The following is a 288,358-nucleotide window of genomic DNA, read 5'->3' as shown; positions in this document are numbered from 1 at the left end:
TCTCTGGGTTTCTTGAATTAGAGGATTGACTCGGAAAGGAAAGGACTTGGATTTCTCGCCTCCGGCTAAGTGGTGTTTGGGTCAGGGCCTCCTGGATGAGGATGGTGAATCAGCAGCTGGTGAGGCCCGTCCGCAGTGCAGAAGCCAGTCATGAGGACAAAGACGGTTGTTTCCAGCCTGTGACGGATAGTGCCTCAAACAAAGTCGGTGAAAACAGCTACAAGCAAATGCAGACATTGACCCCCTGGGTTCTTTACATGATCCCAAAGAACCTCTAGACTAACCCGCTTCTCTGTCCTGAGTTCAAAATCCCAGCGTGGTCAGGGGAGGAGAGGGGAGGGGTGAGAATGGATTAAAACTGTCCCCTTGACAGACATGTATCCAGTCTCTTCCCTTCCCTGGAGAGCCTTAGTGACCAAAAGCCAATTGGGTCCCCCTTCCTCACACCCAGCCAGAGCTCTCAGGGAATAAAAATAAGCTGAGTCCAATTCACTTTTAGATTACCTGGAGAAAAAGGGAGGAAAGACAGACGAACGGCCTTTGACCCACTGCTCCTGGGAGAAGCCAGGAGGGTGGCAAAGTCCCTGCAAAGTTAATTCCCCCAAGACACGAGCTCAAAGATGGGATGCGTTGTGCTGAGTAGCAGGGCAGGGCTATTTTTATCCCCTCCACATAATCTGATTTCCAGTTGGCATGTTTTCAGACAGAACTTTCTTATTAAAATGTGACACAACTGTGACTGAAAGGAAAGCTTGTTGTGCTCAGAAAACTCTTTACAAAAGGCTCTCTTACCATGATGCCCGCGTGACTGTGGCCTGACTGCACATTTGAGGATCGATTTTTTCACTAATATCCAGCCTGACATGTGGCCAGTGCTTTACGAGGGATGAGAAATTACTGCAGAGGAAGGATGGCGACAGAAAGACACCATCCCTGCCCTGCCTTTTTCTCCCCGGGCCAAGCAAGTGCTCTGGATTTGGGACCTCAGACATGGCCCCCAAAACTCGAGGCTCTGACCAAATACTTGAAAGAGGTTTAAAGAAAATGTTGGTGTTTGGATGAGGCCCAACTGGGCAAGCAACTCTTGTTTCCCAACCTGGAGAATAAGCTTCCTGCTAAAAGGTACAGAGGGAAGGAGATTAACATAGTGATGAAGCAAGTCGATGAAGTGAAACCAAATATGCGCTGATCTCATCGGAGGTCCCCAGCCTCAGCTCCTCTGGGCAAGAGGAGAGTTCACCCCCCAGCCAGGTAACCGGGCTGCGCACCAGGTACAGGTGAGAGGGCTGATGTCGGGGAGGGGAGCCAGGCTCCCAAGGTAGAAAGACGCACAGCGGGTGCAGCTTCATCTTTGCCTCTGTAAAAGCATCACTGCGCTCCATCTCTATTTTTAGAGCTCAGCATTTAAAAGGTCAAGTGCGTTCTAAAGTGTTTATTTTTCTCTGCGGTGTTTGTGCCCTGATTGAAGTGCCAGCCTTGCGTTACCTCCTAACCCTCACACCAAACTCGCTCTACTCCCCACAGCTTACTTTTTATCTGAATTGCCAACAAAGCTTGAAATTAACAGCGTTTGGGCTTTTGATTTTTTTCCTTAATCTGGCTCCAATCTTGACCCCTGGAGCCACAAAACATGGTGGCCACTCAGGAAAAGTACAGTGCCTTCCCTGGGGCAGCGGTGGGCAGAGTGCACACCCCGCCACGGAAGGTCTTCACAAATGAGTCCAAGCGCACCCCACATGTATGCAACCTGACCCCCAAGGGTTCAGTCTCCCAGGCACACCTAAGTCCTTGCAGGAAGTTTGGAGCTGTGTCCAGAGGCCACCCTTGATTTCTGAGCTTGTCCACAGAGAGCTGTCGGGCCACATCCGTCCCAGCTACCACCTGTCACCTCTTGCCCTGGGCTTCTCCATCAATCACTCAGTGTCACAGAACTCTCTGAGTTCCTCCCAGGATCGCCCAAGGCATGGATGAAGCCCCTACTTATTCACCAAAGCACAGGGAATACGGGGCTGCAGGGTTCTGTGCAACCTCAGCCAGGGTGCCTAGGTGGCAGACGGAATCCCAACCCAGGAGGGAAGCTACCCCTGCTCTGCAGACACCCTTCTCCTCTAGTCCGGAGGCTGTGCTTCGGGCCACCAGCCAGCAGTGTCCCAGTCCAGCCATCTCCCACAGAACTCCCTTTTTACTGGTCCACTATCCAGTGTCCAGGCCTCCCTTCCCTCCTGAGGCCTCATTTCTGGTGACAACACAGTCAGGGAAACTCCTCCGGGAGCGGGGCCAAGGCACTGTGGGATTCGCAGCACTGCTCTGCAGGTCCAGCTGATCCTGTCTGAGGACCTGGAGCCTGAGATTTCAGGGTTCCAAACCTCAAGGAGAAGGAGAAAAGAGAAGCAGGTCAGAACTCTCCTCTAGCAAAGCCCTTGAATTCTTGGACCAGAAAGACAAAACACTTCTTCCAAAGGACAGAAACATGCTTCTCACCCTGAGCATACAAAACCATTGTGCACAGGGAAGTAGCATCTTTCAGGTCCAGTTGAAAATGTGTGTTTGGGTCATTTCCTCAACTCTCCAGAGCAAGGGCAAGATCCACCCTCCAAGACAAGCCCCAGATCTCTCCCTAGGATGGGGCAGGGCAGCTTCAAGTGGAAAATCATAGTAAACAAATAAAGCATGTGTCCTCACGTCCAGCCCTCGGGGACTGGAGATCCTGGTGTCCGGCTTTCAGCAGGATGCACACCGTCTACTTTGTGTGTCCACATCTCCATCTGCGAAGCACCACAGTTCATCCGGCTCCCTCGACTCATGAGAAAATGCATCAAAAGGAGAAAAGAAAGGCAGCACAGCTAGAACCAGAACACAGAGTTCTTTAGTAGTTCTCACCATGGAGTCGTGTCCAAAATAAAAATAAATAGAAGCCGAGGTACATTCTCTTCTCCTGGAACATCCACTCCCTTTCCCGCTCAGTCTCAGCGTCCCCTCCCCTCCTCTCTCCTCTGGGTGCTGCCTCACTGCCCAGGTCCCTCTCCGCCTTCTGCCTGCACTTTGCTGCCCAGGGCCTGTTCCAGCCCAGCCTGGTGCTACCTGCCCTCTGTGCCCTCCAATCCCCTGCTGAGACCACAGGGCAGCTGTAGGATGATGGGTGAGCTTTGGAGGTGACAATTACACTGTGGTGAGGGCCTCACATGAGACCACAAGATCCAACAAAGACATTCAACCAGCCCAGCACACTAACTCCCCTTTCCTTCCGGGTTAGCTCTTCCACTCACCAAAGCTGACCTTTCCTTTGACACACACACACACACACACACACACACACACACACCCTCCCCCATAACTTCTTCGGGGTGAAAAAAAAGCAAGCAGGCAGTGACTCCCTTGCCATCTCTCCCGTCTCTGACCTGCTTGTTTTTGGATCTGCGGATTAAAGCCCTGCTCCTTGCCCAGAGCACACCTCTGCAGGTGCTGGACGCACCCGTCCACCTTCTCAGGAACTTCACTTTTTTCCCAGAAACATTATTTTTCCCTCTCTACCAGATACTTCCAACAGCAAGAAAACATGTTCTAATACATCAGTCTTAAAGTTTTTCCTTGACTCCACATCTTCCTCCATCAATAGTCTCATTTCCCTTTTTCTCATCACAAATCCCAGAATGCTGTCTATAGATGCCATCTGCACTTTCTCTGCCTTCTAGTTTCTGTGGGGCCCCCTCCCACCTTATGTGTCCCACTCCACGCCCTGGAATCGCTGGTCAAGTTCACTGAGAACCTCCCATGACTTTCAGGTAAACAAAGACAGAGGCTGCTCTCTGAGTTGCCTCATCTCTCAGGAGCATTAGAGCCTGTCTTGACCCCAGGATAACATGCTCTCCTGTCCTCCCGCGTCAGTCTTGTGCCCTTCTCCTCCTCCCTGCCCATCCTTCCAGGCTTTGTGTGGCTCCCCGTGGATGCCATCCAGGTCCTTGTCCTAAACGTCGTCTAAGGCTCAACAACTCCAGACTCCAGCTTCTCCACTGAGCACCATATACACTCAACTGCCTTCTTGATTTCCTTGAAGATCCAACCAGAATCCCATACTTTGTGTGGCCAAAAGGAGTCTTAATTCCCCCCAAGCTTCCAAAAGCTCCCTCCTAATTTTTCCATCTTGGTCAGTGGCTCAAGCACTCATCCTCAACCCAGCTCCTTCCCTCTCCCTCCACATAGACTCAAATCTCACATTGTTCTGTTGGTTCTACCTTGTTATTTCAAAATGCCCCTCATATCCACCCTCCACCCTGCCCAGGCCTCCATCATCTCCAGCCAGACCTGTGGCAGCCTTCCCAGTATCTACTGCTCTTCCTCTTCCATCTCCTGTCCCATCTCCCTGCAGCACATGTTGCCAAGGTGACCCCTCGGGTCTTCATGGGCTGCTGAGGTCTCTGCAGCTTCCATCTGGCTCTCCTGGATGCTCCCTCACTCAGTCAGGACCATCCCTCTCAAAACCCAGCCACCACACTGAGAACAGCCCAAGCCACATGGGGGTCCTCATGATGAAGTTCTGGTCCACCGTCCCACTCAGCCAGTCAACTTCCTGCCTGGAAGTCATTGGCACCACTCATTTTGAGGTGGTTCCTTAGGGAGCATTAAAAATTGGAACACTGCATCACACCCACAGAAACAGGAAGCGATCAAAAAGGGGATATTCAGGTAATAAAATAGGGAAATTAAAAATATATACAGAAATGAAAAAGTCAATAGAGGTTTGACATAATTTGTGGAGCAAGCTTCCGGAAAGCAGACCAGAAGAGCAGATGTGGGAAACAGCAGAGAACAACTGAGACAGTGAGCGGGTCAGACCCAACATCCAAACGACAGGAAGTCCAGAAAAAAACAGAGGAAACCCAGGGGAAGAAATTGTCAATGAACCAATTCAAGAAAATGAGTTCCCAGGCAGGCAGCGCCCACTGAAATCCCAGCACATGAGACAGAAGACACTCGTAACTGGAGCAGGTCATGGGGAGATTACAGCACAGGGGAAGATCCTGAATGCTACCAGGGGCTTCTTGATACCACAGCAGAAGCTTGGTGACAAACGGGCAATGCTTTTGAGGCTCTAGGGGGAAATTATTTTCAACCCAGAATAGTACATGTAGCCAAACTATCGTTTTGAATGAAGACATTTTCAGATACAGTGATTTGCCAAATATATGGTTACCAAAGGGGAAAGGTGAGGTGGGGGGAGGGATAAAATAGGATTTTGAGAGTAACATATACATACTACTATATATAAAATAGATAAACAACAAGAACCTACTGTGTAGTACAGGGAACTATACTCAATATTTTGTAATAACCTACGTGGGAGAAGAATCTGAAAAAGAATAGATATACAGATATAGTGTTTTACTTCAAAGGGACTTTTCTCAAGAGCCTATTGGAACAGGAGCACCACAAAAATGAGAGGAAACCAACAAAAGAGGAGAACATGACACCTAGGAAAGTGGGGATTTACCACAGGAGAGATGCAAACACGACCCCTAAACTGATAACAAAACAAGGCCATAGGACGACATGGGGCAGCAGGTCTGAACACTGACCAAGCCAGATGGAGCCACAGGAAGAAGAGGGTTTTTGAGAAATAGATGGGAGGGTTTGAACATAGTGAAAAAAATTACTAGTCTAGTGGAAATTTCAAAAATGAATGAACAATAAGCACATAGAAATTAAACAATTTTTAAAATAGAATGAGGCAATTATTTATTCCTGGGCAATTCAAAAGTTATACAAGGAAGGGAATGTAATCATCGCATGCCACCCGTGAACAATAATTTACATAATTACAGTCATGTCAAAATACATGATTGATGTTGTCAGAATTATTTTGTCAATCTGTTAGGAGCTTACTCATCACTTTTCAAAGTAGTCGACCCATAGATAACACCTAAAACCCCAAAGATAACACCTAAAACCCCAAAAAATAGTAGTATCAGAAATATGGAGAAATATAAGGGCAAATGCCAACTGAAGCAGTAAAAAGAAAAAGGTTAACTCTGGGGAATGAGGCTCAGGGATGGAGATGTGGACAGGAAACTGCTTTTGAAACTGGGGAAATTTTTAAACACAATTAAATTAACAATTGAAAAATGAGTCAGGGCATTATAGCAGGTAAGCCCCTGCATGGGGTTTTGATGGAAGGAGACAAGCAAAATGAATTGGTAGATGGTAGGGCATAGGGAAATTGCATGTGGACCATATGTATTTGTTATATATTTGTTATCTTCCAAAAGCATTTCATCTCGTCAGTTCAGAAACATAGTTCTCAAACAGAGAGTGGTGACACTCCAGGTCTCCAGGGCTCTCCTATGGAATCTGAGAAGCCAGGCCAGCCTGTGGGGCTCTGAGCAGTTCTAGTGGTCACAGTAGAAAATGATAGGCTATATTTACCCAAAGTGGTCATGCCAACCGTTTCCAAATGTCCACCCAGTCCTTAAGAGCTGCCAAAAATCCTGTGAACAATAATTTACATAATTACAGTCACGTGAAAATACATGATTGATGTTGTCAGAATTATTTTGTCAATCTGTTAGGAGCTTAATCATCACTTTTCAAAGTAGTCGACCCATAGATAATATCTAATCACATCTCTGCTCATTAACACTGGACCTAATCATTTATGTCTGGTTAGTTAGCTCTTCATGGTTAATTTCTAAAACATGATGATTCCATATCATTATAATATACAATCACATTTCATTTCCATTAACTGGCCAAGATACATGAACTATGTAATTTAGCAATCTAATACTAATACTTCTCATAAACTGAAAGACAACAGTATCACCTGCAATAACATCACTCCTGAAAAACTTTGACCATCATATTTTATGGAACCCTATTCGTTCTGGAGTGATTTTATGTTTGCAGAAGAGTTGCAAAGATGGTACAGAGAGTTCCCATGCACCCTTCACCCAGCTTCCCCTATTGGGAAAATCTCACATAACCATAATGCACTTGTCAAAACTAAGAGAGAAACATAACTATTAACTAAACTCTAAACTTCATTCTGAGTTCATTAGTTATTTCCACTAATGTTCTTTCTCTGTTCCAGGATGCAGTCGAGGATACCACTTTGCATTTGCAATCATCTCTGCCTCATTTTTAAATTTTTAGTTACAGAGCATCAAATGACTGGCTCTAATTTTAGCAAGGATCTGGTAAACCTGTCATGCAGTAAAAACAAGACAGGGAAGTAAAATAGGAATTCTTTAAATATCTGAAAACAAATATTATTTATGGAGTTCTACCTACACATTCCTTTACCAGACCCTCCAGGAGTTGCGAGAAATGATGTGTTGCTTACCCCTCTGCTGCAGAGGGGTAAGCAACACACCTATCACTTGTCTCTCATCTACCCCTGCACTAGTCAGGATTCTCCAGAGAAACAGAGACACCTGGAGGTGTGTACATAGAAAGAGAAAGATTTATGATAAGGAATTGGCTCATGCAATTATGGAGACTAGAGAGTCCAAACTCTGCATGGTGGTCAGCAGACAGGAGACCCAAGGAAGAACCAATGTTGCAGTTCAAGTCCAAAGACCATCTGCTGGCAGACTCCCTTCTTCCTTTGGGGAGTTCAGTCTTTTGCTCTAGTCAGTCCTTCAGCTGATTAGATGAGGCTCACCCACATTATGGAGGACAATCTGCTTTACCAGCAGTCCACCAACTTAAGTGTTAATTTCATCCAAAAAACACCTTCATAAAACATCCAGAATATATGGGCACATTGACCAAGTTAGCATGTAAAATTAACCATCATAACCCCTTTCCCTCTTTTTCCCCTGTGGTGTCCCACAAAAGATTCTGGAAAAGTGGGAGGAAGTCTAACCCTGGCCTGCAAGAATTGCCTGGTGAAAATGCACTGGCTTTCATTCTACGTGGGAGAGTCCATATGCATGTAAGTAGAGCATCTTGCTATTTGTTTTGAGCAAGAAGTTCTGGGGATATAAGAACATGTGGAATAAAAATAAGGTTCTGTTGTGTGTTCTTCTAGAAAGAGATTTAAGAAGTGGCTCTGGCTCTGACCCTGGGGAATTCCCAGCAGCCTGCTTTGACAATCTCACATCTATCACTGGTAGCAGGAAATTGAACAAAATTAAAAGTCTATAAACATACAGGACAAGCTTTTTTGGAAAAGCTAGCCCATTTCCAGGACAGCTTTCCAAAGGAAAGAACAGTGAACAGAAATTTAGACACTCGGTGATCACAGATCCCAGTGATCCTGTTAATGGGAAAGAAACACAAGTGCAGCCTGCCCATGGGGGTCAAACAGTGCAGAGGTACCGCTGAAGGAGACCCTCCGAGGCCACATCACCTGCCACCTGCCAACGCAGGGGGCAAGTGCAGGAGGGAAGTGAATTGTTCGCTCAAGAAGAAGAGTGAACCTAACATGATTTCCGCACAGAGGTAAACCTCCAAATTGATGAGGGCAATGGAACAGAAGCACAGGTGAGCACAGAGCATTGCAACATGGATTCAGGCATCCATGCTCCACTCAGTTACCCACAGTGTCCTGGAACTTGATTTCCAGATCCAAAATCGACACTGAGATTCCTGACATAGTTCTTAAAATTCCCTCTTATTTCCAGTAAGTTTAATCCTAAAGCCAGAGAGTAGATACCCTTTGGATTTTGAAACTTTTAGGAGGAGTATAAGCAGGAATTTGCAGAGCAGGTAAAAAAAAAAAAAAAAACGGGTAGAGCCAGCACTCTTCAGCACTTTTGCATAAGGGGACTGCTCCTAAGGAAGATTTAAACTCTGCCCCCGCTCCTGGTAGAAATGCCCTTTGAATTGGGCAGATACAGATGTTCAGGTCTATTGCAAATATGCTGCAGAGGCTTTGAGGTCATACACGACTTTCAGGAGGATCCACTGGGTTGGAGAGAGATCACTGCCTTGCAGACAACCACTCATCACTGACCACAGGTCTGGGAAGACCCTGCTCTACCGAGGACTGGCATTACTGTCAGAGCCTGATCATTTTGAGGTCATTTCAGTAACCACTCATTAAATGCCCCCCATAGAGATGCACTGTGTTGGATGGCAGTGCTCTGAGATAAGGTATCTGCCCTATAAATGAAACCCTATGATATTGTGATGGGGGGGTACCTGACATTATATGCAGATCTGATCAACAGAAAGAGTGAGTCCTAATATAGACTATGGACTTGAGTTAATAGTAAGGTATCAACATTGGTTTATTGATGATAACAAATGGACCAAACTAATGCAAGATATTAATAATAGGGGAAACTGGGTATGTGGAATCCTATATGCTATCTGAGCAATTATTCTGTAAATCTAAAATTCTGCTTAAAAGAATTAAAGAATCTGCTGATTGCAAAAACAAGGAGGGAGGAAGAATACATATGTATACACAGAGCCCATGTGTAAACAGAACATTTCCAGAAATTTTCTGGGTGGCTGGGAGCAGAATTGGGAAAGAGACTTAATTATCTATCTTTTCATTCCTTTTGAATTGTGTACCAAGTGCGTGCATTACCTCTTCAGTAAGAAATATGATTTAAAATTTTTTTTTAAGAAATAAAGGAGCTAAAATAAAACTGTCCCATTACTTAAGTAGAAGAAAAGTGCTGGGAAGACAGAGAAGCAGAAGCAGATAAAACTAACTGAAGAGACAGGTAAGCCATGGACCCAAACTTTAGAGGTGTCTGCTTGGATTCTGTTTTTATTTTTGCCCCAATATTGGTAGATTCCAGATGAAAGTGCAGATATCCAACCTCTGAGCAACAATACAGTGGTCATATTGTAACAACTGGGTCATACAGGACCAGTGGCTGGAGCCACAGAGTGGCTGCCCCTTTAGGTGTAGCAGTGGGGTCCAGTTTTCCACCCATCTCCCCATTGTCTTGTACTGAGTCTCTTCTCTCACGTACTGAGTCTCTTCTCTCACCTACAGAAACTTTTGGGCCTCTGTAAGCATGTACATGTCCAGCCCCTGGAGGCGGCTGGTTCTGTTGGTCAACCAGCTCTTCCCTTGTCATGGAACCTGCCCATTCTGGTTGGGGAAGACCTCCCGCCATGCTGGATGGTGACCCAACAGGAGTGATACCAACAGAGGTAAAGCCCCTGTGCTGCTCCCAAGGCTTAACCCAACCCAGGGATTTCTAAACACACCTAAAAAATAAAAGACAAAAGAAAACTATTAACAAAGAATGCAGGTTAACAGCCCAGGGTTTGGGGTGGAAGCCAGGAGAGTCAAGGACTGATTATTGTGTGGTTGTTGTTGTTATCATTTTGTTTTTACAAGGAAAAATATCCTATGTATCCATGCATGTAGCATTTTATTTTATGGCAACAAGAGGCCAAAGCTACCAGTTTTGCTCTTCAGCAGTTCCTTTAAATGTTATAAAACATGTCACCTTGTGGATTCATTAGCTGTTTCTTTTCCTCATCAGATTGAAATATAACGAAGACTCTAATAATATTCTAAATTCCTGGCAAAGAGCCTCAGGTCCATCAGGAACAGCTAAATGTCCTCTTCTCAAACCTCCTTGAAATGTCAAGTGCTCTTGTGACTTTATGGAAGTGGCACAAAAGTAACGTTTCAAGTTTTGAGGACTTATTTCACTCCCAAGTGAGTGAGGGATGCAGCCGGGCAAATGCTCTTTCACCTTGTCGTGCTTCCAGCTCTGTCTTGAGTTCTTTCTGAGTGTCACTGTGTCTCTCTTTCTTAGGGTGCCTCTCTGTTTCTCTCCATTTAATGCAAGGAGTATATTCATTTGACTTCCAATTTTACTAGTGGAACTGAATTTACTGCAGCCTGAGCCAGAGATGCTAAAGTTAGTCACAATGTTCAGCGGGATGCTTCTATGGTCCCACTGGCGTTGGGGTTTGGGGAATGAAGACAGACCCAGAGAGGTGTACACGTCTCACACGACAGCCTAAAGCCCTGATGTGCAAGAGAATCACCTGGGCTGTTTATTACATGGAAGGTGCCCTCCTAGATCTGTGATATCAGATGATCTGTGGGTGGGAACCAGGAATATGCCATGATTCCAGGAAGGTCAGTCACCAACTACAGTTAGAGAACCACAAGCCCGGCAGAGAACTGGAATTATTCCACCCTACAGCCTGTATCAAAGGAGTGGTGGGTCACCTGGGATAAGAGCTGGAAATCAAGGGCTTCTGCATTTCCGTTCCACCAAAGGCTCTGGAATCTGTACCGCCATCTATGGCAGTCTGACAAGGAAAACATCAAAAAAGTCAGAATATAGGACCATACGGAATTTGTTGCATTCACAATAATTACTTAGACTAGAAATGGGAAAGGATTTTGAGAGGCAGCATGTCCTTCACCTTCCCTGATGAGTTAACATGTGAAGATCACACACTGGGACTTCCCAGTTGTGACAGTACCAGCAGGGCCACTTCTGCAGCCACCTCCAGTCACCACGTCTCTCTGGCTCTCTGCACGGCTGCCTCCCACACACAGAAGCTGCTCAGTCCGCACGCCAGGAATGGTCCAGGAGCAACCCTCAGCCGAAGAGGGATGGGAATGGTAGATGAGCACCCCAGCTTTCCTGTCCCTCGCTGGGGCAATCTTGAGGCACGTTCATCAGGGCTCATCAGAGTGTCCCCATCACCGCAGCAGTTACCTAATCATTAATCCCATTAAGAAAGGCTTTTCCTTCTCCCTTTTCCCTTTCCTTCACTTGTGCTTCCAGGGGGTCACCACCCAAAGAACTTGTAACTGAGCAGGACCCTATGGGCCTTCCTGGGACAGACCCCTCCTCCATATCGCCTACTTTAGCTCCTCTCTGAAGTACCTAGATAATAGTATGTGATGCATATTTTCTGAGTTGTTTTACCACCAAATAGAAAAAAACAACTACTTGATGATCATGAGCGCATAGCCCCCAGACCTACTGGCGCCTAAGGATTGATAATGTTAACCCCGGTGACACCTCACCATCAACCAATCAGAGGATTTTGCAGGAGTTGACTACATACCCTGGGATGCCCCTCCCTCAGCTGGCCTTTAAAAATGCTTTGCTGAAACCCATTAGGAAGTTCAGGTGTTTTGAGCGCTAGCTGCCCTGGACTCCTTGCTTGGTGCCCTGCAATAAACACTGAGCTTTTCTCCACCACAACCCTATTGGCTTTACTGGGTGCACCAAGCACAGCCAAGTTGGGTTCAAACTTGTACCCAAGTTCTTATCTCAGATTCGGCTTGTGCAGAAAGCTGAATTTAAGCTTCTAGTTAAGGAAGATTCTTCATCCTCTGCTTCCTATGAATTGCTTGGTTGTGTTTTGTTTTTAAGAATTAAGGAGAGACAAGCAAATAAAAGTTATCACATGAGAATGGGCTAAATCCATGTGAACAGATAAATATTAAAGTATTCCAAATATAGACTAGCAGAAAAACATACCAATAATAGGAAAGCAGATTCAGAGGTGTGGTGGTGTTCTGACCCTATTGACTGTGAAGCTAAAATTCCAATTTTTAGTCTGCAAAAGTGACAGACCCAGCACAATTCAGAGCAAGGAGATGATGTCTGAAATCAAAGAAGCAGAAAGAAATACACTTGATGCCAGTGCAGATAATATGGGGTAACCAATGACGTGCTCATGGCCATAGGAGCAAAGCATAACTTTTATTATTAGGAATTATATTCTAGGTATTAAAAATGTGATCGAGACAGTCATAGTTACACACTGAAAATCACACGTTACTTAAACTTTACATCTCCTACAGATATTAGCTCAAGGTGGATCACGAACTCAAATGGAAAACTTAAAACTATGAAACTTAGAAAAAAAAGGCAGGAGAAAATCTTCAGGGTCTTGGACTAAGAAAATAGGACTTAGCCATGACACCAAAAGTATCATCTGTGAAAGGAAAAAGTTGATGAGCTGGGCTTCATCAAAATTAAAACTTTTACTCTACACAATATCTTGCAGAGAGGATGAAAAGACAAGCTAGAGATTTGAGAAAAAATAGTTGCAAACCATCCACCCATCCATCTAACCAACTAAGGACTTGTATCTAGAATATATGAAGAGCTCTCAAAACTCCACGATAAAGAAAAACAATCCAGTTAGAAAATGGGTAAAAGATATGAGACATTTCACCAGAGAATATGCTGATGACAAATAAACACAAAAAAAAGATGTTCAACATTATTAGCCATTACAGAAGTGCAAATTGAATCATGATTGCTTCATACCGATCAGAATGGCTAAAATAGAAAATAGTGATGACACCAAATGTTCGATAAGATCAGAGAAACTGTATCCCTCATACATTGCTGGTGAGAATGAATGGAAAATGGCACAGCTGCCCTGGAAAACAGTTTGGCAGTTACATACAAAACTAAACATGAAACTAGCATACAACCCAGCGTTTGTATACATGGGCATTTATCCCAGAGAAACGGGAAAAGGTCCACAAAAAAACCTGTACACAAATATTCACAGCAGATTTATTTGTAATAATCAAAAACTGGAAATGACCCAAAAGTCCATCAAGGGTGAAGAGTTGAACTGTGGTCCATCCATACAGTTTACCATTCAGCAATAAACAGGAAGGAACTATTGATCCATGCAAGAACTTGGATGAATCTCCAGGAAATTATGCTGAATGAAAAAAGCCAATCCCAAAAGGTTACATACTGTATGATTCCATTTACATAATATTATTGAAATGACAAAATCATAGAGGTAGAGAACAGACTAGTGAATGCCAGGAGTTAAAGGGGTGGGGTGGGGAGGAAGGGAAGTGGGTGTGGCTATAAAAGGGCAACATGAGGGATCCAGGTGGTGATGGAAGTGTCCTGTATCTTTACTGCATCAACATCAACATCCTGGCTGTGATACTGTACTATAGGTTTGCAAGATGTTACCATTGGGAAAACTGAGTGAAAGGTATATGGGATCTCTGTATTATTTCTTACAGCTGCATGTGAATTTACAAAGTGAAAACAATTTCAAAGAGCAGAACAAAACACACAGAAAATGTCTTGAATTGAAAGAATTCCAACATCATGTTCAAACATAAAGGCAATATTTTACTGAATGTTAATACACATTAAGTAACAGGAGAAAAAACATTTTAATGATTCTAGAAGGCAGGGATTCAGTGAATAATGGCTACTTAATAGTCACAAACATCATTTTTAAGTATTACAAAGGTTCTAATATTCATCCTCAAAACATAAAGGAATATTTTCAAAGCCTGGAACTGTTTCTACTATTGAGTTCTACATGGATCTCTTCATTCGCCACTACATGAGGAACTGAGCCAAAACCATCTCAAGCAATAAACCATGCTCTGGTTGCCAAGAACATTACTAATTCACACTATTTAAACCATTTCACCAATAGCTCTTGTTTTATAGCATCCCATAAAGTTTTGACCCATTCACACACTTGAGAGTTTGTGAGCCTCTTCCTTCCTCCTTTTGATATCACTTCAAAACCTGTATCAGCTTGTCCCCTGTCTCCTTGTGAGTCCTTTAAGTGGGTTTTCCATAATGTATCTCAAGGCTGTGACTGGCTGGATAAGTCTCCTGGTTAAGTCACAGCTGGCCAATGTAATCAATCGAAGCTCATCCCAGACTAACATGACGAGTTACTTTAGTAACCCTCTAGGACACACTAGACCACATGCCGGCAGTCTACAACTTAAATTCTTCCTTGTTCATCCAACCTGGGATGAACCAGGGATTCTTTCTTCTGATCTGGATATAGTGTTCTTTAAAAAATTAGAAGAAGTGGCAAATTTCATGCCATTAACAAAACATGCTAATACAACTGTAAGATATAATTTCTCATGTCCAGAAGTTTTAATAGTGGACAATTAAACAAATTTTGCACTTTTGTAGTTGGGTTTGATGACACATTGAGCATCAGAGGGACTTAGGCCCCTAGTAATATTCATATATCCATATATATATTAGCTACTGTCTCACAGATTACCCCACAACTTAATGACTGAAAGCAACAATAAACATGTATTACCTCACAGTTTTTGTGGATCAGGAATTCAGGAATGTCTTACCTAGAAGGTGCTTTTTCAGGGTCCTTGATGTGGACCAAAGCCAATGCACAAAGGCAGTCAGGCAGAAGGAATTCCCTCTTACTCAGGGGAGCTCAGTGATTTTTGTGATACTCAGGCCTTCAACTGATTGGATGAGGTTCACCCACATTAGGGAGGACAATCTGCTTTACTCAGTCTATGGATTCAAATGTAAACCTTGTCCAAAAACACCCTCACAGAAAACATCCAGAATCATGTTTGACCAAGTATCTGGGAACCCTATGGCACAGTTAACAAATAAAATTAACCATCACACCACTGTTTCTCTATTAATATATTGACATTAATTATGACAATACTATCCCCTCCTAAGTATCTTACTTGCCCACACACCACCCACCTATCCATGGTAATGTATGAGTTCTCAAAGGCATCACCACCCTGCTCATGATCACCTCCAATGCTTTTCCTTCCCCTGTCTCCACACCTCAAGTTTCCTTCCCACCACCACACACCCAAACATCCAGCCCTAACTCCTTGGTTTTGGTGAAATATTTAATATTGTAAGTATTTTAAATAGCAGATTATCATTATGCTTTCTCTTCTGGAATGAATGTTCTGTCTCGAGAATCCTTAGTTAACATTCACATGCTCATTTTCCAGTGATTCACGGTATTCACTTTGATGTCATATTGCTAGCACAAGACATTGTTCACAAGGGCCCAGAACTCTTCATCTTCTCTAGCTTGATTCAAGAGTTTTCTTTATATTATCCTCAGATAATGTACATGGTTATATTTCTGAGGCCCTATATAGCCAAAATGACAATACTTTGCTATGGAATATGAATTCCATTTTTCTCAATATAATTCACTTGGATAATAGAGGCGTTTTCCTTAATTATTATCTTCTATCTTCCAATGTTTTTGATGAAACATCTAATGCTAAATTCATTATTTTTTTCTTATATATAACATGCTTTTTAATTTTTTTCTGAATGCTTATAGGTTTTATTCACTTTATCAGGAAATTCTCTGGAATATATTCAAAGACGTGTCTTGTTTTGTTCATTGTGCTTGAGATTCAGAGAGACCATTGACTGTGCAAAGTCACATGTTTCTTCAGCAATGGGTGGTCTTCTTGCTCTAGCTCCTTAGTTACTACTTGTCCATCTGTCCCCTTTCTTCATTCCAGACCCCTACTATTTATGTTGGTCATCCTGGTTCTGGTGCTTCTTATCTCCTCACTCATAATTTCTCACTGGCTCTCTGTCTGGCTCTGTTTTTCTGTTTTGTGAGAGGTTCATCCCACTCCATCTTTCAAACCAGAAGTACATTTAGGACTCAGTAAAGGTGATCCTTTTTTGATTCATCTACTGAAGTCTTAAATCAGAATTCATGCATTTTATTTTCATAAAGTCCTCTTTTCAAAGAGATGATGTGACCTCATCTCTTTGAAAGGTCTCCTCCTATTCTCACTAAAGTTCTCAAGTTATTCCATCAGTTCCACCTCAAGACAAACCAGTCATCTTGATTGACTTCCCTCTGTAGTCCTGAACCCCCCTAAGTGGATTGCAATTCCCTTTGCCCACTCAAAGTTGTCACATGCCTTCAGGTTAGGTGGTAGGGGGCCCCAGATCAGAGGTGGCCTTGCTGTTTTAACAGCCAGAAGGGGTTATGCTCCAAACTGGGATTGGAGAAAGGGCTTTTCAAGTGCAGGGAGACCCCTCTCCCAGCAGCACATTTCAGCTCACAATTAAGCCCCTTTGCCAAATTCAGGGTCAACCTATTCCGGTATCCCCTTGAAAGACCTCACGCATACAACCTTCCTCTCAGAGGGCCCCCTGGCTCTCCCTGGTTCCTCAGACTCCATAGGAAGTGGGACCCAGTTCCTGCTGACACCTCTGTCCTCCTGGCCCAGATTGCCTTGCAGGCCATCTCTGCTCCTGTTCCAACACACCTGCTAGCACATCTTTGGATCACAGTTCAGGGCTGTAGCAGTGAGGGGTGAGTTTAGTGTATGGACGGGGTTGCAGCTGTAGGAACTTGGTGAAGGAGTGAACCAATGAACAAGCACTTTGGGATCACAGTATTTATTTATTTGAGAGGAAATGGACCACTATCTCCCTTTTTATAAGGTGCTGGTGCATTTTCCAGGAGCGTGCATGGGACAGAAGGTGCAGCTTACACCTGAGTCAGGGCCATCTCAGAAGCAACTCCAGAGATCCCAACTGGCCTCGGAGAGTTGAGAAGGGCAGTGTATTGGTCAGCGCAGGCTGCTGTGACAAAAAAAACAGACATTTTCTTCTCATAGTTCTGGAGGCTGAAATCTGAGATCCCAGTGTCAGCAGGGCTGGTTTCCTCTGAGGTCTCTCTCCTTGGCTTGTAGACAGCTGTCTTCTCCCTATTTCTTCACATGGTCTTCGCCGTGTGTGTGTGTCTGGGTCCTAATAACCTCTTTTTATAAGGACACCAGGTAGCTTGGATTGGGGCCCACCCTAATGACTTCATTTTAACTTAATTCACACTTTAGAAGCTTTATCTCAAATATAGTCAATATTCTGAGATATTGAGGGTTAGGAATATGAATTTTGGAGTATTAAACTCAGCCCATAACAGGTGGTTGCCTCCCTCTGCTCTCCACTCCCTTGGGTTCTGGAAAGACCTTCTAAAATCCTCCTTCCTTTATGCCTCACTCCAGGCACTTGATTGTTTTCCATTCATGGACCCATCCTCTCTGATCTATGTTTCAGGATGTTCTACCATCCTATATCCTTTGCTACCACCAAACAGTCACACCTGTAGCCTGGAGAGCCTTCCCTGACCTTGGGCCACTCTGTGATTGAAGGACCATCTGGGGCTGGTATCTGTCTCCACTGTTTCAGAGACTGATTAATCTTGTGCTTCCCATGTGATTCCAGGCTGTAGACCCTCTGACACACAGGAATCTCAGGGCAGACCACCCACCCTGAGTGCCTGTTTCCCCCACAAATCTACGCCGACCACGGGGAGCATCACAAGGAAATCCCCAACTCAAGCCAGATATGAGCTGCAGTATTATCAATATTCATGCTGGCTGCATTCAGACATGAGATTCTCAGGCAGACCCATGGACTAAACCACTTTCAGGCTGAAAACTCCAACTTTGGATCAGCACCGGGATTCAGCATGGATGTTACTGCACCTGGGGCTACTTCATCAGACACCCATCGCAAAGGTGCCTTCATGACCAACAAGAGTAACTACAGACCAGGGCCTCCATCCCCAGCCAGCACCACTGGCCACTTTCACTGAGGTTGGCAGACCATTTTTGGAGGAGCCAGAGAGCACTTGCTGGAGCTGTCTAGTTCTTTAGAGGCAGTATAGGCTGGTATCAAAAACACACAGTCTGGACTTTGCCTAGCTTTGAGTGCTGACTCTCCCGGGTACTGGCCTTGTGACCTTGGGTACTTCACCTCTCTGGGCCTCAGTTTACTCTTTTGTGAAGTAGGAACAATAATAATACTTACCCTCTAAGGTAATTAGGAGGATTAAATGTAGCTATCTTTAAAAAGCATTTAAAGAGTGTCTAGTATGTAGTAAGTGTTCTACAAGTATTTCCTGAAATTATTATCATGGTGCTTTTACCACTATTTAATACACACCTTGTGGAGTTGATCACTTTTCTCTAAACTATGCCCAGCCTTACGTTGCATTGTGGCCGATGTGGGCTGCCACTGCTGCTGTTTTAGATGAACCATTCCTGGTGGAGGCCCTCACATCCAGTGATTCTCTTCTCTAACTCTGACGTGACCTCCATCCCCACCTACTCTCCCCACTGCATGCTTTGGTCAGAATGGAGTCTGACACACACAACTGGACCTCTGCAGATACTCATAGACATGCCGACCAGCCCAGGTCTCCCCACTTTCCCGGGGAAGGGGACATGGTACTCAAACAAATTGCGGGAACAGTATTTGAAGTGTCACTGAGAGGCTAGGGTATGAAATAGAATGTTTTGATCTTTCCTAGTTGCGGGTGTCCCGTAGACTGGTCTGGAAGCACATCTTTAACATTTGTCAAGCTACCTGGAAACTGGTTTGAACAGTCAGTGTGTGTATTTAAGTTGATTTCATCCTAGACACTTCATTACGGCAGCCGATTATCTCTTTTTAAACGAAGCTTTCCTCTGAGGATTTTAAGACACCTTATATCCATGAAAAACTCCTCCTGCACTACACACCAGTATGGTATTTGCACGTACCTGTTTTCATGTGCACCCTTGATGATGGCAGACAGAAATAGCAAGGAAGAGTAAAATGCACATACATCCCTGGGATGGGGAGCCTTGATTTCTTCCTCCACCAAACTTATCTGGCAGCCAGCTCAGATTTAAGTTTCATTACATCCCCCCATTTCTATAAGCAAATTAGAGAAATTAAACAGCCCCACTCCCACCCCAGCCTGAGTGAGAGGGCAGACCCAGGCTGGCAGCCCCAGGCCAGGTCCATCCAGGGAGGCTGGTGCATCCCAGAAAATCTCCCCAGTCCCACTGGCTTTCAACTTCACCTGCAACATTCAGAAAATAGAGATCAAACCACGTGACTCTGTTTTGTGGCAAGAAATTACACCAACTAGGCCAAATAAATAGAAGAGCCGAGGCACCCACACACACCCAGGAGTGACATGTGTGACCCAGACGCCCTTAAAGAGCTAGGATGACAGAAAGAAATATCACAATTCAGATGAAAAACCTGACAGTAGACAAGTTTAAAAGGCATTCTCTAATAATCCAGAATATACGAGAGAAGGAGGGCCATTAAAATGCTCTCTGCTCCCTTGGAGCATCTCAGCTGCTCTTTCCATAAGCAGAAAGAAAAGCTCTTTGAAAGGCAATGATTTGCTTAGAAAACATTCATTTAAAATGTCTTGCAATTATTGACACTTTCATTAGATCTTGGCAGGAGCACAATATCATTGTGTCCCATGTGTGCCTGCCACAAGAAGAATTTCATTGGTTCGGAGGGAAAATAAAATGAAAGTCCAAGGACACAATGCTTGAAATGCTGGTGATGGGAAGTTGACCGCCCCAGGATTAAGGAAGCTGGTATCTGTGTTGTCATCCATCTCCCAGCCCACATCACCTCTGTCTCTCTGTCTCTCTGTCTCTCTGTCTGTCTGTCTGTCTGTCTGTCTGTCTGTCTCTCTCTCTCTCTCTCTCTCACACACACACACACACACACACACACACACACACACACACTTGAGCTCAGCTGGGCAGCCATCCAAATGATTCATATTAAATTCTAGCTATATTCAGCACAAAAGTCATCTAACATCAGAGGATCAAAGTTACATCAACTAACAAGCACTGGGGAATTGATAAGCAGCTAAAATTAGGTCATTGCATAGCAGCGGCTTTTGATGGATGAAGTGAAATTTAGCCGCAGGTTTGCTATTTAAAGATCTGTTACAGCATCCTTTCCTGTAGCCACAATGAACATACAGCAAAGTATCAGGCCTCTGATGAAACGTTTAATCACCACTGTTCGCTCCACTGTCTGTGGCAGAGATTTACACGTTCCTTAAGAGTATAGTCAGCTCTTAGCCTGGGCCACATAAATGAATGCATATTAATTCCCACATCCAGAGCTTAACAAAGGCTATTTCTTCCTTCTCGGGGTAAATTCTGTAAAGTTCTTTTAATCACTGTTTAAAAAAAAAAAAAGAAGAAGGAAGAAACCACAGGCCCAAAATGGAGTCACTTGTGCTAAGCCCCATGTCAGCAAACTGAGATTTAATACTTATGACTAAATGTAGTTTCAGCTTCTCCCAGAAATGTAACCTTTAACCAGTCAATCTGGGATTACCTGGTCAGCACTGGTGAGGTGACCTGCCCAACAGACCCCTTCTGTCCCCCATAGAAAGGTGACTTTGCCTGAAACAATCTACTCTTTGCTAGAAGCTTCCTCTTCCTGCCCCCTTCTGCCTATAAAAGCCTCATTTTGTTCAGGTCCTGAGAGCTCCTTTCTGTTCACTAGATGGGATGCTACCTGATTCATGAATCATTGAATAAAGTCACTAAGATCTTTAAATTTCCTCAGTTGAATTTTTCTTTAACATCACTTTTGAAAGCATTCCATCCAACACTCCAAATCCTGACCCAGCTCTGTGTTTCAAAATTCTTCATCTACTTAAAACAAACACAACTCTTGATTGCCAAATGTATTTTTCAACTTGTCCCAGTTTCCTCATTTCTTTGTTTTTCTTTTTCCTTCCATTTTAGAAACATAAACCCTTCCAAAATGGCTCATTTCCCTTTCGTCTTTGGTTTGTTTCTATTTCTGGATGCATAGGATTGGGGATCCTGTTTAGTCAGATTTCAGTTAGCTGTGGCTGAGGCCCCAGCCTGTGTGGCAGTCACTGGTTTTAGTTTTACAACCCCAAGGCCACACCTGTAGCCAGAAGGGCCTCGGGTCAGTGTGTCCTGTCCAGGCGGCACTGCCCGTCTAGCCCCTACCATCCCCCAGGTCCAAGGGGGCTGTGACTCAGCCAGACACACCCAATACCACCAACGGCACCAAGGGATTGTTGAGCCTCCCCAAGTACTGGACTCAAAGAGAAGGGCAGCAGTTGCAAACACGTCTGAGAAAGGAGAGGAGGCTTCTGTGGACAAAGGCAAGTGCAGGGGGGCAGACTGGGCCCATTTGGAAAGGCCTGGAGGACAGGCCACCCTTGCCGTAGGAGACAGGCTCCAGCCAGGCTTGGCAGGGCTCTGGCGGCTGCCCGGGCCCCAGGAGAGGCAGGGTATGGGGAAGGCTTGGGAAGGGAGCACACATCTGTGATGGCCCTGCAGTGGCCCATACAGCCAGAATTCCTTGGCACACCCAGAGAGGTGCTGCCCCTGGGATCCCTGGGCTGGAAGACAGTCCTGGGGGAGCTGGCAGGGCTGGGAGTCATCAGAAAGCAGTGGTCAAGCAGGGGCCCTCCTGGACCCACCCCAGTCACTGCTTCCGTGGTTCCTCCCAAGAGGGACACCCAGGATTCTCAAGCCTGCCTCTCCTGTCTGATGACCAATCACCAAGGCAGTGATTATCTTGTCATCATAGAAATGTCACCATGCTTGGCAATGACTTTTCATAGGCTAATTCTAGACCTTGTGCTTCCCATTCTAGCCAAACTGTTGTGCTGGCTTTGTTGGGAAGATAAACTCAATCACTGGAAGGCTGTTCCCATTGTATTAACAGGGTGCTCTAAATGGAGTGGCTTCTGTAATCCTACAGGCATTCATCAGAGAGCCCACTGGAGGCGGCAGGAGCGGGGTGTGCCATCACACCCAGTTTGCGTTTTCCTGTGATGTGGCGGGGATGGGGTGGAGCTGTAGGGCCCAGACTGGGGGAGCACTCTTGGGAGGCCAGGCTGACACGGGGTAGGGGTAGGGAGGTCATGGGGTTGGAGTGGGGAGGGCTTCCTCAAGTTCAAATGAGAGAAGCAATATAAAAGACTTGATTTCAACCTCAAAGTGGTTGTTCTTGTCTGTTTCCACACTCTCCTTACAGAGCCACCCAGTGTATCTGTCTTAGTTTGGGTTCCTCCAGGTAACATTCCAGGGCAGGCAGTGTATTTGAGGGTGGGGATTATTCCCAGAGAACTGTGAGATGTGAGGGGGACAGGAAGTGAGATGGGACAGAGAAGGCAGCAAGAATGCTGTCGTCACCATGATAACTGAGCCCAGTCCCACTCAGGACCCTGGGATGCCAGTGTGGGACTCGAGGTGAGGTCCCTGGAGTGTGTGTAAGCTGCTCCCCTGGGCCACTGGTAGAGGCTGCTGGGTGCAGGAGGACCATTAACCTGCAGGCATCCTGCCCTGCTGAACAGTCAGGCAAAGCGGCCCAAAGGCCAGAAACAGCCCATCTGGGAGATGCAGGGGTGGAGGATAGGAGTTAAGGGGCGTGCACATCCTGGTGGGAGTGGGGATATGAGTGGGGCATGTTGGCAGCACTGGCTACAACATCCAAGACTTCATTTTCAGGAATGCTATTTTTATTTTTTTTGGCCATGCCATGTGGCATGTGGGATCTTAGTTCCCTGACAAGGGATCGAACCCGGGACCCCTGCATTGGAAGCACATAGTCTTAACCACTGGACCACCGGAGATGTCCCCCAGGAGTGCTATTTTTAAGGCTTAGATTTGAACCCTGTGTCAGAAGAGATGGGAGCCAAAAACCTGATTAGAGTCAGGAGCTGTTTTCAGGGGTTAATTCAAAGGGACACTTCTATTCATGGTCACAGTCCCAACCATATGTACCTTTACACATGGTAGGTGCTAAAATCACCCTGTGGGTGATGATGTGCCCTGGGTGGGTACAGGCCCTTCAACCAGAGGGCCTATTTCCTGAGACCAGTAAATTACACCCTACTAATTATACCAGGTGTCATTATTAATCACTTTTATCTATGTAATTTAGACTATTAGCCGACTGTATTTTCCGAAGAAGGCCATACCTGTAGGTACAACCATCCCACCAGCTCTTCTTCCAATGTGACAATAGCCTCCTCTCAGGTGGTGTGGTCTATATTCCCTCCTATTATGGGTTGAATTGTGTTCCTCCAAAATTCATGTGTTGAGGTCCTAACGCCAAGTACCTCAGAATGTAAACTTTTATGGAGGTAGGGCCTTTAAAGAGGTGAGTAAGGTAAAATGAGGCCATTAGGTTGGGTCCTAATCCAATGTGGTCACTGGTGTCCTTATAAGAGATTAGGGCACAGACATACAAAGAGGGAAAACCATGTAAGGAAACAGGGAGAAGAGAGCCATCTTCAAGCCAAGAAAAGAGGTCTCAGGAGAAACCAACGCTGCTCACACCTTGATCTTAGACTTCCAGGCTTCAGAACTGTGAGACAATTAATGTCTGTTGGTTAAGCCACCCAGTCTGTGGTATTTGTTTTGGTAGCCTGAGCCAATTACTACGTGTCCCCTTGAGCCTGGGCAGACTCTGTAACTGCCCGACCAACAGAATGCAGTGGAAGTGGCACTGTGTGACTTCCGAAACTAGATCAGAAGAAAGCAGTAGGGCTTCCATCGGGCTTTCTGTCTCTCCTGGATGCTTGCTCTCAGAACTCAGCCACCATGCAGTGAGGGGCCCCAGCTAGCCTACATGAGGAGACCACGTGGGAAAGAACTGAGGCCCCAGATGGCAGCTGGCACCAACCATCAGACACATGTGTTAATGAGGCTTCAGGTGATCCCAGACCCCAAGCTCAGAGTCATTCAGATGAGGTCCCAGACAGAGTGGAACAGACACAAGCCACACCCTCTGTGCCTTGTCCGAATTCCCACCTCACCAAATCCATGAGCATAGTAAAAGCTGTTTCACACCACTATATTATGGGTTCACTTGTTACATACTCAAGGTAACTGATGCTGGCAAAAACAGGAGATACTGCAATTTTCATTTTGCCAAAGAGAAAAATGAGATGAAGAGTAACTCAGATTCACATAGCTAGAAAATGGCAAAGCAACTTGGGTGAGTAATTTTGCTGTAAATGTAGAGTCATCAAGTGTGCATTTCAGGGAAGGAAACATGCTTAAGCTATTGGGACGCAGAGATGGCCTTGGGGACACCCCTCCCTCCATGTGCCCCTAGGATGTCCACCTGCTGTGAGCATTTTCCCCCAAAGGCTGTGTAAGTAAATCTGTTGCATAAATTCCTAAAGTGGCATATTTATTTAAAACTGTTAGATCATGCCACATCTCCCCGCAAAGAGATGGCAGGAATCAACACACCACTAGCAGTGTCTGACTCCTGTGCCGGTTCAGTCTTGGCAACATTATTGGGTTTCTGATAATTGGAGAAGCTTTTAGTCCTGTTATAATTACCTTTAAAAGATTATATAATATACTTAAATGAGTATGGGTTGAATTATAACTTTGAAGCCTTATCATTTATCCTCATGTTGTGAAAGGCAAGGAAAGCAGCATAATTATACCAGTTTCCTTTTCTTTCTCTCTCTCTCTCATCACCTCCAAATTCTTGCTAATTAGATAATTATCTCAAAATGGTCATACTAGAGCATTTGCATTCTGCTCCCACACACATCCAGCTTGCCTGAATTCCATGCTCATGACCACTTCTTTGCTGCCAGCTTCTGAATTTGGTGGCGAGCTCGGGGTCCACCTCAAACTCCTTGTCAGCAGGGCTCCTGGTGAGACATTTCCTGATTCCTTGTTTGCTTGCTCTTTTCTTACTTCCATCTAGTTGACACTCTTCATATCATCACCTCTTCCCTTCAGGTTTTTTTTTTCTTTGAGAGCTTGTTTCACAGTGGCCATATATTTTCTAGTCTTTGAATTTCATGGAGAAACATGGCTTGGCTATGTCCTTTGGCTTTTAGCACAATTTTGGGTGTGTTCCTCACCCGTCTTTATCATCTCCTTCCCTTTTCCACCCTTACTCAGGTTCTTCGCTGGTTCTTTTTTGATCATTAACAGTCCTTATTTGTGGTGTCATTCATGGTAGACCATTGTATCAGTTGTAGCTGAGGAATGGTGTTGGGGAAGGGACCAGTGGAGTAAAGCTTGGATTTGGGTCTTTGTGCCAAACACCACACCCTGGGGGCTGTCTTTACTCAGGAAGAGCTGGGGTTGCCAATTCAAAAGATGCAAAGCCCTGCACCCTTGGCCTGCCCGTGGCAGGTTCTGCCCCTGCCTCTGACTGAGCAACCTACCATGCAGACAACATTCGCCTCTCTTTCTGTCAGTCATTCTAGAGTCTGATAACAAAGGAAGCCTGGAGTTGACCACTTGACTCAAAGAGTTGACCAAGGAGCAAGTGGAAATCCTTCTTCCAGTGGGGCGATCTGAGTAGACTGCAAACACGCACTATATTTTCTTTCATACGTGCCACGAAATGCTTTCCATGATTTTGTGTCATTCCTTCGCCTGTTGCTAGAATGGCTTTGCTGAATGCTCTCCTGGGGAAAATCACTTAATTGTTTCAATTTTGCCAATTATCTACTTAAGGGTCACTGTTTGCTTCCTATGATATAGCAGCTTAACTAATTAAAAAGATTAATCTTGGGTGGAAACATAGCCTGAATTTATGCAAATTATGTGAAACAGTGACATGCATGGAGGGATAAAGGAGAGCCTAAGGGACTTCTGGTCTGTGGAAGGCTGACAGCTCTTGAAAGCAACCTCCAGAGCTATTCTACTGGGACCAAGGCTAGCTAATGTCCAGGTCCAGGGCAGTGTTCTGGCTCTGATTTCATGTGATCACCCCCTGGGGCATCTGGAACCCCAAATGGATCACAGCAAGACCTCATGGGGTGGGGCCACTGCTGGAACTTTCAACAGCTCCCCAGGGGGATTCCAGTGAGTGAATGAGGTTGAGAACCCCTGAATTGGACCAGAGTATGTAGGCTTTGTTTGTACTTTTTCCTGAAGTGAATTTAGAAGCAAATTCAGTTAGAGTCAAACACACTTGTCCCCTTCCAATCACAGGTATTAATAAATAGTAACAAATCAGAGGAGAAAAGAATCTTATTTGGGAAGAGTCCTTAAAAGCTTCCGTTTTCTCTGCAGCCTCAGTGGTCCTCAACCTCAGCTTCTTCTGGACTTACTCTCAGGGCATTAAGAAATATGCATGCCCAGGACCTTCCCCCTGAGGTCCCGATTTAAAAGGTTTAGATGTGTTCTGGACCTTCCCCATGCCCCAACTTCCTCTTGACCCAGGTGTGCAGGGGTGCCTCCAGGTTCCAAGTTGGTTCTAATAGCCCCATGGTTCCTTGGGCTATTTAGGATGGTCAGAACAAAGTGCACACAAGGAGCTTCCCTGGTGGCGCAGTGGTTGGGAGTCCGCCTGCCGATGCAGGGGACACGGGTTTGTGCCCTGGTCCGGGAAGATCCCACATGCCGCGGAGCAGCTGGGCCCGTGAGCCATGGCCGCTGAGCCTGCGCATCCGGAGCCTGTGCTCCGCAACGGGAGAGGCCGCAACAGTGAGAGGCCCGCGTACCGCAAAAAACAACAACAACAAAAAATTCACTGAGGTCTTACTACCTGCCCTGTACCATAAGCTACTTGGGGCAGAGCTGTGGGCAACAAAGACAAGTTCCCTGCCCCCCAGTCCTTATTCTCTTCTCTTCTCTTCTATATGACTATATTATAGTGCTCCCTGTATTCCTGTAAACAAAATAATTGAAAATGATAAGACAAGTTATGAGTGAAGGAGAGTGTTGGGCATGCTCATTGCTACTGGAGTGTCACAGCTTCTAAGCCCTCTCAATAGTCACAGCTAGAAGATAAGTATAAATACCCTAACATAAATACCCTAACATAAATACCTATTTTTATTTATCTATCTGTATATGTATTAAAAGCCAAGATTCCCATCCAACACCCCCCGAGAGGCTTTCTTGCCTTGTAGTTGCAATTCCTCCAGGACAGCTCCCCTTACTTCACAGAGCTATCTCCAACATCCTCTGGTGTAGTGACCCACTGTGCTGGGCTCACTTTCTGGGGTAACCTGGCCCTATCTCCTCCCATTTGGGTTTGTACCTGATCCACTTGGACACCTGTGCCAGCACCTCTCTTCAGTAGGGGCCTGTACTGCAAGGTCAGTTTGAGAGCTCAGAGGAGCTAGGCTGCCCAAGCCCTTTGGATCTTCCTTTTTTGCCATTGAGATTAAATATGCACAACATAAAATTCACCATTTTAACCGTTTTAAAGTGTACAATTCAGTGGTTTTTAGTCTATTTTAAATGTCGGGCAACAATTACCACTATCTAGTTTCAGAATCTTTTCATCACCCCAGAAGGAAATCCTCTACCCAGCAAGCAGCCTCTTCGGTCCTGCTGGTAGAGCTTATACATAGCACTCACCTGGGGTGACCTCAGGTGGGGCCTGTGCACTCACCTGGGGTGATCTCAGGTAGGCCCATGCACTCACTCATGTGATAGTATCTGCTGTTCTCAATGCCTGACCACACTCTCCAGGGACCACTTGCTAGACTATTTGGATTCTCCTGTTTTGGATCCTTAGATCCTTCCCCTCTCTTTCCTCCTTGTTCCACCCACACAGATGTCAATGCCGTGCTCTCTGGTTGTTGGTGGTTCATCACTGCCCACTTGTTTGGGAGACTTGTAAGGATACCTTGTCAGCTGGTTTTGTTGCCCGTGTTGTCCATGGAATTTGGGGTTTGCTATCTGGTTGTTCTCTTTTGAGTGTGTGTTGGTGGGGGCTGGAGAAGAGTCCTGAAGAGAGCAAAGCCAGCCTCTAAGAATTGTTTGATGAATCACCTCTCTGAGTTTCCTACCACCCCTGAGCCACAGGGGTTTGGATTTCACCTGGCGCCTCTCCTGAGAAATGATTTAAGTCATTACGAAAAGGTCAAGTTGTTTTCAGAAAACTGTTTTAAGAAGGGAAGGAAAGTATAATATGGCTTATGTTCCTAAAATGCTCAATTTTTAAATGCAATTTAATGCTACCTGGAACTTTAATCTATATGCAACTATTCAGTCTCCAATGACCTGAATAAATCTATGTATGTGTCTGTAGCTCAAATGCAGGGTTTGAGGGTTGAGTTTTAAGGCTGTTATTTATCAAATATTAAGTTCTGTCACGAGTTCTTTCTTCCTTTGACCGTGCTAGCGGGCAGATCACATCCCGTGTTTGTAAAGGGGTGTTTGTGTTGAACGACAGGCATCACACACTTGGTCCTAAGTCATAGACTAACACCGGGTGATTACAGACTAGGGCTCAGGGAAGGAGCAAGCAGTTCCCTGCCTCTGCTGCCTCTGCTGCCTCCACGAGACCACCTAGAAAATGCAAGGACTAATGCTCATCTTGTATTTAGTGTTTTGTTTTGTTAAGATTTCCTTGCTTCTCTTTCCTGGTGACACTGCATCTTACCTCCCCTTGGGCAGTCCGTCCACCAACCATTCTGGTGATGAGCTTTGCTAGCTCAGTTACATTATGCCACATTCCCACAAGAGCTTTCTGAGTACAGATAGATTGGCTCTGAGCATTGGATTGTCAAGCCTCACATCACCCTCAAATTCTCAGGTAACCTACATTCTTCCTACATTTCTGAAACATTATTGGGCAAAGAGCTCAGAGCTCCATTTGTCACCTGGTACAAGCCTTTGCAAATGTGACAGCTCTAAAATTACATCAAGAGCTGGTCAAGGGGTCTGCCCACTGTACCCAAGCACAAACTAAGCCAAGGACATCCGCATCTCAGAAAAGCTCCACTTAGAAACACAGGAGTAAGAACCATACAGAGAATGAGGTAAAGCACTCTCAAAAACAATGAGGTATTTTACAGTAAAATATTTGTGGTGAATGAATATAAAAAGAAACCTATATCAGAGATTGAAGGGACCAGTTCAGAGAGGCAAATAAACAAGTCACCCCCCACTAGGATGCAAAGAGGTAGAGAAAGAGCAGGGTTAGCCTGTGAAATCTTCTTATGATTTCACAAAGATTTGCTGCCTGGACACATTTTGCCTGTTCATAGAAAATCAGAGATCTGAGCAGGCAACTATTTAGAGGATGGAGTATACTGAAATCTACATCAGGATGGATGGATATGGAGAGATGGATGGGCCAATAGGATGAGTGGATGGGTGGATGGGCAGACAAATGGGTAGATGGATGGAAGGATTGTTTTGTGTTAAAGCAGATATAGCAAAATGTTAACTGCACAATCTGAGTTGTAAGAATATTAGTGGTCCCTATACAATTCTTTTAACTTTTCTATATGTTTGAAAATTTTCATAATAAAATGTCAGAGAGAAAACCTGTGACTGAGTGTCCCTCATGGGTTCGTTTCTTGACAGACCCAAGGAGCTTGTGAAAAAGTAAAACTCCTGAACCTCACCAGGCCCACATCTGAGTTTCTGGGAATGAGGCCTAGGAGACTGCATTTCCAAAGCTCTCCTGGGGGTTCTTGTCAACCTGGGGTTTTAAAAACACCATAGAGGAGTCACCTCGGGGAAAGTTCGTCACAACGTAACCAGGCACGGCTCTGCCTCTCGCCACATGAGCCTATAGCAACTGCATCGAGCAGTGGCTGCAGGTCTGACACTCTGACCTCAGGGCTGGAATCCAGATCATCAGGCTCCAGAGCAGTAGAACAACTCTCATACTGTCTTAACTCCTGGGGGTATTTCTGGAGTCACTTCTCACATAAACAACTTGCTCTCACATCTTCATCTCAGGAATCAGGAAAGCCGGAATCAGACACAGTTCCAACAGCATTCCCTGCAAAGGAAATGGGAAGGAGGCTGAGGAGGGGCCAAGAACACCAGAGGGAAAATGAAGCGGGTGGTGCCTGCAAGCCACAGAAGGACGGGGTGGCAGGCCATGGGGGGCCTGCAGTGAGCCTAGCAGAGGAGAACATGGAGTCCTTGCAGGCCTCATCAATGACAGGACAACGGTCCTGTTAGAGAAGGCCCACGGAAACACAGACAGCTCTTGAGAGAAGTCCAACCAATGATGAAGGGAGGAAAAGGCGGCAGCTGCAGGGATGTGTGGGGTCAAGGGAGGACACTTCAAGTTCAAGTTGCAAAGACACAAGTGGAATGGCAGCTGGGGTGGGGCCGGGTGGATCCCCAAGAGAGAGAATCATCAGCAGTGGAGAAGGTGGGAGATGTGGGGTCCAGGGACTAGGCAACGCGGGGACAACGGTGCAGACAGCAGATCTGGGAAGTTGACACGAGGAGCTTCCCCCGTACGTGAACGTAGCCCTACATTCATGATCCGTCCACTCAGATCCCATGGGACACAGGTTCTGGCCTCATGTGTCCACAGGAGTGTCCACACCATATAACAAAAAGAGCACTGGGATGGGGGTGTGTGACCGCCATTCTTGGAAAACACAACCTCCCCCAGGGAGGGTGGCAAGGCAGGTGTCCCCTGAAGATGACCCTGGTCAGCACTGGAAGGATGAGTAGGTGTCTCTGTGGAGAAGAAGCCATACCAGCCTGGTCAGATGTTGTGAGGAAGGCGGGACTCAGCCCCATGTTTGGAAGCCTAGAGGGCCGAGGGGCTTAAGGATTTGGGCACAATCATGCAGCACTGACCAGGGGCAGCCCGGGTCTGACCCTGCCAGCCCCAAAGGCATATCTGTGGGACTCATAGATGGACCATTGGACTTGACATGCAATCCTGCCATGTGGCAGCTGTGTGACTTTGGGTTGGTCACCTCAACTTCTCTGGGCCTCAGTTTCCTCACCTGATAGGGTTAACAGGAAGAACCAACCAGAGGACACAAGCCTGTGCGCTTTCACTTCAACAAATATTGATTCATCCATTTCCCTTCAACAAATAAGAACTCAGAGTCTCGAGGGCTGTGCCGAGTGTCTGGCATGGAGCCACCCACCCCATAAACCTAGACAACCTGGTCCCTGCCTTGAAGAGTGTGGTTTAGAGGGGAACAGACATGCACTCACAACCTGTGGTCCAATGAGGGCCAGTGGCCAAGGGCCACCCAGGGTGGTCCCAAGATCAAAAGGAGCCAAATGACCCTCCTGAAGATGGGGGTGTCAGGAAAGGGATTCTTTCGGTTATCTATATCTACAACAAAGCACCCCAACACTCAGTGGCTTAACCTATGGGCTATTTAGTTGTGATACCAATGATTGTTTTCTTACTCTCTCTCACCATCCTGGAGTTTGATTGCAGTCAGCTCGGCAGTTCTTGGGCAGATGCAGACACTTGGTGGCTGAGTCTGGGTTCACCCAAGGATCCCTCAGGCACCCATCTGTGGTGAATGTGGGCTGTCAGCTGGTCTTCCTCTGGGGCGATTGCCTGGAGCACTGCACCTGGCCTCACCGTGTGCCCTGGGCTCCCTCAGAGCATGGTGGCTGGAATCCAAGAGCAAGCATCCCAAGAGACAAGAAGGAGATGCTACATAACGTTTCATGCCCTCACCTCGGCAGCAACGTAGGTCATTTCCAGTGTCTCTACTTTTTGGCCAGTCATTAAGGCCAGCCCAGATTCAAGGGGACAGACAGAGCCCACCACTCCAGAGAAGGAGTGTCCACACCATATAACAAAAAGAGCACTGGGATGGGGGTGTGTGACTGCCATTCTTGGAAAACACAACCTCCCCCAGGGAGGGTGGCAGGGCAGGTGTCCCCTGAAGATGACCCTGGTCAGCACTGGAAGGATGAGTAGGTGTCTCCGTGGAGAAGAAGCCATACCAGCCTGGTCAGGAGGTGTGTTGAGGAAGCTGACAGAGCCCAAAGGGCTGGGAGGGGAGGAGAGGAGACACATGTGGCCATGGACACTTTGCAAATGTAGGCAGTCAAAGCTTGCTGCACTGGAGCACATGTCATGTCTGCATGTCCATCTCCCTGGAGACATCGCCGGGAAAGGACCCCAACACTCCAGCCCAGCCCATATGCAGCCACCAGCCACATGGGGCTTTGAGCCTTGAAAAGTGGCCACTTGGACCAGAGATGTGCTCTGAGGGTAAAATGCATCCCGGATTTGGAACACTTAGTACAAAAAGGCATGCTAAATATTTCATGAATGATCTTTTATATCGATGGAATGATAAAATGATAATAGTTTATATATATCGGGTTAAAATAATATTTATTAAAATTAATTTCATTTGTTTCTTTTTTTAGCATGGCTACTAAAAAACTGGCTCACATTATATTTCTGTTGGACAGAGCTGCTCAGTCATCAGAACACCAAGCTGTCACCTCCCTGTGCATTTGCTCATGGTGGTTCCCCTGCCCAGGCATCCCCCTTCCCACTCCCAGTCACTGCAAATCCTGCTTCCTCCCACGCTGCCTTCCAGAAGTCCTGCCAGGTTTCTCCCCAGAGCCAAAATTGAGTCTTGCCAAGCTTTGTCTTCAGACCACCTTACTCCTGTTTGGGGCCTGATAGATCCCCCTAAATTGATCCCTGCCTCAGGTTTATATACAATAAGAACATTGTTTAATGGGCTAAAATGAAGTTAATAAGAACTCTGCTTTCCACTGGCCTCTTTCTCAGGAGAACTCAAATTCTGTGGCAACAAACAACACTGCAACAGATAAATACAGGGCTTCAGTAGAGCCTCCTGCACTCATAAACACTGGTAATTCAGGCCCTGGGCAGTGGTAAAGCAACTGCATGCAGTACATTTCTTATTCCAAAGCCTTGGAAAATAAGAGGAAAACAGTTCAGAGAGAGAGTACCCTCAACCTCTCAGTAGAGAGACCACAACTTGCCTGATTACCAGAAAGAATACAAATTGTTGTCTCTCATACCTGCAACCTACAATTCCATCATCAAATGTGTAAGGACTTGCCCCATGATTTCTTTTCAAAATACATCCATCATCTGGAACCATATTTCTTTTCCTGGATTGGTTTTCAACCGGGGAATGTACGTTTCTAGCACTGGTAGAAAGGATTAGTTTTCTGATCCTTTTTGTGGGCCACAGTGTTATTTTCCCCCTAATTAACATTTATGCAGACATCTCTCCCGCTAGTTCTCAGCCTAGAAATGATTTATTTTTTGGAAAGCTCAAAAAGATATTCATTCAGCCATTTTTTTGCCCCTAGTAAGGAATGCAGTAAAGGAGAAAGACAATTGGATGCCCTTGGCTCACTCAAAAACTTTAAGAATTTAAACCATCTCCACCAGGCGTGGAAAGTGCTCATTGATGAGGAGGGTGATAAGCAAGAAAAGATCTAAATACACAAAACATGTCCACAGAGGGCCCGAGGAGACTGTAGGACATATGCATACAGACACTCAAATATAGACTTAAGCAAAAATAGATACTCTGTCCAAATACAGCTAGCCAATAAATATATGTGGGATCACAGCCACCACTATTTTGAAACTCATAATGGGACTGCATCTAACAAGCAGTTCAGGTGGAGGTACGGGAGCCAGGGAAGACCGCTGGCTGTGACTCAGAAGCTGCTGGTGTTGCTGACAAAGAATCCCCCAGGCCCGTGCTAAGGGACTCGCATTACCTCATTCAGTCCCTGCCATTTCTGGGAGGTGAGAGGTATGACAGTTAGATTGGCAGCAGTGGCAGGGCTGGGATCTAGACCTGTGTCATCCAGCTCTGAGCACGTGCTCTCACCATTGAGCAGACCTCCTCTCAAAGAAAAGCAAAGGAAATCATTCATTCATTCATTTATTCATTTGTTTTCTTTGCAAATATTCACTGACCACATGCTGGAAAAATTCCTTATTCGTCCCTGATCGAAAAAGATTAGTAACTGTGGACCCAATTTGTGGCTTCCTTGGAAGACAAAGTGTGTAGAGGAAGGTTCCTGACGTGCAGTCAACACTCCACTTCCCTGCAGACACTGAGAACCCTCCCATCTCCTTTCCCTCTCTCTAGAATTGAGGAGCTGCCTGGCCCAGGGAAAGATTATTCACTGTATGGACAGCAGCAGGTCATTGAGGTCACCAAGACAGGTTTCCACAAAGCACAACACCAACTTTTCCTGCAGAGAATAACACCAAAGTGCCAAATCATTGAGCAGGAAAGTTAAGTGCTAGCAGTAAAAACAAGAAGAAGAAGAAATGACATTGGCGGAAGATTCACTTTGTCAAGCTCCGGGCTGAGCACGGTTCATCTTCTGAACTCCACATCATAGGCACTATCATCTTTTCCCTGTGTTATGCTGAGGAAACTAGGGCTTTGAGAATTAACAAACAAGGTCTTTCAGATCGGGGTCCACGCTCAGCATCAGTGCTGTACACGATTCTGTACCAGGCAGCTGGTCCAGGTGCCTCAGGGAAGAGGTCAAAGGATGCTGATGCCCCCGTACAACTTGAATCTTGGAATGGCCCCATTACTTCTCCCACAGGCAATGACCCACTTATTTCAATGCATATTCAATGCCTGAAATTTCACAAGCAGAAAGAAGGGCAAAATCGTCAGCCTATTAAGATTGATCTTAACAACGGGAACCCTAGAATACCACAATCAAAGCCCATTTATGTTATTTGCATGTGAGTATTCCGTGTTTTCTCCTGCCTGCAGCCACTGCCTTCCCCGGAGTCCTAGCACAGGGCTTTGCCTGGAGAGAGTGGGAGTATTGACACCTCAGTACCTGCCCCCTTCCAGGAAACGGAGGGGTCACGTCCCACTGGTCCCGATTTTGAAAGAAGAGGACGGGGAGGGGTTAAGTGCTAAAGTGGTACCAAGAGAGACCGTTTCCAAACGTCACCTGCAGATGATGTCCCCAATGGGGGTGGGACGTCTTACCACCTGGGCCGTATCTGCATGTATTAATCAAGAGGACCTTCTGCCCGTGTAATAAGACTGTCTACAAAGCTTTGAGGACAGAGACAGGCAAGAAGGAAATGTGTAGTGGACATTAGCTGTGGTTATTACAGCATCCTTCAGTCCCTCATCTGGGCAGGAAGTGAGCATTTACTGACTTGCCCAGTGGACCCTGGGAATCAGGTCCAGAGGGGCTTGGTGGACCTGCCAGGTGCACATCACTTCCTGGAGACCCTGCTCCACTGGGAGCTTTGCTCAAGGATTCACCGTGGGGCATGGATCCACTCTTAGCATAGGATGGACCCAGGCATCTCTGCCCAGTCCCGGGCTGCCCAGCACTGAACCTCTTGTGCCTTTGAGGATCCTTTAGGACACCTTTGGAAGACGTCCTCGGGGGAACCAAGGGGTAGAAGGACAGCTTTCTTCACCTGCAGGAGATTCGGGACTACAACTGAAACCACAGGAGAGAACAGAAGCCTGAGTTTTCTAGTAAGTCTGTTCCGTGCATCCTGACTTTTCATTCTGTACTTCACACCAGTTAGGGATTTCTTCTCAGAAAACAGGAGGTGAGGAAAGGGGATGACACGCAATGAGCCCAGCCATCTTTACTGTGAGTTGGCCAGCCCTTTCCAAAGGGTGTAAATAAGTGAGAGTGTGATCTGCTGTGAGAATTCAAGAGAAAGAGAGGAATGTGTAATGTACTGAGGAGACTTTTACTAAGAGCATGATGGAGCATCGAGCCTGGTGCAGCACACAGAAACCCACAGCAAGAGGTGGTTTCCAGCTCCCTGAGGGCTGAGACCAGGGTCCACTTGAAGCCGATTGCAGGCTGCAGATGGCCTCTCCTGGGATTCATGGGTCCAGAGAAGGGCCTTGCTCCCGGCATGTGTGAGAAGGGCAGGGATGGGGACGTGTAACCTTCCAGAGGATGGAGGGCACTCCACCTTCCCAAAGACAGCCCTTGTTGGGGCCCCGTTTTGCGACTTGCCATTCTGTGACACTGGCCACACATGGACACAGGGGTTTATGTTCCCCTCCCAGGAGGAAATGTGACTGTGGTGTTGCCCATCTGAAATCCATCTAAAGGGCTCAGTTCACATCAAAACACCCCAGACCCAAGACAAGAAGACAAATCTTCGACCAATCTCACTTTCCTGTTCCTGCATCCACCTTCCTCCTATTCCGTGGTTGGAATGAGGGTAGTTTAGCCACTGCACTGAAGATCTCCAAAGGACCCAAGTGTCCTTCTCGCTCCTCAAAAGGCATGGGGATGCCCACGCCAGCCTCAGTTTCCTTTTAAAATGGCTAGTCCAAGTTACACTGAGGGAGGGTGGCTCCCGAACTGCAAAACCCTGTGGGGAAACCAGGACCCTGGTCGGGGAAAGGAATGCAAAACCCTCTCTACCCGAAGCTGGCAACCCTGCAAGGGCTGTTGCTTCTAATTTAAATTCTCATTTCTTATTCTATTTTGAGATCCTCTCTGGGATTTTAGGAATGTTGAGACGTGCCAGTTGTAAAGCTCTGAGTACAGAACGGTCACGCTGGCTGGGGGCAGGCGCTCGCAAATGGAAACAAATCACTTGTCAGGAGCAGCCTTCAGGCTCAGCGGGTCTGGGAGGGACCCGCTGGTCGAAGAGATGGCCTGGATGCAGGCTGTGGAGAGAAAGAGGCTTTGAGGCTCCCTTGTAACTCTATAATGCGGAGGAAAGTCAGCCTTTAAATGAGGTTAAGTTCCCGGGAAGTGATGGTAAACAGAACGGGCAGCCCCTTAAGTGGAAATAAAGTGGTCTGGGTGTTGCCGCAAAGCTACAAAATGAAGCTTAGCTAGGAGAAGTAGATTCCATTTGAGAAAGAGCAAATTTGTATGCAGGCTCAAGGGCAGCTTAAGAGGGCTCCTTTAACCAAGAAAGAAGGGAAGCAGGAGAGGAAAGGAGAAGGAGAGAGAGCGGTGGGGAGACTGAGTGATGGAGTACGGCTGAGCCGAGGGAACACAATGTCACCCTGAGATTTTACAGCATTCAATGTCCACCCTCAGCACGACCTCTTGCAGCTCAGCGCTGCAGACGTCAATAGGAAAACACTCTGAACTTACTACTAAGGATTTTTCACACATTTAAAGATGTTTTGCATATTTTTTTCTAACCGCTCCCCCCCTCCGCCCCCCAGGCTCTGTAGTATGTTTCTGCATTGTTTGTAACCTCTTAGCTTGTGCAAAGAGCATTTCAAACTCTGAGAGGCGTTTCTTAGTTTGATTTTTTGTGTGTGTGGGGAGGGAGTGGGGGGCAAGAATCATCAAATGAAAACTGGATGGAGAAACAAAGAAAATACGATCTTGTGTTTTCTTGGTTTAAAGGCAAGCAATAAAGGCTGATTTGATATGTTGACAAGGTTCCAGGTTTACTTGGTCAAAAACCAAACCAAAGAGAGGTGTGAACTGAAGTCACATCCGCTCTCCCGCTGCTGTGAGGTGACCCACGTTATCAGCCTGGTCTCCCGCGTCTGCGTCTATCTTATCTCTCTGTTTGCTCCACGACTCTTGACAGGATGGAGATGATGGGAAAACTTCCACATCCACAAGGCTCGCCAGAACTCCCTCGGGCTAGTAGAAAGCCGGTTTCTCTTCCAAATCTTTGCGTGTTGATGAGACAATGACTCAGGACGACGTGATTGGATTTAACTTGCTTAAAGATAAAGTTCCTGAAGAGTTTCAAATTGTAGTCTGGCACCCTCTACATATTAAAAGTTATTGATTTGTGTCTGTTCAGAGCTATGAATTTCCATGTCGCTACTCTTTTTTCTTTAGAGAGAAAGTGCTAAATATTTAAAGGCTAAGGTGATCAGGAAATTCATAAATGCTCAATCAAAAATAATTTCATTCCATTCTAAAATTAGAAGTGAAAAAAGTCAAGAGAATCCACACAAGTTGTTAAAATGAGTATTCAGGTTGGATCAAGTCTTTGTTTGTTTCAAATTTATTTTATTGATTCTTGATATGTCTTAAGTGGAGGTGACTCATATTTTTCCCCCCACCAGGTGATAAAGTCATCCTGGAGGTGGGATGACTTTCCCAGAATTCCTCTCACCACAAGGGATGGTGGGGAAGGGTCTGGTCCTCTAGGTCTCTTCTGGATTGGAATGAAAACTGCCATTCTGGGAATGTCAATTGCGTGGCTGATAATTTCATTCTTTTGCTTGTGGAAGAAGCATTCAGGAAATGTGCCTCAGGCCTATGCAGTTTGTTGAAAAACTAAGAATGTCACATATAGGGTTTAGCCACCTACTTAGCACTAGGAACTTAATATAGCATTGTTATTTTTCTATGGAGCAAGAATGCCAAATTTGATCGCTGGATAATTCTTGGATATGTTCCAGAAAGAAGCATCCGTATTCGATGCCCAGCAGCTCTCTAAAGGAACAACAAAAGTAGGATACTTTTCATTTTCTAGAAGGCATAGAATTTTAGCTAGGGGACTTCTTAAAAACAACTATTAATAGATTCTCACGCCTAAGATTTAAAAACATACTAGTAGGGCTTCCCTGGTGGCACAGTGGTTGAGAATCTGCCTGCTAATTCAGGAGACACGGGTTCGAGCCCTGGTCTGGGAGGATCCCACATGCCGCGGAGCAACTAGGCCCATGAGCCACAACTACTGAGCTGGCGCGTCTGGAGCCTGTGCTCCGCAACAAGAGAGGCCGCGATAGTGAGAGGCCCACGCATCGCGATGAAGAGGGGCCCCCACTTGCCACAACTAGAGAAAGCCCTCGCACAGAAACGGAGACCCAACACAGCAAAAATAACTAAATTAATTAATAAACTCCTACCCTCAACATCTTCTAAAAAAAAAAAAAAACATACTAGTGTCCTGAACAAATTTAAAAGGCACTGTGCCTGGCCCATCCCTCTGCTGATGGTGTTGGGCTGGGCATTGGCATATATAGATGCATTGGCTTTAAATGGAATGTTCCTCTTCATGCTTTCTTCACTTTGCCATATGTCTTGGTGTTCACTACATGTATGTATGTATCTTTTTCCTTAAGTGTGCGGAATATAATTTACTTAACATTTCTCCTGTTGATGAACATTTAGACTGTTTTCAATCCAATGGCCAAAAACAAAAAAACCCCAAACAAATTCTCATTTGAATATGCAATTCTCTGAGACTAGGTATTTTTATATATGTTTATTAGCCACCTGTATTTCACTGTCTGTGAATCACCTATTTATCCTGCATATGTTTCTATTTCATTGTTTGCATTATTATATTACAGTTTCATAGGCACTCTTTATATATTCTAGATACTAATTCTTTGTTTACTAAATATTTTCTTCCTATCTGTCACTTGTCTTCTCCAAATGTTTCAGAACAGTTCTTCTGCACTTTCTTTTAAACGTAAAGTTGAGATTCAGCTTGTCAATTTCAACCAAAAAAAAAAAAAGAAACTTACTGGGATGGGAAGAACTAAAATCTTTATAATATTAATATGTCTTTTCAGAAGAATGGTATGCCTCACCAGGTATTCAAAATTTTTTATGCTCTTCTTTAAGGTTCAACTGTAGATTTCTGATAGATGGCCTCTAAGGGTTAAGCAAATATTTTCTATCAAGTTAATGAGGATTGTTTACTTAATTAGGAAAGAGTGTTAAATATTTTAAAATATGTTTTACATCCATTGAGAGAATATACGGTTTTCTCCATGTCCACTAAGGGGATAAATTATATCAATAGATTTTCTGATATTGAACCATCCTTACATTCCAGGTATACACCCTAAGTTTTTCATGATATTTAACTTCTTTAATACTCAATTAGAACCTGTGAACAAGTATTTTATTTAGGATTTTCACATATAGATTCATAAGTGAAGTGTATCTGTGAGGTTTTTTTTGTATTGTCTCTACAGTTTTAGATAAAGATTATACTAGCTTCCTACAATGAGTTGGGATGCATGTCTCATTCTCCATTTACTGGAAAAATATACATAAGATGGAGATTCTTCCTTGCAAGTTTGGTAAAACCCACATGTTCCATCTGAGTCTGGGGCTTTTTGTTTTTTGGCAAGAGGGTGTCTTAGTCCATTCAGACTGCTGTAACAAAATACCACAGACTGGGTGGCTTAAAAACAACAAAAATTTATTTCTCACAGCTCTAGAGGCTGAAAGTCTGAGATCAGGGTGCCAGCGTGGTCAGGTGAGGGCTCTCTTCCAGGTCACAGTCTTCTCAGTGTATCCTCACATGGCAGAAGGGGTGAAAGAGCTCTGTGGATCTCTTTTATAAAGGCACTAACCCCATTTATGAGGCTCCACCTAAAGACCTAATCACCTCCCAAACGCCTGCCTACTAATACCATCATATTGGGCATTAGGATTCCAACATGAATATTGAGAGGGCACAAACATTCAGACCTTGGCATGTGGTGCCCTTGAAAGGAGGTTCTCATAATAATCCAAGTAGTCTAGTAGGCCACTTTCTTTTATACTTTCTCCTGCTTCCATGATTTAAAGTGAATACTTACTACATGTCAGTAGTGTTTTTCCCCAAATTTGCTTATGACAAGTGTACCTGTTGCAATAATCTTATTTAATTTACTATTATATAAGCCAATGGAAAAAGTGCAAAAAAAAAGAGTTTTCATTTTTATGAAGAATAAAGTAAAGCTTTAGGAGGACTAGATAGAGATGAATCACTAAGATAAATGGTTCAGATTTAAATGTGCTAATACAACTAGAAAGGATGGATGGAGGCAGAAATACCAAACATCATATCCTGGCTACTCAAAGTGTGGTCCTTGGACCAGTAGCAGCAGCATCACCTGGAAGCCCATTAAAAATGCTGACTCTTAGGCCCATTCCAGACATACTGTCATACTTGGCATTTGAACAAGATCCTGAAGAGATGCACAGATACAGTAAAGAAGCTCTAATGTCAAAGGATTCCACAATCAGATTACATTTACTGTCTTAACATTCTTGCTCTGTATTTTAAAAATTGAAACTGGAAATTGTTGACAGTGAATTACAGGTGTGGTTTATGTAAGAAAGATGATGTCTATTTCCACTCAGCAGACCCATTTTCAAAGAAAAGGCTGTGACCCTACATTAAAAGATTGGTAAATGAATATATGTTTTTATGGTTTTTTTTTGTTTGTTTGTTTTTTGCAGTACGCGGGCCTCTCACTGTCGTGGCCTCTCGCGTTGCGGAGCACAGGCTCCGGACACGCAGGCTCAGCAGCCATGGCTCATGGGCCCAGCCACTCTGCGGCATGCGGGATTTTCCCAGACCGGGGCACGAACCCGTGTCCCCTGCATCAGCAGGCAGACTCTCAACCCCTGCACCACCAGGGAAGCCCCGGTTTGACCATTTTTAATGATTCCTCCCATTAGCACATTTTTCTCACTTAGCCAACTGACTACAGGTCTGGACTGTGATGGATAAAAGGGATTCTACTATAATTTATGTTTTCTTAGATTATCATGACTTTCATCTACAGTCTTAAAAATGTTGGCATAGACTTTTATTCAATTATAGTCTTTTTCTTATGGATGCTTTTCCACTTCTATTTCTATGTATCTTGTTTTTGCTGTTTTGGGGTTTTTTGTTTGTTTGTTTTGTTTTTGTTTTTACTTGTTCAGAGTGGCCAGAGATATATTTAAATTATCTTTTATTTTCAAAGCACTATCTTTCATTGTTTTTTGTTTGACTTTATAATTCTTTTTCTGTCTCTCCTATTTTCTAATGCCAGGATTGAAACCTAGACATTTTCCTCTGACAATTGCTTTGTCCATATCCTTCAAGATGTGGTATTTTCACGGACATTCACTTCTGAATCCATAGCTTATAGATTCAGTTTTTGTTTTCTCTTTATTTAAAGGGTATTTTTAAATCTAAAACGAGAACCATTTTGCCAGTCTTTTGATTTCAATGCCTATTTTTTTTTTATTTTTTCTTTTTATCTTTTGCAGTTTGTTCAGATAATGTGGCCTATGTAATTTTTGTATTCTGGAATTTATTGAGATGTTCTTTGTGTTCTACTTTAGCAACAATTTTTGTGAATGTTCCATTTGTGTTTGAAAAGAAGGTATGATCTCTTTTGGCATAAAAGCAATGTGTCTGAGTGCATAGATTTACATACAGAGCTAATCAAGCTTGTTAATTAGGCTATTCCAATCTTCTATTTTTCTCTACCATAGCAAACACAGTTAACTGCTCACCCAGCCATTCCACTCCACTTCTATTTGCCCACACACCCTGATTTTTCTTTGGGGGGAGGGGTGGATAATAATATGCCCAGGCTAGGAGATGAGTCATGAGTAAGTCTAAGCTAGCATTTCTCAACAGAGGCTTTGCTGACATCTTTGCTCCTGCTTTGGATGCTAGTGTAAGAACATAAGACCTAGGGCAGTGGCAGACGTTTTGTGGCCATCAGGCAACTTTATACATTACACAAGTTCCTTTGCTCACCACTCCTTGTATAGTGTTCATGTTTCTCTTGTGTTTATTTTTATTTGTTCTGGTGTATGTTTCTTTTTTAAAGAATCCCTCATAGATGGTTTATGGGTGGTCTATTTTCTGAGTCCTTGGTGCCTAACAATGTCTATTGTTTGCCTTCTGTTTCACATTATACTGACCTTGGGCATGAGCTCCCTAAACCCTCCTGCCCTCACAGCATCCTCTGTATTTGTTTTCCTTCAGTTTTGTTTTTCCCTAGGATCTGATATGTCTTTCAGAATTATTCCAAAGCTCTCCTGCACTCATGGCACTCTTTTGTTTTCCTGTATTATTAAGAATCTGTTCTTTTAAAAATTTCTTTTTTTATCATTTTGTGGGAATTGAGGCTGAAATGAGGGTAGATGTGTGAACTCAGCCAGTCATCATAATTCAGTATCAAAATTTTGGCACGGAAAAATCAATAATTCATTCTTCAGAAATTTGTAGGGAAATAATAGTCACCAAATGATACCACCATTTGGGCTCAGGGATATACTGATGGCAGTTCTGTGTTGTTTTGGGGTTTTTTTCCTCCCCCTCAGCTATGTTTTACATTCCTTGCTCTGTGGACTCTCTTCTGGTAACATCGAAAATGTATGCTTTCTTCTAAGCAGATCCTCAGCCTAAACAAAGGAGAAAAACACAAACACACATCACACCTGAGAATGGGCCAGGCTTGGTGCCCAGAAGCTCTTCAATACAGATTTGCACGGCAGTCCACTGGACAACCTGTCCCAATTCCCAGGCAATATTATCTTCAAGGAAAAATTTGATCTCACAGGTACATTCCAGGCAGCTCTTGTTCAAGGAAGAGACTATTTCGAAAGTAAATGATAGAGCCACCATGTAACTCAGGGGAGTGAGACCTGTTTCCTGGCTCTAAGCAGAAAGCCCCAGGCTTTAAGGTCAGGGCTTAGAAGCAGTCTCACTAAGCAGGCTAGTGGCTCAGAGCCCACGTCCCCCCTCCCTGTGTGACTCAGAGCACACTGTGGAGCCTCTCCAGACCTCGTGGCCATGACAGTGAGACGACGAAGTGGTAGTCTACTTCATGGAGCCACTGTGAGGACTAAATTGCACACACAGCACTCAGAGCTGTGGCTGCGATCACTGCCTGTCCTTGTGACCAGCCTCAAATTTCAAGCTAAAGCCTAGAAGCTTCTGCCTTCAGCATGTGCCAGGATCAACATGAGCCCTTGTGTAAATTTAAGTCTTAAAATGCAGCTGTTTACAGGTACGCAAAACACACGTACACACTCCTCAAACTACATAATGGTATGTGTGTGTCCATGTCTTAGGTGTACCTATGCTTCTATACAGGCGTTTGTGCTTGTACATGTGTATGTTCATGTCATACATGTATATGTGCTTATATGTGTGTTTGTATGTGTGCATAGATGCGTGTACATGTATGTATATGTATGTAAATGTGTATAAGGGCATATATGTCTTGCGTGTTTATGTACATGTGGAGGGAGTGTCTCCTTCCTACAGCCCAATCTATGTCTCTTGAAGCTTCTTGCTTTACAATAATCACTATAACTCTTTGTCAAGTGTATCTATGCTGATGCTCACTCACAGTGTCCAAAGGGATGTTCCCACTGTCTTTACAGGGTTTGCATTAGAATAAATATTACATTTGTGGGACTGTTTAGAACATGCTTATCTCTCAAGAGACTCTGCAACACGATCTTGAAACACTTAAGTCTGACATATGTGTATCATATTTAAATAAAATACAGAGACAACTTCATTATGTGAATGACATCAGGGCAATGGGAGGCACAGATTAACATTTCTTCTAAAAGAAAAACAGTTATTCCTAAAATATTTATGGATCCGTTTCTTAAATTGCTTTATAATTTATAGAGGAAGTTGTCCTTTAAATGTCTTCCATAATATTAATGTCCTCCCAAAGCCATAATCAACTTTCCATCAATTTCATCAATTTTCCAAGTTGGCATGAGTTAGATACTCTCCCCTAAGCTCTTCTCTCTCCCCAAATTATTACAATTATGATCTAATATTCAGTGCTCTGTGTAATTGAAAAAGCTGAACATAGAAAGTCAGACAGAAATTTGAATATTAGCTTTATCATCTATATAGTGACACAAGCTTTCTCAGCAAAGCAGGTATATTTTAATCGTAAGTGCAACCCAGATCATCACACAAAGCAGGCAGGTGTATGTGAGATGCCATAGTCTTGTCACTATTTTAATGTAGCTCTCCACCTCCTGTGCATATATATAACTTAATGCCAGTAGAAGGTACTGTCTTACTCTGTTTCGGCTGCTGTAACAAAGCCCCGAAGACTAGGTGCTTATTGACAACAGAAATGTATTTCTCACAGTTCTGGAGGGTGGAAGTCTGAGATCAGGCAGAGAGAAGCAAGCTCTCTCATGACTCTTATAAGGGCAGTAATCCCATGGGGTAGGGGGGGCCCACCCTCCCGAATGACCTTGGCTAATCCTAATTTTCTCCCAAAGGCCCCACCTCCCAATCATCATTACATTGGGGGGTACAGTTTCAATATGTGAATTTGGGGGACACAACCATTCAGCCCACAACAGGTTCTAGGTGTGTTGTGGTGTCTATGTTGCAAAGAGCAGAGTTCACTCAAGCCACCTCAAGTAGGTTTGGATGTATGACAAGGTTAGTGGGATAGCTTCCAGAAGCAAGCTGCCTAACCTAGCCTGGCAACGGAGCTGCTGACCCCTCTACAGTAAGAGTCAGAGCACACTGCCCCATCCGGAAGCCCCGACTAAGGCTGCCAGCTCCTGGACATGCTGCACTTGCCATTGTCAGCAGCTACAAGACAGAAAACACCCTGCCCATGACCCCAGGGAGCCAGCACCAGATAAGGTGACCTTCACCAAGATTGCCACAGAAAACCAAACTCTTCCCTGCTGGCCAGCAAAAATGAGAGCCCACTTCACTTCTTCTTCCAATGCTGTGAGAGAGCCTCAGGACCCCCACGTGCATGGGCACCTAAGGAATGCAGGTGTTAGCCTCCCAGCCTCTGTCCTCCATGGAAGGATGGAGTGGAGGTCGATGTGGATCCATCCTACTCACCTTAGCTGAATTCTGGAAGCCACACAGAAGTGTTGCCCTCCAGGAGACCACCCACTCCTACGTGGATGCCACTGTAACTTCCAGGAGGGAGTGCTCAGTCGAGAGAATCTAGAATCACGGTGCCCATGCACTAGCCGCTGGCCACATGTGACCTTGTGCACCTAAATGAGGATGTGCTCCAGGTGTTACAATACACGCTGGACCCCAAAGACTTGGTACAAAACAAAGAATGTAAAACATCTAGTTGATAACATTTACATTGATTACGTGTTGAAATGATCATATTTACATGGTAACTGGGGTTAAATAAAATATATTCTTAAAATCAATTTTACATCTGTGGATGAGTGGATGAAGAAAATATAGTATATCTAGACAATGGAATATTAAAGAGAATTAAAGGGACTATCCCATTCCCTTTAAAAGGATGGGAGTTCTGGCACACGTTCCAACTTGGATGTACCTCGAGGACAATATGCTAATGAAAGAAGCCAGAAACAAAAGGACAAACACTGTATGATTCCACCTAGATGAGGCACCTGGAGTAGTCAAATTCATAGAGACAGAAAGTAGAATAGAGGTTAGTAGTTAAAGAGGGGAAGATGAATGAGGTACAGAGTTTCAGTTGGGAGAGATGAAAATAAGTTCTTCAGACGTGGATGGTGGTGTTGGTTGCACAGCAGTGTGAATATTTAACAGCACAGAGCTAGACACTTAAAAATGACTAAAATGGTAAATTTTGTGGGATTTTTTACCACAACAAAAATAATCAATTTCACCTGTTTCTTTTTTTAGTTGTATATTTTTTACTAGCATATGTATATATTTAAATTAAATTTTATATATCATTTACATATACATTAAGGTTTTATAAATATTCTACTAGAACATTTAAAATTATCTATGTAGTTTGCTTATTTCCACTGGACAGCCTGGGCCATCCAGGCTAAGACATCCAGCACACGTTTCCTTAACCAAATGACCAAGGTTAACATCACCAATAATAACACATGGTGACATCATGTACCCCTGATATGCTGCCCAGAGGACAAGATATCACCTTTCCGTCAAATCATAAGAAAACATCACACAAATCGAAACTGAAGGACATCCTACAAAATAACTGGCCAGTGCTCTTCAAAAGTGTCAGGACATGAAAGACAAGGAAACACTGAGGAACCGTCGCAGATTGGAGGGAGTGAAGGAGAAAGAGCTAAATGCAATGTGGGGAACGAGGAGATCTGAATAGTCTGTAGTTTAGTTCACAGCGTTGTGCCATGTTCTTTCTTAATCTTGATCATGGTTATGTAAGATGTTGACATTAGAAGAAACTGGATAAAGAATATACAGTTACCCTGAACTATTTTTGCTACATTTCTGTAAGTCTAAAATTATATCAAATTTTAAAACTTAATACAAATAAAGCCACCCATGTCAGATGCACTCAGGTAAGCTCTCTCCTTACCTGCACAAAGCCTGAATCTACATTCTCTCCATCCCCTCCTCACACCCCAGGCTTCCTGGGGGCTCCAGCCCAAGGTATTGAAATGAGACTTTTTGTTTGTTTGAGAGGTGCATAGAGAGGTTGTTACTGGATTATGTTCAATGATGAAAGTAGTGTGTGTTTATTGTAACAAGTCAAAGAAAGAGCATGAATAAGGGAAATGGCAACAAATAATTCATTTCTCCCAACATTTCATTCCCACCCCAGAGGCAACCAAGCAGCAACTGGATGGCAGCATCTCTGTCTGTCTCCACGCTCATCAAACAGGGGTACACACATTTCTGTAGTTTTCTTTCCTACCTTTACAAAGGAATAAAATCATCTCATAAGTGTTACTCTGAAACTTGCTTTTTTTACTTAACAATTCATCATGGGTATTTCTTAGATATAGAGATATATAATTGGACCTAATATTTAAAGAGCTACATAATATTCCAACATTCTATATTATGATTGTACTATAGTTTTGTCAGCCATTTTCCTATTGATGGATTCATATCATTTCCAATTTTTTTGCCATGTAAACAGTAACTATAGCCTTATCTGTTGGTACTCTTCTTTTTGAAGAATAGTCTCTGAAAGAAAGGGATGGCTAAGACAAAGGACATAAACATTTTTTCTTTCATTGAGGTAACATTGGTTTATAACATCATATAAGTTTCATGTGTACCACATTATATTTCTACTTCTGTAAACTCTACACCGTACACACCACAAAAAATTTATTTTCCATCTATCACCACACAGTTGATCCCCTTTGCCCATTTCACCTACCATCCCACCCCTTCCCCTCTGGTAACCACTTCTCTGTTCTATCTACATGCTTGTCATCTATTTTGTTTGTTGGTTTGTTTGTTTTCTATATTCTACAAATGAGTGAAATCATACAGTGTACGTCTTTCTCTGTCTGACTTATTTCACTTAGCATAATACCCTCAAGGTCCAATCAGGTTGTTGCAAATGCCAAGATTTTATCTTTTTATGACTTAATAGTATTCCAATATATATATATATGTATGTATATATAGTATCTATCAATATCTGTCTATTTTTCTCACACCTTTTTTATCCATTCATTCATTGATGAGCACTTAGGATGTTTTCACATCTTGGGTGTTGTAAATAATGCCGTGATGAACATGGAGTGCATATACCTTTTCAGATTAGTGTTTTCATATTTTTTGGATAAACACCCAAAAGTGGGATAGTGGAATCATATGTAGTTTTATTCTTAATTTTTTGAGGAAACTTCATACTCTTTTCCACAGTCATTGCACCAATTTACATTCCCACCAACAGTGCACGAGGGTTCCCTTTTCTCCACATCCTCACCAACACTTGTTATTTCTTGCCTTTTTGATAATAGTCATTCTAACAGGTGTGAGGTGATATCTCAGTGTGGTTTTCATTTTCATTTTCCTAATAATTAGTGATGTTGAACATCTTTTTCATGTGCTTGTTGTTCATCTGTACATCTTCTTTGGGAAAATGTCTATTCAGCTCCTCTACCTACTTTTTAATCAGCTTGTTTGTTTATTTATTGTTGAGTTGTAGGAGTTTTTATATTTTTTAGATATTAACCCCTTATTGGATATATCATTTGCAAATATACTCTCCCGTTTGATAGGTTGACTTTTTGTTCTGTTGATGGTTTCCTTTGCTGTGAAGAATCTTTTTAATTTGATGTAGTCCCATTTGTTTATTTTTGTTTTTTTTCCCCTTGCCTGAGGACACATATTCTAAAAGATATTGCTAAGATCAATGTCAAAGAGCATAATGCCTATATTTTCTTCTAGAAGCTTTATGATTTCAGGCCTTACATTCAAGTCCTTAATGTAAAATTTGAGTTGATTTTTGTGTACAGTGTGAGATAGTGGTCTATTTTTTTTACATGTAGCTGTCTAGTTTTCTCAACATTTATTGAGACTATCCTTTCACCATTGTATATTCTTTGCTTCTTTGTCCATATATGCATGAGTTTGTTTCTGGGTTCTCAATTCTGTTCCGTTGATCTATGTATCTGTTTTTCTCCCAATGCCATGTTGTTTTGAGTACTATGGCTTTGTAATATAGTTTGAAATCAAGGAGTGTGATACCTCCAGGTTTGTTGTTTTTTTCTCAGGATTGCTTTGACTATTCTGGGCCTTTTGTGATTCTGTATAAATTTTAGAATTTTTTGTTCTATTTTTCTGAAAAATGTCTTTGACATTTTGATAGGGATTGTACCTTGTCTTTATCTGGTTTCTCTCACTGCCTTGTTTTGAGTACGGCCAAGGAGTCTGGAGTTAAGAGTGGTGTTTGTGCTCCAGTTTGTGACTATAGGATTCTAACAGAAACCTTGTTAGAAATGCACAGAAAATGAACTAAAACCAACCCTGAGAATGAGTATCAGAAGAGTATCTCCTCTGATTGAAAAACAAAATGCACAAAGAACGGATAAAAAAGATGTGGTGTATATATATATATATATATATATATATATATATATATATATAGTGGAATATTACTCAGCCATTAAAAAAGAATGAAATAATGCTGTTTGCAGCAACACGGATTGACCTAGAGATGATCATACTAAGTGAAGTCAGACACAGAAAGACAAATACCATATGATATCACTTATAAGTGGAATCTAAAAAAAAATACAAATGAACTTATTTACAAAACAGAAATAAACCCACAGGCATAGAAAACAAACTTATGGTTACCAAAGGAGATGGTGGGGTGGTAGGTGAGGAGAGATAAATTAGGAATTTGGGATTAACATATACACACTACTATATATAAAATGGGTAAATAACAAGGATCTACTGTACAGCACAAAGAATTATACTCAAAATCTTGTAATAACCTATAATGGAAAAGAATCTGAAAAAGAATATATAAATTATATATATATAATGTATATACATATATATATATACACACACACATATATATATCTGAATCACTGCTGTACACTTGAAACTAACAAAACTTTGTAAATTAACTATACTTTAATTTAAAAATATTGATATGAAAGCAAAAAGCAAATAAAAAAGAAAGAAAAACAAAATGCATAGACTTCAGGACATGGATTTTAGTGACATTGATTTGGTGGCTCAGATGACCTTTTTGGACTCGTACTTGCTTTTGGATAATTAATTTTATTCCTAAGTGAATCCTGGGTGAGTAAATCATTTACTATTTGCTTAAAGAGTACTGATTCATTGCCATATCTTTGAAGTTCTAAAATTAATTGTAAAGTTCATATTTATTCCTTTTTTCAGAAGACCTTTTCCTAGACCCTTCTAACACTTTTCCAGTTGCATCTCTTTCTTGCCCTCCATTAATTGTCAGCAGATCCCAGCTATTTTTTCAAGGGCTAGGTTTTTTTTTTTCTATATGTCTACTTATTTTTTTATTCAAAAATTACCGAGGGCTTCCCTGGTGGCGCAGTAGTTGAGAGTCCGCCTGCCGATGCAGGAGACACAGGTTCGTGCCCCGGTCTGGGAAGATCCCACATGCTGCGGAGCGGCTGGGCCCGTGAGCCACGGCCGCTGAGCCTGCACGTCCAGAGCCTGTGCTCTGCAACGGGACAGGCCACAGCAGTGAGAGGCCCGCGTACTGCAAAAAAAAAAAAAAAAAAAAATTACCGAGCGCTGGAAAATCACGTGGGGGTAGGAGGGAAGCATCATTATGTTAACCACGAATTTCAATTTTCTTTTCTGAATTTTTCTGGATTTTAATTTTTTTAATGAGCATTGATTGTTTATATGATAAAAAAAAAAGTAATAGAAATAATGCTATGGTCATGGCTCCCAGGGTCAGCTTTAATTTTGATTCCTGTATAGTGTAAATAATTGGCGTCTGATCATATATCACTCCTCTGAAATGTTCAGATCTTCGTTTATTCCAGACTCTAGGGAGCTTTAAGAAATGGAGCAGAGCTTAGCTGACAGTAGGAAGTTACACAGCAGGGTTGCCACTCAGAGCAGGAAGCAAGCAAGTACTGAGTTGAGTCCCGCTCTGCTCTGTGTCCACTGAAACACAGACAGAAGCTGTGGACCAACAGTTTTGAGAAGATATGTACATGCTGACATGTGTGAAGGGCAAAGGAGAAGATACATGAAACGTGCTTATGGAAAAATTCAGTACCCTTATTAAGGTAACACACTGAGCCTCTGATCAGGTACACCTGGAAGCTGTCTTAAATGATGCTGAGAAAATGCTCTCACACTGGAAATCGGCTTTCTTCTGATACCCTAGGTCTGGAGCTGAGCTAATGATCATGGTCTCCATTCCTGGCATTACACAGGCCAATTATTTACCTGTTGACTCTCAATCCTTTCCATCCTCTTGTGCTGGCCTCTGTGGCTAAAGGGATGGAAGTCTGCAGACCACCTGCCCTGGACACCTGCCAGCTGGCTTCCTGATGAACCATTGGTGGGAGATCAAAAGGAAAGGGGAAACAAAAGGCCCTTTTGTTCTGCTCCTGGCAAAACCTTTATATGGGTTGAATAGTGTCCCCCTCAAAATTAAAGTCCACCCAGAACCTGTGAATATGACCTTATTTGGAAATAGGGTCTTCAGATGTAATCAAGTTAAGATGAGGTCATGCTCAACTAGGGTGGGTCGTAAATCCACTATGACTGGTGTCCTTATATGAAGAGGGAAATTTGGACACAGAACCACAGAGAGACACCATGTGACAATGGAGACAGATTGGAGTGATGCCAAGGATTGCTGGCAACAACCACAAGCTGGAAGAGGTAAGGAAGGATGCTTCCCTAGAGCCTTCAGAGGGTGCATGGCCCTGCCGACAGCTTGATTTCTGAATTCTGGCCTCCAGAACTGTGGGAGAAGAAATGTCTGAGGTTTTAAGTCACCTTGTTTGTGGTACTTTGTTCTGGCAGCGTCAGGAAACTCAGCCTCTCACAGCAGCACGGCTCAAAGCAGGACTCCAGCTGTAACTACAGGTGGCTGCACTCAACAGCGCTGGGGAGGTTTCAACAGCAGCTGCTGGACTGTGGGCTCCTGGACACCTGAGCAATAGCAGTAGATGTTCAGGACAGCCTGTAGCCCATCAGCGACCAGCGCAGCATTGGCATCTTGGGAACACCCTTCCTTACAGGTGATAACTGAAGTTCAAACAGCTAAGCAAGTCAGCAAGAGCCCCCAGGTAGGTAGAGCAGAAGTGTGATGCAAAGTCCACACTCTCACCACCTTGCCATGCTGCCTCTGAAAACATCGGATGCAAATGTAGTCTCACCCACAGTGTAGACCTCCAACAGTAACTCACATCTCAGAAACCCTTGGTGTAGCTAAAAGGTTAGTACACGCTTGTTACCACTTAGTCAGTCAACAATTGATGGCACATTTTTGAAGTGACAGACATTTTGCTAGATGCTTGGGCCATACAGATGAATCATTTCAGTTTCTGCTTTTGAGATGCTCACGGATGAATTTAGTTAGTAACTGCAGGTACTATGCTAGCCCCTAGGATCAAACCAAGCAGGTAGGGATCAATGCTGGTCATCAAGTATATCCCCAGCTCTTACCCTGGAGCACATGTTAGGATGGCATTTCTTGATCCCTCCTGACCACTCCTTGGCGATGGCAGCATTGACACAGTGGCTGTCCCATCAGCCTAGGTGACCAAGTGACTGGTCACAATGAACAAAGTTCCCCTTTAACCTATGGTAGACATGCAGCATGAGCCATCTGAAGTGGCTAAGACTTTGGGCTACTTGTCACCATAGCATAACCAGCGTATTTGACCCAACAAGTGAGATCAGTATCTACTTTATAGATGCTCACGGTCTGTGAAGGAAAATGTACTCCTTTATTCAACGGGAGTCAGTAGACATTGCAGTCACTGGCATAGAAGTCTGCTGGAGAGAATGGGATAGCATTGCAGGATCAGTCAGGAAACTTCTAGAGGAAGGTCCCACTCAGTGGAGCTGAGGAAGAGGCAGACACATGAACCACCAACTGCAATACAAGGTGATGGGTGCCAGAACAGAAGGACAGGCAGAGGGCTGTACTGCCACAGATGGAGCATGACGCTGTCCGAGAGGCAAGGAAAAGTCTCCTGGGGACCAGCATTGGAACTGGGTATCAACAAGCAAGCCATGAAGTTGAGGCAAAGGGGAAAGGACACTGCACTGCACCTTTTAACTGAAATCGCTCCACTGTCTAGCAAGGTGCCCGTAACGTAGAAAGTGCTCACTAAAGTTTTGCTGGCTGAACGCATGGATGGAGCGTAGGCAAATTTCAGAGAGAAGAGAGACGTGTGTGAAGAGCTGGGGCCAAGAGTGGGTGTGGCTGTTCAGGGAAAGAGCGAGCTTCATCTACAGACCTCTCAAACTCAGACCTTTCTTTAGTGTGTTCTGGGCACCACCCAGGAATCAGGACGTGAGGTTATTTCCTCCTTGATCCTCACCCTCCCTCTGATCAGTGCAGGCGCTCCAGAGAAACAGAGCTAATAGGAGATCTATATCTGCATCTCTTTCTATATCATCTATATCTATATATAGATATATAGAGCCATATAGAGACATACATATGTATGTGTATATGTATGTATATGTATGTAAAGAGATTTATTTCAAGGAATGAGTTCACAGGCTGGGAACTCAGGCAGGAGCTGACACTGCAGTCTTGAAACAGAATTTCGTCTTCTTTGGGAAACGTCAGTTTTTACGGCCTTCAGTGGATTGGATGAGGCACACCCACATACCAAGGGCAATCTCCTTAAAGTCAGCTGACGGTTGATGTTAACTACATCTCCCCAATACCTCCGCAGCAGAACCTAGATTGGTATTTGATTGAACAGATGGTACTTCAGCCAAGTTGACAGAGGAAACTACCCACACACCCTCCAGACCATTTCTCCTGCTTCCTCCCTAAAACCCCGGCTCCTTGGACAACAATGCCATCCCTTCCCTTGCTGCCCACACGTGACTAATGCCTCCTCGGCTGTTCATAGCAAGACTTCTGCTCCTGGCTCTCTACCCTCCTCTCCATGCCTGCTCTTGCCATTATCCTCCACAGTGGTGCTGGTTGAGTCACCCAGGTGCCGGTTGAGTCAGCTGTCCAGTCCATAGTCGCTTGTTTCCAGGCTCCTTCCCCCACCACAGAGGAGACCATAGAATCAGACTAAACTTTTTGTTCCTGGATGCTTCCCATCAGCTATGTATCAGTGCACATATACAAGCCACAGGTGGTGAGCTGATATCCTAGGATCTCTAACTTGATCAGCCTCAAAAGCCTAACCGCTCACACTTCAGAAGCCAAACCAACAATAAATAGGGTCCCAAAACAATGACTACACTCCTGAACTGCCTAAACCCCAAAAGGGGAACTCTTGGGATATGCCTGAGCTTATACTATTATGAAAGGGAATCCTAACAAAATAATTATCTTTGAAGAACTTAGTTTGGGTATTTGCCTCTGGGGTGAGACTCACCAAACTAAACCCTGAATCCACCACAGGATAAATATTTTCGGCAAAAAATTTAGAGTTGATTTTTCAGGCTTTTGCACATTTGGAGGGCTGGGACACAAATCAGTAGGTAAGTTATTCACTCATTTTGTAGGAGCCAAAATATCTAGGATTAATATACACAGCTGTATATAGCTGGATCTAGATCTACTTATATCCAGTCATCCATCCACCCATCATCCATCCATCCATCCATCTATGCACAAACATGTCCTTTGGCTCCAGTGCTGTCTTACTTGCTTGCCAATAAAAATAAGGTGTTCATATTTTACCTCGTTGACACACCACATAAAAATTATCTTCTACTCAGCAATACAAATAAAACCCCACACTTGCCCCAAGGCTTGAGGCAGTCCCCACCCCTCAAACTCAGAATTGTTAGAGGTATCTGAAGGCCTTTCTGTCACTCTTCCCGGTCCAGACTTGTTTGGCCCAACTCAGAGGAAGACTGGGGCCCTAAATCACCTCCAGAAGACGCCAGCTGCTCATCTCTCCCCACTCCAGAGGCTTTGGCAGCACCTTGCTGCTGTCACAGAGCCAGCCCTGCTTTTCAAAATATACAGAAAGGCAGGTTCTTGAGTCACGTATCTCCCCAGACCACAGCCAAGTGCAAAGTAGTGTTTCACTTCTGCTGTAAGTTCTGCTGCTGTAGACCATGCATGTGCTGGGTACTGGGCACACAGTATAGGCCCCCTGACAGTTTCCAGTGTATGGAACCAAATGTCTAGTATGTTCTGAGAAGTAAACGCTTTGGGGGTCAACGTGACAGCGCCCAGTTAGGAGCGTGACTGAAGACGGGCACTCCCAGCAGAGAGAACAGTGCAGGCAAAGACCTAGCAGAAATAGCAACAGCATGATCTCAGGCCGGTGGGAGAGGCCAAGCATGGCAGGCCCGGTGTGAGGGACAGAAAGGCGAGGCTGTCAGCAGGCCAGGCCAGGCCAGCCTAACACATTAGGACCCTGAGGCCTCTGAAGGTTTCCAGTCCTAGGAGCAGCAGGCTTTCTTTTGCATTTCATTTTTCCCCCAACATTTTACTGTTATATAATTTCAAGTACACAGAAAAGTTGAAAAATAGAACCCAAAGACTATGTGAGTGTAGATTCAATAACTGCTTACATTTTCCTGCATCTATTTTTGTGAGCATTGGGGGTGTGGGGGGGAGGTATCTGTTTGTTTGTTTACTGTCATTTGCAAGTAAGCAGCAGACATCACAGCCATTTACCTCTTTTTTTAAATCTATTTTATTAAAGTATAGTTGATTTACAATGTTGTGTTAATTTCTGCTGTACAGCAAAGTGTTTCAGTTATACATATATGCGCGTTCTTTTTCATATTCTTTTCCATTATGGTTTATCACAGGATGTTGAACATAGTTCCCTGTGCTATACAGTAGGACCTTGTTGTTTATCCATTCTGTATGTAATAGTTTGCATCTGCTAATCCCAAACTCCCAGTCCATCCCTTCCTCACCCCCACCCCCCAACCTTGGCAGCCATAAGTCTGTTCTTTATGCATGACCATTTACTTTAAACGCCCAGCACGTGTCACAGAAGAATAAGGAGCTTCTCCCACCTTATCACTGCCTGCTAACATTAGGCTGCCCAGTCCCTGTTCAAACTTCCCCAGCTGTCCTCAGAACGTGCTTTAGAGTTAAGGAAATGTGTTTCCAGGATGCCATCTAAGTTCACCCGCTGCCTTTGGAGGTCGGGACTCCCTCGCAATCTAGAACTACATTCTTGTCCTAATATGTTGACTTCCTGAAGAGTCCAGGTCACTGGAACATAGAAGGATGCACCACATTCCGTCCCACGTTCTGGATATTTCTCATCATTTTCCTGTGGTGCCATTCGGTTTGTTTCTTTATTCCTTGTATTTCTTATAAACTGAAAGTTAATCTGGAGCCTTCATGAGATTCAAGTTAAACATTTTTGTCCAGACCACTTCATAGATGATACCGGAGCCTTTGTGTCACTTCATTCCAGAGGCACACAATGCTGGTGCCACTCAGTGATGCTAACTTGATCAGATGGACAAAGAGAGGCCCCAAGACCCCTGTGCAGTAGAGGAGCATGCCCTTGTAAGTTACAACAGTCATGGTTGTGATCCTTTGGCACTGAGTGACCATCTGATCCACAACGTCGCTTTCACAAATGGTACAAGCACCCACTGACAACCCAGATTTGCCTTGAGGATGAGAATTCTGCAGCATGGCTGGAGGATGAGATGGAAGGAAAGGAAGCCAGTGTGGCAGCCCGGCATCCTCCACCAGAGATATGATGTTGGTCCAGGCTGGGGTGGGGCTGGGCAGAGAGAAGAGGATGCATTCCATGAGGGACACCAAAGAGGTGAAAGAATGAGATCTGGTGAGGGTTCAGTGGAGATGGAGAGATCTAGGTTTGGGTGTGAGCAACTTGATGGATATTGTGGACTTCTTGCCAAGTGGGAGAAGGCAGGAGGGGAAACAGGATGGCCAGAAAGAGGTGGCGCTCAGATGCAGGCCCCTTTGGGGCATCCAAGAGACATGCGTGAGGCTGCTGGACGCATGGGGCTGGCCTCCCGAGAAAGGTGGGACTGGGGGACTCCGGAGACTCAGCTCACTGGCCAGGATCAGCAGGCCAAGAGCAGAACTAGAAAGGGGAAGACAGCCCAGGAAGAATCCTTGAGCACAACATGGAAGGAGAGAGTCAGAAGTCCAAGCTTGCCCATTCTAGGAACTAGGGGGAGAACACCTGAGAGAGAGAAGATACCAGAGAAAATGAGAGAAGAGAGCATCTCAAGGTACACAAAGCTGTAAGACTATTTCCTTTAGAAACAGATATTTTTATTTTTTGGGGGGGGGTACGCAGGCCTCTCACTGCTGTGGCCTCTCTCGTTGTGGAGCACAGGCTCCGGACGCACAGGCTCAGTGGCCATGGCTCACGGGCCCAGCCGCTCCGTGGCATGTGGGATCTTCCCGGACCGGGGCACGAACCCGTGTCCCCTGCATCGGCAGGCGGACTCTCAACCACTGCACCACCAGGGAAGCCCTAGAAACAGATATTTTGATACAATGTGATAGAGATGATGATTGATGGAGAAAGCAGAAAATGTTAAGACAAAAAACTTACCATTAGGCAGTCTATTGTTTTTAATTTACTTCATTTGTCCCCAGTTTTATTGAGATATAATTGACATACATCACTGTAGAAGTTTAAGATGTATAACATAATGTTTTGGCTTACATATTTTGAGAAATGATTACTATAATAAGTTTATTTAGTATCCATCACCTCATAAAGGTATAAGAAAAAGAAAACAAAAAGGAAAAAAATGTTTTGTCCTTGTGATAAGAACTCCCAGGATCTACTGTCTTAACTACTTTCCTACATATCACACAGCAGTGTTAGCTCTATTCATTATGTTGTGCATTACATCCCTAGTGCTTATCTTATAACTAGAAGTTTGTACCTTTTCACCACCTTTCTTCAGTCCTCTCTCCCCCTACCCTCTGCTTCTGGTAACCACAGATCTGATTTCTTTTTCTGAGTTTGGGGTTTTGGGGCTTTTTACTTTTAGATTTCACATATAAGTGAGCTCATACAGTATTTGTCTTTCTCTGACTTATTTCACTTAGCATAATGCTTTCAAGGTCCATCCATGTTGTTGCATATGGCAAGATTTCTTTTTTTATGGCTGTTTAATATTCCATTGTATGTATATATATATAATATATATATATATTTTATATATATATATATATATATATATAAAATATATATATATGTACACCACAACTTCTCTATCCATTCATCCACTGATGGACATTTAGGTTGTTTCCATGTCTTGGCTATTGTAAATAATGCTGTTGTGAACATGAGGGCGCATATATCTTCTTAAGTTAGTGTTTTTGTTTCCTTTGGATATATTCCCAGAAGTAGAATTGCTGGATCATATAGTAGTTCTATTTTTAATCTTCTGATAAAAAATATAAAAAATAAAAATAATTAAAATTTTTATTTTTAATTTTTTTTTAATTTTCATACTCTTTTCCACAGTGGCTGCACCGATTTACAATCCCACCAACAGTGCACAAAGGTTCCCTTTTCTCCACATTCTCACCAGCATTTGTTATATCCTGTCTTTCTAATCATGGCCATTCTAACAAACAAGAGGTGTTATCTCATTGTGGTTTTGATTTGCATTTCTGTAATGACTAGTGAAAATGTCTATTCAGCTCATAGCCCGTTTTTTTTAAAGTTAATCACAGTCCACAAATTAATTTCATGGCCCATTAGTGGATCCCAATCCACATTTTGAGAAACGCCACTGTGATAAGTCCCCAGACCATCAGTAAACTCTGTCTCTGTCCTGAAGCTCTCCCACGAACACCACCCTCCCACTTGGGTAAATCTGAAGAAACATGTGAGTCCTCTGGCTGGGTCAGGTGGGCACAGGGAGGAAAGATGCAGAAAATGAGAGACCATAGAGGGTGTGCCCACAGGGGTGGGAGGATGATCCAGGAAAGGGGGTGTGTCCAGGCTGATCCGTAGGTCTCGGGACCCCTTTGTGCTGTTGCTTCACCTGAGATCACCAGTCATCCTATATCACATTCGCCAGTGTTCCCCAAGTATGGCAAGCCCCTTCTCCCAGTCACCCTGAGAGCCTGGCCTCACTCCAAGTCCTGGACAGCAGGGACCCTCCTGTACGCTAGAGCTCGACTCCCTTCTCTACCTCCACCTGGCTCAGCCATCTGCCCAAACCTCCTTATGTAAAAAGCAAAACAGGAGTTCATGTACTCCCTAACCCCAGGCAAATGGGCCTTCTTACTATATTTTTTAGCTACAAGGAAGGTATAATGGCTCCTTTGCAAGACAAAGGTGATCCTTCTGCCTTTCTGGTTGGTTGGTTGGTTTTTAAAAAGTCTTGCTGTTGATCTATAAGAAAGTTTTGGGGAGATTAAGAGCAGCATGGAATTTAGATGTTGGCCTGATCTTTAATGCATCACAGATACACACACACACACACACACACACACACACACACACACACACACACTGCATGGAAATGACAGCCAGCAACTTGGGAACCACTTCAGAAACTCTTCTGTGAGGCACAAAGGGCTCACCAGGCAAGAGATGAATCATTAAGCATCAGAAATGATCACTTAAGATTTTCAGTTATACTTTCTTGCGTTCCATGAAGGTAAATGTGTTCTAATAAGTTCATGTGTGAATGTACTCATGGGGCATCCAGGATATGTTTCAGTAAAATACCTAGGATATGCTTTTCCTTTTTTTCCCTTCTCTCTCTCTCTCTCTTTCTCCTTTGTGCTAGTGTTCTTTCAGGAAGCAGCATTTGATCCAACTAGGAGAACTTGGGAGGACTTCCTGGAGGAAGGGGCATTCAGGTTGGGATTTGGAGAATCATCTGCAAATGTGGGAAGTGACTGGAGGCTTGGACTAAACTTGAGAAAGCAGAAGGGTTCAGGATCCTTGGGGAATACTGAAGAGTCCAGGGCAGCATCAGCATGCACTGGAAGGGTGGGAAGGCAAGTAAAGTGGGGATACAGAGGGCCTGGAGCACCAGCCTCAGACGGAGCCTATGTTCAGGTGGTAAGGAACAGTTAGGGATTTATCCAAAAGGGAGCGGCATGATCCAGTATGTTATAAAACCAAGCACATAGATGGCACTGCAGTGGTGGGGGGACAGCTGGAGGCTAGTCAGGTGAGACTTGTGAAACAGTGCAAGCAAGAGTCAGGGGGCTTCCCCACGAGCCTAGAGACGCTTAGCCCTCTAACAGCTGCTCCTTGGACACCTTATTATCCACACACTAGCCTGGGGCACTGAGTAACAGAGGTGAATCGGGAGGAGGCAGAACACAAGCAAGGTCCATCTGGACCCCAACAAAATACGATTGTCAGGGTGGCCCAGAGGGCTGCAATCTCTGAGCGTAACTGTCACCTAAGGTTTCTATTTCCTGTATCCAAATACAAAAGTAATCAGCTAGAGGAAGGGGCAGAGAGGACAGCATTCTCACCATGAAAATGTGTGATCTAAGGTTCTTCCACTTGGTAGTGTAGCACTTAACAGTCATCAAGCCCTGAAGTTTTCATTCTAGTAACTCACAGTAAGCAACACACGCCACAGGCTTAGAGAATGCTCATTCAACAGGTGAATTCTGTTCCTTGGTTTAAATATGAGGATTGCACATACCAATGTTTCTTTACAATCAGTCACCAAGGGGGACCCTTGCATCTCCTTGCCCCTGGGGAAGTGTGCCCCCAGGGATGCCCAGGGACCCTGCCCCCTACCCCCTGCAGTAACCTCCCCCCCCATGAAGGCGGGCTGTGCCAGAGCCCAGCCCAGGACAAAGAAGGTTCATCGGTGTCTTCTTTCATGTTCTCAGGAGTCCTGGGTGACCGTGTAAGAGAGGAGGCAGCAAACTACGGCCCCTGCTAAGACTGCCCCCCCACCTGTTTTTGTAAATAAAGTTTTATTGTAACGAAGTCATGCCCATGTATTTATGCATTGTCTTTAGCTGCTTCTGCTACAGAGTACTGATGACAGAGGCCATGTGGCCAAAAGACCTAAAATATTTACTATCTGGCCCTTTACAGAAAATTTGCCAAATCTTGATTTAAAAAGTCCACCTGGGACTTCCCTGGTGGCGCAGTGGTTAAGAATCTACCTGCCAATGCAGGGGACACAGGTTCAATCCCTGGTCCAGGAAGATCCCACATGCCACGGAGCAACTAAGCCCGTGGACCACAACTACTGAAATCCACACGCCTAGAGACCATGTTCTGCAACAAGAGAAGCCACCTCAATAAGAAGCCCATGCGCCGCAACGAAGAGTAGCCCCCGCTTGCTGCAACTAGAGAAAGCCCATGTGCAGCAATGAAGACCCAATGCAGCCAAAAATAAATTTTAAAAAAAGGTCCACTTACCCACTGGAGAGACCCCACGGAGGGGTCCTGAGGCCACAAGGAGAAAGAGAGGCCCAGCTGTCACATGTCCCTGTCATGTGATTTGCCAGGTGATTTGGCCATGAGCTGCCAGCACAGAGGTCCCAAGGGAGGTGGCAGGAGGACCTTGCGGCTGGCCCTGGCCAGCTCTCAGGGCTAGCTTAATAGAATGGTGGATTTAAGACATCGAGTTTGGGGTGATTTGTTACACAGCAATAGATAACTGAGATCTGCTCCCCGCTTTCTCCAAAAATTGTTGGGCTATGACCATGAGGATGGAACAAAAAGACAGAGTACCACGAAGATCAGACATGAAACCACGGCTGAATTAGTTCCTGAAGCTGCCCAATAGCAAAATGTAACTGACTGCAGAGCTTTTCTGGAGAAATAACATCACTCATCATGAAAACAGCTACCAAACCACAGACTTCTGTTTCCTTCACCTCGGACGTCACCTCTACTTTCGGCAACAGTTTGACCACATTTGAGTTTGTGGGTTTTTGCCTTTTAAATGAATCTTATCCTTACGAAGGCAATGAGCACTGGAATGGTCCCCCAGGACAGGAACTTCTCATCCCTCTAATGCACACTGTCCACACATGTGTTCTTTTAGACACAGAGGCTCCTTGTGCTGAATTCTAGTGTCTTTCTAAAGAGGCAAGCCTGTCATTTCAAAATAGCTCAAGCTTGAAAGAGATGAGGCACGCTGTGAATCCAGCCATGATTTTCATGATTTGCTCATCGAAAATCCATCCGTTATACTTGTTTTTCAGGGAAAGTGAACATCAAAACTCATTCTGTTTGTTTGTCACATTTCCTCAACTGCACCTTGAGAGAAGGCTCAGTGCCCTCTTCCCCCTTCTACTGGATTAACGGCAGGGTCGTGGTGGATGGTGCGGGAAACTCCCCTGTAGAGGCCATAGTCAGTGTGGCTGCCTCCCAGACAAGCAGATGGAGGAGGGAGAGGCAGAAGGCCCCCAAAGATGTCTGCAAATGAGTTGCACTGCATGGTGAAAAGGACCCTGTAGGGGTGAGTATGGTTATATACTTTAAGAGGGATTAGATCAGATAAGAGATTGTCCTGGGTTATCCAAGCAGGTCCAGTCTAATCACATGCGCCCTTAAAAGCGGAGAATTCTCTCTGGCTGGAGGCAAGAAGAGATGTGGCTGAAGGTGGCTTCAGAGAGATGGGAAGCATGGAAGGACTTGGTTTGAAGATGCAGGTGACAACATGAAGAAGTAGGCGACAGGCCTTCAGGCACTGAGATAGGTTCCAGCCTGCAGTGGACAAGGAAGACCTGGGCTGGGCTGGGGGCTCCCAGGAGTACTTTCCCCCAAGCAAGGCTCAGTCAGCTTTATTTTGGGGAAGTGAAGTCTCACTACCCCTTCATCAGGCTGAAGAAAACCTTCACTGTTGGAACATCCTCCTCTCCTTCCAAGGAAATCCAGCCTATTCCTGTGACTGCAAGCACCATTGCTTCTGGTTCTCATGAACCGGCCTCGAAAGAATGAGTTAGTTCTTTTAAGAAAAAAAAAGAGTGCCAAACTTCCCTCTTGCTGCTGCACACCCACCCACTGAAGGCTTTGCTGCCCACGTTCACCTGCTCACCAAGGTGTTCCTTCTTCTAGAAGTTTCCATCCTACATTGTGTATAAATGTCTCAGCTTTCAGTCAGTAGGTGGTGGCCACGCCATCACTCGAGGGGATCAGCACTTTTCTGTGGCCCAGGGGTGCCATTGCCGGGACAACCAAGAAGGACTCCAGAACGACTCAGGTCCCACCTGTGCTTCTCCAACCACATGGAGGGCATCCAGATCCCTCTACACTTCTCAACCTGTTGCCTTTGTCGTCTTCCACTCTCTGGCTGCCCGCACACCCAGCTGTCCCTACCGGCCCCTTCCAGCCCTGCGCCAGGGCCTCTATCCTTACGATGCCTCTCCATCCCTCCCTCCTCCCCACCGTAGCCCCAGGAACCAGGCAGAGCAGACAGGAGATGGAGTGAAGGCAGCAAGTGGCCCAGGGAGGCAGGCTCAGTATTTCACCTATCACAGGGGAATCTCCTCTCCGATGCTGAGTGCTCTGCCCCCCTAACCAGCAGGCACGAAGCTTCCCTAACAGCTGTTCCCCAGTCTTGTGTCTGTAAACATTTACCCAGGCCTCGCCCAGTCCTGCACTGAGCTCCAGGTTGTAGGTGCATTATTTCTAATCCTTACAGTGGCCAAGTAAGGGGTTCCTGAGTCCCCTAGTAGGAAACTGAGGCAGGAGGGGATGAGAGGGATGGATAGAGGAGACAGAGTTCGTTATTTGCTGGAGCCACACAGCTGATGGATGCAGTTAACACTGGGTTTTACTGTGGTAAAAAATGCTATTATTTTACTTAAAAGTATGTGCTCATTAAAAAAAAAAGTTAATTCCTATAATAAAGTACTGATGAGAAAGAACAATTAACCTCCTAAAATTGTAGTACCTCAAAATGCATCCAGTCCAAGAAGGTCTATTGGGCAGATGCCTGCAGGGCTGTGTGTCAGCCAGCGAACCTTGGCTCCGTACCACCCCCGACGCCAGGGCACCTGGCAAACCCGGCTCCGATCTTCCCGGCTGCCCCACTCTTCTCACCGCAGGAGAACCGGGCAAGGACCACCTGATGCTGCAGCAGCCCAGGGTCCCGGCAGGGAGGGGCGTCCAGTAGGAACCAGGAGAGGAGGGAAGCCTGGACATCAGAAGGACCTCCCACCTCCCTGGGTGACAAAGTGTTGTCTGTATGAGAGCTGGGAGAGAACAGAGCCTGGGGTCTGCCGTGTCTTGGGGGTCTCAGCCAGACAAGCCTTGAAAGACGCCAGTTATGTGGAGGCGCCCATGTCCGGCTGCACCATCGCTGCACGCCCAGCAAGGCCCGTCTTCAGGCTGCGGTCATCAAGTCTGCAAGGACACAAGTGGCCCCAGCCCCGGGACTTACCCCTCATGGTTATCCACAGACTAAAGGGGACAGAGGGGTCCTCCTGGCACAAACCCCACAGTCTGAAGCAGAGGGAAGAGAGCAGAGGTGTCGTGACCGGTCCTGACAGCTGAAGCCGGGGACTCCCCCACCCCACGTCGGGCAGGTCAGCCACATTCGACCTTCCAGAAGTTTCACCAAAAGTGTGGAGAACCCAGAGAGGAGTGGATCTCATACGCCTGGTGGGAGGGGAACCTTGTTGGTTGGGTGAGGAAACCAACAGTGGGCTTCAAGCAGCATGTCTTGAGTCAAGAGCAAATTCCTTGATGACTCCACCTAGGCCATATAGCATGAGCTCTTAGCTGTGGAATTCAGAGCGAAAAGGGTCAGTGTAGGCTGACGTCTTCATCCTCCACTGCACATTCACCCAACACGGGGACCCTAAAATTCTCCAGTCCTGGCCCCAGACCATGATGTCAGAAGCTCTGCAGCAGGGACCAGTTTCATAATTTTAAAACGTCCCCTGGTGATTTTAAGATGCACTGAAGCTGAAGAACAACTTAAGAGTGATGAGTTTCAAATGCTACATGCCTATGCCTCCCTCGGGATCTTGTTAAATGCAGATTCTGAACCTGGGGCCTAGGGGCCACTGAGCTTCTGCATTTCTAATCAGCACCCCAGGCATAGCTGCTGCTGCTGGTCTGTGGACCACACTTTAAGTAGCAGGAAAACAGAACCATAATTCTCAGTCTTGTCTTGTCTTTTTTTTTTTTTTTCACTCCATGCCTCCCACTGATTAACATAAAAATCTCAGGTCTTCCTTTAATAAGATTTAAAGCTAGCACAGGATATAAGTGTTACACCCAAGCCAAGTCTCAGTACGTGAGGACAAAGCCCTGCTATGTTTGCACATCACACCTCTGTGGCCCGCCAGGGGAGGTCCCCTCACACCCAGGATCTGGGAAAACAGCCTGCTGCAAAAACAACATGGAGGCTCCAGCAGCTGGGTGGCCCAAAGCCCACGTACCCTTGTGGGGCCTTGCTCCCCCCTCACCAAACAAGAGAGCAGCCAGGTGACCTTGAAGGGCCTTTCCAATGTGACTGGGACTTTTGATCTTAAATCATCTTTTAATATTTTCCATCAATGGCCAAAGGATCTTTGGCCTCCTCTGTGACTTCCAGGAAAGAGGCAGGCCTCCAGGGGTACTTTGCACCAGGGGCACCATGCCAGGGGACTTTCCTGACAAGAACAGGATCAGGTACAGTGGGGTCAGAGACCATGCCATAAAGACCAGAAGTATCAACTGCCCAGACCAGGGTCGGAAACTCTACTGTTAAGCGCCAGATGGTAAATATTTCAGGCTTTGCCAGCCTTAAGCTTTTCGTGAAAGAGGCAAGGGGGGCTTCCCTGAGGGCACAGTGGTGAAGAATCTGCCTGCCGATGCAGGAGACACGGGTTCGAGCCCTGGTCCGGGAAGATCCCACATGCCGCAGAGCAACTAAGTCCGTGGGCCACAACCACTGAGCCTGTGCTCTAGAGCCCAAGAGCCACAGCTACTGAGCGCACGTGCCACAACTACTGAAGCCCGTGCGCCTAGAGCCCATGCTCCGCAACAAGAGAAGCCACCGCAACAAAGAGTAGCCCAGGCTCCCAGGCTCACCACAACTAGAGAAAAGCCCACATGCAGAAACGAAGACCCAAATGCAGCCAAAAATAAATAAATTTATTAAAAAAAAGAAAGAAAGAAAGAAGCGCAGGAAGAGCCATAGACAATGTGTAACAAATGGGTCTGGCTGTGTCCTAATAAAACTTTATTCATAAAACCAGCAGTGGGCAGGATTTGGCCCACAAGCTGTAGTTTGCCAACCCCTGGCCCAGAGCAGTGCTTCTCAAACTTTCATGGCTGCAGATCGCACAGGGAGCTTGCTAAAATGAAGATTCTGAGCCAGGAGGTATGCGTGTAGTGCTGTCCAGTAGAAATACCATGTGAGTCACATGTGTAATATAAATTTTCCTGGTGACAATATTTTTTTAATTCAAAAGAAAAAGGTGAAATTCATATTAACAGGATATTTTATTTACCCTAACATGCCCCAAGTATTATTTTTCCCTTGTGTGGCATGAGCCAAGTGTGGCTGGCAGCTGGGGTCATGGATGGCAGAGTTCAGTGCAAGGCCTGAGAATCTGCATTTACAACAAGCTCCCAGGTAAAGTTTTTGTTGGTTCCTAAGAGCACCATCTTCTACCTGGGCAGCCTTGACACAATTTTCTGCAGAAGATTTGGCAAACTGTGTACCTATTCTAAAATGCTTGAAATCATATCTTAAGGAATATCCAGCTTCAAGTTTATTGATAATATAATTGTATGTTATTATCAAGTAGTGTTTCTCAAATGCTCTCACCTGTTGGTTTTACATAAAGCCCAGTTAAACAGAGGCCCTGGCTCCTCTGCATCCTACAGAGGAGAAGCTGTGCATTGATAGAGAACGCAGGAGACAAAGATTATGATCATCTGTGTGGCAGACCCTATACCAGGCCCTTTACATCATGTATTTTTCAGGATTCTCCAGAGAAACAGAACCCACAGGAGACAGGTAGATAGATAGATAGGTAGATAGATAGATAAATAGCTAGCTAGCTAGAAAGATAGATAGATAGATAGATTAGATAGATAGATAGATAGATGATAGATAGATAGAGGTACGATTTATTATGAGGGATTGGCAAATGTGATTATGAAGGCTGAGAAGTCCCCCATTCTGCTGTCTGCATGCTGGAGACCCAGGAAAGCCAGTGGTGTTCTTCTGAGAACCCAAGGGCCAGCGGTGTAAGCTCCAGAGTGAAAGCAGGAGATTGATGTCACAGCTCAAGCAGGCAGGCAGAGAGAGGGACAAATTCTCCCTTCCTCCACTTTTTGTTCTAGCCAGGCCTTCAACTGATTAGATGAGGCCCACCACACTGGGGAAGGCAATCTGCTTTACTCCGTCTACCAATTCAAATGCTAATCTCATCTGGAAACCACCCCACAGACACACCCAGAATCATATTTACCAAATATCTGGGCACCTGTTGACCCAGTGAAGTTGACACATAAAATTAGCCACCACTCATGGTTATCTCAATGAGCTTCACAGCTCTGTGAGGGAGCGTTATGAATATCATGGAGGAGAAAACTGATGTTCAAGTTTAAGAAGCTGCAGCTGACAACAGGCAAAGCTATGCCTGGGATCTGTTTCCATTCCGGGGTCATACCCAAGGGGTGGGGTTCACATGCAATTTTTAGGTGAGAACACACAGAGGTTGTTATTTCAACAATTTTAATAATATATCTCCAGCTTGGCTATCTCCATCATATTAAACTTAAAATATCTCACAGATAGCATAGGAAAAGCTGAGGTTTATTTCAAGAGTTTGTTTAAAAGTTATTTTTCAAAAACAAGGTTAAGTGATGTAACCCTGTGGCAAAGTGTGCAAAAATGACACTCAGAAAAAAGACAGAAAGAGCCAATAGAGGCTGGTGTCCCCAAACAAACAGTGAATGTTCCTTGGTCATTTCAGCCTTTTAGAGCCTTGCTCTAAAGACCGTAGTCAGTCCCCCCAGATTCACATGTCACTGTCTGCCCAGAGCTTTGGCATTTCAAGTTTGCCCATCCCAGAGGAAATTCTAGGAGCCTCTGTTCTCCCGTCTCGAGGAACGATCGCCCACACCCTAACCCTAACCCAGTTTCTCAAACCAGAAGCCAGTGGCCTTCCTGGACCTCACCTTCCTCCCTGCAACCCCACCTCCAAGTCTCTTCCTGCTGCCTCCGACAGGAAGCCCCCTCCACGGGTCCTCCTCACCCCAGCCACCCTGCCACTCCTGTCCTCATCCAGGTTCTCAGAGAATTCCTTATGGGAGGAGATAAGTCATATAATGCCTGCCCATCACACCCGGGGTAAGGGTGTGTCCTGCGTCCTGCCTCCCTCCCTGATGGCATCTAGCCCCACCCCCACTGGGGTCACCCGACTTCCAGGTCACTCCCTGGCATCGCCCTTGCACATTTGTCACCTGTGTGTTCGCCAGTGAACCCCAATTAATGTGCTGTCTTGCCTCCCTCAGGGAGGCTCCCCCACCCCCAGCTGAGCTCTGCACCACCCCTTCCCCCCATCACTGTTTTGCTGCTGCCCTTTAACCCCTCTCAGAGTCTGTAATCACCCGAATTACAGGCTTAATTATTAACGTATGTCCTCCCTTTGTGTCTCCCACCAGAATGTTAGTGTCAGGGGTGCAGACCACACGGTATCTCAGTGTCCACCCAGCCCAGCCTGGAGAGGGGCGAGTGCTCAATGAATATTTGGGGACAAATTCAGGTACAGAGTAGGAGTGAACAAACAGAGACCCAAAGCCTGAAGCAACAGTGAAGGGTGGATCCATCCCATCCCAACCGACTCATAAAGGCAGTTATCCTGCTTTGAAAAGCTAGAAAACCTTTTGGCAAGGTTTTATCCATAGGGATTTTGACACAAAGAAAAATATCTGACAGTCTCTGGCAGTAGCCAGAGTTCTGCCTGAGGCAAGAGGCCTGAGAAATAGTGAGTATTTCTATTCTGCCCACCCAGTGAATAACCTGCGCTATCCCAGGTTCCCTGTGCCTCGGATCTAGAACACCCCTGTCCCCAGCACACGCCTTCCTGAGGAGGCCTGTCCCCCAGCGCCTGGCTATGCTTGGCCCATTCTCCTCTCACCGGATTCCTCTCAAACTCATCCCAGGCCTTACACTACACTGTGTCTGCAGGACCCCAGGGCACATCCTCACACGTGAGCCTTTTGCATCCTGCCCTCCCTGGACATGCCCTCTCTGCCCGCTTAAAGCCACTGTTTAGGGCTCTTCTAGGTCCCCCTACAAGGTCAGGAGCAGGGCTGCCCGAGGTTCCCCAGGTTCCTCAGCAGGTCCTGAGATGAGGGTGCATGTAATGAGGCAGGGCTCCCAGGAGAGACTATGACGGGAAGGCAGAGCATAGCATAGACAAAGAACCAAGCTGGGGGAAAATTGGGCCAGTCCCCAGGGAATGGGGGAGTTTTCAGCCTGGCCCTTGGAGACCCAGAGTAGAAGTGGCACCCCACAAGCCAAGGGCATGGGCCAGGGAGGGGTAGAAATGGAGACCGCAACTCCTGGGCCCTTCCAACAAAACATCTCCAGCAGCCCAAGGGCAATTCAAGAAGAGCTCAAGGACAACCTCTCCCAGGAAGTGCTAACCAGGAAAGCAAAAGCACACAGAAGCCCAGAACAAGGAGCAGAAACAGTAATGCAGCCCAAGGGACCCTGACTGGAGTAGCCACGGTCAAGAATTTCCCAGGACTCTCAGCATAGCAGTAACTCCATCATCTGGGAACCAGAGGAGTCTGGTCATGGCCTCTGCACTCTGACCCACACTCAGATCCCAGGAGCTGGAGGCTCATCCACCTCCATGAATATCCCTCTGTGAGCACCAATATCTAAGCCTGTGCCATGCCCCTCATTGCATCACCCCTCTGATGTCGATGTCACGCTCCAGAGAACTCAGTTTCTCATCATCAAATATCTTTATCTCAGGAGAGGAATCAAAACTTCTCCTCCTGGTTAAATGCTCCATAGAAAATATCAGAGTCTTATATTGATGTCACCCGGGGAGATGACCACGTAAGATGTGGTCAGTGCTCGTGGCTGGGCTGCCCCTGCCTGGCTGTCCTTCTGGACAGGGGTGGAAAGGAAAGCCGCCCTCTCCCAGGGTTTGGGGGACCCAGATGCCCCCCAAAACCGGAGGGTGCTGCGCTGGGCTAAACCTCCCCATGCCCTCCGCTCTGCCAGGCAGCCTCTCTGTCCCTCCTGTCACCGTTTAACGTTGTTCATTTACTTCTCTGCCCTTGGGGTCTCTTCCTTCCCTATCTGCAGCTGGACTATGGGTCTCAGGTTGCCAAGGGGAGCCCAGGGCAGGAGGACAGCAGGAGTAGCCGGCAGGGGGACAGGCATGGGCCTCCCACCCACCTCCCAACACCAGCACACCAACAACTCTGCAATCTGTGAACCCCAGAGTTTAGGGCCCAGGCATCTGGGGGCCCCGATTCTCAGGGGCCTGCAATTATTTGGTATTTAAAAAAAGAAAGGAGACGCTCCAAGCCCTGGGATGGATGTCACGCTGTAGTTTCAGGGGAGGAGGTGATGGCGGGCACGTGGGGCCAGGTTCCCACCCTGTAGAGGCACCCAGTGGGCTCCCTGCAGACTAAGGAGCCTGACGAGGGGTGCGTGCTGGGGACACCGTAACCCTTGAGGGTTGACTGAGGGAATGAACATGTTTATAAGCGAGAGAAGTGGAGGAAAGGGGAAAAATGGTTGGCTCCCTCTGAATGTGACTCGATGATCTAGAAGCCTTTGCCTGTCCCCCACCGACCCAGGATTCGTGGGACCCATGGAGAATGTCACCAGGCACTGGGCTGGTCATCGGGGGCTGCAATGTCCTGCCTGAACAGACTCCTCAAGCTCGGGTGGCTGCTTGAGAGCAAGGCCTACCCCACACACCTCCTCTGTCAGCAGGAATTGGGAAGACACACCCCACCAAAAACCCTTGTTTAAAAATTGGGTTTCTTGCCATCCTTAACTGTGCTGGTAAACGGCTCTCTGAGAAAGGAAGGGGGAAAAAACGATTTGATTCCTGGTGTTTGCTGATTTCCTTGGGGTAAATATTGACACTCGGCTCATCTGGAGCTCCCCCGTCTCAGGAGTAGGAGGACGACAGCTCTGTGCATTAGGAAAGATCTCTATCGTGGGCGTTACTGATTCATCCTCACCTCACTCAGGACAACTAGAGTTTCACAAACATTTACTGCGTGTTAAAGAATTCTTTGTGGTTGATTTCCTCAAATACAGGAAGCTGACTTTTCTCAGCAGTGAACTTCACTTACCAACCTGACCAGGGAAATGATCTTGGCAAATGAGAAGTTAACGTCACCCATCACTCCGCACAGCCGGCGGCTTATTCTCTACTCAGGCAAAAAGAAGGTTTCCTTTACTCTCTCTCTCAGTTACTAATTCTCCATGGATGGTCATTTGGCATCCAAGCTGCAGAGGATTCAGATCAAAGACAACTCCGTGTCTTTGAAACAGTATGGTTCTGGGAAGGACACTGGCGTAGTGCTTACTGACTCTCGGCTGAGAACAGAGATTGCCCTGGGTTTCCTGTCTCTTTGTCCCATCAGAAGGCTAGCACATGTGCCACCTCTACCTGCTAGAGTCCCTGTGAGATTTTAAACAGCCTAACCTGAGAGAAAGTTAACATGTTAGCCACGAGGCTCTACACCTCGTACCTATTGATTTTCTATCAGGTGGAAATAGAGGGAAATTCAGAGCTATTTGTTGATGCTGTTGGTAACAAAAACCAAAGAATAAAAAATACAAACTGCTATTAATTGAGCAGTTGCCCTATGTCGGGCACCATGCTATGGGCTTTATATATAACATTACACTTTTAATCTGCATAAACCCCTGCAGACCCCCATTTACAGATGTGACCACAGAGGCTCTGTGAGGTGACATGTATTAGCTTGGCTTTTGCCTGTGAGGTCCCACAGCCCTTGTTGACAGAGCAGAAGGGCCAGGAGAGCGTTCTTCTCATTTGAGTCCAGTATTCCGTCTGCTCTAATGTCTATCCTACCTTCTCCCCTCCCCCACTCTAAATCCCCTTTCCTTTGGGATTTCTGGAGGTTATCCCTGGGGCTGCCCCAGCTCACCAGCAGACCCGGGAGCTGGAGCTGACGCTTTTTTTTTTTTTTTTTTAAAACATCTTTATTGGAGTATAATTGCTTTACACTGGTGTGTTAGCTTCTGCTGTATAACAAAGTGAATCAGCTATACATATACATATATCCCCACATCTCTTCCCTCTTGAGTCTCCCTCCCACCCTCCCTATCCCACCCCTCTAGGTGGTCACAAAGCACTGAGCTGATCTCCCTGTGCTATGCGGCTGCTTCCCACTAGCTATCTATTTTATATTTGGTAGTGTATATATGTCCACGCCACTCTCTCACTTTGTCACAGCTTACCCTTCCCCCTCCCCATATCCTCTAGTCAGTTCTCTAGTAGGTCTGTGTCTTTATTCCCATCTTGCCCCTAGGCTCTTCATGACCATTTTGTATTTGTTTTTTTTTAGATTCCATATATGTGTTAGCATATGGTATTTGTTTTTCTCTTTCTGACTTACTTCACTCTGTATGACAGACTCTAGGTCCATCCACCTCACTACAAATCACTCAATTTCATTTCTTTTTATGGCTGAGTAATATTCCATTGTATATATGTGCCACATCTTCTTTATCCATTCATCTGTCGATGGACCTAAGTGTCCATCGACCGGGAGCTGACTCTTGTTTCTTCAGCCCTTCCTCCCCGCCCGCCTTCCTACTGCTTAAGGAGAAATAAATGTGTGATCTGATTCCCTTTCTCTCTTGCCCCTCTTACTCTTCTGCCCGGCCCTGTGTCTTTCTCTACAACAGTGACGACAGGGGCCTCACCAGCCACTTCCTGGAGCTCAGGCTCGCCGTCCAGAGCAGCCTGTGGCCTCGGACCTCTGTTTCTGGAAGCTGTGGTGTTTCCAGGGTGGGATTTTCCCTTCTGATTGAATCACCTCCAAGTCCTTCCTTCCATCACAGACATCTGGCAGTGCAGATATCTTGGGTGACCCCCGAAACCATCTCAGCCTAGAAAAAGGGGAAGAGACTCAGCAAACGGGCCATGCCTGGCAGTGGGCACCAGACTTCCCACAAGTCCTCCTCCCCACAGCCAGGTCCCCTAAGAGAGGTCCGTCACACAAAGGCCCATCTCCAGCAGCCCTCACGTTGTGAGAGGCCTGTGCTGGAGGACAGTCCAGGCTGAGTTCCCACTCACCTCCCATCATGTGTGGGCACCACAGAAGAGAGAACAGGACACGGCCTGCCAGCATTCGGAAGGGAGGGCAGAACCCACGCTCTCAAACCACAGCCCTGTTCTAGGAGCCGAGCAGTATATTTAGCAAAGCAGGATGTTTGTGGGTAAATCAACATTTTGCTGTAAATAAAATTCTGCAAACTAGGGAGTTTAAGCTGAGGATGGCAGAAAGTTATTTTACCACATTCTCCTAAAACAAGCTCAATGTGACCCTTGTTTCAGAGATGCCCTTCACGCTGAGGGCTTGGGTGAATTTTGGGTACTGTCAGGGGCTTGAACCAGAGCTTGGAGACCTTGGAGAAGCTTCTCCCTGGGTAGACCAGCAGGCCAACACTGTTCCTCCTCACGTCCATGTGGGGTGCCCCCACTGGCCCACCTGGACTCCAGCATCCTGGCTGAAGTCTTTTTGTGACAGGCTGCCACTCCAGGACGTCCATTAATGGAGTTCACAAGTCCTTGGAATCAAGAGCTCCTATAGATGGCTGACCCCAGGCTTTGGGGCTGACCAGTGAATGACTCTGCATTTACTTCAAGCCTTGTTACATACACAATGAATACACATCACATGTAAGGTTCTTCTGTGTGTCTCCCACTGTGCCTTTCCCCCGATTTTGCTAAACTGTATTCTGACTCATTCCATCAGCCAACAAATATGTGTGAGCAGGTGCCAGGCACTGTGTTTGGAGACAGCCCTGAGGGAGATGGCCCACAAGCCGGAGGGGATCCTCAGTGGAGAGACGATTGTGATGACCATGGCATGTGGTCCCATGTGTGAGAGGAAACGTGGCTGCATGTTCTTTGCTGCTCTCACCACTGAGAGGTGGAGTCCAAGTACCCTCCCCTTGAATCTGGACTGGCTTGTATGACTCGTTTGACTAATAGAAATGAGATATACGTAACCTATGGACATTCTAGACTAGGCAAGAAAAAGCTTTGAGGCTTCTGCCTGTGTCTCTCAGAACACTTGTCTCAAGACACCCCCTCCTAGAATCCAAGCACCACGTGTGAGGAAGTTCCAGCCATGGAGAGAGGCCAGCTGTGGGTTCTCCAGTCAAAGCCTGGCCTGAATTTCCAGCCACCAGCCAGCAAGGTGAGGGTACCCTTGTGGGTGGCTGGCTCAGTTGATTCTTTAGGTGGCTGTAGTCCCAGATGACATCTGCTACCTCTCCATGGGAGAAGCCAAGTGAAAGCACCCAGCCCAGCCCTTCCCAAAGTCCTGACCCAAGGAATTGGGAGCAAAATAAAATGGTTGTTTTAAGCCACCCAATTAGGAGTGGTTTTGTGCTGCAACAGATGATCAAAGAACCATGGAAGCAAATACCAGGGGCACCTCACTGGGAGGCTGGGAGGGGCAATTCCAGGAGGGCTTCCTGGAAGAAGTAGTATCTCAGGTGGTGAGATGGGAGGGGTTTCTCAGGAAGAGAAAACAGCGCCTGTGAAGGGTCAGATGTGAGAGGGGGTTCCATTTCCCTAGGGATGTGTAGTCTACCGGAGGAGAGAGGAGAGACGTTGAAGATATTAGCAGAGATGAGCTTATACCAGAGATGCTCTGACTCACAGCCCTTGGAATTCCCCACTGGGCTGACCACAGCACACATGTGAAAGAGCCACCCGTGCCATCCCCGTGCCCTCTGTGAGGACCACTGAAGAAAATATGTGAAGGCCTGGGAGCTGTCACAGTGGGACTGCTTGTCTCTGGCTAGAAGAGACCACAGCTATCAGCAGCAGCAGCTGGCGACATGTCCCACATGCTTTTCTCAGGTGCTCCTCAGATACACACAACTAGGGCTGGGGGACATTGAATGCCCCTGAGAAGGAATTCTCACAGGAGCTGGAGCACACAGGTCCCACTCCAGTGGGCAGGATGCAGCACACAAGGTACAGGTGCTGCTCGGGTGTCATGACTGAGACTTAGATCCTAAAGAAGGTTCAGAAGCCAAGAGGAAAACTAACTAGAATGAAAAGTCTCTTGTGTAAGAGCCCAGGGATTCAGACCCAGGTGCCAGAGTAGCACCACCTTTGGCGGGGGGTCTAGGTTCCAGACTTGGCCAACAAAGGTGATAATTGGGGGTTTAGAATCCATAAGAGGGCTTCCCTGGTGGCGCAGTGGTTGAGAGTCCGCCTGCCAATGCAGGGGACACGGGTTCGTGCCCCGGTCCGGGAAGATCCCACATGCTGCGGAGCGGCTGGGTCTGTGAGCCATGGCCGCTGAGCCGGCGCGTCCGTAGCCTGTGCTCCGCAACGGGAGAGGCCACAACAGTGAGAGGCCCGCGTACCGCAAAAAACAAAACAAACAAACAAAAGAATCCATAAGAGCCACACTCTGCAACTTCAGGGCAACTGCTTCTCAAATTTTAATAAACACCACCTCACCTAGGGATCCAAGTGAAGTGTAGATCCTGCATCCGGAGGCCTGAGAAGCAGCCCTGGATTCTGAGTTCCTAACAAGTTCTCAGGTGATGTCTGTCCTGCTGCTGGTTCAGGAGCCACACTTTGAGCAGCAAGAATTTAGAAGCACTCTCCCAAGAAGAGAGACCATAATTTACCAGCACGCTAGCAACAGCTTAGAAAATGGACCTTGTCCACAACCAAAAAAAAAAAAAAAAGAATCACTTTCATTATTCCATGAAACAGCAATAAAACTGGGAACAAATTTATTTATCAAATGATTTATTACTGTGATTGGGTTATCATTGCTGTGTATTCGGGTTCTATTACTGCATGACAACTAACCATGAACTTAGCAGCTTCAGGCCACACCCATTTATTATCTCTCAGCTCTGTGGGTCAGAAGTCCAGGCGGACTGGTGAGCATCTCTGCTTATTGCCTCTTGAGGGCAAGGGCGCAGTCAAGGCTCTTACCTGGAGGCGCTGGGAGGAATCACTGCCAGGCTCATCCATTCCTTGCAGCTGCAGGACTGAACGCCCTGCTTTCTTGCCGGGTGTCAGCAGAACTGCTCTCAGCAGCTAGAACCCATGCCCAGGTCCTCGTCCCCTGTTGTGTCATCTCAAAGCCCCCAACAGGGAACCTCCCTCACGTCAAATGTCTTCAGCTGCCCCCCCTCCCCAGTGACCAGCCAGAGAAAACTCTCTGCTCTTAAAGGCTCTCAGGTTAGTTGAGTCCCACCCAGATAATCTATTTTCAGGTAAACTGATGAGTAACTTTAACTATACCTGCAAATTCCCTTTTTCTATGTAAAGGACCATAACCCCAGGAATGACATCAGGAGGCTCAAGTCCTAGAACCATCCTAGAATTCTGCAGCACAAACTGGAAATGGTGCTTCCAGCAAAAACTACCCAACAGTAATGCAAAAGCAAAGGAAAGTGGGCAATGTTTCATCACCTGATCAGAAAAGACCCAGAGAATAATTTCCCACTCAACAAAGAGAAGCCAACAAAAGGTAGGTCCTCTTACTTTAGCAATGCAAACCAAAAGCCCAAGGTCAATTTGCATGATCCTTAGAATGTACCGGCAACTTTCCCTGAGATGCCAGCTGAACACTTAAAGAGATGCAGCTTTCATATCCTTTCCTGATTAATTGGTTTGTACCATTCTGAGCAAATCCAATGGAGGAAACCGAAATAAGTTTTCTTTACAGAAAAAATAAAAAAATCTCTATTGAAAACTTGTAGGAATTATCCTTGACCTAAAACACTACTCAGTGTAGTTCATTTCTGACAGTTAACAAGGATTTTTCTTTTTTTATCAAGGTATGAAATTGACATATTAAAGTGAGTGAAATACACTAGTCTAAGTTTCCACCCCTGTGGATCCGTGTAAACATAACCATGCCGGCACCACCCAGCTCTTCCAGGGTTCTTGATCTACGTTCCAGTACTCGGTCACCCCCAACCTGAGGCGGGGCTGCTTTTTCAAAACTTGATTGAGGATATGATTTATATCCAATAAACCGCACCCATTTCAAGCTTACAGTCTGAGGAATTTTGACACATACCGTCTCAGAACCATAGCTGCCGTCGGATACAGGACATTCTCAGCATCCCCAGAAGAGTCCTCAAGCTTCTCTGAAGCCCCTCCCTTCACCCTTGGCTTCAGGCCACCACTAATCTGAGTTGTGCCACTACAGATTAATTTGCAAATTAAAATCTGTATATCAAAGGAATCATAAAGTATGTACAATCTGGCTTTTCCCACTCAGCAGTAATGAGTTTGAGATTCACTCATGTTGCATCAGTAGTTCATTCCTTTCTTTTCTTTTTTTAACATCTTTATTAGAGTATAATTGCTTTACAATGGTGTGACAGTTTCTGCTTTATAACAAAGTGAATCAGTTATACATAAACATATGTCCCCATATCTCTTCCCTCTTGCATCTCCCTCCCTCCCACCCTCCCTATCCCACCCCTCTAGGTGGTCACAAACCACCGAGCTGATCTCCCTGTGCTATGTGGCTGCTTCCCACTAGCTATCTATTTTACGTTTGGTAGTGTATATATGTCCACGCCACTCTCTCACTTTTTCCCAGCTTACCCTTCCCCCTCCCCGTATCCTCAAGTCCATTCTCTAGTAGGTCTGCATCTTTATTCCCGTCTTGCCCCTAGGTTCTTCTGACCATTTTCTTTTTTTTTTTTTAGATTCCATATATATGTTTTAGCATACAGTATTTGTTTTCCTCTGACTTACTTCACTCTGTATGACAGACTCTAGGTCCATCCACCTCACTACAAATAACTCAGTTTTATGGCTGAGTAATATTCCATTATATATATGTGCCACATCTTCTTTATCCATTCATCTGTTGATGGACACTTAGGTCGCTTCCATGTCCTGGCAATTGTAAATAGAGCTGTGATGAACATTTTGGTACATGACTCTTCCTTTCTATCGCTGAGTAGTTTCCCATTAGATGCATATACACGCGTACCTTGTTTTACAACTCTTCACTTGATTGCACTTCTCAGACATGTTTCTTACAAATTGAAGATTTGTGGCAACCCTGCATCCAGCAAGTCGATCTGCACCATTTACCCAAAAGTATTTGCTCTCTTCTTGTGTCTCTGCACCACATTTTGATAATTCTCATAATATTTCAAACTTTTTCATTATTACTGTATTTGTTATGGTAACTGTGATCAGTGACCTTTGATGTTACTATTATAACTTTTTTGTTTTGTATTTTTAAATTAAGGTATGTACATTGTTTTTTGAGACATAATTCTATTGCATGCTTTAATAGACTTCAGTATAGTGTAAACATAACTTTTATATGCACTGGGAAACCAAAAAATTCACATGACTCCCTTTATGGTGATAATTGCTTTATCAATCTGGAATCAAACCCACAGTATCTCCGAGGTGGGTCTGTAATACAGAGTGATGATCCATTCAGCTGTGGATAGGCTATTGTGAATGAAGCTGCTAGGAACATTCACATACAGGTCTTTGTGAGGACATATGTTTTCATTTACATTGGGCAAATATCTAGAAGTGGAAAAACTGGGTCATCTGCCAGGTATATTAAGAAACTGTTAGCAATGTTGACACCACTTTACATCCCTACTAAGGAATTTTAGCCATCTTAGTGGGAGTGTAGTGGTATCTCACTGTAGTTTTGTTTGCATTTCCCAGACACTTGATGTTGAACATCTTTTCGTGTGTTTATCAGCCTTTTATATGTCATCTTTGAAGAAGTGTCTGCTCAAATCCTTTTCCCATTTATAATTGTATTGTTTTCCCTTTTAGTATTGAGGTTTATATTCTATTTGTAAAATATGTTTACAAGTCATGTATCAGATATAGGCCTTGCTAATATTTTCTCCTATTCTGGGACTAGCACCTTCATTTTCTTACTGGTGTCTTTCGAAGACCAAAAGTTTTAAATTTTGATAAATCCTGTTTATGAGTTTTTAACGTTTTATGATTTTTTGGTGTGTTCTATGTAAAAGTATTTGCTTACTCAAGGTCTCAAAGATTTTCTCCCAGGAGTTTTATGTCTATGATCATTTCAAGTTCATTTCATGTATGGAACAAGGGTAGATGTGGGGGTTTTCCCCCAAAGATGTCCAATTGTTAAAAAAAAAAACCTGTCTTTTCCCTATTTAATTGAGTGGGCATCTTTGTTAAAAATCAACTGACCCTCTGTGTGTGGGTCCCTGTTATGTCCAGTTTATGGACCGGTCCATCCTGGCTGCAACACTGCACCACTTGCTTACAGCAGCTTTGTAGGAAGTTGAAACTCAGGTACTACCTATCTTCCAACTTTTAAAAAATTGCTTTGACCATTCTAGGTCCTCTGTATTTTCAAGCAAATTTTAGAATTAACTTCTCAATTTCTACACAAAACCCTGCTGCAATTTTTATTGGAATCACATTGAAGCTATAGATCAACTGGAGAAGAACTGATGTCTTGGCACTACTGAGACTTCCAATCCATGAACATGGTACATCTCTCCATGAATTCAGGTCTTTTTAAAAGTCCCTCTCAGCAATGTTCTGTGAACAGGACCTGTGCATCTTTTGTTAAATGCATTTTAAGTATTCTATTTGGTATTATAAATGGAATTTTTTAATAAATATAATTTCCAGTTGCTCAGTGCTAATATATACATAGGCAATTAATTTTTTATATTAACCTGTATCCTGCAACTAATGTGAGTGGTTTTGTAGATTCCTTGAGACTTTCTATGTAAACCATCATGTCATGTTCAAATAGAGAGATTTATTTCTTCCCCACCAATTTATGTCTTTCACATCTTCTTGTTTTACTGCCATAGCTAGTTTCTCAGTGCAACACTGACCACAAGTGATGAGAGAGAACATACTTCCTTATCTTGTTCCTGATCTTAGAAAGTATTCAATATTTCGACAGTATAGACAGTATTAACTCTAGGTTAACTCTAGGTTTTTCAGAGATGCCCTTTATCAGATGAAAGAAGTCCCTTTCTCTGCTTAGTTTGCTGGAGAAAGAAACAATCATAGTAAGAGATTTTACCATTCCTTTCTCAACAATTTATTAATCAATTAGAAAAAAATATCAGTAGATACAGAGAGGAGCTGAACATATCATTTGCCTTAACCTAATTCTTATTTATATATCATTAGATAGTCTTTTCAAGTGACATAGAAAATTACACATAATGCAAATCTCAAAAAATTTAAGACTTGAAAATTTATGGTGCAGTTTCTTTGACTGCAAAGAAATTAAATTAGAAATCAATAACAATAATATAAACAAGGAAAACTCCAATATTTAGAAAGTAAACTACCCACTTCTCAATCATGCATGTTTCAAAAAAAAATCAGAAATAATTTAGAAAATATTTCAAACTGAGTGATAGTGAAAATACAACATATCAAAATGTATGGCATACAGTTCAAGCAGTGGTTAGAGGAAAATTTACAGCTTTAAATATTTACGTTAGAGGGCTTCCCTGGTGGCGCAGTGGTTGAGAGTCCGCCTGCCGATGCAAGGGATACAGGTTCGTGCCCCGGTCCGGGAAGATCCCACATGCCACGGAGCGGCTGGGCCCGTGAGCCATGGCCGCTGAGCCTGCGCGTCCGGAGCCTGTGCTCCACAACGGGAGAGGCCACAGCAGTGAGAGGCCCGAGTACCGCAAAAAAAAAAAAAAAAAAAAAAACACTTACGTTAGAGAAGAGGAAATGTCCATCTCAAGAGGCTAAAAAAAAGAGCAAAGTAAACCCAAAGTAAGTGGAAGGAAAGAAGGAATAAAGAGCAGAAATCAACAAAATAAAAAACAAACAATGCCAAGAAATTGTAAAGCTAAATCCTGGTATTTTAAAAACAACAAAATAGATAAACCCTTAACTAGACCAATTAAAAAATCATAACAGGACACGAATCATTAATATCAAGAATGAAAGACGGGTTATCACTTTAGATATTATAATAGATATTCGAAAGATAATGAGTCAATTTTGTGAACAACTGTGCTGATCACTTTGGCAACTGAATGAAACGGGCAAATTCCTTGCAAAGTACAACTTACCAAAATTTACACAAGATAAAGGAGAAAATGGGAATAGCCCTATATTTACTCATGAAATTGAGTTTCATGATAAACCTTCCCAGCAAGGAAACTCCAGACCCACACAGTTTCATAAGTGAAGCCTGTCAAATATTCAAAGAATTAACAACATCAACTGTGCACAAACTCTTTCAGGAAATAGAGGGGGAGGGAACACATCCTGACATGTTTTCTGAGACAAGCATGACATCAGCACCAAAACATAACAAAATATTACCACCCCCCCAAAGTGACCACTTTTTAAAGCACTAAAGTTAACAAGCTAACACTCTCATGAGATCTCAAAGTCGAAGTCAGCTCCATTGCAATAGAAATGACTAATTCAAGTCAATGAGAACCAACTTCAACTCCCATCATAATATTAAACTACATTCCATGATGTCTTTCAAGAGCTTGCCATATTTGGTAATAAAACATTGTTTTAAAAGAAAAGAAAAATGAACTCTGGTCAAAGAAACACAAAAAAGCAAATTACTGGTTTAGCAGAAACCCCAATATAGTAACTAGAACCCTGGAAAAACTGTGTGTTGGGAAGGGATTTGTAGAAGAATGATATAGAAAAATGCAGGAGGAAAATGGGCTTATGCTCATTGTAACTGGCATGTGCTGGAGAACCTTATAAATGTGTAAACGTGAATTCTTTGAAGAAAGCATTGTAGTTTCTATTTTGACAGATGTTCTTGTGGTTTCCACTATGTAGCTAAGTGACCTTCCTGCTCAGAAGATCTGTGACAATGAGAAATGAGAACTTCTTTAACTAGTTATTAAGAGCCAGCGTGTTACCTAGAGGATAAAACTCAGTTCAACAAGTGACTGACCAACTGAATATCCTCAGGGACCACAAGATACCCAGGAGTCAACATGGCCAAGCGTCCCTCCACAGAATAATTTCATTAGGAGTCCCCAGAGAGGGAGACACACAACAGCTATAGGAAATCAATGGTATAACCACATTTCCCGATTGAAAATTCAGGGTCTATGGTCTGACAAAAGACTTTGTGGCTGACAGCTCGACAGCACCAGTAGTTTATAAGAACAACAGAAAGCTTGTTCACGAACACGCACAGAGAATCTGGGGTGTGGGGCTGCCAGCGCCACCCCAGTGTGGTCTGTGGCCCGAGGTCCATTTGCAAACTGCCCACCCTGCTCGACGACTAGACCCCTGAAAGCAGAGAGTGAGGGTTTAGAACCTTTACAGCAATTTGACACTGCAGCACCATCCAATGTGTGCCCATTCTCTAGTGATTCATGCTTATTGCCTCTTACAAAAGTACTAGTCCAAGAGAGATTGGGGAACAACCCAAAAGATCCGGTCCTTCACCAAAGATTGCGTGTGATGCACTGTCCTAGAAGAGCAGCCAGGAAGTGTGAGTTGACCGCCGTCAGTTCTGGAGGGAGTTGCAGGTAATTAGCTTACTGATGAAGGTAGTTCTGCTGACACTCAAAGTGTCGTACTTCCCAGCTGATGTTTAAAATAGACATGAATGGGGGATTCCCTGGTGGTCCAGCGGTTAGGACTGCCGTGCATTCACTGCTGAGGGCATGGGTTCAATCCCTGGTCAGGGAACTAAGATCCAGCGGGCCACACAGGGCAGCCAAAATAAATAAATAAATTTAAAAATAAACTAGACACGAGTGAATGCAAGATTGTCTCTCTGCTGATCTGTTCACACCCTTCAGCTTCCCCTGTGTTTCCTGAGAGAAAAGTGGGGCTGGCGTCTCAGTCTCTGTGCCCAGAAATGCCAGGTCCGGGACGTGCCTGGCAGCTTGACCTGAGTGTGAGATCATTCCTGGAGTGATGACAAAGTGGGAGAAGGATTCTGGCCCAAGGTGAGGAACAGGGGCATTCCCACAATTCCAGGGATGGGGAATTGTTTGTTTCGGAGCAGAAGCCCTGCTAACCGTTCCTGAGCGTTTGCTGGGCTGGCAGCAGTGTCCTCAGTGGGATGCTGAGAGCACAGAGGCTTGGCTGGCCTCAAATGTTACAAGAGTGCTTGAAACTCCTCTGTTTTTCTGAGTCAGCCCCAAGCTTCACTTCATTGTGGTTACTTCCAGAAGCAAACTGGAAATAACGTGGCCCTTTCTTCTTTGGCAACCTCCACGGTGAATGTGTACGAGCCCCGTGTCCTAGAATCCTATCCCCACTGGTGATTCGTTTAATTTTCCAGGTCCCAGATGTTTTATTTTACAAAGATAACAGTCTGCAACCTGCTTACACTGCTCTGAAACAGGCCGACCCCACTTTACTTCACATTTTCAAGGACAATGAAAAAACCCAGTGAACTTCAGTGTAATACTTGATTTCATGATAAACCCATCTTTGGGCTCATCAAGTTTGCCTGCAGAAGGTGTGTTTGCCAGGAAACAAGCCAAGTACTGTTTCTGTGGTTTGGCAGGGGAAATTTCTGAGCTGGGTGAATTTGGGAAACAGGGGAACAGAGTTCAGGCCATGAGTGGGTCCAGCTGCATAAGAAAGGGTGCTGAGGAGAGGTCTGGGGCTCAGAGAGGCAATGCAGCAGCCAGCAGAGGTGTGGGTAGCTGCTGGGGCCTGGCCAGAGACTCTGGACACTACACACATGCTCCTCAGGAAGGCCCTGGCTGCATGGCTCTGGCCCCCATTCCCATCAGCCCTGGGCTAAACACCCCCAGAGGAAGGAAAAGCTGAGCTCTTCAGGGTGTGAAGTGGGCAGAGGGGTAGAGGCGGCCAGCTAACACTGGCCTGTGTCCCTTGGGACGCACACCTGCCTCATGCCCCACCTGACACTTGGGATTTGCCGGTTACCCCTCCCTCACCCCGCTGGGCGTCTCGGGCCTGCCAGGGTCCTCGGGGTGGTGCACGGCCACACCATGGGGCCGTTTCGGCAGAGACAGGCAAGTTCCTCCTGCTTCCCTTGGCAGAGGGCCAGAGGTCAGGTCAGTCCATAGGCGACCTTGTTTGTGACAAACTGGGAGCTACTGGGCGTGGCCCAAGGCTTACCGCTGTCTAAGAGCAATCAGGGATTGGACCAGAGCTGCTCAAAATCAACATTATTTGTGTAAAGTTCTGCAGACAAAGTGAGCTGCCACGTGGAGGATGGGCTGTCACTTGCAGTCTCTGGGGGCTCTTGGGCCCCCTCACCACTGTGCCATCTGAGAACAACTGTGCATTCCCCTGCACAGGGGTGGCTCTGTCCCTCGCCCTGACGCCCGGCAGCTGGCCCGCTCGCCACGCACCTGGTAAGACTTCAGCAGTGCAGGTGCAGGGCAGGAGGGGGCACTGAGGGGGTGACAGAGACATGGGTTTGTTTAGACATGGTCCTCAAGGAGCTTAGAAGGGGAAATCCATCACTACCGGTGGTCACAGGATGGGGGGTGGAGTAAGAAGCCTCAAACTAGCAGGTGGGCCTCATGGGCTGTGCCCCGACGGCTTGCTGAGGACCACGTGGGCCAGATTCCCAAGGATCCAGGGTCAGGCTGGTGAGTTTTATCCTCCCAGTGTTTATCCAATTTGGTCCCTCTTTCCAGTCATACCGTCGCCCCCAAGCTCACTGTCACCTGTTAGGCGTTCCTCCTCCAGTCTCTCTGGCCCTGGACTACACACGGCCCCCGGCCATGCTTGCCCACTCTGCACGATCAGGTGGGAACAGTCAAGGTCTACACGTCCCACGCTCTGCGCTGCAGCCAGCGCTGTGTCCCTCACTCCGGCCACCCTGGCTGGTATAGAGTTCCCCACAAGGACCCACAGCCTCTGCAGAGTGGCCGACACTGCAGAACTAACCGGTGCAGATCTGGCCAGGTCCGCAGTGGGTCAGCTTGACTCTCAGCAAGGAGTGGGCTGTGGGTGCTGTGTGCTGCCCTCTTTGCCTGGAAGCCCCCTCCCACCGTCCCTGCCCAGAGAATCAGTACATGTCCATCCAAGGGGTCCCCACCTACGGTCAGCTGAATAGCCCCCAAAGATATCCATGTCCTAAGCCTGGGACCTGTGAACGTCACCTCATATGGCAAAAGGGACTTTGCTGATGTGATTAGGGATTATGGGGTGGGCCCAATGTAATCACAGGAGTTCTTACCCGGGGGATACTGATGGCAAAACAGAAGATGGTGTGATGATGGGACCAGAGACTGGAGTGATGTGTTTTGAAAATGGAGGAAGGAGCCAAGAGTCAAGGAACACAGGCAGGTTCTAGAAGCTGAAAAAACAAGGAAATGCGTTCTTCCCCAGAGCCTCCAGAAGGAGCCAGCCTTGCAGACACCTTGGCTTCAGCCCAGTGAAACTGATTTCAGACTTCTGGCCTCTAGAGCAGTAAGACAATAAAACTGGTATTTTAAGCACCAAATTAGTAACTGTCAGTAACAGAGGCCCCAGAAACTAATACGCTGCCCACCTCCATCCTCAGAAGCCCTGCCGGCTCCTACAAGCTGGGCGTTTCCCCCAGGACGTCCTGGCACCTGCGCGGAGCGCGTGTGTGAACCCCCTTCCAGCACAGGCTCTGTGAGAGGAGGGTGAGGCCTTCTGCCACCCACATGTCGGTGGCCCCATGGCTCCCCACAGGCCACAGTGACCACTGCAGTACTGGGCTTTGCAGACCCCTGTGACCTGGTTCCCTGTTCAGGGGGAGGCCCTGAAGATGTGGAGGATTAAACCTCAACCACACGGTTCAGCAACAGCTGCCCCCTGGAGAAGCACGGACCCACCAGTGACTGACCGGCTGGCTTGGTGACAAGTGCCACCCGTTTGGCCATGGCTGCTCTGGTCAGAGGGAAAGGCCTCGGCCAAGGACAAGCCACTGAAGTCCCTTCCTGGGGTATTTCAACTGGGAGCTGAGGGCGCAGAGCCTGCCCTCACAGATTTGTGCAGGAGACAGGCCAGGGGCCTGGCCCAGACCCAGGGCTGGTCCCTGCGGGCCTCCGGGTGCCCCTGCAGCCTGGCTTGCCCTCACCAGACTCAGCAAGTCCCAAGACGCTGGCTTTGTGTGTACAGATTCAAAGCAGCACGCCTGATGAGTAGGTGTACGATCACACACTTCCCCCTTGGTGCTTCTCTCAGAGAACGGCAGGAGGGGCGGGCCTACACCCGGGGGCTGGGCTTTGTTCTCTCACCCGGATAGAGAAAAGCTCCGGTGCCTTGAGGAGCCACTGGCCCATCATGCCTTATGGCCTCCAGGGCATCTGGAGGGGAGGCCCATCTGCCCACCAGCCCACCTGTCCTCCCTCACAGCCCAGGGGCGGAGGTGGGGGACATGAAGCAAGTTGGGGACCCCAACCCAAGGCATCATGGGCTCCAGCCTAGAGCAGCCACCTCCTGCCTTGCGGCCCTGATCTCAGTTCCCACTTGGTCTAGGATCTACCATAAATTCCACACAGCAGGGTTTTTAAAAAATTTGTTTACTGATGTAATCTAAAAGCCCAAATACATCATGACCTTCTCACAGATAGGGGCTCAGTAACCAGTTTTTGAATGAATGACTTAATACGTAATGATTTGGTTTATAGAATGAGCACTTCAAAAATATTACAATTGGAAACAATGTTAAGGTTCCAAATTTAGAACTCTTCTTTACCAAAATGTGCTAATTTCGCAAATAACAGGTTTGAATAAGTTGTGGATTGTCTGTACATGTTTCTTTTTGTTTCTTTGTAGAAAAAGGATCAGCTATAAAACAAACTGTGAAGGCCAAAGAATATATTGACATTGTTCAGAATGGTGTTTGCACGTTGCACAAGACAAATGAGAGGCCATCACACAAATAATAATCACAGAAATGCAAATTAAAACAAGGACAGTGCATTTCTCAACGACTGGGCTGGCAGAGTGCAGGGCCGTGTCCACTCCCATCGGGAAGTGGACAGAGAGGCCCCCGCTGTCAGTGGGAATGCAAACTGACACAAATCTTGGTGAGCAGCAGTTAAAATTGTATATCCCCAACCCAGGCCAAGCCTTGCAGCAGTACGTGTGTGGCAACAAAACCTCCGAACAACCGCACGTCCACCAGGAGAGGAGTGGCAGCCCCAGAGGAGGGCGGATGTTGCTGACTGGGAAAAATGTTCATGATTATTGTGAGGTGAAAAAGAGCAAGCTGCAGGCCTGCATGAAGATTATGATGCTATTATTTGCGGGAAAAAGTGTGTGTGTGTGTGTGTGTGTGTGTGTCCACAGGTATGTATGTGTGTGTCCATGTATGTACGCGTGAGCGTGCATGTGTGTGTAATTGTGCACGTGTCTTTGTCACACATGTGTGTGCATGTGTCTGCTTTTTTAAGCGTAGGGTGCAGTCAGGAATAATGGTGATGATCATAGTTAACTGAATTCCACCCTGCGCCAGGCACTGTTCTGAACCCTTTACACATATTCATGCATTTAATCCTCCTAACAATCTACAAGGGGGTTACACTTGTTACCTCCACTTTACAGATCAGGAAACTGAGGCAAGGGAATAGCCACATGACCTACCTAAGGTCCCACGGCTCACAGGTGGCAAATCTGAACCCAGGTGACCCGGTTCCAAAAGCCAAACCAGAATCCCTTTGTTCTGCTTCCAAGCCCAAAATATGAAAGGCAGGGCAGATTATGGAACATTTTATGTAGTGGGATGTTTTTCACTTTTCTTTTTTGTATTTTTAAAGTATTTTAGATTTAAAGTTATTCCTTTAAAAAAGGAAAGGAGTGACAAATTTTCCTTCAGGGTAAAAGAGTGCTGTGGGATTTCTCCTCCTCCGCCTGAGATGATGTAAGTGAGCTTGATGAAGAAACACAGGTAATATCATGCAGTTATGCAATCAGGTGTACATTTCACATGAATTACAACGCACCTGGAGACACTGATGAAATCCAGGATGCCTAGAGCTGTCAAATGCGGTTTTTTAAAAAAAGGAATACACCAGCCCACACCCTGACTTCACAACCTATAATTAATTCGGGAAAAAAAGAGAGATCTGTCTGGTTTCGTGACTTCAACTTTCCACCTCAAATATAAAGTTCTAAGAATATCATTTGACTTTGCTCCTTGCTGCCTTTTCTTCTCATTCTCTCTAACTTTTTGATTTCTATTTTCAGTGCTGCTACCAAAATGAGAATGCAAATATATTCTGCATAATTCATAAGCTATACTATGAATGTTCAAGTGCTACTACTTGTGTCACAGCCACAAACGTAAGCACAAGTGCGTCCAGACAGCTGCTCTGTCTCTCGCTCCCAAGCCAGCCAATAGTGCCTAGAGTTAAACCCAGAACGTTTGTCCGCAATTCTGGTCTCAAATTCTACGTTTACTTAATTAACTAGAGAAGGCTAAGCTGTTCATCTCATGTGCTGAAAAATTGTGAAGCACTTTTCTAGGGAGCCTGGCTCCTTTGCTGGTGGAAAACACAGGAATTCTCTCACTATGCTGGTACCCCGTATCCTGTACCCCTTCCCATTCCCAGTACCAGTACCTTTTTGTCTGCAGTTAGGTTTTTTAAAAATACTCATTGATTGAAATCCTAGCACATGTTCATTCACTAAATCAATGACTGTTATCTGTGGCTGGACCAGGACAATAACTTGCATCCTACCACCAGAGACCCTTGTCTAAGCAGCTTGGGTGGGCTCAGGCATGTGGATTTTAAAAACCTCCCAGGAGACTGCTGTATGCAGTCAGGGTTGAGAGCTTCCACACAAAGGGCTCCGTGAACAAACCCTGTCCTCAGAACCTGGCCTCTGCAAGGCTGTTTCCTCTGCCCTGAACTCTGGCCCTTCCTCCAGGCAGCCACCGGCCTCTCTGGACTGGGTGGGAGCCCTGGGATGCCCTCCCATAGCGCTTGGTCCAGGGGAACAGCTTCTCGTGTTACCAGCAGCCACCCGAGACCCTCAGGGAGGACCTGCGTCTATCCAGGGAAGACCCTAGATGCACCCAGAGAAAAAGAGGGCACTGCTGGGGAAGGGGTGATGGGTAATGCACCTTTAGGCAATAAACAGGCCAAACTACCCTGCCCAGAAAATGAGAGGCCCGTGGGAGGGGGAGTAAAAAGGACGAAAACTCAGTCCCACAGAGACAGAGAGCCCTGGTGGCTGTGTGGTCTCACAACCTTTAAGGACCAGGATGTCCATAGGTCTTTGGTTCTATGACATCACTGCCACTCCAGATGCTCTGGGGCTGTTGTGCTCTCTGGGTGGCACCCTCGAGTCCAGGAGGATGAGGGATACAGTGTGGGTTGTGCCCCACTGCAGCTGTGCAAGGTCACTGTGCACATCTGCAGGGCTGGGGGTGGGCAGGTGTCCTGCTAGGATGTGTGTCCGTACAGACTGAAACATTTCAGGGGAATCGGGGCCCAGAATGACTTCAGGGATTTGCATAACCTGGGGGGCCAGGATCCGGCTTTCTTCACAGTGTGGGGTGTGGGCTGCATTGTTTCTCAATTTCAAGGGAACGAGAGGTACCACGGATGTGTGGCCATGCCCACCAAGCACACACTGCACACACCCCACGTGCAAGCTCCCTAGGACAGGGTGGACACAGGGGACCACCCTGAATACCACCTGAGGACCAAAGGGCGTCACAGCAATGCAAATGGCTGCTGTGTAGGGAATACTGACCAATACTGGCACATGCTGCTCTATATCCAAACGTGAACTCATTGCATCCCTGCTCTGGCCCACAGGCCTAGAGCCACTTCCTCTCCCCTTGAAACTGGACCAGCCTGGCTATTGCTTTGGCCACAGACTACAGTAGAACTGACCTTCTGAGATTTTGCATCCAGTCCTTGAGAGGGTTTGAGCATCTACTTTCTCCCAAGTAGAGAAGGGGCACTGTGTTGCCAGGAGGTGCAGGCTGGACATGATTGACCAGCGGCCCCTGAGAAGAGGCTCTGGAGACGGGACACCTTCCAGGACATTCCAGCCGGTGGAGTTCCTAGCTGAACGTAGCCCCACAGGCACCACCCCAGACGATGCCACCGGAGAAGAGCTGCCCCGCTGAGCCCTGTCCAAACCCTGATCCACAGAATTGCAAGAAATAAAAGGTTGTGCTGTGCTGAGCACCAGATTTGGGGATGGCTTGTTTCCTGGCAATAATTGAACCACACTCAGGCACCTCTGTACTACAGGGGCTCTGCTGACCCTGAGTGCCCAGAACACAGACACGCATGTCCCTTGAGGAGGCTTGCAATGTGGAGGTGTCCTGGGTGACATTCTCGAGAGCCCTGCAGGTGAGCGAGATGGCAGCACAGGGGCGACCTTCAGAGGGAATGGCTGTCTCACCTTCAAGATTAAATGACAGAAAACAGATTTTGACTCTTAATAGGACTGGTTGAAGCTTGAAAAAAAGAAAAATACTGCTAAACTCCTTAAACTCTGGGGTGGAAAGAGAAAAATCCCAAGTGCTTTATTTTAGATATACTATTTTTAAAATCCCACAACAAAAAGCAAGCCCCCAAAAGGGATTCATAAAACCACTTAAAATATGGAATTAGCTGCTCTCCTAAATGTACACAGCAGCCTGGTTTCTATGAAGCCAGCCTGGGCCACAGCAAAGGGCCTCATCCTGTGACCTCGGGGTTGTTCACCACTTGCCAGGGCACAGAGCTCACTTTTCTGTCTTCCAGGCATCCTAGACATTCTGCAACCTGCTGTTGCTACTCTGCAGAGGCGGGTAAGGATGCGAGCCCAGGAGTGCAGGCAGCCGCCAGCAGCTCGAAAGGCAACAAAGACATCCTCCCCTGGAGCCTCCAGACAGAACAGCCATACTGACACTATGATCTCAGCTCCGGGAGACCCATGTCAGCCTTTGGAACCACCGAACTGTAAGATAACAAATGTGTGTTGTCTGAAACCATCAAGTGTGTGATGATTTGTTACAGCAGCAATAGAAAACTAATACAACTGTAAAAAAATTGGAAAAGGTATATGTGTCGTTATTTGAAAACTGGATTATACTGTGCCAACTGAATTGTAACTGTTTTTTTCAATGTAACAGCACACAGTAAACATTTTTCCGTGACAGTTATATACATACTTCTACAACACGATCTTCAGTACAGGGAGTGCAAGTGCTAGAATGTATTTGCCCCATCTTCCTATTGTTGAGGGTTGTTTCAGAGGTTAACATTCTATGCGCAAATCCTTGATTAGTTTCTCAGGACGAATCCCCAGGACTTCAATTGCTTTGCCAGAGCACAGGATCTTCTTTTTTTTTTTTTTTTAACATCTTTATTGGGGTATAATTGCTTTACAATGGTGTGTTAGTTTCTGCTTTATAACAGAGTGAATCAGTTATACATATATATATGTTCCCATAGCTCTTCCCTCTTGTGTCTCCCTCCATCCCACCCCTCCAGGCGGTCACAAAACACTGAGCGGATCTCCCTGTGCCATGCGGCTGCTTCCCACTAGCTATCTACCTTACATTTGTTAGTGTATATATGTCCATGCCTCTCTCTCGCCCTGTCACAGCTCACCCTTCCCCCTCCCCATATCCTCAAGTCCGTTCTCCAGTAGGTCTGTGTCTTTATTCCTGTCTTACCAAATACCGTATGCTAACACATATATATGGAATTTAAGAAAAAAAAATGTCATGAAGAACCTAGGGGTAAGACAAGATCTTCTTTTCTAAACGTGTGGCTTTAGAAATCTAACATCATTGCTATGCAACCACTCCCTCAGCCCTGGATCCTCGCTGACACAGGGTGGTGACCATATACTTACATGATTTTTTAGGGGGCTCAGCGAGATGTTTTCTTCTGAGAGGTCCTCCTCCCATACCTCCTTGTTTCATTGCCAGATACTTTCTCTTGGGGATCCCATTGCTGGGGGCACAGCTGGGTGAGCTGGGGTGCAGAGCTCTCTGGACCCCAGGAAGCAGCCCAAGGGTAAGACAGTCCTTCTTCCAAGGTTTAAAGGCCATTAAGTTTCATCCGTCTGTTCCACTTAATTTTTGAAGTACTGCATCCTTTCTATTCCCTTTAAAACTTCATTCCCTTTCCAGACAATGCATCTGGGCCCTAGACTTGTCACTAGCACCCTTTCAAATTATTTTGAAACAGTCAAAACCTTTGATTCTCCAATGTGCTTTTGGCCAGAAGAAAGTGCTGTAAGAATTGTCATGCAGGGTCAGAAACACACACACAAGTTCACCATGGTCTTTCTTAGAGTCCCCTGCTAAAAGCCGGGGAGTGCACCCCTTAGTGTCCTCGGGAATCTGGAGCCTCTGGTTGGCAAATGGACTGATGTTCCCTTTGAAAAAGTGTGCGCACAGTGGAGAGGCGGGGCAGGCGCGAGGGCTTCCGTCCCAGCTCAGCCTTCGGGGGAAGTGCTAGTGGGAGTCTAGCTTCCCCCCTTAGCACACACAGGCTACATTAATTCATGGGCTATTGAGATCGTTTCATCAAACAGAAACAGGCTGGAAAGTTTCCCAGAGGCTCCAACAGTGTCCTGGCCTGACCACCCCCTGCACCCTCTGTGACAGCCTGATGGAGCCGGGCTGGAGGTTCTTAGAGCCCCTGCAGTCCTCTGACACTGGCCTGCCCAGGCTCGCTCTCTCCATGCCCTCCCGCCCCTGGGGAATCTCGCTCGTCTTCCTTTTTCTCCTCTGATACGTCACCATCCCCATCCCCAGAGAAAGCACTCTTCTCAGCACAGAGTGTGTGTGCGTGCATGTGTGTGTATGTAGAGTGTGTGTTTGTGGTGCGTGTGTGTTTGGTTTGTGTACGTGTGGTGTTTGTGTATAGGGGGTATGTGTGTGTTTGTGGTGTGTGGGGGGCACTTGTGAGGTAAGAACTGGGAGATGTTTCCCTTATTTCGAGAAAGCGTGTGCAGGTTAAAATACAGTGAAGACTGAGCAGAGAAAGTTTCTAAGCAGCAGAATCCCAAATCCTATTGGTGAGTAGTCTGGATTTGGGGGGAAACCATTTAAAAAACTGCTTGGCATTGGGAAGTGCGTGCTCAGTGAGCAGAGGCCGAGAGGGCTTCCTGGAGGTGTCCGTTCCCTTCCTGCGCTGGCAGAGCCTGCTCCCCGGCTGGGTACCACTCCCTGGGGACCACGGCGAGCACTCAGCAGGGATGCACAGCCCCAAGAGCCTGCGCTTGCTTGGGCCTAAACCGAGTCTGGGGACCACCAGCACAATTCTCCACCAGGAGAGGTGCCGTTTCCAGCTTCATTTTATTTCTCAGATTCAAGCCAGTCCCTCCCAGGACAAGCAAGGGCTCCATCCACCCCCTGACTTCTCTAGGTTTTACATCACCCTGTTAGCGTGGGAGTCATTTTACAGACAACAATACTGCACAGGGGCGTGGAGAGCCTCTACAGGCCTGGCGCACATCACCCACCAGGCAAGACAGCACCAGGTACTTTGTGAGGGAGGCTGAGCGCTTGGCGCATCCCCTCAAAGTCCAGTGCTCTGGCCATTTCTCCCTAAATCACGACAGGCATCAGGCCTCCCCAGCCGGGACCTCATCGCCACCTCATCTCCAAGCCCAGTGTCTTCACCGAGGGGGCGACTGCCCCCGGCATCAGGCTTCAAGGGTTCTGGCTGACCTCGAGATCCTGCAACCAGCCCTGCCAGGGGCACAGCGCTGGTCCCCGTCCTCAGGCCCCATTGCTCAGAGGGGCAAACGCCTGCCCCCAGCTTCAAGCTAGGAGCAGGACTCATCAGCTTGAAAGTCTCCAGAACAACAGATGGTAATTTGTTGAAACTGAGAGATTTAAGGGGACTCAATTGCAGTCCTACTGAAAAAGCTTTCTCTAAAATAAGAAAGCACACAGATTCCTCAATGCACAGAAATTGCTGACAGCTTTGTTTTCAACCCAGCAGGAGTAAAAAGAAGCTGACAACTTAATTTTGCAGGTTATACTCATTCAAGTCTATTTTTAGATCTTTTTCCTAAGTAAGTGCACCAGAATAGCATTCAGTTTGAAAAATCACCATCTGTTCCGAGCAGTAAGCCCCGTCTCATGGGGTCTGGGGTGGGCATGCCTGGCTGATCAGGGCCGTCCCCGCGGACAAGAACAAAGGGTATTTTTTGCCCCCAGAGTGGTGCGGAGAGAGCGCCCTGGCAAGAGTCACTGGCAGTCGGCATCGTAAATGTCCATCAAACAACCCCTAATCTATTTTATTTATAAATTGAGCACCACAAAAAATGCCCTTGGCTTTTAAAAAGAAGTTCAAATAATCCTTTGTATTTAAATAGATTTCTTATGAAAAGACCATCCAACCTTATCTTGGTTGTTAAGATAAAAATTAACCTATGGAAAAAGAGCCAACGCTCGATGCTATAAAAGGCCCCTTCCCCGCCTTTTTCCGGTTTATGAGAGCCGTTCCCTGCCTCTCTAGCCGAGTTCTTTCTCAAAGCCCCACTTGGGAGTGACTCACGCTTTTCTGTGGAAATGCAGTTGGTGCATGCAATAACATCACGACAGTGGGAATCTGACATATGAGTAACGGGCTCTGGAACCAGTATTGGCATGTGGCGCGTCCAGGGAGGGCCAGGGTGACAGCAGGCAGTCCCCAGGCCCACAGGCCTGACCAGGCCGGCTGGTCTCTGGCTATTTTTAGCCTCCACTGGACTTAGCTCACTCCACCCTCTGGAATAACCTACATCTAAATGCCATTTTTCTCCTACAAGCCAGAAGACATCTGCAAGAAGGACTGTAGATATAGGTGGTCAGTACAGGCGTGGAAGGCGTGACAGCAAAGATGATAAACCCATTCCAGCGAGCCCACCCCATGGGTTCAGGGACCCCGTGGTCACCATGCAGTGGCTCTTGCGGTTTCTCAGCAGGACTGCCCATGTGCCCAGCACTGAGGGTGCTGTCTGTCTGCACAGAGACCCCGAGACCCGCACAGAGCACAGCGAGGAAGCCCCCTTGCTGGCCATTATTTTTGGCCTCTCTGAACGTTTTCCAAAATAAATACTGAAAGGAAGTCATGCTTGCTCACATACACTCCCTTTCTCTCTCTCTCTCTCTCTCTCTCCAAATACAGAGTCCTTCTTGGGGAAGCCAGTACTCAAAATCCTAAGTGCAGTAGTTATGACATAGGATTTCCTAACCCACAGTGGAGTTCAACTGAAACTTAAGCACAGCAAGTTGCCTCTTATCAGCACCTTGTTCCAGGAAGCAGCTCTGTCCTTGTCACCGCCCTCTCCAGAGACGCCGGGCACGTAGGCAGCATCAAGGCAGCCCGGGGACCTGCTTTTTGCACCTTTGCACTGGCTCCGGGGTGACTCCTAAGTCAATGTTTACCCACCCTCTCGGCTTTCGATGAAGCCAGAGTGTGGGAAGTCGCATGGACTGGAACCTCTCCGAAGCTTGATTGGTGGACAAATGCGTCCCCTTAGCAATGAAGCTAAAACTAGAACATGCCAGGCTCCCCAGCTGAAGCGGAAAGAAAGGGCCATGAGAGTAGGGCTGTAGCCTGAATTTCACACAGCTCGGGTCCCGTCTGCATTAAGACACTTGCCTGCCACCGCCATCCCGTGAAGCGAAGAGAACAAGGTTATTGTACCAACTGCTCTTCGCAGAGAAGGGAATCAGGGCTTTGGAGGAGAGTGTATGGACAGTGGGGAGGCTGCTAGATTCCTGCTTCACCTCCCTTTCCCTTTTCTCATTTTTCTCATGAGAACATGTGGCTGCACTGTAGGCTAACTAATCTTACATCCCTTCTAAGTGTCTCATCAAACATGCAGGCACTGTGTAAATTGTTCAGGAGAAAGAAAATCAAGCATTCTCTTCTTTAGAAGTTTTACTTACAGAACAGGACGTGAGATTTATTTCTCTCTCTCTCTCTCCCTCTCTTTTTTAAATTGAAGTACAGTTGATTTACAATGTTGTGTTAATTTCAGGTGAACAGCAAAGTGATTCAGTTATACATTTATATATATCTGTTCTTTTTCAGATTCTTTTCCCTTGTAGATTATTACAAAATATTGAGTATAGTTCCCTGTGCTATACAATAGGTCCTTGTTGGTTATCTATTTTATATATAGTAGTATGTGTATGTTAGGACGTGTTATTTAGAAAAAATCCACTGGTGTTGCCTAGTCATCCTGCAGCAGAAAATTGTAGAACTGCTCCAAGTGCAATAAAAAACCGGGGCTCCTGTGTCTCTGAGTGTGGACATTATCATATTTTGAGGAGCCCTACATGAAAGTAACTGGACATTTATCATCCTCTTAGAAAACAAATAAAATGACGAATAACAAATGTGGATTAAGTGGTGACTTAAGATGAACCAACTTAAGATGAACCAGCACTTTGTTAAACACAACAACTCTTGAAACACTGGGGAAGCATTGGCATATCTGTGCCAAGCATATTTACCCAGCTGGTGGCAACATGGATTTGTAGACCCTTGTAATAACCAAGTGGTTTCCTGGGTGTTTGACCACAGTGCAAGTGCAGAGGTGAACAAAAAAATGCATTAATAATTGGAGACATAGTCACAGGGACCTGCCCAATGATACTCCACATGGCCGTCTGCTGTCATTAAAACCAAGTGTGGTGGGGTTCTCCTGCTTTGTCTCCCCGACTCCAAGCATGGAGTCCTAATGAGGGCTCAAGTCCTTCCCAGAATATCTTCCCAAAATATGGAGGTAAGATCACCCTCCACTTTGGTAGAAAGGCTGGGAAGATGCAAGCTGGGGACCACCAGGGGCACGTCCTCTCCTGCATGGAGAACCAGTTGGTACAGGAGAGGGAGAGACCAGAAGAGACTGAGACTACAGGTCTAGTTGTCACAGAAGCTGTCTGGTCAGCAGATTTTCTTTTCCTGTCTAGTTTAGTTCAAGCTGTGTTTGTGTTTCTTGCCACCAAAAGGGTTCTGACACAGGCCTGGGTGTCTTATCCCGACTGAGCCCCCTCTGTCACCTGACCCCTTTGCCTGCCAGTGGATTGTGTTCTTTACCTACCTGGCTAATTTAGGTTCTTGCTGACAGGGCCACACGCTGGAGCTCGTTAGTCACCATCACCCTCTCCCAAGCCTTTGATATGCTGTTGGTCTAAAGCAGATGTCGTTAAGCTGAAGTCTAGAGAGAGCAGAATCCCCAAGCACACAGCTTAGGAGGAAAAGTCCTTAGATTCCACCCAGTCCAGGTCCCAAACTAGTCATTTGACCAGGATCATGTTATGAGTTATTGGATAATGGACTGCCTCCCCTGCATTCAATCTATGAAAAGCCAGACGCAGTCTTCAGGGGTCTATCCCCAGCCCGTGACAACCTCCAGGACCCTCTACAACAGCACTGACAAAAGTGAATCAGTGAGGGATAAAGACCCCCATGAAGTTCTCTCCAATCATCCTTCAGAAGAAAAGCCTATCAGCAGAAACCTGGTGGGAAGATTGCCTAAGGGGCCTAATCTACTGTCAGGGAAGGGGGTCAGAAAATGGACGTCTGAGACCTGCCAGCCCTGTTATGTCCCCCCTGTGACATAGATATTGTGGGGATAGAGGGCTCAGTGTGCTTTGTCCCCATTTGTAAACGGGTTCCCTCCCTCGCTGGGTACAGTGTGCTGAGGTGGCTGAACAGTATGGAGGCCACAGGCTACCTGGTTCTGTGGAGCCAAACCTGACCTCGAGAGCAATGGACGTGACCTAGAGGTGTGAGGTTAGAGCTGGGCGCAGCTGCTGGGCAGAACCTGGGGTTGCTCTTAGCAAGACACCTGTGTTTGTGGACATACAAGGAGGAATGCTTTAATATAAATTGTAGATGTAAAGGAGAAATGCTTTAAGGCAAGTTGTGGATTGACAAGGAGGAAATGCTTTAAGGTGATTTGGGGGCATCATGGTGAACGGATGACCAGTTGGGTCAAGGTTGACCCTCGGTGGCTGCTGTGATCTTTTGGGCCAGACAGCAGCCCTCCCTTCTGTTGGAGAGGTCCCCCTCACCCACTCATAATGCCCACTTCTGTGGCCATAGAGAGTACATGTGATCTGTGAGGCCCAGCAGAGGCCACTCCTGGGAGATTTTGAGTTGGAACTGAGCAAAGAGGGTTCCTCTTCCTCCCTGGTGGTAAGGTCAGCAGCCTGGAGCTGAAGTCAGGCCCAGAGGATGAAGCCACATGCCCGAGGACACTTGATGAGAAATGGAGAGTGTCCCTGCAGCTCTGAGACCCTGGCTCCCCTGTCCTGTCCACGCTGAGAGCCACAAAGCTCCCTTGTGCCTAAGCAACTTCGGTTGATTTCCTGCCACTCACATCAAAGAGTCCTAATACACCAAGCATGTCATACTGTACTCAACCAAGATTCGAAAATCTTTAACAAAATGTAAAATTTTAATTTACCATTTTAGTCATATGAAATCAATAACAACCATCAGAGTAACACTCCATCATGCATGGGGATATAAGAGGCATAGCTTTGTGGCCCAAAAATGTTGAATAAAAGCAACTGTATATTCATACTACTATATGTAAAATAGATAATCAACAAGGACCTACTGTATAGCACAGGGAACTCTACTCAGTACTCTGTAATAACCTATATGGGAAAATAATCTGAAAAAGAATAAATATGTGTATATGTATAACTGAATCACTTTGCTGTACACCTGAAACTAACACAACACTGTAAATCAAATACACTCCAATATAAAAAATAAAGAAAAATAAAAGTAACCTTATATTCACTATTGAGCTCACAAGATGGAGTACTATAAAATAGATATTTTTCCACAGCAAACTAGAATACATAAAGTTAAAATTAAAATATGGTAGAAGAGTATTCACACATGAGCCAATCTCACGAAACCCCCAATCCAAACAAAAATCCCAAATAGGTTTCTCTGTTTTACTCAGTGGCTTTAAAGCAGTTGTTAATCACGGACCCCTTAAGGAGCCAAAACACATTTGGTTATTTCTGAAGCACATGATCTTGGAGCTCTGTTAGAATCTTCCATAGTTGTATGATGAGAGTTATGTCACAAAGTTAATCATTCCCAGGATGCTTGCATTCAGGGTAATGAAAAACTTCTTGTGCAAGCGACCATGAATCAGTAAGCATCACATTGCATAATGGGCTCTGAATCATGTGTCAGGGGATCCGAGCCCACGGCTGCACAACGCAGGCCAGGGTTTGTGCCTCTTATTGACATTTTCTGAAGCAGAACTGGAACCACGTGATGCAGGCTTCCTGCCAACCGTCACTTATTGTCAATAATTAAGTTGGATGATATGGAGAAACAGCGCTTCAGTTCCTTCAGAGTTCTAAAAAGAAGACTCTTTGAAGTTCCTGGTTTCTAGCACAGTGTTGTGGCTGGCTGGGATGTGTTACACTTGATCATTGTAAAAGCTACCCAATAAAATGAAAATCAAATATTTTGCTCAAATAGTTCCTGGCATTTGTGTTAGAAACAATAGACATAGCCCCACCATAAAATTATTTTACATGTGAGAAAAGTAAAAGGTCAAAGATGCCAGGAGCCAAAGACATACCCGTAATACATCAAATCTCAATCCAACATGTCTGATGTTCTTGAGAAATACTGTTAGCGAGAAACTATTACTTAATCTTGCCAGTATTATCCAAAGAGAACACTTGTGAAATACTCAAGACAAATAAGCTGTAATTACTACATGAATAAAGAGTCTGTGTAGCCTAAACTGTTTTTGTAACATCAACACAGACTCTAGTGGAGCACACCAGTAATTAGCCACATTAACAACATTGGCCAATGTGTTTGAGGAGCTCTGAGAGTTAACAGTGCCAGTGGAGGTGTGAGGACTCCGCGAAATGGCCTGTTGTTCTCAACAACACCGTAACTGAAAAATTCTTCTGAAACTTAACCGAGGGCCAATTATGCATGCTAGGAACCAACTAGAATATATCTGGCTCCCTAGCCTATATTAGAAATAGTCAATCATCAAATTTAATCTTGATTATTTTCATTTTACTTTTTTCTTTTTAAGAAAAGAACTCTTGGATTCCATCACTAGCAAACTCTTACTGTATTTGAAATCCTGCCCAAGATCTCTAACAAGTTCAAATTAATAAACTGTTTTGTCATCATAGTCTTCATGTCCAGCAATGGAACATGAATTTAACAGCATGGAAGAAAAGTTTATACTTCTCCTAAAACATAAAACACTTATAAATGCTAGGACTACAATAATTAACTTCTGATTTTTACTCCTTCAATTCTGCATTTATGGATTGATTTGTTTTAATCTATGGCTTTCAGTTTAGCCACTGGTGGTTGAATGAACACAAATCCTCCACAGACCAAGACAACCTTATGACTAGGCAGGGGCAGCCTCAGCTGAAGCAGCAAATTTCTGTTTCCTGGGTCCACCCTCAGAGAACACATTTAAAAGACAACACAGCAGTAAAGCCTATTCTTTTTGGACTAAAAATAAACTTTACATTTTGACTGAAAATATTTGGGGCTGTAATAATAATAATTTTTATATTAATAATAATTATTAATATATTATTAATATTAACAATTAATGATCTCTCTATATATTTTTGGCTATACTGTGCAGCTTGTGGGATCTCAGTTCCCCAACCAGGGATTGAACCCAGGCCACAGCAGTGAAAGCTCAGAATCTACCAGGGAACTCCCTGGTAGAATAATAATAATAAATATTATATTAATAATAATGATAAATATATTAGTAATAATTAATGATCAATATATTATCATTGTTCTACTATTACCATTATTCAACAAACATCAGTTTATTCAATAGACATCAGTTCTGATGTACCAGAAGTCAGAAAGCTACTCTGAATACCTTATTTATCAATAACATCCCATGATACACATGGTTGCACTAGAATCAGCTGGGTGTGTGTCATCAGTGGGAATGGTGCAAGGAGAATCTCCAAAAATCTGCTCCTCTATGTAAGCAATAATTATCAAAATCAACTTTTACAGAACGCTGGAATTCAACCAAAAGTTTGTAACAATCTAAGGAGCATTTATTCAAGAAAAATGACTGAATCTCAATAAGAACATCAAGCTCTGTGGTTTTTTAAATTGCTGTATATCCAGCCTCCTTTCCAAACTCCTTGTACAGCTTGAAATCCAACAGCCTCAAAGTCAGTGTAGCCATGACCAGACTACCGCCATGACCAGACTACCTCCATGACAGAGTTCCCCACAGCTCTATTCCTAGGAATTTGTCATTATCTGACCTGTCTGGCAGCTCCTTGGAGAATCAACTAGTGGGAAAACCCCATTCAAATCAAAGGTCTTGCCTTTATCTGACCTCAGAGCTCCCTCACTGTGAACAGATTTGTCTCTAGAGTATTTGTGGAAAACAACCATTGACAATTGTTTAGCATCCAAATTGTCTGAGGCAGTGATTACAATTGGCATAAACAAGAAGCTGACCAAAACACTGAAAAGGAGAAAATGGGGAATGAGATGTCCACAGGGTCTATGAAAAGCTCTAACATATCCCTAGGAATCTAGAAGGCAATATGCATGTGCAGGGCTGTATGTACACTCAGGAGAGACCTGAAAAGGCCCTAACTCTTACCTCTGGTTGACCTTGAGGCTCTGAACAAATAGGAAGTGAAGACTAAACCAAGGTTGCCAATTCCCTGACAAAGCATTGATGACATGCCCCAACATGCACACAGAGCCCTTCTGCAAGAGCTGGAGACTTATTGGTTCAAGGAATTTAAAGGAATATCAGTCCAGCTAATAGCTGACCACTGAACTAACCAAGCAGAGATTTCAGTGACCACGCATAACAAAGAATACATTATTATTTCAGTCAAATCTATAAATAAACAAATAACAACAATAATGGACGGCAACTATAAATGCGGGAAGGGGATGCAAGGATCTGATTTTCAGAGTTGGACATTATATGATTTTAAATGTCCATAATTCAACAAGATATTATGACATGCAAAGAAATAAGAAAGTGTGACCAATACAAGGAAAAGAAGCAACAAATAGGAAGTGTCCCTGAAAAAGCCAAGACTCTGAACTTACTAGAAAAGATTTTAAATCAGCTCTTTTAAATATGTTCAAAGAATGGAAGTATGAGAACAATGTCTCACCAATCAAGGACACTTAATAAAGAGATATTGTAAAAAGGGAACTAAAGAACCGTTCTAAAGTCAAAAATATAAACTGAAACAAAAAATTCCCTACACAGTCTCAAGAGCAGTTTTGACACAGCAGAGGAATCAGTAAGCTTGAAAACATATCAATAGAAATCATCAAATTTGAAAAGTAGAGAGAAAAATATCAAAGAAAAATGAACAGACTCTCAAAGACCTGTGGGATATCATCAAATGTACTAATATATATATAATGAGAGTTCCAGAAGGAGAGGACAGAAAGGGACAGAAAGAATATTTAAAGAGATAATGACCAAAAACTTCTCAAATTTGACAAAAGACATGAACTACACATCCAAAAAGCTCAATGAAATCCAGTTAGGATCAACTCAAAGAGATCCACACCAAAACACATTATAATATGTGCCAAAGCCGGAGAATCCTGAAAGTAGCCAGAGAGAAGGAACTTGCCATTTACAAGGGGTTCTCAATAAGATTAACAGCTAATTTCTCATCAGAAACCATAAAGGCCAAACGGCAGTGGCATGACATATTCAAAGTGCCGGAAAAAAAGACTGTCAACCAATAACCCTATGTCTAACAAAATTACACTTCAAAAATGAAGGAAAAATTAAGATATTCCAAGACAAACAAAAACATAGAGAATTTGTCACTAGCAGAACTTTCTTATAATAAATATTATAAAGGGAGGCCTTCAGGTTGAAATGAAAGGACACTAGAGAGTAATTCAAATCCACATGAAAAAAATGAGGTATACTGATAAAGTTAATTACATACATAAAAGACAGTAGAAATGTATTTTTCATTGTAACTTTTTCCCTCCAATTGGAATTCAAAGACAACTGCATAAATTAATCATTATAAAGCTATTCTCACAGATTTGTAATGCATAAAGATTTAATTTATATGATAATAATAGCACAGAGGGAGGGAAGGGTACAAAGCTACATTAGAGCAAAGTTTTTATGCACTGTTGGAATTAAGTCGGTATCAATCCAAAATAGATTTATAAGTTAAGATGGTAATTGTACTTCCCCAAAAAACCATTAAGAAAACAAGTCCAAAGATATATACAGCAAATGAAATGGCCAGGGAATTAAAATGGTACACTAGAAAGTATCTGTTAAACACAAAGAAGTAAGAGAGAAAAAAGAGACGTGACATGTAGAAAACAAATAGCAAAATGGCAGATGTAAATACTACCTTATCAATAATTACATTAAATATAAATGGTTAAACTCCATCAAAAGGCAGAAGGAGCAGAATGAATTAAAATAATATAATCCAACTTTGTGCTGTCTACAAGAGACATGCTTTAGATTCAAAGATATAAGTAGGTTGAAAGCAAAATGATAGGAAAAATATGCCATGCAAAGAACAACCAAAAGAAAGTTGGAGTGTCTACACTAGTATCAGACAAACCAGATTTTAAAATAAAAACAGTTACTATAGATAAAGAAGCACATCTTATTATGATAAAAGTGTTAATCCATCAAGACATAATAATTATAAATATATACGCATAACAGCAGAGTCCAAAATAAATGAAGCAAAACTAACAGAATTGAAGGGAGAAATACACAATTCAACAATAATAGTTGCAGATGTGAATACCTCAGGGGAGCTATTAACATCTGACAGGAGGGGGAGGAGAGGGAGGAAGAGAGGAGGAAGAAGGGAACACTTTCACACTTTCTAAATCATTCTATGAAGCCAGTATTATGCTGACATCCAAACCAGTCAAAGTCAAAGACATCACAAGAAAAGAAAACCACACAATAATATTCCTTATTAACATAGACCCCAAAATCCTGAACAAAATACTAGCAAGCCACATCCAGCAACATAAAAAAAAAAAAGGGGGGTATACACCATGACCAAGCAATTTATCCCAGGAATGCAAGGTTGGTTTAACATCTGAAAATAAGTCAATGTAATAACCATATCAACAGAATAAAAAACAGTAACCACATGATCAAATGAATAGATGATGGCGTAAGGAGAGACAATGAAATAGAATTGAGAGTTTAGAAATAAACCCTTACATTACGGTTAACTTAGTTTTGGCAAGGTTACCAAGATAATACAATGGAGGAAAGAACAGTCTTTTCAACAAGAGTGTTGGGACAACTGGATATCAATATACAAAAAAGGAAGTTGGGTCTTACATGGTATACAAAAATTAACCAATGTGGATCAAAAATCTAAATGTAAAAGCTAAAACTATAAAACTCTTGGACAAAAACTTAGATCTTCACCACCTTGTATTGGCAATGGTTTCTTAGATATGATACCACAAGCACAGACAAAAGGAAAAATTGATAAACCAAACTTCATCAAAATTTAAAACTTTGCAATGGTTAAAGGACACCATCAAGAAAGTGAAAAGGCAACCCACAGAAGAAAGACTTACTTACAAATCACATATCCAATAAGGGACTTATATCCAGAATATATAAAGAACACTTACAACTCAATAATAAAATGACACATAACCCCATTAAATATGGGTAAAGGGTTTGAATGGACATTTCTCCAAAGAAGATATATAAATGGCCAACAAACACATGAAAAGATGTTCAATATCATTAGTCCCTAGGGAAATGCAAATCAAAAGCACAATGAGATACTACTTCACACCCACTAGGATGGCTATAAACAAAAAGGCCGATAACAAGTGTTGGTGGAATGTAGAGAAATTAGAACCCTCATATATGCTGGTAGGATTGTAAAATCATGCAGCAACTCTGGAAACCAGTTTCGTAGTTCCTCAAAAAGTTAAACATAAAGTTGTTTTATGCCCTAGTTAAACATAAAGTTGTAAACAAAAAGTTAAACATAAAGTTGTTTTATTCCACTCCTAGGTATATGCCCAAGAGAAGTGATAATATATATCCCTACAAATAGTTGTACAGATAGGCTCATAACAGCATTATTTATAATAGCCCAAAAATGGAAGCAACCCAAATGTTCACCAATTGATGAACGGATAAAAAAAATGTGGTATATACATAAAGTGGAATATTTTCAGCCATAAGGAGAAATGAAGTACTGATACATGTTACACCATGGATATGCCTTGAAAATATTATGCTGAGTGAAAAAAGCAAGACATTAGAAGGCTATATCTTGTATAATTCTATTTATATGAAATATTTAAAGTAGGCAAATCCAGAGACAGAAAGTAGAATAGTGATTGCTAGGGGCTGGGGGAGGGGCAATCGGGGTTGACTGGTAATGGGTACAGAGCTTCTTTGTGGTGTGATGAAAATATCTACAATTAGACAGTGGTCATGGTTGTACAACTCTGTGAATATACTAAAACCACTGACGTGTACAGTAGAAAGGGTGACTTTTTTTTTTTTTTATTGAAAGGGTGACTTTTATTGTACGTGAATTATAGCTCAAAAAAAAAAAAATTTACCAAGGTGGCTTTTATCTCAATAGCAATTTTAGGGCCCCAAACACAGAATCAATTCAGAAGTTATGGAATGGAGTCCCAAAATATATCTTGAGTACTTTTTCCAGGTGCCAGCAGCTTCGAGAATCCCTGCCCTCAGGTTAATGAATAGACAAGATGAGGTCTTTCTTTTCTTATAGATGTGGCCTCCCTCCATTCTGCGTCATGGCCAGGTAGGACTGGTCCAGGCCAGGACTTGGCTGACTCCCTTCCCTGGTTCTCTTAAACACCACACTCCTCCTCACATTCACTTTCTAAGACTAGCTTATCCTGGGGTAGATTAAAAATGTCAGGTCTATCGAGATTTTCAGGAAATTCAACATATATTTTCAGATCTACACAGGTGAACTTTTTTGTTTTAATACACACATAGCGAATGAGAGCTCACGCACTCTACCTGAACTCAGGAGTACCAGGCCTGTGGATGGTCAGTCTTTTTAGAAGAGTGGTTGGACAATCACAAGTCACATACACATTCCCACAAAGACCAGAGCAAAAGAAAGTACCTTTCATGTTATGTGCAGACTTCTGTTCGTGTTCTGCAAACATCTCATAGTCACTGACAGGTAATACGAATAAATATACCAATTACACCTTTCCAATAATTACAATTTCTTTCCACCAAGTCAGATGTGGGCTGTCATTTCCTGTGTTTTGTGGCACATCACACATTTCTTGTATTTTTAAAGCACTCAAATTAGGGCCACTCATGAGCAAGTTCTAGGCTTCGTAAAAAGTCTGTTTCAGAACAGTGTTAATAGACAACTCAAAAGAAATGTTACTCAGTGTAGGAGAGGCTGAGGAGTTGGAGCTTTTCTCGGTTGCCAAACTGCCCTTCACTTTCTGTAAACTGCACAAAGGATTCATTTAACATGCTTCGGAGGCTGAAAGTGAAAGTGACTCAGACTATTTTCGGAAAGGTCAAGAAGTACATTTGCCCATCTTCCAATTCCTCCGAAACCTTGGCCTGTGAACATCACAACTAAAAGAACACAGTTCCCTCCCGAGCTGTCACTCAGTGCCATGGTGATTTTACTATTTCTCTCAGAAGAGTTCAGGCCCCACTCTGTGAAATGGGTTCACGAGTGTGTGATGTGAATGTGTTTGGAAAATGTGTTGGAAAACATCGGACGGGCAGTCTTTGGAAATGTATTAGGACCGAAACTTGGCAGTGAGATGTGGGGAGCGGATGGTGCAGGCAGCCCACCTTGTTCCTGGCCTGGTCACGGCTCACTTGCCACAGTGGCTGCATCCTCCAGCATCTCCTCTGTGACAGGGAGGCCACCAGGCAGCCATGTGAAAGCCAACAGGGTGATGAGAAAATGGGCAATCCTTCCTTCCCACCCCTCAAAATTGGTCCCATAAACATGGCATTCAGGCCTAAGCATAATTTTTCTTAAAATATTAAAAGAACTACTGCTTAAACTATGGATTATCCCAAGGACCAGAGTTGTTATTAACCACAGTCCCACTTAAGCAGATTACTGCTTTCTGTGCTTCTTTATGACCCAGCCCAACAAGTGAGCTGCCTCTGCAGCCATGTATTTCCCATCTATTCAGCCCGTGTGGGAACTGAAGGGGTGCCATCTGGATGACTTCAGGGACAGAGATGAGTTAGAGGAACTGTCCTCTGTCCCACCCCCTTGCCCACTTTCTGCTTCAACCTCAGTGTCAGGGAGCTGTTCCCGGTCCTGGGAGAGTGGAAGCAGCTTCCCCTACTGACCATAGCCCTCATCTCTGTTTGTGGACAGACGCAGAGCAGAGCAGAAGAGAGGTTTTGGGAGTGGGGGGACTGTGTGGCTTCTTCTGGCCCCTGGCAGCCTCGAAGGTTCCAGTTTCACACTGTGGTCCTAAAAAAGATAGCCACCAGGTTTCCCCTGACCTCTTGTCTCCTCAGTGAACGCCCAGGTTCCTGAACATGGCCCCAAACTGGACGTGGTTGTGAGACCCACCTCCCTGTCTCAGCAGTTCTCTTCCGAAACATGAAACTAGTAAAACATCACCACCACGTCTGTAGAAGGTGACCTTACTGATTCCAAAGCCCTTTTGCCTGGACACATCCAGTCTGTCTTTGCAGTTATCACAAATGACTACGATCCCTTTACAGATGAAGAAACAAGGCTCAGAGGGAGGAGATGCTTTACCTGGTCTCATCACTGGTTTCGGAAGAGTTGAAACTTGGGCAAAGAACACCTGTGTGACTGGAGAGAAGCCCGAGCGCTGCAACTAGAGAGAAACCTGAACAGACCCCCAACTGACCTCGCACTCTAACGACAAAGGATCCCGCATGCTTCAACAAAGATCCCGTGTGCCGCAATGAAGACCCAACGCAGCCAAAAAATATAACAACAACAACAAAAAAGGACTCCTGTGTGCTTTCCAGAAAAGCACAGAGGGAATCTACAGCCACCTGGAACTGTGACATTGAGAAGTGAATACAAGACTCTCGGTGAGCCTGACCAGTGCAGAATAGAGCAAGATGCACGTTATGCTTCCCCAAAAGAAGCATGGGGTGCTCTTCACCCACACATGCTTCCTTTCTGATGGATATCCCTATCAAACATGAGTCCTCAGACTCACTGCTCACAGCGGCCAAGATTGGCTCTGTATTCTCCAGGTGTCGTGATGAACGTCGGGGCTCTGAATTCAGAATGCCTGACACAAATCCAACTCTGGCCTCAGCTTCATAAGCTAGAAAATGACAAACCCATTTCCTAAGTTTTTTTGAGTATTGGATGTGAACATGCAGGCAAAGGGCTTGGTTTAAAGGAGACACAAAGCAGGCATCGCTGTAACTGTCACACTGCCTGCCCATCATCAGATCATTCGATATGCACACTATCTCTTGCCAAGTCATGAGAAAACTAGAACCAATCTGGGCAAAGGTTGACATACACATGTATCGGTAGCCTTTGGCTGTGTTGTTCAGCTGTTTTCAGGCTTAAGAGTAATGACAGGTCAACAGCTCCAGGTTCAATTCCTGACTCCGCCACCCACCTGTAATCAGGCTATGCTCCAGCCTCCTGCTCTAGATCCCAGGAGTAACCACTGCCTCTTCTTTCCTGGATGCTATGAAGAAGAGTAAATACAATAGCGCATGGAAACACCTGGCAGTATTTAGGGCTTCATAAATGGTAGTCATTATCATCATAACAATACCCGACCCTGATTCTCTCATTGTATTCACATTAGTATCTTCAATGATATTGTCAAAATGTTCTCGTGATCAAAACATATAATACTGTGTTTTCTATACTTTTAAGATAGGATTGACATGCTGGTGGCTATGAGCTCACTTTGCTGGTTCCAGGGAATTGTCAGCTGAGGAAGGGCTATATTCCTACCTTGCCTCCTTTAAGCTGGTGTGTGGACGACTGTCATGAGGGCTGGCTCTGACCACTTGAGAGGTGCATGTCTTGGTCTGTCCTTGGGGTCCTTTATTCTGTCAGGTGCCCAGCTGGCTCACACTGCCCTGAGGATTGGTTTGAGAAATATGGCACACCGAATTGTTTGATTAGGAGCTATCCCTCTGAGGGGTAACTGAATTTTGGGAGGTTCCCAAAGAAAAGGCATTTCAAACAGTGAGTTTTTAGGGCTTGAGACCCACAAATATTTTGAGCAGAGTGTTTGATCCCCCTATCTGCCAAAATACCCCCAACCACAGTCTGTAGCATCTCATCTATGCAGAAGAGTGGCTCTCATTTTACCAAAATATTACCAAGTAACTTTAAAACTGCTCTATTTTTTCTTTTGTGACACATGTACACATTCTTGTTAAATATAAGAAAATTTCTACTGTCTTTTGATAAAGCCCAATAAATGCTGACATACATTATTTAACTAGGTAAGTAAACAAATAATAACGGCAGGATTAAACATTTAAGTCTGCCTGCATGCCAGGATTTTTGGACCCCAAATCAGAGCAAATGTAGGGCCTCACTTAACCAGAAGAGAGAGTTAAGATTAAGTGAGGAAAAGGGTCAATGGGTAGCCAGCTATGAGTCCATACGAAAATTAAGCATTTTCTGTAAGTATGGTATACATGAAATGACACCCCACTACCCTAGTCCATGTCCAGAGTGCTATTCTAAGTACCGTCAGAAAAGTAACAACTGTGTGACAAGCCAGATTTCTTGACAGCTAGAGGGGAAAAAAACCCCAGGAAAACCATGTCTATTTTTTATTGAAAACAACACAAACTGGAAATGACCCTTTAAATCACAGAAAATGAATCACAGGAAATCTGAGTCTTCTTTTGGCCATGATTACAAGTCCTCTCGACTCAGAGTCTCTGTCACTTGGAGACCTCTCTTTCTTTCAGAGATAAGTTATAAATTAACCAGCACTACATTACCTCAAGACTAGTAGGTCTCCTGCTCTGAGGTAACATGAAATATTTTTCCCCTGAACTGTAAGTGTGCCCGGTTAATCATCCTCCCTCTTGGTCGCCTTTAACTCATCTGAACATACGGATACATCCACTGTGTTACCAGCTTGCATCATGTGGTTTCAGTGTAAGGACTCGAAAACACTCCAAGCCCTGGAGGAAAACAAAACGAGCTGCTGGCCCACGTGCTGGTGCAGGCACTCCCTCAGGGATGAGCACCCTCCCCACCCCCGCCAGCACCCAGTCACTGGGCTTCGACCCATGGGGTGTGTTAGGACCACCCCCCAGCAAGACTGCCCTGCTGAAGAGAAAACCAAGGGAAAGGCAAACATCTATACAGACAGCTGGGCAGACACGTTGAAGTGACTACAGGATGAGGTCTTTGCTTTCAGATACACTCCATTGACTTAATCACTCCAGGGACTTAATCAGAACTTGTTAGGAAATTAAATGGCGTTCAATCAGCAGCAGACTCCGAATCCAAGTTAGGAGAGACGAGTCACCCAGCACACTCAATATTTTTCCCCATGAACATAATTATTTCCTACTCAGAATGGAAGTGGAATTTGCACATGTCACGGACAGAGCCAAGGGGTCCTGAAACATCTGAAGGATCATGAAAACAAGGACCAGCACTTTATTTGCAAATTATCCTGCAGGAAATGAATGGTACAAGTTTATCAGCAAAGTGTACACACCACCAGATACAATCACCACAGAGCCCAATGTAAATTTTAATAAGCTCCTTTCATATGATGGCGATCAGCTGAGCAAACATCATAGTCTGCACAGTGTCAGCAGCAAAAGTGACAAAGAGCACAGCACTTGCTGTAGTACAAGGACGCGCATAGTAAGCAGGCCTGCCCCCTGGCACGGTGCCCATCAGCTGAGGTTAAGTCCACGCTTACCTCTTTCAAGGATTTTAGAATTGAGATTAAGAGTTCAATTTCTCAAATTAAAAAACAGAAGTTTCTGTGATTTAACAAATTCCAAGTCTATATCCTTTAAAGAGCAAGGAGGCTGTGGTGCAGAGCATGGGAATGCATGAAACAGGCAGTCACCCATGTGTCGAACTTGACTTCACTGCAATGAAGCACAGCTGCAGCGTTTGGGGACAGGGGGGGACCCCTGGAGCTGGAAAATAGCAGGCGCGGGTCCTGGAAAAGGGGGACTTCTCCAGCACTGCTGGACTCAGCCCTGGATGCAGCCTCAAAAGGCAGTGTGGTTTGATTAAATGAACACAAAATAAAGCTAGCCCAAATTCGTTCAGGGAGCTGTGCTGTTCCGCTCCCTTTTGCACACTGAATTCTACAGCTATTTCCCACACACTTCCTATCTGTCCCGCAGGCAAGGCTATATAAACTCACATACCCCTGGAGCTCCTCCATTTCCAGTTGCTTACCTGGCCAGGGGTAGAAAGGCATGCTGTTTGTTAGAACGGGGAGAGAGGGGTGATGTGTTCACCTCCTTTCCTTACTGAAATCAGCTGCAAACAGCTTGGGAGAAGGAAGCAGAAAACAGGCTTCACTTCACCCTTAATCCAGGACGAAGCCACTTCTAAGGGCCAACCTTGGCTGCACCATTTTTTTTTTTTTTTTTTTTGCAGTACGCAGGCCTCTCACTGTTGTGGCCTCTCCCGTTGTGGAGCACAGGCTCCGGACGCGCAGGCTCAGCGGCCATGGCTCACGGGCCCAGCCGTTCCGCGGCATGTGAGATCTTCCGGGACCGGGGCACGAACCCGTGTCCCCTGCATCGGCAGGCAGACTCTCAACCACTGCGCCACCAAGGAAGCCCAGCTGCACCATTTTATTTCTGGGTTAGGCCAGGGGGCCAGGCCACTTGCTAGGAGGGCTTACAGGTACAACAGTTCCAGGCCTCCAGTTGGCCTCCACAAGGCCTTTGGTCCCAGTCTCTGACTGGATTAATTCTCCACCATCCATACTGTATTCTAAGACTGACTACATAAAGAGGTCACCTGACAGAATCAGCAATGGAAAGGTGGTTTCTTCTAAAATCCAACATGCAATGATTTACTCAATACAAAAAAATGGGGTAAGAGAAAAATTTCCACGTTTTCTTTTCACTAATTTTACATATATTTGATAATTTTCACTCAGAATTCTATCAGCTCCTTTTTCAGTATGAGATGTATGTGTGTGGGTGCATGTGTACAATCCCTTGAAAACTTTATTTGGTATAACTTCACATTTTTGGTACATGGAAATAATTTTATTTTCATACTGTAGCACAGGAGACATACAATCAATATTTTTTCCTAGCGTGTGCAATATATAAATTATTCACATGAAGAAAAATTAAGAACAGAAAGCTTCATATGCAGGAGGTATTTAAAAATGTATACCTAATTTTGAATTGGCGTTTTTGACAGTATACACTATTAGCTTTATAAATCTGAATGAAAATGACGATATACATTTGAACAAGTACACACAGGGGTCCACTCCAGATACTTAATTCAGTATATGGATAACTTGCTCTTCACTTTGGTCGCTGGGATTCCAGATGCTGAGGCATACGTGAATCTGAAAGATACTTCCAGAAGTATATTTATTACACTGGCATTTTAAAGATTTCTCTTTCTTCTACTCTCCTTTATAACGAGGGGTCCTTTTCTCTTTAAAAGCAAGAAGACCTTCAAGTCTGTCTTTTGTTGGAATAGTCTAAGAGAAGCAAAACATTGTTATCTATGCCAAACAATAAAGACAATTGTAAAAGTTTAATAAGCTTTAACTAAGGAAACTAATTGGAAGACAATCTAAAGTTTTGAAATCATTTGAACAATTTAAATTATGTGACCAAATTTATCATTCTAACTCTAAGATGCTTTTTTTTCCCATTTCAAATATACTTGAATAAAATTGACTTTATTTTTTTTTAGACAATTTTAGGTCTACCAAAAAACTGAGCAGAAAGTTCAGAGTTCCCATACACTCCCTCAAGCCCCCCCCCACTGTTTCCCCTATTATTAACATCCTGCATTAATGTGATACATTTGTTACAACTAATGAGCCAATATTAACACAATATTATTGACTAGTCCATAGTTTACATTAGGGATATTCCATGGGTTTTGACAAATGCATAATGTCATGTATCTACCATTACATTATCACAAAGAATAGTTTCACTACCCTCAACATCCCTAATGTGCCACCTAGTCATCCCTTATCCACCACCCCACTGTCTTTTCCAGAATGTCATATAGTTGGAATCATATAGTATGCAGGCTTTTAAGACTGAAATCCTTCATTTAGTAATATGTATTTAAGGTTCCTTCCTGTCTCTTCCTGGTAGGATAGCTCATTTCCTTTCATTGCTGAATAACACCCCACTTATACATGTACTACCGTCTATCCATTCACCTACTGAAGGACATCTTGGTTGTTTCCAAGTTTTGCCATTAGGAATAAAGCTGCTATAAACACCGGTGTGTAGGCTTTTGCATGGACACAAGTTTTCAACTCATTTGGATAAATATGTAACAACATGATTGCTAGATCATGTAGTAAGACTATGTAAGAAATGGCCAAACTGCGGTATCTTGTTTTTATTTGCATTTCTTAATGACATATGATGTGGAGCATATTTACCTATGCTTATTTGCCATCTGTACATCTAATTTGGCGAGGTATCTCTTCAGACCTTATTCCCAGTTTTTAATGGGTTATTTTCTTACTGTTGAGTTTTAAAAACTCTTTGTATGTCTTGGATACATGTCCTTTATCAGATATATGTTTTGCAAAGATATTTTTCCCAGTCTGCGGCTTGTCTTTTCATTCTCTTCACAGTGTCTCTTGCAGAGTAGAAGTTAATCTTAATAAAGTCAAACATCAATTTTTTCTTTAATGAATTACACTTTTGGTGTTATATCTAAAAAGCCTGGCCAAACTCAAGGTCACCTAGAATTTCTACTATATTATCTTCAAGAAGTTTTATAGTTTTTCATTTTACATGTAGGTCTATGGCCCATTTTGAGTTAATTTTTGTGAAGGGTGTAAGGTCAGTGTCTAGAATTTTTTTTTTTTTGTAGTTGAATGTCCAGATGCTTCAGTACTATTCCTTTTTAAGACTATCCTTTCTTCATTGAATTGCCTTTCCTCTTTTGTCAAAGATCAGTTGACTATATTTGTATGAATCTACTTCTGGGCTCCCTATTCTGTTCCATTGATCTATGTGTCTTTTCTTTTGCTAGTACCACACTATTTTGATTATTGTAGCTTTATTGTAAGTCTTGAAGTCAAGTAGTGTCATTCCTCCAACCTTGTTCTTTAATAGTGTGTTGGCTAATCTGGGTCTTTGGACTTTCCATATAAACTTTAGACCTGGTTTGCCAATATTAAGAAAATAACTTTCTGGAATTTTTATTGGGATTGCATTGAATCTATGATCAAGTTGGGAAGAAGTGACATCTTAATAATATTGAGTCTTACTATCCATGGATATGGGATATTTCTTTTCTTTCTTTTTTTTTTTTTTTTTTTTGCGGTATGTGGGCCTCTCACTGTTGTGGCCTTTCCTGTTGCAGAGCACAGGCTCCGGATGCGCAGGCTCAGCGGCCATGGCTCACAGGCCCAGCCACTCCGCGGCATGTGGGATCTTCCCGGACCGGGGCACGAACCCGTGTCCCCTGCATTGGCAGGCGGACTCTCAACCACTGCGCCACCAGGGAAGCCCCTGGGATATCTATTTGTTTAAATTGTGATTTCTTTCACCAGAGTTCCCTCTTTAGCCTGTTGATATGATGAATTATATTAACTGATTTTTGAGTGTTGAACAAGCCTTGCATATCTGGGAAAAAATCTCACTTGGCTGTGGCATATAATTCCTTTTATATATTGTTGGAGGCAGCTTGCTAATATTTTGTTGAGGATTTCTATATCTATGTTCATGAGAGATAATGGTTTGTAGTTTTCCTTTCTTGTAATGTCTTTAGTTTTGTTATCAGGCTAATACCGTCCTCATGGAATGAGTTAGGAAGTATTCCTTCTGCTTCTATTTTCTGGAAAAGATTGTAGATAATTGGTGTAATTTCTTCCTTAAATGTTTGGTAGAATTCACCAGTGAAACCATCTGCGCCGGGTGCTTCCTATTTCGGAAGTTTGTTAATTATTGATTTAATCTCTACAACAAACATAGGACTATTCATATTATATTTCTCCTTGGATAAATTTTGGTATATTTTGTCTTTCAAGGAATTGGTCCATTTCATCTAGGTTATCAGATTTGTGGGCATATATAGTTCACAGTATTCCTTTATCCTTTCAATGTCCATAGAATCAGTAGTGATAATCTTTCTTGCATTTCTGATATAATTTTTATCTTCCTTTTTCATTGATTATCCTGACTAGAAGTCTGTCAATTTTATAGATCTTTACAAAGAACCAACTTTTGGTTTTGTTTTCTATCTATTGTTTCCCCTTTTTCAATTTCACTGATTTCTGCTCTAAAGTATTATTTGTATTCTTCTGATTTGGGATTTAATTTGATCTTCTTTTTCCACTTTTGAAAAGTGCAAAGTTATTATTGATTTTAGATCCTTCTTCTTTTCTAATATACATATTTAATGCTATAAGTTTCTCTCTAAACATTGTTTTTCATATATTCCCACAAATTTTGATAAGTTGTATTTTCCTTTTGATTTAGTTCAAAATATATTTTAATTCCTCTTGAGACTTTCTCTTTGACAAATGTTATTTAGAAGTATACTGCTTAACCTTACTAAAAAGATTACATCTCACCATTAATAGGTGGGGTTCCATCTATCTTTCTGTGATTGACTACTAGTTTAATTCCATTGTGGTCTGATGGAATACTTTGTATGATTCCTGTTACATTTGATAAGATGTGGCCAAATATGCTTTTAAATTTTTTCTTCAGACTCTGAGGTTGTCCATTTGTAAGAGGTTTGTAATTTAGTTCATTCATGGTATGTGCTCATCAATGACAGGTGGTAATTTATATATACAGACCAGGCACAGAGTAACACTCTAGCTATTGCTCCTAATTCATGATACTGCCATGCTTAAACGGGAGCTGACACAGTTTCCAATTCTCAGAAAAGGTAGAACAAAACTCTTTTGCTACTTTAGATGCCTTAAAACAAGCACCTAAAGTATCTTTCATTTTAAAAAGGATGGAAGGGGCTTCCCTGGTGGCGCAGGGGTTGGGAGTCCGCCTGCCAATGCAGGGGACGTGGGTTCGTGCCCCGGTCCGGGAAGATCCCACATGCCGCGGAGCGGCTGGGCCCGTGAGCCATGGCCGCTGAGCCTGCGCGTCCGGAGCCTGTGCTCCACAACGGGAGAGGCCACAACAGTGAGGGGCCTGTGTACAGCAAGTAAAAAAAAAAAAAAGGATGGAAGAAAGGAAGGGAGGAAGGAAGATTTGTTCCTCTATAAAAAGCCCTATTAATTTGTGTACAAAAAAGAAAACTGTATATGTAATCAAACTAGTGAACTTTCAGTGGGTAGGAGGAAAGGCTCAGAACATCAGGAAAAGCCAATGAGTCTCAAATACTGATGTTTCCTGGAGGCACGTGCTCACAGCTGCCGTCTTCACACCTCTCTACCCTGGAGTGAGGGTTCAAGACCACACCCAGAAAACACAACATGAGCCAGAGAGACAGCTACAGCACAAATGGTACTAACTTAACTGTTCTAAGCATTTTCTAAATTACATAGACAGGAGTCATTAGTATGTGGAACAAAATCAGTCATAAGAGCTGGTAACAGTCAAACAGCAGAAATAAATAATTTCAACCCATCTGTATGATTTTTTAATAGTGTATATATATCATGGTTCAGTGATATATAATTTAGTTGACTTATACAGAAGGTAAGGGGTATCTGCATTGAATTTGTGGTTGTATTACATACCTGAGCATAACAAGCTTCTTCTATGGCTAATCCTGTTACTAAATCGACCTGAGGATAAAAATATAATTCATTTCAGCAAGAATTACTTTTTAAAATATGGTATACTCATAAATATAAATTCAAATTTAATAACTTTATTCCAAAAGAACAGAATTCTTTGATGTAATACAGCAAATCAGAAGTATGACCAGCACGAGAAACTCTGGAACCAGGTTGCCTGGGTTCAAATTCTGACTCCACCATATGGGAGCTGTGTAACCTTGGTTACCCAGGTTATTTAACCTCTCTTGCCTCGGATTAGTGTATCTGAACAGGGAGATAATTACAGTATGTACCAAATGGGGTTATTGTGAGGATCACATGAGTTAATCTAGGTGAAGTCTTTATAAACTACATAAGCTATACATTGGGTTGGCACATAGTTAGGGTCATATAAGGTTTTTGCTATTAGCATTGTTACTATTTTCTCTTTTTAGAGAAGTTTTTTTAATTAATTCATTTTATTTTATTTTTGGCTGTGTTGAGTCTTCGTTGCTGCGCATGGGTCTTCTCTAGCTGTGGCGAGCGGGGGTTACTCTTCGTTGTGGTGCACGGGCTTCTCATTGCCGATGGCTTCTCTTGTTGCGGAGCACGGGCTCTAGGCGCGTGGGCTTCAGTAGTTGTAGCACGCAGGCTTAGTTGTCGTGGCTCGCGGGCTCTAGAGCGCAGGCTCAGTAGTTGTGGCGCACAGGCTTAGTTGCTCCACAGCATGTGGGATCTTCCCGGACCCGGGCTCGAACCCGTGTTCCCTGCATTGGCAGGCGGATTCTTAACCTCTGCACCACCAGGGAAGTCCCAGCATTGTTATTACTATGTAAGAATTTTTAAAAACCAAATACTTTGTCAATTTTTAAAAATGTATTTATTACTAACATATTTAACCTCTTTTTACTGCTGTGAAGGCCAGGAAAATATAGTGGCTTTGGGTCTGCAAGGAAGAAATATCTTTCTTCAAAATTCCTGTAGTTAATTTATCCAAAATACAACTGCTGTAATGAAAAGCCCAATGTAAATGGGTACCTGCATTGCTCCCTGGCCCTGCTTACTTCTCCCCTGTCCTGGGGCCTCCACTCCTTTGGAACTATCTCTCCAGAGTAACCCCAGGGCCCCCTGCAGGGTTTATGTGTGTCTCACTGCAGAAAGCACATCAAGAAGTTAAAGATGGTCTCCATCTTTAGGAGGAGCTTTGAGCCGGGAAGTTCTCCTTAGAACATTTTTTTATAATATGATACTGGTGCTGAGAATACACAGAATGCCCTTTTCCTTTGGTTTTCTATGAACTACTAGCCAATAAATCTATTAACTCAATGGCATAAATAATAAGTATGTCATATGCTGCAGCGCATCATATGAATTCTGTGATTATGATACTGAAGCAACAACAGATATAAGCAGAATGAAATCACTGATGTAGCTAAAAAGAACCTCAGTAGCTTTCACTAATCATAGCAGTGAAACAGCTATATTTTAGAATATTAAAAAATAATGGTTCATTTAAGTTAAATCTCCACTACCTATTCCAACAAGAAACTCAAACTTAAGGCACTCACCTCCATCCCTTGATTAATTGCTAATTTTGCCACTCTCATTGCAACAGGTCCCTAAAATTCAAATTAAAGAAACATATTTTAATAATTTATGCAAATCATGTTGTACATCTCAGTCAAATTCAGAAATTCCCTTTGCTGGATCCATGGCATAGAGGCAACAACGGCTGTAAGATAGTTGACGGAAAATTTATTTTAGGAGCCTTGCAAGGCCTTAATTAAACAGCAATTGTAATAATCTATTGCACCAGCATGTTACGCAGATTTCACAGCATGCTGTGGCACAGCAAACTATATGCTTGGAGGTCAGCAGGTGGTATGTGTCCAGTAGAGGGCTTTTAATTGTTCAGCAAATTTCCCTACAGGTTAAGTAGGAAAAAGAAAAGGAGATAAAGTGTTTGGCACAATAACACACCCATGAGTGGTTCGACAGAACCCTGGGCTTGAGATGAGGCTGACACTATTGATTAACATGGGATTCAGATATCATCTGTTTCAGGCAGTGGAGCTGTATCTTTCTTCCCTGAGCATCAATAATTAACCACGATGATGATGTATTAATAAAGATGCGTCCTCCAGGCAGTGCTCCCACATCACACAAAAGCTTCAAGTCCAAATAAGTCCTTCAGGATCTGTGAGGGTCACAGAGGAAAGAACTGGGAGTCCTCTGCGAGAAGGGACACATAGCTTTGTCTTAGAAACCATAATCCTCCAGATGGAATTTGATTATTTGATCACATTTTAAATCACTGAAAATTGTTTATTGGGTGATGAATTAGAATTCAATGGCATGTTTTTTTTGGTACGTGGGCCTCTCACTGTTGTGGCCTCTCCCGTTGTGGAGCACAGGCTCCGGACGCGCAGGCTCAGTGGCCATGGCTCACGGGCCCAGCCGCTCCGCGGCATGTGGGATCTTCCCGGACCGGGACACGAACCCACGTCCCCTGCATTGGCAGGCGGACTCCCAACCCCTGCGCCACCAGGGAAGCCCCAATGGCATGTTTTAAAGCATCTTTTGAATTAAAATGCAAGAGGCTCTAAATAACAGGCACAACAAAGGACTCCAATAAGTGAATGGATAAATGTATGATGGCATGAAAAATGCTATTTTTCGGTTATCTACTTTAACCTATCTAAATTCTCTTCCTAAATCACATGCTGAAAAATCTTTTTCAGAGACTGCAATTTTCCGAGGCTTAGGCAAGTATCTTAGTTAGAATCCTTCCAGATGTGATTTGTATGTATGTTACACATACTAGTTTTTTTTTTTCTTTCAAGATCATCAATTCATTTTTTTTTTTTTTTAACAGAGTGCTCCTCTCAACTTATCCATTCATTTTTATTACCAGCTGACCCAGACAAGTGCTAGTCAAACTTCCATATGCACACAACTCCCCAAGCCCCTGGTTAAAATGGAGATGCAGATTCAGGGGTCTGGCATGGGCTAGGGATTCTGCAAGTCTAACATGTTCCCAGCGGACGCCTGGACTGCTAGTCCACAGACCACACTTTGGGCAGCAAGGTTTATAAAACTGGAGAAACAGGAAAATGAAAATGCTATTAGATACAACGCTTAATTAGTTTCTCTTTTAAAATAAAAAACCAGTGCCTCTTCTTTATATACAAACTTTTTTCCTAAGATAGAAAAATGGAAGTAACATATAATACAGAAGTCACCTAGAAATATTAATTTTATAGAAGCTTTCTAATTATTTAGAAGACTAATCATTTAGTAAAAATGTCTGTAAAAATGAAGATTATTCCACCTCAAATTCTGTTTTGTAACTTTTGTATACAGTTTCACAGTTACACATTTTCCAAAGTCATTTGATATCTCCCTTCACCTGGGGAAAAATTAATTTCAGCAATTAATGTTCTCAGAGGCATGTCCTTCAGATGAAAGAGACGATGAGTTCTGCCTGGTTTACCACGTGGTAGGATGCAGCCAGATGTCAGGTTGGAGGTGGGGAGAAGGGGGCTCTCAGGCGGGGTGAGCTGTGGGCAGTGATGGCATTAACAGCACTGCAGTCACAGGAGAAAGAGCCAGTTCCCAGGAGTGAGATAAGGAACCTGAACCACAGAGGTGCCAAGGGGCTAATGAGCCACCCGGGCAGAGCTCTGGAATAGGGAGCTAAACGCTCCCATCCAAGGATTAGGAGAGGCTGTGAATCTCAGAACTCGGGAGCTGTTTTTTTTTTTTCCTTAAACTAGTAAAAATCTTTTCTACTTGCTCTCTCTCCATCAATTCAGAGTATAAGACTCTGTGTTACCTCATATGGGGAATAAACTATATAAGGTCCCTGCCCTGGAAGAGCTTATAGCTCATAACTTAACTGAGAAGGACTGAAGTAGCATCAACAGCAGGCAGTGTGGTTTTAGAAACCAACTCAAATGAGAGGACCCGTCTGACAGCTCTCAGGGGACAGGTACATCACAGCAGACCTGGGCCTTGTCTTACAACAAAGAACTCCAAGGATGCCTCCCGAAACTGGATGCGAAACTCCAGACAAATGTGGAGGGTGCATGCATTTTTCTAGAGAGAGATTTCATGAGATTTTCCAAAAGGACCCGTGGCCTTTGGTTACAAATACTGAGAGGTTACAAATACTGTTTGAGTTAGAGAGGAAGTAATTTTGACTCCAGAAGTAATAAAACTTTACACGCCATTAGGAATAAAGACAAGTCACTAATTGTTTACATAGCAAAAATCCTTTAATCCATGATTTCAGAAGAAAGGAATATTTGAAAAATACTCCTAAAAGAGTGAGAGAACCAAGAAACTCTTAATACAGGTCCCTAGATGTGCTGTTATTAACATTACTCATGAGGATTATGATCTGTGAGTAAATGTGCAGTGAGTCCCAGATTTGAAGTGTAATTGTGAGGAAGCATATTGTGCACAAAGGAGTTAAAACAATGCCTACATCACCATAAAAACAAACACAATAAGACACACAACTGGTGCTGTTCAAGCAGGTTATCTCAGGTTATGGGATCTCAATGAAAGCTCACTTGGCATAATCGACTCTGGGCTCCTTACTTGTGTTTCAGTTTGGGGGCAATCCAGTGTGACAGCCCATCCGTCACTGTTTCTCTTCATATGTACAGTTCAGGTCAGAAGGGCTAGCTGGCGAACAACTTAAGCTGCTGGCAAGTTCTGTCCCAAGTGATAAACATGTATGTGATATATTATCAACGTATGGCTACGACAGGGGCCTCAGATTATCTTCAAATCTTAATTTTAATTCTGAAGGCTCTTAATATTAATCTAGTCAATTTGTTATAAAGTTATCTAAAAAGAGTAAAAGAAGGAAATGCAATTAAAGTACCTGAGGTAAAAACTCTCTTGCTAGGTCCAAGGCCTTTCTATAGGCAGCATCCCCCTCTTGGTTCTGTTCCAGAACATGGCTGATCAAGCCCACTGCTTTGGCTGCTTGGCCATCGAGCACACGTGCAGAGAAGATGAGCTCTTTGGCCAGGGACATCCCAATGGCACGTGGCAGTCGCTGCGTGCCCCCTGCACAGGGGATGAGACAGAAAATGCAGGCAATGATTTGACACCCTTTCCTTTTAACATTTCAATGTTTCATTTCTTCTTTTATAAAAACAAACCAGGGCCAGAAGTTTATATGTCAAAATTAGTAACTGGAAAACTACTTCAAGACAGAACCTAATTTCTTAATTAGTTTATAAAATTATTAATATCCCCAAAGTACTTAAGAACCTTATATCATTATTAAGTGATCCTGGCACTGACCATTACTTGCACCATGGCTGGTGTGTTCCTGAATCCAATCCACAATCATTACCAAGTCAGGAACCACAGGGTGCACCGCAGTTGCAGGGGTCAGGGGCTGGTTGGGGAAGGAGTTTTCTCTCCCTCAGACGGTTCAGCAGAGGAATGACAGGTCCATCAAGCTTGGCATTTCGCTTTCAGTTTAGATAAAACATCAAATTCTGAGCAATTCAACTCATGTGCTTTTGAAGACTCATTTACAATTTACAGTAAATGAACCATAAACTAATTTTAATTTAACGAAAATAAAAACAGATAATTACTCATGAAAATAGGCTTCGTCCCGGGGTTTTATTTTTCCGTGCAAGTACTAATCACCCCCTGATGCATTAATCCATTAGATCCATCTGTCTGCTCACCCCAATATCTTTGAGTGAAGAGACGGGGATCTCATTAAATAGAAACCTGGACAAAAGCAGGTAATATTCTGACTCGGAGCTTCAATTTCTACCAATAAGAATATGAAAACAGCTGCAAATCCTAAATCTTATCTTATAAGTCTTATCCTTAAAGTGGCGGCTGGACTGCCCAGGAGGCCAAGGAAAAGCTGACTGCGAAGGTTCAGAGCACAAAAAGCAAACTGATGGCCAAACATCTGAACAAGCTCACTGTGTTTCTCTGGCCCATAAAGTTTAAACTTTTTTTTTTTTTCTGCACTAGTTACCAACATTTATAAACTGGGTGGGTAATTTCATATAAAAGCTAACTTGTACCTGGAAGTTAACTGCAGCTGCACCTTTTAGATGCAATGCACTCGAGTCTGCCACAGCCTCCACCACTTCCTGCTACTCCAGTACTACAGACTAAGAAGTTTTGATTTTCTTTAAGCAACATTAAAAGGCAGGCAAAATATACTCTTATTCACATCTCAACCAAAAGTGGGGGGGAGACAAGTTTCAAGAAAGCATATTTCCCTTCAATAATTAAGTACACTCCTACATGTTTAACAAACAAAGCACGCCAGCATTGGAAGAACATAGCTTATGATGCTATTATTAAGCAACCATGTTGAGAACGATGACCATGTTTTGAAAATATAGGTGATTAAAAAAGAAAAAGAAACAAAAATAAACCTCAAAAGGATTGACATTTTCAGTAGGGATTGTTTTTGAACATTAAATGAGTACTGCTTCTGTAAATTGCAGTTACTTACTGCTCACACAGCCCAAGCAGTTATAGATGGTAAGTTTAAAGGTATTTTACACAACGTGGCAACAAACGTGTGTGAAAAATTGAAGCACTGACAAATTTAAATCTAACTGTAAACAATGATGTTGCTCAGTGTAGTAAAGACAGGTCTGAAAACTTACGGAACAAGCTATATGGAACAGACAAGTTATTTACAGTGTTTCCAATGGCAGCCGATTAGAACAGAGATATAAATAATACAACCCAGGTAGCTATATTTACTCACGGAGCTGATGAGGATTTTCATGAGACTAAAGTACTTACGCATATAGTATTCACGATAAGCACACGATAGGAAATGATTCTCTATTGTGTTCTGTGAAAAGTTTAATGTAGATCGGTCGAAATCAACAAATGTGACCCTCAACAGTCATTGTTAGTGCTGCACTTTTTATTCAAAGGAAACAATATTTTGCAAGTCCACTTAAGCCCATTCATCATATTATTTTGTTTATGGAATGATTCTCCAGGAATAAAGATTTTATAAATATTTAACAAAGGAACGGTCATGAAACTAACACCATGAAACAGAGCTGAATGGCACTGAACTCTAAGCTTTGATGGATGAAACGGATGCAAACCTAACTGTCTGCTGCAGGGCATGATGTGAGTGTGAGAGGCTTGGTGCTGAAGCGGCCTTTCCGTTCTGTTGAAAACACTGCATCATAGGATCCAAAGAAAAGTCCTCAACTTGGCTCACCAACTAAAACTGCATCCAAGATTTGGCTTTTTTGGTTGACACCACAAGCTATCTACTCTAGGAACCTCATGTAAGTGCAATCATACAGTATTTGTCCTTCTGTATGATGGACAGAAGGTATGTGTCAGAACTCCATTCCTTTGTAAGGCTGAATAGTACTCTGTTATATGAATATGTTTTGTTTATTCTTTCATCTACTGAGGAACACTTGGGCTGCTTCCATCTTTGGCTATAAGGAATAATACCGTTATGAATACGTGTACACAAATATCTCTTCAAGACCCTGCTTTCAATTCTTTTGAGTAGATACCCAGAAGTGGAATTGCTGGAACATACAGTAAATGCATGTTTAATTTTTTTGAGAAACAGCCACACTGTTTTCCATAGCAGCTTCACCATTTTATACTCCCACCAATAGGGCACAAGTGTTCTAACTTCTCTACATTCTTACCAACACTTGTTACTTTGTGTTTGTTTTTTGATGGTAGCCATCCTAATGGGTGTGAAGTGGAATCTCATTGTGGTTTTTGATTTGCATTTCCCTAACAACTAGTGATACTGAGCATCTTTTCATGTGCTCATTGGCCATTTGTATATCTTCTTTTTAATTGGGTTGTTCTGCTGTGGTTGAGTTGAAGGAGTTCTTTATATATTCTGGATATCAATTCCTTACCAGATGCATGACTTGCAAATATTTTCTCCCAATTCATGGGTTGCTTTTTCACTGTTGACAGTATCCTTTGAGGCATGCAAGTTTTTACTTTTGATGAAATCCAATTTATCTATTTTTTTCTTTTGCTGCCTTTGCTTTTGGTGTCACGGCCAAGAAATAATTGCCAAATCCAACGTCATAAGTTTTTCCACTGTTTTCTTCTAAGTTTTGTACTTTCAACTCTTACATTAAGGTATTTGATCCATTTCGAGGTAATTTTTGTATATAGTATAAGGTAAGGGTCCAAGTTCACTCTTTTGCGGGCAGAAATCCAGTTTCCCTAACACTACTTGTCAAAAGGGACATTCTTAAGTAGTTACACAAATATGTGATTTAATTTGCTCATTCTTACCAAAACTTTACCTTTAGGAAACCTGTTTGGTAAGAAATTATCTGGCCCACTTTCATATGCTGCATTCAGTTTGCAGAAATCAAAGACTGATAGTTTGAACTATATTTTTTACTTTATGGAATTAAAGGTAACTGACCCTTCACTGGCTCCAGGTATATAATTTCAACCTTTATAAAAATGATATGACCTGTTCAGTTTGCCTTTGTCAATTAATGCTAATAGTGTGAGCAACGAGCCATACAAATGGAAGTTACTGAACTGCAGTGCAATACGACACAAAACACTGAATATGATTGATGTGGAATCTCAGACTTCTACAACCATCTCAGGAATAGTTACTCCAGACAGAAAATATTTTTATGCCAACATTCGAGTCCAGTTTGGAAGTACTTCTGTTTATGAACAGCTATTTTCTATTATGAAATAAAGCAATTAGCTCATTAGGGAAGCAAGGTTCACTATAGCATTGCATCCTGTAACTCGAGAGACAAGATGTGCCACTGAGACCTGGTGTGGAAGAAAAGGCATCAGATATTTTAAGTTCCAAATACAAAAAGAAGTACTAGAGAGAATTTATTTCAATTCATCTATTATTAATTCTGAATACTAAATTCCAATATTAGCTTAGAGTTAGGTAGAAGTGAAGACAGTGTGCTGTATTTCTGTTGGTTGATTTTCTCACACCAGACCTGCTTCTATAGATCACACAACCTGCTTAGTTCCAATAGGGATTTGAGTTCAGGATCACTAAAGTGCCATCTCTAGATACAGTCTTGATGACTGGAGAAATTAAACAGTAGAACTAAAAACAGGGTTGTCCCCAGTGGAATTAAAATCATTCCACTCTGACAGCCACCCTAATGTATTCAAAATCACACAGGTCTGAGACTCTATTCAAACTTACACTACTGTCCATCCCAAGAGCTTCCAGCATGGAGCCCTGACTCCTAGCTGGGCCCTGCTCTGAGACTGGACAGAGTTTTAGTAACTTGCCCAAAGTAACAAAGTTAGGTTGTAGAAATAGGATCCAAACCTACCTCTGCCTGATTCTTATCTACTATGTGGTAAGACAGTAAAGAGCAACTTATGAAATAAGTTTGTAAGCTGCTTGATAAAAGGTATGGTATATATAAGTAGGTACATAATATAAGTAGGCACATACATATATCAAATGTATCTAGAAAGTTGTCTCTGTGGGATCAACTGATAGATAATGATCATTTTTTATTCATTTTGACTGGTTGTATTTCAAAAATGTTCTGCAACAGTAATATGACACTGTAATAGGAATAGAAGTGCTACACTATTTTTGAAGAGCACAGTACAAGGAGACAAAGAGCCAACCACCTGGTAAAAGCCTCTCAAGCCACTTCCTGCCTGTGTCCCCAGGAAGTTCTCCAGGATCTGGGAAGCCTCAGCTCTCCTGGGTTGCAATGTTAATACTAAGGGACCATGGTATCAGGAGGTCATACACTCCCGTGACACTCTTGGCAGGTACCCCACGGTACTACCAAATACGAGAAGTATGAACGGAAGCTGAATCAGCTGTATTTCTGTCAGTTTCCACAATAACTCACAAGACTCCTGCTAAAATACAAGTAATTTAACCCTTTCCAGGGGCAGTAAATTCAGAGCATGTTTTGCTTCCACAAAAAACAACTACTGTTGAGTCACTTCATCATCTACCAGAAAAAGGCATTCTGTGGCGGCCCATGAATCCTCATGAAGATCCATCGGAGTAATAAGCAGAAACAGCATGCCAAAGCCACATTACTATGTTATGAAGAGGAAGCATCTTGGACACTGACCCTTCCCTTGCTAATGTGGGAATGCTCAGAAAATGCCAGTTGTTTTCTAAGGCTTTTTGCTTTGGCTCTGTCATCAAGGAGATTCTGATTCCGTGGGTTCTGGTGACCCACTGCTATAAAACATGAGGTAGGAGAGGATTCATTTTTAATGAGGCAACAGAATTTACATAACCAAGTGAATATGCACCATTTCGGAATAGTCACCCCAAATGCTGTATACTTGTTATTCAGGACCATTCTGGAATTCCTCTTTTGGAACTCATTTCCAAAATGACACATTTATTCACTCATTCAAGTAGTTATTGCAGCTTCCTGTTCTGGGCAGATGGATACAGCTGTGAACTAAACAAACCCCGGCTCCCAGGAGCTGACATTCCTGTGGGGAAGCCCACAATAAGCAAATAAATACATACTGTTAGTTGGAGAGTAGAGTGTATCAGGGTGTGGGGTGTACACAGTTTAGACAGGATGGCCAAGGAGGGGCTCGGAGGAGGTGACACTAGAGCCAAGAACAAAAGGAACCAAGGAGTGGTTACTGCACAGGTCTTGTGGGGACCATGTCTGACTCACAGAGCAGCACAGGGAGACCAGAATGGCTGGAGCAGGCCCAGATCCCATAGGTCCCCTGGGCCTGGAAGGACCTATGGACTACTGTGAGGATGACAGAAAGCCACGGGGCATCTGAGAGCATCTTCTGAAAACAGTGGTGTGGGAACATCAATCACTAGTGAAGATTTGGGTTTGAGGACAAGCTATGGTCATTATGAGCCACGAAGATGGAGGAGGTAGGTAGATGTTCATACTACTTGTGGCAGGGCTCCAACAGGCTCAAAGAGAAATTTCAGAACAACTACCCACATGCTTTCGATGTCTGTCATGTTTCGGCTGCCCAACACCCACTGCCCCCATTAAAATCCTGGTCTTGCTTTTGGAGAACACTCCCCCACATACACCCTGCTGTATTCAACCTGGGACAGTAAAGAATCCCTCCAGTGGAGACCAAGATCCTCCTTCTCTCTGCCCTGGAACAGCAGGGCAGGCATCCGAGTCACGTTTGGTCCTCTGGATGTTACTTCTCAGGACTAGGAGTCCTGAATGAGTGATCTTGTAACATGGAGACTTTCTATGCTTACAGGCAATGCAGGGGCAGCAATGTGCCAACTTGGTGATTCTTATATTGTGTTCTTGCAATGGTGCAGACTGTGTGTTTCCAGGGCTCCTAAGGTCTAGTTTGGGCTCTAAGCCTTATACTCTAGCCAGCTATTGATTCTGGGAACCTTGCAATAAATTTCCTTTTCCTGTAGGGTAGGCAAAATCAATTTCTACTGTGTGCTTTCCAATATCATGAATGATACAGTGACATACCAGGAGTTTTGTTTTTCTCTCTCTTTCAAAAATAGTTAGATGAAGCTGGATGGGAGTTTATTTGTTCTACTTTTCCCAGGTAAAATCCATTCGTTCAATCTCTTAATTTATTGGTCAAGTGACCTAGTATGTGCCAGACGCTGTCTCAGGTGCTGAACAAACAGTAGTGAACCAGATAGGCCGTCCTAGATCTTACAAAGCTTACATCTTACATAAAGAAAGGGAAGAACAAGAGCAATAAACAAGCACATGGACAAGAGAGAACTGAGGTTGTGGTGAGTGTTAGGAAGAGAATTTAAGGCCGGGAAAAAGGTTCTGAGATAATCATAAGATGACAAATTTAGATTGGGTGGTTGGGGAGGCCCACGTCTGAATGCTAACAGGGCAGCGACATGATCAGACAGAATGCCCAGTGATGAGATCAGCCATGCAAGGGCCCTAAGGGGAAGCCAAGCTCAGCACTGAGGAAGAGAAGGAGGCCACTGTTGCTATGGGGAGAAGGCTGTGAGGGAAGTGGCAGAAGTGAAGCTGGACAAGCAGGGTTCAGATCACACAGACGCAGTGTAGTTTTACATCTTACTCTATGTGTTATGTAAAGACACCGGAGGATTTCGAGTGGAAAGTGACATAATTCGATTTGTGTTTTAAAAGATCCTTTGTAAGGCTGGCAGAGAACAGACTGTAGGGGCAAGATCAAAGTGGGGTGCCCAGTTGGAGATTACTGCTGTCCTCCGAGTGAGGTATGATAGCAGCTTGGACTGAACTAGGGCAGCATAGGCAGGGAGAGGGGGAGGGATTTGGGGTGAGCGTCCAAAACTGCCAGTAAAATGGATGTAGGGAGAAAAGGAAATCAATCTAATGCCTACATTTCTGGTTAGAGTGTAATTAGTAAGCAGTGCCATTTACTGACACTGGGAAAAAGGAGGCAGCAGGGGTGTACTCTGGCCATGTTAAGTGTGGGGTGTCTTTTACATACATAAATGGAGCAGTTGAGCATGTGACTGGATATGCAGTCTAATGTTCATTAATAATCACCATCAGACAGATGGCATTCAAAGCCAGGGGCCTGGATGTCACCTAGGGAGACTGTTTAGATAGAAAGGAGCAGAGGAGGAGTCAGCAAGACGCTGAGAAGTGCCCACTGAAGTGAGTGAGGTAGCAGAAATGCAGGAGGAAGGTGGTGCTCTGCTGGACACCTACCCCCACCACCACTCCCCCAGCCTTCTTCCAGTGAAGTCAAGTCTGTAGGGGTCTTCTAGGAAGGACCTTCCTCACTGAAATAAAGACTCCCAGGAATAAACAGGCCTTCTCCCAGGATGCTTCCATGTCTACATGTGACACCTTGAGCAATGACAGCCACCTTGTGACCATAATGGAAGCCAGCGAGGGCAGAATCATCAAACTAAAGATGGCACAGCAGAAAGACATCACTAAGCTGCTGAACTTACCAATCCGGAGACTGCCCTATGCTGTGACCTCTTGTGATATTACACTGTATTTTCTTATTGTTTAGGCCTCCTGAAATACGGTTTCCTGTTATCTGTACCAAAAATGTCTGCAAGTGTAGATGGATTAAGGAAAGAGATCTGAACACACATTTTGGAGAGCAGAAAGCAAACACACTAGGGAAGTAATGGCAAGACTGCTGGGCAAAACCAATTACACACTGGAGATTTGTGGCCATGAGATGACTAGCATGTTTTTTTCTAGAAACTCCTAGCCGACTGGGGGCAGGCACAGAGCAGGCATGTCAGCTGGAGTTTCACGAGACAAGTACAAGAAAAGACGAGCTAGGCAATAGCAATAGTTGACATGTACTGTGCAGACACTATGTAATAATACCAGATCAACTGTCCTAAGCACTTCATAGGTATTTAATTAGCTCATTTATTCCTTATAATTCCCCTATGAGGTGGGTGCAAAGGTAGTTAAGGTCATTTGTAAGTAAGTCATGCCACAAAAGACCATGAAATCTAAACTGGATGAGGAGAGGAAGGACTTGGCTGAAAGTGAAAATGTCCATGGACGTGATGACTCGATGAGATCCAAAAAGAACTGGAAAGTTAGGATGTTGCAGAGTGACATGCAGGGATCTAGATTCAGAATGGAGCCATTACTGATGATGCTGAAATCTAGGGTACAACCATGAGGGTACTGGGCTAATAAGATAGATGGTAGGAGGTGAGTTAAGAGATAAGGTGGGTCGTGACAGGAGGAACAGCGAGAGTCACTGCTGCCACCTGATGAGCGTGGAAGTCAACAACAGCGTGCTGATGACGAGCAAGCAGACCTGCAAATGCCTGGGGTTTGTTCACGTGCAAATCTAATTCTCTTTTTGGCACTCAAATTTGGGAAGCAGGTAGCTCTGAACCACTGTCTGAAGCCACAGACAAACTAACAGGATGAAAACACTCAAAATGGTGTCTGTCATATCTTTTGCATGTGATCTATCAATAATACAAAAATGAGTTTTCAAGATCAAAAGGCGGTTCCCTAGCATCCTCCAAAGGTGACCAAGAAATTTTTAATCTTTGAAACCACCACAAAACCGACAACTTTTAACACAGTTGAAGTATTAGACTCCACTGCAGTTTTTATCTTTATTGATGCTCAAACTACCCCATCTTTGGTCAGTGGGAACTTAGATTGGCTCTAGGGTCCTACTGACATGACCTTAATAGTCTTTGATAACTTGTTACTTGGTATCACAAAAATGTTCTAAGCTCAACTTGAACATCTCCTCCCCAGACCTTGAATCAGTCACTTTCCCAGAGCCCTGATTCCTTTCAGTGGAGCTGCATTTCAAAATTTAACACTTCTACTCATATCGTGACCAAGCTTACCTAAAATAGCCATGATTTCATATGCATGTTCTGTATATTCTTTTAATGATTTTGCATTGAGTTTCAAGATTCTGCTTCTTCAAACAAATGAGCATCAAGGATGAGCATTAACAAATGAAAACGGGAGTGAGTTCTTTGGTAGTCAGGAATTCGCTATGTAATACTAACAGATCTTTAACATTTTCACTGTCCACTTTATTAAAGCCAGCCTCTTTAAAAAGAGCTTTAATTTTATTACTTTGATCTAACCACTTCCTTGATACCATTAGAAGTCAACCACAAAACCTGGGGGCCAGTTTTCTCAAGGCTGCACTTCTTGCGGAGTGTTTGCCATCGCATAGGGAATAAAACTGGGGCTCTATTATAATGGAAAAATGAAAATGGGTGCTAACTCAAGTGGTAAAACTGTTTTAATCATGTAACAAAATGTTTTCATCTCTATGTATTATTTAGACAGAACGAAAATATATTTGAAATATCATATTCCTTTTAAAAAAATTTCCATCATTTCAATCTATCATTTTGAGAAGGCATCAAGAACCATCGCTCCCCCCCAACCCTGCCCCAGGCAAGGTAATCCTCTCCTGGGATTATAGCACTTTTATTGAAATAAGCTTAAAGTAGCAACCTCTATATCAGCAGTGGCTTAAACACAGAAAGCCTGTCTTTGCAGAGAAGACAAGAAAGGAAAACTATCTGGTCTCCTCCCACTCCTCTGTATTCCCTGCTGGCAACAATCTGGGACTGCCACCCTTTTCCTCCCAGACCAAAGTCCTAACCTGATTAAGCCAAGTACAGATGCTACTTTCCTTCTGCATATTTACATGTATTTAAATAATTTAAAGCAAGCTTTGACATTTCACAATCAATTACAATGTAATATGTAAATAACTGAACATAATTTATAGTTTTGGATTATAAATTATGTTTTAGTAATATGTACAGGGTAGAAAATTCCAAGTTTTTTTGTTTTTGTTTCTGGGTTTCCTTTTAGCCTTTGTATTTCCCTCCTCTTACGACTTCATGGAGAAAGAAGCCATGCTAATAAAGGGGGATGCTTACAACAAATACTTTAAGTTGAAAAGTTATATAGATACTGCATTCAGGGCATTTTGTTGATACAATTAGAAGTGATCTCTGACTCTTACTTCTTAAGTAAATATCGCTTTTGATTATTTCTAAATCCCCTCTCATAAATAGGAAGTTCCACTTAAGGTTGTATTTTCCTTGAATTGTGGAGGAAACATTATAGTAAAATGTTAACTTTGGATTAAAATGCCTGTTTCAACTGATTACTGTGGAACTCTGTCAGAGGGCTTTAGGCAAGAGCTTTCTTGACAAATCTGGGCTAGATGCTTTACAAAACTGACTTCCTCTCACTTTTACAAAGAAAGAGAAGTGTGCTATGTGGACAAACATGGCATGATTACTGGTCTCATAATAGATCATGTCACAGTCATAAAAAAGCATAAAAATATCTATTCTTCAATTTGTGACCAATGTTTAAAGTGTTGTAATACTTTGTTTCCTGAGGCTTTTTACTTTTTACCATGTTGCAAAACAATGAGAGAACACACACACACACACACACTCACACACACACACACACACACACTCTCTCTCTCTCTCTCTCTCTCACACACACACACACAGAAACAAACAAGACAGGAATAAATGAGAAGGAAAACCTGACTGGCTAAACCCCAACAGAACCTACCTAAAATACATCGGTTTGAGCTCTGCTTGGCTTATGCTAAAGGAGCACTTAGCAAAATCTTAAAAACTTTTTAAGAACTGGGGCACAGAAAGAAAAATTGTACATCAAACATTTTTTTTTCCAGAGCAAATTAAGCTGACTAGCAACAAATTAAAGCCTTTGCGATATAGCTTTCATTAATATTTATTCTAGAAAGTTTTCTTGACTATTATCCCATTCACTGTTAGAGAGACAGATTAAGAACAAAACTTTATTTTTAAATGTTTATATATACTTTTTTTTTTTTTGGCGGTACGCGGGCCTCTCACTGTTGTGGCCTCTCCCGTTGGAGAGCACAGGCTCCGGATGCCCAGGCTCAGCGGCCATGGTTCACGGTCCCAGCCGCTCCACGGCATATGGGATCTTCCCGGACCGGGGCACGAACCTGTGTCCCCTGCATCAGCAGGCAGACTCTCAACCACTGCGCCACCAGGGAAGCCCTACGTATACTTCTTAAATCAAGTATCTGAAGCATTATTATATATTTTTTAACTTCCAAAGAATATATTGTTATATACTGCATGAAACAAAGTACCTTACTTTTTAAAATGACTTGTCCATTTTGGGCCACGCAATGTCCACCAACAGTGCTGCATGCTCCTCTGCCACTCTCTGCAGCTGCGGAGGTTCTGAACTCAGGTCCCCAGGTGCCTCCAAGGGGGTTGCCGGAGGCTTCCTTTACAGGAACCTGTCTCCCACCCCGGCATAGACAAGGGGTAGGCAAATGACTTAAGTCAGGCCAATCAAACTATCTCTCGCAACTTGGATCACAAATGGAGCAATGGAAGAATGGAGGAAATTGTTGGGTACATCAACTCAAGCAAAGGCTTCCAGGCAAGCTTATCTAAAGTTGTGCTGCCAGATATAACTTTCTGTGATGATTCTGGGCTGTCCAACATGGGAGTCACCAGCCACACATGGCTACTGAGCACCTGAAACGTGACTAGCTTCAATTTTAAGTTTTAATTTTAGTTCATTTTAATCAATTGAAATTTAAATAGCACATGTGGTCAGCAGCCACAGTACTGGAGAACCCAAGTATAGAGTTTCCTGCCCTTTAGCTTCTCCTGAGCTCATTTTTGGTTGCAATATTTGTTTCTGTTGCAAAACCAAAGAAACTTTGATACAATCTACGGTTCATTGCAACATGTACAGAGTCTTAGTGACTGCAGCTAAGGTGCAAGGTCTGCAGACTTCCCCACAGCTCATTTTTCCCGCAGGAAGAGAAGAGGCAGCACATGGCTAGTGAAAGACGTGTGTTCTACAGTCTAGGTAACCTCTGTCATGCCAAAATGAGCCAGAAACCAAATGATTCATCTGTTCTTACAATACTGTTGAGCCGTATGCAAGAAAAATGGGTATCACAAATGAGACTAAAACAGATATATTGCTAACAGCCTTCAACATAAACCTATCCTAGGTTTGATTAAAGTTAAATATAGTAATTGCTCAGAGAAAATAAAACTAAAAGAAAGAAGTGATCCAATGAACTCTGCCGTATTTTGATTTCCATCTCGTGGCATACATTTATTAGACAATTTACTGTTGCCACAGTAAAAGAAATTTCCTACCTATAGTAAAAATTTTGTGCCATAATATGCCACTTATGCATGACTATTCTATATGTAATATATTTTCTATTTTATCCCTAGCTATTTATATAAGTATGCTTTATATATTATATATGATAAATATATTCTATTTGGTTTAGCCATAATAGTTATTTACAAGTATATCACAAGGATTATGACTAGGCTGGATATCTCCTCCCTCTTGAGATTAATTATAAATATATGTATATAATTGTGGTGTCAAATGAATATAAATACATATACATATATGTATATGTATATATGTGATAGCCTTAAAGAAAATTCTTGATTAACTTTCTTTAATACAGTGATATTTACTAAAAATACAATGTTTCACATTTACCTCAGTGGATGAATCATGTAATATAAATTAAATCAAGTATAAACAAAATCAAATTTAACAGCTTGATATCTCTCAAACACTGAAAACAAACCAATTACGCAGTAACGTTCCCTAACCCAAATGGATGGTGACTATGGTAAAGCATAAACCAGGTAGTCTGCATTTAAGAAGACAGAGTTTCATCATCTCTAATGATTAAATATAGACTATATTAGTTATTTTACATGCATTGCAAGTCACCTCAAAACTCAGTGGCTTAAAACTACAAACATTTACTCTTTCTATGGGCTAGGACTGGCTCTGGGTCCCTCGTGAGGCCGCAGTCCTCTGTTTCCAGGCTCATTCACGTGGTTGTTGGCAGATTCCCTTGGTTCCCTCTACATGAGCCACTCCACAGGGCTACCTTTTGACAAGGCAGGTGGCTCCACCCAAAGTGAGTAATTCAAGAGAGAGAATGCACAAGATAGAAGCCACAGACTTCTAATAACCTACCTGAGAGGTGATTTCCCACCTCTTCTGCCATATTCTATTAGACAGAAGTGAGTCGAAATGCCCAGCCTTCACGAGGAGAGGAATCACACACGGCATGAACATTTAGAGGCTGCCTACCACAGGGTCTAAGATTGATTAAGCAACACACACTGTAAAAAGGTCATCTTTTCTTCTGTTCATCTTTCCTTTACCAAAAAGCAGTTTTTTTTCCCAGAGCACATTCAGACCATTTCCCAAAACTTTAAAATCATCTTTCATTATTTCAAAATCAAGGAGATGAACAGAACATGTTAACCATTATCTTGAAAAAATAATGAGCGGGGGGGGGTGGGGAATAAGGAGAGTATAAAATGGAAGATGTTCGTTCTGTAAAGCTCACTCCATTAAAAACAGTCTCTGCCAACTACGATCAGCAAAGAAAGTGACACCCATATATCAAAGGTATTTCTAGACTTTCTAAAATGCACTGATTTATTAACTGATAAGCAAAAAGAGTGGACACTCTGTACTTCATAAAAATTGGACCCTGACATTTTCATTAAATGGGGGGGGATCTAATAAATGGCTTAAGATCTTCAATATCCAGATGTTTTCTCTCTGGATAACAGAAAACTTCTGGACAAGTAAAGAAAAGTAGAAACTTATTGATAAAAGAAACAATATGTATAAATATTTGACTAAATGACTAAACAATGGAGTGAACATGAAGATCTGAATACTTTTGATTTTTCTTATCAAAAGCAGGTCACATGATAAAAATTTGAAGATTCTGGCACAGCAGCACCATTATTTACTGAGAGTTTACTACGTACTATGTAATTTAACAAATTATTTCTTATAATTTTTGCAAGAATCCTAAGAGGCCACTACTATTACTATTCTTATTTGATAAATCAGGAAATCAGAGGATCAGAGAGGTCAAGTAACCAGCTCATGCCCACTAGTAAACCAGTGGGTGTGAGTGAATTAGGTATGTCTGATTCTGCAGCCCACCTGCTTTTCCTAATGGCAAGCTACCTCCCCCTAGAAGAGACCAGATGCACAGCTCCTCAAATAGTTATCCTTTGGTAACACAAGGCCTTGGTGGGAGTTAGTCAGCATAACAATATAACTGGACAACTGGAACAAAAGGAAAAATGAACCCACTGGGTCTGGTATCAGAGGCAATGAACAATGGCAGAAAGCTTCAAATCAAAAGCACCACACAGTGGTCAATTCCCAGCGGGAAAATGTGGCTGAAGAGAAACTAATTACAACACAAGGCCCACAGGATGGAAGGCACACACACTTCTGCCATCCTTCCATTTTGGTGGCAGATTTTCCTCCCCCTCACTCTCTGCTCTCTGATACTGGCCTGTCTCTACTTTATCCTGTGTTTTTTAGGGCTAGTGTTACATAGGAAAAGGCCAGAGGCATAAGAGATGTGGAACTGACCACAAGGCACAAACCCTGAGATGAAGGTGCCTCGGCCAGTGTGGCCATGCCTCCACCCTGGCCCTTTCTGAGTGGGGGGGAACAACCCACTTTTTTTTTTTTTTGTTAAACTGAACAGAAAAACAGCATAATGAGCAAAATAAATTTAAAAAAAATATTTCACAGTGGCTAAAACTATAAAGATGAACTAACTAGCATTATTCCTCACTGGGAGAACCACGAAACATTTTGTGAAATGACAGTATAAGATTTTATTATTTAGAGAACTAGTCAACAACTGTTTCATATTAGGAAAGTGGGATGAACCATTCTTCAGAGCATATCCAAGCAAGATGAAGCAACTCTAACTTACTGGAAACAAATTACTTTTACAAAATATATCCAACATCTAGTCAGTTTTTCATAATTCTAAGTCATGTCACAAGAAAAACAGAAAACCTGTAAAAATATAAATAACCTTCTCCCCACACCCGAAACAAAATAAAACAAATATATGCTATAAAACAACAAAAATCCCTCCCTAAATGAGGGACAGAAACTACCCACAACATATTGTAATAACAGATATGTATTCACTCACATCTATTGCTTTTTCATGTCCAGTAGGCTAATTTACAATTATCTGATATGTACTTTTTAAATGGTCACTATATAGGATCAATAGAACATCAATTAAAATAACAAATCTGTCATAATAAAATACTGGGGAAACCCCCAAACATTGGCCACCTGTAGACTTCTTGGTTACCCATCTTGCTCGTAGTTACTCAGCTCTTTCATAAATGAACAAAAACCACAGCTGCAGTTTTAATAAATATGTTTTTTACATATTAAAAACATATTAAGTTTCATATTTCAAACTACACTAAGGCACCGCTGGGTGTAAAATATATGAAATTAACTTTTCTAAAGGCTGACACTCCTTTCCTTCTTACCTGCATCTCACAACAGCTTCTTATGTGCACTGCTGAGTATGTGGGCAAATGACCAGGATGAGACAGGTTGGCCACTGCCCTTTACTCCCTCTGGCATGTCCTGATTACATGCCCACACATGGGAGGCTCCAGAGGTAACCTCTGTCCTCTCCCTGTTCCAGGAGAACATTTGAAGGGAACTTTCAGACAAAACAGGTATTAACTGTTGCCATCCCAGCAAGAACAATGAAAGTTCTGTCACAACCACTCTACAATACGTGGCTATGTCAACAATGGATTGACAAAGGTGTTGTTCTGAAAAACTAAGTTTGAGATACAAATATTAAAATTAAGCCATACTATCAGTATTTTAAATGAAAAATTCTATACACACTGGAGACATAATATACATTGATTACAAATTAATATACATTGCAGATTTTTCTAGGGTAGATATTTGGCTAGCTCAGAGCTAATTCCTCAACTCTCTTTAAAAAGCAACAAAAACAGTTGAAAACCAGTGAGGGAGGGAATGAGAAGTGGGAATGGAAAGACCAATGAGAGAGAGGAAGTGGCACAGTCACCGAAAAGCAGAGGCCAGGCAATGCACACTATAGATTTCAAGTATGGCCGCAGCATGGTGGGACTCTGAACAAATCTCAACATAGAAGCCATGTGGGGCAATGACGGCAAATGGACAAAACCTTGTGTCAATACTACTACAAACCCCTTTCCCATTTGAAGAAAAAACACCCCAAGAAAATTTTAAAAATCTAATAAGCACTTTTTGAGGGACAGGGTCCCTCTTCTCATCAGGCTGTCCTACAGAATAGGGAGATAGCCATTTTGGTTTTTATCTGATAAGAGGAAAGCTGGAGAAAGAAAGCAGGAATTATCATGCTCATCTAACCATTAATCACCTTCAACAATTAGCAAGGATTTAGTAAAAAGGAAGGCAAAAGTGAAAATAAGATCAGAGAGATCAGGATAACTGAGTAGGAAAAGTGCCGAAGTAAGAAATCTATGAGCTATCAATTTCAGGTTTACCGGCTATCCAGAAGTAGAGTGTTCCCATGAGACCTCTCATAAGCCAAAATGGCTTCATAAAGCAAAGAAGCAATTACCTTAGGACACATTATGCTAACGGATGCACAAAATCAATGAAGATAAAACACAGATGCTCACAGACACAGCTTAAAGCTATGGCAGCTTGATGCTGAGTGAGGTTCCTGAGGAAGGAACTTGGCGGGGCCACTGTCGCTGCTCGGGGTACACGCCACCTCTGTCACGGCTGCTGCAAAACAAACCCTGAACGCTATTTTCATTTTTCACCTTTTTTCACAAAAGTGAAAACTCTCTTCAGACTTCTTTTTGGTGAGCGAAAACAGGTACTAATGTAGGTCTTTCATAAAAGTGAAGTGGCATAAATGGAACTTTCAAAAAGTGGGGTATACCTGTACTTGGAGTTGACAACCTGCTCAGAGCAGCAAACTCTGGTGTTAAGTGACTTACAGGTATTATCTCATTTAATCCTTCCGACCTCCTTATGAAGTAGGACTATCATTATCCTCCATGTAGACAGGATAACAGAGGCCCCAAGTCAGGGCTAGTAAGGCAGGAGTCAGAAAGTAAACCTGGGCAGCTGTTCCACCTACAACCCTCTCACTCCATGTTATCTCACTCCATGTGCACATGTGTGGTTTTTACCCATCCTCTCTATCTCAAGCTGGAAAGAGAGTACACACAGGGTCTGGGGGTGGAGAATGGGGACAGGAGCAGAGCTGGTGTACACCAGGGACCTGCTGTCCTAAGATTCCAAGGCCCCTGTCTCTAGCTGGGGAACAAAGGGTGTATCTCATGGGAAACAGTATGGCCCTGAGTAGGTGGAGGGAGCCCTGGGAAAGGACTTTTATAAAGCTGCATAATGGACTGCCTCTAGCCCCTGGTGGGTGATTCCTGCCTCCCCTCATCTTCTCCTTTCATTCTCTGAGATGAAAGGAAAAAATAAGCAATACTCAGCCCGCAACCCACAGTTCACTCACTGTGTAACCCAACAACAATCCTGATAGAGACTCTTGATTAAAAAACATGTGGAGATGAAAAAGACACGGCATTCTAACAATACAAAAATATACCGGCATCCTCACTGCCCAAAGGAAACCAAACAAGCCACCTGTGGAAGACAGCAAAAGCACACAGCATGCTTAAAGACACAGTCTTTAAGGAAGCCCGATGCAAGCACTAACGGAAAGTTTAGATAATTTAGAGAAGACATGAAATCAACAGATGAGACTCAAAGAGCGATGATAAATCAAGAGACTGGAAATGAAAAGTGAGATTGCAGAGCTAAGAAAAATACTGAGGAACAAAATTAACATTATTACAGAACTAACAAATGCATTAGAAATAGCATCATAAAAGAATTAAGGCTAAAGACATATAGCTAAAGGCAAAATGCTTGCAAAAAAGGTAGTATATGCACAAGAAGAAGTTAGAAGCTAAACAAATAAATGTAGACAAATATAATAGTGTCTAAACAAATAGACAGTATTTAACAAAGAAAAATGTTGTTCCTAACACAACATAAGACAACGAGGCTATGGATGAAAAGCCACATGATGGTGGCAAAATAGAAAGCTGGAACAAGTGTGGGAACCTCAAAGTCATCCATAAGCAGCTGAACGATGCCACCAACCGCCTCCCCCAAACTTCTTACATGAAAACATCTAAGCCCTCATTTAAACCAGGTTCTCTATCACTTGACTCCTCCTCTCAGCCCTCCCCACTCCTTCAGCCTCCTCACACTGTTGTTCCTTTCCATGCGGCTACTCTTCCCATTGCCAGAACCCTTCAGACACATTCTTGCCAGGATCCTTAATCTTACTGTAAATATTCTCCTTAATCTTGCCATTCCCTTAATCTTTCATTGTATCCAACTGGCAACTCTCAACTGTGCTCTAAGCCACCCTGTTACCTTCTCTGATTCTGCATCTGAACAGTACAACACCCTGCACGGAATCATGAGATCTATGGAATGGTACTCAAGAGTTCAGCCCCCAGTGCCAGAGAACAACCCCAGTCAAGGGAAGTCCTGGTGGGCAGCTAACTCTCTTGTTCCTGTACAGATGGACCCACATAGCACCACTCCCTTGCCTGCTCAGCACAGGCAAGCATCTCTCATCTCTTCTCTCTGGTCACACACACACCCCGAAGGATCTCCTCCCTCCCTCTTGGTCACACACACACACACACATGCAGGCAATAGCTCAATTCCTGGCTTCTCCATCTCCTGCCCCTTTCCTCATCCACCGACACCACTGGTCTCAGAAGGAGGAAGTACTCCTTCTCCAGTCTAAAAGGAATCCCTCTATTTCCTCCAGGATCGGAGACCTAGGGTCACCATACTGGAATTATTCTCTCTGTATTATCGACCCCTCCTGCTTACTGTGTCTTCCTTCTCTGACGGTAAGCATGGTCCCTTCATTTCCACAGATGAAAGATTTGCTAAAGCACTGTCCTTCAGTTACAGGAAACCTGATACTTAAAACATAATGACACAAATCAACATTTCAAGAATGATTTTTGCTTGTCTACCTGACAGCAATATCACACATTTTCCTTTAAGTAAGCTAATTTACTAAATGCTAAATTCACGTGTTTTAAATGTTGATTTTAATATATGATCTGTCATGATAACAAGACACATGAAATATCTGAGGTTGAAAGAAAGCACCTGTTTCAGGGACAGGAAAATGTTGGCTAAAAAAAAAAAGTTTTTTTTTTGTTTGTTTGTTTTTTGCGGTACATGGGCCTCTCACTGTCGTGGCCTCTCCCGTTGCGGAGCACAGCCTCCGGATGTGCAGGCCCAGCGGCCACGGCTCACGGGCCCAGCCGCTCTGCGGCATGTGGGATCTTCCCGGACCGGGGAACGAACCCGTGTCCCCTGCATCGGCAGGCAGACTCTCAACCACTGTGCCACCAGGGAAACCCCTGTTTGTTTGTTTGTTTTTTTTAATTAGATTTCTCAAATAATTCTGAAAAGTTTTCCCTCAAAACAAAGAAGTATACCAACAATTAACTCTGGATTAAAAGCAAGAATGGTGTAAAAGAAATGTTTAATAAGGGGTGTCCAAGTAAAAGAAGTAAAGTAAAAGAACTTCAGCTGCTATCCTGAGGGTCTGAGTCCAAGCGCCACACCTTCCCCACCTACCCCCTCTGCCCTCCACCCCAGGCAGGGCCAGTCCTGTGACCTACATTGGCCAGTGGTGCAGAAAGCAGGGGATTCACGAGCACCTGCAGGTCTCCGCCTACACTCAGAACATGCTGGAACCAGGCAGCCTGCGGAGGATGGAAGACGAAGGATGGAGGGGAAAGACTGAGTCACCCTAGTCATCCCAGGGGGGCCATCCTGGACCAAATAAGTGGGCTAGCTACCAGGCATGTGGGAGGGCCTGCAGGACCAGATGTGCCCAAGTCTCCCAACCTAAATCACTCACGCGCATGGGCACATGAGCTAAATAAATGGTTATTGTTCTGAGCCACTTACTTTCCGAGTGGATTGTTACACAGCATTATTGTGGCAAAAGACAGCTGGAACACAGATAAAATCTCTTGGAAGAACAATCGCTAGATATAAAGAGAGGCACAATTTTTCTGAAACGTACTGAGAATATAGAGAGTAAATCCACAGTAAGCAAGGGAAGTTTTGATCCATCCTATCAGAAGCCAATAGATGAAGAAGACAAAACACTGGTAAGGACATAGACAGAGTCCCGATCTTCACTGCCACCTGCTTTGAACACTTTAGTCTTGCTGGGACACAGTCACCATTAGCAGCTGAGACAGAGACTGCATGGCCTGCAAGGCTTGACGAATTTACCGCCTGGTCCTTCACAGAAAAAGTCTCTCCACCCGTGATATACATTATTGGAAAAAATACAAATAACAAGTTTGATCCAAAGAACACTGCACCCCATTTATTACTTTCCAATGTATAGGCAATATGTATGAAAACTAACTGTATGCTAGGTCACAGAGAAAATCTTATAAAATACAAAGTAATTCATACTAGACAGTCTGTATTCTTTCAGAGATCAGATATCAAACAAAAATAGCCTCCGAAGTCATCTACAAAGCATACAGATACACTAAATGACAGGTAAGTATAATAAATAAGACAGTTAAAAGCAATATAAAACTTCTAAACAACTGACTTACGTACGAGAAAGTACCTAATATGGTGATATCTCAATCCTTCTAAAATTTATCTATAAATTTAATAAAAAAACAAAATTAAAAAGTATAACAGGTTGATTATAGCTCTGAGATAGGAACTAGGTTATTTGGATCAGACAATTTTCCCAACAAAAACAAACACACAAAAATGTTAGGTTTCCGGTTAAAAAAAAAAAAAAAAGATTATCAAGTTAAAAGCACTGGAGAGCCAAAAGAACAGCAATGAACTTTCTGGCCATTTTAGGGATGAAAACCAGGAATCACAGATGTGAGCAGAATACAGGAGCCCCCAAGTCATGTCTGTCTCAGGTAACTTACAGCTTTTACAATTCAGGCTCTGGTCCCAAGGTTCCAGGGCCACAGGGATGGGGAAGAAGAGAAGTCAGGGCTCAGAGCCTGAACAAGGAGGCTAGAGGAGACCCACCCACTACAGAGGTGGGACTTCAGAGGGTACTGTTCCAAGGGGAAGGTAAACCAGATCTCTATCCTTATAACCACCAAGGACTGCATAAAAGGCTGCCTTGGTGCTGAACGGAGCAAGAGAGGGAGGGGAAAAAGAAAGAGAGAAAAACTCCCTGCCACTGTGTAGTTCTGTATACCAGTGCCACAGAACTTGGATACTTGTGTACCCTGAAGAATTGAATGTGATCTGAGGGATCTAACTGGCATTGTCCTAGGGCAAATGGCAGAACAGATGCAAACCTCTGGGAGGAGGGGAGGACAGGGAGACACACATTCATTCTCCATCAGAGAACCTATGAGTAATTTTTCAAGGGGAATGGTCAGCAAGCAGTATAAAATATTCAGACACAGAAAGAAAAAGATACGAATAAGAACCAATAGAAACAATAAACGGAGTAAAAAGACTAACACACACTTCAGAAACTGAATGATCAGATACATACTTTAAAGCAACTACATTTATCATATGTAAATAAATGACAAACTTGAACATATTCTTAGGGAACAGAAAACTAGAAAAAGTGACATGGCAGATTTAAAAATGAACCAAACAGAATTTCTAGAAAGTGAAAACTTAGGAACCAAAATGAAAAACTTGACAGATGTATTTGGCAGCAGACAGAACACAGCAAAACAAAGCATAAATAAACTGGAAAATGGATCTGAAGAATTATCCAAAATGCAGCATAAAGAGAAGAAAGAAAAACAGTGATTAGGTCTAACATAAATTTGATCAGAGTATAGCAAGAAATGAAAGAAGGAATAGGCAGAGACAATATCTCAAGAGATAATGGCTGGGTATTTCCAAAACACTGAAGGATACCAATTCGCAGCAAGAGTGCCAGTGAATTAGAAGATAAATAAAATGAAAATCCACACCTTAATAAATAAAACGGAACTCCAGGAAGCCAGACGTGAAGAAAAAAATTGTTAAAATAGCTAGGCAAAAAAAAAAAAAAAAAAAAAGGTAGATTATCTTCAAAGGAACAAAAGCTAGACCAGAGCCAACTTCTCTGGTATGGTAGGAGCCAAAGCAGAGTGGGATATCTTCACTGTGCTGAAAGAAAATAAATGCCAACCTAGAAGCCTATACTCCATAAACACATTCTTCAAGAATGAAGGCAAAAACATGAGAAGAAAAGATAAAACTGCATTGATTTCTCTCAACATGTATCAGGTTAAATTCCAAACAGATTGAGATCTAGAAGTAAAAAATGAAGCCAACAAAGTGCTACAAAAATAGGATGAATTATTAATAACCTGAGGCTATATCTCAATATCTATAGGTAATAAAAAACACTACTGTGTTAAAAAAAAGAACTTCATAAGGAAAAAAAGAAAAGAGAAAAATCCTAAGGAAAGTTAAGAGACAAATGGCAAAAAGGGAAAAATAATATTTGCAATTGGAAAAAAAATCACAGCTAAAGAGCTAATTCTTAATAAAAATCGAGACTGATAATTTAATAAAGGAAAAAGGCAGAAGTTAGACAATTGAAAATTCAAATGGCCCGAAGGAAACCAGAATATACTACTCCAAAATATGTCTCTTTGACATAAGGATTATTCTGAGCTGAAGGCAACTGAGGAACAGCAGACGTAAGAAAGATCTAAAAATAAAGCGTACGTTTTTCTTTTGCAAAGGAAATGTATAGTTATAAAGGAAATTTCCATTTGTAAAGATGTCTCCCTCTCCAGTACCAGGAAAAGGAGGACCACCTTTAACAACGCTTACCAGTGGAGAAGGCACAGACTTAAATATGCATTATGAACCTGACCAAACAACCCCTGTTTACCATGCATTTCCTGATCACTTTCCATAACCTAACCCCAGCCCCCATCAGAAACCCCAATCCCCTTTTCCTTTTTCTAGGAAATAAAATGAAAATCCACACCTTAAGAAATAAAATGGAACTCCAGGAAGCCAGACATGAAGAAAAAAATTGTTAAAACAACTAGGCAAAAAAAAAAAAAGTACCATCTTTAGGCTAAGATGGTACATATGTCCCCAAATTCTAACTGCCTCCCTGAGTTACTCATCACTGAGTTTCTCCTACATGTATGTGTGCTGCACATGTTAACAAACTGTTTATTATTAATTATTAGAACTGTTTATTCTTATTAATCTTTTATTAATTTCCAGGACCCTAACCAGAGAACCTAGAGGGTAGAGGAAAAGTGTTTCTCCTCCCCCACAGGCCCTTAAACATGTGAAAACTACCAACCCTGCTTATAAAGAGAAATGCAAGTTACACAGCCTCAGAATGCCCTACCTCACCTGTCTGACTGGCAAATATCCCAAAGACCAACAATTCCGTTAGTGAGGGGGGTTGCTATCCTGCAAACTGTTATAACCCCTATGACAGGAAGGTTTAGCAATATCTATGAGTAGCTACCCTTAGCCTCAGCTACTATCTCACTTCTAGGATTTTACTCAAAGACAGTCTAATAAAAATGTGAAATGGCATGACGTATGCATGAGGTTTTTCATTGTGACATTATTTGTAATTACAAAAGAACAAAAACAAGCTAAATGTTTATCAATAAGGCACAGGCTGAATGGATTACAGTACACATACACAATGGTGGGGAAAACAGGAAGACATCAATGCAGCTGTAAAAATAACATTATATATATATATATATATAAACCTGTCATGTCTTACCATATGGGTCATATGGTAGGTGTATACTTAACCTTTTAAGAAAATGCCAAACTGTTTTCTAAATTGACTGTACCATTTTTTTACATTCCTATGTGTGGTGTATGAGAGTTCCAGATGCTCCTCAACCTTGTCAACACTTGGTATAGTTAGTCTTTTTAATTTTAGCCATTCTACTAGGTATTTAATGGTGTCCCCTTATGGCTTTAATTTGTATTTCCCTTATGACTTTGAACATCTCTTCATGTGTTTATTTGCCATTCATACATCTTTGGTGAACAGCCTTCTCAAATAACTTGACTATTTTTTAATTAGGGTGTTTTGTTTTCTCACTATTGAGTTCTGAGAGTTTTTTTACATATTTTAGATACAGGTCCTTTATCAGATATATGATTTGCACATATTTTCTCCCAGTCTGGGACTGGACTATCTATGCTATTAATGGTGTCTTTTGACAACCAATACTCTTAATTTTGATCAAGTCTAATATTTCTTTTTTTTTCTCATATGGATTGTGCTTTTGGTAACTTCCCTAAGAAATCTTAGATATCTAACCAAGAGCATAAACCTTCTTTTCCTAAATTTGTTGTTGAAGTTTTATATGTTTAGTTTTCATATTTTGGTCTATGATCCATTTTGAGTTCATTTTTATATATGGCAAGAGATATGGATTGGAGTTAATTTTTTGCATATGGACAGTCAATAGTTGAAAGACCATTCTTTCCTTCAATGAACTGCCTTTATACCAAGCCTTATTTTTAAAGGTTTAAATTTGTATTATTTATTATTTTTGTCTTTAAGGGGCCTACTGAGAATGTCTCAAATACATATCTCCTTCCTAAAAATGTGTAGAAATATAGTAATATAAGAAAGAAAAACTAAAAGCATAAATTCTTAACAATGTTGGATTTTTGACAAAGGACACCCTAGCCTAAAAGCTATAATACAAAGGACACCTGTGGGAGTTGGGAACTGCTCCAGAGGTAGTAGATATGTAGCCTAGGACACTGTCAGGACTATGGGTTAGGACACAGGAATTTCAAGAGCTGCCAGGTAAGCCTTACGTTTTGACCGCCTCTCACACAATACTAGTTATTGTCTTCATTGCTTCACATTAAAATGTAGCTATACACTTGTACACACATGTTATAATTAGCAGGCTAGCATGGCATTTTTTTGCTCATGGTCAATAGTGTAACAAAGCTCTATGTCTGTAGTGGAGAGCTCCGAGTAACTGATGAAAGAGAGAAAAATAGAAATAAGTAAAGAACGCAATACTTCTGAACACAGGCCTAGAGTTCTGTAAGAGCTCTGGTGGCTCTGGGAAGACTAAAGCCACAGTGGCTCTGTGACACAACTAAGGAGACAATATCTCACAAACCATCATGTCAATCCCCCTCTTCCTGTTACCTTACCCCTGAGGCTATTCTTTCAGCTGACTACACAAAAGCTGTTTGTTCAGTAGATTCTTTTCCCTAGCAGTAACATAAAATCAGCAATGTAACATATATTAATATATACTTAATGCTCCAATATCTTTTATATCTTTGCTCATGATTATGTGACAGATAAAAGTATACTTAATGACCATGTTCAAAATATGTTTATCAACCACTCTTTTTCTTAATTTTAAACAAGAAAGTTATTTAAATTTAAAAAAAAATCAGGGGTTCCTTGGGAGTTGCAGTCCCCACTAACCTCTTCTTTCAAAAAGTGGGGAAATAAAAATATTGTCTCCCTGAGAAGGTAGGCAATACATGGCCACCCCACCACGCGGTGACCCAGGGCACCCTTCAAAATTCAACCTCCCCAATGTGCCCCACCCCCTCCTCAGGACTGGCCTAGCTCAGCCTGTCATGGTGTACAGGTTTTCTCACTCCTCTGTAAAATTGTTTTAATACCACAATCATATCAAAGCATTCTACAAAGGGACATAAAGGTTACTGTATCACTTAGCGAACATTTATTAAGTTTTTAAAGTTCTTTCTCTGCCAGGTCTGGTGTAAGGATCAGAAACAACAGAACTTTCTCCTCACTGTTTCACAGATGCAGTCGAATCTCCTGATAACCACCCCCCGCTCTCCCCCACTCCCCTCTCTTCCCCCCCCGAGCTGCCAGATGCCTGACCCATGATTAAAGAGTATGTGATTTTAAATCACTAAAAATCTAAAAGAAAATGTTGATAGCATATTCATTATGCTTTTTTCTCTCTGGAAAACAGTATCTGTAACTTTAATCGCATTAAACAGGATACAATTTCAAGTTTCCAGTATCTAATGAATCACTGATTTTCTCCTCGATGGCAGACTGACAGTCACACCCTAAGACAAGCCTATCAGACTGTGGACTGACTGTGGACTGACTATGGACTGAGATGTGCTAACATGCCACCCAAGAGCTCTTTGTTTCCGTCAACTCAGAAAGGGATACAGATTTCAGTTCTAGAGGACTCCTAATATGATACATCAACATGTTCCTCTGGGTGAAGGCCAAGCTGTGTCTCATAAAAAGAAGAAATCACTAGTAAACAAAATGATGATTTTCCTCAGTATATGGAGAAGCTGTGAGCTCATCAACGTGTCTGCAATGACCTAAGTGAAAGGGCACTGTCCTGGGGTCTGGGGACAGGGGGTTGCAGGGTCCCCGAAGGAATGGCATTTTACTTTAGTGAATCTCAGTTTCATCATCTTTTAGCGGAAGAAGATGGATGACCCTGCTGCTGTAAATATTTTGCAAGATCAAACACATCGGCTCCTGGCCAGTCGCCCTAAGTGTAGCAGTGGTGTTCCAAGGCCCCACAGCAACAGGAAGGGTCTCGCAAAGTTTGGGGTGCACCAACACACGTGTAAGTGCTGGGCTCTCAGCCAAAACATGAAAATGAGTTCTTCTAATTCCATCTCCAGAACAGAACTTTCTCCTCCTCTCATAGGTCCTTCTATAATGCAGAGGCTGCCAAGGTGTCATGCTTTTTGGAGTATGAATACTCATAGATATACTCATGTTGGATCTTTACTACTTACAAAGTAGCTGGGTTTCTGAGAGGAGTCACTGGAGAATGGGAAATACAAGTCAGTCACTGGCTGATCGTGTATTCACTATAAAAGCCAGAAGCTGTGGTTTCCACTGATATAAGCTCCCAATGAGCCTGTAAAAGAAAAAGGAAAAGGGAGCCAAATGTCGACTGCAGGCCAGGATAGAGTCAACTTTCCCTGTGTTTCTGCTCCTCCTCAACATTCGACTTCTTCCCTGATAATCCTACAACCCCCGCATACATTCCATTCAGTAAATCTTTTGATAAATTCTTTTACTGCTCAAGCAAAGAATATTTCACACTGCCCCGCTAAGTGCCATGATTATGCAACCGTAATTGGTAAGGAGTTATATAAATATTGTCACTATTCCAGTTCCTTCAAAGTCCTCTGTGCTCTTACTTAAATGGTTCTCTGATGGCTAGGGGCTATTTCCCTATCTCTTCTGTGTCTCTGATGGCCACAAAGACTGGGCAGCTGTCCTCGCTGGTCCGATGGGCTGCAGGAGCACAAAGGATAGAGGACACCTGAGGTACCAAGGAGGTTACATACTGGAAATAAAAAGCAAAAGAATACTTGAAGTCAACGTTATCAGGAATAAGATACCACTGGATATGGATATAATACATGTTTTGACTAAATTGGAACAAAGGTATCATAAAACCCTAAAGGCAAAGAAATAAAGCCATTAATATTGACCTTTTAATATGGAGGTAGCAAAACAATCTTTTACTTTTCACATTTTTACTACAGGACTATACTTTAATCACATATGGTACAGATGAATATTTAATGAGAACAGTCAAACTTTTTGTTTCTATACCAGTTTTTATTACTAGTGGTTTTTTGTTATTTATTTATTTTTTTCCTTTAAATCCACTGTACGATTTATAATTTTTAGAAGTATACCAGGGTCTATTACTCTTCAGAAAATAATTCATCATACAATTCCTTAAACAAGGTCCTTTTCATTGCTTGAAATTATTAAGTTTACAAAGACTACAACAGACCTTCAGAAATACAGAATGAAAAGCAAGCCTGTACTGAATGAACATTTCAACCTCAGATTACATGTAAGTGATTTCTTCTCCAAGAGAAATTTGGAAAAATGAATTTGGCAGGCACCCTTCTCATGTTCCACAGAATGCACACGTTAGGGCTCTCCACATGGTATAATGTGAAGTGAGCAAACTACAACTCTCAGAATCTATCAGATATTTTGATTTCAGATATTCATACTTATCAATAAATCATGACTTATACCTCCTAAAAACTAAGTCTGTAAATAATATCTTCCTCTGTATTATGTTAAGTTTATAAACACATTTCACAGAACATCTGTCAAAGCAGAAATAAATTATGGGGTATGCTCAAAGATGCAGTAAGACGGAAATCTGTGAAATTATTATTAATGGGATGGAGATGGCCCTGTATGCCTTATCACAGTGCCTCCTCACCCAGAACAGGCATCTCTCTGCTTCAGTTGAACCAGATTCTTGTCAAGTATGGTGAGGAGTTGGCTTTCGGGACTTTGTGGTTCTTCTGTGATCCTAAATCTTGGTGCTGGAGAGCCAAGGAGGACTGCAGGCAGCAGGCAGCTTTGTAAGCTGCTTACTAAAGCAGTTTCCTTATCCCCATCCGAGCTGTGTGTGAATTAACACTCAGAACCTCTTTTCTGACCAGCCCATCAAGGTTGTCTAAATACATCACTATACACTGGATAATCTTTGTATTCCTTAAAGTTAAGTACGACAAGTAATTCTCCTGCATATAAATCACATTTTAATAGTATTAAATAAAGCATAATTCAGAGGAACAAACTATAAAGATGTAAAAATATTAGCATAAGAAAGTCAAGAAGCTAAAGAGTGAAAAGAATTATATTTCAAACTAATTAAAATGGAAATAAAACTAATGTCCTTTTTGGTATTCTTAAAGGTCCATACACAAATAAATTAGTGGAAAGGAGGTAACAAAAGAAATGTTGTTTGCCTTAAGTGCACAGGCCTATAGTAGAAACCAGACAAGAAAAAAGTGCAGAAGTGTGAAGAAGGTAATCTCTGGATGGTGTGCACACACTTATTCTGTTTACCTTAATTTCCTAGATTTTGTGATTTGGAGTTAAAATTATTAGGTACTCTAAGAGGTATAAATCAAGCGCTATGTCAGGGAGCAGGGAAAATCTTCCGGGAGGAGGGGGCAAAGGGGCTGCGCTGAGATGGGGAGCAAGGAGGGAGGTCATCCACCTGTAGCTCAACTCAAGGCCCTCCCAACAACAGGTGAGGTCTCACATGGGGCACAGATATGGGATGGGAAGGGCAAAACTGAGAAGCAAAATTCAAGTCTTCAGTGCCAGGATGAGTTTCTGCTTCCTTTGATTAAGCAATGTGAGGTACTGAAGGTTTTGGAGTAAAATTAATCTGCCAAACGTCATATGGACATAAACATACCAAAGAGAGGCTAGAATCCCAGAGACTAATTACAAAATGCTGGATTAGCTCAGGTGGCAGGTAATGGAAATCTGAATTAACAGAGCAGCAGCAGAAACAAAAATGAATTAAAAGATGGTTAATCTAAAATAGCAAATTGTTCAAGTATCTCTTCAGTTAATACAAAAAGTAAAGACCTGTCTATATTGATGACCATTTATGTGCTGTCAATGCAGTATGTTTCCACTGTGAAGATTATTTCCTGAATATCGGAGAACTTCTCTTAACTAACAACAATCCTAAATGACGGAGTGAGGTAATCAATACATTTACTAGGATCAAATATCCTTAATTAGCTATGTGACCCTGGAGAAGGTTCTAAGATTCAGTTTCCACATCTATGATATAGGAGTAATTTACCTCTTAGGCTTGATGGAGAAATATGAGACAATGGGATAATGCCTATCCCATTTGTAGATGCCACAAATGGACCTGGAATCTAGCACAAACTCAAAGGTCAACTAAATCTGATGTTTATGCAAACAGTAATGTTTCAAACTGTCACACAAAAGTTGCCGTGAGATTTTAAGTTTAGGCTTATAAAGAGTTTATATATTCTAAAAGTTCCCATTTGGGCCAAAGGTTTGGAATTTTAGACTTCTGACAGTCTTATAAATTCACTAAATGTATAAACTAATATGTATACATTTCTCAGTATCAGAGCAAACTAATTAAATGTTGGCATGCTATTAACTCTCAGAATAGTAAATACAGTCATAGTTAAACCCAGCATAAGAAGTTTCATGGTGGAAAGCACCTAAGAGTGATAATACAAAATCCTGAGTATATCTTTTGTTATGATTTAAAAAAAAATTATTATCTTCAACTTAACTGGCCCGAAAGAGTAGTTTTTCCAGGAAGGTATGAATTATACTGACATCATGTATTTCATCTAGATCTACAGTTTACTTGCCTTTAATTTGCTGCCCAAATGTGTAATATGAGTGATGGCAGCACTACAAAAGAATGTAGTTTTTAAAAGAAAAAGCTTTACACAGCTGCTTGTAATAAAATAACAAAACCTCCCAGCAAGGGCTGATTAGATAAATATAGTAACACATGCATAAGTCCGAAACAGATCTGAGAAAAACTGTTACAGAGGACATTTCCATGACTAACCTGACAAGCAATTTTTAATGATTAAATATGCCTATGCATGTATATGTACATGTTTTGTATCTAAAAGCTATTTATAATGCTCCCTTACAGAATCATAAAGTAGAATTTCTTATTTTAAACTATCAAATGCTAACTTGATACATGTTGAAGTTATCATTTAGAAATAACCTTTATTATTTAAAACCAAAAGTATAATGTGACAACTTAGAAAATGTCCTTTTTTAATTTCCCAAAACAAGTTAACTGCTCATGAATTAAAGCACTATAAATTACGCAGCTCTATTTAAAAAATAAATGAAAGACAAGTTCTAAGATCTGGCATTTTATCTGCTGTTTTACAGAAACTAAATATAATTAAATTTAAGTAATGTCATATATACATTTTATTTCACTTTCTTCTTATTTTAGAAACAATAAGGATTGATCATTTGTAATATATGGAAGTATTTGAAATTGCTTTTGGCTAGTCTATTAAATCAGTTAGTGAGGCTTAAACTGTAAAACAAATATACATCTACCCAGACTGCAGCAATTAAGCTTATGATTTATTTAGTGGAATAAAATAACACTTCATAAAGTCCATCCTAAAATAACATTTGCTAATAAAACTATGACCAAGATTATTCTGAAATTCTACACTTCTTATAATGAGATGACAAGTGGAACTTCTATCGCTGCCCCTCCCCACTTCTGTTCCCTGACCATGTATGTGTGAGTCTATTTCTGGAATTTCTATTCTGTATGTCTGTTCTCATACGAGTATCATGCTGTCTTGATTTCTTTATAGTAAGTCTTGAAATCAGGCAGTGTAATTCAGCCAACTTTCTTCTTTGCCTTTCCATATAAATTTTAGAATCACCTTGCCATTTTATTAAAAAAAAACAAAAAAGCTGCTAGGATTTTAGCTAAGATTGACCTAAGTCTATAGATCAATTTGGGGAGAAGCGACATCAAAACAATACCGCATCTTCTGATACATGAACATGTTATGTCTCTCCATTTACTCCAGTCTTCTTTCATTTCTCTCTACCATATAGTTTTGAGTGTACAGATCTTACATATACTTTGTTAAATTTATTCCTAAATACTTCATGTTTTTTGATGCTACTATAAATGGGAGTGATTCTTAAATTTCATTTCCCAATTGTTCATTGCTAGTATATAGCACAATTGATGTTTATATGTTGATCTTATATTCAGCAACTCTGCTCAATTCGATTACTAGTTCTAATAATGTTTTTGGTAAACTTCTTAGGATTCTCTCTGAACACGATCATACGGCACCTCTGAATAGAGAGTTCTTCTTTCCAATCTGTATGCCTTTTATTTCTTCTTCTTTTCTTACTGTACTGGCTAGAACCTATAAGTACAATGTTGAATAGAAGTGATGAGACTGGACATTCTTGCCTTGTTTTCATTATTTGCGGGAACGGGTTCAACTTCTCATCATTGAATATGTTAGCTATAGGTATTTTACAAAGGCCTTTTTTCAGAATGAGGAAGTACCCTGCTATTCTAATTTACTAAGAGTTTTTTTTTTAAATAATGAATCAATATTGAATTCTATCAAATGCTTTTTCTGCAAATATTGAAATGATCACAGAATTTTTCTTTTATTCTGTTAATATGAGGAATTGTATTGTTTTATAAATCGGATTAAATTCCACTTAGTTACATTATCTTTTCTAAATTAAAAAAAATTTTAATTAATGTTTATTGACTACTGACTGAGGACTGGATCCATGTAGAACAGTCCATGTCACTTAGTTCAATATAATGTTATGCAATTTAATCAGGGTGGGTAAGTGATGAAGCTACAGTTCATACAACAAAAAAGTGGCAGAGCAGGGCGGATAGGAGGTCTTCAAGCTCCTGTAGCATTACATCAGAGTTGCTCAAGTCAGAGTCATATCCCCCTACTCCCGCACCTTTCCCCCAGCCTCTTGGCATTTCAGACACAGGAAAGCAAAAGATAGAACAAACACAACCATAGATTCCTGACTCCGAGAAGCAGAAGTCCTTCTTCCCAGCATTCGCAGTAACATTCCTGAATGGAACATCCATCAGGGGCTTCTGTAACAGGCAGTTTACCTCCTATACCCAACTTACCTTTTTATATATTATTGGGTTTAATGTGCTAAAAATTTGTTAAGAATTTCTAAGTCTGTGTTACTATACATAGAAAAAGATGCCACCAGAAAACTACTAGAGCTAATCAATGAATTTGGTAAAGTTGCAGGATACAAAATTAATACACAGAAATCTCTTGCATTCTTATACACTAACAATGAAAGATCAGAAAGAGAAATTAGGGAAAAAATCCCATTCACCACTGCAACAAAAAGAACAGAATAAACCTACCTAAGGAGGCAAAAGACCTGTATGCAGAAAAATATAAGACACTGATGAAAGAAATCAAAGATGACACAAACACATGGAGAGCTATACCATGTTCTTGGATTGGAAGAATCAATATTGTGAAAATGACTATACTACCTAAAGCAATCTACAGATTCAAGGCAATCCTTATCAAATTACCAATGGCATTTTTCACAGAATTAGAACAAAAAATTTTACTATTTGTATGGAAAAACAAAAGACCCCGAATAACCAAAGCAATCTTAAAAAAGAAAAACGGAGCTGGAGGAATCAGGCTCCCTGACTTCAGACTACGCTACAAAGCTACAGTAACCAAGACAGTATGTTACTGGAACAAAAACAGAAATATAGATCAATGGAACAGTACAGAAAGCCCAGAGATAAACCCATGCACCTAAGGTCAGCTAATTTATGACAAAGAAGGCATGAATATACAATGGAGAAACGACAGTCTCTTAAATAAGTGGTGCTGGGAAAACCGGACAGCTACATGTAGAAGAATGAAATTAGAACATTCCCTAACACCACACACAAAAATAAACTCAAAATGGATTAAAGACCTAAATGTAAGGCCGGACACTATAAAACTCTTAGAGGAAAACATAGGCAGAAGATTCTTTGGCAGAAATCACAGCAAGATCTTTTTTGACCCACCTCCTAGAGTAATAAAAATAAAAACAAAAATAAACAAATGGGACCTAATGAAACTTAAAAGCTTTTACACAGCAAAGGAAACCATAAACAAAATGAAAAGACAACCCTCAGAATAGGAGAAAATATTTGCAAATGAAGCAACTGACAAGGGATTAATCTCCAAAATATACAAACAGCTCATGCAGCTCAATATCAAAAAAAAAAACCCAATCAAAAAACGGGCAGAAGACCTAAATAGACATTTCTCCAAAGAAGACATATAGATGGACAACAAGCACATGAAAAGCTGCTCAATATCACTAATTATTAGAGAAATACAAATCAAATACAAATGTGTCACCTCCAGTCAGAATGGCTATCATCAAAAAATCTACAAACAATAAATGCTGGAGAGGGTGCGGAGAAAAGGGAACCCTCCTACACTGTTGGTGGGAATGTAAATTGATACAGCCACTATGGAGAACGGTATGGAGCTTCCTTAAAAAACTAAAAATAGAACTACCGTATGACCCAGCAATCCCACTCCTGGGCATATACCTAGAGAAAACCATAATTCCTAAAGATACATGCACCCCAATGTTCACTGCAGCACTATTTATCATAGCCAGGACATGGAAGCAACCTAGATGTCCATCAACAGAGGAATGGATGAAGAAGATATGGTACATATATACAATGGAATATTACTCAACCATAAAAAGGAACGAAACTGGGTCATTTGTAGAGACGTGGATGGATCTAGAGACTATCATACAGAGTGAAGTTAAGTCAGAAAAACAAGTATCGTGTAATATCGCTTACATGTGGAATCTAGAAAAATGATACAGATGAATGTATTTGCAAAACAGAAATAGAGACACATAGAGAACAAACGTAGGGATACCAAGGGGAAGGGGGGGTAGAATGAATTGGGAGACTGGGATTGACATATATACACTACTCTGTATAAAATAGATAACTAATGAGAACCTACTGTATAGCACAGGGAACTCTACTCAGTGCTCTGTGGTGACCTAAACGGGAAGGAAATCTAAAAAAGAGGGGATATATATATATATATATGTATAGCTGTTTCACTCTGCCGTACAGCAGAAACTAACACAACATTGTAAAGCAACTATACTCCAATAAAAATTAATTAAGAAAAAAAAAAAGAATTTTATGCCTGTTTTCATGAGGGATACTTGTCTATAGATCCCTTTCAATACCTTTGTTTGGTCTGGCAGGAAAGTAATGAGGGCCTCATAAAATGAGTTGGGACCTGTTCTCTCCTTCTCTATTTTCTGAAAGAACTTAGGTAGGATTGGTAATCATTCTTCAACAAATGGTCGATAGATTTCGCCAGTGAAGCCATCATGCCCAGAGTTTTCTTCATGGAAAAAATTTTCATTACAAATTTAATTTCTTTAAAAAAAAAAAAAGTAGAGGTATTCAGATTTTCTATTTCTTCTAGTGATAGTTTTGGTGTGTTTCCTGGTATAAAGTTGCTTATAATATTCTCTTATAATCTTTTAATATCTGTAGGATTTGTAGGGATGACCTATCTTTTAATCCTGATATTGGTAATTTGTGTCTTCCTTTTTTTGTTTCTTGATTATCAGATTAGCTAGCAGTGTTACTGGCTTTTGGTTTTACTGATTTTTCTCTGTTGTTTGCACAAAGTCTTTTTCACTAATTTCCTCTCTTTATTAGAAGTAGAAGTTCAGTTCACTGATTCTAGATCTTTCTTTTTGCTTTCTAATATAAGCTTTTAAAACTGTATTTTCTCTCTAAGCATTGCATTAGCTACATCTCACAAAATTTAATGTTGTTTTCATTTTCTTTAAGTTCAAACTATTTTCTGATTTTCTCTTGTGATTTCTTCTTTGATCCATGGATTTACTTCATATTCTTTTAATTTCCAAGCATCTAGAGGCTTTTCTCATATTTTTCAGTTACTGATTTCTAATTTAACTCTGTTGAGGTCAGAAAATATAGCCTGTATTATTTCAATCCTTTAAAATTTATTTTATGGTCCACGTTTCTGTCTATTTTGATGAATATTCCATGTACAACTTTAAAAAAGGATGTGAATTTTAGAATTGTTGGGTGGAGTACTCCGAAAAGAACAATTAGGCCAAGCTGTTTCATAGCATAGTTCAAGTTTTCTATATACTCACTGATTTTCTTTCCATTTGCTTCATTAATTATGGAATCTCCAGCTAAAAATAGTGGGTTTCTTTACTCTCCTTTCTGTTTTGAGGATTTCCGCTTCAATTATTTTGAAGTTCTGTTATTATAAAATGTCCCTCTTTGTCACTAGTAAGATTTTTCACTCTGCAAACTATTAATATAGCTATTCCAGCTTTCTTATCTATTGTTAGCATATATCTTCTTCCATTCTTTTAGTTTTAACCTATCTGTATCTTTATAGTTAAAGCATGGTTCTTATAAACAGCATATAATTGAATCTTACTTTTTTAACCAATCTGTTTTTAATGACAATATAAAGAAAATTTTACATTTAATATAAGTATCAATATGGTTAGGTTTAAATTTACCACCTTGATATTTGCTTTCTATTTTTCTCATCTGACCTTTATTACCTGTTCTTATCTTCAAGATTGAGCATTTTAGTATTCCATTCTATCTTCAGTACTAGTTTATTAACATTTAATTTTTTTTTAAGTGGGTGGTAGCCTTTCTCAAGTAGGGTTTTGTGAGAGAACAAAGCTAACAGGAAGTGACATGAGTGAGTGTTTTTAAATGTCCCAACGACAGTACACTGCTCTTAGATGCAGAGGATAGAGGTTAATTCATTATGTACAATACACTTTTCTCTGCCCTTCCACAACTCACCTTGGGTCAACTATACTTTTTCTTTAACGAAATAAAGACTGTACATTCGTATCTTGAAGTAAACAGTAACCAAACCTTCTTTACCACAGATTGGTTCTAAAAGTTGAAAATCAACAACCAGCATCTACATTATGATGTATAAATATTATTTAATGTCAGGCCAAGAGGTCAGCTAAAATTACACTTCATTCTTTATAAATCCAATGTCATGATCTCCTGACCACGCCAAGAAATTTAAAAAATTCTAGTTTTAAAATTAAATAGACCCATTTTTCTCAGTGATTGCTTAAAAGCATGGCCTTTCCTCCCATATTTAGGCCACAAGAGGAGTTTTACCCGGGGTTTCTAATTGTTTTCTTTCTGGGAGGGTTGATTTGGTGGGGGCAGGAGAAGGGAGGCAGTGACAGAGGTTATCCCCAAGCTATCAATCCTTGCTTTCCCTCATGTGTCTTATACTCCTCTAATTTGTAATGGTTGTTGTCTGGACCTATTTTATTGCCATTATTTGTGGATTTGCTTTGATGCCCAATTAGGTTGATTCCTCTATTTCCTGAAGGCCAAGTTATTTCTTAATAAGGGTACTTGGGAAGCTAATTTTTCTAGTCCTTGTACATCTGAAAATGTCTTTATTCTGCTGTTACAACTGAATGGTAGTTTGTCAGGTACAGAATTTGGGGTTAAAAGTGTGTTTGCCTTTGGATTTTGTCGGCAATACTTACAGCATCCAGTGTTGAGACTGATAAAACGTTGATGTGAGTTTGACACTTCTTCATACTTGGACAATCTGTTTTTCTTCCTCTCTGAAAATTTTTACAATCCTCTCTTAATCCTTGAAGCACTGAAACTTCACAAACATATACCCATGGGTGACTTGTTTTCATTAATTGTGCTGGCTCTCAATGGGTCCCTTTAATTTAAAGACGTGTCTTTTCTGCCTCTGGGATTATCTTCCCTTCCTTTTTTGATAATTTCCTCCCCTCTTTTTCCTTTTTTCTTACTTCTATTAAGCCAAATGTCAAACCTCAAAGATTAATTTCTCATGCATCTCTTCTTACATTTTTTTGGTCTTTGCTCTACATTTTGGAAGATTACTTCAACTTTATTTTCTTAGATTTTCATTTCAGCAATCCTTTTTAAAAATAAATACATAAATCTAATAGCCCTTTCTTGTAATATCATTGCTTGTGTATTACCTGCTTCCTTAAGGCTCCATTTTTTTTCCTTTCAAATTTTCCTCATAAACCCAATGACCCTTTGGTTGTCTGTTCACTCAAGATGGAAATACAGGAAGATGGGAACTGCTCTCCTCTTCTCTGTCAGTTGGTCTATTTTTTTCTTTTAGAAAGGCTTCTTCGCTAATTGGAAATTCTAACTCTATGCTTAACCAGGATAGGCAGGCTTTACTTGATGTGAACAGAAAAGAACCTGACTGCTGAGCAGAAAACCCCCCAAAATACGGAGAGCTTTACTGTGGTAAAATCCTTATCAGAAGTCTTAGTTTTCTGAATTTAGTTTCATATCTGAAGCAGAATCAGTTTTTGCCTCTTTTGCCTAATAGTACATGCCAGCTGTTTTAAGTGTGTGTGTGCACGCACGTGTGAACGTGTGCACGTGAGCGTGTGCACTGTGCATTGGGAGAGTGGGGCAGGGGACTGATCTGTACTACAATTTAACAAACAGCCCTTCAATTGTATGCTGTTTGTGGAAATCTCATATCTAAGTTACAACCTCTGAAACAGCTGCTGACTATCAGCCCCTCTGGGATTCCCTTAGAAAGACTGCCTTCCACTTCTTTGGAGGCACCCCTGTAGTACATCTAGGTTAGAGTTTTTCAATCTGTCTCATCTCCTACATTACAAAAAAGTTGTTAAAATCTCTTGTTTGTTGATGACCCCTCTCTCTCTGCTTTGCTATTTATTGGTTAATGATTAAACGTTTTTTTCTCTTTTACAGTCTGTGCTTTCATATTGATGAGGCCTTAAAACGGGCAGATGGCAAATGATAGTGCTCAGTGCCTAGTCTACCTTCTTGACCAGAAGGCTTAAACATTTCTAAGCTTATGTGGAAAGTTATACTCACATACAAAAGTAGAGACACCAGCATAATGAAATGCCATGCACTGATGACTAACTTTCAAGGATAGTTTAAGCAAGCAAAATTTGACCACTTGCAGCTTCTATAATAATAAATTTCTGTTGAGCAAAGTCCTCTGTGACTGGCCTATATGGATAAGAATTACACAATATCTAAAAACCATTTTGAAGAATGAGTTTGTCATATAATTTGATTTTGTAACCAGGGCAAGAGTTCCTTACAATATCTGCTACACAGGATTTCACAGAATAATTGCCCAGAAGGGGACACAGGCCCCACAGAGTCAATCCTCTTCTTTTTCTTTTTTTTAATAAATTTATTTACTTATTTATTTTTGGCTATGTTGCGTCTTCATTGCTGCACGCGGGCTTTCTCTAGTTGCGGCGAGTGGGGGCTACTCTTTGTTGCGGTGCGCGGGCTTCTCATTGCGGTGGCTTCTCTTGTTGCAGAGCACGGGCTCTAGGCGCGCGGGCTTCAGTAGTTGTCGCATGTGGGCTCTAGAGCGCAGGCTCAGTAGTTGTGGTGCACGGGCTTAGTTGCTCTGCAGCATGTGGGATCTTCCCGGACCAGGGCTTGAACCCGTGTCCCCTGCACTGGCAGGAGTATTCTTAACCATTGCGCCACCAGGGAAGTCCCAATCCTTTTCTTTAACAAGTAAGAGGAACCCAAGAGTTGGGTATGTGTGCTATGTCTGGGGACACGCAAGTCACAGGCTGGGGCAACCCCATCTTGCCCACAATTAATAGAACAGGAAGGACCCCCTCCCTCTTCTTAACATCTTATTCATAGGTAACTTAAAAGGTATATCTAGTTTCATATATTGTATAGGCTAAACTGCAAACTTTACATAAAACTGTAAAATAAAATAAGATTTTAGAGAAACTATGAGCATGTGACAGACTGTTTGGGAGCCCTGAGTGCATGTGTTCCCTTTTAGGTCCACTTTGGTGGGAAGTTTTAGAAGCAAAAGCTAGTCAGGAGTAAAACCAGCTCTCCAGCATCACGACGCAGGTCTCTTTAGTATCAGTCCAGATAGCAGAAAAGGAAGTGCCCCCCTAACCCACTGTTGTATCACTAAGACCCAGAGTTAGCAATGCATGTGCTACAAAGGTACCCCAGCTTCCAAATGTAAAACTCCATGGAACAACTAGCATTTGCATGGCACTTCGCAGTGTACAAAGCAAAGGTAAAAAGGTAACAAATATAATAAACCTTACAACAGCTTTGTAATAGAGATTTATCATCACTCTCATTCACAAAGAAAGAAAAGCTCAGAGATCTAAGTAACCTGCCATAATTAATAACCTGCCACACAATTAGTAAATGACTTAACCCAGTCTCCTTTAACTCCAAACCTTCACAACGTAGAACATAGCCTCTCTTTCCCTTGACTGTTCACCTGCTCCCTTTTCGTGGTGTCTGGTTCTTGTTTAATGGCTGTAATAGCCAAGTAGAATAATCTGAGGTTTTCAGATGTATATTTTCAGTTGCCTGCATTTTTTATTCCTTTGGCCCTCGTCTACTTGCCCCACACAGTCCTCCACAAGTGGAAAGCATATGTGAGGCTAATGCTAGGAACACACACCCTCCTCCCTTGGTCGTGGCTTCAACTGAAGTGATCAGCACCTTAAACTGCCATGTCCCATTCCTGCTCTCAGTGGTTCAAGGGAGCCCGAGTCTCACATGGGTGATATTTGGTCACCCCTTCTCTGGTGCAATGGGTAATCCAGGCAGGCAAGATAGAGGAGTGATAAAAGAAATCACATCCCCCTTCCTAGTTTCTTTTCCCTACTCTATAAATGCTTTCCTCCCCTAAGGTTACTACCACCTTTTCCATACTAGTTCTCAGAAGACAGACAATAGTGTAGTTTGGCTGGTTCGGACCCTCCACCTACAAATATCACATTCCTGCCCGAACCCCTATTCCTGGACTCACAAGTCTGCCCACTAACTGCCAGCTTTAGCTACGAAAGTTCCGGTCACCAAACATCAACTCCAGATGACTCTGAGGATGTCCTCCAGGAAGGTAAAATGAAGACTAAGTCCATGGAGTCAACCTCCTCTTGACAACATTACCATTGAAAGTTTATACTCACAGAACACTGTTTTCTTTTATACTTGAAAGCACAAAGTACTTCATCCAAACTTTGGATTAAATTAGGCTTTAACACTATACCATGGGCCTCCTCATCCCATGTAACATTTCTACAAAAAGAACATCCTCTGGGTTAAAGTCATTCCAACATAACTCACTCTTGTATCAGGAAGGGGACAAAATGTAAAGTGTGTGCAAAACCTATGAATATGCAAAGAACAGTGCACTTACACTGAGAAAAAAATGACACTGCATATACATATTTTTTAAAACCCCAAGCTTCTATTTTTATGCTAATATACCAGTTGCAACTATTTCGGTTTTCTTTTGAAAGCTGGGATACCTTTCTAGCATATGCATTGCTAAATCTAGGTCTTTTGAGGTAAATCCATACATACTCAGTTGTGATGAGTCTATATTCAAAGCTATTGTGCATAATACATCTAAGCATAGAGAAGAGAAGAGAAGCATATATTTAATAAACAAGAGTACAAAACAAGATGCTGGTCTGACTACCCTTTCACCAGGTTTATCCTATTAAGGTGATATGATTCAGATAATTAACCCTTTCCAAATGCTGAGAAACTTCCCTCCTAAGAGATGGATTAGCTACAGAAATGCCTGAATATCCAGAAGGCCTAATGTGAAAGGATGTGACAGAGTCAGAGAGTGATCTAATACAAAAACCATGTAGTGACAGATCTAAATATAAATGCTCAAATCTTCCATTTCACTAGTTCACAGTGACTGAAAAAAGTTCAATTTCTTTTCAGTACATAATTCACCCAGCAATATTTTAATTTTTATAGAAAACAAATGTCTTCAATGATAAAAGTATATTTTATTCTATATGAGTGAATTTGAAAATGTAATGCTTCAAGTTTAGCCATCTTCTAACCCTGAAACTGTCACTTTAAAATTACAAGAGAGAAAATGAAGTACTTATTTTGCTTATCTTTTTTAAAAAGCTACATTATATAAAATTCAGTTGAGGAAACATTTTATTCCGGCTGCCCTTTTACGACATACACCATCCAATAACTAACTGGCTTTAAACAGTAGGGCACTGGGTAGCATTCCTACGATTTTAAATACAATTCAGCAAACAGAAAAATACTGCCAAATACCTTTATAGCCTGCTATCCAGACCTGTGCAAACCATGCCTTCAAACACTAACTAAAAAGAGACAAAAAGTGATCACCTGGCAGGGTCTACAGGGCAAGTGTTAGGACTGTCTCTGAGCAATGGTGTCTGAAACTGCCACCAAATGTATAATACGAGAGAATGGGACACGTTTACTAAAATTAAAATATCACTTTAGACTTGAAAAGGATATACTTCTTTAGCCAATTAAAATTCTGGTGAAGGTGATAAGGAACTAAAATTGACTCTGATTAGCATAAGGAAAAGGGGATTTCTGGAAGGCTCTCAAGGGAGGCTCTGAACGATAACAGGCAGACACCAGTCAAGACCAACTGGCAATGCCACAGTCAGGGTCATGCTGTGGGAGCTCCACCTCCCCCTGGAGGGTCCTGTGGGAGGGAACCCATGCTGCAGGAGCTCAAGGTTCCCTGCCCAAGGGAGAGGAGGGGGGACTCTGGCTCCCTCCCTAGTGGGAACAGGCCCAGTGATCTCCTCATGGAAACTGGAGTGCTTTCAGAAAGGAGAATGGATGCTAGGCAGCCAAAAAGCAACAACAGTCTACTGCAGATCATCAACAGTCTAGCAATACTGAAATATTTCTCGGTGATATTTGATGAATTTAAGCCATATTCACATGGTTATGGCTCTCGGAGGATTCACACTCAATGTTCCCTATAGGGCAATAAAGGAATAAACACCTTCTGTTTGGGCTCTACATAGAATTTTTGTTCAATTCAGATTATCATCAATGTAAATAAAGAATCAACCTGTGACAGACCCTAGTGAGGCCTATCTGGTGCCATATATGGTACCTGTCAAATCAAACACTGTAGCTATTCAGCAGGAAAATATACTTGTAATTTCCAAACAAATACGCAAACTATTCATCACTTTGATATAGAAATAGGTGTGCCTCAACACTTTTCAAAAGACCTAAACTTTATGAAGATTAAATGTTAGTATTTATAGAAAACTCAATTGAAGGCTACTACCTTCCAACTAAAAAGGATAAAAAAGAAAGTAAAAGTAAACATTCTAAAGTAAACTACCTTAGTAAAAACATATTAATGTATTGGGCTTCCCTGGTGGCACAGTGGTTGAGAGTCCGCCTGCCGATGCAGGGGACACGGGTTCGTGCCCCGATCTGGGAAGATCCCACATGCCGTGGAGCGGCTAGGCCCGTGAGCCATGGCCACTGAGCCTGCGCGTCCGGAGCCTGTGCCCCGCAACGGGAGAGGCCACAACAGTGAGAGGCCCGTGTACCACACACACACAAAAAATTAATGTATAAATTGGATTTCATATATCTAGAAAATGTTAAATATTAATAGTTCAAAAAGGGTAGATACATAAATCTTTATTTATTAGAAAAATGTTTCAAAACACTTCTTTAAAATAATAATATTTATAAGTCCCCCTTCTCTAAATACCCAGTATTATGAAATTTGGAAACACCACTTCATAGAGTACTTAGAATTTAACTGAAAGGACTTCTGTTTGTTTGTTGGAAATGATGCAAAAAATAAATCAGAAGTTACAGCAGCATTCATCCAAACTCAATCATGAAATACTTTACAACAAATTAAATACCAAAAAGGATGCTCCCAAATGGTGGCTGTGTTATGTGCATTTGCTCAGAGACAATTAATGCATGCAGCTGGTGCTAACCTTCAGTAAGTTTCAATCAAAGCTTGACAGCTACCAGTTATATTTCACACAGGGTAATTATAGCAAATGGCATTTAGGCTTAATGTTCTGCCATTTCTTCTTCTTTCCGGAATGTAATCAACAAGATATTAAGATTGCTTCTGCTTAGCTTTTCTTTAATCTTCACACTGACAAAAATAAATATTCAATCATAAGGCATTTAGTGAAAGTATAGGTGGGGAAAAAGACCTGACATTCAGTAGAATTTTTCCTATGCTAATCACTTCAACAAATGATATATTTATAGCTTTTCTGCATAATAAAATATATTAGTCCTTTCAAAATGAAATATATCTTCACTATGCTTCTCATTTTCTACAATGCCCAGACTTTTCAACATATATTGTACTAGCATATAAGCATCAGTGTGAAATACTTTTGTATGTTCACTAAGGAAAAACTATAGCAGCTCCTCCGGAGGTTATGCTATTCTAAAACCCCGTGCTCCTACACATTCTTTGTGTGTGGTAGGACAGCTAAAAAGACACTAGGATGATGAGCATATGGTCTAGATTTAATAGAACAGGTGCTTAAATTTTTATAGTAAAGTATTTCAAATGCTAACTCATATCTGAATGTACTTTTAAAACAATATTCTACAAAAAACTGCATATATATATATTTAATCTCATTACGCATATACTTGCTGAAATGAATTTAGACTGCTCTTTAAAATTTCTGCCTATCTGCTATCTGTGCATCTGCCATAACTGTCCTGGACCAACCAGCACATCTCAAGAATCAAAGTGGTCCAGAAGCTATGAGTGCTCTGAGTGAGTCTTGCTCTTTCCTGGGCCTCCAAATTGTTCCACCAGAAATGGAGCTGGGGTGCCAGCACTCTCCCTACCTCAGTTGGTAAGACCAACCAGGACATCTCATTGTAATGGCCTTTTGGTTCAGAGCTCCTTCTCTCCTCTCTTGCTTAATTTTGTCATCACATTTATCACCATCTACATAACTACATATTTTATTTATTCAACAGTCTCCTCAAATGTAAACTCCATGAAGGCAGGGGTTTGGTCTCTTTTACTTACTGCTATATTTTTTCAGCCACTACAAACACCTGGGACATAATAAGCACTCAATAAAATACTAAAAAGATAAATAAATGAATACATCTCACAGACCTATAAACTAAAAAGAATACTTACTGGAAAAATCAGGTCAGACATACTAGCCATAGAATATATTCTGAAGAAAATAGAGAACAAAATTCTGAGTACATTAACACTTGCACTTGACCATCAACTATACCTCACTGATGTGGAGGTAGATGGATAGAATAAGGGTAAACTGTATCAGTCAGACTTCTTAGCTGTTGGCAATGCAAATGAACTCTGGCTGATTTGCACACAATAGAAATTTACAGAAAGCTTTCTGGACCACTCCAAGAATTACTAAGAATGCTAAAGAACTATGTTTAATAAACAGAACCAAGAGTCACCGTTAGCCAGGATGGCAGCCCCAGCCCACACCAGAGAGGTTTGCAACTAGTAAGGACACTGTCTCCCAGGACTTGGACAAAGCCCCCACCATTGCCAAAAGGAAACCTTCACTGTCCCTACCTCTGAAGGTCAAATTTCAACTTCAAACTCCTCGGCAGAAACCTCTGCTAGCAGGGACCCACAGACTTCGAAAGAAGGGTTCGTACGCTGGGAAGGCCAAAAAAAACAGATAAAAAGGTACATTAAAATAGTGGTGTAAAACAAACTTCACTTGGTATAAATACCAAAGGAGAAAGTTCTTCTCTGGAACGCATGTATCTCCTAATATCTGCGTTAAAAAGGACTCTACTATACTGGTGTGAACATGTGAGTGAGGTGGCTGTTCATTAACACTGTGTGTGGCAATAGTTTAAAACGAACATGCTAAACTTCACATATTTGAACAATTTAGATTTCTGCAATATCAACTGGCATTAGAAATGTTACACTTACTTAAAAGTGCACAAAATAAAGGCGCCAAACTCAAGTATTTTAAATCCTCTACATCCCTATAACTCAACTGAAATGTTTTTTAAGGCATCAAAAATAACATGCATGTGTGTACGTTCATGAGGCAAATCAGCAAAAAATAATTGCACAGTGACCCAAATAACAGGGATTGGGAGGGGCTGACTGCTCTAGTCACAGAGCAACCACTGACTCATGAAAATTCAGTTGTTTGCATTTTAAAAGGGTCTTAGCTCTTTGACTAACACTCTGGTTTTTTTCTGCAGCTTTATTTTGTGCAGCCACAACATTTTTAAAAACTCCTGAATCTTAATCTACTTTCTTTTCTCTCTTCTCAAAGGTGTGAAAGGGCTGGCCAGGTATGCTTGAGTTTTAGAAAGACAATCTGTTCCTTTCTCCTTCAGCCTCCTTAGGCTCAAATGATAGGCATTTGAAGCCCCTCTCACGGTCTGCTATTCAGAGCAGGGAAACAGTTTTTACAAGCTCCCTGGAATCTGAAGAATTTGTCCCCAAAGTGCGCTGAAACACGCCTAGTTAAAAACAAACTACAATAAGGAAAGCAACAGAAGCCAAAAACAAATGTACTAAACACACTGTTAACCAGCAGAAACACATCCAAAAAACATATAAACATAATTTCTGGGTATACTGCCTAGAAATAAAACATTCAAAGAAAACCAATTTATTTCATTCAAGGAATATTTACTAAGCACCTATCATTCCACAAACACTGAGCTAGATAGCTGTTGCTGACACAAGTCAACAAAATCGAACAGTTCCTTCCCTGGTAGCAGTCGGTGCTGAAGATGCATGGAGTACATAATCAAACCAGCAAAGAGATATAACTTGTTAAATTAAGTAAACAAGGAGCCCATTAGACTAGGTGGCTGTAAATGCCTTGGTAGCCTATGTAAGCAAACCAAAATCTAAGCCGTAAGTGCCTCAAAGTTACAAAATCAAAAGGCTAAGAACAACTAATCACAAAAAGCCAACTAGGCTTTCAGCTATATATCCAATCAATAATTTCCTTCCACCTTTTCTCTATAAAAGTCTCTCCCTAACCTCCTGTTGGTGGAGCACTCCTAACCACTTCTGGCTTGGTGCTGCCCAAATCAAACTGATTTCTGCTCAAATAGACTCTTAAAATTTTAATATGCCTCAGTTTAACTTTTAAAAATTATAAACTGGAAGAAGACAGGATATTATAAAGTTCTTATTTCAATACCTAATGATGTGATTGTATACAGGTTATATAAAAACATTCAAATCCTTACAGATTTTATAACTTATTTTTCACTGAATTCTCAAAGTTGTGAAATTTATGAATAAAAAATTAAAAAAACTCTTATAATTGCAAAGTGTATGAAAACGAAGGGAGAATGAAGTAAATATCAGATTGGCAACTCTTCATGTTTCTGAAAAATAAAGAACTTAAACTCATATTAAATAAATCTATGTAAATTAACAATAAGATGAAAGTGGACTTTAAATAATGCAGAGAAGAAAAACATCTACTAAACAAATAATGAAACTGAAGCACGGAAAATACCCTAAATCTGCAAACTTCCTTACCAAGCTTTACCCTTTAATTCTACAGTTTGGAAAAGCTCCTGCTCAATTAAGCTAGGCTATATAGAAAATCCTACTGGAATACATTTCCTGAGCAGGTCAAATGATGCTACTCCCAAGACTTGCCCTCTTGGCAGAATTAAAGTGAAGCAGGTACCCCTCCCTAACCACACGGAACAGAGTGACAATATATCTGGCAAGGAAGGGGCAGGGGTAGCAAGAGAAAAAAGGACATTTATAAACACAAACACATTAAAAGGATACTGATGAAAATGAATGTTATGCATGCTCATTATCTACCAGAACACTTTTAATGCATGTCCATTTACTGTTTTCATCCCCATAATGCCGTTATAAAATACTCATGACTATTATCACACTTTATGCATTAGGAGATGAAAGCACAGAGAAGCAAGCCATAAACCCACTCCAGAGTCCACACTCAGTGAGGTTTTCCTCAATCTCTTTCTCAAACACTGAACTGATACATAACTGACTTCAAAGTAGCTCATTTTAAATTTCAGAACCTACAGATAATTAATTTTAGAGGAGTCCTATGGTTACTCCTTATTTTTCAAGTACTTGCTCCTGTCCAGTGAATGGAACAGGGAACTTCCCCAATTGTGTTTAAAGTTGGTCAAAGTAAAACAGAGTTCAAAAATACATACATTAGATGAGTTTTCTCAACCCCTGGAGCCAGCAAATCCTACCATGGCATCAGGGAAAAGTTTGTTTAATAAACAGCTCCTTGTTTTTCATAAGATATCAACTACTTCAACAAGCCAAACCTTCAAGCTGAACAAAAACCCCATAATTTATCACCTAACAGGGTGACTATGACCATTTCCAGATACTTCCTCTGCCTCTGAAATGCTCATGACCAAGTGTAACTATAAACAGGTCAAGAAATAAATTAATTCCAGGGCACTGGAAATTATGTTCATGAAATGAAAAGTGGCCTTGCTGACATTGCATCACTATTTCTAGACAGTGCACTTCAACATCAAATAAATATCACATCATGGAGATGTGCCAAAAGCCAGTGACCTAGTTTCATTAGGGTGGGAAAGGAATAGCAATCTGTCCTTTGAGACTAGTACCAAAATAGCTTCCTTAAAGCACAGCTTCATGCTTTTTAAAAGTTTTAAATAATCTTTTCATGCAAGGGCAAAAATAATAGTCAGAGCCAATATCAAATATGAATTTCCTTTACATACCCCCATAAGTTAATGCTAGCTCTCATAATGTTATCAATATTTTCAAAGCTTGGAAAAAATTAAGGATCAGAAAAATTAAGTAAGAAGTTGTTTCAACATCTAATAATTGCCTAATATAGGCAATCATACCACACCAGTAGAGTAAGATTATTTTTGAGAAACTCCATAAAGATAATTGGCTGACTCTGCCAATGCCACACCCAAAGAAAAATGCAAGTAATAAAACACAAAACTTTTTTTAAAAGAAGTATCTTTGTATTATATGTATTTAAAAATATAAAGAAATACTGAACTTACGCACAGTACCATAGAAACAAAATCTGGCACAATATACACTGGCAAAAATGAAGAACAATTACTTTAAGAAGGGCTGGGCACGAAACAAGTCTGAAAGACGCTGGGCCTATGAAACCTATTTACTATGGAATTTTCTTCCTGAAATGAAGAATGAGTTAGGGGTTCACAGTATCACAACCAGGTAAAACAGAATTCAGTGTAAAAACATTTAATGGGAAAATAGGGGTATGTCATACTGAAGAAGTGGTATAAACCATAATGAAGATACACATGACCTCTTTAGGCACCAAAAATGGAACTGAAATATATATAATACAGTTGACCCTTGAATTGTATGGGTCCGCTTACATGAGGATATTTTTTCAATAAATGTGTAATACAGTATTACACGATCTGTGGTTGGTTGAATCTCTGGATACGGAACTGTGGATATGGAGGGCCAACTATAAAGTTATACGCAGATTTCTGACTGCATGGGGAGTTGGCACCCCTAACTCCTGAGCAGTTCAAGGGTCAAGTGTTCAAGAAAATCTGAGAAAAAAACAAGAAACTGACAGAAATACAATAGCAGTGGATACATTAACATACCTCTCTCCAATATGACAGACAAAATACAGAAAAACTAGAAAAGAATGTAATTAATAAATATATTACATAAAACTATGTCTAAACCCTACAATCAAAAAGGATACTTTCTTTTCAAAGGCCATGGAATATATTTACAAATACTGGCCAATGTAATTGTTATATACAAAATGAAACTGCAAGCACTTCCTAAAAGTAGTACTACAGAAAACATTATCTGAATATGTTATAATGAAACTAGAAAGTGTTAATAGAAAACACCAAAAATAACTTGGAAACTAAAAAAAAAAAAAAACAAAAAACACACACACAAGCAAACAAAAACCCTACTCTTAGGTTAATATTTAATAAGAATAAAATACAAATCTAGAAAATAATATAAGTGCTATATGAAAATGAATGTTAAACAGCTAAAATTAGCTTTAAAATACAAACTTTTTCATCACTAAAAATGAAGATAAACAAACTAAATTTTTAAGTTAAAAAAGAGCAATGAAAGCACTGAGACAAAGAAAAGGTAGAATTATCACAAAAGCAGGAAGTCATAAATCAGAAAAGAAAAAAACAGTAAAAGGGGGGAAAAAAAACCCATAAACCTAAAAGCTGGTTCTTTCTGTGGAAAAACAAATCATGAAAAAGAGAAGAGAACAAAAATACAAATTAAGGAATTAATAAGGGCAAACACCCAAATATGAAAGAAAATTAAAAGAATTATAGGAACACATGATATACAAGTCTATGTCAGTATATCTGAAAATCTGGGTAACTATATTTCCCAAGAATGTGAATTATTAAAAGGGAATTTTAAAATCTCAAAATATATCAGGACACAAAAGTAAAATTAATATAAAATTTCAAAGGTATTATTTAATTCCAGTATTATTTCAAGTATCCCAGAAAGCAGAAAATTAATAAGGCTTCCAAATCATTTTTAAGATGCTAATATTTAACTGCTACCAAAATCTCACAAGATAACATATGAAGCAAAACTTCAAACTAATCTCTTCTATAAAAATGGATACAAAAAGTACCATTTCAATATAGGTATACAGAATCCAGAAGAATCATTAAGCATGAAAGAATAATATACCATTACCAGAGTAGTTCATTCTAAGAAAACCAGAATCTGTCTATAATAGAAAATCTATCTAAATAATTCAAGTATCAAAAAATTCAACATTATCAATATGTCAAGATATTTCCTTCATAGGATTATGGATACATATCTCAGTTAAAGCCAGGAGAATGCTTTATAGTGAAACATCAGAAGTTTCTCTGTACTAGTTATAAATAAGACAGGAAGGAGCGATTATCTAAAATATACCATTAAATCAAAAATAGCAAGTCACAGAACAAAATGTATAATATGATCATACTTTTAGGGGAAAAAAATCTACGCAGATCTGTATTAATACATTGGTAGATGCACTTTTAAAAGTCTGAAATGACAGGCAACAAACCATTAATAATAATTACTTATTGGGACTAATATTTCCCTATTGTTTTCATCAAAATTATGTGACATGAGACAACATAAGCAATTGCTTTCAAGAAATCTGTCAACTGCTAAAAGATTAATTCAACTTTGAAACTGCCCCAAACTGCTTCCCATTATTATTTTTATTTCTAATCATACATTATTAGTGATTATATGTTTTCCTTTTAAAAAAATAGCAATATTACTTTTGTGTTCAAATGCTCTAGGAGTTAAATTTTAAAGTAATACCATTACTTTCTTACTGACTGAGGTTATACCACCTCTCACAGAAGACTTCCCCAAAGGGACATGGGCTCTGAGGATGGGGTAGTTCAAGATTTCTCCACTGGAGGAGGCATGGTGGAAGGAGTAGGTGATTTTCTAATGGTGAGATATCAGGAAAGAGACAGCAGAAGGTAGAAGGGGAAAAAAGAGTAGGAAAAGAACAAACCTGGCTGCTGGCAATTGGCTACACGTAATAGGATCAACAAAAGAGATGCCACTAAAGCTTGCTATAAATAGTGATCAAAAGGGTCAAAAGGGTATATTCACAAAGTGCCACAGTAAAATGAAAAAAAAAAAAAAAAGCACAAAGTGAGACATGTGATTGTAAAAACACATCCTAGTTTAGCAGTGTAATCCTACATGCAAAAAGCTTATTTAATAACAGCCAATTTTACAAAGATAAGACATCTGAATGTTAACAGGATGTTTTTCAGTTCAACCACAATCATGACAGATGGTGCACATCTCCGAGTAACAAATAACTATAAACATTGGTGAATCTGTTTCACCATTTTCACCATAACAACAATCATTCTGGGTGTATAGAACTTTTCTGATTATGCTTTCAGTCGTTCAGCCAAAATAATGCAGCTGAGTTCCAGTTCAAGATGACAACATAGGAGGATCCTGAAACCACCCCTTCCCATAGACACACCAAATCTACAGCTAAATAAGGAACAATGTCCTCTTAACAGAAACCCCAAAACTACCTGAGCAATTAATTCCTCCACATTTGGCAAATTAGGAAAAAACCCACATTGAAACAGGTAGAAGAGTCTGCGGCACAATCTCACCATTAACCCCACCCCCAGTGCGGTGACACACAATCTGGAGGGAGCTCAAAAATCCAAACTTCTCCCTGAGGAGCAAAGCGTTAGAATCCCACATCAGGCACACCAACTTTTAAGCCCTGCATCTGAGAAATGAAACACAAAATATCTAGCTTTGAAAGTCAACAGGCTCATATCAACGAGAGTGACAGCTACAGCAAACTGAGAAACAGTTCTGAGCTCGCACAGACTCACCTGGCTACCCCCTACCAAAGCCAGCACAGAAGCAGCTGCCTGAAAAGTGCCCAGTCTTTCTGTGAAGGAGGCCGATTGAAGGAACAAGCATCTAATTCAATACACATCTAGAGGCCTACTGAAATACTATCCAAAGACAGCTGAGACCACTGGGCGCCATCTTTGCACTCCCTCTGCCTCACTCCAAGTCACCAGAATCTCCTAAAAATGAGTTTGTAGACACAAATCTGGCCCCCTAATTTTTGCTGCCCAGGAGATACCCCTTGATCACTAGGCTCTGGAGGCCAATGAAGCTTATATTCACGGGTCCCACGAGACTATAACAAATGGAGAAAGAGTTTTTACAGCTATACACCCCTTGGCACAATGGAGAGGTAGCCGAATAAAAGGCTTAGTATTTCTGTGAAAGAAGCCAATTAGCTTACCTTCATAGCTGGGCCCCGAGGGGCAGCTTCTAATTAAACACACATCAAAGGACCTACTACAATCTTCTCTAGAGATAAGGAAGCTGCATACCTTCCCACCCTCCATCTGCCCTGCCCCAAGTAGCTGTTGTCTCTGAGAAAGAACCTTGTGCACACATCCGTCACCCCAGCTTTTGTAGCTGCTGCCTAGAGGACACATCCCTTGATAGCCTGGATGTGCTGACCAGCTGGTCTTGTGTTAATTGTTGAAAAGGACAACAGCAAACAAAGAAACATTTCTTAACTGGCTATCACCGAAGGGTCAGTGTAGAGGGAACAAACAGAAATGCCCATCTCCCAGTGTTCCCCTGAAAGAAATATGTTTGCATACCTTAAAAGCTGCTGCCTAAGGGTCTGGCTTCCAATCAGCCTGAATCCAGATGCTGAGGTCCTCCCCTCTGAGACACAGACAGGTCCTGGCACACCCTCAACTACTGACAGCCACTTAGAATAAAGCAGGATACTTGCACAAAACCAAAGATTTGACAGACAATAAAGAGCTACGGCAGGGCTGAACAATAAGGTTCATCTCCAAGACTGGGAGAGTTAGCTGTTTTATCTAATGCATAAAAACTAACACAGAGAATCAGGAAAATAAAGAAACATAGGAATATATTCCCAAAAAAAGGCCAAGATAAAACCTCAGAAAAAGACCTTAACAAAACAAAAACAAACGATTTATATGAAAAAAAGTTGAAAATAAGTCATAAAAATGCTCACTGAGGACAGGAAAAGAATGCATGAACAAAAAGGAATTCCCACAAAGAGACATTTAAGACAGTGCAAACAAAAGTGACAAAGTTAAAGAATACAATAACTGGACTGAAAAATACAATAGAGGGGTTCAACAACAGGCTAGATGAAGTAGAAAAAAGAATCAGGGAACTCGGAGACAAGACAGTGGAACTCAACCAATCAAAGCAACAAAAAAGGGCTTCCCTGGTGGCGCAGTGGTTGGGAGTCCCCCTGCCGATGCAGGGGACATGGGTTCGTGCCCCGGTCCGGGAAGATCCCACATGCCGCAGAGCGGCTGGGCCCGTGAGCCATGGCCACTGAGCCTGCGCGTCCGGAGCCTGTGCTCCTCAACGGGACAGGCCACAACAGTGAGAGGACCGCGTTCCGCAAAAAAAAAAAAGAATGGAAAAGAGCGAAGCTTAATAGACTTATGGGACAACATTAAGTGAATCGATATTCCCATTATAGGGGTCCCAGAAGAAGAAGAGAATGAAAAAAGGGCAGAAAACTTGTTTGAAAAAATAATGGCTAAAAATGTCCCTAACCTAGAGGATAAAAAGACATCAAGATCCAGGAAGCCCAGAGAATTCTGATAAAGATAAACCAAGAAAGACTCACACTAAGACACATTATAATTAAAGTGGCAAAAAAGATCTTTTTAGGAGTCTCTTTAAAGAATCTCAAAAGCAGCAAAAGAAAAACAACTTGCTGCATACAAGGGAACCCCCATTAAGACGCTGAGCAGATTCTGTAGCATGCAAATAAGGCTATCTTGAGTACAGCTGGACAACAGGAAAGTAACATGCTGCTCACAAAATACCAAGTTACTAGTTATTAAAAAAAAAGAAAACAAAAATGAGAATGACAGACATCAATCTGAGGTCAGTCAAAATCGCTGATTAATTCAATCCCATTACTTATACAATTTGGATATATAAAGCAATAAGGTAAATTTTAATGAAGAAAAGCATGCAGTACAAGTAAACAAAATATTCCTGTAATAGTTAATCTCTAATTTACTTTGTGTAGCCCATCTTTGAAGTTAATTTCATTCTATCTCCTCCAAGGAGCAGTACAACGGGCCCTCCAAATCCACGGATTCATCCAACCTTCTCCAACCAAAAGTATTCAGAAAAAACAAATTCCAGAAAGTTCGAAAGAGCAAGACTTGAATTTGCCTCATGCTGCCAACTACAGTCATCCCTTGGTATGCAGGAGGTATTGGCTCCAGGAGCTCTCACACACACCAAAATCTGCAGATGCTCAAGTTCCTTATATAAAATGGCATAGTACAATGAATACAGTTGGCCCTCTGTATCCGTGGGTTTCACATCCTCGGATTCAACCTACTTCGGGCAGAAATTTCCATACATAGTTGTTGAATTCATGGATGCAAAACCCACGAATACAGAGGGCCAACTGTATATTTATTGAAAAATATCTGCATATAAGTGGACCCGTGCAGTTCAAATCCATGTTATTCAAGGGCCAACTGTCTTTACATAGCCCTTACATTGTATTTATAACTATTTACTTAGCATTTACATTGTATTAGGTATTATAAGTAATCTAGAGACGATCTAAAATATATGGAAGGATGTGCAGAGGTTATATGCAAATACTACACCATTTTATAAGGTGTACCATGCCATTTTGAGCATCCATGGATTTTGGTATCCACAGGGGCTTCTGGAACCAATCCCCCTTGATACCAAGGGACAACTATAGTTTACACATTTAGTAATACTCGATGGATGACTACCGGACCTGTGGTTTCAAACTGTGGGAATGAGAGAGACAGTCTCTGGCTTCATGAAGCTTCAAAGATTTGTACCGTTTTATATTTTACATTTAAATTTATGATTTTGAGTTCATTTTGTACAAATTGTGAGATTTAGGTTGAAGTGGTTTTCTCTTTTCTTTTGCATATGGATATACAACTTTCCCACCACCATACTTTCTCCACTGAATTGCTTGTGTGAATTATCAATTATCAACCAGCCATATTTGCACAGGTCTATTTCTGGATTCTGTTGTGTTCCACAGATCAAAGTGTCTATCTTTTCCCCAATACCACACTGGGTCTGCAGGCCATAAATTCTCTTAGTTTTCCTTAATCTGAGAATATCCTTATTTCACCTTCATTCCTAAAAGACACTTTATCTTGATACAGAATTATGGGTTGACAGTTCTTTCCTTTTAGCAATTTAGAAATACCATTCCACTTATTTCTGGAATCCATTGTTTCTGATAAGGAATCTAATCACTCAAATCATTGTTTTCCTATAAATAATGTTATTTTCCTTTGACTTTAAGTATCATTATTATTAGTAGTAGTATTTGGTCTTTAGTTTTAAGCATTTTGATTATGACGTGTCTGGTCCTGGATTTCTCTGGGCTTATCTTGTTTGGGTTCACTCAGTTTCTTAAATCCTTAGTTTATGTCTTTCACCAAATTTATGAAATCTTCAGCCATTATTTCTTCAAATATTTTTTTTTCTGAACCACACTCTTTCTCCTTTCCTTCTGAGACTCTTGTGACACAAATGTTAAACATTTCAGTATTGTCCTATAGGTCCCTGAGGTTCAGTTCATTTATTCAGGTTTTTTGTTTGTTTGTTTCTCTGTTACTTAGATTAACTCCTATTCATTAATCACAAAGTTCACTCACTCTTTCTTCTGTCGTCTCTATTCTGAAACTTTCTATATTTCCATTTGTTCATGTGGGTAAGGCCTAAAATTTTGAAGTCCCAATATCACGTGCTGCCTAACACCTAGGGATATCAGGTGAACCACAAATGGCCGGACTACAGGTTCTCCTCTCAACTCTGCTCCAATGAATTAAGTCCCCTAGACAAACAACCTACCTCTCATCAGGAAAACTAGACATGGTTCCTACTTATTCCTGGGGAGAGGGTTCCAGGTTCCTGCCAGATTGTGAAATTATTCAAACAAAACCAATCACATCCTCCCTAAGGAACCAGGGGGCACACCACCCTCTCATCACTACAAAGCCTGCCTCCCACACTCTCTTTTTTCACTGTTCCCAAGCACAACCTCCATGTGGTCCTGTGTGCCATGTGGTGGCTTCCCCTGAGCTGTGAGTACATGTGACTAAGAAACTGCTATCAATCACAGCTGTCTAGTGTCAGGCATCATGTCATGTGTTTGGCCATCCCCAGAGTCCCCAGTGATCTTTCCATGTTTGTTTACAACTACATACCCAGTGTCTACACCAGTGCATGAGTCAACAAGTATTTGCAAATTAACTGAATAAATACATCTGGAACCCAGCGTGTGAGCAAAGGGGGCAGCAATAGGAGAGAAGGTTAGAGAAGTGCTGGGGACCCACGTTGCATGTCTTATAAACTGAGGCTTATAGCTGACAGAATCCACACTATTTTCTCAAACTCACAATTCCCAGTTTCAACTGCTTTATTCATGTTTGATTCCAACAACTTTATAATAGAGCAGTTATGATACTTGTACACGTTTAATATCTCCTACCAGATTTCAGATGGGCATTTTAAAGGAACACTGCTGAGTCATCTATATCTGTACCTGTATCTACATCTATTGATATATCTATCTGTTTCCTCTACAACAACTAACAATATGTCCTGTCGACAAATAACTTTCAAAACCCCCTAATTAGAAAAAAGTAAAGTGGTCACTGAATACATTTTAAAAGTACAAAGAAATGAGACTGCATGAGACTGTATGAGGTGTGTTCGTAAATGTACTAGACTTCACAGAGCAGAATGAGTGCTGGCCTTTAGAGGTCACTTAGGAATCAGTCCATTAAATCCAGCAGTGCTATCCATTGCTCACAACACTGGTAAATGTTTACATTATATAAGCCTCTTAAGAAAAGCAGTCTTATTTTTATTGTTATACTTTTCTTCTTCTGGAAATAGTATGACCTTATTAATCAGATTTGGCACCGAAAGGTCTCTTGCTATTTATGAAAATCAAATTCACCCTCACAGGATCAAGATGAGTCATTGCTGAAGATAGTCAAAAGAATAAGCTCAGATTCTGATGTATGTTCTAAGAAGATTTCAACAAAAGTTATAAACAAAACTTCCCAAAATGACTACTGTGTTCAGGACAACACACACACTGGATTTAAAAATCTGTCATTACTTCACAGACGCACCTTAAAATAGAGTTCCTGGACACCATGCCAAGATACTGCCTTATTGCTAAACACAGCCTACAGTGAGACATGCAGTGATGTCCCAAACCCCTCACCCTGGGGAGGAGAAAAAGACAAGACTGGGGACTCTCATTCTGGTCCTGTGAAAACTGAGTGCTCTCATTTCCTTCCTTCCTTTTTTTTTTCATAAAGAACTCACTTTTCTTTCTTCCTTTCCTTTTTAATTTGGGAAATATAGTCAATACCAATGATAATTATTAAAGATTCTTTTCCTGAAAACTTTCCAAGAAGAGAATACTAAAAGTATACCCACAGTTAGTCACCACTTTAACCAAATGATCAAAGTTATTGTCCCCCAAAATGGGACAACCTAACTTTAAGTGCCATCAAATGAAAAGAAAAGAAAATATAGAGCATGGCCCATTTAGTATTCTTGGCAAAAAATTTTTATCATAAACTTAAACGTGAGGAAATACCTCAGTCAAATCCAGAATGCGCAAACTTCAATAATTTGCTTGACTTCTTTTTAAAAAGATTAGTGTTAAAAAAAAAAAAAACAAAAAGAGATGGAAAACTTACTGAGATTAAAAGAACAAACAAACAAAATTGCAATGTGTGACATTTAAATGAATCCTGAATTGGAAAAGCAAACCAAAAAGACCACTACAAACATTTTGAACCTGAGGTAATCTGAATAATAATGTTAATATGTTAGGTGTTATAACAGTGTTGTGGTTATATGAGTCCTTTCTTATTCTTAGGAAAAGCATACTGAAATATTTAAAGGTTCACCTTGTTATTTTGAAATGGTTCGGCAAGAACACAATGGATGTACATATGAGAGAGGGAGGTGGAGAGTGGAAGGAGAGGGAAATGGGCGGGGACAGATCTTGGCAAAGGGTATAAAGAGTTTCCTTTTACTGCCTTTCACATTTCCTAAAGTTTGAATATTTCCGAAATAAAAAGCTAGAGAGAATGAAAGAGAACCACAGAGCAATGGAAATACTAGACATCTTGTCCACAGTGATGTATACCCAAGCAAGAAGCCTTAACAGTTTTCTTAGATATAATAAGGTTTCTTGACATATACCCCAAATCCTCTAGTAGAAGATGTAAGAAACAGAGGCCAGGAATAAAAGAATCTGCCACCATTTTCTGTGCAAACTAACAGAAATTTCCTAAACTGTCAAATAACAGAATTCTAATCCTCTGAACTTGTTTTTATTGCATTCTTATAAATGTGTTAAAGGGTGGTATTGTTTGGGGAGCTATTTCCAAAAGAGAATTTTATTTTCTAGTACTGGAGCATTCTCTCAGTTGGGAAGAAGATAGGAAGTTTAGCTGCTTTCTTAAAGGTGAAAATAATAAAGAACAGAGTAGGGCTATTTAGTGTATAAAAATCCTTAATATAATTTAAGAATATTACAGGAAGATCCTAGGGTAACAATATTAAGGATTTTTAAACTGGCTTTAAACCATTAACATGGTATTTTATATTTTATAATATCTGTCTATACTTAAATATATATATATTACAAATAAAAGTACTGGTTTAAGTATATGACAGTCAATTACATTCTATTTTTATTTTACCTGATATAATACAACTTAAAGAAGTTCATTTGGCTTTAGTATGTTTCCACCTTCCTTCACATCTTACTTTTCATTAACTATGTAACTTTAATGATCAAGTAAAAACTGAAATTTAGAACACTAATCTGAAACTTGCATTATAGTAATGGTCCATTAATACGCTCATTAGGACTATTACTATATCTGCAAAATAATCACTTTATAATTTAACTTTTTTAAGAAAATTTACAAAATATACCTTAAAAATAATCACATTGTTATTCAGACTCAAGTTCAAGTAAAAAAAGAAAGAAAGAAAGAAAGAAAACTAAATGCCAGGTTTTGATTACAGTTTCCCAGTAAACTGTTATCACAAAAGTGCAGAAGTGATAATATGACAACTAAGAGCATCAGGTTAACTCTTTTGTGGCTGAACAAACATACAGTAAATCCAAATGGGGAGATAGTTTCACTTGGATTAACATACGGAACCATGAGCCTGTGATAACTTAGAAGAGCATTCTTTGTTAGACTTATAGACATATGTCTTCTAGACTGGATGGAGTTCACACATTTTCCCCGAAAATATTTATTTCATCCATAGTATTAAAAAGGAAAGCAAAGCATTATTTTTTCCACAACACTCTCCCTGTATTTGAATTCTCCCCACTTACATTCTATCCATCTTCTATTCGCAACCACCCTTGTCTGAAATAGATGAAAGGCTGGGACCACTGACAGTGAACAAAGGCTCACTGATGGGGGTCATGAGCACCTGGCTGCTCAATGAGCATCTACAACAGGAAGCAAGTTAGGCACCACCAAGAAGGCAGAAAAAAAATTCAGTGTAGTCTACTACGTCTATTATAGTAAGCTCTTTATAACACTTAACAGCAATGTTTACAGTCAAAAAAAAAAAAAAGAGGACATCTCAGAGATCATTTTAGACATAGCAAATTCACCAATTTAAAAACAGTTTTAAGAAAAAAATAAGCAGTATTTTCATATGAGGATCATCTAAGACAGCAGTCCCCAACCTTTCTGGCACCAGGGACTGGTTTCGTGGAAGACAATTTTTCCACGGACTGGGGATGGGGGGGATGATTTCAGGATGATTCAAGCACATTACATCTATTGTGCACTTTATTTCTATTATTATTACATTGTAATATACAATGAAGTAATTATACAACTCACCATAATGCAGAATCAGTGGGAGCCCTGAGCCTGTTTTCCTGCCACTAGATGGTCCCATCTGGAGGTGATGGGAGACAGGGACACCCAAAGTGTGTTGCTTATGCCCAATCTACTCCGTAATCTCTTTTTGGTTGCTGTCACTGCAGAAAACCCTGCTTCACAAAGATAGGTTGTTGGAAATGGAAGCAGGGTTTTCAGTGTTTTTGTGGCAATCTCAGGATATTCCGCCTTGACTTTAATCCAGAATGTATGGAGATTTGAAGTTGTCTCAAAAATACTTTTGAGGCCACCCTCATTTGTGACCTCAAGCAGCTGATCCTCTCCTAGCACGCACAAAGTCAATTCACCTGGCTTATTCACAAATGGTTCGCGGATCTATTCCTTCTCAGCTCGGGGGTCTTCTGTGGTTGGGAAGTAATGCTTAAACTCTTGTGAAAGGTGAGATAGGTGATCATGCACCAGCTGGGAGAAAGAAGGCCCTGGCTCAGTCTCCTTCAAAATCTCTGCTAATGTATGAAACATGTCAAAAATCCCAAAGTGCACTCGTTGCCCCCATAATTCCAGTTCGGCTTTGAGCGCAGCCACTTTGCCTGCTGACTTGAACACAGTTGTCATTCTCCCCTGAAGTGACAGATTGAGTTTGTTGAGGAGGTTGAATATGTCACACAAGTAAGCAAGTTTTGCGACGCATTCTGTGTCACTGAAATGTGCCGCCAGTGGTGACTCTTTTTCTAAAAGAAATCTCTGGAGCGGCTCTGGTAACTCAGAAACTCTGGCCAGTGATCTACCTTCAGAAAGCCATCTCACTTTTGTGTATAAGAGAAGATGTGTGTGCTCTGCGTCCATCTCCTCACAGAGCTGCATGAACAGACGTGAGTTAAGGGCACGTACTTTAATGTGGTTGATAATTTTAATCACATTCTGCAAAACATTGTTAACTTCAGGTGACATTTTTTGGCTAGCCAGCATTTCTCTGTGGATGACACTGTGCGTAGACTCACATTCAGAAGTGACCTCTTTGACCCGAGCAGTAAAACCAGAAAGCTGTCCAGTCATGTCAGCCACTCCGTCCGTGCATATACCAACACAAAATGACCAATTCAGTTTTCCTGATATGTAATCATTCAAAGACATAGTTCTGCAGCTGTGGTGTTAGTTGGCAACAAAAGTGCACATAACATATCTTCATGCACATCCTCCTGAAAAATATGTCACATAAAAACAAGCATTGTTGCTTTGTTGTCAACATTAGTAGACTTGTCAACCTGGAGTGCGTACCATGGTGACTCATTAATCCTCTCTAACTATTGTGCTTCAATATCCTCTGCTATTTCATCAATTCATCTAGTTATGGTGCTAGCCAAAAGAGGAACATGTGTCACCTTTTGAAATGCAGCCTCTCCTAAAAGTTCACGACAAATGTCCTCAGCAGCAGGCAGGATCAACTCTTTACCAATAGTAAAGGGCTTCTTAGCTTTACCAATGCAGTTAGCCACTAAGAATGGTGCTCTCAGAGCAGACACATTTGATGAAGTGGTGGCCTTCAATAATTGATTCTGTCCTTCGTGTTCACATTTTTTTTTTCTTTTGAAAAATTCCAAAGGCTTGTCTTTTGATGCAGGGTGCTTGGTCTCCATGTGGCGAAGCAGTTTTGAAGGTTTCATGGCTTTGCTGGATAGCCAGTCACCACATATTATACAAAGCGGGTTTGGAGAATGTGAATCACCTGTTGCAATGAACCCATAATTTAAGGACTCTTGGTATTTTCTTTTAAATGCAGCTTTCTTTTTGTTGGCAGTCTTAGGCTCTTCTGCTGTCTCCTCATTAGGTCTCTCCCCCTTTTCAAAGAAGCTCTCCAGTGACGTTTGTTTTTTACTCATTTTGGCTAGGGTTAGCTTGTGGGCTTACATGTGACTGAGACAAGTGCGCAATATGGCAAAGAGGCGCAGATGGAAGTGGTAAATAAAATAATGGGCGGGCCACACACAGACTAAAATAAGTATCAGATTTGACTTCAAGCCTGCCACCAGATACAGCTGAAGTACATCACCTCACTTGCCACTATAAAGCCTGCTACCAGATGCAGCTTAATTGTCACTTGCCACTCACTGATAGGGTTTTGATATAAGTCTGCAAGCAACTGATTTATTATGGTCTCTGTGTAGTCAAACCTCTCTGTTGATGATAATCTGTATTTGCAGCCGCTCCCCAGTACTAGCATCACCGCCTCAGCTCCACCTCAGATCATCAGGCATTAGATTCTCATAAGGAGCGCACAGCCTAGATTCCTCACATGTGCAGTTCACAGAAGGGTTTGCGCTCCTATGAGAATCTAATGCCGCCGCTGAGGCAGTACGCGAGCAATGGGGAGTGGCTGTAAATACAGATGAAGCTTCGCTTGGTTGCCCACTGTTCACCTCCTGCTGTATGGACTGGTTCCTAACAGGCCATGGACCAGTGACGGTTCATGGCCTGGGGGTTGGGGACACCTGATCTAAGAGAAAGGGGAGGAGAGAAATGAAATTGGAGAAAATATCTGTGGATTAAAAAAATTCTTCTATGCATAGGACAGAAGAGGATTTTCTCCATAAAATTTTCAGAAATAGCTCATTTAGATACACTTAAAAAAAAATCCTTACTTAAAACAAACTGTTCTGCTATTATTTAAAAAAACAAAAAAAAAACAGGCTTTACTTGGGGTACTTTAATAGCCATAATGCTAATATAAAACTAAAGCAAAAATTGTGCATGCACCTCTTATTATCTAAATGTGAGTAAGTGGCCTTATACAAAATTAGATTCATTTTCAATAAAAAATTCAGTGCTACATAATTACATGCACTATGAGCTATAAACTTGAAAACTTCATTATATTATTAAAGGAGTAACTAATATTCCTTCAGACTCACTTAGAAAAAAAGGAAAGAAAACAAAAAGACAGAAAACTATCTTTTATAAACAAATGGAAAATGTTAAAGCATTCTGAGTTTTATAACAAACAAATTTGTTAAGGACCCCAGAGAACTTAAGTACACTGTGAAGAAAATGCTAACTTCTAGACCTAATATGACACAGACAGCTCCCAAGGGAAGATGGAAGGAGCTAAAGCTACCACCCTCATTTCTTAGTATAATCAATTAAGCTTTTTGCATCTAATCAAGCCCAACTATACTCCCACACAACAGTATTATCTTCTGGTGGTTTTAATACAAAACATTTCATATCCGGGACTTGGTAAATATTCAAATTATCAAGTTCATTTTCCTTCTATCCCCTGTCTCTGCCACCTACTAATTCCCTTTCCAAAAAACTTACTTAAACATTAAAAACCACTGTATTAGTTTCCTAGGGCTGCTGTAACAAAATTACCAAACTTGGTGGCTTACAACAACCGAAATTTATTCTCTCATAGTTCTGGAGGCCAGAAGTCCAAAATTAAGATGATGGCAGGGTTGGTTCCTCCTGGAGGCTCTGAGGAAGAATCCCCTAGCTTCTGATGGCTGCCAGCAATCCTTTTTCTTCCTTGACTTGCAAAGGCATCTCTCCAATCTCTTCTGTCTTTGTCTTCACAAGACCTTCTTCTCTTTGTTTTTTCTCTTTTTTGAATCTTCTCTTCTTATAAAGATACTTGTCATTGAATCTGAGGTTCATTCAGACAATCCAGGATGAAATCATCTCAAGATCCTTAAGTTAATTACATCTGCAAAGACCCCTTTTCCAAATAAGGTCACATTCATAGGTTCCAGATTGACATATCTCTCAGGAGGCCCACCATTCAACTACAGTCACTATCTTTCTAGGCTCAGTCATATCCTAATTATGAATAAATGCTTACTTCTTTAAAAGAATTTCAGAAACATGTCATATCATCCTTTTTCTAAACCTTGTATTATTTCACATATTTTTACCTGATAATTCTTTTCAATTGGGTCTATTTTCTTATAAATCCTTTTAGGGTTTTCATGAGTCACTGTGAAAAAGATTGGCATGGTAAAACAGGTAAATAGTAAATGCTTTTACCTACAAGAATATTATTTTTGCGGATTACCAAAGTAGAAAACTCAGTGAGTCTTATATATTGATCTGGGTAGTCTTCAGTTTCACTGAATTATGTTTTTATCTCTACCTATACACCTTAACCAGGATAAATATTCTTATAATGATAAGGTTAAACATATAATTTTAACTTAGGTACAAAGGAAGTATTCAAACACTGCCTTTAATTTTTACATTATTACTGTTATTTCATTCATAAACTAATGTTATCAATGTGCACATCCTCAGGTGAAGTCAACTTTTTGAAAGAATGGCTTCACAGAATGGGAATGTCTCCAAATTCTCTGCATCAGACGAAAGAACAAAAATTTCAGATTTATCTGGTGATGCAGATTTCATTATCAATGGTGGAAAAGTACTTTCTTAAATGAGTCTTCCAACAGAAGCTGCTCACCTTTTTTGTAGTAACAGAAGAAACAACACCTCCTCAGCTCAAAATTCAGGCTACCCACCAACCCTAACCTTTGTCCAGCTGCAGAGAAACACAGTAAGCTGGCATGAAGCCTGGGAAGCCCTGCCCCCTCCTCCACTGGGGTCTGACTGTGTGTATAAAGCTCTCTGAGGACGCACACATTTACATACTGACATAAAAGTTTCAAAATATCGGTGTTATCCTTCAAGAATAATGTGACTGATGCAATAATTTTAAAGTTCAGAAATCTAACAGAAAAGCACAGGACGCAGCACAAAAAGAGAGCAACAGGCAACAGGTCTGCAATCTTCACACCTACGGAAGCTAAAGAATGCATTCTGAATAAGGACTCTGCTTACAGAAGCAAACAACACAGCATTAGTCTCTTTACCCAAAATGTTGCCTTTTCAACTAACACCTTTTTGCCTTATGCTCTGTTTTGAGGAACAAATCAAGATGGGCGTGAACAATCCATACCTCCACCAGGAATAATTGCCAACTTTGTTTCAACCAGGCCCATTTTTGCAGAAGAAGCTAAAAAGGAAAGAAGAAAATTAAGTAACATCCACATCATCAAATTCAAATATGATGACCTGAAAAAGTTAGGAAAATAAGCTACAAATATTGTTTACTAATTAAATTTGTGTCTCAAATCTTTTTAAAAATCACTTCAGAAGGCATTTAGTTATGGAAATAAGTAAACATTCTAAATGACATATATTAAGAGATTCACACAACATTTTCTGTTAAAAACTGCTTGGCAGAGAATTAATTTTTGATGCAGAAAGACCAGGGTTGTGACTACATAATTTGACCTGATACTGCCAAGTCATGTTTGAAGGCTTAGATCTCATTAATTATTCAGGATGAGGAGAGAGGCTGTGTCTGACAAGTATGAATTCTTTAGCTGCCTGAACAGCCCTCCAGATCAAACAGCTTAATATATCATATCAGACATGGCAACTTTTCAAGACCAAATCTCTAGTTACTTTTGACAAATGGTTTTGCTGTTCTGACAGCTGGACAGGGTTCCTCTTTCCATGTTTGTTTTCACGGCTACTTTAAAACATCTTAATTATTTCTTTATTTGCATATCCAAATGTACTTGGACTACTTCCCATATCCTAATTCCCAGAACTTGCATTCTTTCAAAAATGGATTGCGTGTAACTTGGCTTTTCAGTTTAAAACCCAAAAATCTCAGTCAAGAAAACAGAGATCTAAAATAAAGTGAAATGGGGGAAAAGTACACATGGATTAGCAAATGCAAATTCCAAGAGCCAGTTACCATAAAATTAGTAAAAACATAATTATATTGACTCTACATTTAACAGGCAGCTCCATCAGAAGAGACAGTGGGAACCAGGGGAAGAACCGTGACAAATACTTGCTGCCTACCTCGCCCAGTCCTTGATCCCAGAGCCCCTGTATGTCACCCCTATAAGGGACAAGGATACAGACAGCACTGTGACCATACAGAAGATAGTGTTGAGGACAGCACTGGCAGCATGCAGTACGCTGGCAGGATAACAGAAGTGAGAGCCGTGACGCCAGACTGCCTGGGTTCAAATCCAGCTCATCACTGATCTGGGTCTTGTTTCTTCACCTGTCTCTGCACTAGCTTCCTCAAGCACCACAGTTTGTACCTATCTCACAGGAATGTTAGGCAGATTAAGTGAGCTAATATGTGTCAAGTATTAGCTGAACACCAAGTCAATACTCAGCACATGGTTAGCACTAATTGTTTCCTTCATTATTTTCATAAACACTTCATCCAGTCTTCAGAAAACCATGCAGGAAGAAAGTGTGCCTCAAAGAGATTAAGTTATTACTACTATAGCTAACAATAATTATGTGCTTAGACTAGTCACATGCTGTACACAAACTCATTTAATCTTCACAACAGTAACCGTCATTTCTCCCATTTCAGAGGAGGAAAACTGATCTAAAAAGGGCAGGACCTAAGATCCAAATTCAGTCTGTCTGACCCAATTCCTGTTCTCCTTTCCTCCTGCTAAGACTGAACAAGATACTACAAAAGACTGTTTTCTTAACTGGGAATTTTAAATACTTCATTAAGCCCAACAGGTGATTTTTTCTACATGTTCTATTCAACAACAGGAAAAAAATAAAATATTTGGAACAATCTGAAGAGTAAGCACAAACCTCATTTTTAAAAAGTTATGTTTTTATATAGGATTAATTCTCACCTGCTACTCTTATATCACATGCTAAAGCCAGTTCAAGTCCACCACCTAAAGCGAGTCCATCTATTGCTGCAATGGTTGGCACTGGAAGATTAGCTGAAATAGAAAGAAAGATTTTATGCTCCTTCAGTAAGTGTTACCTTACTATGCAATTTATTTTACATTTTTTTCTGTGAATATAATTTTAAATGAAATATCGTCTATAGACTTTTGTATCCCTTTTACTTTTAACTAAATAAGCATTTCATTCTTCGTTATTCTAGAAAATGTAATGATTGTATAGGGTTTCATCACATAAATATGCAGTAATATCTTTAAATCTTACCATATTATTGAAATACATTCATAAATATTTTCTGTTGAATTAAAAGAATCATAGTTCTGATTCTGTATTCTTCAAGCCTGAAGTCTTTTATGAGATGTCTGGTTCACACAAATTTCAAGTTCAAATGACTTAGGTATAATGCAAAATTCATGACCCTTTATAGGTTACCCTGGTACTCAGAATGATAGAGCCTCATTTAAAGAAGTAACACATCTACTCAAACAAGACAGAAGCAGTCCAAGTGGTTGCTGGGCGTCAACCCACTAGCTCTACCATTTGGCAATGAGTATGATGAACAACAGTAGCTAGAAAGTGATCAGGCTCTATCAAATACCACACACTTCAGATGGAAGAGATACTGAGAACCTGCCCAAAGGCATGACTGGGAAGGGGTCAGCCAATCACAGAACTCAAAGCCAGATTTTCTTTAGTCCAGAAACACTATTATTTTAATGAAACTTCTGTAAATATACAGATTTCATTTTTTACAAGTAGTTCAAAAACTAACTGGTTAATTATTCCGTGAAGCAGAATCCTTTCTATAAATTTTATTTTGACTATGGGAATGTGAAGTAGGCTGAACAAGCTTAACATATGAATAAAATGTGGATATTAAAAAAGTAACATCTCCTAATTTGTTCTCACCACAAAAAAGAAATAATAATTGTGTGACATGATGGAGGTGTTAGCTAATGCTACAGTGGTAATCATATTACAATATGTAAATACATCAAATCAACACATTCACCTTAAACTTACACAAGTTATATGCCAATTATATATCAATTTAAAATAAATAAATATATAAAATAAAAATGAATAAATAAAAATAAAATTTAAAAATACCATCTCTAGAAGTCTCTCTTCCATAGGTATTCTGATATGTGAAATTCCTCAGATAGAGAGCGTTATTCAAATTTGTTGAAGTACACTGAGTTTTCTTCATACATGAAGAAATTTATTCAATTTATTCTAAGAGCAAAGCTGAAATGGCTGAGATAGAGCACATATAGATGCTGCCACCTGAGGCAAAAGCACTACTGATAGAGCAGGGATGAACGGGGCTTGGGAACAGGGCATATTTCACTATTTGCACCTGTCTGAGCATTTTGAGGGGAGGTGGAAGCTTGAAAGGACAGGACAAATTCAAAGGTGCTCCACACAATGTGCTTTACAGCACACCTGGTAAAAAAATGAATAGACAGCTATGTCAGTGTTTACAGTCAGGAAATGAGTTTAATGAAAAAATAAAATCTAGTTATTTTATCTGACAAAAAAGAAAAATTAATAAAGTAATATAAGGGCAAATTAATCCAACTGGCTCCCAAGGTCACCTCAAGCCACTACAAGTACAATGGAATTACTGTTACACAGCTCCCAATCCTCCTTCCTTTCTACAAAGCTAGCTATAGAAATTATCATATTTCTAGACTCCTTCAATCTGCTACCTCCCCATTCTCAAGTCTCTCCCATCAAAATTTTTCCCTAGGCCTCACTATGGCCTTGGCTCACCTCCATCTAAGACAAGCGTCTAGAGGGAACAGAGTAAATGCGTTTCATCACTCCCACTCATCTCCACCTCACAGCTCTAGTCCCACTCATCTCACCGAGACCGTTCTTGCTCCGCTTACCAGTGACACTATGATATTGTCCCATAACCAATGGGCACCAGTCCCTATTAAACTCGTTGCCTCTGAAGATCAGAGACACAAATCCTGAACACTCCTCCTCCTTGAATTCCTCTCTTCATTTGCCTTCTGGATACCTTCCCCTCATTTTTCCTGCCTTTCTTTTTTCTGCCTCTGGTTATATCTCAGCCTTCTTCCTCTCTAAATAGAAGCTCTGCCCAGTAGGTCTCTTTCCTATCCTTAACTTTTCCCATCTGTAATACCAATGATATACAAATCACCACTTCAAACGCAAACTTCTCTCTAAACTGTATCTCTACAGTTACCTGTCTGTTGGACATCTCTACTTAAATACTTTATCATGTTCAAATCAACTTCCTGTCAATCCTTCTTCTAGATTCTATCTCACATTCAGCAAGCATCTCCATTCACCAAGTTACTCAAGACAGACACCCAGAAGTCATCCCAGATGTCCTCTTTTCCAATGATCTTACATCTAATTGTTTTCTAAGTCCTGTCTAACAGGTCACAATTTGGCAAATCTCCCTCCCTTTCATACAGCCAAACTTCTGGGCCCCCTCATTTCGCACCAGCAGGAGATCTCTAATTGACCTCCTTCACCTGCAACGTGCCCCTTCCAATGCATCTTCCATATTTCTTGCAGGATAATCTTTCTAAAGTGCAAACAGGGTCATGCTCTTCCCCTACTTAAAACAGTACAATGATTTATTCCACATTCAGGGTAAAATTTGTGAAAATTTTAGCATGGCACAGAAGGCACCTGATGAACTAAGTCTGCCCACCTGCCCAACCCCTTCTCCAACCTCGCACACCTACTCTGTGTTCCAGCCCCAAATCACTTAAAGCACCTTCAGAAGTCATTCGCATCCAAACCTGTGTACAAGCTGCCCTCTGCCTGGAACGCCTAGCTAGTCCCTAATTATCTTTCAAGGCAATGCTCAAAAGCCCCTTGCTTTACGCTTCCATGGCACTCTGTACACACTTTTCCAGGAGAGCATTCACATTCACCTTCTGAATGGACAGTTCCATTCAGAAGTAAAGATTAACATCACATCAATGCTGGTCAATAACATCCTTCCTACCACTCTCTGGAACAAACCGCAAGATTTTTCATTGCCTCTTCTAACTCCATTAATTCTGGCATTCTCTCTACTCTTCTTCTTGTTATTAACTTCTTTCATTTAATACTTTAATGGAACAACGTGAATATATGCAGCCCTATGGAGCTACAGAAAAGAAAAACTGCAGAGTTCCTAAGATGGAGAGAGCAACAGGAAGAGTGGGGTATTCTCTCCTTGCTGTGTGAAAATGCTGGTCAGCAGTGAGTGTCTTCAGCACTCACTAAATATCTGCTGGAAGCTGACGTGTCAGAAAACAAGTTAACAAAAATGAGTTTAAAGGCTTCCAAAATCAAAGCCAAGCCTGCAATACGTGTACCACCAAGTTCCAATTTCTGAAAATTTCAACTCATGGTAAATAGGAGTTATTTCATATTCCTTAGATTTTTTTCCCCTAAAAATAGCAACAAATTGATGTGATATATATGGAAAAGAATTTATCTTCACATCAAACTGTGCATTGAAAATGTAGACTAAATAGAAGGGTAAAAGGAATAAAATGACTGTAAATTACAAAAGAAATACTCTATCACTTCGTAATTTCTAAAGCATAATGGAAAGAACACAGGAAAAATTCCTGGTCATCTGTAATGTTCTTAATACTGCAATACAACGATGGCCTCAAAAAGACATAAAGCTTTGCTCTACATTTTTATTAGTTAATATTCTCAAATAAATATTACACTTAAAAATCACACTTAGCCAATAGAAAGTTAAAAAGCACCATTTTTTCAGAAGTATAAAATGTCACTAAAAGAAAAAAAGTAAAAACACAAATGAAATTGATTAATGTATATATACCCTTTCCCTTCATTGTGAGAAGTCTATAACAAACATTACTTTGACAAAATAAAATGATGGGGGAAGGGGCATGTTCAACAGACAGGTTTCAGGTTCTACATGACTTGAAGTATGAGGATGGAGTTTATATAATGCAGTGGTAGGAAAGGAGAAGAAATAAACAAATGCAAACATGCTGACCTGGGAGGTGAGGGCACTGGTGGGAAGGGACTAAAATGAATCATCTCGTGCTAAAGTTTTTCTTAATTCTGAAGTTAGAAAACAATACTTTTCTGCTATATGCTTTACTTTCTGGAAGTAAAGAAAATTATTTTTAAATGTGACAGTTAAGAACTTAAGATATTTTCTCAAGGAGATAAAAGTTTTTAACATTGCAACTTATATAAAAATATATAATAAAAATGACAAGAAATGTGGGGTCCTCATATTACAAAGAGCACAGAAAATAGGGTGTTAATACTCTCAAATCATTAAATAGGTAAACTACTTGGTACTTTTGAATATTAACATAAATTAGCATTCTGTAAAGCTGACTATAAAATTTTTCCTACTAAAAGAATTATTTAAATAGAACTGAATTAGCATTCAATGAGTAATTAAATTTCAATCATTTTATAATATTATAAGTCCTGAAGTTCTATATCATCCTAATTTTTCCCTGAAAGATGTTTTTCTTGTAAACATTTTTCAGGAAAATATAAGTGACCTCAAAGTACATGCTAGTTTCACAGTTACCTAATATGCTTGTTTTTATACATAGTATTTCTTCTACTTGGGAGCACTTAATAATCTTAGAGAAAACTCAATAAAACAAACATCTGAAAGGCAGATTATCAGTTTCAAAGAACCAAGAAATATCAAATTGGCAGTTGTATCAGAGTGAGACTGAATGAAACGGGAACCGCCACGAGCAGTGGCTATTCCCAACAGCAATAGGAAGAAATGATGACTCAACGTGTTATGCAACCAACAGGATTAGATACTGTTTTGAGTTTAGCACCAGGAAATGAGCCAGGTATGACAAAGAAGATAATCACCCTTTGAATTCTCCTAAAAATATAATTAAAGCAAACAATTAAAGTGTTGCTATTTTAAGAGAAAATAAATGAGCTACAAGGCAGGCCCTGTCTACTCCAGAGTCTGCAGGACACCCTCTGCGAGCATAACGAGTCAGACGAACGTGGGGGAAAGGCAAGTAAGGGGCTCCTTTCAGCTCTGAGATAAATGCAGTACATAATGTAGGTTTTCAGATGTTTTTAGAAAAACATAAACAGTGCGATTATTAAGGGACTGCTAGTGTCAGTCATGAGTTTTAAATTTGGTTTTGCTTGAAGAATAGTGTTCTTATAGAAAACACAGAATTAAATATTTCAAAACAAATGCCCATCTAGTAATACCAAAAGTCTGACTTTATTGAAATCATTCAAGGAGAATAGAAATAAAATCAAGGTTAACTGAAAGTTATAATAAATTCCAAATTATCCCTAATTTCAGCTAAAACTTTATCTTCAGGTTAAGCTGCCATCATCAAGTTTCAAAGGAACCACAAAAAAACAAAATAAAACCACTCCTGCCCAAAGCCTGCATGCTGGCTGCATGTTGGCTCTCCGGAGGTCCAGTCAGGGCCACTGAGAAAGGAACAGGCCTGACTAGACGCCAACAAACACACTCTCCTCACCACACCGGGGGCTGGAGGCCCACTAATGGGAGCCACCCTTCCCAGGACTCAAAAAAGTGACCACTGTGCAATCTGAGAAAAGCTGCTTGAATTTTCTAAGCTACCACTTACGCACATGCCTTCCTGTCTTTCTACGTAGCTACCTATGGATCTAGCAAAATAGTAGAAAGTGCTTACTATGTCTGGCCACTCTCCTAAGCACCTCAGAAATATTATTTAAACCTCCTACCAGCCTTATGACATAAGAACTATTACTGGGTTGAGGAGTTGCTGTTAGTTGCCCAGGATAGCCACAACTGGAGCACAGGTGGTCTGGCTCCAGGCTCTCCCCTGTACCCATTATTGTCTATCACCAGTTCTTACAGCCCAGACCCAGAGTCCCTGAGGAAGGACTCAGCATTGTTAGCCATCCTTTCCAAAGGATGTGCAGCCATGTACCTGAGGAAAGGGAAATGCTGAGACTCCTAAGAAACTCCGACAAGCACACTGGTTCTATGGTCTTCTAACTCTTGGAAACCTAGAGCAACACCACAGTTCAGTGGATCCAACTGGGGAAACCTCAGGAGCCAGATGCAAGGCATCAGTCAGTTGACTGTAACAGAGTTCTGACTCGAGTTTTCCCTGGGAACCCCCAACCAGACTGTCCCTAGTATATGACTATATAGGTTATTAAAGTAAGAAGAGCCAACACCTGAGCATCCCCTTCCTACCAAAATCCCAAATCAAATAAAGCCTCCCTAGGGGAAATGCAGAGAGGGGATGCTGCTGAGGTTAAATCCCCACATGCTCCCACTCAACAGCCTTGTCTGGGAGATTATAATAAGTGTAACTGAGTAATGACTTCCACTGTCAACTGCTACTTCAGATGGAATAGAGCCCCTGGCACTTCAAATGCTGCTTGACAGGGCAAATGTAGTTATTTTGTTGCTAATAAAAGTATAACACTAGAAGTAGTTTACTTTTTGACCTGTAGGAAAAAAACAGCTTTACTGCCTTGCTTCATTAACTCTCAGGGTCTATATCCTTGCCCTTCAAAGTGGAGGTGTGGACCAGCAGCATTAGTATCGCATGGAAGCTTGTTAAAAATGTAGAATTCCAGGTCTCACCCAGACCTACTAAAACAAGGATTTGCATTTAAAAGAAGATTCCCAGGCAAAGCTCTGGATACCTCCTCTAATCCCCAGAGAACCTGACAATCTCATCAATCCACAAAACTGACAGAAAGAAGCAGTAAGGGCCTTAATTCTTTCGGGAACAGTAGTAAAGGTAAAGATGGTCAAGATTTACATACAAATATTTGTAGCAGCTTTATGTGTAACTGCCCCAAACTGGACACAACCCAAATGTCAGCATGTGGTACATCCATACAAGGGAACAATACTCAGCAATAAAAATGAACCAACTACTGATCCATGATAAACATGGATGAATCTCAAAAAAAAGTATGCTGACTAAAAGACAACATACAAAATTAATGCATACTGTGTTCCATTTATAAAAAATTCTCAAAAGTGAAAACTAGTCTCTAGTGTTACGAAGCAGTTCAGTAGTTTTCTGGGGACAGGTGCAGGGCAGGGAGGTGAAGAAGAAAAGGATTACCAAGGGCCATAAGGAAACTTCTGGGGGTGATGGATATGTTTACCATCTTGATTATGGTTATGTTTTCACAGGTCGCAGTTACCACACTGTACACTTCAAAGTTGCAATTTATTGTATGTCAATTATACTTCAATAAACCTGTTTTTAAAAAGTATATGACTTGATTAATATAAAAATGATAAACAAAAGAAAGTACACTAGTTCCCTGATCTTTTATAAACAATAGAGATATAATTTAAAATTGATAAATCAAGTAATACAGGTATGATTCAATTTAGAATTATAAAGAAAACAGTAAGAAAATATGATGGGATAAGAGAAAGGTTGGAGGAAAGAATTTAAAACTGGAAATATGCCAATTCCATCACTGCTCATAGTAAGAAGTCAACAGAACTTTCTAAAGGAACAGAGGACCAAGTACACTACATAAAGTTCTAATAATAAAGATAACCAGGTGACACAAAAATACAACCCTTTCCCATTACTAGAATAAACCTATACACAGAACCATGAAAACACACAGCATATTTAAGATTATTTTTTTAAATGTAAAATCACCAAAATCAGAAGGCATGGAAATCATAATGACAGACCTAACACCAAACATATCAATACAGTTAAGAAGCTATAACCATCAAGTAAGAAAACGACTCCAACTGGATCACAAAACAAAACCCAGCTAACAAGCAGAACAACAGAGAAACATCTAAAACAAAACAGAAAATAATATTTTAAAAATATGAAAGATGTCAAATACACAGTCAAATACAAAGAAAACATCTCATAACCTTAATAAATAAGGGCAACACTGGGGTAAAAATTAAATAAACAAACAAAAAAGGTACTTATTAAGGCTCAATAAAGCAAAAATCCACAATAAGGATCTAGCAGTGATAAAATACCTATACACCAAATAACACAGCATGCACAAAGCAAAAACACAATAAATTCAAAACAGTGCAAATGTCACAGCCATTCTCTGACCAATATGCAATAAGTAAACTAGAAAATAACAACAAAACTACTAGCTAATTATAGACAAACACATATGGGTGGCCTGGAGGCACATTTTCTTCCCCATTTTAGTAACCTAGCAGACAGTTGGCTCAACGTGTGAGGATCAGTTTAGCAGGAGTGCAGGCTCCAGGCACCTGCCTCCAGAGGTACTTTCTAACAAAGCCACTCACTTTCCCAACTGGAAAGTGTCCAGTGTACATGGTCATACAGATGTTCTCCTCTTCCCTGACATACTAAATATATACAGCATTAGAGAGGTGGGTTCTACTCTCCTATAACTTTTGCCCCCAAATTTCTTCTACCCTAACAAATTATTTTTTATCTAAATGGTTAATTCAAAAATGAATAAATGGGTATATTCTTGGCTCAACTATTCCCTCCTTCTTCCTTCTTTTGGAAATGCACCTGGCCTCCAAGAACACAGGTTCTCCTCGATGCCTACATGAAAAGTGCCCTGTGAGTTATGTGATGCTGCATCTGGGCCAACTGCTGTGGGAGGTGGCCAGAGCTTCAGTGTAGCTCTGACTGGGGTAAGCTGGTCTAACGCTGGAGATCCAAATGAGCAAATCTCATCAAAAGATCTAAAGCCACAACCTTCAACTGAACAGTAATAAAGTAATAAAGATCATATCAGTAATAAAGATAACATTTTGCCTTTTTTTCTACTTTTTATTTTATTTTTCAATTTATTCCAAACCTCAGAGAGAAGGATGATTTCTATTTATTAAGGCTCCCTCAGGTACCCTAGTAATATGTATAATGATGTTTTCTGCATTGTTGTTTATAATAGTAAAAAACTAAAAACTACTTATAAGCCCATCAATAAAGGAATAATTATATACATTATGGTATATCCATAGCAAACAATACTAGGAAGTCATTTTTTAAATTGCAGTGATAAAAATCCACATTGGAGAAAACTAGATTCTAAACTATTCCCAGAAATAATTTTTCAAATACAGTGTCTATCACACAGCCAAAGAATAACCAAGGAAACAAGATACAGTAAGAACCAGTAGAAAAAAAACAATTAAGAAAAATATCCATGTAAAATTGAGATCCAAAGTCATCAAACACTGATTGTCAAAGACATAAAGCCAAGCAGGAAACTATAAACTATAAAAAGTGACAAAACAGATTTTTTAAAGAATGAAAACAAAATGAAATAAAATAACTCAATGTTTATAACAAATCAGGTGCAGCTTACAAGAAAACTAGTGAGCTGGTAGATGGGTGACAAGAAGCTATTCACAGAGAGGTAAGGAAAAACAAATATGTAAAATACAGAGATAAAGGATATAGTAAGAAGGTCTAATATATGTCTAACTGGAAGAAGATAAGTGAAATAAAGATCCACCTGAATGAGTTTCAAATAAAGCAGTGGTTTATATCTACTAATCCCAAACTCCCAATTTATCCCTCCCCCACCCCCTTTCCCCTTTGGTAACCATAAGTTTGTTTTCTATGTCCGTAAGAATAAGAATACACACACACACACACACACACACACACACACACACGTGTATATATTAATATATAACTGAATCACTTTGCTGTACACCAAAAACTAACACAACATTGTAAATCAACTATACTTCAATTAAAAAAATAAACTAAAATAAAGCAGCAAATTAAACCTGAATAAAAAAGAAAGGAATTAATAAAAACCAGAATAGGGATTAATAAAACAGAAACAATAGAGAACAAAGCCCAATACAGATTTTTTTTAATGTATAATGAAACTGAAAAGCGTCTGGAGAGACTGATCAAAGAAAAAGAGAAGACATGAATTACCAATATCAGGAATGAAAAGGGGACATCATTGTTGGTTCTTCTGATATTTAACAGATAAAAGAATATTATGGATGACTTTAAACCAATGCATTTGAAAATCTAAATGAAATGGATAAATTCCTAGAAAACTAAAAATTTCCAAAAATAAAATTTAAAAACCTGTTTATGTGGTTCTTTTCATATATATATGTTTGTACATAATCAATGTACATTATCAATGTATATAAATATACATTATCAATGTATATAAATATATATTCAAGTAAAAGCCAGGAAAAGACCCCAAAATATACATATTAAATTAGCATATTAGCAGTAATTACTTATGTGGAGAGAAAAGGAATGAGGGAAAGCTGCTGAAAAGGGTTTTAAATTTTTACATTAAACACATACTTAGATATTGCCTGTGGAATTAAAAGCTAACAACCATGAAAAAGACATAAAACATTTTTTTAATGATTTTTTGGGGGGAGCTTGTCAAATTCTAGAATATTCTAGGTAATATTTTAGAGTAAGTGACAGAGCTTGGTTGAGAAGCCCATTACTCCTACTATAGTTAGGAAAACATTGGAATTTTCACAAAATTACAGTCATAATGTAATTAACACCCAATGAAAGTCAGCAAAGGCAAAAAATTCCAAAAAGAGAAGAAAAACCATCAGTTGCAAACTGTGATGTGTAACTACTCTATTCTAGATTACAAATCAATAAAGAGGGGATGTTAACAACTCATAAGGGAAAACAACTGATTCCTAGATACCTGTGTCAGTTTTCCATCATTCTTGGCAAGAGGATAAAGGAAACTAAAATTGAGATCTGTAAGTTACTACTTGTAAAACTAATAAAGGTAGCTAACTAGAGTGTTTCATTAATCAATCTTTCACATACTATAATTCAGTACTTCCAATTTCTAATTTGTAATAACATCAAATGGGGGGGAAGAGTAAAATATAAACTGGATTGCATCCAATCTAACTAAATTAATTACTGATTTTTAAACAGTTCAACCCGCTGACCAACAAACAATTCTGCAAACTTTGAAAATGTTCTTTACTAATCAATTCTTAACACACTACATCTAAAATAAAAATCAAATAATCATTTAGGCAATAGCAAAGAAAATATAACAAGTGCATAATCTCTCAAATTGTATTATAACAGTCACTGTGGTAACAATTAAGTATTTTCAGAATCAGCTTTATTTCAGATAAAGTAAAACAAAAAAGAAATCTGAAAAAGCTTTGAATTCTATAATTGTGAAAACTTAAACTGCAGGAAAAAGAAAAATAAAAGAAACCCTCTGGATTTTTCGTGACTAAGTATCAGATGCCTCTAAATCAAATGGAAAGCTTAAAACGGATATACCTAGAATTTATGAAAGCTCTTTTGTATTCATTACTCAAGAATCTCTAAATCCTGGGAATTCCCTGGTGGTGCAGTAGCTAAGACTCTGCACTCCCAATGTATGGGGCCAGGGTTCGATTCCTGGCCAGGGAGCTGCATCCCACATGCACGCTGCAACTAAGAGTTCACATGCCGCAGCTGAGGAGCCCACCTGCCGCAACTGAGACCTGACACAACTAAATAAATAAATATTTTTTAAAAAAGATCCATTTGCTTTAAAAAAAGAATCTCAATCCTAAAATGGGATACTAGAAAGAGTTTTAGGTGGATTTATAGCTTTACAAGCACATTTCTTAGCTTAATGTTTTATGTAATTAAAAAGAATATAATGACTAAATGTATGAAGTGACAAATACAACACTTCAAACTTTGGCAAAAAATTATTCATACTTTATTCATATTCAAAAACTCTGAATTTACACCAGAGATTATTATTAAACCATGATAAATTAGCATCAGAGACTAATATTAAGCCACGATAAATCAGACGTTATGTTTCACAGAAAGGTATATATATATATATAAATTTTTATATATATATATATGTTTTTTTGTGGGTTTTTTTGAGGAAAACTTTTCCAAATACCCTCATTTGTAGTTTACTTACAAGAAATCAAATTATGGGAAGTATTGTCCATAACCAGGATAAGTTTCAGATAACTAGTTTTTTCTAAACGGATTTACAACCAAAAAGCCCAACAAGTCAAATTAGGATGCCTCCCAAAATTGCTTTGGGAGATTTGCTAAGGCGATGGAGCTTTTTCATTGTTTGCCAGCAAATAAGCAGCTGCCCATAGTAGCCTCAACACTTGTTTCCAAAAGGGTACATGGTGAAAGTCACCAGTAACGACCATGTTGCAAAATCCAAGTCAATTCTTTAGCATTCACCTTACCTGACCTATCAGCAGCTTTTGATCAATCAGTCTTCATGAAAGACTTCCTTCGGTTGGGTTTTCAGAATACTGTTTTCTTCCTACCTCGCTACCCTGGCTGATCCTTCTCAGTCTCCTTTATGGTTCTTCTTTTTCATCCCAGACTTGACACATTATAATGTCTTAGGTTTGGCCGACTTCTTTCCTCTCTACAGTAACTTTCTAGGTGCCTCACCCATTATCAAGTCTTCACATAGCACCAACATTCTGATGACTCCAAAATTCACAACTCAAGCCTGGACTACTTTCCTAAACTCCAAACTCCTATCTTGTTGCCTCCTTGACATCTGCACTTGGATGTCTACTAAGCATCAACTAACTTCACATTTCAAACTTGAACTCCTAAGCTACACCTCCAACTCTAAACCAGCAAAGCGGCAGCTATCCTAATTTACGAATCACAATAACTAATCAAACTGCTCCATCCATGTTCCTTCTATCATCCTCAGTCACATCCTGGAAACAACATGAACTGGGATGGAAGAGACAGAATCAAACTCAGGCCAGTACAGGCATAATTCTTTGAATTTTAGGTACAGGCAGACTGAAAGGTATTCCAGGAGAGAATCCAATCTGAAGATGAGAGGAAAGCAGTACAGCTTGGGTCACCTGTCTACACCAATGGGATCCCAGTCAATTTACTCTTTCAACTGGGGATCTACCGTGCCAGTTACTATGCTAGATACTAGGTACAGGTGGAGGAAAAAACCCACTATGTTCTCACAACAGAGAGGAGATAGGAAAAGTACCATACAGTAGAGAGAGGACTAGAATCCACATCTTCTGCCTCCACATCAAGAGATTTACAAATGGTATGCCTTAATAAACATATATCAAAACAATTCATAGAAACTCACTAGATTTTAGGAATGTACAAAATTTAACTTTTCTACAACAAAATAAGCATCTATGGCAATGTCTCTGAGAAAATGTTATGCTGATCTGATATTCTTACATAAGAAAAACTTTATATTATGAAATAGAATGTAACTTCTAACTTAAGATAAAGATGACAGAAAGAAAGATAGATCATGTAGTTACCAAAACATTAAAGAATACTCTCTTGTACAAAGCTAGCTAGGCTGGGACAGGCAAAGAGTTTGATTCCAATAACAAACCCCTGCAGAAAGGCAGCAAAGATAAAAGTCTGACAGAAGAGTGTTTCCACTATATTGTGGTGGGTTTTTCTTTATTTTTTAATTATGAGTGACTTGTTTTGTATTGCTTTGAGGCTTTCAATTCTAAAATTCAAGTGAAGTGTGTCTCAATTCTAAAATTCAAAATCATGCCAAAAAAAGTAAAATAAATGAGAAGCACTACTTGAGATGAGGTTTATCCCATAAAATTTACATAAGATTTTTCATACAAAATTTTTCTCTTCTGTTGTACAAAAATATTTTCTATGTATTTGACCCAGAGAGACAGTTTTTTCTGATAGAAAGATGCATAAGAACAGGAGATTTTTCAATCACATGAAGAAAAGCTAATCAGAGAATTTGAAAACTTTCAAAATTAAATTTCCTTTTATAAAACATTACAGTATAACAAAATCTTAAGAAAAAAAAGATGTTTGTTAGATAGATGAATTTTGTGATCCAGCCTTTTAACATAATTACCTGTATCTCAATGCAAATTCAGCTCTGTATTTACATAGCTAAATAAAAGCTTTTGCAATTTTATTTCATCAGAAAAAAAAGAAAAGGAAGCCAGAAATGCCTAACATTTTAAAGAATTACTGTGGAAGATTATTTACAAAAATATCATCCACATCACACTAGACTCTACAACTTAAAATTTTGGTGAAAACCTATTTTAAATATTTCTTTTTTATTAGATAGCAACTCCTTGAGGCCTCAACTTGAGAGAACTGGGCCTGCCCCCTCAGAGTTTCTACTTCACAAAGAATTCTAAAAGTGTTTTCCACCTCTTCATGAAATACCATCTAATTACAGAAAGACAAGTCAAAAGTAGATAAACACCTCTGCTCTAGAACAGCATATTCTATACTGCTAATTTGCACAATGGAGGTCCCAGTAGTGAGGTACCCACATCATGCACGTGGAGGAGGGATGGTAAGTTCAGGAACAACAGCTGTTATTAGATTGGGATCATCTCATGTTTGTGCAACCATGCTGACTTGTTCATGCCTAATATTTCAAAATAGTCAGTTAACTGCTTTCAACCTACACATCCCATACCTGAAGGGGGGCAGTGAGGACTTCTAACAATGAGAATTTCCTTAGAATAAAACATCTCAAAAAAGAGCCATAAGAGGTTTTTTTTTTTTTTTTCCTTTGAAAAGAGCAAAAGACCTAAATTTTGTTCTAGGATTTTGGAGTTACTTTTTAAGAAGACGCTTTCCAAGAAGCTAGGAAAGGTAAAGTAAGGAATTTAGTGACTCAAAACACAGAACTTCTTTCTGACCTCTATTTTAATAAAACAGCTTTCAAATGAGTCTAGTACCTCTAAGTTCCTTATAGACTCTCTTTTATTAAAAACAAGCACAGCATAATAGTCACTATGGCCAAGAATAAAGTCCATTCACCCTTAAGACCACAGAGAAAGATACTCTAAATGTGGAAAATGACAATATAATGAAACAAAAGGGGAAAGTGGTCTCAAACAGGTAGGATATATTCTGATTTGTACTATTACTGATACTGCTACAATGACCAATTTCAAGATATGTATGGTTGTTGAAAACCAGCTCACAAAATTCCTGAAAATTTAGCAATCCTCAAGTCCATATGAACAGGCGCCAGCACATGTACATATAGAACAGCCCCAAGAGTACAATGCAGGATCCTCCTCCACCAGCATCCATTAACATCCACCAGACAAACCATTTCCTCCCATGGGAAAATAGCCCCAGGAAGCCCTTCTCTAGGAGAACTATAGCATAAGGACCAAAAAGAAAGCTGGAGGCCTATGTGCAAATCTGGCCCATAAACCAATTTTATTTGACATTCAAAAGGTTTCTTCTCAAGAAAAACCTTAAAACTAGGAGATATTTTCTAAAAATCTAGAATTCTGGGTTCTCTTGAAAATAAGAAAAAAAGAACATAAAAAATGCAGAAAAGTATTCAAGAAATAAAGTAAGAAAGGTTTGCAGAACTCAAGATATATGAAGCTACTAAAAACATTGATCTAATTTGACAAATATAAAGAATATATGTAGCATGTATATATAATGAAGCATAATAATAACAAACTCCCTTAAAATCACCAAAGTAAGAAACAGGTCAGAACTAATACCCTATCTGCCCAGGTGTTCTTCACCTATTCTTCCACCTGCCTTCTCAAACCCAAAGTTAATCACCAAAGTCTGTGTTTATCATTCTCATATTTTTCCTCTGTGTGTGCGTGTATATGTATGTGATTTCATTGCATTTACACATCTCTAAACTATATACTATTTTGTATTGCTTTTAGTTTTACAAAAAATTATATGTTGTTTTAATTCAACATTTTTCAAAGATTTATCTTTGCTTCTACATGTGTAAGTTATTTGCAAGGCTGCCCATGTCCAACTGTACAAATATACCAAAACATCTATCCATTCTCCTGTCATTGATATTTGTTTGTTTTTAGCTTTTTACTATGAACAATACTGCTACTATAAACAGTATTTTTCTTATATCCTGGTATAAGTAGTTTCCCTGGACACGTGCAAAATGCCTATAGCATAGTGCTCTTTCAAACTCTAAGTAGCAAACCACTCATTAGAAGACCAAAATCAGGAAGTTTTAAAAATAAAATAGGATAGTATCAAACTGCAATGCACAAAGAAAGATAATTATTTCATGAATCTTTGATGCCCACCCACCCCTATGTGTTTACTGGACCAAATTTTAAGTATATTTGTTACTGTCTAGTAAAAACAGTCTTAAAGTCACCCTTCTAGGTAAATACCCCATAAAAATGTGAACTATTGACTCTTTTGGGATGTGGATGCCCAACTTTGTAAGATAGCACCAACAAACTTTTCCTAACCAGTTACACCAATTTATACTCCCATTGAAAATGTATAAAAACTTCCTGGTGATCCACTACCCCGCTAACTTTGGTAATGCCAGGCATAAGAATTTTTGGTTAATCTGGTAAATACAAAATAGCATCCCACTGTGGTATTAATCTGCATTTCTGTGATTGCATATGAGGTTGATCATCTTTCCATATGTTTACTTCCGATTTCCCTTTCCTCTTGTGTGAAACATTTTTCTGTCTTATTGATTTCCTGGCTGCATGTTATGTATGCACGTGTTGATCCATGTCTGCATGTATATATATACACGAATCCTTTGGCAGCTATGTGTTTCAAGTCTTTTCTCCCAGTTTGTGGCTTTTCTTTCTCCTTTCTTCACAGTGTCTTTTAATGAACGGATGTTCTTAATTTCATAGAACTTATCAACCTTTCCTTTTGTTTTGTATTTTGTGTTTAAGAAATTTTTCACTCCATCAAGATCATATAAGTTTGTTTTACCTCATAAATGTAGTCAAATCTTTGCCGTCCCCAGTGATCTCAATGCCTTCTCTCTCCTTATCAGTTCCCCTACTTCTATGGGTCTGTTTTGGGTTCTATATTCCACTCCATTGGTCAATTTGTCTATCCCAAAGCCAGTAATATACCATCTTAACTTCCATATCTTTAAAATAAGTCTTGAGTACTAATAAGGCAAGGACCCTCATTTTCTTCTTCTTTAGAAATGTTCGGCTATTTTGGGGCCTCTTTTTTTGTTTTTTTTGCGGTACCACTGTTGTGGTCTCTCCCACTGCGGAGTACAGGCTCCGGACGCGCAGGCTCAGCGGCCACGGCTCACGGGCCCAGCCGCTCCACGGCACGTGGGATCCTCCCGGACCGGGGCACAAATCCGTGTCCCCTGCATCGGCAGGCGGACTCTCAACCACTGCGCCACCAGGGAAGCCCTGGGGCCTCTTTATGCTCATCAAGTTCCTCACAAAATTAATGTACTTTTAAGTTAAATCTGTACATTGAATCATTTGTGAGAATCATCTTTTAGATACTGAATCTTCCTATTCAAGAAGATAATGTCTCTATTTAATTTTTTAATGTCTTACAATAATGTTTCATAATTTTTCCATACAGCCTGCATATGTTTCTAGATACATTTTTCTTCCTACTGTCAATAATATCTTTTTCTGACTGATATCTTTTGTCTGTTGCTATTGGGAAAAAGGCAATTGATTATTTTTTAATATGGATCTTATATTCAGCCATCTTGCAATACTCGTTATTTCTAATAATTTGTGGATCCTTTTAGATTTTCAATAGAGACAATCACTTGAGAAAGATAGTGTTACATTTCTTCCTTTTCAGTCATTATTTTATTTCTATTTCCTGCCTTTCCACAAATGCCAGGATTTTCAGAACAATGTTGAACAGAGGTGGTGATTGCAGGCCTCCTGTCTTCTTCCTGATTTTAGGAGACCACTTTTACATTTTACTAAGAAATACCAGGCTAAGAAAGCTCCCTTCTATTCCTAGTTTACCTTTAGTTTTATCTATGATAGATTTGACATCTCTCATTCTTTTTATCAATCTACTGAGAAAAACATATGACTTTAATGTGGTATCTTTGTCTGCTTTTGGTATCAAGGTGATGCTGGCTTCATAGAATGAGTTCAGAAACATTCCTTCCTTTGCAAATATTTTGGAATAGTTCACAAAGAGTAGGTGCTAGCGCTTTTCTAAATGTTTGGTAGAATTCACCTGTGAAGTTGTCTAGTCCTAGACTATAGTTTGTTGGGAGTCTTTTTATTATGGATTCAATATCATTACTGGTAACTAGTCTGTTGATATTTTCTATTTCTTCCTGGTTCAATGTTGGGAGATTGTACATCTATAGGAATTTTTCCATTTCTTCTAGGTTGTCCATTTTATTGGTGAAAAACTGTTCACAGTAATCTCTTATGATCCTTTGCATCTCTGTGGTGTCAGTTATAAATTCACCTTTTTCATTTCTGACTTTATTGATTTGGCCCCTCTCTTTTTTTCTTGATGAGTCTGGCTAAAGATTTATCAATTTTGTTTATCTATATCTTTTGACTTACATGTAAAGTGATTACTGATGGGTAAGTAATTGCTGCCATTTTAAAAATTGTGTTTGGGTTGTTTTTGTAGTTGTTTTTTGTTCTTTTTTTTGCTCTCTTCCCTTGTGATTTGATGATTATCTTTAGTGTTATGCTTGGATTCCTTTCTTGTTTTGTGTGTGTGTATCTATTATAAATTTTTGGTTTGTGGTTACCATGAGGTTTATGTATACCATTATATATGTATTAAGTAATTTATTTTAAGCTGCTCCCCTCTTAAGTTCAAATGCATTTTAACAACCCTGCATTTCCATCCACCCCAATATTTACTGTTTTGACATCATATTTTACATCTTTTTGTTTTATGTATCCCTTTACTACTTATTGTGGATATAGGTAATTTTACTACTTTCAACTGTTAACTTTCCTACTAGTTTTGTATTTGGTTGATTTACTACCTTTACTATATAGTTGCCTTTACCAATGATATTTTTTTCTTTCATAATTTTCATATTTCTAGTTGTGACCTTTTTTTTTTTTTAATTTATTTTGAGGTGTGTTTATTACCCTTTGGACAAGTAAGCAGAACGTCCAACTGACCAAGATTCAAGGAGGGATGGTCAGAGCTGGCTTTAGAGGAAGACTGCGAGTCATATATGGAAATTTAACAAGGATCTAAGGAGGCTCCCTGGAGTGACAATGTTCATGGATCAATGAATATATGGGCCTGCTGGTTGGGTCTATTTTAGAAAAGTAAATTTGCTTTCTTGTAGGTAAATTCCAAAACCAGCTAATGTGGTCTCCAGGATCGAGGGGATATTATTAGAATCCCAGACAATGCTAAATTAGCAACCCCTTTCCCTTACTAATCTATCTAAAAAAAAAAAAAAAAAAGTACTGCCCAAAACCCTCTCCTCATGTTTTCATTTCTCCCAGTGTCTTTTCAGGATGAGCCCTGACAGATAGTTGAACAACTGCCCTTTGGACGGTGGCTGCAGAGAGCTGAGCAAAGGGTCTTGGAATTCTGAAATACAGATCAGATGACGTTCTTATAACTTAATTATCTTGAATTCTCTAACATTCTTTTACCTGTTGACATTATCATATTAAAATTTTATCATGCCTGAAATGTTTATTCTTGCAGTGAAAATCACTCCAGGTTACAATTTTTCCCCTTCTCAAAAATACTGCTATTTCTCTAGATGGTTGTTTTTATTCCATCATCCATCATGATAAAAACTAGATAGCTAGTGGGAAGCAGCCACATAGCACAGGGAGATCAGCTCGGTGCTTTGTGTCCACCTAGAGAGGTGGGATAGGGAGGGTGGGAGGGAGACGCAAGAGGGAGGAGATATGGGGATATATGTATACGTATAGCTGATTCACTTTGTTATACAGCAGAAACTAACACATCCTTGTAATCAATTATACTCCAATAAAGATGTTTAAAAAAAAAATGGCCTTTTCTTTTTCGCTTACAGAAATCCCTTTAACGTTTCTTGTGAAGTTGGTTTGGTAGTGCTAAAAGCTTTTCTTGTCTGTAAAAGTTTTGACCTCTACATCAAATCTGAATGAAAGCCTTGTGGGTATTTTAGGTTGTAGGTTTCTCCCTTGCATCACTTTAAGTATATCATGCCACTACTTTCTGCTCTGCAGGGTTTCTGCTGAAGTCAGCTGATAATCTTACGGAAGTTCCCTTTTAGGTAACTTGTTACTCTTCCTTGCTGCTTTTAATATTCTCTATTCTCTCTTTAGTTTTGGTTTTTACCGTTTTAATAATACAATGAATTGTATCTTGGTGTGGTCCTTTTTGGGTTGATGCTGTTTGGGGCTCTCTGTGCTTCCTGGGCCTGAGGATGTCTGTTTCCCATCCCAGGTTAGGGAGGTTTTCAGCTATTATGTCTTCAAATACATTCTCTTCCCCTTTCTCTCTTCTCCTTCTGGGACCCCTATAATGCAAATGTTAGTATGCTTGATGCTGTCCTACAAGTCTCTTAAACTGTCCTCATTTCTTTTTATTCTTTTTTTCTTTTCCTTCAGCTTCATTGATTTCCACTACTCCATCTTCTAGCTAATTTGTTCCTCTGTATCATCTAATCTACTGTTGATTCCTTCTCATGTATTTTTTCTTTCAGTTATTACATTCTTAACCTCTGTTTAGTCATTTTATATTTTATACTCTTTGTTAAAAACTTCTACCTTTTCACTCTGTTCATCCAATCTTCTCCTGATTTCTTTGCTATGTATCAATATTTGGTAGTTCGGTTACATTTCCTGACCTTGGAGAACTGCCCTTTAGTAGGAGATGGCCTATCTGTTCCAGCAGCACACTCCTTCCTATCTGGTCACCAGAGCTGTATGCTCCAGGGGTGCCCGTTATGGAGACTGCACAGGCCCTTCTGTTATAGCAAGCTGACCACTTTGAATGGTCTGGCAGGCGTGGCTGACCCCCAGTTCAGTTGGTTGCCAGGTCCTGCCTTATGTAGAGGCTGTCGGCTGCTGCTGGGTAGGGCTGGGTCACAAGGCAGCTGGCTGTGGATCCCCAAGGGGTCCCGAGGCTAGTGTTGGCTCACTGGTGGGCAGAGCCAGATTTCAGGGTGGTTGGTTACAGGACTTGGGTCCCTGGATCTAATGTTGATCTGCTGGTGGGTGGCACCAGTTCTTGACACACCTGGCTACAGGGCCCAGGGTGTCCCAAAGATGGTGTCATCCTGTTGGTGAGTGGGGCTGGATCCTAGGGAGGCCTGCTGAGGGGTCCAAGGTGTCTTGGAGCTGGTGCTGGCTTGCTAGTGGGCAGGACCAGTACCAGGGCCTAGGGTGGGATGGGGGGTGGGGTGCACCAGGGCAGGTCCTGCAAACGAGTTGGTGAAGTCGGTCTGGGGCTAGTGCTGGCCCACTGGTGGGCAAAGCCAGGTCCCAGAGTCTCTGGCTGCAGGGTCCTGGAGGTCCTGGAGTTGGTGTATCAACCTGCTGGTGGGCAGGGATGGGGCCCAAGGTGACCTGGGGCTGGTGCCTGTCCACTGGCTGGTGATGTTGGTCTAGGGTTAGTGCTGGCCAACTGGTGTGTACAGCCAAGTCCTAGGGTCTCTAGCTGCAGGGCCCTCAGGTGGAGGGACTAGTGCCGGTTTACTACTGTGCAGGGCTTGGTCCTGGGCCCTCTGGTGGACAGGGCCAGGTCCCAGGATGGCTGTGGGCTCAGGGAGTCTTAAGGCAGCTGGCGGGCTGGTGGGCGGGGCTGTGTCCAGCCCAGCTAGTTGCTTTGCCTGAGGCATCCCAGTACTGGTTGTGAAAGGCTGGTGGGTGGGGCCAAGTCCTGGAGCTAATAAGCTAAAAGGAGAATTCCAAAATGATGCTTGCCAGCATCAGTGTCCTAACGGTAGAATGAGTTCCCAGAAATGTCTGCCACCAGTGTCTATGTCTTCAGAGTGAGCTGCAGTTGCCTCCTGCCTCTCCAGGAGGATCTCCAAGATCAGCAGTTGCATCTGAATCACACTCTTCTCAAACTACTGCTTCTGCCTTAGGTCCTGGAGGATGCAAGATTGTGTGTGTACCCTTTAAGAGTGGAGTCTCTATTTCCCACAGCCCTCTGGCTCTCCCAAAAGTAAGCACTGCTGGCCTTCAAAGCCAAACATTCTGGGGGCTTGTCTTCCCAGTGTAGGATGGCTGTACACCACAAACTAATACAACATTGTAAATATACATATATATATATATATATATTCTTTTTCATATTCTTATCCATTATGGTTTATTACAGGGTATTGAATATAGCTCCCTGTGCTATATAGTAGGGCCTCGTTGTTTATCTATTTTACAAACAATAGTTTGTATCTGCTAATCCCAACCTCCTAATTTATACCTCCCACTTCCTTCCCATTTGGTAACCATAAGTTTCTCTTCCATGTCTGTGAGTCTGTTTTGTAAGTAAGTTCATTTGTATCATATTTTAGATTCCACATATAAGTGATATCATGTGATATTTGTCTTTCTCTTTCTGACTTACTTCACTTAATATGATAATACCTAGGTCCATCCATGTTGCTGTAGACTGCATTATGAAATTTAATGAAGATTTTAGGATCCAGCACATGATACCTTTTTATAAATATTTCACATGTTCATGAGAAGTATACATACACTCTAATCTGGGGTTAAGAGTATATTAAACCAAACTTGGTACTCAGGTTGTTCAAATCTTTATTTTTAAGCTTTGTCTTTTGACCTCATTGATAAGTTGGGAGAGATGGGTTGCAATTATCCACAATGACAGAGGATTTGACAGTTTCTCCTATATACATCCAATATAGCTTTATTTGTACATTTTGAGATCTTTGTTTTCAGGTGCATACAAGTTCAGTATGACATTTCCTAAGAAATTTAAACTTTTATCATATGCAGTGACTATCTTACTAATAATCCTTTAGTCTCAAAGTATATATCTACATACCTCTTTCCTTTGGTTAGTCATCTCCTGGCATAAAAAGAACTATACCAGATGTGGCTATTATTAACAATACACAGCCTATTTACATTTTTTAATCAGATCTAAACATCTCCGTCAACAGCAAGTTTAATCAACTGACATTAATGGTAATTACTTTACTTATTTCAACATCTTACTATTTAATTTGTCCTAAGGTTATGCTTCTTTTTATATTTTTTATGGATCTGATGAACTTTCTTTTGGTTTTTGTTTTGTTTTGTTTTTCTTACTACTCCCTTCACCCTCCAACTCATCTGTAAGCTTTATGCTGTTTCCATGAAGAATATCTTAGGACCCCTATCAAAGGATACATAGGCCTTAAAACCTTTCATCTCTGAAAAGCAAAAACCAATGAAAAGCCCTGAGCCAAGCATGAAGCAATGTATCCAAATTAGAACTGAAAGTCAGTAGATTTTTTTAAATATATAAATTTAAAAAATGGTAGAATTGATTCTAAAAAACAGAAAAAATAAAAAAGAAGACATCTGAGATGGATAGATAGATGGATGGCAGTGAGGGAGGGAGAGAGAGAGAGAAAGGGCAGGTGAGAGGGAGAAAGGAAAGAAATCAGGCCGTGTGTCTGCTTCAGCACAACCTGTGAGCTAATATGGTTTTTCTATCTTTAAATAGGTAGAAAAAAATCTATTTAAAATACTATTTCATAACCTATAAAAATTATATGGAATTCAAATTTCACTGTGCATGAAATTTTACTGTAACAGAAAAACACACATTTTTTTACACATTGTGGCTGCTTGAGCACTGTATGTCAAAGTTGAGTAGCTGGTACAAGACAAGGATGTCTCCTGTCACTAGTCCTTTTCAACATCTTGCTAGAAGTCCTTACTAATGCAATTAGACAAGAAAAGGAAATAAAAGGTAATACAGACTGGGAAGGAAGACATTAAACTGGCTTTGTTTGCAAAATATATTTTCATGCATGATGTGCAGAAACCTGAAAGAATTAACAAAAACATTCCTGGAACAAATAAGCAATTATACCAAGGTTGCAGGACACAGGGTAAATATGCAATAAGTCAATCATTCTTTTATATACCAACAACGAACAAGTGGAATTTGAAATTAAAGACACAATATCACTTACACTAAGACCCCAAATAATGAAATACTTAAGATATAAATCTAACAAAATATGTACAAGATCTATATGAGGAAATTAAACTAATGCTTGAAATCAAGGAAGAACTAAATAGAAGATATTCTGTGTTCATGGATAGGAAAACTCGATATTGTCAAGATGTAGATTCTTCCCAATTTAATCTATGCAATGCAATTCTCAATCAAAAGCACAGCAAGTTATTTTGTGGATATTCACAAACTGATTCTAAAATTTATATGGAGAGGCAAAAGAGCCAGAATAACCAACACAATATTGAAAGAGAACAAAATTGGAGGACTGACAGCAACCAATGTCAAGAGTCACTATAAAGCTACAGTAATTGAAGACAGTGCGGTTACTGGCAAAAGAATAGACAAATAAATAAAGGAGCAGAACACAGAGCCCAGAAACAGATCGCATAAATACAGTCAACTGATCTTTGACAAAGGAATAAAGGTAATATAATGGAACACTGATAGTCTTTTCAACAAATAGTGCTGAAACAACTGGACATCCAGAGGCAAAAACATGCATCTAGACACAGGCCTACACCCCACAACAATTAACTTAAAATGGATCACAGATCTAACTGTAAAGCACAAAACCATCAAACCCCTATAAGATAACATAGGAGAAAACCTAGAAACCTTGGGTATGACAATGACTCTTTAAACACCAGAGGCACAATCCATGAAAGAAATAATGGATAAGTTTGACCCTAATAAAATAAAAAACTTCTGCACTACGAAAGATAACATCAAGAGAATGAGAAGACAAGCAACAGATTAGGACAAAGTATTTGCAAAAGACACACCTGATAAAGGAATATTATCTAAAATATACAAAGAACTCTTAAAACTCAACAATAAGAAAACAATCTAATTAAAAACTGAGCCAAAGACCTTAATAAACACCTCACCAAAGAATATATACAGATGGTAAATAAGCCTATGAAAAGACACTCCACATCATATGTCATCACGGAAATGCAAATTAAATCAACTAAGATCTACCACTACACACCTATTAGAATAGCCAAAATCTGGAACACTGACAACACCAAATGCTGGCAAGGATGTAGAACAACAGAAACTCATTTACTGCCGGTAGGAAGGCAAAATGGTACAGCCACTTAGAAAGACAGTTTGGCAAATTCCTATAAAATTAAACAGACTCTTACCACATGATCCAGCAATCGTGCTCCTTGGTAGTTACCCAAAGGAGTTGAAAACACGTCCACTCAAAAATCTGCACACAGATGTATATAGCAGCTTTATTCATAGTCGCAAACACCTGGAAGCAACCAAGGTGTCCTTCAGTAGGTAAATGGAGAAACTGTGATACATCTATACAGTGGAATACTATTCAGCAATAAAAAGAAATGAGCTATCAAGGCATGAAACGACATGGAGAAAACTTTAATGCATGTTACTAAGTGAAAGAAGCCAATCTGAAAAAGCTACATATTACATGATTCCAACTATATGATGGAAAAATATGGAGACAGTAAAACATGGTTGCCAGAGAGGGCAGAAGGGATGGATAAGCCAAGCACAGAGGATTTTTAGGGCAGTGAAAACACTCTGGACAACACTATAATGATGGGTACATGTCATTTTACATTTGTTCAAACCCATGGAATGTAAAACACCAAGAGTGAAGCCTAACATAAACTATGGACTTGGGTAATTATAATGTGTCAACATAAGTTCATCAATTGTAACCAATGTGCCTCTCTGGTGTGAGATATTAATAATGGGGCGGGGAGACTATGCATATTGTGGTGGCAGGGATATATGAGAAATCTCTTTACCCACCCCTAAATTTTGATGTGAACCTAAAACTGCTCCTGAAAAATAAAGTCTTTAAAAAAAAGAAAAGTTGAGTTACTGCAACAGAGACCATAATACCCCTGCAAAGCCTAAAATATCTGCTATCTGTCCCTTTAAGAAAAAGTTTCCTAGCCCCTGGTTTAATGTACTAAACGAACAAATTTGATCAAGACAATTTTTACCTGCCCTTCAAAGTCTCACTAAGTCACCACCAAAGACATCTTAAAAATTTTATGTCCATTGTAATGCTGTAGTGAAAAGTATCATCACCTAATATTGGGGAACTCATGGAATAGGAAAAAGAGTACTGGATCAGGATCCAGAACAGAAATAGTATAGCTTCAACCAGTGAAAAGAAAAATCTACTACAAAAAAAGTAGTTCTTCATTTAAAAAGCATCAGAAAAATTCCAATTTCAGATTCAATAAAATAGAAAGAGGCTGGGAACAAACATCAATGTAATGTTTATAACTGAACCAGTCTTGGCCATTCATCCCAGCATATATAGAGAGTTACAGACAGCATCAACTTTTATTTCCAAGATCAAGTTCTCTGACCAACATGGAAACCAAATCCATGCTCTGCCTCAGAAGACATCTATCTCACCATATGGTTGAAGCTGGAGAGAGAAGCAGAGGAGAGTCTTCAATAACACTGGCAGAGGATAAACAAAAGTCATGAAGGTGACAAGAAACATTCTAGAAACCAAAACACATATATTTTTTTAAAACTTAGCTCTAAAAAAAAAAGGAAACAACAATAACAAAACCACACAAGACCCCAAAAGATGCCACATGGTCAAATTCTAATCTTTCAAATAACAGATGATTTCCCTGTATAGTACAGAAAAAGGTGAAAAACTTTTCACTTCATTCTATGAAGGTTGTATAAACATGATACCAAACCAGAAAGGGTAACACAAAAAACAAAATTAGAAGATTCCCATCTCATTTATGTTTATATCAAAATATATAAAATTAAATCCAGCAGTATATATTAAAAACCACCATAACCACGAACCACAATGACCAGGTAGCGCTTATTCTAGTAATACAAGGCCAGTGCAGCATCAGTAAGACTATTAATACAATTCAGTATAATAAAATCTGAGACAAATTTTAATATATACCATCCTGACACATAACAAAAAGGCAGTTGACAAACTTTAACCCTTATTCTCGATTAGAAAAGAGTAGCAAACTCCTAAAGAAGTTGAAATAGTAGAAAACTCTCTGAACTTGATATTTACTGGCAAAATATTAAAAGCATTCATTAAACTCAAATAAAGGTAAGGATGAACATGATCTCTTCAACAGCTGAATATTGTACCAAGAACCTTAGCCAATGTGAGAATATATGAAAAATATGTTAAGATTAAAATGCTGGAAACAGAAGAGATAAAAATTGCATTTTTTATATATAATGAACTTTTTTTGCTTTCTGGAAAACACAAGAAAATTAATTGAGAAAAAACAATGGCTTATACAAGTACAAGCACATAAAATTTACCAAATTTCCTACGGACCTACAACAATAACCAGACTTCATCAGAAATACGGTGAAAAGATCCCATTCAAAGGAATAAATGCTATAAAATAGCTAGGGATAAATCTGAGGGGGAAAAAAGATACAAGAAAAAGCCAATGTGAAGAAAACTTCCTTGACGAACATTAAAACATGAATGACCACCCCCTCAAAATAAGAGCCATGCATATCATGGATGGAAAGATTCAGTATCATAAAAATGTCAATTCTTTATAAACAAGATTTATAGAAATTCCAATCGAAGTCTCATGAGAGTATTTTTCTTTTTCACTTTAAAATTAATAATTCTAAACTCATTTGGAAGAGTTGATGTGTGAGAATTAGCAAAGAAAATCTTCAAGGAAAAAATAAAAATAATAATGACAGGATCTTAGTACCCTCTAGATATTAAAGCTCCTAGAAGTGAATTAGGGCGGAACATTAAGAGGCAATACCTGTAATACATTTAACAACAAAAGATTAATACAAAATTGGCTTTAGGTAAATAGTTATTAAATAATGCTATAGAAAAGAGGATAAAGAATGTGAAAAGGCAATTTACAGGAGGGGAAAGGCAAGTCTAATCTGAAAAGATATACTAGCATCTGAGAAAGTGAAAATTAAAAGGCTAAGATTATTTTTTTCTTCAACTCTGGCAAACTTAAAAAATAGCAACATTAAATGCTACAAGACTATAAGGAAACAGGTACTGTCATGTGATTGATGAGAATATAAATTATTACCATCTTTTTGCAACATAATCTGGTAGGATTTATTAAAATGTAAAATGAACACATGATACTTAGAACTGCAATACCATGTTTAGCAATCTTATAAATATACATACTAATGTTCTAAAAGACTTTGTACAAAGATAATCACTGCTTTATTATAAATAACAAAAATGGCAAAAAAACCCACAAAAACAAAACACCAAAACAACAAAAACATCCTAAGTGTTCATTAATGAAGAAATAGTTTAAAATTTTGGATAAACTATGCTATGGATTACTATGTAGTAATGTATTAAAAAGTACTAATAATAAATTGATATATACTGAAATATAAACACTACACAGAAATTTATAATTCTAAGGAGATAGTATGATCCCGTTTATGTAAAAAACAAAAAAATTCCCAATCTATAAATATGTCTGTGTATACAACTATTTAATATAAATACTTATGTCAAAGGCTTATGCCAAATTATTCTTTGTTTTCTAATAATTACCTCTATATGCCATGTCATCATAAATAGGAGGCATCTTTCATTATAAAAAAATTTTTCACAACTTTTCAAATTAAATATATTACATGCTGTTTTACAACCAGCTATAGGTCATGACTATCTAACTATATAAATATTTTAGCCAAAGCTTATACATAAAGACAATGTGCAACTTTTAAAATCTGACATTTAAGGTCACCTTCAGCATGCTAAAAGGAGAATTTAATTGTGCTTACCGATTTCATTAATCACTGCTCTTATTTTGGAAACAAAAGGACCAACTTCACTGGAATTCATTTTGACTCTTTCCTTAAGGTCAGCACCTGCAAAGTATTTTATTTACAAATATAATCTAGTTATAAACAAAATTTTAAGGCAACAAATTGAACATTTAGTTAAGATTCATATATAACTTGAAGACCGACTAGATTTATCTATCAAAGGAATTACAGTATCTAAGTTTTCCTTCCCAAAAACCAGCACCAGATTGAATATAATATTTGTTTGTTCATGTATCTACCATGTGCTTAAAGTAATGCTTCTCAAACTTCATGGTCTCAGAACCCCTTTATACTCTTAGAGAAGGAGGCATTGTTAAGATTATATATATCTACCAATAGTTATTCTATTAGAAAATGAAACAACAAAATTTTTAAAATATTTATTTATTCATTGAATAATACAAATAAACCCATTCCTGTTAACATAAATGATTACAGACTGATGCCACTTTCTTGGTTCTTGAAAAGATGCTGGCAGTTCTATCCACCACTGCTTCTGTCCCATCAGTGCAAATGCCAACCCAATGAAAAGGGCAAATCACACCTTCCTGCTATGAAAATCATTGTGGCTTCATGGATGCCCACGCTGGTGACTGCAGATCACATTTGAGAATCACTGGCTTGAAAGTATATGCAAATAGACAATTTCATAATTATGACTTTATCACAGAATCATAACTTTGGAACAGATAAAAATAAACATAAGGAATTCCTTAAGGGATTGTTTACTCTGTGGCTCAACAAAGACGTTCTTTTTAATAAAATTAAACTCACTGAGAAAAGGTATGTCCCCAAAAAATAAAAAACAAAGTAAAATTACAGCATAGATAGTATATACTCAGCTACTTATTTTCTTATTAGCCCATTATAAATTGATCATGACTAGATGTAACATCAAGTAGCAGCTGATTCTGAGCCCATATACTTCCTGTGGAAGTGACAACTGCAGTTGACAAAACACATATCCTACAACCCATCAGTTCTTAGGTATATATACCCTAGAAAATCTCTCAAATATATGCCCAAGGAAATACATACAACATTCAATACAACATGTATAAAAATAGCAAAAAAATGGAAAAAACCTAAATATCCACCAAAAGGGTTAATAATAAAACTGGGACATATACAGTAAACTGTTATATGTGCAGCATGAAAATGAAGGAATTCGAGTATAAATATGGATAAATCTAATGATGTTGCAGGATTTATAATTATATAAATAAATACAATATATATTTATCATTATATATAATTACTGAAAGATACACAGGATAATAACCATTTAAATAAGTTTTTAAAAGAAGAATGCTATGTAGGGATATAAAACATACATGGAAATGATAAATTCCAAATTCAATTGGTGGTGACCTCTGTGGGGGAGGGAGAGAGATGTGATTGGCAATAGACACAGAACTTCAATCTTATTTGCAATACTGTGTTGCTTAAGTTAAGTGGTGGGTACTCAATATGGTAGGTAGTCATGATTTTTGGATGTCTGATACATGTCTTCATAATTTTTTCCATGGAGAATTAAAATTTAGCATGGAAGAAAAATGTTACTAGTGTCAAAAGAATTCTAAACTAGTAGGATGTATTTGTTAAAGAAATAATGGTTCAACTCACTGTCATTTAACATTAAGAATATAATTTTAAATTGAGAATATAAAATGTTGCCTAGTGCATGTTAGCTAACACATATTGGTTAATAAAAGCTAAACGTAGTGTGGTATGTGGGAAGGCAATAGACGAAAGAGGAGCCAAAGCAATGAGGAACTGAAAGCTGATGGGACAGATAGGGACTCTGGATGAGGTGGTCCTGAAGGAGCCCCTGTAACTGTATCAGGGGATCCATCACATCCTCTGGCCTCAGGGCACCATTAGGGTACCCTCTAACACAGCTCTAACTAGAGCTCCAATGGGAGGCTTTCACCAACACTCTGCCCCTGTGACCACACAGCAGGCTTTGAAAACCACACTCAGGTTAAAGAGACTAGGCTGCTGGAAGCCATGCCAGGACCTAAAGGGAATCAAGGTTTGCTCTTAACACGCGTGGCCCATTAACTGCACACTAGTCCCAGCAGAGAAGTGCAGAAGATGTGTCTCCTTATGGAATGCAGCTTTATCCACACAATGGTATGAGACAGAAAATGATTATCTTTAAAGTGAAGAAAGAAAATAACTGCCAATCTAGAATTCCAAACAAATCAAACCTATCCTTCAAAATGATGGTGAAATAAAGACATTTTACACACCCACTCACAGACACACACACCCGCAAACAACAATTTGTCACCAGCAGACCCACGTGAAAATAAACACTACAGGGAATTCTTCAAGCAGATTATGAGAGTAGAGTTTTAAAGCTTATTTTATACTCCTTACAAGTGATATGTCTTAAAATGTAAGGGCACAGGCTGGCTAAAAGGGTAAAAAACTTGCAAACATTAAGCAAAAGAAAACTTGTAAAGTTATCTTCATCTCTGACAAAAGAGAAGTAAGGCAAGAAACATCACTCAAACTAGAGGGTTATTTTATAATAATAAATATGATGATCCATTAAAAAAAGCCATAAGAATTCTAAATTGGCATACATAAAAAAGACAGCCCCAAAATACATAAAGCAAAAACTAACAGAACTAAAATGAAAAACTGCCAAGTCTACAACCACAGTGGATTTTAACAGACCTTTCACAGTAACTGATAAAGCAAGCAGTCAAATATCCTTTCAAATATTCCTATCAAGAAATAAAAAATAGGAAAAAATTAATCCCGAAGTAGAAACTGGAGCAAAAAAACCTTTTAAATAGAAAACAAATGTGCGAGAGAAAAATCAAAATAGTTGGTTCTTTGAAAAAAAAACTAAAATAAAAGATAGACCTTTTAGCAAGACTCATCATAGATAATCAGAGAAGGCACAAGTCCCAACTGAGAATGAAAAGTAGGGTAATACTAAGGATTTTACAGACAATAAAACAATATTATTAAAAACTTTGGCCCAAAGGATTTGAAAAACGACAGGAAATGAACAAATTCCTAGGAAAACACAACTTATTAAAACTGAAAAAGAAATAGAAAATCTGAAAACACAAATACATATTAAAGAAATTGAATATGTAATTAAAAGCTTTCCTACAAAGAAAACTGCATGCCCATATGGCTCCAATAGTAAATTCTTCCAAACATATAATGAAAAACATTTACCATCAATCTTAAAAATGCTGACATGGAGAACAGCAAAACAAAAACTTGAACAGAACATTGTAAGAAAATAACATGACGGGCCAATTTTTCTCATAAATAAAGTCTCAAAAAATCCTAAACAAAGTATCAGTGTATCATACCTAGTAGTAACATAAATAAAATATATCAAGACCAATTTATACTCAGTCCAAGATTTACGACTGGACTTACATTTTTAATATTAAATTTTTTAATTTATGAAATTTTTTAATTTATGTAATTGAGAAAGGTGAAAAACATATAAATTTTCAGTAGGGTCAGAAAAGTAGTTGATAAAATTCAACACTCATTCGTTAACATCTTCACTGAGGTATAATTTACATAAAATAAAATTCAGTCATTTAAAATACACAATTCAATATTTTTTAAGTAAATTTACAGAGTTGTACAACCATCACCACAACCCAGTTTTAGAACATTTCCATTATCACAAAAAAGGTCCCTCACACCCATATGCAGTCACTCCCTGTTCTCACCTCTAGCCCCAAACTAATCTACTGATATTTTCCTATTACTTTGCCTTTTCTGAACATTTCATACAAATAAACTCATATAATATATGGTCTTCTGTTTCTTTCTTTCACATAGTGTAGTGTTTTTCAGGTTCATCCATGATATAAAGATGAATCAGTACTTTTTATCTTTTTATTACCAAATAGTATTTCATTGTAGGGACAGACATTTTGTTTATCCATTCATTGGTTGATGGACATTTGGGTTGTTTCTACTTTTTTGGCTATTATGAAAAATACTACCATGAATGTCTGCATACAAGTCTTTGTGTAGAGAAATTTTTTCACTTGTCTTGGATAGAGTGGAATTGCTGGGCTATATTGTAAATTTCTATTTAACTTAAAAAAGGAAAGAAGAAAAACAACCTGCCCACTGTTTTCCATAGTGGCTGCACCACTTTACATTCCTATCAGCAATGCCTAAGGGTCTCTATTGTCCTACAAGGTCACCAACACTAGTCTGCCCTTTTATCATAGCCATTTTAGTGGACATGAAGTGGTAGTTATTATGGTTTTAAATTTGCATTTCCTTAATGACTAATGAGGTTAGCATCTTTTCAAGGTGCTTATTAGCCATTCATACAGTTTCTTGAGTGAAATGTCTATTCAAATCTTTTGCTCATTTTTTTGATGGATAATTTATTTTATTCTTACTGGGTTGTAAGAGTTATATCTTACATACAAGTCCTTTTTCAGAAATATGATTCACAATATTTTCTCCCTGTGGCTTACCTTTTGATGATTCTTGATGGTTTTTCGAAGTTTAATTTTAATGAAGTCCAATTTATCAATTTTTTGTCTTTTATTACTTGTACTTTTGGTGTCCTCTCTAATTAACACTATTAATTAAAAATTCATAGCAAAGAAAAGAATCTTTTTGATTTTATAAAGAGTAATTACAAAATACCTATAGCTAACACCACCTTTAATGGTCAATTACTTCCTCTCAGAGACCAAGAATGAGAAAAGGTACTCTTTATCACTTCTACAGATGGGAACAGATGTACTAGTCTGCATAATAAGAAAAATTTTTTAATTACAAGGAACAGAAGGAAAAAATAAAACTGCCATCATTAGCAGATGACTTAATTATACATGAGGAATATCCAAAAGAATTTACAAACCATAAAAATAAGTGAATTTAGTAAGGTTGCTGGATACAGGTTCAATATTAAAAAATCAACTTTCTATGTACTAGCAAAAGAAATTTGTGAAATTTTAAAAAGATACCATTTATATTAACATTCAAAAATCAAAGAGCCAAGGAATAAATCTAATAAAAGATGTATAAAATCTTGACACAAAAACCTACAAAATCTAAATTAAAGTCCTAAACAAATGGAGGAATATATCATTTCATGTGTTAGAAGATTCCATACTAAAAGATGTAAATTCTCTCCAAATTAATAGATTCGATGTGGTTCCAATCAAAATCCCAATGCTTTTTAGCAATTGACAAAGTGGATATGCAAAAGCCCAATAATAGTCAAGATAATCTTTAAGAAGAAAAAGCTGGAGAATTTATATTAAAATAAGATGTATTATAAAGCTACAGTAATTAAGAAAATGGGACACTGGCTCAAAGATAGAGAAAACAGAGCAATGGAACAGAATAGCAAGTCCAGAAAAGACCTGCTTAATTTATGACAAAGATGGCAGTGCTGGAACATTCCAATATATGGGGCTGGGACCACTGAAGGTTCATATGGGGAAAAACAATTCTTGACCCTTCATATCATATACACACACATATCAGTTAATGGTGCATTACAGCCTAAATCTGAAAGGTAAAACAAATAACTTCTAAATGAAAATATCCAAAGATATCTTCAAGATTTTGGTATAGACAAAGATTTTTAAAAGGTTTTTCCAACACATTTAAAAGGAAAACACTAGAGTTCTTTAAAATTAAAAACTTCTGTTCATCAAAGGACATCATTAAGCGAGTGAATATGCAAGTAAAAGAGTGGGAAATGGTATCTTAAATACATGTGTCCTGTGCATGTAAACAACTATAAATCAGGAAGAAAAATATAAATAATCCAACTATAAAATATAGGCAAAAGATTCATAAAGATAATTCACGAAAGAGAATATAACATTGGCTAATAAAGAGATGAAAAGGAATACAACATGACTAATCATCAAGGAAACACCGATTACAAACACAGATAGTTGGGGCTTCCCTGGTGGCGCAGTGGTTGAGAGTCCACCTGCCGATGCAGGGGAAATGGGTTCATGCCCCAGTCCGGGAAGATCCCACATGCCGCGGAGCGGCTGGGCCCGTGAGCCATGGCCGCTGGGCCTGCGAGTCCGGAGCCTGTGCTCTGCAACGGGAGAGGCCACAACAGTGAGAGGCCCGCGTACCGCCAAAAAAAAAAAAAAAAAAAAACACAGATAGTTTTATTAGCAGTACAGTGCTAAAGTGTTGGTGAAGGTATAGAGCAATGAGAACTTTGATTTAATGCTGCTGGGAGTAAAACTGGTAAAAAAATAAGTCACCGCCCCAAGTATACACAGCCAACAGAAACACATGATATGTACACTAAAGGACACGTATAAGCATATTCACAGAAGCATTATTCAGAATAGCTGAAACCAGCAACACCCCAAACATTCATCAACAGCAAAATGAATAAATTGTGAAATATTCCCACAAATACGAATATAACTATTCCTAGATGAACAGTACATACTGAATCCCACAAACGTGTTGAGAAGAAGTCAACCTTAAAAGATACATGCTGGATAATTCCAGTTACATAAAATTTGAAAACAGGCAAAATTAGTATTTGGTAATAAAAATCAGAAAAACCTCCACTATCTTTTGGGTGAGAGATGGTTAATGATAGGAAGAAGCATAAGGGATGAATTATGGTGTGCTGGTAATGGTAGTGTTCATTTCTTAATTTGGGTGGTGATTGCACAGGTGAGTTCATTTTGCAGAAATTTATTACTTACAGTTTGTGCAATTTTCCCTATGTACATTATAATTCAATTTAAAAGTTTACGTTAAAAAAAAATTCCTTCTGCAGCTAATCAGGCCTCTTTTCTCTGTGGAGGCCTGGTGTGCAATGGCTGCAAAAAGCAGCCACACACCATTGTAAAGCAATTATACTCCAGTAAAGATGTTAAAAAAAAAAAACAAAAAACAGATAACTAAGGCACTAAAAAAAAAAAAAAAAGCAGCTTCCTTGGTAGTGCATGCAGCCTGTTGCTTGTATGGGTTGCCCTAAAGGACCTTCGAGATAGCCCTTACCAGTGGACATTCATGTCTGACATCATGCTCTGCCCAATCTAGGCTCCAGACAGGTATACAGGGTGCCTTTGGAAAGCCCCAGCACGCAGTGGCCAGGGTCCACACTGGCCAAGTCATCACGTCTGTCTGCACCAAACTGCAGAACAAGGAGCAAGTGATTAAGGCCCACACAGGGCCAAGTTCAAGTTTCTGGGCTCCAGAAGATCCACATCTCCAAGAAGTGGATGAATCTGAAGACATGGTGGCAGAAAAGTGGATCATCCTGGATGACTATGGGTCAAACACATCCCTAATTGTGGGCCCCTTGGACAAAAGGCAGACCCTGCACTCATGGAAGCCATGGTGCTTTCCCTTCCTTACTCACGCCCACCAATAAATCCAACTTTCCTGCCCAAAAAACAAATGGAAAAAAATGACAAAAAAACATCCTGACTCCATACACATTACCTGCTCCAGTTACGACCAATTTCTCTCCTCTTTTTTTTTAAAGCCAAACTCCTCAAAAGGGCTGTCTTTCTGTCTCCCATCCTCTCCTCTTACACTATGTCTCTAAACAAGGGGGACAAAAAGATACTAAAAAATAAATACAATAAATAACCAAGATAAAAAGTGATAAATGTTTGGGAGTAAAAATAACAGGAAAGTGTGACTCTGGAGTGCAGAGGGAAGTAAAGTTGTGAACCACGTTACAATATTAAATAGTATGATCACACTGGTCTTACTGAGAAAGTATAATAAAATTCAGTAAGATCTCTGTAGTCCATATATTCCTGATAATTTAATATTTGGTTCTAAGTTACATATTTTTTAATTATTTGTATTGCTTTTGCAGTATCTACCACAAACTCTTTTCAACCAAATATGTAGTAATCAGAAACGTAATACCCCAAGTAGACAATGCATGGAGTTAATATATCATTTAACAATTCTGAGAGATAGTTCATTTAAATATTGCCCACTAAAATGGTCCTCTCCTAAAATCCTTGGACTTTTTTTTATAAATTCCTTCTTTTGAATATGCTTTAGGATTACTATGTAGTAAATTTCTACCTACTTACCTTTGTCGTGGACTAGTCCAGTGAGTAGAAAAGTTATGTAAAACAATGATAATATTCTTTGTTGTACATTGCAGGATACCTAGCTTTCTTGGCCCCCAATAACCAAATGATAGTAAAGCCCCTCAGTCATTGTGACAAGCAAAAATGTCCCCCTAAATTCTAATATCTTCCCCAATGAGTGTTACCATCCCTCTTGAGAGCTAATGCTCCAAGTCAGTGGTCTTCAACATTCTTTGTTCCCATTACAGCTGAAAAGAATTTTGAAACACGATGCATTCCCTTGAACAGTTTTATATTGACATCTAAAATTTTTCATAATTTAAATAGTTGCAAGGATTGCAGTGCACTATAAACACTGGCACCTTAAAATACAACTGATATATACCATTGTCAATGCAGCCAGTGGAATCTACATACCAGTGACTTGACTCTCAAAATCATTCATGTCTAAAACAAGAAACAAATCCTTGCTTAACGATAAGAAATACGTCATTTATTTTCATTATGAACAACTTTATGAAGTGTTGTATTTCTACAACACTTTGCTGCAATTTTTTTCTGATGCAATCAGCTTTTATGCTTAAAATTCTTCTTTTGACCACTGTCACATTTCTTTGCAACATATATATTGTATAAACTGAATTAATTTTTATTAAATTCCCTGTAACCATGAAGCACTAAGTTTAGAAGTTTTCCTCTGGACTGACTTTTAATTACAAGCATTATTAGCATAAAATTGATTAAATATATTACAAATCTGATAACAACTAGATATTAAAAGTAAACTTTTTTGGGAAAAGTATCTCAATGAGATAGATAAGACGACCTCCCCTCCTTCCATTATTTCATATATCTATGCATGAAAATCATTTATTGCTAGAATACTTCAGCAATGTCACCCAATTCTTTCAACTCCTTTAAAGCCAGCTCTTGAAAAATCACATAGTAATCAAGAAGCATTTAAAAATTCCATAAAAACTTTACTGTCCTTAAATTATGCTGAAAGCAATGAAATGGAAACTGCCAGAATAAGAATAGGATCCTAGTTGAAATTCTCAACATTAGTATTTTAAAATACCCCTTTTATAGCAATTCAGACCTTTCTTCATCCCTGGGTCAAGGAAGCAAAAAAAGGCAAAATCAGGATTGACTACTGTAAAGTGCAAGAAGAGCAACTATGAAAGAGAAGATGGTAAAGAGTAACTTAACCTGCAGATCAGCCTGAAAAGTTCTACAAAAAACTACATATAAGTTATCAGCTAGGTCCCTTTTAAACAATCTGTATCTCCTGAATGCCTAGAGGAGAACCCAACCTCAGTCTGGGGGATAATTGCTTTAAGTCATTTCCCTCAGAGTACGGGTGCTGGAATTATCTGTTCCATGAAATGTCTGGATAGAATGTTCCTCTGCAGTCATGGAGACCAAGTGTTTTCATTGTTATGGGACCAGTCAGGTTTTCTATTTAAGTCAGTTTTGGTTAAGTTTTATTTTCTAATAATTTACCTATTCCACCTAAAATTTCAAATTCACTGACATCAGTTATTCTTAATATTATCTTACCAGATTAATCTCTGTGAAGTTTATACCTATGAGATCCTTTTTCAATTTGAATATTGTTTAGTTATTCCCTCACCCTTGATAAATCTTGTCAGAAATTTGGCTATTTGACTTTTGAGGAACCAACTTTGGACTTTATTATCCTATTACTTACTGTGTATTCTTCCAAGTCATAAGTTTATGTTCATCTTCAGGTCTTTCCTTCTACCCTATCTGGGTTTATTCTGTAGTCACTTCTGTCATTTTTAAAAATTGGATTCTTAGTTTATTCATCTTGAGCATTTATTCTTTCTTAAAGTACAATCTAAACTATATTATACAACTTTTAAAGTATTTTGTTAGAATTTAGTTCTGAATATGTTCTAATTTCCATTAAGATTCCTTTGTTGAGCTGTAAGTTATTTAGAAGTTATTTTAAATTCCCCACTGTAGGGGACTTTTTCTAATTACCTTTTGTAAATGACGTGTATCTTAACTGCCTGTAGTCACAGAATTCAGCCTTTGAAATCTGTGCAGGTTTTACAGCCAAGCAGATGGTTAATTTTCATGAATATTCCACGTGTGCTTAAAAGAGATGCACAGTCATCAACTGCTGAGGGCAATGATCCACACAGGTACATTACATTAACCCTCAGTAGGCCAGGAAAAATAATCAACACCCTTTATCAGCTGGGCTGACAGACTCTTTGTATTAATATTTTATTTAATATTTAGGTCATTTTATAAATAATTTACAGAAAAATAAAAGGATGATAAAAAATCAAATTAGTTGGAAATTTCAGTCAAAATTTAAATACATAAAATCCATATATTTTTTTATTTTCCTGGTATGTGCACATATGTGTATTACACATATACATACCTACAAATGCATAGTGTATGCATATATACACTCACATACTTACATATATCACACACACATACACACACAAACACATATGAAAAGGGTTATATCATTTGAATGAAACTGGTCATCAACTGACACACATGAACCTGGGACATATAGTTTTATAAAATCTGATTCCAGATTTCAAATATAGCTCTACTAAATGATCATTACTTCTGCTTCTTCTTGAACTTGCATTGTAGAAATGCTGTGCTTTTGAAAATTTGGATGGCCCATAAACTTGTTGAGGACAGCCATATTCATTGTTCCCTGGTTATAAATATTCATTTTTAGATTTATAAATATCCATCAGAATGATCAATGATTTGTTTTCTTTTCTAAACCATAGAGTCCCTTCCTGTCACCTCTGTATACACACCTGCCTTCAACACTCTTCAATTACAAGCTGTATCAAGTAAATGCTCATGTACATCATCATATGAAATGCAAGAATATGTCACATATCCTTTTGGAAAAACTGAATAGTCCAACTTCTTGTCACAAAATACTGCATGGTGAAGTCCTTCCTACCTAATGACTAACTGGATGTAGATTCCATACTTCCTTTATAGAAACCACAGAAATATACTGCTCACTCATCAATTCTTGAGTTCAAGAAAATTAATCTAGGATATTGTCACCTGACGACTCACAGTCTAAGATTTCACTCATAAGATCAAGTTCACCATCATGATTAGGGCCTACAGTCTGCTGTCTCTTTTGACCATTATTTTACCCACCTAAATAACTGTGAAATGTCTTCCTCTGTCAACTTTTCTACTCTTGTACCATTATGTGTAGAAAATGAAAAATTCTAAATTCTCAGCTGTGTTCGGTGATAACTAAAAGAATGACTACAAAGATGGTACCTCCAGACTTCAGTTATATTTTCTTAAAATATGTGCAACTCTTGAGGCAATGCAATAAAAAAAAAAAGATAATGCAATAGCAATGATTTGACCTCTACAACATCTTTCTAGACAATTCCATCTTTCTTCCATTTTCTTATTTTAGTTTTTCATAGCATAGTTGGGAATAATTAAAGAGTAATGATAAAAATCATTCCTAGGATGATGAAATTACCAATATAAAGATACAGTGATATAAGAACCCACAGCATCTTACATTCATAAAAAGTTCCAATGAACCCATACAGTAACTGCAAGAGAAAAGGAGTTTTAATTTTCTTTTTTAAATTTTCTGTTCTTCAGAAGACCTCTAAGAAAGAATGAAAGCCATAAAACATCAATCCATACAAGCAAAATTGTTCAAAAAAGAAACTAGTAAATTAAATCTGGGTACAGGGGACTCTGACGATATAAGGGTTAAGTTTACTAACTGACATATTCAAATCTCCTATAGACTTACTTTTTCCTTGTTTAATCTATCATCAACTAAGAAAAGTGCTAAAAATTCCCATTATGGTGGTGGATTTGTCCATTTTTCCTTGGGGTGATATCAATTTTTGCACTGTATATTTTGAGGCTGTTTCTAACAGCAAAAAAGCTGAGAATGATCATATCTACAAAGGAAATTGAATCTTTTATGATTATGTAGTGACCTTCTTTAACTCTAATAATTACTATCTCTAATAAAAATTTGTTTTAAAGTCTATTTCATTTGATATCAATATAGTTATACCAGCTTTCTTTTAGTCAGTATTAGACTGGTATATCTTTTTCTACTCTTCAACTTTCAATGTCCTTATGCTTTAAGTGTTTCTTATAAGCAGCTTAGTGATAACTTTTCTTAAGCCAGCCGTTGCTTGTCTTCTAATTCAAGAATTTAGTACACTTACATTCACTATGATAGGTAATAAATTTGAATTTATTTCTACAATTACATTTTAGGATATTTAGCCCATTAGTTCCTTTTTTTCTCCCTCCATCTCCCTCCCTATTTTTTAACCATCTTCTGGATTGACTGTTTTACTTGTTCTTATTTCATTTACTCAGAAGTTTAAATACCACCTGTATACCAATGTCAAAATTTTTACCTCATGCCCAGACCTCTACCCTGAACTAACTACAGACTCCTAAATTCAGCTGTCTATTAGACATATCCAGTTGAACGTCTAATATGCATCTTATAAATACAATAAACCCTCCCCTCCCCCAACTATTAAATTTCCTCCCCAGAATATGCTCCTCTTGCATTCTTCCACTCCTCAGTTAATGCTAACCCCATCCTTTCAATGTTCTGATCAAAACAGAATCAACCTTGATTCTTCTCCCTCATACCCCTTCCTTTTCATCAGTAAATCCATGTCTCCACCTTCAAAATACATGTAGAATCCAATAATTTTTCACCACCTCCACTACTACACTGGTCCAAGTATGATCTTACCTGCAGGGGATCAAAGACAGAAGTTCTGGAACAGTCTATTCTCAACACACAGCCAGAGCAAGCCTTTTAAAATTTAAGTCTTTTCAGGTCACTCCTTAGCTTAAAACACCCCAGATTCTCTTTTCACTCAAAGTAGAAGTGAAAATTCTCTGTCACTTGGACTCCTACTACTTCTGTGACATCACCTCCTAGAACTCATCTTGTCCACTGGGCTCCAGAGACACCAACCTTCTTGCTCTCCCATTATCTTGCAAAGTGTGATGTTGCCTCCAGGCTCCGTTCTTTTTTTATTTTATTTTATTTTTTATTTTTTAACATCTTTATTGGAGTATAATTGCTTTACAATGGTGTGTTAGTTTCTGCTATATAACAAAGTGAATCAGTTATACATATACATATGTTCCCATATCTCTTCCCTCTTGCGTCTCCCTCCCTCCCACCCTCCCTATCCCACCCCTCTAGGTGGTCACAAACCACCTAGCTGATCTCCCTGTGCTATGCGGCTGCTTCCCACTAGCTATCTATTGCAGTGAGGTGGATAGTCCTAGAGTCTGCCATACAGAGTGAAGTAAGTCAGGAGAAAAACAAATACCGTATGCTAATACATACATATGGAATCTAAGAAAAAAAAAAATGTCATGAAGAACCTAGGGGTAAGACGGGAATAAAGACACAGACCTACTAGAGCAGGCTCCGTTCTTGCTTACCTCTCTGCCTAAAACACTCTTCCCCAGGTATCCACAAGGGAAGTTCACTTCTTCCAGTGAACTTCTTCAGGACTAGTTCACTTCTTCCAGGACATTTATCTCCTTCTCAGAGAGGTCTTCCCTCTTCACCATATATGGAACAGTAACCCTCCATGCCAGCCACAAGAACTCATTCTTCTTGCCCAGTTTTATTTGTATTCAGAGCATTCATCTGACACAGTACACATTTACATTAATTTTTTTTCACTTCCTCCCCTACCGCCATGCCTATGGAGGCTCCACAAGAGCAGGTGATTGCTGTCTTACTGCTGTATTCCCAGATCCTAGAATAGTCCCTAGCCCATGACAGGCTCTCCTCCAAGAAATTTGATGAATAAATAAATGAATAAATGAAAGAAATCCATGTGTTTTCTTTATAGCTGGGCCCTAATGAAGACAGTTTATAGTAGGAATTTTAAAACTCATGAATATTGGCTGTCTACTTAGCATCTACTGCCCTCCTCCCACTTCCTAAAGGTGGCCTTATTTTTGCTGTCTGCCTCTACCGCCCCCACCCCCACATTCCATGTACTTTGAAAGAAGTTAAATCCATTCCCATAGCAAATCAGCATAGTTTCTTCCTCTGAGAAGTCAAATCAAGATCAATCTGAGGGTTCCAGCTTGGATTTGGGCAAAAGTGTTCTCTTCATTTCAACATGGTCATACATGGTTAGGAGGCCCTGAACTACTGAAGCTTCAGGCTACCAAGCTGGATGAAGGTGGCATATAGAAGACAGTGAAGCCAAAGGAATTTCATAACAGCCCAGAATCACTGAATTAGAGCAATCCTAACTACCTTGTAGTTTAAGTCAACTTGAATCAAATTTTCTGTACCTGAAGCTGAGAGATTCCCATCTGATGCTTATTACCTACTAGATGATATATTACAAATGATAACAAATGGGTCAGATTCACTCTACATCTGTTCTCAAGGAATGGGATTGATTGATGAGGGCACTGGTTAGCCCTAATTATTACATGGAATTTCTAGCCAAGGTTTAGCGTGGGAGAGAACCAAATCAGGTTCAGGAACATAATCTTCTTGTTATGACTAACATCATAGCTTCTAAAACTTTAATAGCAACACTAAATTCTCAAGTACTTTTAGCTTAGATTTCTTCATCCTGGATCTGAAACCACCTTTTATCCAATTAAACATAAAATTTCAATCTATAAAAAGTTACAGGGACTTAACAGTTTCTGGTTCCACATACAAGGAGCTTAGAAGTTGTCACTCCGTCCTAACAAGTAAAAAGCTGAATAGACTGAATCAACAACTCTTCTAGGATCTGAAAGAGAGGTGAGGAGGACACAGGGCAAACCACTGCTCCCAAGACTGAAGAAACAAACAGACAGATACAGAGAATCACAACATACCAGAGCAGAGACTCAGGATGAGTGGAAACCAGTGCCAGGGTCAGAAAACCTGAACTGTAATTGATGAACTGCTGGAGGCTCAGTAGGAACAACTCTGAGGGTTAAAAACTCTAGGGGTACCCCACAGTTTCCTGAGATTTACCTCCAAGAGCCTAACCAGCTTCTCAAAATAAATACTGGAGAAAAATCCCCTCCTCCTTCTAACAGAGGAAGGGGCAAAGGAACCATTTTGAAATACCAGAGCACTCTATTCTTAACAAGGTCTGCCTTCAGGGAAAACTGATAAACCAAAGCCGAACTGACCTGGAGGAAGGGAAACACCAAACTCCAGCCCACTCTAGCCATCCAGTCCCACCTAAGGGGGCAAAAAAACCCTAAGAAACACTTGTGAAGTTCACAGAGGCATAGGCTCACTAAAAGCCTGAGAACTAATCATAGCACAATAGAGCACTTCCCCTCTTCCCAGCACCTTACTTCATTACTAAAGGCCTATTCACAGCCTTTACCCAGTACATCATGTCAGGCTATCAAGAAAATATTGAAAGGCATACCAAATCACAAAAACACAATTTAAAGAGACAGACCAAGCACCAGAACCAGACGTAGCAGACATGTTGGAATTATAAACCAGGAATTTGAAACAAATTGTTAAGGGCTATAATGAATAAAGCAGACAGCATGCAAGGGCTCCAATGAATAAAGCAGAGAGCATGCAAGAACAGATGGGCAATGCAAGCAGAGATGGAAACCCTAAGAAAGAAAAGAGATGCTAGAGATCAAAAACTTTGCAAAAGAAATGAACACTGGCTTTGATGATCTTCTCAGTAGACACGACAGAGCTGAGCAAGCAATCTCTGAGCTTGAGGATGTCACAATAGATTCCAAAGCTGAAAAAGGGAACAAGACTGAAAAACAAAAAGCAAAAACAAAAACACCAACATCAAAGGACTGAGGGACAACTACAAAAGGTATAATATGTGCATAATGGGAATACCAAAAGGAGAAAAAAGGGAAAAAGAAACGTAAGAAACATCTGGAACAATAATGACTGAGAATTTCCCCAGATTTATGTCAGACACCAAACCACAGATCCAGAAAGCTCAGCGAAAACCAGGCAGAGAACACCAAGAACACCAATGCAAAAACCAAGCAACCAACAAATAAAAAAAAAACCACCTAGGCATATTTTCAAACTACTAAAAGTCAAACATAAATTCTGAAAGAAGCCAGAGGAAAAATACATCTTACCTATAAAAGAACAAAGGTAAGAATTACATCTGGCATCTCCTCAGAAACCATACAAGCAAGGAGTGAAGTGAAATATTTAAAGTGTTGAGAGAAAAAGAATACCAAACCTAGAATTCTGTACCTGTGAAATTATCCTTCAAAAGTGAAGGAGAAATAAAAACTTTATCAGAGGTGCTTCCCTGGTGGCGCAGTGGTTAAGAATCTGCCTGTCAATGCAGGGGACACAGGTTCGAGCCCTGGTCCAGGAAGATCCCACATGCCACGGAACAACTAAGCCCATGCACCGCAACTACTAAGCCTGCGCCTCTCTAGAGCCCGTGAGCCACAACTACTGAGCCCGCGCACCTAGAACCTGTGCTCCGCAACAAAAGAAGCCACTGCAATAAGAAGCCCACGCACCGCAACGAAGAGTAGCCCCCACTTGCTGCAACTAGAGAAAGCCCACGCACAGCAACAAAGACCCAACGCAGCCAAAAATAAAATAAAATAAATACATTTATAAAAAAAAAAACTTTATCAGATAAACAAAAACTGAGGAAATGTGTTGCCAACAGACCTGCCTTGCAAGAAATACTTTAAAAAATATTTAGAGGGAAGGAAAATTATATAGTCAGAAACTTGTATCTACATAAAGAAAGTGCATCAAAGAAGAGTAAGTGGGCTTCCCTGGTGGCGCAGTGGTTGAGAGTCCGCCTGCCGATGCAGGGGACGCGGGTTCGTGCCCCGGTCCGGGAAGATCCCACGTGCCACAGAGCGGCTGGGCCCGTGAGCCATGGCCGCTGAGCCTGTGCTCCGCAACGGGAGTGGCCACAACAGTGAGATGCCCGAGTACCGCCAAAAAAAAAAAAAAAAAAGAAGAGTAAGTGAAGGTAAAATAAAAACTTTTACTTTTCTTATTCTTAATTGACCTAACAGGTAACAATGTGTTCAAAATAATAATAGTATTTGATTATGTTTACCTATGGATATATCTTACATATATATGTGTATGTGTGCCTATATGTGTATAAACATATATAAGAGAAACAATTAATAGCTATTATAAAGGATGGAAGGGAAGAATTAGGATTATTTTGTTATTATAATGTATCACACTACCCATAAAGCAGTATTATTTTAAAGTGGATTTAGATTAACCATAAATGTATATTGCAAACTCTAGAGCAACAATAAAAAAAAAGGAAATATAACTGACATGCTAAGAAATGAGAGAAAATGGAATTACATAAAATGCTCCAATGCCTTTTGAAAATCACAAAAGGCAAAAAAGAGAATAAAAAGGAACAAAGAACAAGGGCAACAAATAGAAAACAGTAACTAATATGGTAGATATTAATTCAACTATATCAATGATCACTCTGAATATCAATGTCTAAATGCAGCAATAAAAAGACAGAGATTGTCAGAGCTGATAAAAAAAAAAAACACTGAACTATATATGACTACAAGAAATCCACTTTAAATATAAACACACATATAAATTAAAAGTAAATGGATAGAGAAAAACATACCATTCTAACACTAATCGAAAGAAAGCAAGAATAGCTATATTAATTTCAGATACACATACTTCAAAGCCAAGAAAGCTATCAGCAATAAAGAAGGACATTACATAATGATAAAGGGGTCAAATCTCCAAGAACACATACCAATCCTTAAAACATATAACAACCAAGCATCAAACTACGTGAGGCAAAAACTGATAGAACTGAAAGGAAAAACAGAAGAATCCATTACCATAATTAAAATTTCAATATATCTCTATCAGAAATGGACAGATCCAGTAAGCAGAAAACCAGTACAGACGTAACTGAACTCAACAACACCATCAATCAACTGGATATAACTGACATTTATAGCCTACTTCATCCAACAACAGCAGGATACACATTCTTCTGAAGCTCACATGGAACATTCACCAAGATAGGCCCCATTTGGGGCCATAAAGCACACCTTAACAAATTTTAAAGAAAAGAAATCATACAGTGTCTACTCTCAGTCCACAAGAGAATTCAACAAGAAATCAAGAACAGAAAAATAACTGGAAAATCCCAAAACACTCAGAGATTAAACAACACACTTCTAAATAATACGAGTCAAAGAAGAAATCTCAAGCACTATAGAATTTTAAAAAACATTTCATTCAATAAAAATAAATGAATAAATAAATAAATCTCAAGAGAAATTTTAAAATGTTTTGAAGTAAATGAAAATGAAAACACAATTTATCAAAATCTGTGGTATACAGAAAAAGCAGTGCTTAAAGGAAAATTTATACACCACTGAATGCATATGTTATGAAAGAATATCTAAAATCAATACACTAGAAAAAGTGCAAATCCAAAGTAAGCAGAAGAAAGAAATAATAATAAAACAGAAATTATGAAATTGAAAACAAAAAGCAACAGAGAAAATCAACAACAACAAAAAAAGCTGGTTCCTTAAGATCAATATAATAAATAAGCTTCTAGCCATACTTATGAAGGAAAAAGGAAAGAGGACACAAATGATTTTTAGTATCAGAAATGAAAGAGGTGACACTGCTACAGATCCCACAGATGTTAAAAGAATAACAAAAAAGAATACTATGGGGCTTCCCTGGTGGCGCAGTGGTTGAGAGTCCGCCTGCCGATGCAGGGGACACGGGTTCGTGCCCTGGTCCGGGAAGATCCCACATGCTCTTCCCACATGCCACAGAGCGGCTAGGCCTGTGACCCATGGCCGCTGAGCCTGTGCGTCTGGAGCCTGTGATCCGCAATGGGAGAGGCCACAACAGTGAGAGGCCCGCGTACCGAAAAAAAAAAAAAAGAATACTATGAACAATTCTATGCCCACAAATTTGATAACCTATATGAAATGAACCAATTCCTTTAAAGATGCAAACTGCCCAAACTCACACAAGAAGAAACAGATAATCTGAATATGACTATGTCTATTTAAAAAACTGAATCAATAAATAACCTTCCAAAACAGAAAGCACCAGGTCCAGAAGGGTTCAATGGTAAATTTCTGCCAAAAATTTTAGGAAGAAATACAGTTGACCCTTGAACAACACAGAGGTTAATCTGTGTATAATTTATAGTCAGCCCTCTGGACCCACAGTTCCTATGCATCCATGGATTCAACCAACCATGGACCACATAGGGCTTTACTATTTACTACTGAAAAATATCTGTGTATAAGTGGATCTGTACAGTTCAAACCCGTGTTGTTCAAGGGTTAACTGTATTCCAATTTTCTACAATCTCTTTCAGAGTACAGAAGCATAAGGAATACTTCCTAACTCATTCTATGAGACCAGCAACACCTTAATACCAAAACCAGAAGGACATTACAAGAAAACTGCAAACCCGTATGTCTCATGAACACAGATGCAAACATCCTCAACAAAGTATTAGCAAATTGAAACCAACAGTGTATAAAAAGAATTAAACAACACAACTAAGTGGGATTTATCCCAGGTATACTAAGCTGCTCAGCACTCAAAAATCAATTAAAAGAATCCATTACATCAGCAGGCTTAAAAAAAAAAATTACATGATCATATTAATAAATGCAAGAAAAGCATCTGACAAAATTTAATACCCGTGCATTATACCCAATCTCAATAAACTAGGAATACAAGGGAACTTCCTCAACTTGATAAAGAATATTTATTAAACACCTACAGCTAACATCATAATTAAAGATGAGACACTAGAAATTTCTGCACTACGATCAGGTAAAAGGCACTCCTTTTCAATGTCATACTGGAAGTCCTTATTAATGCAATAAGGCAGGAAAAGGAAATAAAAGGTAATACAGACTGGGAAGGAAGACATAAAACTGTCATTGTTCAGATGATATGATTGTCTACTACATAGAAAATCCAAAATAATCAACAAAAAAATTCCTGGAACTAATAAGCAATTATACCAAGGCTGCAGAATTCAGGGTTAATATATAAAAATCAACTGCTTTTCTATATATCAACAATAAACAGGTGAAATTTGAAATTAAAAATGCTTACATCAGCATCTCAAAAAATGAAACACTTAGATATAAATCTAACAAAATATGTACAAGATCCACACAAGGAAAACTACAACACTTATGAAAAAAAATCAAAGAAGAACTAAATAAGCAGAGAGATATTCCATGTTCATGGATAGGATGACTCAGTATGGTTAAGATGTCAGTTCTCCCCAATTTGATCTATAAATTCAATGTACAGATGTGACATCAAAGGCACAATCCTTGAAAGAAATAATGGATAAGCTGGACTTCATTAAAACGAAAAATTTATGCTATGCAAAAAACAAAGTCAAGAGAATGAGAAGACAAGCAACAGACTGTAACAAACTATTTGCAAAAGACACATCTGATAAAGGAATATTATCTAAAACATACAAAGAACTCTTAAAACTCAACAATAAGAAAAAACAATTCATTTAAAAACTGAGCCAAAAACCTGACACCTCACCAAAGAAGATATGTACATGGTAAATAAGCCTATGACAAGATGCTCCACATATATGTCATCATAGAAATGCAAATTAAAACAACAGAGATACCACTACACACTCATTAGAATAGCCAAAATCTGGAACACTGACAACACCAAATGTTGGCGAGGATGTAGAGCAACAGAAATTCTCTTTCATTGACAGTAGGAAGGCAAAATGGTACAGCCACTTTGGAAGACAGTTTGGCAAATTCTTATAAAACTAAACAGACTCTTACCATACGATCCAGCAATCATGCTCCTTGGCAGTTACCCAAAGGAGTTGAAAACTATGTCCAGTTAAAAATCTGCACACAGTTGTGTACAGTAGCTTTATTCACAATCACCAACACTTGGAAGCAAACCAGGTGTCCTTCAGTAGGTAAATGGATAAACAAATTGTGATACGTCTATACAGTGGAATATTATTCAGCAATAAAAAGAAATGAGCTATCAAGGCATGAAACGACATGAAGAAAATGTCAATGAATAGTACTAAGTGAAAGAAGACAATCTGAAAAAGCTGCATACTGTATAAAAACAGCTATAGGACACTCTGGGAAAGGTAAAAGCATGAAGACAGTAAAGAGATCAGCGGTTGTGAGGGTGAAAGGGATGAATAGGCAGAGCACAGAGGACTTTTAGGGCAGTGAAAATACTAAGTATAATACTATAATGGTGAATACATTTCATTTTACATCTGTCTAAGCCCATAGAATGCACAACACCAAGAGTGAACCCTTGTGTAAAGTTACTCACTTATAACCATGTAGGTTAATCAATTGTAACAAATGTACCACTCAGGTGGAGGATGTTGCTAATGAGAGAGGCTATTCATAAGTGGAGGCAGGGGGTATATTGGAAATCTCTGTACTTTCCCCTCAATTTTGCTGTGAACCCAAAACTGCTCTAAAAAAATTTTAGTTTTTTAAAATCTATATAGCAAATTTTCCTCAAAGTCATTTATAGCAACTCCCCATTTAAAGAAAAGGATTTTATCAGAATTCAAGGCTCTAATAAACAGGGCTTCATTCTTCCTCACAGTGAAGCATTTGGTTGGCTTTCACCAACCAAAACCCCAAACCTCCATTCTGCCTGGCATCCCAGTACCCCTGGCTTGCTTGAAGACTTCTTTTTTTTTTTTTAAAGCTGTGCCGCATGGCATGTGGGATCTTACCTCCCCCACCAGGGATGGAACCCACACCCCCGACAGTGGAAGCACGGCGTCTTAACCACTGGACCACCAGGGAAGTCCTTGAAGGCTTCTCTTCTAAAGTCATGTCATTTCTCCCTCTCAACAGGATCAGGATCAGTTTCATCAGCAAGCAAACTGGGAGAGTATCTCCTTCTTGAGAAAGTCTCATTAACCCACTTCTAGCTATCATGACACTTCTACGAACTAATATGGAATGATTTCTAGGATATATTGTTAACTGAAAAAAAGTAAAGTGCAAAAGAGTACATATAGAATCCTACTTGTACAAGAATGGAAACAGGTAAACGAGTACATCCTTAATTTTGCAAAAAGAAACATGTAATGGATAAACTAGAAACTAATGAGATTCATTAACACCCTCAAGGGTGGGAATCGGAAGGGATTAGAGGGAGGAAGTGGGTAGTGACACTTCCATGAATAGTTTCGACTTTTGAAATTGTATTGATACTTCAAATACTCAAACAAGAGTGAGGAAATCTAATTTTACTTCATATGAATCAAACATAATTAACTGAAGGGGAAATAACGTAAATAACTTTTCAACACAGTATTTTTACTCTATACCCAGTCTAAAGACACAAATACTCTAACAAACTCTAGTTAGAAAGTGTGTTTATCACAGTGGTATCGATCAGCAATTTTGAAACTATTTTCTGCATTACAATAGGACTGAGCAATTGAGTAAATATACTGTATATAATACATATACAGAATAGGAGAGAATGAGAATGAATCCTGTGGTGAACTGGAAATGGAGTTATCAGTATGAACTCATGGCTTTCAATATATAAATACAGACATTGACATAAGTATGTGTGTATATATATAAAAAATCTAATTTATTTATCTACATATTTCTTAGCTCTGCCCAGTAAAAGGGCCAAGAAGCAGACACCCAAGGAACAATGAGCATGTTTAGCACCCAGATGTTGGTTCTTAAATACCATTCCCCATTAAAGGAACTGGAGACTTCCATCTCTGACTATGGGGAGTGAGTGGTACTGGACTACTAGCCCTTCTTCATTCAATATATATGAAATATCTTTCAGATGTTGATCAACAGGTAGTGACAGACTGATCTGGGAGCCCACTGACTGTTCCAGCTTTCTTTCTGAAGGCACTTTACCGGCTGGGGTGCAAAGCAGGGAGATCTAAACAGAACAACACAGGTCTTGCTTGTATCACACGGACATGAGAGGGCAGGGGAGGCTGGGTGGCTGGAATTTGCAGGACAGGGAACCAGAGAGGAGAGAGCCTCTCACAGAGAGAGTGCTGCATGGGGTTCCCTTAAGCTTTAAGCTAAGGCAATTATCATTTCATAGGTAATTATCAAAGAAAGAACATCAACAGGGAGCTGTGGTCTGAACAACTCCTGATGTTCACGTATGACCAGCAAGAAGCAAGAAAATGTACAGAACACCCCAGGCATTTAGTAAAGACATCAGAAACTTTAAAAACAAGCCTCAAAAGGGTCAAGCAGATCCTCCAGGAGAATAACTGCCTGCTACAACAAAACAACACTTTAAGAAAGACACCCAATGAGGGCTGTCCTATCTGTAGAAAAACAAAACCAATTTACAGAAGTATTTCATAGAATTCAAAAGAAGAGAATGACCAGAGGTTTACAGTTAGGAAGAGATAACAAGTCTATAATAGTATTACAGATATTAAAATGAATAAATCATATTGTTACTTAATGTGTTAATCATGTTGGCTTTATTTTTATTTTAGAGAATATGAAAATACTACCTCCATCTCTCAAATCTTATTTTGCCCTCCAAAGTCCTAAGTTATTCAAATGGAAATTCTAATCAGGAGGTTTCCAGGAACCCTAAACCTCAAAATAATCCTAACTGGTAGTGGCCTTCAAATCTAGCATTCATCTAAATGATGGTATCAGTGAACAAAATATTTGTACAACTGTGAGTTGCAGAGTTGTCTGCAGGAGCATTCATCGATCGCGCAAGAGAAAAAGGTACTTTTAAAGTACGTTAAGAGACACAACACAGCTTCCACAGGTCAAGCATCTTAACATCTTCCTGTGGAGCTCAACGGAACTCAGCCTGGCTTCTCCAGCTACAGGTGAGGGGCCAGGTCTCAGGAAATGGACTCAGCCAAGCAGAGGAGAAAAAGGAATCAAGTCTGGACCAGGGGTAAGAATAGTACAGCCTGCAGACCACTCTGCACCCAGTTGTTGCTTGGCTCTCAAGCTAAAAACAGTCTACTTTTTTCTAAAGCACTGTAAAAAAATTTTTTTAAATTCTTTTAAATAAAGTATGACAAAGACTGTAAGAGGTCCACAAAGCCTAAAATATCTGGCCCTTTACTGAAAAAGTTTCCCTAACCCTAGTCTAGACTAACTCTGGCTCCCAAGGGACCCTATCAGAAAGCAAACTGTGCTGCTAAATATCAATTGCCAGAAGCAAACTGATAAAAATTCAGTTTTCTTTCTAATGTTTCCAGCTCTGCCTTTCTAGCTGCTGGTGCTCTACCGAACCTGACCCAGGGTCACGGGCTAATTTTATACTCCCCTGGCCCCTCCCCTGTAGAAGAGGGGCCTTCTACACTGAGGACCTCTTGTGGCCTTCAGTGCCTTCCAATGCCCCCTCCCCACCAAAGGCTGCACGACCTAACTGGGCAGGCCTGGAGAGGGGGGCTAAGGGAGAACAGCCAAGGCCAACTGTCTCTTCATCCTATAAGCCACCTGCAAATGTACTGAATCCAAAAATAAGCTTGTTTTATTTAATCTTTGCCAACATTACTTTCTCAACAACCAAAATTTTTCAATTCTTCATCCCATGAACTATTTGTCAATGGACTAGGCACTCTTCTGATAATGGGCACCTGCCCCAATTCCAGGGAATGAGCTTATCTGCAGAAGAAGGAGATTGATGGCAAACAAGTAAAAAATAAATTCAGGAACTAAGAAGTACAAAGATGAGGCTAAAATAGGAAATAGTAACAGAGGGTGAGAAGTAAGGAGGCCTGTTTTGGTTAAAATGACAAGGTAACAACTCTCTAAGGAGATGACATTTTAGCAGAGACCAAGCAAAGGGAACACTGAGTAGTCTGAGAGGAGAATGAGCATTGTCTAACAGAGAACAAGGGCTGCAGGACCAAGTGGGATGGACAAGGGAAAGAAAGGTGAGAGATGGAACAGGAGAAGGTGAGGCAGCCAGAGCAGCAAGACCTTATACATTTGGTATCAGTTTCCCTACAAATAACTACCACCTTAGTGGAATTATCCTACAGTTCTAGGTCAGAAGTCTAAAATGGGTTGGCAGGGCTGTATTCCTGAGGCTCTAGAGAATGAGTTTCCTTGCCTTTCCCTGCTTCCAGAAGCTGTCCACATTCCTTGGCTCAGGGCCTCTTCCCTGCAAACTTCTTCCCATCCTCATTTCTCTTCTCAAATTCTAATCCTCCTGCCTCTCTCTTAAACAGAACCTTGTCTTTATATTGGCCCCACTACATAATCCAGGATAACCTCTTCATTTCAAGATCTTTTATTTATTCATATCTGTGATGTCCCTTTTGCATTGTAAGATCACACATACACAGGTTTCAGGGATTAGGACATGGACATCTTTGGGAGTCACTATTCAGCCCATCTTACTTTATTTCTGAGAATTATTTGAAGTAGGGGAATGAAGTGATTCACACTTTATTTCTGAGAATTATTTGAAGTAGGGGAATGAAGTGATTCACACTTCATTTCTGAGAATTATTTGAAGTAGGGGAATGAAGTGATTATTTTTTAGATTACTTGGGCTGCACTGTGGGGAATGTACTATATATAGTGGGGCAAGAATGGAAGCAGAGAGATGAGTCAGCAGGTTATTACTAACATATACTTCCTATTTCTTAAAAAGAAAATAATATCTACAAAGCATAAAATATTATTTCGGTAGTATTTTTTAAAATGGAAATAAGGTCAGAAAAGAATTAGCAACAACCAATAATTATTAGTTCCACAAAAAGGCCATGAGTACTCTGAGTCATTTTTAATGGCATCTCTGGCACGCTGAAATGAAGAAATTAAAATTATAATACTAAAAGTTTGTATTAGGAAAGAAGAACTAAAATCAATGATCTAAGCTTCCACCTTAAAAAGCTATAAAATGAGAAGTAAATTTAACCCAAAGCAAATAGAGGAAAGAAAATAATAAAGAAATTAATGAAACAGGAAACAGAAAAAAAAAAAATCAATGAAACCAAAGCCAGTTCTTTGAAAGGATCAAGAAAAATAATAAATGTTCTGACAGACTTTTAAGAAAAAAGACACGAATTATCAATATCAAAAATGAAAAAGGAACCATCATTATATTTAGATTCAACAGACATTAAAAGGATAATAAGTGAATATTATGAACAACTTCATGCCAATGAATTTGGAAACTTGGATAAAATAGATGATTTCCTTAAAAGACATAATTTATCAAAACTTAAAAAGAAATGGATCACTTGAATAGTCCTATATCTACTAAAGAAATTAAATTCATAGTTAAAAATCTTCCCACAAAGAAAACTCCTAGACCAGATGGTTTTGTTGGTGCTTTTGACCAAACAAAGAAATATCAATTCTACACAAGTTCTTCCAGCAAAATAGAAGAAACAAAATCGCAACATTTTCCAATTCATTTTATGAGACCAGCAATACCTTGACACCAAAAACAGACACAAACATTGCAAGAAAAGAAAGCTACAGACAAATTTCCCTTATGAGCAAAGCTGCAAAATTCCTCAACAAAATTTTGGCAAATCAAATCTGGCAATATATAAAAACAATAATATATCATGATCAAGAAGGGTGCATTCCAGGAATACAAGGTTGTTTCATATTTGAAGATCAATCAATTCACCATATTAAAAGGCTGAAAAACTATATGATCATCTTAATAAAAGCAAAGCAAAAAAAAGATTTGATAAAATTCAACACCAATTCATGATTTAAAAAACAAACAAAAAACCCTCACAAAATTGGGAATAGAAACTTTTTCACCCTAGTAAAGTACATAAGTGAAAAAACTACAGCTAAATTATACTTAGTGGTGAAAGACTAAATGCCTTCCCCCTAACAGTCTCACCACTTTTATCCAACACTGTAATAAAGGTCCTAACTGATATAATAAGAATAAAACAAAAGGCCAACATAATGGAAAGGAAGAAGTAAAACTGTCTTTTTATTTGCAGATGACTTGAATATCTACATAGAAAATCCCAAGGAATCTACAAAAAAAATTCCTAGAACTAAAAAGTGAGTTTAACATGGTTGCAGGATACAGTCAACATATAAAAATCAATTGTATTTCCATAGCCTAGCAATAAAAATCAGGAGTCTAAATTAAGAAAGGTCATTTTACAGTATCATCAAAAATATGCAATATTTAGGAATAAATTTAGCCAAGCATGTTCAAGACTGTACACAGTAATTGAGACAGTGAAGAGCACAGAGAGCCTGGGTATAACTCAAACATATATGGTCAACTGATTTTTTTAGAAAGGTCCTAAGATAATTCAATGGATGAAAAGATAATCTTCAATAAATGGTGCTTAAAGAATTGGATATACTTTATAATATATGATAAAAATATATTTGGTCTTTGTCATGGGATCCTGGCACAGAGCTCTTAAAACCCTTGGAATTTCCTGAATTGTAGAAGTATTTTCTATTTTTATTCATACTGAGCCCCTCTCAACCATACCTGAGCTTATGTTAATGAGCTAACTGCTAAAGGGCCCCTTAATAGTTTTACGATGGAGGCTGGTCACCAGAAGGACCAAGCCATGATTAGAGGTTGGAACTTTTACTCCTACCCCTCAGTCTCTGGGGAGGGTAGGGAACCAGAGATTGAGTTTAATCACTAATGGCCAATGACTTAATCAACTGTGGCTATGTAATGAAACCTACATAAAACCCATTAACAATTGGGTTCAAGGAGCTTCCAGACTGTTGAACACATGTTTGGGAGGGTGTCATGTCCAAGAGGGCATGGAAGCTCCTTAACCCCCTCCAGCCCAATCTTGCCCTATGCATTCTACCATTTTGGCTGTTCCTGAGGTGTAGCCTTTATAATAAACCAGTAATAGTAAACAAAGCACTTCCCTGAGGTCTATGAGTCAGTCTAGCAAATCCTATTCCTGACACTAAATGCGGGGGGGGGGGGGGGGGGGCGGGGCGGGGGGGGGGGGGGAGTCCCCTACACCAATTCACCAATTCTCTGACACCAACTGGATGCCCAACAATTCAATTCTGATGCTAATGCCCTAAATTAGCATAGACCCTACAGGTTAAAGGCTCAGTCCCATGAGACTTCTTTCACTTTAGATGCCAGTTATAAGTCCCAGAGATCACCCACACTTCTGACCAACCAGCTATAAATTCAAGAGTTCCCCACACACCCCTCATCAGATTCAATAATTCATTAGAATAACTCACAAAACTTAAGAAATCACTTTACTTACATTTTCCAGTTTACTATTAAAATACAACTCAGGAACAGCCAAATGGAAGAGATACATGGTGCAAGGTACGGGGCAGGAGGGACACAAAGGTTTCACCCTCCCAACACTTCCATGCGTTCACCAACTTGGTAATTCCCCCAAACCCCATTGTTTATAGGTTTCTATGGAGTTTTCACTCTATAGGCACAATTGATTAAATCATTGGACAGTGGTGACTGAACTCAATCTTTGGCCCCTCTACTTTCTTGAAGTTGGAGGACTGGGGCTGAAAGTTCTAACCCTCTAATCCCATGATTGATTTTTCTGTCAACCAGCCCCATCTTAAAGTTAACTAAGGCTCCTGCTTTGAACCATCTCATTCACTTGCAAAAGATACTCCTATTACGCCAGAGAAATTCCCAGGATTTTAGGAGCTCTGTGCCAGACACCCAAGGCAAAAATCAAATACATATTTTATTATACCACATTACCTAAATCCACACCTTGCAACAAAAATTAACTAAGAATGCATCATAGATTTAAATATAAACCGTAAAAACTAAAAACGTTCTGAAAGAAAACATAGTGTGAGAAAGTCTTTGTGACTTTGGAGTAGGACAAGATTTCTTAGGTACAAAAGAGAAACAAACCATAAAAGAAAACAAATTGAGTAAATTGGACTTCAACGAAAAACTTTTGTTCTTCAAAACAAACTGTTAAGAAAAAGACAAGCCAAAGAGTAGAAAAAAAAATACTTAAAAAACATGTATCAGCAAAAGCTCTTGTATTAAGAATATATTAGAAACTCTATAACCAATACAACTTTTATTTCTATTAAAACATGGGCAAAAGATCTGAATAAACACTCTCCAAAAAAGATTACAGGTGACAAAAAAGCACCAGAAAAGATGTTCAAAATCATTACTCATTAGAGAAATGATATCTAAAACCACAATTATATATTGAATATAACTACATACCCATTAGGTTGTTTAAAATTAAAAACTGACAATATCAAGTGTTGACAAGGATGTGGAACACCTGGAAGGCTCATACATTGCTGGCAGGAATGCAAAATGGCTAGAAAACAGTAGGAGCTTCTTACAAAACAAAATGTACAGTTATTATAAAACTCAATAATTCCACTCTTAAGTATTTATCCAAGAGAAATGAAAACATGTTCACAAAGTGGCTTATATGTCACTGTTCATGGAAGCGGTAGTTATAAAAGCCAAAATATTGGAAAAACCCAGATGACCATTAACTGCTAAACAGATAAACAAATTGTGGTATATCTATGCAATGGACTACTCAGCATATAAAATGAATACTCAGCAATATAGTGAAAATCATACTCAGCAATAAAGTGAAACTACTGAAACATTATCATGGGTGAATTTCAAAGCATTATGCTAAGTGAAGGAAGCCAGATACAAAAGGCCACCTATAGAATGATTCCATATGTGGGACACTCTAGAAGAGGGAAAACTATGGTAAGAGCAACGAGATCAGTGTTTTAAGGGGGTCAGAATAGGGGAAAAGACTGACTACAAATGGGCATAAGAAAGATTTTTACAGCACTACCTACCAGCAGGCTAGTACGAGTCCTAGGACAACCTGGCCCTGAAACCAGCTGCCTCAGAACCCAACCCCACCCATGAGGCAGAGCCTGGCAGCCAACCAGGCCAGAGGCCAGCACCACCTACCAGCACAGTAGTTAGCCCTGCCACATAGGGAGCATCCCTAGAACATACAGCTCTGGTGACCAGAGGGGAGTGTGCTGCTGGATCCCATAGGACATTGCCTACATAAGGCTACTTATCCAAGATCAGGAAATGTAATCAACCTACCTAATACACAGAAATAAAAATAGAGAACTGAGAAAAATGAGGCAACAAAGGAATATGTTTCAAAGAAACAAATTAAAATGCCAGAAGAATTAAGAAAAGTGGAGATAAGCAAACTATCTGATAGAGTTCAAGATAGATCATAAAGCTGTTCAGTGAACTGAGGAGAACAGATGTAAAGAAAGTTACTGTCACTGTTTGCAGATGACATGATACTATATATAGAAAGTCCTAAAGACACCACCAAAAAACTATTAGAACTCATCAGTGAATTCAATAAAGTTGCAGGGTACAAAATGAATATACTGAAATCTGTTACCTTTCTATAAACTAACAACAAACTATCAGAAAGAGAAGTTAAGAAAACAATCCCATGTACAATTGCATCAAAAATATCTAGGAATAGGGCTTCCCTGGTGGCGCAGTGGTTGAGAGTCCGCCGGCCGATGCAGGGGACACGGGTTCATGCCCTGGTCCAGGAGGATCCCCCATGCCACGGAGGGGCTAGGCCCGTGAGCCATGGCCGCTGAGCCTGCGCATCCGGAGCCTGTGCTCCACAATGGGAGAGGCCACAGCAGTGAGAGGCCCACATACTGAAAAAAAAAAAAAAAAAAAATCTAGGAATAAATCTAAACAAGGAGGTAAAAGACCTATACTCGGAAAACTGTAAGAAGTTGAAGACAACACCAACAAATGGAAAGATATACTGTGCTAGTGGATTTGAAGAATATTGTTAAATGACCATACTACTGAAGGCAATCTACAGATACAGTGCAACCCCTATCAAAATCCCCATGGCATTTGAACTAGAACAAATAATTCTAAAATTTGTATGGAGACACAAAAGACCCCAAATAGCCAAAACAACCTTGAGAAAGAAGAACAGAGCTAGAGGTATCATACGCTCTGATTTCAAACTATATTACAAAGCTACAGTAAAACAATATGGTACCTGCACAAAAACACATACACAGGTTAATGGAACAGAACAGAGAGCCCAGAAATGAACCCACACTTTTATTTGCAATTAATCTACAACAAAGGAGGAAAGAATACAAGATTTAGGAATAAATGGTGTTAGGAAAACTGGACAGCTAATGCAGAAGTATCAAACTGGACTACATTCTCACACTACATATAAAAATAAACACAAAATGAATTAAAGACTTAAATATAAGACCTGAAACCATAAAACTAGAAGAAAACATATGCTCCTTGACATTGGTCTTAGCAATATTTTTTTGGATATGTCTCCTCAGGTAAAGGAAACAAAAGCAAATATAAACAAATGATACTACATCAAACTAAAAAGCTTTTGCACAGTGAAGGAAATATCAACAAAACGAAAAGAGCACCTACTGAATGGGAAAATATATTTGCAAAGGATATATCTGATAATGGGTTAATATCCAAAATATACAAAGAATTCATACAACTCACATCAAAAACACAAACACCCTGATTAAAAAATGGGCAGAGAACCTGAATAGACATTTTTCCAAAAAAATATACAGATGGCCAACAGATCCATGAAATCATTAATGATTAAGGGAACATAAATCAAAACCACAGTGAGCTATTACCTCACACCTGTCAGAATGGCTATTATTTAAAAAAAAAACAAGAAAACAAATAACAAGTGTTGGTGAGAATGTGGAGAAAAGAGAACCCTTGTGCGCTGTTGGTGAGAATATAAATTCATGCAACCACTATGAAAAACAGTATGGATGTTCCTCAAAAAACTAAAAACAGAACTATCATACCATCCAGCAATTTCACTCCTTGGTATCCTTCCAAAGAAAACAAAAACACTAATTCAAAAAGATATATGCACCCATATGTTCATTGCAGTATTATTTACAACAGCCAAGATATGGAAGCAATCTAAGTGTCCACTGGTAAATGAATGTATAAAGAAAATGTGATACATATACCTATATGGTCAGCAGAGTATTACTCAGCCATGAAAAAGAATGAAATCTTGCCATTTGCAAGAACATGGATAGACCTAGAGGGCATTGTGCTAAGTGAAATAAGTTAGATAAAGAAAAATACTGCATGATTTCACTTATATGTAGAATCTATAAAACAAATAAACATAACCAAACAAAAATAGAGTCATAGATAGAGAACAAACAAGTGGTTGCCAAAGGGGCTGAGGGTAGGGAGATGAATGAAATAGGTGAGGGAGATTAAGAGGTATAAACTTCCAGTTACAAAATAAATGAGTCACAGGGATGAAATGTATACCATGGAGAATACAGTCAATAATATTTAATAACTGTATGGTGACAGATGGTAACTAGACTTATCATGGTGATCATTCTGTATATAGATAGAATGAATCACTATGCTGTGCACCTGGACCTAACATAGTATTATAGGTCAATTATACTTCAATTAAAAAAGAAAAAAGAAAGCTTTTTAAGGGATAAACATGTTCTATATCACAACCGTCATCATGGTTTAAACATGTCAAAACTAATCAATTACATATGTACTAAAACTGGTACATTTTACTGCAAGTTATTCATACCTCTATAACACACATTTTTTTTTATTTCCAAGAAAAGAACCCTATGTTAAACTAATACAAATTTGTGGATTATCTATCCTTTCCGTTTACTTATCAAACTCTCTAAGGGACTAACATTCAAATATACAAATGTAACTTAACCTAAGATTCTGAAACAATACTGACTAGATAACTTTGTTAGTCAGAGGCCTCCATATATCTAACCATGTCATGACATCTACATCCATTTGAACAATACAACATTCAATAAAGCACACTGACAATTTTAGTGAGAAGTTTTTAGTCAGAACATAATTTACTAGAACTCAAAAGCAGAAGCAAAAGTACCTTTACTTTTTAAAAAAACCCACACTAGTATAATTCAGTGAAACACTCAATTTAGAGTTCTACACACAGGAACCAATTACCAAGAATTGTTTATACTCTATTTCAGGAATTTCAAGAGAAAAAATCCTCCGTCTCAGAAATTTCTCATAAAATTTTCATGATAAAAGCAATACATATCTACTTTGCTACTTAGTGTTAGAACACTGAAAGAACAAAAATAAACAGATGACTAGGATTAAATGTTTACTTACAATGCAATAGCCTAGTCAAAAGGTCTTTTTCATAATTTCATTATAGGTAATATATTAAAATTTTGACTCCAAAATATTTTGAAATAGCAAAATTATTTCAGTTTTTCTTTGTGTGTGTATGTGTTTGTGTGTATGTAAAAAACAAGATAAAAATTTTAAATGAATAAAAAAATAATTTCTAGAGTATGCAGGGGAGACAGCACACATGCAGGCCAATCTCTAATACAATCTATGTAGCCAGTGCTCCACAATGAGCTTTGACTATCAAAATGATATTTCTCAGCATTCTAAGAGAAGTATAGGTAAGCTATAAAACCCAAAAGCAATGTTCGAACCCACAAGAAAGAAAATGTAACATCAGTTCCCAACCTGGAGTCATGCCTAGGGTATGGAATGGTATCTGAAAGCATATATGTATAGAAAACTTCGTCTACAGCCATGATAACTATGATACAAATTTTTCTGTATCTAGATTATCATTGTGGTTAGTAAAAGAAAATTCATTTAAATACATTACTGTAACCAAAGTGGCATTCTGACATTACACATCTTCTCAATCAACATAGGACCACTACAATGTGTAAGTGCATGAAATTTTAAGAACTTAAAAAGGAGACCTCATACCCTGAAAGATTAAAAATCACTGGTATTCATGACCCAGCAATCCCACTATTGTGCATATACCCAGAGAAAATCACAATTCAAAAAGACACACGCACCACAATGTCCAGTGCAGCACTATTTACAATAGCCAGGTCATGGAAGCAACCTAAATGCCCATCAACAGATGAATGGATAAAGAAGATGTGGTATATATATACAATGGAATATTACTCAGCCATAAAAAGGAACAAAATTGGGTCATTTGCAGAGACGTGGATGGATCTAGAGACTCTCATACAGAGTGAAGTAAGTCAGAAAGAGAGAAACAAATATCGTATATTAACGCATATATATGGAACCTAGAAAAATGGTACAGATGAACCAGTTTGCAGGGCAGAAACTGAGACATAGATGTAGAGAACAAACGTATGGACACCAAGGGGGGAAAGCGGTGGGGGCGGGGGGGTGATGAATTGGGTGATTGGGATTGACATGTATACACTGATGTGTATAAAATTGATGACTAATAAGAACCTGCTGTATAAAAAAAAAAGAAACTGACATCTGTGTTGATAAAAGAAAACAAATGTCAAAAGAAAAAAAATTAGAATTTTTATACTACTATTTTTATAGGCTATAATAAGTTTAAATATTTGTTTTAAGTATGTAAAGAGATTCTGTGTATCTAAACATACAATATACTTAATGTGTACATATTAATAAATATTAATATTAAATATAATATTAATAAAATATTAATAAAGACAGACATACTAAACTGCCTGTTTCAAATATACGTAAGAAAACCTTTCAGAGAAATTTGAAAGAATGGTTTTATTTATATACTCTAAGTTACTAAAATGATTTGCCCCAATTTTTCTATAATTCACACTTCTTTTTGGACAAAATACGGCAAAAAATCTTATGTTAAAACATAGGAAAAAATTATCCTGATCATGCAAAAGCACACAGAACAAAGAAAATAGATTTGATAAGCCCTTGGAAAAAAGTATTCAAGGCTAATTTGTTAATCTGATAAAGCATTTGGTATATTATGTATGTCCCCAAAAAGGCAACCTATAAAAGATAGTTGTAAACTGTGCTAAAGCATTAAAGCCTTTTCCAAAGAACATCGGTAATGTGGAGACACAAAACCAATGGGCAGCAAAGGAATAGGTAAAACAAGAAGAATTCTACCAGTCATTATAGTGTTATAATTACAAAACCCATTACCAACAGAAAGACAGTACTGCTAGTTATAATCAACTCTTCTTTCTTAAGCGTTATTCTGCCACTATCACTATCACTCCTCAAACATTCACATAATTGGGCCTTCCTTAAAAGCCCCCAAACTGCTCAACGTCTTCCCAATAAGCCCCTCACCAGCCCTCAGAGGACCTGAGTGCAGTGACCTCAGAGCCACTGGTCACGAAGTTAGACTCAGTCACCCAGTCACCTGATCCTAAGGTCACAGATACAAGAATTCTAATTCTCTCAGTGTAAGTTTTTCATACTGTTTAAGAAAAAATGTTTAAATATATGTAAAGCCCTTATAAAAACTATTAACAGCTATAATTTATTGACTACTGCACTGTGTTTTATGTACATTGTCACATCAAGCCTCCAACAATCCTACCAGGAGGATAGTGTTACTCGAGTTGGATAGATGTAAAAGCAGAAGACTGTACTGCAAATTGTCTCACCCAGGCAGTTGAGCATAATAATCCTACTCTCTTTGACTGCCAAACAAGTTAAAACTAATCCTTTTACGTATGGTACATTATATCAAAAGCTAAAATATAACTCATTTACACTGAATGTTCCTAAATACCATAAAATTTTGCAATATTTTAAGGTGGAAGCTATGGAGTTTGAAGCTTGGAAAATCTGAGGACCTTTAACAATGAAACTGAAGAACATCAGCCTCAACTAAGACACCTCTAAAAACATTCTGTCTGGAAATACTCCTCCAAGTCCCAGCATTGCTCTGGGTATACTCTAAATGCTCAAAAAATACTTGTTGAATGAATAAAATACTGCATGTTGTTCCCTCAAATGTCTGATTATCTCAAATGGATTATCCCATTTATATTTTTACTGAAAAAAATTTTTTTATGCCTCAGTCAACGTCTGCCTTCATTTACTTATTAGTAAATTATAATGATCCGGTATATTGTCAGCACTTTTTATCTTTTATCATTTAATCATCTACATTTTTGACTAATTGAAACAGATTCATTCAATCTCATGACTTAGAAATATTTACAAATATGGAAAATGCAAGACAACTTAATCTTTGGCTTTTGGTAACACAGTACAAGCAGAAAAAACATTTCGCTGCTGTAGATACCAATTTAAAAGTACAATTCGTGGACACATACTTGAGTGGGCACTACTACAAACACGAAAGCATATGTCTATATTTAACATTCCATACTGGGGTAGCTACTGCTAGTCAATTAAAGCATTTTTTAATACAGAGCACACTTGTGAGTAGGAGATGTGATTTTTCCTGCACAGCTCATCTTTCATAAATATTATTCATGTACTACAAACATATATTTTAATGGCTCAAATTATTTTTCAACTTCCAAAACAACTTTTCCACATGCAACAAAGGTTTCTTTCTAATACTGACAAAGCATTTTTTTTTTCTTGTAAAAGAGTAAAAAAAACCAAAAAGGAATTGTTGGTAATGGAATTCAAACCACGGAACACTTTATAATGGAAAATAGGCTACTACTAAGGAAAAATTAGACTCGTTTTAAAATTGAATCTATTTACATACCAGCACAGAATATCCCTGGGACTTCACTTCTGACTATTATGGTCCGTACTTTCTTATCAGATTTTAAAGCATCCACAGCTTTTGAAAGCTAAACAGAAACAGGGAGGGTAAGAAGGAAAAGGGGGAAAAATCATTTTCAGATTGATATCAACACTGTATCTTAATATTAGAAGCAAATAGTTTAATCTTTACACTCACCATTTTTATAAGATTTGTGCTCAATGAATTTTTGGCATAAGCTCTGTTTATTCCAAGCACCACAATTCCTGGTTAAGGGGAAAAAAAAAAAAGTCATTTGAGTTAGTGACGTATTCAGGATACAGACTCCCGTATACACAGCTAGTTGACTTGGGACTTAGGAATCTACTACCACCTTGAGGTTCACTTCAAGAGCTTTACCCTAATTTGCATGTTTACCTTCCTTTTCAAGCATAATTTTGAAGAAGTGGTATTTATATTTATAAAATCAATCTGATGCCTAATATTCACCACTTTTCTACAGCCTTTTAAAGAAGAACTTTATAACAGCATGTTCCCTTCAACTCCTCTCTCCTTAAACACCACCAAGGTAATCTGCCACATTTTACTAAATTTTACATCATTAAATCAGACTAACTGGTTGAAGGCCACGCTTACTGGTGAAAATTCTAAGTTACAGAATACTGTTTAAAATATAGTTTTTTATCTTCAATATATACAGAAGTACACAATAGCTAACAATTCCTTCTCACAGGCAAGCATTGTGGGATCAGCTTTTTTGCTAGTACACCAGGTGTTAATACTCTTTTTGTCCTACTACATAGCTTTCAGTATTTTCATCCTAGGTTTCTCTCCTGGCTCTGTCCCATGTACTTAACCTGAAGCCACCTCCACTTAGAACTCCAAAAAGCAATTCAACCTGAATCTATAGGAAGTTCATTCTTTCTCCTACAAAGCCAAGCTCTCCCTCCTAACTTCCCTAATCTTATCAGAGAGCATCATCTAAATCCAGCCTCCCATTCCAATTGCTGTAGTCGGATCAATTTTCTAAAACCAATTCCATGCATAGAATTCACCCCGTTTAAAATCCTTTATTTCTTATTTCCAAAATACCCGAGTTCAAAGACCTTAATTTGATATTCGAAGTCCTCTAAAACCTGTACCCGACCTTCTTGTTCCCCAAGGAAACTCAAATTTTCCTTGTATAACAAAAATGCCTTCCACCAGGTGGGGCGAGGTGGGCGGGGGGGGGGGGGGGGGGAGGGAAAGGGGTAATCCTTATTTGTAATTGGGTTAAACGAAAGACAACAAAATGTGCGCGTGCCTTCTCTATGCAAGAAACTGCTCAAACCCATTTTTCAACGAACTTAAGCTCATAGCAGAATAAATTTACAAGAATTCCCAATGATCTCAGTAAGGAGAAAATCATGAAGGAGAACTGGTTTCTAGGGCAGGCTCTGCATTAAACAGCTGAATGACCTTGGGTAGGTCCCAATACTAATGACAACAGCTACCACTAATTGAGTCCTTTATTATGTGTTGAACACTGTTCCCAAGCGCTTTACATTTATTGACTTACGTAATCCCCAAAGCAACCTAAGAGGTAGGTACTGTTTTTATCCTTGTGGAACAGATAAAATAATTGGGACTTGAGGAGGTTAAATAACTACCTTCAGCTAGTAAATAGCAATCTAACTCCACACTTGAAGGAAAAATGAGACTTGCTACACTGTTCATGCTTTAGTTTCCTCAGAAGAAAACCAAGTGGTTAAGACTAGATATTAATTCATTCAAATGTACTGAGTACACATTATGGCGCTCAGCCCTCAAGGAACTATAGTCTAAAAAGGAAAGACAAACATCAATTTAAAAAAATCATAGAAATATACAATTCAAAATGCTTTACATGCTCTGAACGGTGCTACAGTAATTTGTAACCAGAACTGATATGGTCTGGGGGCAAACAGGGATAGTCAGGGAAAGCTTATCCAAGACAGTGCAATCTGAGTTGAGATTGGGAAGATGAGTATTGGGGGAGAGGTGGGTGCTGGATTACAGACAGGAACAACATAGGAGAAATCATAAAATAGTCATGCCAGAAGGAGGAGAAGAGTACCCAATGAGAGGAGAGGTCAGCACCAGCCAGATAGTGTCATTACAGGCCCTGTTAAAAAATAAGGAGTAACCATTGAGAGAGTTTTAAGTATTGTATAAACACACATATACAACCAGTGGGGAGGATTCGTTTCTATATTTGGAGACCATGCCAAAGTGTACAGGGCTAGACACTTCCAGGCACAAGCTGCAGTCCAGTCAACAGATAATAGGTTTGGCTGAGGTTAGCTGAGTTAGAAGTAGAAGGAAGTGAAAGGACTCAAGAGCTATTCAAGAGGTAAATGTAAAATGAGTTAATGATTGACTGGATTGAGGACTGAATGCACTGCAAGGAGGTATTAAGGAGTGTCTAATAAAGTTTTGGCTTCAGCAATTGGATGAAAAGAAGATGACATTCAATGAGACAGAGAACCATAAAAAACACCAAGGTGAGGGTGCCGGGGGATAAGGTTCATGAGTTCAGTTTTGAATTAAAGTGAATCTGAAGTGCCTTTGAGACACCCAAGCTAGTTATCAACTCTAAGGGTACAGGCTAAGAATGCAGGCTCTGAGGTCGGACTGCTGGAACTGAAATCCCAGTCTGCCACTAGCTATGTGACACTGGACAGTCACTTAACCTCTCTGACCCTCAGTTTCCTACCCTGTTAAGTGAAGATACTAATAGGTCCAAACTCCATGGGACGGTTGTGAGGATCATATGGCAAGACATATGTAAAGCTTTCAACATAAGCATTTAATTATTATTGTCCCTTCTGCAAACACTTTGATGCAATAATTAAAGTGTTACCATAATGAATAGATGCTAGATAGGATACTGTTGACAATATTACTAAATTGTAAAGTGCCATCAAAATGCTTCTACCATAGTTAATTCCAGTGGTTTTGGTCCCATGTTTGAGGCCTGATGTTTTGAGCACTTCTACCTCAAACAGTTGGAAATCAGCTCTGTAATTTAAAACGAATCATCCTGTGCCTAACAACTGTCCCACCCAATGTATCAGTAAGCTACTGATACCCCAAAATGGAATAAAACCTTACTTTATTCTGCAGGGCCTATTGTTTTCATTTTGTAACTGCCCCACTTTATTTCACATTTAATAGCTTCTCAATAACTCAATTATCATGCATCCTCACCACATAACCTAGCCAGAACAAGTTTGCTAGGTTATTAAGGTTATTAAATTCCTGTTTCAGACTTTTCCTGTCTTTTGACAAAATATCATAAAATTCTTGGTGAATCTTCAACAAGTTCATATTACAGCATCAACCCTGCTCTACAGAGCTCACAAAACTGAAAGATGAACAAAGTGACTCAGCTGGGACTTAATATATATATATATATATATGAATACATTTTACTCATACAAAATTGAAGTGATACACCCTGAGTGAAAGTCCTCCTTCCCTGGACCCATTCCATTCTCCTCCCCAGAGGTAGCCATAGTTATCTGCTGTTATGTAACTTTCCACAAAATATATTTATATACAGAAATAGGGTTGTGACTATAGTTTTGCTTATTGTTGCTATTTTACATAAATGCGACCACAGAGTATTTTCTGTTGGCGCTGTTCTACGTAAATAGGTTCATACATATTTCCTTTATTTACTTAATTTGGCCTTAAAGATCTTTCTACATCAAGACATTCCTTTTAATTCATAATATTCTGCGAAATGAATTTCCATTATTTAGTTTCCTTTTCATTATCATTTTCCTAAAATACTGCAATGCTGCAATCAACATTCTTGAAGATTTCTTTTCCGTACAATAAATATCTCTCTGACAGGTATCAAGAAGTGGAATTTCTAGGCCCAACAGAATGTGTATTCTTAAATTTTAACAGATAACTCTCAAAAATACAGATACTGTACAGCCAAATCACCAGTACCTATCAGTAGTACATCTTAACAGAGCTCCAATTATATGTATTACCTGTACAAGGACACTTCCTTGCCCACATATTTTAATATTTATATTATCACTAATTCTCAAAAAATAAACAAAATCAATCTGAAATTAAGATCACTTCTAATATATTTTTAAACTACCTCTACATTGTACTAAGACACAACTGTACCAAAAATTAGTCTTACATTATACACGTTAACTTATTTATAAAGAAATACAGAAGTTAGGACACTGGAACTCAGCTCCTTCAGGCCATTTAGAACTTTCTGTGACAATTCTGTGTACCACTTTGTATGGAACCACCAGACTTTGTTAGACAAGATGCGTGAGATACACTAGCATAGGATCTATTACACTGGAATACACAAAATTCATAACTTTACACAAAGATACATACACTCTTTTCGAGTACAAGGTTTTTGACCTAAAATTAGAGGAATTTTAATATATTCTGTTTTACATGGTACCCATCAAACAGAGAAAAAAAAGTTATGTTAAGTCTAATTACATTCACTACATTTTCAAGTATATTACTGGTAAGAGAGAACTTCTGTTTGACTTGGTGTCAATGAGAACTGGATCTTACAATTTACTCTGTCACCACCCTCTCCCACATCCCAGCAGAGAATTATTTTGACCCAAAATAAATAAATAAATAAGGCATGGCTCATTTGTGAGAATACCACTTCCGCTCAGTTGAAAATTTACCTTCGCATATTATCCTTTCTTCAATTAAAGCTATTGTCTCAGTCTCTTATCATATACAAATAAGTTTGGTCTGTTATTACTAACCCAATACTAGGTTTTATTCTAATATCCCCTTATACCACCTGTTTTTTATTTTCCGCTACTTACTTTGTAGAATGGCTTCTAGTCTTCTTACTTCTCTTAAATCCTAACTTATTTATATTTTAATGATCACAGCAGAAAAATTATATATTGAAATAAGTTATTTTGCCATAAATTACCTTCCTTTTGTTTTATTAAATATTTTTTTAATTATGTGTGTGAGCTGCTTACATTATCTATACATTTCATCTCAGGTCACTAAGGGGACCTCATTAAACATGTTATTGTGAATCACTGGTCTACCACTCAACACTGAATATTATAAATCTCTGACAATATATGGAAAATAACATCATTATGTATCAAGTTTCACCTAATCTTATGAACCAAAGTTGAGTTAACTAAGTTTAATAATCATTTGTCATTTGTTTTCTGAATTAACTGTTCTTATTGTTTGCCTATCTTATCAGAGTTGTCTTTTGCATTTCAATTAATAAATTTTTAGATTACAGACATTAATTCATTATTTATAAAACAGATCTTTTCCCTATCATTCACTTTTAAAGTTCAACTTGTTCACGGTAATTTTTGGCACCATAGTTTTAACTTTTTATATAGTATATTATTGCCTTTGCAACTTTCGGGCTTAGTATCTTCCTTAAAAAGGGTTTACAATGAAAACACACATCCACACAAATGCACCAAATGATCACAGCAGCATTATCCAAAATATTCAAAACGTGGATACAACCCAAATATCCCTCAGCTGATGAATAGGTAAACAAAACGTAGTATATCCACTCAGTGTAATATTTGGCCTAAAAAAAAAACAACTAAGTATCGATACACGTACAACATGGATGAACCCTGAAAACATGCTGAGTGAAAGAAGCCAGTCACAAGGGAGCACATACCTTATAATTCCATTTATATGAAATGCTGAGAGGAGACAAATCAGAAGGGACAAATAAGGTCGATTGGTGGTTGCCTAGGACTAGTAGAGATGGAGGGATTGAGCAGTGACAGCTAAAAAGTGTGAAGTTTCTTTTTGGGGCAATGAAAATGTTCAATAATTGATTGTGGTGATAGATGCACAACTCTGTAAATATACTAAAAGCCATTAAACTTTACATTTTAATAGGAGATTTTTAAGGTATATGAATTATATGTCAATAAAGCTATTTTTTTTTAATTTTTTAAAAAAACATGGCAACATTCTCTTAGACCTAGAAATAGAGCGAAATTACCAGAGAACCATGGAGTGAGGATGAGGGCAAAAGAGAAGGTACACATTTGTGGTGGAGTGTGAAAGGGAGCCAAACCCTTATCCTCCATTGCAAAAAGTCAATAGATAGGTAATACCTAAATTTGAAAATTCCAGAAGTAGAAACACATGTATGTTATTTCAAATGAAATAACATATACCCCAAAGAATCAGCCAAAGGGTTTTAAATAACTGCTTCTGGAGTATAGGAAATGGGGTGGAGGAAGGCACTGCTAGTTCTCAAAACAAACCATATTAAATATTGGTCACAATACTAACTGTATAGATAATTAAGAAAAAGTAAAACTAAACCAATTAAAACAAAATAAAGGCTCTCTCTACCCTAATGTTTTGAAACAATTCTCTAATACTTTCTCCTAACATTGATTACTTTCATTTCTGCTGTTCTCAACTCCGCAGGTATCTTATTTTCTCTGAAATGCATAAACATTTTTGGCTAGCACCATTCATAAAACAGTACCCTATTTTCTTTCTGATTTCAAAAATCAAACAACTGTATACTAAATAACTATAAAAATCACTCTCTGGACTCTCTGTTTTACCGTCAATTTCCTGGTCCACTCCTATTCTAATGTTCTTCCTACTTTAATTATTGTAACAATATTGTATGTTTTGTTATCTAATGTACAGTAAGCACCACGTCTACCAGCTATTATTTTTCAAAATGTCTTAAATATTCTTAAACACAACTCTTTTCAATGAAATTTAAAATACACTGTTAGGATATTTGTTGTTTAATATTTAGGAAACTGACATATTTAAAGTATTAACTCTTTCCCTTTATAACATGGTACAATGCTGCAAATTTTCAGGTCTTGGTTTTCTCCTCAATAAAGACTTAAGAGACTTCATCTTGCACATCTTCAAAGGCTATCTGTTGCCCCTTGTGAATGCTTTTATTTCTATATCAGTTATATTTTCTAATCACATATTGAGAGTACGTGGAAAGTTTAGTGCTATTTTATAGGAACTTTTTCTGGCAAATTTATTAAATATTAATAGACTTAACAAGTGGTTCTCTTCAATTTTCTAAGACAACAATCAATCATTATCTGGAAATATTGGCAGTTACATGTTCTGCTCCAATGTTCATTTCCAATTTCCTTCTCTTGCTGTTTTACTTTAGCTAGGACTTCAAGTCCAACATAATATTAGCAAAAATAATAAGTTCCCTTATTTTATCAATGTCTTTAATGAAAACGTTTCTAAGTATTTCACCATTTAGTATAACGTTTGCTATGCATTTCTAATAGCTTTTTTTCAAGTTGGGGAAATTTATTTCTACATTCAAATTTGCATTTTAAAAAGATCACTCAGGCCACAGTGCAGAAAACAGATTAGAATAAAGCTAGAATATACTAGACCAATTTCCCTTATGAATACAAATGTAAAAATCCTCAACAAAATACTAGTAAGCCAAATCTAGCAGCCATGACCAAGAGGGACTTATCCCAGGAATGCAAGGGTGGTTCAGCACAAAAATCAATCAAAGTTACACACCACACGAAGAGAATAAAAGAAAACATTTGAAAGCTACATGATCATCTCAACTGATGCAGAAGAAACACTGGACAAAATCCAACATGCTTTAAATGATTTTTTTTTAATGATAATTGAAAAACCTCAACAAACTAGTAACAGAAGGAAACTTCCTCAACCTAATAAAGGGCATTTATAGAAAACCCACAACTAACATCATACTTAATGTTAAAAGACTGAAAGTCTTCTCCTTAGGATAAATAACTAGATAATGATGTCTGTTTTCACCACTTCTATTCAATGTTGTACTGGAAATTCTAGCCAGGGTAATTAGGCAAAAAAAAGAAATAAAAGGCATCCAAATAGGAAAAAAAAAAGAAGTAAAATAATTTCCATTCACAAATAACATGATCTTATACACAGAAAATCCCAATGAATCCACCAAAAACTGTTAGAGCTAATAAGTGAACTCAATAAAGTTGCATGATACAACATCAATATATAAAAATCAGTTAAATTTCTATACGCTATCAATAAACACTCCAAAAATGAGATTAGGAAAACAATTCAATTTGTAATAACATAAAACACCACTGAAAGAAATTTAAAAAGACCTAAGTAAATAAAAATTTATGATCAATTGGTTTTTGACAAGAAAACCAAGACCATTCAATGGTGCAAGACTTTTCAACAAATCGTGGTGGGACAACTAGATACTCACCCACAAAGGAATGGAGTTGGACCCTTTCCTCACACAACATACAAAAATTATCTCAAAATGGATCTAAGAGCTAAAACTATAACACTCTTAGAAGGAAGCAAAGGTATAAATCTTCATGATCCTGGATTAGGCAACAGTGTCCTAAATATGACAACAAAAGCACAAGCAACAAAAGAAAAAACAGATAAACCAGACTTCATCAAAATTACTAAGGAAGTGAAAAAACAAGCCACAGAAAATATCTGCAAATCATACATCTGATATGGGGTTTATACTTAGATTATATACAGAATTCTTACTATTCACAACAAAAAGACAACCCAACTGAAAAACAGGCGAAGGAGTTGAATAGATATTTCTCCAAAGAAGATATATAAATGAAATGAGGCTCAACATAATATGTTATTAGAGAAATGCAAATCAAACCACAATGAGGTATCACTTCATACCCAATAAGATGGCTATAATTTAAAAAAGGAAAGAAATAAGCATTGACAACGATGTGGAGACTTAGGAACTCTCAACCATACTCTCATATTCTCATACAGTTTGGTGGTTCCTCCAAACACTAAACATAAAATTACCACATGACCCAATGATTCTACTCCTAGATACCTATCCAAAAGAATGAAAACCTATGTTCAAACAAATAACCGTACACAAGTATTTAGCAGCATTACTCATAATATCTAAAAAGTAAAAATACAAAATGTGCTATATCCAGTCAATGGAATATTATTCAGCCATAGAAAGGAATGAAGTGCTGATGCATGCTATAACACAGACGAACTCTGAAAACATTAGGCTGAAAGAACCCAGACACAAAAAGCCACATATCGTATGATTCTACTTCTGTGAAATACCTAGTATAGGCAAACCTGTAAAGACAGAAAGGAAATTAGTGGTTTCTGGAAACTGGGGGGAGGGGGAATATGGAGAAACTGACTAAAGAGCATGGGTTTGTTTTGAAAGTAATAAAACTGTTCTGGAATTAAGACAGTGATGATGGCTGTACAACATGGTGAATAACCTAAAAACTACTGAATGTACACTTTGAAAAATTAAAATGGTAAACTTTGTATTATGTGAATTTCACCTACAGTTACAAAAAAGAAAAAAAAAAAAAGTATACTGGAGGATACCAAACAAGAGGCTACTGCAGAGATCCAGATGAGAGATGACAGCACACAGGCTTCAGGCTGTGGAGTGGAGATGGAAAGCAGACTGCTTCTAGAGATATACTGAAAGCAGTACCAACGTAACTATTACCAATAATATTCTAAACCCTGTTTATATTCAATCTATAGATACAGCAATGGACAACTGTAAGAGAACAAAATGTAACTATCATAAACTTTGATGATATAAAGTTACAAATGACAGAAATTGTATGGTTAGAAGATGAAGGATATAGAACAGCAAACATTTTCTGAACTTACACCAAAAAAGTCCAGATACTGTCTATAAAAATAATTATAAAGGTAACACAAACCAGAAAGTGAATAAAATTATCATTCACAGCAAAGACTCAAAATATAAGTTTAAAGTCTTTACTTTTGATGAAACAGTTTGAAAGTGGAGAGATGACACCCTTCCATAGTGTTTTTGTTTGTTTGTTTATTTTACCATGAGCATATATTGTTACTTTAGAATTTTGTAGACCTCAATAATTTAACTATTTTTACTAACAAATCACTTGTAATACACAAAGAACTGAAAACCACTGACAGAATACTTTTGATAAACCATATATAATTCAGTCTCCTTAAAATACTACAAAAGTAATAAGAACCTACAATAAAAACATAATGAACTAACCCAGAACTCCTTCACATGAACAAAAGGAGATATGCAATTTTTATAATACCCAAATTTTAGAAACAACGTGGAAAATCATTAACAGATGATGGCTGTAAACCTAGAAAACCCAAAACAATCAAATAAAAAACTACTGCAACAAAAGAGCATTATTTAAAAGACATGAAATTAAATATCCAGATAAAATAGCCTTCATATAGAAGGAAGGAAGGAGAGAGAGGGAGGGAGGGAGGAGGAGGCGGGGGGAGGGAGGAAGAAAGGCAAACACACAGAAGATATACTGAAAGAAATCATCTCATTTTTATGAACAACGAGACAGGAGGCAGGATGACCTGGGGTACACTTAACATAAATGTGCAAACCCTACTGGTGGGCACTTCTAAAACTCCCCTTAAAAAAAAACAAAATAGAATTGCAAAAATGGAAACACATTCTGTGTTTTTAGGTAGAAAAGAAAGCAGTATCATAAATATTTCCCTAATTTTAAATCCAACACAATGTCAATAAAAATACCAACAAGCCTTTTTCTGAAACTATACATGGATATTCCAAAACTCATGTGGAAAAATAACCATGCAGGAAGAGCCAAAAAAAAAAAAAAAAAAGAAAGAAAGAGCAAAGGTGAAGGAGGGAATACCTAGCCCTACCATACACTAAAACACAACACAGCTTTAATCATAAAATAATGTAGAAGTGCAACATCTACAGAGACCATAAAACAGAACAGAAAGACCAGATTTAGCTCGTGATAAAAATGGCCCTTCAAATCAGTGGGGTAAAGATGAATAAGTGGTGTTGGGACAACTGGATACCCATTTGGAAAAAGATAAAGGGTCTGTATCTCACACTGCCATGATAATTCCTTTATTTTTACATTGGTGGTTTCAAAAGTGGTGATTTTCTATCATTCCTACCATTCTTCTATAAAAACATCTTCTTCCCTACCCCACCATCTTGAGTAATCACCATGGCTTCATGGATTCTTTACTCAAGGTGCTATAATCCATTATCACTGTATTTTTTAATGTTCAAAGCCCTTGTAAGCTTATATCCTGACATGTTCCTTTCAGTATTTAACATGTTTCTATGTCCTTCTGACATGTTCCTTTTAGTATTTGAACACTTCCTTGCTTTTTGACTCACAAAGATATTCCAGGCTCACCTTTCACTTTCCCTGCTCCAGACCTGAAATCAGACATTTCTCCAAAGAGCTCTGGCTTCTTTCAGTGGGGGAACAGTCTTTAGAAACCAAAATCTGGACATTAGATATGTTCACTGCTACTGTGGTATCATTCCTTTTAGACTGTTTCAATGGTCAGAATAGGAAATAAATATAAACATGTTCGTATACAATATACTTATGTTTTTTTTAAGTTTGGCCTGATAACTCTAATTCAAATCCAAGGTAACAGGTTTCTTCCTCACCTTCCCCCATCCCATATTTGTACTTTCTCTCTCCTACCACAGTGAAAAGTCTGTTTCCCAAGAACATTTTTTTCATTTACTCTATCCTATAATAAAAAGAAAACATATTCAGAATTATTAAGCCCAACTACTGCTAACAACAGACTACTAAGTAAATTTCAAGATTCTTTTTGACTCATAACTAATTGATCTAAATGATAACAACTTATTCAAAACAATAATGCCAACCATGTATGGGGTGACTGTAGCTTACAGAAAAGGGTAATAAATGACAGTAATGTTATAAGGAATGGGAGGAAAGAAATAGGAATATGCATTTACACCATTACCACCATGAAACAGTATAGTGTTATTAAAAAGCAGGCGTGGATTAGTTGTAAATATATATTGCAAACAACACGGTAACAGTTACAAATACATAATAATCCAACTATTTAAATAATCACTTTAAGTACGAATGGTCTAAAATACACTAATTAAAAGACAGATACTGTCAGAGTGGATTAAAAACAAGACCCAGGGCTTCCCTGGTGGCGCAGTGCTTGAGAGTCCACCTGCCGATGCAGGGGATGCGGGTTCGTGCCCCGGTCCGGGAGGATCCCACATGCTGCGGAGCGGCTGGGCCCGTGAGCCATGGCCACTGAGCCTGCGCGTCTGGAGCCTGTGCTCTGCAACGGGAGAGGCCACAACAGTGAGAGGCCACCGTACCGCAAAAAAAAAAAAAAAAACAAGACCCAACTCCATGTTGTGTACAAAAAAATCCACTTTAAACATAAAGACACAGACTGATTAAAAATGAAGAGATAAAGCAAGATAAACCATGCTAAAACTAATAAAACCTGGAGTAGCTACATTAATTTCAGAGACAGCAGATCTCAGAACAAGGAATAGTCTCAGGGAGAAAAAGGGGCATTACATAATGCTGGAGGGGTCATTTCTGCAACATAATAACCCATGCATATCCACCTAACAATAGAGCATCAAATTGCATGATGTAAAAACTGATAGAATTACAAGGAGAAATAAACAAATCCCCTAACATAGTTGCAAATTTCAACTCACCTCTATCACTTATAGATCCATCAGACAGAAAATCAATTAAGGGTATAGCTGAACTGAACACAAACAAAAAAATCAACTAAATCTAACTGAATACTAGATCTACTTGAATATAGAACACTTGCATCCAACAATAGCAGACTACTCATTCTTCTCAAGGTCATACTGATATTCACCATGACAGACCACATTCTGGGCCAAAAACACACTTAACAAATTTAAAATAGAAATCAGGGCTTCCCTGGTGGCGCAGTGGTTAAGAATCTGCCTGCCAATGCAGGGGACAAGGGTTCAAGCCCTGGGCCGGGAAGTTCCCACATGCCACGGAGCAACGAAGCCCATGTGCCACAACTACTGAGCCTGTGCTCTAGAGCCCGCGAGCCACAACTACGGACGCCCGCGTGCCTAGAGCCTGTGCTCCGCAACAAGAGAAGCCAACGCAATGAGAAGCCCATGCATCGCAATGAAGAGTAGCCCTTGCTCTCCGCAACCAGAGAAAGCACGCACGCAGCAAGGAAGACCCAACGCAGCCAAAAGTAAATAAAATAAATAAATTAAAAAAAAAAAAAAAAAGAAATCATACTGAAGTATCCTCCTAGGTGACAATGGAAATAAACCTAGAAATCAATAACAGAAAAACAGCTGGAAAACCTCAAAATACTTAGAGATTAAATAAGGTACTCAAGTAAAATATAAGTAAATGAAGAAATCTCAAGAGAAATTTAAAATACTTCTAACTATATGAAATTGAAAATACAACTTATCAAAATACATGTGACACAGCAAAAGTAGTGCTTGGGGAAAACTTACAGCACTGAATGCACATATTAAGAAACATCTACAATTGGTAATCTAAGCTTCCACCTTAAGAAACTAGAAAACAAACAACAAATTAAAATAAGTGGGAAGAAAAGTAAAAATCAGCAGAAATCAATGAAATTAAAAGTAGAAAATCAGTAAAGAAAAATCAATCAAATCAAAAGTTAGTTCTTTATTAAAAAGATCAGTAAATTGATAAGCCTCTAGCCAGGCTAGCCGTGAAAAAAAAGAGAGAAAACAAATTACTAATATCAGAAATGAAAGAGAATATCAATTACTAACATCAGAAATTCATCACTACTGAATCCCACTGATACCACAAGCATAATAAAGAAATATTATGAACGACTATATGCCAACAAATTTGCTAACTTACATGAAATAAACCAATTCCTTGAAAGGCACAAGCTAACAGGACAAGAAATAGATAAGCTGAATAGGCTAAATCTATTGATATTAAAGAAACTGAATCAGTAATTAATAAGCTTCTAAATAAGGAAGCATCAGATGCAGATGGTTTCACCAGTGAATTCTACTAAAACATTCAAAGAAAAAAATGATGCAATTTCTCTACAATCTCTTCCAGAAAACAGAAGCAGATAGGGCACTTCCTAGCTCATTTTATTAAGTCAGCATTACCCGTATACCAAAAACAGACAAAGACATCACAGGAACGGAAAACTAAAGACCACTATTTCTCATAAACATAAATGCAAAAATCCTCAACAAAATGTTAGTAAATCAAATCCAGCAATGTATAAAAATAATTACACCCCAAAATCAAGTGGGATTTATTCCAGGTGTGAAAGACTGGTTCAATATTTGAAAATCAATTAATGTAACACATCACATCAACAGGCTCAACACGAAAAGGCATACAATCATCTCAATAGATGCAGAAAAAGAATTTGACAAAATTCAACCAGATAAAAACACTTGAACTATGAATAATCAGAGGCTTCTTCAACCTGATAAAGGACATCTACCAAAAAACCCATAGCTAACATCATACTTAATGGTAAAAGACTGAACGCCTTCCCCTCAGATCAGGAAAAAGATTAGGATGTCTGTTCTTGAAACTTTTAGTCTACACTGTAACAGAGGGTCCAAAGGGGGAGATTACAGAAGAGAAAGAAATAAAAGGCATCCAGATTGGAAAAGAATAAGTAAAATTTCTTCTGTGTGCAGATGACATGGATCCTGTATATAGAAAATATTAAGAAACCCACTAAAAACCTATGAGAAAAAATCATCAAGTTCAGGAAAGTTGCATGATACAAGATCAACATACAAAAACAATTGTATTACTGTACGCTAGCAATGAACAATTTGAAAACAAAACTAAGAAAACAATTCCATTTACAATAGTATCCAAAAAGAATGAACTAGCTAGAAGTAAAGTTAACAAAAATTTAAGTTTAAGACTTATACAATGAAAACTACAAAATACTGCTGAATGAAAAGATATTCCATGTTCATGGAATGTTAAGTTTTATATTGTTAAAAAGGCAATATTCCCCAAATTGATCTACCTATTCAATGCAATTCCTATCAAAATACCAGTTGACTTGACTTCCTTGAAAAAACTGAGAATTCTTTAGAAATTCTGGTATAAATTCTTCAGAAATGGTACTGACATAAAGATAGACATGTAGATAAATGGAATACAACTGAAAGTACAGAAACAAACTCTATGTTTACAGTCAATTAATTTTCAACAAGCATGCCAACACAATTCTATGGTGAACTATAGGTCTCATCAATAGCACTGGTACACTGGATATCCAAAGCAAAAGAATGGGGGCTTCCCTGGTGGCGCAGTGGTTGAGAGTCCGCCTTCCGATGCAGGGGACACAGGTTCGTGCGCCGGTCCGGGAGGATCCCACATGCCGCGGGGCGGCTGGGCCCGTGGGCCATGGCCGCTGAGCCTGCGCGTCCAGAGCCTGTGCTCCGCAACGGGAGGTGCCACAACAGTGAGAAGCCCGCGTACCGCAAAAAAAAAAAAAAAAGTTCTAAAATTAGATTGTAGTGATGGTTGCACAACTCTGTAAATATGCTAAAAATAATTGTACATTTTTAATTTTATATGTGAATTAATCTCAATAAAATTTTAAAATATATACATCTATCTAAATATATAGCCTTATTGAGATAGAATTCACATGCCATAAAATATATGGAATTAAAGAATGTATTCTTTAAAACATGAGAAAAATGTGAAAGGAATCAACCTGTTTTTTAAAGAAAAAAAGCATGTAGTAGGAAGATGAGCTAGCTGAACTCTGCAACAGGCCACCTGAGACATGATACAGGCTTGGACAAGAGCAGTGTTGGTAAAGAAGAACATGGATAAAAATGGAAAGACTACAAAGGCACTTGGGAAGACCTGATGATAAGCCAGATGTGAATGATGAGGTAGAGCGGGCATTAAGAATAACTTGAATTATGCATTTGCTTGTTTGCTCTACTTCTACCAGAAGTTGGTATAAAGTTCACAAAAATGGTCTCTAAAACGGGTCACAATTATGAGTAGAAGCCTACAAGACTGGGAGAAGGTTGGTATGGAGAAGGGAGAGGTCATTCCAGAAGGCGTGTGCAAAAACACAGACACATAAGAGCAAGAAAAGGTAAAGCTTAGATGCAGCAGAAGGGAGATGGATGGTCTGTAAAGGCCTGCAGCTGTGAGGGCTTGTAGGCATTAGAGACCACTAGAGGTTTTTAACTGAACAGAGATGTGATTCTTGCTTGGCCTTGAAAAAATAACCCCAGCCCCAGTGCAAAGAACAAACTGGGAAGGAGAATGACTGGAGACCAGTTGACCTATAAAGGCAGCCACTGCGGGAAACCAGGAGAGACCTCTGTAAACCATGACCGGGACTGCTGCTCTAAAACCCTGAGGAGGCTGGACAACAATGCAAAAAATAACGACTAAAGAAAGTTGGTTGTCTAACTGTGCTTCCACAACAAATTACAAATATGGAACCCAAGCAACCTATGAGTACGGATGTATTCTGCATTTACCCACCTCCACCAGCCTAAAGAGGCCTACAGGGCAGAGAGCAGTCTGGGGCTCCTCTGACCCAGTGGAGTTGTCATATTCCCTGCAGGCTGCTAAGAGCACCAAATTTTGGACTCGCCTCTAATAAGCAAAGGCACCAGGGAGATTCCTTCACCTGCACCAGCCTTGAACTCATGTTTTTCTTTACACTGCTTATTGCTGGTTTGACAGTAAAGCAAAGCAAAGTAAAGCATATATAATGTTAAACAAAACTGAGTTGTCACCTTGCCAATCCTGAAAGGAAGCAGGTCAATTTTCTTAAGAACCCATATTCCCTAACAGCTGATTTTTACATTTCAAGTGACAAAACATTCTGAATTTATCAAATTGACTTATATTCCGATTTCTTTTCCTTGACCCATTTGAAACCTAACTGAAGGACTTTCCAGACATTTTATAAAAATTTACGTTCAATATGCATTCATTTAGGTCAAAAGAATACAGAATATGGTGCACATTACTAGCTGTACCTGCAATGCATTTGTATCTAATGTACTGCTGGTTCACCTAATGGAACTGAAATGCTAGCAAGACTAAGCTTACCCAAAAGATGGTATCGTTCATGGCTCTAATCACTCCAGTGCCAATCTACTTTCCAGCTGAATTTCTCAAAATTCTGCCTGTCATGCCACTACAACCACACTTGCCTTATGCCATTTCCCCAAAACACCACACGTTCCCATGCCATGCCTTTCACCATGCTCTTGTCTGTATGAAATAATAAACAAATAAAAGAAATAACTCATCATACTCCAGAAGACCCCCTATGAGCTAGATCGATACTCAGTGAGCAATTTATATTACCCTCTCGTCTAATCTCCACAGTAGGCATACAAAGTTGGTATTATTTTTCCTATTTTTGCACGGAAGAAAATTGAAGCACAGAGAAGTTTGCCTAGGAACCCTCACTAATGTCACATTCCATTGCAAAGAATGCCTTGGACCCCTTTTCATCTGGCAAAACCCTAACTTAACCCTCAGAATCCCCTTCTGGAGTCTTCCAATCTCCCCAGATATAGCTATCATATGAACCTTGGGGGTACTACAGCCCTTTGCTGTCGCCAAGCCTTTAAAGTTAGCATAACCTTTTAATCACCACTATCTTCCTCGCTATACTGCGTGCTGCTTAAAGATAGCAATCATGACTTAACTCGTTTTGCACTTCTGCTTAACCGATTATAGGTGCTCAATAACTGCATGTCAAAATTCAATGACTACTCTTCTGGCAAACTGCTATTTCCACCTTTCATGATCCATTTAACGTCTCCCAACAAGGCCAAGTGAAAGGAATTGAGCTTTAACATCAATCCCACCGACTGGCACACATCTTCTATCACAACCCTTCCTCCCACTGTATTGTACTGCTAATGCATCTACCTCCACCCAAGGAGGTAGCTCAAGGGCAAGATCAACATCATCCACAACTGTGTCCCCCAGAGCTTAGCAAGGGAATTGGAAGACCAAGAAAATGCTCAAAATTGTCTAACTGAACTGAAATAGTCCACAAAACTAACCTTCTAAGATAAAATGGGCAAGGGGAAAAATTGTTCCAGATGCACCGCTTTAAACTGAAGAAGACTCAGAATAATAAGGTGCATTGTCAAGGCAGCTTCCAAAACTCTCCGCCTGATAGCTGAGTTGACAGAAAGGAATCACAGAGCAAGAACAAAATCTGGAAGCAAATATCACACACCCGGTTTATTGACCTTGGCTCGTCTAGAGATGAGGACGTAAGCCGCATTTCTGTCTTCGGCGCCGAGTAGGGCCACTTTTACAGGTAAGCTGCTCCGTAGGACACCTTTAGGCAAGGAGAGCACTATATAGCTGCAACGCTTGGGAGAGGGAGGGGAAGGGCCCCCAAGCCTCTCGGCGGACACTGACGTCAGCCCGGACACTCGACCTTGCAACCCCTTCCCAGGACCGGCGGCCGCCCGCGTCGCGCCCCTCACCTCGGTTCTCCTCCTCCAGATACCGCACCCGCAGTTCGTCCTCCGTCTTCACCTCAGAGCTGTAGCCCCTCCGCCAGGCCGCCCCCCCGGCCGCGGGTGTCCAGCCCCGAGCCCAGGTCGCCGGGTCGACCCGCGGGACCGTCCAGGAGCCGGACAGCCTCCACCCAGGGCTGAGCCGCGCACAGCAAGCGGCCACCAAGCGAGCGCGGCGGCCCTGCAAGATACCCAAGGCCCCGGGTGCCGCTGCCGCTGCCGCTGCCGCCGCCGCCGCCATATTGACTGTTTACGGCGTGAGCCTGCGGCTGCTGCCCCGCCCCCGCCGCGCGCAGGCCAGCCCCCCGCACGCCGCAGGGCATGCCCAGGCCCCGCCCCCAGCTCGCCCCGCCCGGCCACGCCCCTAGAACCTCCCTCTCGCGCCAGGCTCCGCCCCCGAACCCTCGCCCCGCCCAACACCGATGACAGAGCGTTCCACGTTCCACTTTCTCAGGCCTCCCTTGCCTGACAGGAGGTGTAATGGCTTGTACAGCAAAGGAAGGGAGAAAGTAATTCTCCAAGGCTGTGGAATATTTTAGGGGGAACATATTCTATAAGAACTCCCCGGAGAGAGTCGCCTCCCTACACTCCCTGGGCCATGCCCTGGGGTCATGAGTTAGCGGCAAAGGTGAACTAAAATGTTTGGTCTCAGGTTTGGCTGACAGGGTAGCAGCTCTGCGTGGGACTCCGGTTTACTCATATATATAAGGGCCAAGGGTTATCGGTTAAACATGCCTATAAACATACATGAGGCTTACCATACAGAGTACAGGAAAGTAGTGAGAACAGCCAATAAAAACAAGGGTCCTCAGCCCACCAACTCAAGCAGGTGGCACGGCCCGTCCCGGAGTCTAATCCTAATCAGGAACCACCATCTTAACAAAGAGGCTCAGCCAAACCTTATGCTGAGGTGGGATTTAGAGCACAGAGGCCCTTCCCTCAACCAGAAACGCAGAATATCAACTCAGAGTGTAGGTGGCCATCAAAGCACACTGTATACAATTTTCTCCTACCTAGCTTTTATCAAATCTCAACGGAGAAAAGACGTGTTTGGGAATATTGTTTGAAAAGCATGCTGCTATGAGAATATTCCCACTGCCACACAAATTTCTGCTGTTGTGCACTGATTACATTTTTGAGTATTAAGCAAAACTTCCTCCAATGTTAGACCCTCAGCTTTATCCAAAATGAAAAGAAAAAGGCAATTGGGTTCCATTTCTGTGTCTCCTGTGAGAACGTTGCTGAGGGCATCTTTTATTCTATCTTCTGTAAAGTGCCACTTGTGAAATCTCTTGAAGTTGAAGACAAGGAAAAACTTTGCTTCCTCTTGTATCTTTCCCCTTTTCTTATAATCATGTTCACTTTTTCTCCTAAGAAACTCAGAATTCTATTTACAGTTCAACTACTGCAATAATTGCAATATTTATTTACTGTTTAAATATTTAATTTTTAAATATTAATTTAATATTTTATTGTGTAATCAATAGCTATTTAATTAAATATTTAATTACTGTTCCCTTGTATTAGTTGCTAATTGTTTTGATATCTTTATGTTGGCTCATCAATAGATTGTAAATTCAAATAAAGGATTTACAGAACACTTGACACAGTACTGTTTGAAATAATATAACCTCAGAAAATACTTGTGATTGATTAGGACAACTGCAGAAGGCTAATCATAGATTGTTTATGTTATATTAGAAATCAGAGTAAGAAGGATGGCCTATGGTTTTGATGAGCACAGAGCCAGTTGAGAAAACACCACTTAGGGACACTTGCTTCTTCCCTAAGAGTTGTGACTCTGGTCTTTATTGAAAGGAGTCATGTGGATATGCCCATCTGTGAAGAAAATTGATTCTTGAAAGTTCGTGCAAATAACAAATATCACCATGACTGTGACAACCTGTCAGGGGTGACAACTAATAGAGAATTGCCAAATATCAGGTTGGACATGGCTTTGGATCGTCTCTCCACAATTGCTTTGCTTTGAGACATCCATGAGTTATTTAAACACTCCATGCTTCCATGTCTTCATCTGCAAAATAACTAATATGATATCTATTTCACCTCAGAAATTCTTTAACTTCAATTTCTTCATCTTTAGAATGGGAAGGATTATGCCCATTTTATAGGGTTGACAGCATAAGTATGTGTGAAAATTAATAAAAGGAAACCACAACTAAAATAGGAGTCTGGAAGGCCTATGGAGGGAACTCTCACATCCTACCATTCATTGTCAATTACCCCAAGCAGGAAGAGGACAATTACCCCAAAAGGAAGCTGGTCAGTTACTTACCCCAGGAAGTAACCTGCACTCCCAAACAGGAAGTACTCATACTTACTACCACAGGGGAGGAAGGAAAACTTCCTTCTTGCCCAGCAACAAGCCCAGCCAATAGAAAACACCATAGCTCAGCCAACGAGGAGCCAGTGTCACCTGACCTTTTACTTTACTGCAATGAAATTTTATTTTTTCTTTGTTAATAACTTATTTTCCTTGTCCCACCCTCCTTACTATAAAAGCCTTCTTTGTTGTGTAACCTCTCCAAGTAGCTCTTGGTTTGCTAGATTTCATAAAGCCAATTAGATCTTCAAATTTACTCAGTTAAATTTTGTTTTTTAATACGTTATGCCCATTTTATAGGGTTGATGGCATAAGTATGTAAAGCACTTGACATCAAGAAATGGGAACAGAACAGATAATGTTAATGACCATTTATCAACTTCCTTTTTAATCCACTCCAGACTTTAGATATGTTATTTAATGTCCAGAAAACTTCAAAGTTGGTTTATTATCTCAGCTTTGCAGATGAGGACACTGAGATTAAGTTACTTACCAAACCCTGCAGCTAATAAGTCATGAAGCTGGAATTTGAGCCCTGATATATCTGACCTCAGTCCCCAAGTTCTTAATCACTGTTTTGCACAACCTCTCAATAAATCTTAAGGTGTCCAATAAAATTTACTTTCCTTTGGTTCCTTCTACTTTTCAGTAAAAGATGTGATCTGGGAACAAGGAGTATCAGTTGGGAGAGGAAGGTAGGGCTGGTGTTTGCAGAATTCTGTTACTACTACAATTACTACCATCGGTTTACAGGATTTGGGATCTTGCCTCCAGCTAGCTCTCAGCTAACAGTCTTTTTATTCTGCCACATCCTGACATTTTTCTAATGCTTACTTCTATGTAATATTAAACGTGTGCAATACAGGATGACCAACACTGAGCTCCTGGAATACATCCAACCCCCAGTGGCAGGAGCCATTCCTCCTAGAATACAGCTCTGTGCACAGAACACATAGGAGGGCATAGGTGTCACCAGTAAAATGAAACACTTACCAACATGTGACCAACCACAAGTGGGGAGACAAAAATAGCTTAGCAAACACTATGTGAGGAACAAAGCAAAACTTTTGGGCTTTTTCAGAATGAGGGTATATTTTAAAACTGTCTTACCTGAAACAATCAATGGGAAAGTGGTATATCAGAGTAAAGACTGGACCACCCATGAATAAAATGGCTTAAATAAGAGAGAATGTTAACCATCCAGACATGGTAAGATGGCTCTGCCATCTTCGACATGGGACTTCATTTCTGGCTCTGGGTCTAGAGTAGCTGCTCCCTGCCACCAGCAAGACAGAAAATATGAAGGGAGCACCCAATTCTATCAAGGCATCTGTTCCTTCTACTCACCTCCTGCAACCACACAGTCTCCACAGCAAAGGGGGCCCAAAAATATAACCTTGTGCTAGGCAGCCATATACCCAACTACAATTCTATTACTATATAAAAGGGGGATTACAGATATTCGGGAGCACAATCTGCTACAGAGTCTTTTTTCTTTTCTTTTCTTTTCTTTTTTGGCTGCATTGTGTCATCGTTGCTGTGTGTGGGCTTTCTCTAGTTGTGGCAAGCGAGGGCTACTCTTCGTTGTGGTGCGCGGGCTTTTCATTGCGGTGGCTTCTCTTGTTGCGGAGCACAGGCTCTAGGCATGCGGGCTTCAGTAGTTGTGGTGCATAGGCTCAGCAATCGTGGCTTGCAGGCTCTAGAGAGCAGGCTCAGTAGTTGTGGCACACAGGCTTAGTTGTTCCGCAGCATGTGGGATCTTCCCGGACCAGGGATCGAACCCTGGCAGGCGGGGATCAAACCCTGCGCCACCAGGGAAGTCCCTGCTACAGAGTCTTTTCATTTTTCACTTTTAAATGAAAACTTTCATGAATCCTAAGATTCAAAGCCCTAAAGTATGATAGGTTTCACAAGAAAGCTGGAACTACAAACTGAAGACTGTCTTTCCACATAAGCTATCTAGGAGCAATTGCTAATTATATGTTTCAGAATTGAATGATAATATAAAAGACAAGTGTATGAAATTGTGTATACAATTACAGTCATGTTAAATCTATGAGGATCTATGTATACAGTGACACATGGGAACAATTGTAATCTATGTGTTCTATGATATAAAACTATGAGAAACTGTGCACATTGACAATGATCAGAAAATGATAGAAATATATACATATAATTGTATTCATGGAAAGAAATATATACATATAATTATATTCATGGTAAGATGGTTTTCTGTGTAATTTTCTATAAAGCTTTTTAAGTATTAAATAGGCATTTAAAATACTTTTAACTTTAATTTAAGGTACAGAGAATGGACAGGGTACATTTCAAGAAGGATGCAAAGTTTTACTCATGCTTAGTCCCAAAGTAAAAATTAAAACAACAGCCCCCTGAACTTCTTTGGGTCACTTTTTAATCCCCAGACTCTTGGAGGTTTTTAGTGAACCTCTCCCAAGGACATTATCCCCAGAGAAAAAGTATGGCAGAGGACAGCCTCTTCCATTCTGCCCTGAAGAGGTCTCCTTGACCAGACACCACACTCTATCCCCCACCAAGATTATGTAGGTCACATTTATAGGTGCCAACTACAACCATGTGTGCCTGTGAGTTCCTGAGACCTATGAGACAGAGAGTAGGTGTTGCATAGACGTGGAAACTGAGGGTTTAAATTACTGAGAGTTACATAGCTATATATTACACAGCTGAGACTCAAACACCTGACTCCAGAAACTGAGTTCTTAATTATTACCTTGTATTATCTACTTTTCCCAAATATTCATCAGGGCCTTACCCTACCCATCCCTACCCCTACTCCCATCTGTGAGGAATTTGGCCAATCCCTTCTTATCCTCTCATTTGGAAACTTCACCCTCTGCATTAGATCCTGTGTGATCATGATTTCCCAGATATTGCCTCTTTCCCCTGCCAACCCCATAATTGTCAATGGCATATGCACTCATACACACAAACAGACATACACACCAGACTCTGAGGATACATGCCATTGTTGTCTAGGGATGGGAGAGATGGGGACATTGGGGGATGATAGATAAAGAATATGTGGCTTCTTTTGGGGGTGATGAATATGTTCTAAAATAGTGGTGATGGTAGCACAACTCTGAGAATATACTAAAAACCATTGAATTGTACATTTTGAATGGGTGAATTGTATGTGAATTATATCTCAGTAAAAACCTGGGTAGATTAGGACTCCTTGAAGACATGGCTGGTTCTATATCTGAGACAGAGAAAATACAAGGAGAGTCCAGAATATCTTCTTGTGCCAACAAACAGTGAGTTGCTCAAAGATTGGTGGATCTCCATCAGTGAAAGGACACAGCTTGAAAGGAATCCCACTGGCCAAATATGGGACAACTACAGCATCAAAGGGAATAATGCCAGTAACGATACTAACATTTCAAATTTTTTTTAAGCCAATGAAAAACTAAGTAAATGGATGGCAGATGGTGGCTGCCAGTTTCTCACTCTTGGAATGGGAGAATACAGATAAGCCAGGGGAGGTGCTAGAAAGATGTATGTGATAAGGGAATAGAGTTGGAGACATCAGTATAAACTCATATTTAGCTTAGTATAGATACAGATGGTTACATATAGAAATATTTAGAAAAGTTTATGTACATGGGTTAGTATACACACATATATTTCCTTGCTCTCTCAGCTGAGTGACTTAGAAGCAATGACATCCCAGTAGCAATGAGCACACTTAGTGACCAGATCTTGGTTTCTAATACCATTCTTCAGTAAAAGTGGTCCCTGTTGAAATGGCTGATTCTAGGACTGGGATAGCATAGGAAATATACAAGATAAGCCTGAAGGATGTTGCCAATAGCCAAATCTGGATAGAAAGAAAGAGAGAGAGAGAGAGAGAGAGGGAGAAAGGAAGGAAGGAAGGAGGGAAGGAAGGAAGAAAGGGGTATAGGATTATAACTCAATATCCATGAATACTCACTGATATAAATAAATAAATAAGGAGAGAAGAGACATATCACCCAAGCAAAAGGATTTCAAATAATTTATGTACATACTCTGCCCTCGAGGAGGGAAAACATTACTCTCCACTACTTAAGTGTTGGCTGCATGTAGTAACTTCCTTCCAAAAAGTACAGTATGGAAAGGGGAATAGAAAGACTAACTTTGCAGTGGAGAAACCTGACAAACACCACCACAGCCAAGTGATCAAGATTAACGTCAACAGCGATAAGCCGTGTTGATAGTATGCATTCTTTTATTTTTTTATTTTTATTTTTTTTGCGGTACGCGGGCCTCTCACTGTTGTCCTCTCCCGTTGCGGAGCGCAGGCTCAGCATCCATGGCTCACGGGCCCAGCCACTCCGCGGCATGTGGGATCTTCCTGGACCAGGGCACAAACGCGCGTCCCCTGCATCGGCAGGCGGACTCTCAACCACTGCGTCACCAGGGAAGCCCGATAGTATGCATTTTTGATATGATATGATGAAAATGGCATCTTCCCTCCATGGTCTTCCTCCCAAAATCCATAACCACATTCTAATCATGATAAAAAATATCAGACAAATCCCAATTGAGGGACATTCTAGTAAATACCTAACCAATATTTCTTAAAACTGTCAAGATCATCAAAAATAAGTCTGAGAAACTGTCACAGCCAAGAGGAACCTAAGGAGACATGACAGCTAAATGTAGTGTGGGATCCTGGCCGGATCCTGCAACAGAAAATGAACATTAGATTAAAATTAAGGGAATCCAAATAAAGTATAGACTTTAATTAACAATAACATGTCAATGCAGGTTCATTGGTTGTAACAAATGTACCATACTAATGTAGGATGTGAATAATAGGAGAAACTGGGAGTAGAGTATATGGGAACTTTCTGTCCTATGTTCTCAATTTTTTCTGTAAGCCTAAAACAGTTACAGAATTTTTAAAAAATTATTAAAACAAAATAAAAGATAGATGCCACAGTCCACCTGGACCCTAATTCAAAGCCAATGAGCCTGTGCTGCCCTGGACTGAGCTGGAAACCTGCCTTGGTCAACTGGGCATTGACGCTTCTGGAAGAACTCCATGCCTCTCAGCCAGCATTCTCTTCTAAGCCACCCATTTGCCTTACCCTGCCCCTCAGATCCTTTGAAATTCCCTTCCTCTATCAAGTTCCCCCAGACAAACCCAGGGAACATTTGAATAATGGTGCCTTCCCCACTGAGCCCTAAATCTCTGCTTGGCTATGAGCATGTCTAGGATGAGAATTGGCCATAAAATTCTAAGATTTGAAGGCCAACACCATTGCTCTTTACCTCTTTTAGCCCTTAAAGTTATAGTGTCTCTCAGCCAGGTAAAAAGGGTTCCCACTCTGTCAGAGTGTAACTGGAAAGCTGTGATTTAGCCCATCCTCTTCAGGTCTTGGGGTTCTTAAGCCTTGTTCCTTATACACTTTTTAAGTAGGTAGGAGTTTATTCTGTCTTCTACATCAGTAAAGGAGTCTAAAGAAGGTTTATTAGTCAGCTTGGGCTGACATAGCAAATACCACAAACTGGGCTCGAAGTCCAAGATCAAGGTGTCAGCAGGTTTGGTCTCTCCTGAGGCCTCACTCCTTGGCTTACAGATGGTCATTTTCTAGCTATGTCCTCATACAGCCTCTCCTTTGTGTGTATGCTTCCTTGGCGTCTCTGTCTCTTCTCCTAAGAACAGCAGTCCTATTGAATTAGGGCCCCACTTTTATTATGTTATTAATCTTAATTACCCCTTTAAAGGCCATATATCCAAGTACAGTTTCATTAGAGGTTATGGCTTCAACATATGAATTTGGGGAGGCACAATAGAGTCTATAACAGAGACTCTTCTTCCTCAGTTCCCTGTAACCAGCTCTGCTGACCTACGTCCCCTTAACCCAGCTCCACACCAGCCTCCTGATTTTAAGCTGAAGATAATTTGAGATTCAACAGATGCAGAAAGAAGCCTTCTAAGAACTTCCTGTATCTGACTAAGCAGGAGCTGCTGAGAAATGAGGCTGTCATAAATCCCCTCTTGGAGGCGGGTCTACTCCCAGGAGAGAGACCAAGATAAACATACTGTAAATCCCTTCCTTGGGAAGTTTCACAGCCATGAAGAAGAAAAGACCACTCACACCTGCTTAAACAAACATTATCAAAAATGTTCTTATCTTTGGTTTGTTCTCCTTAAAACCCATTTGTCCTTCTTAGTGAAATTTTTTTGTTCTTCTCATAGAAGTCCCCTCCCTTTCCCCTTCTAAGTTAGGTCTAAAGCCTCTAACTTTAACCATTTAGGGAGCTAGCTACTTCTTTTGTTGGTTCCCCTATGCACACACATAGAAATAAACCTTTTTTCTCCTATTGATATGTCTTTTGCCAGTTTAATTTGTAGGGCCCCAGGCACTAAAGTAAGAGGATAGGGGGCAAGTTTTTCTTCTCAAATAGTGTCACCAGCTCTCCCCTCTCGTTCTCAGAGCAAGCGCAAGAGGAGGACACTGACACTCTCAGAGGAGGACTCTGGCTTGTAAACCAATTTGTCGAAGGTCAAAAAACTAGTAAGCTGCAGAGTCCTGTGCAAATCAGCACAAGGAATTTTGTCATAATGTCCTACCTCTCTCTTCAAGTTCTCTTCTTTCCCCAGCACACCTAGCTATCCTCATTAATGTCCTTGTTATATTTAGGCAGGTGGCAGTGATAGTGGAGGCGCTGATAGCTTAATACTTTCGAAGAATAGGTATTAGCTAAGCCCTGGCTATTAGGGCTTTCAACAGCTTCAGGGGAAAACAACGGATGACAGTGCAGTTCATCTATCTTTTTGATTAGTGGCTATCCAGAAACAAAAAAAAATTTTAAAAGCAACCAAACAGATACTACTTCTCAAGACTTTGTGGTGCTGCTCTTTTTGCACTGTCATATCAGGGTCATAATGGTTTCTTCACGGACAGAGAGGCCGTAAGGCAAGTAATATGTATTCAGAGCACTGTGTAGTGCCTCTGAGTGTCCCAACATTTGTGAGGATAGCCATCAAGCTTTTCAGAGGCCAAGTCTCCAGTATGTTAGAAGAAGATTTTTCTACCCTCAGAAAGTGTTTTTGAATCACATTTGTTCTTGCTATTTTCATTATACTAATGATATCTGAATACAAGCTTTCTGTAAGAAGTGATCAAACCAAACAGAGGTTTGTAGTAATGAACTCACAACTGATATATGTGTTTTTTTTTTTTTAATCTGTTACTCTCATGACTGAAACCAAGGATCAGTACACCTTATTTTATAACTTTTAAAACATTTATATTTTCTCATCTGCCATACTGGGGTAAGAAGAGCCCGCCTTTCCAGGTGACAAAGAATAAATGAGATAACTTACATAAAAGACCTGCATCATCGGCATTCAAAGTGCCTTTTCACTTCCCCCACAAAGATGCTGGTTACATGGTCAATATGTAAATAGGGGCGGGGGCTAGTTAAGCAGTTTTGAAGGACGAAAAGGCTACTTTGCCCCCATGTCTCTTTTCTCATGCCTGTCATTATGCCAGCACTATTCCTTAGATTTAAGGGACTGGATATTAGAATTGGATACACTGAGTTTAAATCCTGTTTTTAACACTTTAACTGTAAACATGTAACTCAGTGCGTATGTGGCAGGGGGGACACACCTTATTTTTCCTGATTGGGAAATGTTAACAGTTACAACGTCTGCCTCATAAAGTTCTTGGGGAGGACTAAATGGGATGGCACCCGTGAGGTGCTTAGCACTGAGCATGGTCCTTCTCTAATTACTAAATAAATATTAGTTATTATGATTAAGACACTGGCTGCCCTTGTTACAGCCGTGCCATGGAACAGCAATATATTGTTAGTGAATAACACATTAGCTTGAATTATTTTATCAAATTAAGTAATTCACAGACACCTGGACTTGGAGATACTGGAATGGAACAAAGCTACACCCAGCAGAAGCACAGAGCATAGCCTGCTTTAAGTTAGAAGGCAAAACACAGGAAGTGGGCTTTTGGTTGGGTGGGGATTGGGGGAGCACTCAAACAGGGGTGGACAGATACCACAAGCAAAGCACACTTTTGTCTTAATTTTTAACTATAGCCAGTTCTGCTGGTTGTCAGGATTTTGCTGCAGAGCAAGGAATCTATAGGGTTTATTATTCTCCTGCCCATGTAAGAAGGTAAATTATACCTTCAAATGTTGTAAACAAAAGAGAGATACTTAAGGTGTGTCTCTTGTAGACAGCAAATAGTTGAGTTTTGCTTTCTTAAAATCTACTGTAACAATCTCTGACATCAAGTAGAATGTTTGCTCCATTTATATAGTTTTTTTAATTTATTTATTTTATTTATCTATTTTTGGCTGTGTTGGGTCTTTGTTGCTGCGTGTGGTCTTTCTCTAGTTGTGGCGAGTGGGGGCTACTCTTGGTTGCGATGCATGGGCTTCTCATTGAGGTGGCTTCTCTTATTGCAGAGCGCGGGCTCTAGATGCACGGGCTTCAGTAGTTGCAGCACGCGGGCTCAGTAGTTGTGGCTCATGGGCCCTAGAGCGCAGGCTCAGTAGTTGTGGCACACGGACTTAGTTGCTCCTCGGCGTATGGGATCTTCCCGTACCAGGGCTCGAAACCATGTCGCCTGCATTGGCAGGTGGATTCTTAACCACTGCGTCACCAGGGAAACCGCTCCATTTATATTTATTGTAACTATTGATATGGTTTGATTTAGGCCTCCCATATTGCTACTTGTTTTCTGTTTGTTGCATCTGATTTTATTCCTCTGGTCTTGTTTTCCTGCCTTCTTTTGGCTAATTGAATTTCTTAGAATTCCATTTAAATTTCCCTATTGGCTTTTTAACTGTACTTCTTTTTCCCCCTAAACAGTTACCTATGGATTACAATACACTTTCTTCATATAGTCTATTTAGAATTAATTTTGTACTGTTTCAAATAAAATGTTTAAAAAAATTGCAACTATGTAGGTCTCTTTATATCTTTACTCATCTTTTATGCTATAGTTGTCATACATATTACATCCATAACAAACACACAATACTTGTTTCAATTTTTGCTTTATACAGCAATATGTATTTTAAAGAAATCAAGAGGAAAATAGTTTTTTATATTTTCCCCCATATTTATTATTTCTGGTACTCTTCATTCCATCCTGCAAATTAGAATTTCTACCTAGTATCATTTCCCTTTGACCTAAAGAACTTATTTGGCAATTCTTAAACTGTACATTTGCTAGTCATGAATACTTTCAGCTTTCCTTTATCTGAAAATGTCTTTATTTCAGCTTCATTTTTCAAGGACATTTTCACTGGATATAAAATTCTGGGTTGAGAATTTTCTTTTTCCTTCAGCATTTTAAAAATGTAGCTCTTCTATCTTCTGGTTTTCATGTTTCTGATGAGAAACCCATTTTCTTTTGTTATTGTTCCCTGTACATAGTGTGTTATTTCTCTGACTGCTTTTAAGATTTTCTCTTTATCTTTTGCTTTTAGCAGTTTGACTATCATGCACCTAGGTATGGCTTTCTTTGTGTTTATACTTGGGGTTCTCTGAGCAACTTGAATCTATAAATTTATGTCTTTCCATAATCTTTGAATATTGGGCGATTTTTTACTTATATACTTCTCTCTGCCTCACTCTCTTTTTCTTGGATTCTAGCTACAAGTTTGTTAAACATTTTGATGTTGTCTCCTAGTTTTAAAGTCTTGTGCTTCTGTTCTTTTTCTTTAATCTTTTTTTCTCTGTGTTTTAGATTTGATAGTTTCTATGGATTTACCTTCCAATTACGGACATTTTCTTCTTTTCTTTCCAATCTGCTATTAAGCCCATCCAGTGATTTTTTTAAATTTCAGAATTGTATTTTTCAGTTCCATAATTTTCCATTTGGTTCTTTTGAGTAGTTTCTATTGCTGAGATTTCTTATTTGATCATTCATTTTGAACATATTTCCATTTTAAAATTTGAGCATTCTTTTGATAGCTGCTTTAAACTCATGGTCTGCTGATCAGAACATCTGGGTGGTCTTGAGGTCAGTCTTCATTGTTTATATTTTCTCTTCTGTGGCAGTTCTCAAAGTATAGTTAACAGACTCCTAAGGTTCCTAAGATGCTTTCCAAGGGTTTGAAAGGTCAAAACTATTTTCCTAATGATACTAACATGTTATTTGCCTTCTTCAATATGTCAACATTTGCAAAAGCAAATGGTACAAAAGCAGTTGTCAGTAAAACTCCTAATATTTTAGAATGAATCAAGGTAGTGGCCCCAAGCTGTACTAGTGGCTAGTTATTTAAGAATTGCCTTGATGAAGCCAGATAAACTATGACTTTCTTCAAATCTCAACCTTTAAATACATGTCTTTTTTTTTTTTTTTTTTTTTTTGCGGTACGTGGGCCTCTCACTGCTGTGGCCTCTCCCATTGCAGAGCACAGGCTCCAGACGCGCAGGCTCAGCGGCCATGGCTCACGGGCCCAGCCGCTACATGGCATGTGGGATCTTCCCAGACAGGGGCACGAACACGTGTCCCCTGCATCGGCAGGCGGACTCTCAACCACTGCACCACCAGGGAAGCCCAAATACATGTCTTTTTAATATTCTCTTTAACAAGATGTGAATCATGCATAAATCACTTTTGCTGCATAATGAAGCAGATCGAAAAAGTACTTGTGTGGTTGGTTGAGTTGTGAGCAGAACTAGCTGATTCTTTCATGAAACACCATTTTTAATGGAAAGCACAATGAGTAGACACACTGGTTATTCAGAATTCAGTATTTTCTAAAAAATGAATGAGAGTTTGTCACTTCAAGAAAATTGACAATATTTATTGCCCACAGTAAAATTTGAAATTTGAAGTGAAAATTGGAATTTTAAAAAACTTGTATCTACCATTATGAGCGTAAGAGTTTCCTGATATCTAAAGACTTGCCTAATGAGATCAGTAATGACATTAATGACTGTGATTTTTAGTATTGAACAATGAAATGAGTCAACATTTGAAAGGTCTGCATAACTTAATGAACCAGGATTTTATAAATGACCAAAGCTAATGTTGTAAAATCATGCATGGATTAAAGATCCAATAAAAATACAATATAGAACAATGGATTTTAATATAATAGAACATGAAATTTAACAGACTATGGTATAGTTTCAGATTCCACAGTGCAACAAACCTTTGAGAAACTATCATTTATCAAATTTTAGAATAGTAGTAAAGAATATCCACAATTATCTGTGAAGGCTATTAAAATATTTCTATCTCTCCAACTATGTGAGGCCAGATTATCTTCATAATGTAAACCAAACTATAATATTGCAATGGATTGGATACAGAAGCAAACATGAGAATCTTGCTATTTTTCTATCATCAGACATTAAAGAGATTTGAAAAACTATAAACAATGCCACTCTTTTCATTAATTGCTTTTATTTTGGAAAACATAGTTATTTTTCATGAAAATATGTTACCTATGTTGACATGTATTGGATTTATTAAATAATAAATCCAATTTTAAAATAACTAATAAATTTTATAAAATGTCAACTTTGATTTTTAATAAGGTAATATCAATAGGTATAATATGCATAGTAAAACCCTGTTGAGGTCCTCAATAATTTTAAAAAGTACAAAGAGATCCTCAGACCAAAATGTTTGAGAAGCACTGCTTTTAGTATGGGTCACGTATCTCTGTTTCTTCATACATCTAATAATTCTGGATTGTATTCTGGACATTGTGGTGATATAGAGACTCTGGATTCTATTGTTGCTCTGAATAGCACTGATTATTTTGTTTTAGCAGGCGATTAACTTGTCTGAACACAAACTCTGCCTCTCCTGCCGTGGGCGGTAGCTGAGATCTCCTGTTAGCTCTTTTAGCCTGATCTGTGTTGCTTGGAGTCTGCCAAGCTCATGCACCATTCAGAGGCCAGCCAGAGATTTGGGCAGTGTTTACACAGATAATTTGGGGCATCTGCTCTGTAATTCTCTCCTTTCTGAGATTTCTCCCCTTAACTTTTAGCTTTTGTGGTTGCCCCAAACTTTCTCCTCTGCTTCCTCAGCCAGTACATGTGCAGGTTTCTGAGTTTTATCCACCATACAAACTGAGGCTTGCCCTAGGCAGAAACCCATAAAAGCAGAAGAATAACCCAGTAGTGTACCTTTCTTCTAAGTGTCAATTCCTCTCCAGTTTCTTTCTGTTCTTACCTCTCCAGTGCTTTCAGTTAGTTTTTTTCTGTGGGTTTTGTCATTGTTGTTGTTGTTGTAGTTGTTTGTTTGTTTTTGTCCAGAGGTTACAATTATTATCTGCAAGAAATTTGGTCCAATATGAGCTATTCTGCCATTAACAGAAACAGAATTCCAAACAAGAGGCAAAAAAGACTCAATTGTACTTCTCAGAAAAAAAATGCTTCCTATGTTTCATATCAGAACACCTAAGATCTTTTAGCAAGTCACTTAGAAAATAGAGTTAGGAGGGAAGGAAAACTTTTTCTGTTCCTTTTGTATATACTCTACCCTTAGGGTTTTAAAAAATCATATTAATTTATTATTTGATAATTTTTAGATGTAAGGGAAGAAAACAATGAAGTGAAATTTAAAAGATGTTGCAGAAACTAAGGTCACGTTTGCAGGTAGCAGCATGGTGATTGATTAAAAGTATGGTCTCTG

The 288,358-nt window shown here is 40.3% G+C and overlaps 1 protein-coding gene and 2 pseudogenes across 1 annotated transcript; 2 read left to right on the top strand and 1 right to left on the bottom strand.

The window, feature by feature from the left end:
• Positions 1-111,090: 111,090 nt before the first annotated feature.
• Positions 111,091-273,590, bottom strand: AUH (AU RNA binding methylglutaconyl-CoA hydratase). The gene is made up of 10 exons (XM_029201589.1): positions 273,317-273,590; positions 255,112-255,179; positions 254,914-255,001; positions 218,145-218,231; positions 189,357-189,449; positions 187,625-187,681; positions 122,275-122,462; positions 118,949-118,999; positions 117,360-117,407; positions 111,091-113,147 (listed from the first exon to the last, which is right to left on the bottom strand). The coding sequence occupies exons 1-10, from the start codon at positions 273,588-273,590 to the stop codon at positions 113,070-113,072; spliced, it is 1,032 nt and encodes a 343-aa protein (XP_029057422.1). The 3' UTR covers positions 111,091-113,069.
• Positions 224,974-225,058, top strand: LOC114884859 (annotated as a pseudogene).
• LOC114884856 lies at positions 225,097-225,198 on the top strand (annotated as a pseudogene).
• Positions 273,591-288,358: the final 14,768 nt, after the last annotated feature.

Source organism: Monodon monoceros, unplaced genomic scaffold, assembly GCF_005190385.1.
Source record: "Monodon monoceros isolate NGI ecotype Baffin Bay Population unplaced genomic scaffold, NGI_Narwhal_1 Super_Scaffold_5, whole genome shotgun sequence".
NCBI classification, from domain to species: domain Eukaryota; kingdom Metazoa; phylum Chordata; class Mammalia; order Artiodactyla; family Monodontidae; genus Monodon; species Monodon monoceros.
This window is presented reverse-complemented; position numbering and strand designations above follow the sequence as displayed.

Excerpts from the sequence above, each read along its gene's own strand:
- AUH (XM_029201589.1), bottom strand. The coding sequence starts at position 273,590 with ATGGCGGCGGCGGCGGCAGCGGCAGCGGCAGCGGCACCCGGGGCCTTG. Across the intron at positions 255,002-255,111 it reads GCACAAATCTTATAAAAATG|CTTTCAAAAGCTGTGGATGC; the intron begins GTGAGTGTAAAG and ends GTTTCTGTTTAG. Across the intron at positions 113,148-117,359 it reads AAGAAGCTTGTTATGCTCAG|ACTATTCCAACAAAAGACAG; the intron begins GTATGTAATACA and ends TGCTTCTCTTAG.